This window comes from Sardina pilchardus, chromosome 6 (genome assembly GCF_963854185.1).
Source record: "Sardina pilchardus chromosome 6, fSarPil1.1, whole genome shotgun sequence".
In the NCBI taxonomy this organism is placed as follows: Eukaryota; Metazoa; Chordata; class Actinopteri; order Clupeiformes; family Clupeidae; genus Sardina; species Sardina pilchardus.
Window position 1 is genome coordinate 35,860,868 of NC_084999.1, and position 256,782 is coordinate 36,117,649.

The window sequence follows — 256,782 nt, forward strand, 5'->3', positions numbered from 1 at the left end:
TAAGAGAGCCAGGGTGTATGCTTAAAGCCTGAGACAGAGTAAATAATTTAAAAGTTGAATGTAGATAGTCTAATTAATGTTGATAGACAGAGAGTTTAATGGATGTTGATAGGCAGATTGTTTCATAGATGTTGATAGACAGTTTAATGGGTGGATGAGTGAATGGTCTGAAGAAGATGAATGGATAGAAAGTTGGATGGAATGTGCCTTATATTCTTGTAGAATGGAGAGACACAGCTCTCTACTGAGAGTAGTGGATACAGATTCAGGTGTAATCAATTTAACTGGCTAGTCTTAAGAGAGCCAGAGTGTATGCTTAAAGCATGAGACAGTAGATTGTTTAAAAGTTGAATGTAGATCGTCTAAAGCCTACCTTACATTGACAGACTTTGCAAAGATTTGGAAATGATTTTTGAAAGACTACAGTCTCAGACCCTCTCACATCTAAAGACAATTCATTGAGTTTTTAGTCACAGTCTAGTCACAGGCCAGTCTCAGATAAGGATTTTGCAAAAGCCCCTTTCACATTCACCGAATTTAACGCTAAATCAGCCGAATTTAACGTTAAGGCTGTTCCTTTCACATTGACGACACGGGGTGGGGAGTCAACCCGCCTCGGCAATCCAACCCGTCTCGGGGGGTAGTATCAGAGCCGAGCCGTGTTGAATATGAAAGGAACAGAGGTCAACCCCGCTATTAGGGGTGTGTGACTGATGACGTATTTGGCCAGGCAGGAGGTTAAAATACAGGAAACACACAAGAGACTAGGATAACTTTAGCTGCTGTGTCCATAGATATATATGTGTGTCCAACAATCACGTTTTTTATGCTGAGAGTGCCCTGAACCTCCTTTTCTCAGCACTTCGGTCAAGTGTTTATTGTTGCTAGGTTACCAAAACCGTCTGCTGCCAGCAGCACGTCTTTTTAGAAAGTTTGCCTAATGATAGCTAACTAGCCAACGAGCTAACTGTCAGAGCAGAAGTTGTTCAGGAGGACTCAGCACACTGAAATATGACTTCGACAGACAAAAGGACCTCATTTGGCATTCAAATAACATAGCAAGTGGCCCGCCATCATTTGGAAGCTAAACCACGTAGAACTAGCATGACAGTCGTGTTTATCAGTTTATCTCCGAGGTCCAAGGCATGCTTAACGTCATTGTTCACTCCCAAATTGCGTGTGACGTGCTGCTAGGCAACGCCTCCCATAACTCGCCTCTGAAACCGGCTTCAGACAACCCCGGGACCAGAACACGTCTACCTTTCACATTGCGAAATCCTCTGAACCCGCTATTTCTTAAACGCTAATGTATCGTTTCTGAATGTGAAAGGGGCTAAAGACTGTGGGTCACTATTTACAAGACTGCTGCTAGATTCCTTCAAATTATTTCCATCCTGCACTAGGCTACACGTCATCATCAACAGGAACTCACATGATAGCCTACTCATATCAAAGTAATTTTTTCGCGTTTCTACAGCATTGCAGCACAGATATAGCCTAGAGTTGTTCTGTCACGTAGAATAGCCGACTAATAAATTATAAGAAATGAAATAACAAATAATCATATAGGCTACAGCTGTCCCCTATTTTGCCCTTTCCTGTTTCGTGTTCGATTGTTTTTTTTAATGTTCACGTCACTATTTGCATGAGCCACGACTGAAAAGACTTCCGATAATATCAGACATGTTTGATATTGTCGTAACGGCAAAACTAGAAAAAGACTGACTCCGACGGACTTAAAAACGCTAAGATTGGCACCTTACACTAAACGATTTAGATGACGGGAGCGCGCCGAGATTCTAGTACAACTGCAAAGATTTCCGCCCGATTTTGGAAATTTAGTCGCCGATTGTTAAAACAGACCAAAATCGTGCAATGTAAGCCAGCCTTAATTGATGTTGATAGGCAGACTGTTTAGAATGGGTGGATGAGTGAATGGTTTGAAGAAGATGAATGGATAGAAAGTTGGATGGAATTAGGAAGACTTATGTTGATACAGTTGTGCGAAGAGGATACAGGGGAACAGAAAATGTAGTCTCAAGAGAGCCAGTGTATGTTTAAAGCCTGAGAGAGAGAGAGAGAGCTGCTGCACCTGGACTGGCCACCTGGCGTAACATTCTAATTGCTGCCGTGATGTCATAATGAGCAATGTTAAGTCTATGGGGAAATTGTTAATAGTTTTTATTTAATAGTTCAAAAAGTATAAAAGTTACAAAGTTGAAAAATACAAAGCACCCATGTCCTAAATAAGACCTACGTAATAAAGTTTGAATGAAGTTTCTAGGTTGAACGGTTGAAGCTGCATTAAGAGCGTTAGAAGAAGAAAAATAACTAGAAATGCAATTCCAAGGAATTACCAGTGCATGAAAATGCAAAAAAAGATAGATAATGTAGATATGGTTACTAAGGTGTAGCTAGGGTAAACATGGTGGTTGCATAGTTTACAGAGAGTTGATAGTGTGAAGGTAGACAGTTTAAAGCTGAAACATTCCAGTTCTAACTTAACTAATGATTTCTATTCATGTTAAAATGCTGATTAGCTAACTTAGCTAATGATTTCTAGCAGTTGTGTTAAAAATGTTAATTATGCTAGCAATGCTAACTTTACTAACAATGCTAACCTGGGGGGTATTCAAGGGGGCAGGCATATTCCCGGAAGTAGAAACACGAAATGAGCTGGTGATCAACACTCTGCTAACTCCCTTGGACGGCCATAGATTTCAGATTTTTTTGCGATCCCATAACTTCATGTAACATGTGCCCTTTGTCTCCCTTATAGCTTCTGTGTATTCTATATAGGGTATCGAAGGCAAAATTAATTCACTTCTTCCCCGTATATTACGTTGGTTTCCCGTAAAGAAGTATTTTAGCATGTCTGTTGTAGGGAAGCTAACGTTCGCCCGTAATGTTTGGATAAGAAGCTGAGTGAGCCTGCACGAAAACCATGACGGAGAGTCATTCGCAAGATCAGTGAAAATGCGTGTAGCCTGCGGTAACCTACTGTTTGATATGGTAAAGCATTACCTAGAGGCAAGTACACATAATAATAATATTAAAAAACGAACGTTAACAATTTCAGAGGTTTTCGATCTATCAGACGAGTTACAGCAGGCTAACGTCACGAACTGAGTATGAGTCTGCGCAGTACGACGGTAATTTTGTTTCAGCCCCCTTCCATTGAGAACAACGGAGTCTGTTCCCAGGTAAAAAAAAAAACTATTGAAAATATACTTTTTCAGAGTGTAATAAGTACAGTGTGTACTTTTTTCGTAAAATCCAAGTATATTTAAGTATATTAAAGTATGTATTAAGTTCATCGTAATACAAACTTCACTATACTTCAAGTGTGTAGGGTATGCTAAATTGGAACAACTATTTACAAACTTCAAGTGCACTGAAGTACACTAATTAAAATGAGCAATTAAGCATACTTACAGTACAATTACATTGTATGACCATTCTAATAGAAGTACACTTAAAAAATAATTGGAGCTCAACTTACAGTTGAGTTTAAGTACATTTTGTACATACTGTTATCATACTAAGTATTACTATAAAGTATGTTAATTTAGTATGCCTCTTTAATATTTCAAGTGATCTACAAATGCACTTCCGTACTATATTTAGTGCATTTAAAGTGTCCCACTATGACAATGATAACATATTTCAAGTGAAGTTCAATTACAAGCTAAACATCATAGACACATACTTTCAGTGCAATATTATTATATTTTATTGTAGAAAAGAACTGTCTTTGAAGTATATTTTATCTGTACTTTAATTCCCATATTGTTATACTTTGGCATACATGTCGATATTACACTTTAAGTGTATTACATTACAATTAATTTCAAGTGCATTACAACAGATTACAAATCTCATTTCAGAAAGGGAACTTTATTACAATAAAATTACAAAAATACATAATTCAAGCAAAGGATATATAATGCTAATAACACAATAACAGGAACATAACTACACATCACCATTCACATTTATTGAATATTACAACACGCAAATGCAGCAAAGTCCCTGAATTTGCATGAATTGGTGAACGTGCAAGATCACAAAATCATGGAGGGCCTGCACAATGCTAATGAGGGATCGGTTCAAGGTACTTCAGTCATAGTACCATGTCCTCACTGCAAGTCTCACTGCTAGTGCGTGGTGAGTCACTTTGGCTGGAGTAAATAGATGAATCTGCCATGTTGTTTATGACTGCTTTCAGTGATGACACCAGTCCTGGCAGCTCTAAAACAAGGATGCAATATAAAAAGGGTCAGTATCACATTATGATACAAAGAATAAGTATCACATTGTGTCAGAAAATAGAGCATATACAGCAAGGATAAGTATTGGAACCCATGCTAAAGTTGACTAAAAAAATTAGGAAATATCCAACCTTTAAGGACACCAATTGTCTTTGTGAGTGAAATGTATAGCAAATAAATAAATGTTCTTCCTTAAAATACAGGGGTCATAAGTATTTGCTCCCATATGTTAAATTCCCATAGAGGCAGGAAGAGTTCTATCTTTAAAAGCCACTTATTTCATGGATCCAGTATACTAGGCATCCTGATAAAGTATCCTCAGCCTTTGGAATTAAAATAGCCCCACATCATATACCCTTCACCATACCTAGAGACTGGTATGATGTTTTTTTTTTCAGTTAGCCTATTAGCCGGGTTGGCATTGAGCCCAATGAGCATCAAACCAGCTAATAACTGAAAAAAAAAGGTCAGGTGAGGTCAGGACTGTGTGCAGGCCAGTCAAGTTCATACACACCAAACTATATAATTCACGTCTTTATGGACCTTGCTTTGCACACTGATGCACAGTCATGTTGGAACAGTAAGAAATTTTGGACAATTCCATGCTCCCAACTTTGTGGGAACAGTTTTGGGAATTGCCCCTTTCTGTTCCAACATGACTGTGCACCAGTGCACAACGCTAGGTCCGCAAAGACATGGATGACAGAGTTTAGTGTTGACTGGCCTGCACAGTCCTGACCTCAACCCAATAGAACACCTTTGGGATGAATTAGAGCAGAGACTGAGAGCCACCTCGTCCAACATCAATGTACAACCTCACAAATGCGCTTCTGGATGAATGGTCAAAAAAGCTATAGCTGCAAAGGGTGGACCAACATCATATTAAACTCTATGAATTAAGAATGGGATGTCTATTGACATCACTATACTTTTGGCAATATAGTGTACGCCGATGCAAGCTCTATAGTGCTTCATCAATGAAAAATACTGTCCGTCTCCACGACTTCTTTGATGCATTTTCATGCAGAAAGAGAGTCTGAGGTCCATTTTCACCGAATTTACACTGTTTTTTGGGATATTCATTTACACTTACCAGGTATTCCTTTGAGTTTCTCAGGGCCTTCAAGTACACAACAAGTGCTTGCAGGTGGCAAACTCTCAACGAGCCAATGATGGGATTCTGCAAAACAGGGAAATATAATAATAACACTACTTTACTTACACTTACAAATTAAGCATCTTAATGTTTACTATGCCTTTACCGTGCAATCCCCCAATGTTAACTTGGAGATTTGGGTATTGGGATGCAATGCCTGTTTACTGCTCCATGGATAGAGGAGTTTCAAAAGACTCTCAATACATTGGAAATGCATTATAAGATGTATGTAATGCTCATGACTTAGAGAGAGGTGGGGCATGTGACAAGGTGTGTTTACGTAATCACATGTAGAGGTTCATATAATGCATTTCCAATGTATTGAGAGATTTTTTGGAACACATTGATCTTCAATGCAAATCTATTCATGGGGTAGAAACAGGTAGTGCAACCCAAAAATGTAAATGTTAACATTCAAATTCGTCATGTCAGCATGGTCAAAAATGTTTCGTTGACAGGTGCATGTTACGGCCCTGTAGCTCATGGCCTAATATTGGTTTTCAAAGTGGGAGGCACAAAACAACTTCTCACTAACCCGATCAATGGCAGCCATGATCTCCTTAATCTTATGTCTTGTTTCTCCTCCCTTCCTATGGCACTCAGCAGACAGCCTGGAGCAGATGTCAAGTTCTGGCATAAACTTGGACTTCAGTTGCACAATGCGTGTGAAATTCTGCACATCTTGAACCATACGAGGGTAGAGGGGACAGAAAGAATGTACAAAACAACCCAGCATTTGTAGAAAGAATTACAATTAGCATACAGAAAACATTGATTTAAGTATGATATCTGCTTCAGTGACTATGAAGAGCATTCCATGCTTATAATAAACAGGGACAATGAGAATAATTATGCACATAGGTATGGGTGTCTACCGCAAAAGTAACCATGAGCTAACCTGTAATGCTTCTGTAAGAGAGACCTCAATGACGCTGATGTCTTGCACTCTGCACTCCCACGTCTGTGGAGAAAGTATATCAAACTCAACAAATTTACACCATGCAAAACTATAATAATATCAGATTACTGAAATCTTTTAGAATTTGAATTAAAAGTTGGGAAGAAAACATTTAATTACATTGAGGCTTGTTTGTGATCAACAAATCACTCAAACATTTAGAGTAGGCAGCCTCTACCATGATCATGAAAAACGTACTTGCTTTACTCGTTTAATATAGAAGTCGAATGAGAGCAAGTAGCCTACAATAATGCTGATCACATCATACAAAAATAATGACAAGTCTAACGTTTGTGTAACTTGTCCTTCAAAGATAGTCTGCACGTGATTAACGTTACAGAGAGACTAGGCAAGATGGTGTGGTTTGCTACACGGACATTCAAATAATTCAAATGTTTGTGGACGAACTTTAGTGTCTGTAACAACGCAAATTGTTCATGACACATAAGGACAATTTGGTAACACAGACTGGCCTGCACCTACGTTTAAACATTAAACTTTTCAGATAATAATCTAACTATTAGTATTCTAAGCCTAACACATAAACATAGGCTGGGTTTGTGCGGGGCTAGCTAGCGGCTCTTATGTTAGCCGTTAACTGCTAGCTGCATGAAACAGCAAACACATGAAGTCGTCCTGACCTGGTCACATCCATGAACATTCAATTGTGTTTTATGAAACAAACCCATCAAGGCATAACCACCCCTATTTTCGGCAGGGAGTAAAACTGACCTGGGAAACATGATACAATTCTAACGTTAGCCTGAGATGATTAGCTGTTAGCTACTTAGCCGCCCACATGAGATCTGCTGAACCTCATGTGGGCGGCTAAGTAGCTAGCAGCTAATCATCTCAGGCTAACGTTAGAATTGTATCATGTTTCCCAGGTTTGTTGTCATGCTAAACTCCCTAAAATTACACCAAACTCAAAATAAGAACACTGTGTGTTTAGCAAATACATACCTTACAATCCACGAGTGAGGGAGAAGAGGCAGACCTGCCACAACCAGAGACCCTCGTTTGTGCGTTTTGAAATAATGCTTCTACGGCGACCATAGAGTGACATATTTCCTCCAAACACGAATGCATTTCGTATAACTGACTCCTTTTCACCTAGAAACCTAATTTTATTGTGTAAATCCTACGAAAAAGGATTCATTAAGATAATAGTGAGATTTCATTTTTTTGAGAGTGAGTACTGCCAAGTACTGAGAGTCTGATACTGAATTGACATGTAAATACAATATCTGTAAAAATAATTAGGCTACTGTTCTTAAAGTGACTTTTCTGTCAATCAAGTGTTTATTAATACATGGTGGTGATAGTGTAGACTTATATTACCTCACCAAGATGTGGAGCCAAATGAAAAAAATATAATTTGTACAAAATAAACTTACTTCGTCCACACTGCAACATTTAATCACATTACTCTTTCAGAAATCAGCCTAACAATGTAAAAACACTTTCCATTGGTAGACTACAGTAAATTGATACATTACCACCAATTAGTTGAAATCAAATGTACACTTTCAAAAATTATACTAACTCTGTATTACAAATAAGTGCACTTACTTAAAGTGCATTAAATTATCACTATACATTTTTTATATTTTAACATATTTTGTGAAAGTATTCCGATATACCACTAAAAATGCACTTATTTTAGAGTGTACTGTACAATGTGTACAGAAGTAACACTTCTAATAAAGTGAGATGATAGTACACTGTAAAAAAGTATGCTAACAGTTTATTTGCAGAAATGACACTTTCCATAAGTACACTAAATTGCCACTCAAAGTATGTCAAATTTAATACACTTAAAACATTGGTACTTCTATCAAATTTAAAATACACTAACAACAAAGTACACTTTCAAAAAGTGCAATCAAAAGACAATTTGATTATTGTGAAATTAGTATACTTTCTTTTTGGACTCAGAAGTTGAACTTAATTACACATATTTTTAAGTATACTTTATAAAGTATACATTAAACTCACTTCAAATAAAGCACAGAAACGAAGAAGCATACTTGCTTTATACTTCATGTACTTTAACCATATTACTAATACACTTAAGTACACTACTTTTTTACCTGGGTTTGTCCATTTCTTTTAGGTCTATGGGGGTATTCCATCAACCTAGCTTAAGGCTAAACCTGGCTCATTTCTATAAGCCTCGCTAATTTCAGAGAGATTTCGGTTCCATTACTCCCGCTAACAGGAATCTCAGCTGAGTTGCTGGGGTAACATATGCTTCTAAACTAACCTGGTCGGTGGCAGGCTAACTGCCGAGCTAAATTAATCTGTGTTGCAAAAAAAAAACACCCGTCGGAAAACGAGTCCCAAACCGTTGGTTCCGTCAACCTGTGCTTTCGTCACCTGTAGCCTACAACTTAAAAAATAGAAGGAGAAACTTTTTTCCGACAGTGTTGCAAGCATTGATTAAGGCTACCTATTAGCTAGTTTCAAAGAATTTCTGAAAATTATGCAGTTGAACTTGATGTGTGTGTGGTCCAAGGAATCTTGCGGCTCTAGACAAAGTACGTCTTTCGTGGTGTCATGCGCAGCGTGACAGGATATCATCTGAGATATGTTTTGCGTGTTCTCGGGTTCGGTCCCCATGCGATGAATTTACATAGGCTATGTTAACACATTAATATTGCCATGTTCAGTTATACTCTTTAATGAAAGGCATCACTATTGATAAAGGGTCATGTAGGCTACAGCTTGTTCAGTGATAGTAGGCAGGCTGTCAGTGGGCTATACGATGAGGCAAGCCAGCCTACAGCCTAATTCTGTAAAGGCTATAATAATTAAAACCGCTTCATATAGTCTATTGATTAGGCATATAGTTCAGATATCAAACCAACTGTATTACACAAATTAAATATGAAATGACATATTGAAAGCCAATATCAGATCATTATATTTCACAAACACTTTGGCAGAACTATATCCTTATGGGAGACAATAGGCTTCTCCGGTTTTCCCCCAATACTCCCAGGACAATACTAATTTATTTTATGACCACCGAAAAAATATTTTAGAGTGAACCCTTTTAATCTAACGTAGGTTTCTTTAATGTTGAATAGCTGCCAAAGTTGTTTGGAGTTTAAATAGCCTAGGCTACTTATTCACTCGTTTTGTTCAGAGTGAAGACAATCAAAGTCCCAATTCAAACCATCATAATTACTGTTTAGCGATTTACAGTACGATTTCGTTATTCTCCTTTTTAGGCAACTTTTTTCTCTCGTGTTCAATTTGATTACTTCCGATGAAAATCCTGTAGATGGCGCTTGTAAATCGAACTGAAATCTTCTAGTTTGCCTTAATTTTACGACATGTATCCTCTTTTCGTCAATCTATGGTTTTGGTCTACTTTTCTACCTCGTGCACGAGCATACATGAAGCTGATTTTAGCCCCGTTTGAATAAACGCGGGCAAGATGCAGCTAACTTGCGTTAATGGAACGGCTTTAGCTTCAAGTGGAAGTCTGCACTAGTTCAAGCCAGGCTATTTCTGTTGAGCGCCGCCTTGTTTAGCGAGGTTGATGGAATACCCCCCAGGTTGATTAGCTAACTTAAGGCGAGACACGGCAGGTGAAAACACTGTTTTTGTGACCTCCGGTCAATTTCGAGATTTTGTGCTAGTTTGCTACCTTAGCATGTATTCTACCACCCTACTACAACAACAAAGTCCGATTTGCACTTTTAGGTGTTTATTTCACGAACTTTTGTCTTCTCGTGCCTATGTATTTCTCCTAATTTCGTCAAAAGTTCCCACTCTAAAGTGTCATGTACTCCCGCGAGGTATCCGCCGTTCATTCCGACATACCAGCACTCCGACATGGACGTCCAATTGTCGTAGTGGAGGCATGTCTCTTTATGGGAAAAAGTCCCACCACTCCGACATTTTTTTTTTTCATGGTCGCAGTGGCGGTATTTAACTTTTTTTTCAAACAACGTGCCATTCCGACATGAGGTCATTAATAGGCTATTAATGTCATAACTATATCCAATTGTATAAAATAAATAATAAAGATTCACATTTAAAATGTCATTGTGAAGACTTCTTGATATGGTTATGTGTCTGTTGCGTGCGCGACTCGGGGAGGTGAAAGCAGTTCTGTACATGGCAAGTTCTCATTATTCGCGGACTAAGTGGAGCTAAATTAAGTCATTATTTTGCTGTCACTTCGTCTGTTTTATGGCCTAGAAGGTTGTATTTGGTATCTGTGGATAGCTCTAGCTCTCCTCTTTTATCTGACATGCAAGCCATATATTTTTGACCACAGTTTCACGAGTAAAGCAAACGAAAGTAGCGGTATCTGAAGCTATATGACATTCTTATTTGTTTGTCACTTCGTCTGTTTTTATAACACAAAAGAATCGATGTGTTTGGTATCAATGGAAAGCTATGTTTCTCCTCTTTCATTTGATATGCGTGTCATGTCTGTGCGATGCCTGGTCCCGGAGTAATTCAAGCGAGAGCCGTGGCTGCGTGGGTGAACGCAGAGCAAATAGACTGTAAATATGATATACTTGATTTAAATTCATGATTTTATTTTATTTTCATACTTGATCGTACACGTGTCTAGTCTCGTTGGAAAGCCCCGGTTATGCTCTTTCATGCAATATAGGTCTCATCTCGTTGTGACTAATAATCGCTGAGCAATGTAACAGAGAAGAATGGGTGTGTTTTTTGACGCACTTTGCGTCCGTCGGGCTCATAGGGTCCGTTAAATTGACTTGGAAAAAAATAGGATTTGTAAACTGTCGGAATGGGGGTACTAAAATGTGTCGGATTGGCAGCATGTCTAAATAGCAGCATGTCGAAATAGAGGCATGTCTAAATGGAAGCATGTCGTAGTGGTGGCATGTCTGAGTGGCAGCATGTAACCCTCCCGCGACCGTGATCCAAAACATATCGTGTGTGACACCGTTTGAAAGCCCTGTTTCTCCTGAATGACGCTATGCAATCCAAATATGGAAATTTCCGTTGTATTAGCAACCAATCGCGAAAGTTCAAAGGCGAGTCTAGGTTTAGAACGTATCCCATTGGCTGTGTTTCAAGGCTGTTTTCTCAAAACGAGTTTCTTCTCCCACTCTGAGAACATAATCTCCATTTCTGAAGCACTTACATGCGCCAAACTTTCCAGTCTTATGCCAAACTATATTTACAAGACTTTTACAGAGGGGTTTGTTGAAATATTATTCCTAACCTGATATGACATTTTATGCTTAAAAACATGGCAAAAAACGATTTTTAGGCTATTGACACTATATGCTGATTTACAAGACAACAGAAGTAGATATCCATAAATCCCTCTGTAATTTGTCTCCCATCTAATATATTAACACAATGAAAAAACAATTTTGAACCTGGCTTTATCCAAAACTCAGATTATGCATTTTGAAATATATGCAAATTAGCGCATATTTAAGGTAGGTAAGGTAAGGTACTTTTATTTATATAGCGCATTTAACGTGCACTGAGTGCAACCCAAAGCGCTTTACAGAACATAGAGACACAGACAGTGCCGAAACGGAGTGGCGTAGTCGCCAGCGTACCCATGACAACACAACAAACAAATTCACAAAATAACAAGACACAAGTTGCCGGACGGAGTGGCGTAATCGCCAGCGTACCCGTGACACCAAGACATACAAGACAGACAAACAAATAAACAAATGTCAAATAAATAATTAAACAAACAAAAAAACAGAAAAGTCCACGTCAACTTAGTCCAATCGACTGCACTCAAGTCAGACGGCTGAGAGAAGTCCCAGGGCAATGAAGACGCACAGCTAGCCTAGCTATCAGACCAACCGAAGACGGCGCTAGGCAGGCCGTCTGGAGAGCACCAGAAGCAGTAGCTGCTAGCAGCAGAAGCACCGAGCAGTCTGAAGCAGTGAGCGACCCTGATCAGCAACAGTTTGTCTCTGGCTTCCATCGTTAGCACTGTTGCAGAGCATGGCAGCTCGCAGGCCAGCAGCAGCTCAGCAGTCGCGGCGGCAGAATCGCCCGCAGTTGGTAGCCAGGTCGCCCGCGGTTGGTAGCTAGGTCCTTAGCTGTCCTGACCAGACGGTGAAGTGTAGTGTTTCATGGATGGAGGATGGAGGACTCGCTGTGGCATCAGCCAACTTGAAGTAGCAAAATAAAGATTAAGAAAAGCACAAGACTATCGAAAATAGCGTAAATAAAGAGTTAAAACATTAATCCAAACAAATAAATACAAAAAATGAACAGAATAAAACATAAAATTACGAAAATTACATAAAACCAAACAAAAACATGATGCCAGATGGAGCGGCGTGTCTTGCCAGCGTCCCCGTAACCTAGCAATTTAATGAGATAATGCCTAATTTGCATATGTAAACATTAAATTACAAAAAACTTGTAATACATTTTTTTCTTATGTTGATGTAAGTAATCAACAGGGGAAGTTTCATAGTGATATCTGTTAGTTAAAAAAATTACCCTATTCACCTGTAGTGTCTCGCCTTAACCGATGATTTCTAGCAGTAATGCTAAAAATGCTAACTATGCTAACAATGCTAGATTTGCTAACAATGCTAACCAGGTTGATTAGCTAACTTAGTTGATGATTTTTTGCAGTTATGCTAAAAATGCTAGCTATACCAACAATGCTAATCATGCTAACTAGATAACTTGCTAGTGAGGGCTTTTGTTTTGAAACATTTGTTGCTAGGGTATCCATGGTGGCCACTATCAGGAAACAAGAAGTTACTGCAGTATAATCATGTTGGTTGCTATGGAAACGGTCATAAACGCTTAATTTTAATGGTTGCTATGTTGGTTGCTAGGTACATGGAGGTTTCATGTAGTTGACTGGAGGCATAGTTGATGATAACTGACAGTTGGAATGGTTGAACAGTTAAATAGTTGAGTAGTTTCAATGGATAAATGATTTAATAGTGTATTATTGCAGTGAGGATTTTTATTTTGAAACATTTGTGGATAGAAGAAACAGTTAACAGGATATGTAGTCTTCAGAGAGATTGTATGCTTAAAGCCTGAGAGAGAGAGAGCTGCTGCAGCTGGCCTGGCCACCTGGCATAAGATTCTAATTGCCCTATTATGATGTCATAATCGCAATGTTAAGTCTATGGGGAAATTGTAATAGTTTTTAATTTATAGCTTAAAAAGTATAAAAGTTACAAAGTTGAAAAATACAAAGCCCACATCGTGTAAGTAAGACCTACGCGACAAAGTTTGAATGGAGTTTCTACGTTAAACGGTTGAAGCTGCATTAAAGGGATAATCCGGAGTGAAATGCACTTTAGATCAATTTTTCGGACTATTGGGGGTACATACGTTGAGTTGACACCAAAATCATGTCATTCGGATGTATTTTGAGAAAGTTCGAGCTCACCGTTTTTAGCCAAAACTCGTTAGCCTGGAAGTGACCGGGGCGTGTCCTTTCGCCGCTACAAAACGCTATTTTTATACCTCTTCTACTGTTCCAAACAACACTACACTTACGTGGTAGTGAGTAGAGGTTCCCTAAAGCCAAACCGAAGTATCCGCACGTCTTTATGTGGTCGGATAGAGAGTCCAGAATGAATTTAATCGAGTCCGTACCTTTCCGGAAATGTTAGTAAAGTGTTGTGAAAACGTTGCTAGCTGCAGCAGCGACATTTCCGGAAAGGTACTGACTCGATTAAATTAATTCTGGACTCTCTATCCGACCACATAAAGACGTGGGGATACTTCGGTTTGGCTTTAGGGGCCCTCTACTCACTACCACGTAAGTGTAGTGTTTTTTGGAACAGTAGAAGAGGTATAAAAATAGCGTTTTGTAGCGGCGAAAGGACCTGCCCCGGTCACTTCCAGGCTAACGAGTTTTGGCTAAAAACGGTGAGCTCAAACTTTCTCAAAATACATCCGAATGACATGATTTTGGTGTCAACTCAACGTATGTACGCCCAATAGTCCGAAAAATTGATCTAAAGTGCATTTCACTCCGGATTATCCCTTTAAGTGTGTTAGAAGAATAATAAATATAGCCGCAAGCGGCGATGGCGGGCCCGAGCACCTGCAGTGTGGACCTGTGTCAATTCTGAAGAGGAGAAAGCAAGATGGTATGTTGGTGTGCATGAGGATGAGCAACACACATATTTAAATTAGATTGGTGTGCAGGAATGTGAGGTGGTGTGATTGTTTCCATAATAGTCGGCAGGCCAAGATCCTAAAAAAAACTTTTGATGGCATTTTTTGTTAAAAGTTGGCAACCATGCTAGAAGTTATTAGTAGGGTCTGAGGTTCCAGAATCCAGTGGTTGCCAAAATCATATTTATAATTTAAGGTCAAATTTGAAGGTCAAAAGGTCGAAAACAATAGATTTCATGGTTCGTCTTTTTGGGGGGCTCTATTTTCATGACATTCTTTTTAAAAAGTTGGCAACCATGCTAGAAGTTATTAATAGGGCCTGAGGTTCCAGAATCCAGTGGTTGCCAAAATCATTTTTATAATTTAAGGTCAAATTTGAAGGTCAAAAGGTCGAAAACAATAGATTTCATGGTTCGTCTTTTTGGGGGGCTCTATTTTCATGACATTCTTTTTAAAAAGTTGGCAACCATGCTAGAAGTTATTAATAGGGCCTGAGGTTCCAGAATCCAGTGGTTGCCAAAAGGTCAAAAACAATAGATTTTATGGTAAGTCTTTTTGGGGGCTTTATTTTCATGGCATTCTTTTTAGAAAAGTTTGAAAGATTTTTTTGATAAATATAACCTTAGGTTATAGGTGTGTCTTCGAGTAACATTGGTTGTGATATAAGAGTATTAAATGTGTAGCCTGGAAAACCAGCGCCAACTGCCGGACGGCAAAATGTTTTGCCTGCATTTGGGTCTGGCCTCGGACCACTGTACATTTTGAAAACACTGCCCTGAATCTGGCAGATGGCAACTAAACCAATCACAACACAGAGATGTGTTTTGAATCAACGCGGGCGGGGCAGAGGGCTCTGGGGCGGGGTTTTGAGGGAGCGTTGGCCTATAGGCACAGACACGGTTTGAAAGACAACGGGTTGTGCTCATCAACAATGTTCCGTTGTATCCATTCATCGGAGCCAGACTAAATTAGACATCCAATCCATTTAGGCTGGTTTATCAGGCTATTAAATGTGATTAGTTGTTGGTAATGTTTGAGTGAACTATAATAAATATTGGCTAGGTGTTTGTATGGAGTGCGTTATTAACATGATAGTCCAGAGCTTTGTATGACTAGAGATAACAATAGCACACAAGCATAATAGATGTTGTTGAATTTCTGATGGATGTATGAACCATTTTAGTCAACATGTTTAAGTGTTGTTAAGCATTTTGTAAGCAGTTTGTAATGGTAAGATAGTTTTAGAGCTATTACTTTAGTGATACACAGTGCAAATAAGTTACATTGTTGTCACAGTGACACACATTGCAAATAAGTTGCAGGATGGATGTGCTTTGATGATGAGTGTGTTTTATTTGTTATGAGCTTAAGCCATTCATATATTAACGCATGCAAGACGCATCCCATCTGTTTTATAGATATAGTGTGGTAGTAGGGTAGGCATGTCATGTAGGGTATTGTACGTTATTTTATTATATCAGAGAATATGTAACCCTTGAGCCTATGTGGTTGCGACTGGGGTGCAGGTATGCATTAATGTAAACCGGATTTTATCATTGTGCACATTGGCTATGCTAATGGAGTAGGTGAAGCTTGACTCATCTTGAACACTGAAGCCTAGATGCCCCTAACGGCAGGCTATGAATACTGAGCATTTGATTGCTAAGAAGGCTGTTAAGAGTGGGTCAGCTTGATTTTAGGCTATGTTGTTTTTTTAGTGAAAGATTTTCTTAAGTTAAGAGGGACTCTGGGAAACACGTTCTTGTTTAAGAGCGCTCCAAAGCATATGAAAGTGTTTAGAGCTTCTTAACGTGTTTGGGAAATGCGATCAACGATGATCAAACTGAAGATGTGAGTGGGAGTAGTGACGCTATGTTTCAGTTGGTTGTGTTGGTCATGTGGTCACTTTATTTGACTAGACTTGGCGTAGGTTTAATATTTAAACGATTTTAGAGGTAATGGTGTCGTATATTTATGAGAGACATTTAGAGCAAGTTGTCGACAAGTTTTGGCGATGTTGAAGAATTTAGTGGTTTAGTATGCGCCGAAGTGTGAAGCAGCAGGTTTCCTATTGGTCTATATGGTTAGGTGACAATGTTGGCATAACGCTATAGCGTTGAGCAAACTGAGAGTTGAAAGTGATGCAACTTTGAAGCGCAACGCTGTGGTCATCATGATCAGTTAAAAATGTATATGTTTTTTTAACCAATCAGATTTGTCTATGGACGTAGCAACAAAGAGTGAATTTAAGAACAAGATAGCAGATTGAGATTTATTATTATGGTTTGAGTGTTGCGTTACGCTTGCTGTTGGCGGTTAATTGCCGCTTGCTAATGTGATCCCCGCCTTATTATATGCCTGTGAGAACGTGCTTTTTGTGATGTTGTGTTGTTTGTCCGTGCTAGTTTTGTAGAAAAATAGAAATACAGGTGTTAGGATAGGCCTAGCCTAATATTTTATTACAGTGCATGCAAATGTTCTGTTCTGTTCTTCCTGGGCTTCTTCTTCTTCTTATTCTTATTCTCCTAACCAGGTCCTATTTCGCTTCAACCGTTTAACGTAGAAACTTGGTTCAAACTTTGTTACGTATAGGTCTTGAAAATAAGACTAATTGTATGTATATTTCAGTTCTGTAAACTTGATACTTTTTGAAATATTAGCAAAATATTTTTCCCCATTGACTTTTCATAGACCTCTGAAGGTGCCCTCTGCCCATATAAGGAGATCCGGGAGTTAATTGAAGCCAACTGCCCATATATGGCAAGCTTTTTTGTAGGCGAACTTCAGAGGTCTATCGCACTGCACTGCTGATTAAGCTGATTTGCACCTGTGTCAAGAGCCAGCTGCTCAAGGCCCTATCAAGTTTAATTGACAGCCAGTTAAATTGAACCTGCATTATCAGCTCTCTCTGTCTACCCATTCACTCATACACACACACACACACACACCTGACTGCAGCACTTCATATATACCACACTTCTCCATGCACTCCACAACATTCTCACCTTAACCTAACTCCCCCATTTCACTGCATCATAGAAAGCAATGCTCCTTTCATCCACTTTCATCCACACGCACGCACGCATGCACACTCACATGCACTCTCACATGCACTCACACTCAGAGGTGGAAAAGTCAAGCTTCAGAGAGTAAAAGTCCAATCACGTATTGGTTCTATCTGTGCACTTAAACACAGGTGATCTCACCAATTAGCTGCTCTGCCTGGCTGAAGAGTTGTACTACTTAGGCCAAGTTCAGACTGCAGACGAATCTGATTCAAATCTGATTCCTTCTCATGTCCGATTTTTAGGGCTGACTGTTCACACTGCCTTTAGCAAGTGTCCAAATCGGATATGGCTCTGTTCAGACTGGATCACATTAGTAACAGATCTGACAGGTTGCTGTAGCAACGAAAACAAACATTTCTGCCATCAGGCAATACTTGCTAATTTGGTGTGTTTAAACATAGAACAATAGAAATAGGTGAGTGTTCATTGAATGCATGCATACGTGTGCGCATTTGCGCGACAGAAACCGAAGCTAATCAGTGGCAAGCTCCGCTTCAAACTGTTGGAAGGCTATTTAACGGCATTTAATAGAACAATGTGGATTATTGCAACTTCCATAGAAACAGAGCAGAGACTGTATAATGCTCTATTTAGCATTGAGTATTGTTAAGTCACGTTTAATATAACATGGTCAAAAGACATAGCCGTAACGTTGCTCCACAACTCGAAATAGGTGGGCGGTCACGCACGTAAAGTCACGTCGCGGACAGTCAAATCCGATCTGAGTGTTGGGAGCTGTTCAGACTGAGACACATCTGTCCATATCCGATACGAATGCGATATGAAACTACCTCCCGGATGTGGTTTGCAACCGTTTCGCAAAAATCGGATTTCATGTGACCTGTCACTGTTCAGACTTCAAAAGTGACATCCGATTCAAATCTGAATGGGCTAAAAATCGGATTTTGGCTGGCAGTCTGAACACAGCCTTTGAATCAGCTGGTTGGTTGAACTTTTCCACCTCTGTCCCTAATGGTGCATTCCAGACAGCATTTAAACTAGTGGGATGTGGGATTTATCCTACCTCCAACTACGAAAGATGCACTGGAACGCCTGTCGAAGTGGGAGCTGATTGAAATGAAGTGGGAGGATTATGGCGGCGCCCATGGAGACATGCTCCGTGAGAGGTAACTTCAAGGAATACGCTATAAACTTCAGGGTAGGGTTGTTTTAGACACGGTAATTAACTTGTTCTTCATATTATGACTTAAAATTGTGTCAACAAAGAATACAACGTATTGTGAAAGTAATGTTATAACGTTATACAGTTAGCCTAGCCTAATATGCTAACGTTACGACGGTATGCTAACGTTACGGCGGTCACCCATGTTTTCTAAACCTCCCACTCCAAAATGCTTGGAACGCTTTGAAGTGGGAGGTAGAACCTTTCAGGTAGGGTAGGTCCCACCTCCCACTCGTTTGGATGAGGTCTGGAATGCAGCATAAGCCACATACATCACACTGCCCCTTCCCTCACCTTCCTCTGTCCACACCTGTTTGTAAGTTTAAGTTTGTTTCACATTTTATCTTATGTCTTGCTTTTGCATGCACTGGTAATTTCCTCGAAATTACGTTTTCTAGTTGATAATATTGCTGTTCTCCATTTTTGTAATTGTTCAGTGTTAATTTGATTTGGATTTTATTTATTTGTATGTCGCTTTGGACAAAGGTGTTTGCTAAATAACCATAACCATAACCATAAACATAACCATAAACATAACCATAATATGAAAATGAAGGAAGACAGAATTTTTTTTGTAGGTTTTATTAATTTAAAGAATGATGAGGTTGTTTTTGTAGGAAATATATACATATAATGTAGAGAAAGTTGAGTGTTTAGTCATCGGAGTCGCTGAGGTTGAGTTGTGGTGATGGTGGAGTGGAGTGGAGGATGGTTGACGTACTTGGCTGTTGAAAGTTGCTGTCTGTGAAGAAAAGGGTGATTGTTTCACGATTATTTGCTGGAATGTTCAGATAATGTGAATTATTTGACAAGAGCGTATTTTAAAGGTATGAATTTTACCTACTGTCGTTTTCAAAGGCGCTGCACGCGTTGTTGATGTCCTGTATGTTGGGAAGTTTGTGCAGGTCGTCTATTTGTTGTTGCAAGGCAGTGAGTTGTGTTTGGAGAGTTTGAACTGTTTGTCTTAGTGCTGTTTTTTGGTTGTTGAGTGTGGCGATTTCTCTTGCTTGTTTGTTTGTATAGGTGATGATTTTGTTGGTGATATGCATCAAATCGGTGGCGGTTTCGTGTGGTGGTGCAAGTGGAGATGATATCTTGTACTGTAAGAGAAACATAGGATCCAGTGATTAGTATTTAGCGTAGCATGATGATGGTTGCTAACATTTGTGGAATAGGCTATAGGATAGGTTAACAGAATGATTGGGTGTTTTGTATAGCTTACCGTGAGGAGGATTAATTGCTCGCGGAAGTTTTTTATGTCCTGTGTGTGTCCAGGTGATATCTTTGAAGGTGATTGTGGAGGGCCTTGGGTGTTCTGTATGTGAAGAAGAAAAAAGGTTGAGTTTAGTTTTAATATGAAGGTATTAATTTGAACAAGAATGCAATTGCAGGCATAACAGTAATGTTCAGTATCTTAGGTCAGGTTGATGGTATGAGTGGTATCAGTAAATTTAGTAAGCAGTAGCTTAGTTTGTAATGAAAGAAGTTATGAGACAAGTGAAAGAAGCATAGGCTATGCATGTAATTTTGCTGTTAGCGTAATTGGTAGGCTACTGACCTGGTTGCCGTTTGTTGAATACATGGTTGGTTTGGATCTTGGATGTGCTGAGGTTGTCGTCGGTCTGAGGTTTTCGTTAGGATAGTAGGCGGTTTCAGTGTGAACCTTATATAGTGTACAAGCGATTGTGGTCATTTGCATGTGAACTGAAATGGTATCAGTTACGATGTGCGTTGTTTTAGCGGCTAGGCCTATAATGTGTAGGCGGTTAATGGGATAATATGATGATAACAGGAATACAAGCGAGTAGCTTACGTTTTTTATTGTGTTGTGTTTGGACTTTTGTGTATAATGAGATTTACATCCTGTATTATGAGGCATGAGATATTTCCATCTGCCTAAGTGTGTAGATACGGTTGTGTGCATGTGTTTGTGTGTGTGTGTGTGAGAGAGAGAGTGATTGAGTGAGATAGTTGAGAAAGAAAGAGAGAGAGGGAAACAGAGAGAGTAAAGCAGGTGAATTGGTCCTTGGTGTGAGCCAGCAGTTAACATTTCACCTGAAGTAATATTCCCACACATTTTACGTGAATGTATTACTACGCAAGATGGCAAAGCAATGTCACTTATATTTGTCTAGGACAACATCTAGCAAAAAATTAAATGTGTGTTTGGAACAGGCGTTTAAATCCCCAGGGAGGGATTTAGATTGCAGGGGGTTAACAACATAAAAAGTTTCAATATGTTGAATTAAAGAACTTAAAATGTCATGTGTGTACCAGACCCCCAGGATTGTCTATGTAACTACAAAACGAAGACTCTGAGAGTTGAAATGTGAGTGTAAGTGTGTAGGCTACTAGGAATTGTTGCGTCTCATAGCCTAACGAACATGGCTTATTTTCCTTGAGATTAGCTAATAGCCTAAATGCAAAGAATGTAACCCAGTGAAAATGTATTTTTGTTTAATTGGTTTTGTTGTGGACTGTTGATAAGGTGAAGACTTTGGTAAAAAGTTTTAAGTGAATTTAGTGTGGTGGATGTTCAAGTTCTAGTGGATTTGTTGAAGGAATTATGTAGGCCTAAGATGTCGGTCAGAGCATGTGAACAAATTTGAGCGGGTAGAGTTTCACTCCCCGGTTATGTCCGTGTTCTTTCCTTCTCTCCATCACTCAAAGATGCACCAGACATCCCGGTCAAAAATCGCTTTCCTCACACCTACATTTTCATCCCTTTCCGGGGAAATCATTCCACTGTTGACAGTTTATGGTGGCTAATTAGTCTAAACAGCATTTGAAACCATAGACGTAGTTTTTATGACACATACCGAACAACACACTACACTTATCATTGCTAAAGTTGCACCTTATTGCTCATCATATAAATAGGCACACACAATTCAAAATTTCTCGTCAGACATGCGTGAAATTCGAGGAAATAGTTCAGGGTTTCCCGCAGCGCTTTCCTGCTAAGGCGGCCGCCTTAACAACACAGGGCTGCCGCCTTAACTAGCGTCTTCAAGAAATAAATAAATAAATAACTATATTATGTATAGTGATATTCGCCGTATTACTCTGTCATGTTTTCTCCATGTCATTCCAAACCGTAGCCGCTAGTCTCCCTTCTCTGTAGAACGCATAAAGAAAAGAAACTTTTTCAAATCGAGTTGGCCTATGCGCACAGGCGACGCGCTCATTCAGCATGAGTATTTGATATCAGGTCAGTGGGGTATACTACGAATCTCGTTGAACATAACCAGGTTTTCTTTGGATAACCTGGATTGCTAAAAACGAAAGTCGCAATCAGAGTTGAGTGGTACTACGAAACTCACTCAAGGATGAATTTATCAAACTAGGCTTTCAGCTCAGATCTGTGCGCGTTCTCGTGGTTGGGGTGACTTTGACCAATCGGGAATCGTGGAGACGCACAAGACAGCCTAGGTTAACCAACGATTACTTCCGCATTTATGAGCGGCAGAGAAATCTAGGGTGGTATTTTTTAGTGTCTAACCCATAACATCAAAAAATCGATGGTCATCAAATATTGCATGGTATGCACGTCCATAGTAGTGACATATTTGCACGCGCAACCTAGTTAAAAGCGCCTTCGAGTTTCAAAATGTTTGCAGAGGCGGGGCTGAACTTGTTCTAAGTATGACAGATTAGCACACGTGAGATAACTTCGTTTTTCAAGATAATGGATTGGTTAGAATTGGCCAGAGGGCGGTAGTTTTTCACGATTTGAGCTATAACTTAGCACATAACCTGCTCCCGACCAGGTTTGGTTGCGAGCATAAGATACCATGGTGATACAGCGACGCTAAAACAAATCCACTTTCGTATGACAGCATACCCTGGCTTTGAGCGCAACATACCTCGCTAACCCACTAATCGAGATTCGTAGTATACCCCACCGGTGCCACTGCCACGCATATCTCAGTGACTGCGAACACAAATAGCCTAAACCTTGCTAGATTTGACGACTCTCACAGGAATGGTTCTCCGTTGAATCTACCAAATGTGTGGGATGAGCGGCATAACACTTTTGAGCGCTTTATCTTTTTTTTTAATCATTCGTCTACTATGAATGCATAGCCCACTGCATCTTGTAATTTGTTGTGACAAACACTTGTGCCATCTAGCCTACAGCTAACAACAACTTGTGACGGCTGTTCATTCACGTGTTGTACAATACTGAAATTGTCTGAGGTTTACACAGGCTAGTTTAAACTTTAAACATAGCCTCTTGTCTCCATGCCAGTTTCATTCATCCCGACCGGGCGGGACGCACGTTTCCGTTTTGTAGAAATAATTCCTGAATGTTTTTGTTCAGAGCTGAACATGCAACTGTATTTGACAGATGACAGATTTGGTTGCTAGTGACAAAATATTAGCGTTCAATGCGGTACGATCTCGCTAATTATGTTTTTAAAAGCATTAAAAACGTTCCGGCTCTCTTAGGCTATATGAGCAACAGGCACAAATACAGCTCCAATCAAAGAATTGCAGCTTTAGGCTACTAAATCACAATTCACTAACTTTACCATACTTTACCATACAGTCGCAATGTTACATGTTCATACAGTTTCATCTTTATTTCATGATATATTCTAAAATATCCACCATTACAAATATTCTTGGTTTTAATAGAATATTATAATATTGACTGGCTTTAAAATATATCCTATGGTGCTATGCTGAGCAGTGCAAAGGTTTTGAAAGATACAAAAGGCCCTGCATTGGAGTTATAAACTTACACTTTTAAGGTATAATATTGTCTAAATTGTGTTAATGATGTTTAATTGGTTGCTGATTCAATTAAATCTGATACAATGAATGTGAAATCCAGGTATATTGCTGTCATTAGTGTCAAAATTCAACATTTTCAACATGCTGACAGCCTTCTAATTTTTTACTTCAGCTGACCTCCTTGTCTTTAAGTAAATCAGAAAAGAAGTTATTTAGATAAGTGTGTGCTAGACTGCTCCTGTAGCCAACAATCCCCTCTCTACCCTTTGGGAATTGAACTGTTATATGATCCTTGGTGATGTAAATTATGAAAACCCCTTTATTTGGTTGGTCTTGATGTGGCCTTGACTCCTTTAAGACTCGGTCTCGACTCAGACTTGCTTCCTGAAAGACTCGGTCGTTGTCACTCGGTCTCGGCTGCAGTTCAACCAACGGTCTCGACTCTGATGTCGGACTTTGTGTGGCCTTCTTTATCCACATCTCTGTGAACCTCTGAGCAGGGAACGAGCGCACGATAACAGACTATTCAGTGTGGACACGTTCAGTCTGTTGTACTCATCAGAGGATTTGATTCAAGACACTAAATCCATGTTGGTAGTCTACTGTTGACAAGGGGAGCGATAGACAGACAATTTGGACAAAACAGAGTAGGTTATATTACCTCCGTTGCTCAGCCAAATGCGATAACAGCAGGATAGCCTACGCGCTTCACCGACGGTTAACAGACATGAACCAAGACATAGGCTATAGCCCAGCAGCAATCTATCCACAATAACACATATTTGAAGTACCATTCATGGTGTCAAATATTGAAGTTGTGGGAAGTTTACATAGCTTAAACTGTAGACTAAGTTATTCGTCCCCCATGCTGTTTCATTTGCAGCCATGGGAAAATTAAACAAAATGCACGTTGGACTTCTCAAATAGCCCTATAACTCTTGAACGGTTTTGTTCAGAGCTGTAAATGCAACTGTATTTGACAGAGGACAGATGTAGGTTGCTAGTGACAAAATATCAACTTTTGGTGTTGTAGCCTAGCCTACGATATCTTTGTAAATTACGTTTAGGCCTAATTAAAAAAGTGTTTCATCGTCCCGGTTCTCCCCCACTTTGCGGAGATATTCTCCTTGGACTCCGTGACATTTATAGGCCTATTCTCGAAACTCTTTCAGAAGGAAAAGTATGTCTGAGACCTCAGCTTGTCAGAGTTTTTTCAATTCTGACAAGTTTGTCATCCCTAACACAATGCGCTCGTCTTCGTCTGATGGCCCGCTTAAGTGGTTCGGCGCAGCACAAGCAGCACATAGCCTACCATATGTGCATGGGGATGCTTGCTAATGCCGAGACTGCCGACAGTTCGGTTCAGGTGAAAGTTAGTGCCAGCAATGTAAGCTTTATGTGTAAGAAAGCTCTGTCACAACCTGCCTGTTATTTCAATTGTTTTGAAATAATTGACAAGTCCCCCCAAGGATGAAATTCATTCAACAGAGGTAGGGATGTAGCCTGACAACGTCATACTCAATTCTTGTCAGAATATGAGTCTGAAACTACTCCATTCAGCTGCGATTATGGGGCGTGATTCAACCGATACAGGGCGTGGGGGATAGCTCTGCACTCATTGGATAGACCAAACCAAACAGAACAAGTTATTGGCTGTCAGTATCTGCAAAATCTAAGACAACGAAATATGTAGCAGGGTAGGCTATATGGAAAACATCCTCCTTCGTTTTTAAAAATAACTCCTTCAAACTGTATGCAATGAACAGCTGGGGAAGTGTGTTGTTAACCCAACGAGCAAACAGACATTTTTAAACAAACGGAGAACAACATCACCCAAACATGCTGTTTTAACTTGGTGAAAGTGAAACTGAAGTTTTCCCACATATCCATGTTGGTCTAAGTGTTCAGAAATAGTTGTGTGAATCCGTGATAAAACCTCCGTTTCAATAGCTAAGATAAACGAAAGGCCAAACTGCATGAACAAATTATGCATTCATAGCCATAGCGTTTTTGTTGCAATCAAAATCAACCTAAGCCAACATGGTCTCACACCCAACTCGTCGAACGAGGACGCATGCAGCCGTGAACGTCACTGCTGTTCATCTGTCAATCATCACGTAAAGCCCGCCCTGACAATGTGATTGGTCCGAACAGATCTGTATCTCGAATAGTAGCAGCTGAACGGAGCAGTGCCAGACCGAAGTTCCCTGCAGAAAAAGGATGTAGGCGGGGCTAAACTTCGGTCTGGCATCCAGGCTAGTAGGGATGTAGGCTAACCCCCACCCTGGATGTATTTTTTGTATTATGTAGGCTATGTAAACTATGAATCAGTGGAAAGCCGGTGCACTGTGCTGAAAAACAGCAAATCCAAAACTAACTTCTTGCTCTTGACTTGTGGCTACGTACGCAGCCAGTGTAGCCAGTCAAAAAGTAAAAGTACGCTTCTAGAACGCGACGTAACTTAACGCATCCAGTGTAGCCCTAGCGTAAGGTAGTGTGGTGTATTTTCCTTTCCATATTGTTTGGATAAGACACATTAGTAACCTTTAATACCATATACTCATATAGGAAAACAACAACATGTAATTGCTGAGCTAGAGTGAAAAGGAACTCTCTACCAAGGCAGGGGTGGGGGTGACGTGCCAAACTGGATGAGAATGCAAGAATAGATGCAGACTGGAAAGAACCAGAAAGTCCAAACTATAGCAGAAGAACACAAACAACTATGACTTAATGAGAGGTGTGTTCATATTCTTTAAAAAAGGAGGTGGGTGAAACTTCCACCATTATGATTGGACCCGCTTGCTCCTCCGCCCTTTCTGATTGGCTAAACGGCCCTCGGTGATGTTCTCAGAAGGAGGCACTTCTGGGAGGGCCAAAACAGAATATAAGGGAGAGCCCAGCAAACAGTATGGCCAGAGACGGTTTATAAAGCGAGACGACTCATATGAAGGTCAATTCCGGTTTCCCTGTGACGTAGTGCCACTCCCATTTAGGAGGCAAACGGGAGAAATAAAACTTATCTCGGATTATGACCATTCCCTTAGCCCTACATTCAGCAATGCAAGTAACTAACCCATATTCTACAAGGCACACATCTTTCTAACATTCCCACATTGAAATCGTATTTTCCAGCGAGATAAATAACTTTGTTCACAACCTGTCCCCCTGGCCCTGACCTGACCTGTCTCCGCTAATTGCGCAGGCCACCTGTTATCAACGGCACACTGCTTCTGCTGCTTCTACACTGGTCTAAGCCGATGATCTCGTCACTGATCATGCCCATTTAGGAGGCGGAAGTGGGCACCATTTCATTCCATTGAAAACCCCCTTAATGATTCATCTTAGTAACTATACGATCTTTGGTAAGGCAGATCGATCTCGTCGAGGTACCAGCTGGTAGCGCCGCCTTCACTCTATTGCCTGGTAGTGCAGTTCAAACATTGTTTGGATTGTAATATCATTGTGATACAGTGAATAAAGGATCATCAGTGTTGGGAAGTCTCTGTCTGCGTGGTCTCCTTCGGATGCTTGTTCCAGAGTGTTAATTGGTTTCTTCTCAAGAGTTAATTGGTTGCAGAGTGCTAATCGCTACAAAGTTCAGGAGCGTGGAGTTTTCCACCACAGTAGCTAAAAGGTTAGCGGAATCTTGCCGACTTTGTCAACGACGAGCTGCGGTATACCTAAACCGCAGTAATGGCGCTGCCACCAGATGGCGTTATAGACAAGTCGCGTGCCGGATTCGTCTATAAGAGATAATAATAGGCTCCACGGTCATAAACCAAAGATTAACAGCCCTTTAAAGCAAAAATCGCATCAAGCATCGCAATTATCAAACAAAGTCAGAAGTCATTATTAAGCCATAGACAAAGATGTGCTTTTAGGTGTTGTGGGTATCAGCTCTCCTTCATCTCCTGGTTGAAGCGATTACTCCGTTTGTGCACTTTGAAAGGTATACTATGCAGGATTGCCGATTTCATCGCCGGTTTCGCTTTCACTTTTAATTTCCGCTCGTTTTATGCTTGCATAATTCTCTGCAGAGCTTCCCCTACAGCTTTAGCGTGTATATTTTACAAAACTTCTCAACCGGTCAGTCTGCCGTGCCTTTTCATGAGACTTTACATGACACTTCCTGGAGTAAAGCATGGGTGCGTGCCCGAGGATTCCTGAAGTTGCAAGCGTGGTTCTACGGCTATAGACCACTAGGGTGGCCAAAAAAAAACATTGTTTGACCAGTATTGACTCATTTAACACTAGAAGCGCCAAGCGCCGGTCATTTGACCGCTGACGCGTATTACTAGAAGCGCCGTGTAGGTTTGACCTAGATATACCTAGAACTGCCAGGCTGCGGTCATTTGACCGCAGTGATTACAAAAAAAAAAAAATCTTTTCACTCGATTAAATTCCAGGACCCTACGTTCACGACTTTTCCTAAATACGCGTGTTTTGTCACCCAGAATTTTTACATGATCAAAAGCACACCGGTACAAACTAGTTTAGAGCTATTTTGCGCTCACTTATGTGACAACACTATGTTGTCTCGCGTTCGGCCATGTTTGTCCAGGCTGCTATTCTCTTTTCTCACAGCAGATGTCGCAAGGGTTTCCTGTCAGTCGGGCATGAGAATAATATTTTACCATAAAACATATAGTTTATATATGTGCAATATGTATTATATATGTGATTTATTTTAATAACTATTTTTCATTTACATGGCATAGTCTATGGAGGCGATTTACAGTGGTAAAATGCGAGTTTGTTTTGAAAACGTTGGGACGTTGTTCTATTAGGCAGGCCTACACGTGTAAAAAATATTTTCGTCGTAGCCTATTTATGTATGTAGGGCGCGTATGCCTACGTACATTCATAGTTGTATATCTTATCTTCTGTTTGTAGGCTATCTTTTAAAGATCAGACAAATGTATAAGCATTTTCTTACATATTTGCTGGACTGACTGAGTTACGTCAAGTCAAACACCGATCTTAACATGCATAAAATGTCAAGTGGCGCAGCGTTAACACCCCTGACTGCAACGCTGGAGGTGTTTTTAATAACAAACTATCTGAAATAAACGGATGAATCACAATACTGTTTACCATTAACAAAAAATAATTTCGCCAGCCAATCATTTTCTAATCCAAATTGAGCCGCCATCTGACAAACTTTGGCTAAGCCAGTTAGACTTTTTGCATCTAAAAATAATTATATCATAGAGACACACGCGAAAAATAAACAATAGCCTATAAACGATTCCCACTGGATACACCACATCAGTAGGCCTATTGTGCTCGTTGCTACGATAGGCTACACAGGACTCAGTTGCATGTTCTGTAGACATGAAGTGGCAACTAAAGCCATTATCAGCCATGAAAACGTTGCTGTTTTGGCACAGCCTATTGGAAACCGATCATTCCCCCTCCCCCATACACGTCTAACCAGTTCACGGGGGGGGGGGGGGTCTTTTTGCTACGTGTGGACATGATCTAGGCTACAGACATCACTGCGGCGTAGACAACTGCCTCCCCACCCCACCCCACCCCCTCTCTCTGCCCCCTGCATAGACTGTAGGCTGGTTTGTTGTTTACATGCAACTCGTCGAAGAATGCGCATACGCGCTTTTCAGAATGTTCGAATTCACCAGCGTGCGTGTAGTTGTGCGAATAGAAAATAATAGAATAGAATAGAATATATTGATGCCTTGCTCAAGAGGACTTCTGCCATGCACAAGTCGGGGAACGAACCAGCAACTCTTGGGCGTAGGGGCTGAAGCTCTAACCAGTGGGCTACAGCTCTGCCCCCTCAAGATTTTAAAATGTGTCTCAATACCGAATCACGAATTCACATAGAAGTAGCGTACATTGTAGAAACAATAGGCCTATAGCCTAGCTTTTTTTTAGATAGATGGATAGATACAGTAGATACTTTATTGATCCCAAAGGGGAAATTCAAGGGAAATTTTCAGCAGACATCGAAACATAGCCTACACATTCCCAAATGGATAATATCTTTCACTCATCATTTTTGATTCTCGCGCCTATGCCTGCTCTCTCTACCCCCCCCCCCCCCCCCCTCCGAGGTAGCTAGACCCTACAAGATCCCTACAAGATTTTTACATAGCCTACGTGTGTAAAAATTATTTTCAGCTGAAATTCGAAGTTTTGGCCAAAACATTCACGGCAAGCGAAACTTCAGTGGGGGCAGGGAGGTAGACTTTGTTGTTAGACTCCCCTAAAAGGAATGTCTAAAGGTCTAAAGCTGCCAGTTACAACTGTCGTTCAAAAACAATTTAGATTAGACAGTTGTTTTTATTAAACTGCATGTGTAAAGCTTGATATTGGGAGGAATTATTAACCTTATTATTAGCCTTCCAAAGTACTCTTCCCTCGGAAAACATCGCAGAAGCCCGCTACTTCTCTCCCACGACTCCAAAACAAAACTGCTATCTGTCACAGCAATAGACAAGTCAATTTTGAATCACAATGGTCAACGTTTCAGCACCTTTTTGGATCGTTCTGACAGTAGCCTACATTTATGATGAGGTGCAACGACTTGATTATTTTCAGCCGATAACTGAATGTTATAGTCTATTCGTAGATTAACTGCACTCAAACTACCGTGTGTGACATTGATTTAATCATCTTTATAACAATCTCCAAAATATTAAAAACTAATATTCATATTTATTAAAAACGAAATAGGCTATATATAAAAAAAATACTACGAGAAAGTTGAAAGTCAAGTTTGCTTAAGGTTTGTTCAAGAACTCTTCCAGAGTTTTTACCTCAAACAACACAAATAAATGAACAGATAGCCTACCTCAAACGTGCTGTATGTCATAATGAAACAACCACAGACTATCAACACGGTTTGACACGAATGAGACATGGCTTAGTGCAAACTGAATCTATGACCAAACGATTTGATTCGTGCACGAAGCGCCATCTAGCTATCATTATGTGTAAGTAACAGCCTCCCAGTCTAGGGACTCAGCGGTCTTTTGACCGCCTCGCCGCACTTTAAGTAGTTCACACCAGCACGACGCTTCTAGTAGGTCGTCAAAGCGGTCAAATGACCGGGGCGCGGCGCTTCTAGGTATAAGTGGGTCAGAACGGCCCGGCGCTTCTAGTGTTAATCATATATAACAGTGTGAAATGAATTGAACCCTCTATGGTACGGTGTTGCCTGTAGGCAACATAGCCTATTTTGCCTTGTTGTAATAAAATGAGGCATCCCTTAAATAAGTTAATACCACTTTAAGAACTGGACAACTCAATACTAACCAATGGAAATGCAAAATAATGGTCACATGACTCACAGGCTGCTAGTTTGACACTTCTTTCAGCACATGCACACGTTTGGCTGGGTGTCATATTTTCACCCGAGAAAAGTGTGAATTTCACTAATTTCCCTCAAGTTTGCATCCTTCAAAAAAATGTACAGCCTTCATTGACAAGCATAGATGTATTTTCAATCATTTTTTTGTATATAAAATAAGGTATATTTTAGAAAATAGCAAAAATCTGTATGTTGCCCACAGGCAACATTGTACCGTAATGGAATCACAGTAGGCCATACTTTATATAATTTAGGGGTTGGAGGGTGTTTTTTACTCATTGTAATGCTTTTTTCTACTTCTAATTTCAATAAATAGTCATTTAAAATAATATACATGATGATTTGAACATATTATAGTTTGATTATGATAGTGTTCCACAGTGGTACAATGTTGCCTGTGGGCAACGGGTGAAAATTATATGATACTTTTTTGCAAGAAATAGATAATATTATGGTGTAAAAACTACATAATTCTACTTTCTATGTCTCTGGCTATATAAAAATAATGTTCTAAACAAATATGCCATATTCTTTTGTATAAGAAAACATACATAGTTTAATGTTTTCCATTATGGTACAATGTTGCCTACAGGCAACATTTTTATAAAAAAAAAATAAAAAAATATATATTTTTTAAATCTTCATTAATTTTGTTAAAGTGACTATTTCTAAGCAGGATAAACATTACAAAAAAAATCTTACCCCCTCAGATCATAATGCGTACCATAGAGGGTTAACTGAAAAATGTTGCATAGTATACCTTTAAGGTATCTAGACTGTTGCAACATTGTCCTTTACTGGAAATGATTTTCATACGTTCAGATCACTTGGAGTTAGCCTAGCATACAGACAAGCTACATCCGACCCAGAACCTCACGTGTTTTGTTTGGCACTGTCTGCTGAACTTGCTCAGAAACATAAAAAAAACATAACAAATTGTTTGGGTTAAAAGTTTTGGGTGGGCCTGTTCAAAAGTGGGTGGGCCTAGGCTCGCCCTTCACACACGCACACACCATTTCCTCACCCCCACCACCCCCCTCTACACACACACACACACACACACACACACATACACACATCACTTCAGCATATCCCCCTTTCACACACCCCATTACTTACACACACACACACACACACACACACACACACACACACACACACACACACACACTCATACACTCACAATTTTATTACTTTTTTTCAGTACATGAAAATAAACTACTTGAACTTGAACAGTCAATGGAGAATGACTTTTTCTCCTATTGTAACAACCTCATTCACCTCAATCCTGCTCCACCCATTCCATGTACATCATCATCAGGCTATTGGTTCAATCAGCTTCATCTCCCACACCTATTGAACTGATTCACTTCCTTATTTATACCCTCCTGTTTTGCCATTTGTTGTGAAATGTTGGTACGTTTTGGAACAAGACCATTTCGTGAATTCTGACCTCAGTTTGTACTATTGCCTGATCATCAGTGGTTTTTATTATTGCCATTAGGTTTTATTTGCATCCCATCTGTTTTGCCCTTCTGTGGATATCAAATCTCAGTTGTCCTGCACTTGCATTCTGTCCCCTGTTAGCTCCGTCATCTATCCCAGCAAAAATGCTCTCAATCACATGAAGCATTTTCTCTTACCTTAGAAAAAAGCCATTTATTTATTCTTTCTTGTGTTTGTAATTGTAGGCTATTGTAATTTCAGAAAACATGTAGATTTACTGTTTTAGTGTAATATAACAAAAAAAACATTCTTCTAACAAATAATGTGGTGTGGTGAGCATTGCAGTGATTTGAGTATGGAGGGTGGTGTGTTGCTTATGAAAACTGAACAATGTTGATATATGTGATGTGGCAGGAAAGGGCCAGACTGTCCATGTTGCAATGGACATTGCAGATTGGTGGGCTAAGTGTCCTCCCACCACAGTGTATCCCAATAGAAAGTCTTCTGCAGTGTGTCATAAGACGTTAGTCCCCTAGATGCCCAGTGAGGACTTATTGAATAATTCAGCTCACCCGCCCTTTCCACTTGAACAAGCCTGTCTCAAAATGTCACCAGAAGTTTAACTGGCTGATTCAGGGTCTAATGCTCCCATTGTTAAAGCTTGCTGCACAACACCATGCCACACCATATTCACATCTTACAGGGCACACCTATGACCTTCACTAATACATTGTTGAGTACATGTGCTCCAGGCAACTAAGTGCCCTTAGTCTGGTTCTGTGAAGTGGAATGCTGTTGTTTTCCAGTGACTAAATCAATACATTCTAGGTTAGGGTGTGAGGAGCAGGAGCAAAATGTAGGAATTGTCAGTGTCCAGAAATCCCACATTTATATTGCTATTGTAATGGTGCTTTTCCAGAATGAAAGGAAGGTTCTTCCATATTGCCCAGAACTGCATGCAATTCATTATTTCATGGGCCTATTGCATTTGACTTTCTAGCATGCTCTGCTATATTTCGCTGTAACAATGGATCAATGTGGTGATGAATGCTTTGATTAATAGCATCACATCACTCTTACATTGTTTACTCAAGTCTTGAACTGCTTGCATATGCTTTTTTAAAAAAAGAAGTGATATGAATATGGTGGAAAATCTTTATAAATGAAAGGTATGTTTGATCTTGGTGGAATACTGTTTACAGTTTTTCACAATTGGTATGAAACACATTGTTATGGAGGGTGTCTCACTCGTCAGAAGTGCTCAGACATGGCAATGGTGCATCTGATGAAATTATTTAGAGTAGACCACTCCAAAGGTTGCATTTGCAGAAAAGGCTGAGAAGTCACCTGCTGGGGAACTGGGGGAACTGCATGAGTGTTAACCGAGAGTTGCTTGCTGTGGAGAGCTGCACTACTGCTTGAACCACTTTCATAGACTTGCTGTGTTTGGTATGAACTTGTCACCATTAATATTAGCCTGCCCCTCCAGCAAGCTCTGCCTGCCTCTGTTATTTGTTGCCCTCCCCTCCTTTGTTAGAATGATTGTTGTCTTTTGTGTTAAATAAAATGCTTTATTTATGGAATTCATGTCTCCCTATGCTTTTTAGAACCTGTGAAGCTCTGTTTAGTAAAGGTCTCAAGCTCCTAAAGATTCCATGAGGCGCTAGGCCCCAGGGTGGCGTAGTCAGGCTACAGATTTGGGGTGTTGGGTGTTTGCCCTGACCACCCTGTTACACCAGCACATATATTTCTGTAAATTATAGAGCATTGAGTATCTCACCATCATTATTCTTATTTGTCAGATTCCAGACACTCACCAATGCAGATTTGATAAGATATTTCTACTTGCATTTCTCCTGGTGACGTTAATGCAAAAGCGTGAAAATAATCCATGAGACACAAATTGGATAAAGACTAATATAAGAAATAGGAAAGTGTTATCACATCATTCTTTCCCAGATATAGGTAGCCTAAACTGCCCAAAAGTAAAACAAAATATAGCATGTATAGATGGCCCTTACAATAACCAAAATAAGATCTTAAAATGAAGGTAAAATAGCCTAGGCGCCAAAGGGTTAATGCAGTGTTACCTTAAATCAGTACCAAAGAAAATTTGCTCTCAGGGGTCCCCCAACACTTGCAAAGTGCAATAATAAGCAATATGCATCTTTTGCAATAAAGTATGAACACTAATATATATACAGTATATATATATAGTGCTGTCAATAGATTTAAAAAATGTATCATGATTAATCTCATGAATGTCCTAGTTAACTCGCGATTAATTGCATATTAATCGCACTTTTTTATCTGTTCAAAATGTCCCTTGATTTATCATTTTAATATTCTTATCAAAGTAAAGTGGATAGGCTTGCTTTGTGCAAATGTTGTTGTTTTTAATTATTTTATTGCAAACCACAGTATAGTGTTACAGCCATTCATGTCTGTAGTAATACTGTCAATAAGTATTGGGACAGATGACACAATGCTGGCAGCACCACTGAGCAAGAAACAAACATCTCTCCTCCTAGTAGTTCAGATACTGCAATAACATAAAAAAAAAGCTCTTAATTGTTGTAGCCTAATTCAATCCCAATTCAAACATAGTTATTCTCTCTCACACAGACACACACACTGAATGTGCATGAACACACGCACGCACGCACGCACGCAGGCACAGATAAAGTTAGCCTAAAGTTACAGTAGTAGGAAGGGGAGAGAAGAGCCAGAGGGATGTCGCACACAGACACACATACACTCACAATGGCTGTGTTTCCCAGATTCGATCTTTCTTAACACTAGAAGCGCCAAGCGCCCGTCATTTGACCGCTGACGCGTATTACTAGAAGCGCCGTGTGGGTTTGATCTAGATATACCTAGAACTGCCGGGCTGCGGTCTTTTGAACGCAGCGATTACAAAAAAAAAAAAAATCTTTTCACTCGATTAAATTCCAGGACCCTACGTTCACGACTTTTCCTAAATACGCGTGTTTTGTCACCCAGAATTTTTACATGATCGAAAGCACACTGGTACAAGCTAGTTTAGAGCTATTTTGCGCTCACTTATTTGACAACACTATGTTGTCTCGCGCTCAGCCATGTTTGTCCAGGCTGTTATTCTCTTTTCTCACAGCAGATGTCGCAAGGGTTTCCTGTCAGTCGGGCATGAGAATAATATTTTACCATAAAACATATAGTTTATATATGTGCAATATGTATTATATATGTGATTTATTTTAATAACTATTTTTCATTTACATGGCATAGTCCATGGAGGCGATTTACAGTGGTAAAATGCGAGTTTGTTTTGAAAACGTTGCGACGTTGTTCTATTAGGCGCAGGCCTACATGTATAAAAATATTTTCAGCTGAAATTCGTCATAGCCTATTTATGTACGTAGGGCGCGTATGCCTATGTACATTCATAGTTGTATATCTCATCTTCTATTTGTATCTTTTAAAGCTCAGACTAATGTATAAGCATTTTCTTACATGCTGGACTGACTGAGTTACATCGCGTCAAAGAGCTATGCTATTTCCAAATCAACAGTGTATGTAATGTTTAGTGGCGCAGCGTTAACTGCCTTGACTGCTACGTAAGAGTCCCGGGTTCGCAACTCGGCACCAGCGAAATGTTGTGTCCCACATTAACTGAATTCACTGACTATTTTTCAACGTCGACGAACAATTTATTTTTTTGTTCATGGTTTTTAATAACAAACTGAAAGAAACGGACGAATCACAATACTGATTACCATTAACGAAAAATAATTTCGCCAGCCAATAATTTTCTAAGCCAAATTGAGCCGCCATCTGACAAACTTTGGCTAAGCCAGTTAGACTTTTTGCATCTAAAAATAATTATATCATAGAGACACACGCGAAAAATAAACGACAGCCTATAAAGGATTCCCACTGGATACACCACATCAGTATTGTGCTCGTTGCTACGATAGGCTACACAGGACTCAGTTGCATGTTCTGTAGACATAAAGTGGCAACTAAAGCCATTATCATTCAGCCATAAAAACTTTGGCGGCTGCAGCAGCATTTAGCTTTTGGCTGAGCCAGCTAGCCAGCCACTAACTTCATCAGCCAGTCGTTATTCTCAAAGCAAATGGCTTCGGGATCTATACATAACACACTATCCATTGCAAACATAGCCTATTTGAAACCAATCATTCCCCCTCCCCTATACACGTCTAACCAGTTCACGGAGTGGGGGGGGGGGGGGGGGGGGGTCGCTTTGCTACGTGTGGACATGATCTTAGGCTACAGACATCACTGCTGCATTGACAACTGCCTCCCCACCCCCACCCCCTCTCTCTGCCTCCTCCTGCATAGGCTGTAGGCTGGCTGTTTGTTGTTTACATGCAACTCGTGGAAGAATGTGCAATCATGTTTCATCGCATGCGCGTTTTAGAATGTTCGAATTCGCCAGCGTGCATGTAGTTGTGTGAATAGAAAACAATAGAATAGAATATACTTTACTGATGCCTTGCACAAAAGAACTTCTGCCATACACAGGTCGGGGATCGAACCAGCAACTCTTGGCCGTAGGGACTGAAGCTCTAACCAGTGGGCTACGGTTCTGCCTCCCCACGACATTAATGTGTGTGACAATGCTGAATCACGAATTCACATAGAAGTTAGCTTAAATTGTAGAAACAATAGGCCTATAGCTTTTTTTCAGCAGACATCGAAACATAGCCTACACATTCGCAATACGGAGAATATCTTTTTCACTCATCATTTTTAATTAGCCTACTTCTCGCGCCTATGCCTGCTCAGCATTTCTGCTCTCTGTATCTCCCTCCCTCCGAGGTAGCTAGACCCTACAAGATACTTCTCCCTAAATGAATGAACATTGTTTTAGAAAGTAGCCGCTGTAGCCTGTAAAATGCGGCATGAAATCCTGGCTACTGTGTAATTGAAACCAGACTAGGTTAGGCTCTTTGTTCCAGGTCCGATCATTTTCGGCAGCACGAACATAGCCTATAGGCTACCTATTAAATGAATAGAAGTGAATTTGGGGAGTGAATTAGCCACCCATTCATTTTAGAGCTTAGATTATCTGCCCAAACCCGAACTGCGGGTTACGGATCTCGAGATCCAACAACACCGGTGTTGGGTCGACATTTTTCATCCTTCCCCTCCCGTCGGGTCAGGCTCCTAATCACAGAACGCGTATGCCTCCGGTGTAAAATAGCCAACATTTCTAAGTAGCATACAAAATGTAAAAACAAAATATAAAAAATGAAATACTATGAAAAAGTTGAAAGTCAAGTTTGCTCAAGGTTTGTTCAAGAACTCTTCCAGAGTTTTTACCTCAAACAACACAAATCAACACAAATAAATGAACAGATAACTCAAACGCGCTGTACAGTGGGTACGGGTTGAGAATGCACCTTCTCCCGCGGGACTCCCGAAGAGATCCCGCAGGCCGTCAAGCCGATTTTTTCGAGGCTAAGGCAATGTACCCAAACAACCACCAGGTGGCAGAAAGTTTCATCCCGCATTTCAAAATGATGAAGATCGCATATCCGTCAATAGTCGACTCCTTAATCTCATTTAATCATTACAATGAAGGTGATGACTGGCGAAATTATTCAAACGACGTTTCAATGAACCATTGTTGAAATGAATGAAAATGGTTATAGAAAATCGCCTACAGCCTAACGCCGACACAGCTGATTCTTTGATTGATTCTAAGCTGTTTTGATGTAGGGGATGGGTAAACTGGCGCGCTACAAACATGCTACCAATCAAATGTAATATTAGTAGGACTAGCCTACTTAGACACTTTAGTCATAGGCAACGTTGCCATGTTAATTTGGGCTAGAAGTGCTTGCTTGTGGTGGCGCTCCTGTCCGCTGCTTCTCCCGAATTGTGTGGCAAATTTGTCAGCAATCAGCTTAAATGTCAAATCATATTTATTTCTCTTTGTCGCCATGGTATTGGGGGAAACGCGGAGAAACGAGATGGTCAGTCCTCGTATTTTTTCTTTGCGTTTCGTTATAAGAAATATATAAGTAATAGTTAGTCTTCTTCCGTATTGAACAGATACGGGACGCTCTTTGTTCCGTATTTTAAGGAACTACTCAATGCACACACACTACAATGAAAAACACACAAAGAAATCACTAAACATGTAGCCTACAACCTAATGACACTTTAATGCAGCGTTTCTCAAACTATGGGCCGCGAAACGTGGAGACTGCTGCTGGTCCGCGAGACATGGAGTGAAATTAGGTCCGGTGATCTGATAATTTGCTGCGCAATTGACCAAGCGGACCGACAGAAAAAGAAAGCAAACGTTGCTGCGGAAATGCTTGCTAATTTGATGTGTTTAAACATAGAGCCATACAATTTGGTGTGTCTGTTATTATGACAATTTTCGAGCATAACTGCTTGTCCATAGCTCAGTGACAGGTGTTAATAGCCTTGCCATAAGCTGCTGCAGGTGCTTCTTTTATTATGCGGTTAGAGCATAAGCGCTTACTCATATAGACTATAACTCAGGGACAGGTGCAAAACCACCAACTGGGATGGATCGAAGGGCAAGCAAGCACTGCCACACAACGTGTCAACACTAAACAGAAAGTTTCCTACGATGGGGAGAAGTGGCCGCAAGGACTGCATAAGATCAACGAATACAGTAATGTTTTACAACCCAGCTGGTATCCGCTGTTCATTCCGACATATCCCCACTCGGCGGTAGGCCTAGGCCTATTTAACTTTTTTTTTTTTCAAACAATGTGCCATTCCGACATGAGGTCATTAATAGGCTATTAATGTCATAACTATAGGCTATCATTAGGCTTACTATGCATGGCTGTAGGCAGCTATGTTTAGAGCGAACGTTTCAACTATGTTTGCCATGGTAGACAAAAACACTCAAATAAAACAATAGCCTAACAAATAACTGCATGTGTAATGGACACGGCTCTATATCCTAAATAATTTTCGAGGTTCGCCATTTGGTAATATGACCTATCCTTACTGACAATAATTGAGATTGAGCACAACTAAAGTTGCACGAAGGCAAAATACAGTCCTAAAAGCCTATTCTATATAGCCTGGCCAATATTGTAGATGTGCAAAAGCAGCATTTGCGTGCGTGCTTGCCGGTGAGGTGTAGCCTACAAAAATGAGCATAACATCTGATTATTAAAGTATGGCTATAGGATATAGGCTAGAGAAGAGTTGGTTTAAATTTCAAGTGTAGTAAAAACGTTTGTGCACATCCCCGGTCAAGGTGCAGAACAAGACTAGGCTAAATCATAAAAAAATGGAAAAAGGTTCGCACACTTGAAATCCTTCTTTTTTGATTTTATTTTATTTTCTTTATCACAAAGGAATGACGTTTCGACCGTGTGGTCTTCTTCAGATTAAAATTCAAGTACGTGCGCTATTTAACCCCTCGAGACCGACTGCAGTCTGCTGACACAGCCAGACGACTCTCCCAACCCATTCATTCGTTTTGGCCGATATAACCCATTCATTCGTTTTGTGCGTATATAGATTCCTGCATGCTGCATTACCGTGACCCTTAGCCTACCTTGTGGATGATTTTTTTCTCATTGGAATACAGCAGGACAGAATGCCTTTTATCTAACAAACGCAAAAGCTGAGATTGTTGCAAGGACTAGGCTACTCAACAAACTTCGTTTCTGGGAGATCTCGTTATCGTTTTGGATTGTCGGATTTTTATACTTATTGTTTGGACTTATGGACAATGAACTTTGAGGGGTGGTTGTTAGTGCTTTACAAAGCTTTGTGTTAATAAGTGTCGGTCCTCCTATCCTTCAGCTCACTGCGCGATGCAGTTGCGCATAGTGGCCACGAAGTCATTAACTGTTTATGACACAATACATGATATTTGTGTTTTTCGTTTATTAGATTTAATGCATGTTTGAAATGTAAACAGGCCTTCAGTCCGTTAACTTAAGGCCTTCTTTTGCATGGGGTTGCTCGCATGTAACCTAGGCTATTATGTGCGTAGTGGCTGCATAGCCTACTCTTTATTATAATAAGAGGCAAATTGTTACAGGACAACTTAAACTGACTTCCCAAATGCTTCCCCGCAGCACATTACATTTTAATATAGGCTAATATAGGATGAACAAAGTCTATGCTTGCTATATTAAATCCAGTAGCTTAATAATTCTATGTGCCACGTCTTTTCACGATTTCGCAAGTGATGTAGTAGGCTTTAAACATCGACAAACGTCTGTGAGACTACCCATTTCATGAAGAGCAATTGTCTTGTGCGATCATTCCCCCTCCCCCACACTTGTCTGACCAGTTCACTAGACATTATAGCCTACCTATATGCGGCATTGAGGACGATTGCCTCCCTTCCCCCTCTCTCTAGACAGACACTTCCTGACACTAGGGCTCGGGATCATGACATCAAAACTTCGCGGGCACAGCCACATTGGCAGCTTCACTCCTTAGTTTACTATGGATTACTATGGATTTACTCCCGCCTTTTAGTGTGTTCCTGTTACTTAGTTTTTGCCTTCTTGGTAGTATGTTGCTGTGTAGTGGGGTGTAACAGTGCAACCCACGATCGCACGAGGAAAAGAATAAATCGCTACTATATTTCTGCTTCTTGTCTTGTGCATCTAAATGAATGGATATTACGTTCAGTGCGCTACCAAATGGCGGCGATATTCCTAGAATGCAAGGCGTGTGCCCGAGTCCTATTATGTAAATGTAAAATGTGTGTGTGTGTGTGTGTGTGTGTGTGTGCGCTGAACCACGAATTCACATATTAACTTTTCTTTTCAGCAGAAATCGCAATCATAAAAAAATCGCAAAACGTAAAATAAAGCCTCTTGTCTTAATGGGTTCCGGAGGTTCGTAGAGTGAGTTTTGAACCACGGTCGCTGACGTATGATTTAGATGCCTCAACCATTTACGCCACAGTTCGAGTGTCAGTCTCTTCGCACTCAGCCAACAAATATAAAGGATTCAGTCAGTCGAGTTCATTTATTCGCGGCATGCACTTGAAACGCCGATCAAAAGTTCTGACATGTTAAACTGACGTTAGTCATTAATTCACCACATGATAAAATGCTGTTATATTGACGCACAGTAGCCCACGGTAGTCTGTGATAAAGTGCTGGGTAAGCTACCCAGCGTCGCCGGTTAAAATGAACATGCCTCCGTTTTAAAATAGCCTATAGGCCTACACATTTCTAAGTATTCCTTGCATAAATGTAGCCTAAATGTCTATCTTGTCCATCTCTTTCGTCTTCGCCTTGACAATAATAGCCTATTCACGGAAATGCGGTCTTGTAACCGTAATGAATTAATTAATTAATCTAAGGTTGCCTATATCGAGTCTTTCAGGTTGAATTGAAGGCTTCTAAAACCATTTTCATTAACTTCAACAATGGTTTATTGAAACGTCGTTTGATTATAATTTCGCCAGTCATCACCTTCATTTTAATGATTAAATGAGACGGATATGCGGAGCATTTCTCTCCCTCTCCATTGACCAAAACGTTGCTCTGGCATCTCTGCTGGACTGACTGAGTTATAGGCTACGTCGAGTGAGAGAGCCAGCTGTGCGGTACGCTGTAAAACATTCGAAAACTCTGAAACTGCAATCTGACATGCCGAGCGTGATGTCTCTGTTCTCCGCTTGTCGCCAGCGCGGTGTCTTCGGGTTTTTCCGTGTTTTCCGGTATGAGCCGAACCTTCATTTTATTAAGGCGGTCTTATGTTGCCCCCTTGCGGTTGCAGTTTTAATTAAAGTCCCGATGCTTCGGGAGTCCCGATGTGCGGGAAAGAAAGGAGCATTCTCAACCCGTACCATCTGTATGTCATAATGAAACAACCACAGACTATCAACAACACGGTCTGACAAATTTATGACCAAACGATTTGATTCGTGCACGAAGCGCCATCTAGCTACCATTATGTGTAAGTAACAGCCTCCCAGTCTAAGGACTCAGCGGTCTTTTGACCGCCTCGCCGCGCTTTAAGTAGTTCACACCAGCACGCCGCTTCTAGTAGGTCGTCAAAGCGGTTAAATGACCGGGGCGCGGCGCTTCTAGGTATAAGTTGGTGAGAACGGCACGGCGCTTCTAGTGTTAAGGACTTAAGAAGGATTGGTTAAGAAGGAGCGCTACACAGCAAATTTCTGGAGTTCAAAAATCTGTAGTTAAACAAAAAAGTGTTAAAGTGTTAGATTTTGGGAGTTTATTCTCTACATTTAACTACAGCTTGTGTTCAGGGTAACTCTTTGGTGGTGTAATATGTAGGTGTTCATTTATTGGGTGTTGAGGACTGTGAGGAGCCTGATTCAACACTACACCTGAGTTTACAGCTTTGTCACCGTGCTCTGCACAGCACAGTATTCACTTGGACTTCACCGTGACTCGAGCCAGGTAAAAGTGTGATTTTACTTCTTACTAGCTACTTCTAATGTTATAGCCTACCATACTTTTACTTCGAATGTTATATTAGGCTGTGCAAGACTTTAAGACGATAACAGGACGTAACGGTAGCATTTGTAATTTTGTCAGACTGTGATGGCCAAACTTGCTAGCAGCTAGCTGCTGAAGTTAGCCTCGAACTTTCTTTTTTAGTTGGCAGCTAGCCCCCAGACTTGTCATATCATGCGTTATCATACTCGTCATTACTGATGTCTTTGTGTATTTAAGTTAACATTAGCCTACGCAGTTTCTTGTCGTATCAATGTACTGAACAGTACCGTTGTTGTTTCCTTAGTTGACTCGACACGGCAAGGACCGTAACGGACGCGAGAAGGGGACCCATGAGGGAATCACGACGAGATGACACGGTCAGTCTCACGTGAAACATTGTAACGTAAATGGCGGAAACACTGTCGCCTTAAACCTAACATTTTCACATAGCCTAGACCTAAAAGAAAACCTAGCTTTTCCCGCTAGTGTTTGAAATTGTTCTTTACGTCCATGTGTTGTGAAGTTATCTCTCACTATGTGAAACTGAGTCTTTCTGGATGTCAGTGAACGTTGTGGTTCATGCAACATCAATGACTTATGTAGATCTTTGTCTTTGTGTTTCAGTCCTGCCAGAGCCTGGAGGATCACCTCATGTGAAGGAAACCCTCAGCCATAACTTCTGGCCACAGGAACTTCAAAAGTTTTTCAGCTTATAGTCTTGGACAGAAATCTTATTCCATATCAGTCATGCACACACTGGAATATAGCCTCTGAATTTAAAATAAAGATGAATATTGAAATAAGTAATGAATGTTTTCTGTAGTCATTTTCACCTAAAACTTTATTTGTGTTTTTAATTATTAACTCTGAAAAGTGTTAAATTAAACCCTAACCCTAACCGGTAACACCATGAAAGAGTTCACACTAAAATTAACTCCAGGTGAGAGTTGTATTTTACTCCACATGAGAGTAGTATTTTAACACCTACAAGTGTTCAGTTTTAACTCCAAAAAAGAGTTTAAAATCAACTCCCGGAAAAGAGTTACTTTAACATCTCCCTGGAGTACATTCGATGGTCTCACATGTACACTTAAATGTAGTTGATATAAACTCCCAGAGAGTTTATTCCAAAGACCAGAATTTGCTGTGTAGGATACGGATGTTTCCCAGACGCGTTCTTTACTGCCCTCTTAGGAGAACCTTAAGATCAAGCCTAAGAAGCTTCTTAAGAAGCTCTTAACGGAAGCTGTCAACCGCGGTGGTGCAGAAACTGAACCAATTGATGCCAGGCTAATCGATCACCCCCCTTTATCAGCACAAAAGTCTCACACAGCGCCCTGTGTTCCCCTTACAGGTGCAATTAGGCTACGCATGTATCGTGTGTGTGTGTGTGTGTGTGTGTGTGTGCAGGCCTGGGTTGCTAATCGGGAGATTCGGGACGATTCCCAGTGGGCCGTTAACGTTTTGGGCAAGTGTGAATATTGTGAGATATTGTTTCTGAAGATAATTTGCTGTGCCTCGCAGCACTTCTGCAGCCTGGGCTGTGCGGTCGTGGCTCCCTACACCTAGTCTGCCAAAAAACTCAAACTAACTGATAAAACAGGGTGATTATCAATATAGCCTAGGCCTATTTTTATTAGCTCAGGCCATTCATATATTAACTCATGCAAGATGCATCCCATCTCTCTTATAGATAGTGTGGTAGTAGGCGTGTGATGTAGGCTAGTCTCCTTCACTATAGCCGAGAAGATATCCCCCTCCAGCCCATGTGGCCTGCGAGTGGGGTGCTGTGAGGAAGAAGTGGCAAGAGTTCCGGAGCCAAACAAAAAAGAAGAGTGAGAAGGTGAGGAGGGAATTCATGGGCACGGGTGGTGGAGCACCAAATGGGATGACCTGTCCCCACACAACCGTGCCCTGGCTGTCCCTGTGCGCCAACCAGCAGGGCCCGGTGCGGGGAGGCTTAACCGGGCGGCCCGCAATAACTACCTGCACCTGTAGCGAGACGCTGGTGCTGGAGAGGGAGAAGCTGGTGGTGCTGCGGGGGATAGAGAACCAACTCCAAAGACAAACTGCCCTGCAGGAAGAGATGGTCCGGATAAAGCAGGAGAGCCTTGGGCTGAGGGCAAATTGCAGCGGGTTGCTCTCTGGACATGCGGAGACACCAGAGTGATCAGACGGGGCAGCCGGTACTTTGCCTGGACAGCCCGGTCCAGCCAAACAGCACGCAGGTGAAGCCTCATTAGATTAGATTCAGCTGAGTTCAATTACATCTGCTTCCGTGATATCTGTGAAATGCCACAGGGTTGTTGATGTGTTTTATGTGTAGGCTGGTACAATAAGTTCATATGCAGATGTGCGGAAAACTTAAACGTGTCATTCAATAATAGTTTCTTGCGCCAGTGGTCAATGTGGGCGCTTTGGCTCGGTAGCTTGCATGTCAGGTCATTGTGGTAATTTCTAGGGTTGTGGGGAGAGACCGCGGGGAGTGAAAAGTGAAGCGCTGCAGTCACACCATGCAGGCTGCTGGAGAGCACGGCAAAGGAAATAGTCAGTTTCATTGTGTAATTTCGTTCAATATTTTGGGGGATTATGAAAACTATATATTTTTGGAATCCTTACAACCTGAAGAATCAGAAAATCAGAAATCAATCAAATTCTATGTTAAGCTCGGTTTATGACGATTTTCCAGTTATTGAACATGGTGGATGATATTGTTATAAGTATGCGAACACCAGAGCATTGTCCAGAATATTCTGCACCTGTATGCAGTAGCGGAGTGTCAATCAGGAGAGTTGGGAAGATTCCTGGTGTGGTGTTTTGGGTTGGCTGATGATTACTGTATAGTAGTGAGCATGCTATTGCTGTTTAAACATTTTATGTTCACTTGTTCAGACCAATTCATTCGTTCAATTTTTTGGGGGATTATGAAAACTATATATTTTTGGAATCCTTACAACCTGAAGAATCAGGAAATCTGTTTGACAATTTTCAGTCATTAAAGCAGTTCTGTCAGGTCCATACGTCAATAACAACACAGACAATAAATATCTTAGGCAATTTAAATTAATATACTACGAATTCAATTTGGCGGTATGGCTCTATTCAGAGGAGTACCCAGACCTTTCATGAGCACCATGAAAGAGCAGAGAGTCTGGGGACAGCAGCAGTATTAGGGGGCGCTCACACAGTTTAAGACTGAGCGAGCTAAACTATTCCCCTATATGAACAGAGCGGCAACTATGACATAAAGCCTATGCCATGTTATACACGACAGGGTGGAGCAGGGGAGGAGGTGGGTTGCATAAAGCGAGCAGCAAGCAGTTAGGAACAACTAAGCAGCTTTAAATAAGGCGCCCTGTTTGGATCTAGCCATTTAGAAGCGAGGGGAGTTGACCAGCTGATGTGCTGACGCCCACAGCGGTTAGCAGCGTCTTGACTACTTGCCTGCCAGAACTGACGCTGACGCTCAATTTCTGTCAGGTCCATACGTCAATAACAACACAGACAATAAATATCTTAGGCAATTTAAATTAATATACTACGAATTAAATTTGGCGGTATGGCTCTGTTCAGAGGAGTACCCAGACCTTTCATGAGCACCATGAAAGAGCAGAGAGTCTGGGGACAGCAGCAGTATTAGGGGGCGCTCACACAGTTTAAGACTGAGCGAGCTAAACTATTCCCCCCCAAACAGACCATACCTGGTAATCCTTTTGTGACCAATCAAGAGGATGGAATTATGGAGCCTTTAAGCACGGGGGACCACAGCACATGGTCAGGTAGCAGAGCAGGGACCACAGCACATGGTCAGGAAGCAGAGCAGGGACCACAGCACATGGTCAGGAAGCAGAGCACATAGGTCAAGGAGCAAGCAGGGACAATAGCTCTATGCTAAAAATCCTTTAGGACATATGAATATATTACAAATTAATTTGGTGGTATGGCTGTGTTCAGCAGCAGCATTAGGGGGCGCTCACAGTTTAACTAGGCGAGCTAAACTATTCCCCCCAAACAGACCATACCTGGTAAGCCTCTTGTACCAGTCAATACAAGAGGATGGAATTAATAGCCTAAAAGCACAGGGGAGCAGCATGTGGGTCAGGAAGCAGAGCAGGGGCTAGGAGTATGCATGCATTCATTCATTCATTTTCCCTCCTGAGTGACAAACAGCGGCTCCTTGAGGTGATTCCTTTTTAGGCTGTTCAGCAAGAGACGTGTGGATGGGTTTCCAGAACTGGTAGCGGATGGATCCAGGCAGCATAGATGGAATTGGATTCCAGCGACGTTACGTTTGATGGAAGGAGGCTGCATTTCCGAGATTGAAGCAGTATAAGCACTCCACACATCTACTGCGCAGCAGCACGCAAATCACATGCAGTGGATCATCCAGCTAGAATGGTTGGGCTGAAGGAGGGGCATCCCATGCTTGAATGGGCTGCTTCTGGACACAAGAGAATCATTTTTTTTTTATTATTATTTTTATTTATTTATTTATTTATTTATTTATTTATTTATTTTTATATATATATATATATATATATAGAGGCATCCACTATTCAGGCTCATTTGACGCATACAATAGGTTTTTACAATGACGCTGCAAGCAAGTGCAACGGACCAGCAAAGAAACCTTGAATGGACCAGTCAATAATCCATGAACAGCGGTTTGAAGATCTGGCTTCTCAGCTGATGAGTAATTGTAAGTGGGAGATGCCGGAACGCAGATGGGGTGGATCAGGCGACCCAACCAGGGTCGGAGGCAATGGAACAAATATATTTAACAATATTTACAGACAGCCTATCATTGGTCCGCAGGTGCTCACATTATGGAACGCAATAGGATAGCCCAGCTGACTTTGTGCATATAGCTCTCTGCCCGCGTTTCAATCGATGATGCGCTTTGTGCCGCCGTCTGGAACAGATAGGCCGCCTTGAAAGTGCCGCTCCGTCTGGTAGACTATGGTGCCGTCTCATATTATTTTCAAACAACGAGACAGTTGCAAGCATCAAGCATGTCAGGTACACAAGCTTGCATTTGTGAACAGAGTAGCCTAAGGTGAAGGCCGGGTTTCCTTCCTTCTTTAGACTTTTTGGCCCAATTTCTCCCAATGAACTCCTCGCTCACCTATTTCTTGTAGACAAATAATAAACATGTCAGTGTAAGACATTGGTCAATAAGTATTTAAGAATAAAGTAGAAGATTTAGGCCTAATCCAAGAAATAATCGAATTGGCAAGGTTATGTTATGGCCGGTCTGACAAGGGATTACAGTGGGTTCCATTTAGAAGTGGCCACTTCATAGCGCTTCAGTGATTGCACAGCTGCGTAATACAACTTTTCGCCACGAGATGGCAGCCTAATCCGCTGTAGCATTGCCAGAAAAGAGGGCAGCGGGCTGCAAGCGGCAGTGTGATTGATAGGCTACTGTAAGCCATGTTTACGATTTAATGAACATGTTCCGGCTCAAATAAGCCCTGGAAGTATGGCAGCCATAGGATGGCAGCAGACGGTGGAAGAAAGACAAGCCCGTGGGTAGGTAGGCTACAGCGGTCGCCAGGAGCGAACTCTGTGATGACGTAATCACACTGAGACTGGTGCTGGAGGTGACGCAGTTCAGGTACGGTGGAGACTCCTGATGCGGAATGAAGGTTGACGAAGACGAGGCCTAATGGAGTCGTTTTCCAGCGATGAAATCTGGCAGTCGTATCATATCAATGAGAGAAGATTGGATGGTAGACAGCTCGCAAGCACTAATCATTGGCTGGAGGTGCGCTTAATAATTGGGACGGAGAAACTCCGTTTGTGCAGTAGCCTACCGGCTAGCTCAAAAGTTTGGGAGAAGGCACGCAGAATGTCGGGAGCCGGTGGAATATCCAGGGAGTCGCGGAGGAGGACAAAGTAAAAGCCGATCGGAGCTGGATGTTGTTTTTGAACAGGTCTCCAGTGTCTTGTACACAGCCAATCGCCAATGCTGAGGGGACTCAGGGTTTTACTCGCCAACCAGGAGTTCGACGGACGGCGTCGGTGTTGTCATCTCATCCTGACCCGGTTAAAGCTACGATGGCTGGGTGTTCGATGCAATCTTGTAGATCCTCCTCGAAAGTGGTGGAACGTGAAGTCTTGACCATCAGCAAGGTGAGTAAGAGAAGACCAGATAGGTGCTGGACAAAAGCATGAGCTTGGTGTGCTTGATCGTAGTGAGTTGCATAAAGCGAGCAGCAAGCAGTTAGGAACAACTAAGCAGCTTTAAATAAGGCGCCCTGTTTGGATCTAGCCATTTAGAAGCGAGGGGAGTTGACCAGCTGATGTGCTGACGCCCACAGCGGTTAGCAGCGTCTTGACTACTTGCCTGCCAGAACTGACGCTGACGCTCAATTCATTTTGCGTCTTGAAAATGGTGTACTATTGCATTAAAAATGCCATAATGCTATACTGGTACAGTAGGTAGGGTGACATTTTAAACTTGTGTATCACCACAAAACTTTCCCAGTTATTCACTTACAAGACTTTTTTTGTATTACCCATCCTTTATGGAGGATTAAGGTTTTAACCTAGCCTGGCTTACGCCTCCCACTTCTCAAATGAGACGTGGTCTGGCAACCAGACGTTCATTTTCTCGTATTTGAAAAAATGCCCAGATCCGTTCATTGGGCGCCACGGATGTCAATCAAATGCGTCTCTGCATAGCTCATCATGGTCTTGCTTTCTCCCCTGTTCTGTGATTGGCCCCCAACATCAGGCGAAAATGGGGGCGTTAGTTTCCAGACTGCCTTAGCAGCGTGAAAGAAATCACCGCGCAAGGCAGTATGGGAAACTCAGGCTAGTTTTAACCCTTTATTATTGAAATATTTAATAGTTCCTGATAAAAAAGTAACGCCTTCATTTATGTATTCCTCAATCAAGAACCTTTTCCGTGACATGTCAAAGCTGCTGACTGTGGAATTGACTCTTTACCATGATACAAGATTAAAAACAAACTGATGGGTCTTATAAATAAGCAGGGCTATTGTGTGGAAACAGCTCTTGCCAATGCTGTGGTAGAAAACACAAAACACTTTCAAGGCATGTATGCGCACCCTTTCCTGAAGAAGGGAAACATTTGTCTGCTTTGCTGCGGACAACACTGAACCTTCAATATGAACCTTCTTTGGTAAGTATGCAGAACATATAAACTTCGCCAAAGTAGATAGCTGATCCTTTTCACTTTTTTTAGAGCACTGAGGACACAATCATCTGCTTCAAGTAGATGTTGAACCATGTGGTCTTTTCCATTCCAGAAAAGCGCCTGGTGTTCAGGGGCGTAGCCAGAGGGGTGGCTCCGGGTGGCACAGGCCACCCTTGAGATTCAATTGGCCACCCCAAAATCCTAGTCTACGATTCGCCATTAACATTCAAAGACCTTTCTTGATGCACTTGCAGCGCACTAGTTTGAAATATCAGGGTTCAGAAATACAAGCAATCTAGCAAACATGCTTGCGGTTATAGGCTACATGGCTTATTGTTTTTAGCATGTGAGTTTACAATAGGCCTACAGGCTACTGCTTGTGCTAACAGGAAAACATATCTTTCCCTATCACATCTGCCAGTGCCCATTTGTCTTATTACACACACACACAAAACCCAGTATTACGATTGTGGAATCATCTGCCTATTCTACCTACTCGGCCACTGTTGTATTGTTATATTGTATTGTAAATAGTCTACTTCACAAATGTCATGCCAAACATCTGCATTTTCCAAACAAGAAGGCCAGGCACTTTGCGTGTCTTATGTAGGCTACCTCACCATATTCGTTGGCCTGAACGCTAAATATATATATATATATAGTTGGTCACAACTTTATGAACATGTGAAATTATGGGCTCCAAAACCAGACCAGTTAAGTACCACTGGCAATTTTTTTTTTTCACATTTCCACTTTTGCTCAAATGGCCTAATTTCTGAACGGGTTTTGTTCAGAGCTGAAAATGAGCTGAAAACTGTATTTGACATTTTAACCAATTACAAAGACATTTGATGTTAGAGTATGGTCTTTGTCCTTCTTTGTCCTTCGATTTATGAGTATGGTGCTTGGTGCATGGTTTTACTCATGCATGTGTGCTAATTTAACAACTTGAGCCTGTTTCTGTTTATCTAGACGCCACCCTTTAATTAACCGGTGCCCCACTAGGGCCACCCTTGTTACAAATCTCTAGAATCGCCACTGCTGGTGTTGGCTGCTGCTGTAACTGCATGAAATGCTGGTAAAGACTTTGCATGATCTATACCTAGAGCTGTCCAAATTGGTTCCACTTGCAGAATCCCAAATGTCATTGAAATACAAGTATCTTTCAACCAAGTGTTTTAATGTGCTATGACCAATAATAGAACATCATAGTCAGGAGAGAAGAACATCAGCATTGCATCAGGGGGTTTGCGATGTGATGCCAAAACTGCATGATGAATCAAGGTATCTGCTTCTTTATGGTTGTTTCTTTCAAAGTGCATTTGGATGTTGCTATTTGAGTGTCCTACAGCAGAGAATATGATGAGCTTGGGGGAGTTGTATCTGATTCTGTCAAATGCAAATGTGGCAAGTGGGACATAACTAAGTAGCAGACTACGCCACGATGGGACTTGCACGCAAATAATTAGTTCTCTCTATAACATAGGCACTCAGGTTCGTGATGGATTTAGCCAGAGACAGTGGTCCAGTACAAAAATATAAGTTTTATTTATAACAGCCACGGAGCACACACACACACTCACTGTAATTCACACAACAGGTGTTTGGATTTCACAGCAACCACAATGCACTGCACACCAAATCAAACAAGGCCTACACATATTTACACTATTCACAAGGTGCACGCACGCACGCACACACACACACATACTCACGGGAGGGCTGGAGCCTACCGGTGGGAGGCAGTGGCTCGAGCAATGAGCGTCCATGAAAAGCACCCCACTCACACGTGCCGAGTTCACATCCACTCAAACCGCGAGGGATAAAGTCACACTTGATGAACACACTGCACACCATAAGGAACCCACCACCGTCCGGACACTGCTCCCACCAGCAACTCTCAGCATCTACACAAAAGGGAACAGATATAAGACTCAGATATTCACATAACGTACGTAAAGAGACAGACGAGAACAAATCTAACAAATTGATTAGTCAAACACACGTTCACAATAAGGACAAGTACTGTACAAAATCCAACACAGTTGGGCAAGCAGTAACTAGCCACCGGCTAACAATTACAAGTCGGGAAAGAGCCGCCGGGCGGTCACAATGGAGCAACCCGTAAACAAAACTTAAAACGCGTTTCAGCAAAGCAGCAGCTGTTCAGCGCCGATGTAGCCAACCAGCAGTCACACCCCGGCTAAATAGCACTCCCTCCGATTAACCACACATTGGGTGCTTCTCAAAGTCAGGGATTGCTCCTTCCAAGCCACTTTTTCAAGGACATTACGTCATCAAATCTCGTCAAGCACTGTTCCAAAGTCAAGGATGCCTTCAAATTCTAGCAAGTACTGAGTCCTTCGCTCTGAGAATTTCTGAGAATTTTGGAGGATGCATCAATGGATCCTCGGAGTGAAGAAATAACCCACAATCCTTTGCGTATGAACAATTAGAAATTTTCTGACGGTGCGGTATAAAAAAAGAGAGAGAGGGAGATGGAAAGTAGAATGTAGGCTAAATATGATTTATCAAGTGTTTTGTTAATGCCATCGTATATGCTCAGGCATTTATATCAAGTTATTGTGCATATTCATCATAAATGCATATGTCAATGTGCATGAACAAGTTGTGATAGACTTGTTATTAATTTATCTCAGAACTTCGCCCAATACGAACTTTGTAGAAGTTTAACATTACCGTTGCTGTTGCCAATTACCGGTAGGCTATAACTTTCCATTGACACTAACATAATTATAAACTACGGATTGTGATATGTGAAGACCAAGTCGAATGTGGAAATACTGTAGGCTATTCCAAAGCGTTTATTTAGAGGAAAGTGCAGCCGCAGTTGTCGGAACTCCTGTAAAAGCAGTACAATTTCCACGGTTCTAATTAAGCGCGCAGCCGGAACCGTGCACAATTGACGTGCACTTCCACACTCGCTAGGCTGTTCCATTGCATGTGATCTTGACGGCTGGAGAGGGTACTGGGAAGGTGTGTAGCCTTGTCTCTCTAGCACTCAACTTGAAAGAAAGCATTCTATCAAGGACAAGCTCTTGACTTTGAGAAATGCCCTGTGTCTCAGGCCCCAAGCTCTGATGGCCAATTAGCCCTTTTCACGTGATGTCAGACGAAGCGTTGCTGGGTGTCCTCCGGCATGTCCAGCCGCCCAATACTACAGAGGAAGAAGAAGAAGTATTCATGGGTGTCATCAGGTCCCTTTCCACAGGTGTGTATACAATCAAGCACCTTGATTATCAATGCAGACTGCAGGGTGCTTGATTGTATACACCTGTGGAAAGGGACCTGATGAAACCCGATACTATTTACACCCGGGTGCAAATAATCAACAATAGCCTACTATTTACACCCGGGTGCAAATAATCAACATTAATGTTTACACCCGGGTGTGTCTAATCAACAATGCTATTTACACCCGATGTCTAACATCCATGTACACTGTCAATAGGCCTGTAGGCTATTTACCAGCTCTACAGTTTTTAGCTGTTTCGCCATGTCTGGGTAACTTACAATATATGGAAGTGATTATACAAATATTAGGCTGATGAGTGGTCATGTGGTAGCTTGATCAAAGGCAAGCTAGTTCAAAGAGTTATTTTCTGAGTTGTCTTCCAGGCAGCGCTGCCACTGTTGACTTAAACTTCTACTCAACTGTACAAAACTGAAATAAAACTAGTTTATCTTTGACAGGTTCAAAAAGCACAAACTCTTATTTGCCGCGAGGTAACGTCATCTAAGAAAAGAGAGAGTCGTTCGTACCATGAAAAAAAAAGGCTTCACCTGAGCAGAGATTCAAACCTTGAATCCCCGAGCCGAAGTCCAATCAAATACCCACTACACTACAGCTCATGGAGAAAATGTAGGAGATATTGCATATAAATTGTGATTGCTAGGTAACGATAAACAAACTAAGAGATCGCATTTCTTGATTTCACTTACAAACGGACGGTTTTACCCATTCACTGAGCAAACTTTGTGGAAATTTAGCACCACTTTCCCATCTAAAATAGTGTTTTAATAATCCTAAATTGTTAGATTTAGGACTTAGATAGGACATCTCCAAGATGCCAAGATGGTCCGTTTCTTTTGTTGTTACGTCACAGGGTGTAAATAGCTCAGCTATGGGGCCTAGGCTATTTGCACCAGGGGTGCAAATAGACACTCTGCAAGAAATATACTGTACTATTAGCCTGCATTTTACACTCAACCTTGGTAGATTTGTCCTTCTTAGAGCAGGCCGGTTCAACTTGCTCTGTTGCCTGCCAGCAAACATCTCTCAGCTGTGGGTTCTCCATGAAGAATTCCTTCCAGAACCAATTCGTACAGAGCCACATATGAGTAGATATAGGCACACAAAGAACGCTTGTAGTGTGTACACTTGAGGATTTGCCTCGTTGTTGCTGCACCAAAGACATCAGATTCTATCCAGGCATCATCTACCTGAATTTTTAATAGAAATCCCAAGAGCTTTCAGAGCAGCCAATGTGGTGTGCAATTCCCCAAGCCTTGGAACAACAGTTTTTTTTCAGATCAGGTCTGGAATCCAACAGTTGAACAACGTTCTCGTAGAGGGCCATGTCAAAAGAGATAACAGCTGGCATTAACTGCCAGGCGACGTAGTTGGTTTGCCTGCATAATCAGTCAGGAGGGTTGACCACTCACTTCGGGAAGTGGCGGTACAGCTAGCCCAGCCTAACATGGGATATTACTTGTGCTCTCTTCTGATTCAACCTGGATACCGCAGAGGCAACTACCCAACCTAGGTGACACAGCTGGTGGGTTCCAGACAGTGGCGTCACCAGATGATTTTACCGGGGCTTCAGCCCAGGGTAATTTGAGCCGAGCCCGGGGTACATTTTTGTAATGCTTGAATCTATCCAGTTTCAAAATCAACCAGCATTTGCCTGGTGCTAAATGTTGAGCACCACCAGTAGTAGGCTAAGCAAGCTATCGATTGGCATCACAATGCAACAATAGCTACACGTTTCTACATGGGCTAGCCCAGTGTTTGTTTCTCAATCTATGGGTACCGGGCCGCGAGAAGATTATTACCATCGGGCCGCCGGCCGACTCTCTCTGCCTTCTCCGAGAGACGCACCATGCGGCCGCGGCCGCACCCATTCTTCTTCCATTTTTCTTCGCTCATATTGCTGCGAGATATTTTCGCATAGAAATAACAGACATATCATATGAAACCACGTAACCTGGTCTTTACAGTGGCACTAGCCACTAGTTTCTATGATGAACGGTTCGCGAGATACTTAGCGTTGAAAATTACAGTTACTGTACATACAAAAATGAATGTCACATGCAGTTCTACGTCATACCCATTCTTCTCTGTGAAATATCTCATGATTTCGTTACTGCCCTATGGTAAACTGCATATCAAAATAAACAGGATATCTTACTGATTCCAATGGCGTATAGAATGTATCTGTATAGTTAGCGGTAATCACGAGAAATCATTTTTTGAAATCACATCAAATTTCTCCATTTTTTTCATACATCCCCATTTCACCCACTTCAAAATAATTTATTTTTCATATCAGAAGTTGTATTCAGACCCCTGTTTGGCATATAGCCATGGCAGATGCTTGATATGAATCGTTGGTAGGACTATGTGTTTGTCACACATTCTGAGAGGAGCAGATGAGTGTAGGCTAGGCTTAAAAGTTCAACTTCGAAAAGGAAAATTGTATGTTTTGATTTAGACCTAGGCTACAATAGGCTATGCTATATCTACTCAGACTCCTTGTCATCCACTGGTAGTGCACTGTAGTGTCTCTGGATAGTGTAAGCTTATGTGTAACAGCTATAGTCAGATAAGCCTAATTTTTCTCTCAATAGTGCTCTTCCTATAAGTAGGCTATCTTGTGTTCCTCGTAAAAAAATACAATGTAGGATTATAGCATTATATTTTAATAGGCTACTGTAGATCCTCCATTGCCTTCTTCATTTCGCGCACCCGTTAATGTCCCCTTCCTTTCCGGCGCGTGCTGCGCGCGCGCATTGACACTAGGGGCTAAGCCCAGGTTGTCCTTAAAGTCTAGAAACGCCCCTGGTTCCAGAGATACCATGTGGACTGAAATCTGCTTCACTGGTTTATTTTTCTTTGGTTTGGGCTGATCGCAATGTAATATTTTTACGGTATGGCGTGACTGACATAGCCTGACGAACCAGACCCACATCAAGATGGGATAAACAGTTGTCTTTCAAATTCCCTCTTCACGCAATAGGATAGTGCTACATCCAATCATCTTCTTGTTGGCAGCAAAACAGACAAATGTTTCCCTTCTTCGAGAGAAAGTGTGCATACTGTACATGCCTTGAAAGTGTTTTGTGTTTTCTATAACAGCATTAGCAAGAGCTGTTTCCACACAATTGCCCTGCTTATTCATAAGACCCATCAGTTTTTTTTTTTTAATTATTATCATGGTAAACAGTAAATTCCTCAATCAGCAGCATTGCCATGTCATGGAAAAGGTTCTTGATCAAGGAAAAAAATAAATGAAGGCGTTTTCAGGCGTTTTTAAAAACAGTTACTGTTTTTATTAGGAACTATTAAGTATTTTGTAATAAAGTGCTAAAACCTTAATCCTCCATAGCTACTTTTATATGATTCAACTACAATGCTAACTTTTAGGGTGGCTTCATCCAATATACATGTCAAGTTTTGAAGTTTGTGCAATTAGCACCTATTTCAGTAAATTAAGCCTCATTTGCATATTTAAACATGAAATTTCAGAAAACTTGAAATACAAAAAAATCTTGTCTTAATGTAAGTGAATAACTGGGAAAGTTTTGTGGTGATACATATACGTTTAAAATGTTACCCTATCTACCAATATAGCATATGGTGTTTTTAATGCAATAGTACACCATTTTCAAAACCCAAAATGACTGCTTTAATGACTTCTGAAAATTGTCAAACAAAGATTTCCTGATTCTTCAATATATAGTTTTCATAATCCCCTAAAAAATTGAACGAATGAATTGGTCTGAACATAGTGTACTTGACTAAAATGTTTAAACAGCAATAGCATGCTCACTACTATACAGTAATCATCAGCCAACCCAAAACGCCACACCAGGAATCTTCCCAACTCTCCTGATTGACACTCCGCTACTGCATACAGGTGCAGAATATTCTATACAATGCTCTGGTGTTCGCATACTTATAACAATATCATCCACCATGTTCAATAACTGGAAAATCGTCATAAACCGAGCTTAACATAGAATTTGATTGACTCGTGAGCCATAGTAGCCTACAGTACCAGCCTATAATTGCCTACTCCTTTCGTTTAATTTCATTATCTTGAAATAACGTGATAATTTCATGTAATAACGTGATAAATATCATTATCATGAAATAAAACGTGAAAATATCATATCTTGAAATAGCATGATATTTTCATGCTATAACGTGAAAATATTATCATGAAAACGTGATAAATTCATGTCATGACATGAAACTAAAATGTGGAAGAAATCTTGTTATAACAAGAAACCTTCACGTAATTACTTGAAAGTAATTTGATACAGATGTGTACTGGATGCAGTATTCAATAGTAGGCATTTTTTGCGTGCTAAAATTGTGTGTTAAAATCCGAGTTCCCACACAAACATATTACAGTTTTTTCTGATTGCTTAAGCACACTTTTTGTAACTATTGACTATTTTTGCAAAACTCCACACACATATAACAAAAAATAGCAGGACCAAGTGTGTTGCATAAAGGAGTAAGTGTATTATAGAATTGCAACTAGTGCAAAGCAGCAAAACACCACACACAAATAACAAAACCTTTCAAAATTATCAAAACATCGTAGTTCTCTTACAAAAGTGAACACAGCTCGATTAACTCTTCACACCTTCGTAAAAATTGTGTTTTTGTATCAAACAGTAAACAAAAGTCATCATCTACTAAGCACACAATGTGCCAATTACACACTGATGGTATGAATACAAGACACATCTGGCTTTTGCTTTCTCTGTGCACACTTTTGTCATAGTTCTGTAATTGATAATGCATTGACGGGGGATGGCAGTCATAGACCTTCCAGCGCCAGGCAGAGAAGTCCAGTCCACAGCTGATATGCCCTTGAGCAAGGCACCTAACCCCTCATTGCTCCCCGAGCGCCGCTGGTTGGGCAGGCAGCTCACTGCTAGTGTGTGATTCACCTCACTGTGTGTTCACTGTGTGCTGTGTGTGTTCACTAATTCGGTTAAATTGGGTTAAATGCAGAGAACTGAATTTCCCTCACGGGATCGAAAAAGTATATTCTATTCTATTCTATTCTTCCCCTCCTCCTCCTTCTCTTGCTCCTCCTTGTCCTCTTCCTCTAACTTCACCTCCTTGTCCATGTTGTCCTCTCCCTCTCGCTTCTTCACCTCCTTGTCCTCTTCCTCCTCCTCTTCCTCCTACTTCTTCACCTCCACGGCCTCTTCCTAGGCCTCCTCTAATTCTCACTCTTCCTGCTCCCTCTATTGTTCTCCACTCGGGACATTTTACCTGTGCCTTATTTACACTGCTTGGGCTGATTGCAAAGTGAATTATCTAAAACAGTTTTCATGATGTGACAGTGTTCCAGACAGTTGGCAAAATAGTGTAAATAATAGCCATACGTGTGTATAATTTTGCTAGGAGTGTGTCGGACTTGAGGCAAAGCAATGAGTTGTGTTTAAAGTTCTGCAAAAAGAGTGCTGTGCAGTGAATTATGCCTACAGTTTTTGCAAAGTGTGTTTTACAAAATGTTGTAAAATGTTATGGTGTCCTGGGAATCGTTGACGAAAAATTCAGGATCGATGACGGGAAAAAAGAATAAAAAAAATAGAAAATAAAAAATAAAAACTTTGACAACAACTATATGACCGCTTCGCTAGCTATGCTAGCGGCGGTCATATAGTTGTTGTCAAAGTTTTTATTTTTTATTTTCTATTTTTTTTATTCTTTTTTCCCGTCATCGATCCTGAATTTTTCGTCAACGATTCCCAGGACACCATAACATCGGAGCACATGAAACTTGGTGGGCATGTAGCCCCAGTAGACTCCTGCGGAAAAATTTCGTTTCGTCCCCGGGGGTCACTCCACCCCCGCGCTGCCCCCACCCGAAGCCCAAAAATGACAGTTTTTCCTACATAACTACCTGAACCATGGCGCCGAGGATGACAAGATGTTTATGGTATGTTGGTCAACTTAGCTTATAACCAGGCATTTGTGATTTGCACCCCCATGGTAAAAATTGAAAATGCAATGTAATATTGCTTTAATTGCCCCTATCTTCAGATGAGATGTTATGAACTGCACCAAATTGCATGTGTATGATTAACCTGACACCCCCTGGGAATATGCAAAGTTTTGTGGAATTTCATCCATGGGGGGCTATAAAATCAATGGATTTATTTGTACATTCAGGACTATATACCCATATGCAGAGAACTGAATTTCCCTCACGGGATCAAAAAAGTATATATTCTATTCTATTCATCGGCTTGTAGATGGTGGTATTAACCCTCTGGAGTTTTAATCCCCCGCTGGGGATTTGAAAAACTGTTCCAAACACACATCACAATCTCTGCTAGTTTTTTATCCTAGAAACATATAAGTGACACCATTAGAAACCTTTAATCAACTAGTTTCCAAATATATAAGTTTTAAAAGAGAATGGTTGCTCTGAGTGCTGGATGCTACGGTCATACACACACACACACACACACACACACACACACAAACATGCAGGAACACAAACACACTCACAAACACAGACAAGCACAGGCACATACACACACACACACACACATAAATACACACACACAGACACATACACACACACGCACCAGCACACACATGTACATAACACATGCACAAACACGCCCACACATGCACACACATACACACACACACACACACACACACCCAGATGCACATTACACACACACACACACACACCTCACACACACACACACACCCTCTCACACACAGATACACAGTGCACACACACACACACACACACACACAGTTTTGTGAGACCACCGGAGCTGAGAAGTGAGTGTGTATGTAATACGGTAACACTTTAGTTTGGAGTGTCGCTGTTACAGTGTACAGGTACCTATTAGGTACAGTGGTACAACCTGTGTAACAACATGTACTATCAGGTACTACCATTGTACTTGCCTCATGTATTTGTGGGTACCTACATATTGTTACATTGTAATACTGAGTGCTTTTACAAAACTTTGCCAATATGCCTACATTTTTCAACAGAGGCAAAGGGCTGACCTGAGACCTGTTGTATGGGGTAAATCTGGTCATGAAAGATCTGATATACAAACCATTCTTAGCTCCAGTCAAGAGGTCATTGTCTTCAGTGTACATGTAACAGTTGTGCTGCTACAACCTTCTTACGGGTTTATGTCACTGTATCAAAGAGTAATAAGTGCGATGGAAACAAAAGCGTGATTGATATTTGCGGAGAGAATGTGCAAGACTGAGCGGCGGTCATATTGTGTATCGCTTTGCGGTACATCTAGTTTTGCTAGGCGTGTGTTGGAAATTTGAAAATTGAGTGTAAGCAGTGCGTTATGTTTAAAGTTCCGCAAACTGAGTGCAAAACAGTGTTTGTGCTTTTACAGTTTTTTTCAATCGCTAACAAGCGTTTGTCCATTCATTTGACACATTTTCAAAACTCTAAACACAGACTCTCACCTACCAAACACAATTGGCCAAATGGATCATTTTCCTCTCAAAAGCACATTCCATGTTGTTACACCACATTTTGTTACATATATTGTACACTAACTCGTCATTTCTCTGCACACACTAACTTTACCAAAACACTGGAAACCTGACTCAAAATGAAGTTAGTTTGTCAAAGAATGAAGCTTGTTTTCACTTCACAAGATACATGCAGTCAATCAGAGTACACTAGGTTTCAAAATACTGGCTACTGTTGACATTACAAAAACTGCATAGACTTTTATGTTTCAGTTTTACAGAGGTATTTGCATGCAAAACATGCAATCCAGCATTTTTACACTAAATTTCTTGGTTGGGAACTGTATGTCCATTTTTTGTTACTGTTCACTAGGCCTACAGGAGGTGCAGTATAAATACTTTTACAGTATACTATGATAGAACAGAAAAAGTTTTACAGCACTGCAGTGAACAAAATATCCATCAAACACAAGAGCATTCTGAACAAAAAACAACAGCAAAAAGCCCAGATAAAAAGGGGGTGAACAAAAAAAAGCACAATATTACTGTGTCTAATCTCTGCACCTGCTCCTCTCAGTGCTCCTGTACCTCTCACTGCATCTCTCACTGGGCCTGCTCTTCTCCCTGGGCCCCTTACTCTTACTCTTCCACACACACACACACACACACACACACACACACACACACACACACACACACACCACATTCACTGTGCGCATTAGCAAAAAGTGTCTTCAATTTTGAGTCGTCGTGTGTAATGAATGACGCCAGGTGTGTTCATTGTGTTCAGTTATTGCTGACTGTGGCAAGCATTTTGCATCACATGAGCTTTCATTTGAGAATATGTTTTGCAAGATGTGTTTTAGCAAGGAAAAATGTGCTTAGATTTATGAGAATGGAGGGTCCGTGTATGCTTCGTTCATTTGATATTCAATTAAGAACCAAAAATCAAAAAATCAAAAAAATGACTTGTTATTTCATTATTTGTTTATGAATGTGATACGAAGAAGAAAATAACGCTTTGTTTTTCAGACTTTTGATTTTGTGGTCAGATCAAAAGTAGAACATTTAAAAAACGGACTCAGGGCTAACTGATTTTGATATATTTTTTTTCCCCGATTGCTGTGACCTGGAAGTCAATTCAAAGTCACTTTCTTGGTCTTTCAGTGCTCAGTGTTGAGGCTATTTGTTGCTAGCTTTAGCGACTTTTGGCAATTTTAGAGACAGAAAATATTGTCTGGCAAACCAGAATCTGCGCGACTTTGCGCAACTCAATGTCATTGTTGAATCGTCAGAAAATCATCTCCCTTCTCGTGCCTGTTTTCTTGAACATTGCATTCGCCTAAATCGTTGCTCCATGATTATAGAAGTAGCCAACGATTAGTCTGTAATAGCCTAGTCTATCAGGCCATGTTATTGCATGGAAGTAGGCTACAGTGGGTTGACACACTGACGGTTTGACGCCGAAACGCGTTTGTTTTTTAGGCATGGTGCTACAATAAAGAATAAAAAGATAACGAACTAGTGAGTGCGGTTCTTTTGCACATTGGAATTCCCTAGAAGTGGCCACTTAATTCACGCACATTGAATTGTATTACAACTTATCGCCACGAGGTGGCAGTAGCATTGCCCCGGTGTTTTGTTTGTATGTCTGCTTTTCCCCATCTACTGGTTTCTTTGCGGATGCTCGCGTTGCTCACAACAGCTGCAGAAATTTTCTGTGCCATCACTACACTACAACCACTCGGACGAAAGACATGTGAAATATAGGCTATGGGCTATTTTAGCAAAAAGTGGACCACAACTTCATTCACAAGCAGAGCAAACAATTCAAATTAGAAAAACATAGATTGTCAGCTGAGGGGACGTTTAAATAGCCTATAGCCTAGGCTAACCATACTGTAGTCTTTAGGTTAAATTGTGTATAGGCTAGCTAGCCTATGGTGAAGTTATATTCGGACTGGTCTGACAGAAGCAGCAGCTGGCAATTGGAAGTCAATAAATAATTTCCGGGGTCACAGCAATCGGAAAAAAATAAATATCAAATTCAATTTTGTCCCTAAGTCATTTTTTCAAATGTTCTACTTTTGATCTGACCACGAAATCGAAAGTCTGAAAAACAAAGCATTATAGTTTTTGCCCGTTGCTTGAACACATTTTGCAAAACTTCGCTCACTGTGCCAAAACTCTACACACAAGTAAACATAACACAACACCAGGAAATATACCTTTCACATCTATGTCAAATTGAAACTCTACTATCAGTACCTGAACTCTGCTATCAAAACCTAACAATCCCTTGTCAAAATATAACTCTGGTGACAAAATGAAACACACTTGCATCATATGCATACATTTTCAGATCGGGAGGAACACACTAGTCTACTTTATATAAAACATATTTGCTTGAATACCTGTTGCAAAACTTCGCTCATTGTGCCAAAACTCTAAACACACGTAAACATGACACAACACTGGGAAATATACCATTCACATCACCATTTCCAATGGCAAAACTGAGGGCTTTTTGTAGATGGCTGATTGGTGTTCAGTTTTGCAAGTAAGTGTGTTCAAGTGTGTATTTGAGAGGTTGCAATTACCCGATGTGTTTTGTATTTTGGATATATGTGTTTAACAAATGATACTCTGAGATTTCATTTTTGAACGAAGTGTCTATGTATGACATAGAGAGTAGTATGCAGGACCAAGTGTGTTGCATAAAGGATTAAGTGTGTTGCAGAATTGAACCTAGAGTGCAAAGCAGCACTTTTGTTTAAGGTATAGGTACATGTGTTTGAGATATTGCAACAAAACTTCAAGTTGTGATACTTTAGTCTAAGCATGGGTCTATAGTGTTCAAGCAACGGGCAAAAACTGTAATTGCTTCTTCGTATCACATTCATAAACACATAATGAAATAACAAGTCATTTTTGTATTTTTTGATTTTTGATTCTCAATTGAATATCAAATGAACGAAGCATACACGGACCATGGAGGATTGTGTTTTGTGAATTGTGTCTTCATGTGAAATGGGTTTATGGTATTGAAAAATTGTGGCTAGATTTAGTAAATGTGTTTAGACAACTGGTCATTTGGTTTAGAGGATTGGCTTTTGTGTTTTAGCATTTGAGAAAAACTGTAACTGTTGTGGGATGTTGTGTGTTAACATTTGAAAATAATACAAAAACGATCCATTATTTTGTTGGGAGGTATAGTTTGTCTGTTACAGTTTTTTCTGATTGGTTAAGCACTTTTTTGTAACTATTGGCTATTTTTGCAAAACTCTACACACAAATAGCGAAACCTTTCACCAAATTATCAAAACATTGTAGTTCTCTTGCAAAAGCGAACACAGCTTGATTAACTCTTCACACCTTTGTAAAAATGGTGTTTCTGTATCAATCAGTAAACACAAGCCATCTACTAAGCACACATTGTGTCAACTACACACTGATGGTATGAATACAAGACACATCTGGCTTTTGCTTTCTTTGTGCACAAGGTAGGCTATAGTAGGCCTATGTCAGTTTGAGGTCATACTTTTGTCATAGTTCTGTAAACATATAGGAATCCAAACTTCAAGTATTGGTGTTCACACTCATCAAAACAAATACAAAGTCAAAACACAAAATAGTAATTTCACAAAAAAAAAAAAAAAAAATCTGTCTACATCATGACATATCTCTGGGTACGGCCACAAAATTTCATCTACAGTACATTGCATGCAATGTCCTCCTGTCCAAGGCACCGGGCTCCTTGTGCTTGTCGTCCTCTCCCTCTCGCTCCTTCACCTCCACGTCCTCTTCCTAGGCCTCCTCTAATTCTCACTCTTCTTGCTATATGTGTTAATAGTTTTAGAAATTGTGCTACAAGAATCACGATTAGTGCTTTAGCATTGAAAAAAAAACTGTAAGAAAATGTAAGCATTGTGAAAATGTATTCACTGACTGCATACTGTGTGAAAACAACATGAAATGTGTGAATGCTATGGCCACAAAAGACCGATGCTGTGCTAACTGTGTTTAGAGTTTTGAAAATGTGTCAACTGAATGGACAAACGCTTGTTAGCGATTGAAAAAAACTGTAGTTTTGCTAACTCAGTGAGTGGTTTTGCTATACGTACTAATTGTTTTAGAAATTGTGCTACAAGAATCATGATTAACGCCTAAGCATTCAGAAAAAAAATATAATGGAATAACGTAGTTTATTATGAAAAGAAAAAAAAACGGTGGAGAGAGAGAAGGAACAAAGCAAGTTTCAGAAGTGCATCCCATCTCTATTTGCATGAGGCCTCTCTTCTCGGTCCTCCAGCTTGTGCCCCAGATATCGTTCAAAGCTTGACGTCATTGAGGATGTCTCATCTCTCTAATTGCAATCAGAGGAGGTGCGAATGAGAACTTTTTAAAAAGTTCATTATATGCATATCTTCGCTAGGAATATCACAAAGCTCTTTTATTCATACTGTAATGTTACCAATCACTTGTCCCTCGGTATCTGCACTTTCTTAACTTAACCCTTTTCTATCTGTAAACTATCATATCCTCATCAGTATCTTTTGCCTTTCAGATATTGTCTTGCCGATCACTTACTTGCATTTGCATCCCTCTCTGTGTTTTGAGTACAACTTGCAATAACTTTTAAGTTATTGACCTCACATTAAAACAACCCTCCAAAGGAATAGAAGACTGACGTAAAGCGACAACGAGGACAAGGGAAGACTAAGTTAAGAGAGATTAGTTTAAGATTGACCATTTGTATTGGTATAGCTGCTGCTTCATACTTGCATGATTCCACTTTACTGTATCATTCATTTTTGGTCATGTTATAGTTTCATTGCATTTGTTATGAAGATGACCTTCACCAGGATATAAATATTTGATCAGTGTAATTAGCACCAAAATGGAATGCTGGCTTTTTAATTACAAAAAGAGAGAATCCTGTTGATGAGGTGGCCTCTGTTTCTTTTATTTGCACCTTAGGTGATTACATGTAGGAAGGTGAGAAGATTTGACACTTTACAAATAGATTAATTTACCATTGGAGCCGGACCAAGAAGTGATAATGAGGATGAGGATTAAGAGCAGGCAATCAGTCTGCTGCTGATGACGACTGCCATACTTGTTAAAATACACTTTTCCTCTTGTCTATGATCTCCTATGTAATTACACACTAATCTATACCTTTGAGATACTCCAAAATAAAAGCAGATGGGTGTAATGGGATGGGATGGTTTGTCTTGTTATATTTTGCTTGATGTCCTCATTGCATTTCTTCTCCCTTATTTCTTAACAGTGGGTGCATCAATATCAGATAATTATGCAACATATTTGACCAACAAATATCTTTTCAAGTCTGGTGTCCTCATATGATCTTTTTCTTATTACACATTGGCAACTGAACATTCTTTTCTTTCTTACAAACGGAATTATTTTCTGACCTATCCGTTTTCAGTAATGAAAGGCATTTAGTTACGCACTGTAGGAAGAATTACAAATGTCTTGCAAATAATCTCCATACCCTATACTCTATAATGCAGTCTATATTTAGTATGCCCTTTTTAAATTCAAGCCATCATTTACTAAGCACACAATGTGTTGACTACACACTGATGGTATGAATACAAGACACATCTGGCTTTTGCTTTCTCTGTGCACAAGGTAGGCTACAGTACAGTATGTCAGTTTGAGGTCATACTTTTGTCATGGTTCTGTACTCATACAGGGATCCAAACTTCAAGTATTGGTATTCACACTCATCAAAACAAATACAAAGTCAAAACACAAAATAGTAATTTCATTGAGACAAAAAAAAAAAAATCTGTCTACATCATGACGTCTCTTCTGGGTACGGCCACAAAATGTCATCTACATCGCATGCAACGTCCTCCTGTCCAAGGCACCGGGCTCCTTTTCCTTGTCGTCCTCTCCCTCTCGCTCCTTCACTTCCTTGTCTTCTTTCTCCTCCTCTTTCTCTTTCTTCTTCACCTCCACGTCCTCTTCTTAGGCCTCCTCTAATTCTCACTCTTCCTGCTCCCTCACCACACACTCCACACGGATATCTTACCTGTGCCTTATTTACACTGCTTAGGCTGATTGCAAAGTGAACTAATTATCTACAACAGTTTTCATGATGTGACCGTGTGCCATACAGTTGGGAAAACAGTGTAGATAATAATAAATGTGTGTATAATTTTGCTAGGAGTGTGTTGGAAACTTGGAACTTGAGTGTAAGCAGTGAGTTGTGTTTAAAGTTCTGCAAAAAGAGTGCTGTGCAGTGAATTGTGCCTACAGTTTTGCAAAGTGTGTGTTACAACATTGCAAACTGAGTGCAAAACAGTGTTTTTGTGCTTTTAGTTTTGCTAACTCACTGAGTGGTTTTGGTATATGTATTAATAGTTTTAGAAATTGTGCTACAAGAATCACAATTAGCGCTTAAGCATTCAGAAAAAACTGGTTGAATGAGGCCCCAAAACACAACAGCTATCCGGAAAGAATTAATTTTCCCATACTGATCAATACTGATAAATCACTGCACATTTGTGACCCAGCCAAAACAAAGACTATGGCACTTCAATTTTTTAGATGGATACTCGGGCCAACTGAATGGATTTATACGTAGATTGTAGCGCAACAATTTTAATTTAGTTTGTTGTATCAAATCTCCTTGTTAGAAGCATGTATAGTAGATACCATTCTGCAATAGCAGTTGCTGAACAATTGTAAGTGTAATTCGATACAGAGCCACATTACATAAAAAGGAAAAATAACAACAAAACATATTCAACAGGGGTGCCCAGTGTGTTAATAATTATCTTCTTCCCCCTATACTACTGTATGTGAGGCCTAGAACACCAGGAGTATAAGGAAAATCTTAGCTGACAACCAGCCATGTGGTCGTTTACAATGATGTACACATAACAATGGTCACACCTTCAGAAAAAAAATAAATGTAAACCACAAAGAGGGGATATATTTTTTCTCACCTGGGGGTTGGGATATTATCATTAAAATGATTAGGTTGAAAACACACAGTGGAGTCATGTAAGGATCCTGTTCATGTTGCACAGCACTTGTCATGATATTTTGAGTCTGTTAGGAGGCACAAAGGCACAGTTTAGTGGTATCTTCTGGTCAGACAAAATGTAATCAATGTAGATATAAGGATCACCCTTATGTATACCATCTTGCCATTTGAATGTCTGCGCTATTCTTCTTCACTTCCTGACCCCATTCCCTTTTCTTTGTCAGAGGCGTTCGGGTCCCCCCTTTTTGATAATTTGATCAAAACACATTTTTGAACATATTGATCATGGGATTCATGCTGCTCTATGACAGCAGCTGTAGTGATTTATGTGTGATAACATTCATTGTGATGTACTGAAAGGGATGGCACAGCATTTTTGTATTCTTTAATACTCCACCATGTGGCTCTTTGTTCAACTCAACCTCTCCACCTATTGACCAAGTTTCAGACAATAAATCAATGCAGTTTTTCCTCCAGTGAGAGGATTATGAAGGGTAATCTTTAATGCTGCTAAATGGTTGTGACAAAAAGACTAATTAGGGAACTAAATGGTTGCAGTTCAACTTTGAATAATGCCTGTTTTTAAGGTAATTGCATTTGTTTTTCTTAATCCTGCCTTACACATCCATTTTTATATGCTCAGTAAGGTTTTTTTTTTGTCGGAATTAGTTTCCTTATAATTTCAAAAAGAGCATAACGGTGAACATTTCTGTGTGTGCGAATGCCTTGTTTTAAACAAAGACTAAAATTACAGCAAAGGGGTGGAGGCAGGTGATATTAGATTGCAGGGTCATCTTTATGTTTACAGTTTTGCATACCTCATCATCTGGGTAAATTACATTTTTTTCTGAATGCTTAAGTGCTAATCGTGATTCTTGTAGCACAATTTCTAAAACTATTAATACCTATGGCAAAACCACTCACTGAGTTAGCGAAACGAAAAGCACAAATACTGCTTTGCACTCAGTTTGCAATTTTGTAACACACACTTTGCAAAACTGTAGGCACAATTCACTACACAGCACTCTTTTTGCGGAACTTTAAACACAACTCACTGCTTACACTCAATTTCCAAATTTCCAACACACTCCTAGCAAAATTATACACACATTTATTATTATTTATACTGTTTTGGCACACGGTCACATCATGAAAACTGTTTTAGATAATTAGTTCACTGACTGACATCCTTTAGACTACCTTGTGCACAGAGAAAGCAAAAGCCAGAAATATCTTATATTCTTACCATCAGTGTGTAGTTGACACATTTTGTGCTTAGTAGACTATGGCTTGTGTTTACTGTTTGATACAAAAACACAATTTTCACAAAGGTGTGAAGAGTAAATCAAGCTGTGTTTGCTTTTGCAAGAGAACTACAATGTTTTGATAATTTGGTGAAAGGTTTTGTTATTTGTGTGTAGAGTTTTGCAAAAAATAGCCAATAGTTACAAAAAAAATGTGCTTAAAGGGATATTCCGCCATTTTTGGAAATACGCTCATTTTCCAAAAACAATCAAACAAGCAAAACAATCGATACATACCTTGTTCCCGTTCATCCAGCCATTCTGTGGGTCTGGCGATCCAACTTTTAGCTTCAGCCTAGCATAGATCATTGAATCGGATTAGACCATTAGCTTCTCGCCTGCTAGCTTCATGTTTAAAAGTGAGTAAGATTTCTGGTAATTTTCCCATTTAAAACGTGTCTCCTCTCAAGTTAGAAAGTGCAATAAGACCAACTGAAAATGAAACCTGGCGTTTTTCTAGGCTGATTTGACATGGAACTACACTCTCATCTGGCATAATAATCAAGGCAACTTGCAAACTACTGGCACTACTACTGCTTGTTGTCTATGGGGACTATTTTCAGATGCTGCGTACGATATCACTGTGCCTATGGTACGTTTGCAAGTTGCCTTGAATCCTTTGACCAGCTTCCCTCAAGGTCATTCCATGGTTGATTACATGGTCCACTGTTGGAGCTTTGATGTCATCATTAATTTCTTACTATTTCTTACTCTTCTTACTGTTCCTCTTCCCCTCCTTGTCCTCCTCTTGCTCTTCCTTGTCTTGATGATGTGACACTGTGATGTCTTGATGATGTGACACTGTGCCCGACAGTTGGCAAAAGAGTGTTAATAATAGCCATACATGTGTATAATTTTGCTAGGAGTGTGTTGGAAATTCGACAATTGAGTTTAAGCAGTGAGTTGTGCTTCTGCAAAAAGAGTGCTGAGCGGTGAATTGAACCTACGGTTTTGCAAAGTGTATGTTACAAAATTGCAAACTGAATGCAAAGCAATTTTTCCGCTTATAGTTTTGCAAACTCAGTGAGTGGTTTTGCAATACGTCTTTAATAGTTTTAGAAATTGTGCTACTAACAGTCAAATTTGCCATTTACAGTTTTTGCCCGTTGCTTGAACACCATAGACCCATGCTTAGACTAAAGTAACACAACTTGAAGTTTTGTTGCCATATCTCAAACACATGTACCTATCCCTTAAACAAAAGTGCTGCCTGGCACTCTAGTTGTAATTCTGCAACACACTTGCTCCTTTATGCGAGACACTTGGTCCTGCATACTACAGTACTCTCTATGTCATACATAAGACACTTTGTTCAAAAATGAAATCTCATAGTGCCATTTGTTAAACACATGTATCCAAAATACAAAACACATCGGGTACAGTAATTGCTACCTCTCAAATACACACCTGAACGCACTTACTTCCAAAACTGAACACCAATCAGCCATCTACAAAAAGCCCTCAGTTTAGCCATTGGAAATGGTGATGTGAATGGTATATTCCCCAGTGTTGTGTCATGTCTACTTGTGTGTAGAGTTTTGGCACAATGAGTGAAGTTTTGCTAAACGTATTCAAGCAAATATGTTTTATATAAAGTAGACTAGTGTATTCCTCCTGATTTGCAAGTGTATGCATATGATGAAGTGTGTTTCATTTTGTCACCAGAGTTACATTTTGACAAAGGATTGTTGGGTTTTGATAGCAGAGTTTAGGTACTGATAGAAGAGTTTCAATTTGGCATAGATGTGAAAGGTTTATTTCCTAGTGTTGTGTTATGTTCACTTGTGTGTAGAGTTTTGGCACAGTGAGCGAAGTTTTGCAAAATGTGTTCAAGCAACGGGCAAAAAATATGTATAGCAAAACCACTCACTGAGTTAGTAAAACTATAAGCGCAAACACTGCTTTGCACTCACTTTGCAATTTTGTAAAACACACTTTGCAAAAACTGTAGGCATAATTCACTGCACAGCACTCTTTTTGCAGAACTTTAAACACAACTCATTGCTTTGCCTCAAATCCGACACACTCCTAGCAAAATTATACACACATATGGCTATTATTTACACTGTTTTGCCAACTGTCTGGCACACTGTCACATCAAGAAAACTTTTTAGATAATTAGTTCACTTTGCAATCAGCCTAAGCAGTGTAAATAAGGCACAGGTCAAATGTCCCGAGTGGAGAACAATGGAGGGAGCAGGAACAGTGAGAATTAGAGAATGCCTAGGAAGAGGATGTGAAGGTGAAGAAGTAGGAAGAAGAGGAGTAAGAGGACAAGAAGGTGAAGAAGCAAGAGGGAAAGGATGACAAGGAGGTAAAGTTAGAGGAAGAGGACAAGGAGGAGCAAGAGAAGGAGGGCTAAGAAGCTGCTCAACGTGTTCAGCCTAACTTGATCCAAAATGTTAGTTTACATACAGTACAGTAGGGCTGCTTTGGTCCGCAACTAGTTTACAGATCACTCTTCATTGTACTCAACCTCCCCTCATACTCTCCACTCTTGAATCCAATTGAAGAGGTTTTCTCTGCCTGGCGCTGGAAGGTCTATGACTGTCATCCCTATCAATGCATTATCAATTACAGAACTATAACAAAAGTGTGCACAGAGAAAGCAAAAGCCAGATGTGTCTTGTATTCATACCATCAGTGTGTAGTTGGCACATTGTGTACTTAGTAGATGATGGCTTGTGTTTACTGTTTGATACTAAAACACCATTTTTACGGAGGTATGAAGAGTTAATCAAGCTGTGTTCGCTTTTACAAGAGAACTACAATGTTTTGATCATTTGGTGAAAGGTTTTGTTATTTGTGTGTGGAGTTTTGCTGCTTTGCACTCTAGTTGCAATTCTACAACACACTTACTCCTTTATGCAACACACTTGGTCCTGCATACTACTCTCTATTTCATACAGTACATAAGACACTTCATTCAAAAATGAAATCTCAGGGCGCCATTCGAAAAGCACATGTATCCAAAATACAAAACACATCGGGCAATTCCGGCACTCAAATATACACTCTTTGAAGGCAAAACTGAACACCAATCAGCCAGCTACAAAAAAAAATGGTGATGTGAGTGGTATATTTCCCAGAGTTGTGTTATATTTACTTGTGTGTAGAGTTTTGGCACAATAAGTGAAGTTTTGCTAAATGTATTCAAGCAAGGTGTTATGTAGGCTACGGGATAATGGACGACACGCCGTGCGGTTATTCAAAGTTAATGCACGTTCTAGACGGTGATACGGCCCGACGCGAAGCGGAGGGACGTTCCGTCTAGAAAAGTGCATTACAGTTTTTGCCCGTTGCTTGAACACTATAGACCCATGCTTAGACTAAAGTAACACAACTTTAAGTTTTGTTGCCATATCTCAAACACCTATACCTATACCTTAAACAAAAGTGCTGCTTTGCACTCTAGTTGCAATTCTGCAACACACTTACTCCTTTATGCAACACACTTGGTCCTGCATACTACTCTCTATGTCATACATAAGACACTTCGTTCAAAAATGAAATCTCAGAGTACCATTTGTTAAACACATGTATCCAAAATACAAAACACATCGGGTAATTGCAACCACTCAAATACACACCTGAACGCAGTTACTTGCAAAACTGAACACCAATCAGCCGTCTACAAAAAGCCCATTCGTTTAGCCATTGGAAATGGTGATGTGAATGGTAGGCCTATATTTCCCAGTGTTGTGTCATTGTTTCCTTGTGTGTAGAGTTTTGGCACAATGAGTGAAGTTTTTCTAAATGTATTCAAGCAAATATGTTTTATATAAAGTAGACTAGTGTATTCCTCCTGATTCACAAGTGTATGCATATGATGCAAGTGTGTTTCATTTTGTCACCAGAGTTACATTTTGACAAAGGATTGTTGGGTTTTGATTGCAGAGTTTAGGTACTGATAGAAGAGTTTCAATTTGGCATACATGTGAAAGGTTTATTTCCCAGTGTTGTGTTATGTTCACTAGTGTGTAGAGTTTTGGTACGGTGAGCGAAGTTTTGCTAAATGTGTTCAAGCAACGGGCAAAAACTGTAACTTTGACTAACCGCACGGCGTGAAGTCCATTATCCCGCTTATTCCACTGTTGCCACTTGCGTTGTGTTCGTTTCCGGTGCTAATTTAACACATTAACACACATTTCAACTAATTTCTCAAACTGCCGTTACTAGTTCTAAATGGATGGTTGCTATGGCCAAAAGCCAGTCGTTAGTTCTAATCTCCCGTTGTCAAGCTGGCATATCCCAGGATTCTGATGAACGTTAACTTTGAAAGATTGCTATTTTTCTTAGCCTAGCCTACTGCCACCCAACTAGCTAAAAGCCACCTCTGTCATATGCTAAATGTTACTATGATCTGAACGTCTGTATTTTACAGCTTGTATTTAACGTGACAGTGCATTTAAACTTCACGAGTTTGGCGAATTAATATTCAAGTGTAATACGGCCAACAAATTGGAACTACTTCATAGCAGTGCGTGTATCTAAAGTTAATGCACACCTTATAGAACGCAGGACAATGGGGAACTCAACTGAGCAGTGGAATAAATATAAAGTAGACTAGTGTGTTCCTCCTGATCTGATAGTGTATGTATATGATGCAAGTGTGTTCATTTTGTCACCAGAGTTACATTTTGACAAAGGATTGTTAGGTTTTGATAGCAGAGTTTAGGTACTGATAGTAGAGTTTCAAATTGACATAGATGTGAAAGGTATATTTCCTAGTGTTGTGTTATGTTTACTTGTGTGTAGAGTTTTGGCACAGTGAGCAAAGTTTTGCAAAATGTGTTCAAGCAATGGGCAAAAACTGTAAGCAATCATAAAAACTGTAATAAACCAGTTCACACAAGTGCCATCATACAGGCAGACAGACACAGACACACACACACACACACACACACACACACACACACACACACACATGCACACATGCACACATACACACATGTAAAAACTGTAGTACAATTTGGTACATTTATAACCCCATTATCATTTTGCCATTTTGTTTTGTAGTTCAAGCAGATCAGTATGTTTATACTGTATTGCATTTTAAAACAATCACTCCAATGTAGTATCCAATGGGAGATTTGTAAGATTTGAGGTTCACAGAGAGTTGCAAGAGTAGAGGATGGCCATGGATAGCATGACTTCTTCACATAAACACCATGTACTGCTATATAGATACTTCAATAAGGCATTGTTGATATCAGTCTTTGCACATGTGAAAGCTCAGTCGAAAGCTTATAGAGTAATACCCAGAATCAAAACTGACACCATAATGTTCAGCCTATCTTTCGTTCGATGATACCATTTGTTTAAGTGTTTTAGTATACATGTATCTGTTTTCTTTTACTTTTAATAGGAATTAAAATTGTGTCGAATATGGGTTAATGTTAGCTTTGAAATCAGTGTGATTCCGGTGCCACTTTCCCCATTTCATTTAACTTTTAGAGCACCAAAACATGACACATGTCTATTGGCACTTTACAGAGTGTTACACATTCAGAGAGAGCCTTTGAGTAACAGGGGCAAGGAAAAACTCCCTAGAATTGGAGATTCATATCTGAAGAAACCTCGGATAGATCCACGACTCAAGGGCCTAACCCATCTGCTCAGAGTCAGTTACAGTGCAGTGTCAGAAAGTTCAGCGTAGGGAATAAATTGTCCACAGGGATTAGGAATTGTCATAGGGAAATAAATGGGTCGCTAGGGTGCTTGGGCCAGAAATCTGGGCAAGGGGACAGCAATAGGCAATGGTAGGGCAGTCAAAGGGATGGGACTTCAGGTGTGATGAGGGCCAGGCACAAGGATGGCTGATGACTGGTAATGGTTTTCCTCATAGGTGAGGTATGGGGAAAGAAAGATATAGAGTGGGTTAGTATTACTATAAGTAATGATGGTTAGTAGTATTAATAAGTATATCAATGGTACCATATAATATACTATAGAGAAAAGACAGAGGGGGAGAGTTGAGGGGGGGGGGGCGCAGAGGGAGTTGGACGACAAAACAGAGAGAAGAGGTAAGAGGGAGAGTTGAGAGAGTTGAGGGAGACGGGGAGAAGAGTTGTACGGTGTGAGACATGAACAGTCCATGACGCATGCCGGAGGGTAGCACCTGCGCAGGTATGGTCAGTGGCCACCATGGGATGCATGACTTGGGCACAGGTCACACAAGCACACAGCAGAGGTGGTCCATTCCAATAAAACTTAAGAGGTAGGCCTATGTTTTAAGACTAGACTTAAAAATAGGGAGGGTGTCTGCTAATCGAATTGAGGCAGGGAGATTATTCCCTGCCTCAATTCGGTAGGGAATAATGACGAATTATTAATCAAATGCTAATCGAATTGAGGCAGGGAGATTATTCCAGAGGAGGGGTGCGCGGTAACAGAAACCTTTGCCTCCTACTGTAGTTTTTGAAATTCTTGCAAATACAAGAAGTCAATAATTTTGCAATCATAGTTCTAGGTGGGTTATATGGGACTAACAGGATTTAGCCACCAATAAAGATGAATGAAAAAGATAGCAGCAATTCAATATTATAGAGCCATGATTGTTTCTGGGCAATTACGGGAAATGGATACCATAGCTTAGCATTTTATTAGTACATTTGAAGGCTTACCTTTAGATCTCACTATTATAACAAAGTAATGCCATGTGAACTGATATGACCATTTTGTTACTGACTTACTACTGCAAAAAAGTGAATTATTGTTTACCATACTACACTATAAACATATTCATTATGAGCTATGTTGTGCTGTTACCCTATTATTTCCAACCTGTAAAGTAATGCACTACTGACATTTTGGTCTGTAAATTTCTGTTCTGTATTCTTTTCTTTTCCTGAGAACATTCCCTTGGTCTTGTCTGCTTTGTGTGAGGGGGAGGGGTATTATCTCCCCCTTGCATTTTGCGGTGCCAGGTTTAAAAGATGAATTGAACGTGCCTCAATCTATCCATCATGAAGCCATGGAATCTCAGAAGAAGAAAACATTGTACTTGAGATCTGTACAATTTTGTATTTTGTGTTGTCTGAAAATGAACCAAAGATTCAGAAAATGTGTTATAACAAATGTGTAAAACCGCTGAATTTCTGACATCACCATTTTCTTATTAGCTATGAGACTCAAGAGTTACTAAAGGATATGACCATAACCACTGTTAATAAAGAATGGAAAGATGGCAAAAACAGTTTAGAAGGACACATACACAAAGGTAGTTGTATGTTGTATCACAGCACAAATGAGCCTTAGCCATTTTAAATATAATTCTGTCACATCTTAACAGACATAATTTATTTCCACTATCTGTACGCTGAAATTATTACAAATACTGTAATAAAAGTCAGAAAATAACCTGAACACAATCACATATATTTCAGATAGAATGTTGTTTATACCTAGAGACTAGAAGCAAACTATAGGAATCACACATGAAACTTGCACTGATTGCTTTTACTCTATAATACATGTATATCAAAATGATTTAAAGACTTAAAGATTTAATTTTGGACGTAACCATTAAGCATATAAAGAATTGTGTCTTAATTATAAAGTAATTTGTTCTTAAAATATAAAAAAATCTTAAACAGTGGTCATCACCGCTTCCTGGCATGTGATTGCCTGGTGACATATGAAGACATGAATCAAGCCTTAATTTCATCTATTTTTATGGTACCAGGTCATAGAGTTGAAAATGACACCTTAAATGAGTATCTGCAAGTGTCACATCAAGTATATACAGTTATAACTTCATCTCATTGAATAATGTTCTGTCAGGTATATTTTTGGTAATTATGCATGACTGTAATTCTAGGACTGAGTAATACTCGAGAAACCTAATGAATTCAGTAAGAGACAAGGTTATTATGATGACTTATCCTACATACCATAGGCTTAAAGACAATGCCCCTTGTGACTTTTCCATGTCAATATCAGTGCTCCAAAAGAAGAAGTCTACTTGGACTTGTGCTTTGGCTTAATGATTACAATTGAGGAACAATTTATCTGTTATTACATGAGGTCTCAGGGGTTGCATGAAAATATATTCTAGTTCTAGCAATTATAGGGAGAAGGCACAGTAAATAACATTGTCGGTAGTTCTATCTTTGATGATGCCAATAAAAGATAACATTGCGTCTATTCACAAAGACAGTCACATCTAGAGACACACAAAGAAACTTTCTTGGAATGTACTGGCCTACAATGGCATCACTGAAGCATCAGTGTTGCCCTGTGAGAGCCAAGTGGGAAATAACAGGTGTCTAATCCTTTTACTTTCTTTTCTTGACTTATTTGTACTGTCTGCAAAAAAGCTGCAGTCATTTGTGGTATATCCGCCCTTTTCTCTGTTCTTCTGTTTGCATGGAAAAACTCCCGCAAGGGATGTCCAGGAATCCTTTGGTGTAAATCTAGCAGTGTTTTCAAAATACATTGAGAGGAAAAATTGATTTTTATGACGACCCCTAAAATGTTGTGCTGTTACCTGGCAGGGGGTCCTTTCCAATGCTTTTACAAAAATGTACTTTGAGAAACAATGGAATGATCATAGAGTTGGTAGAAAAGAACACCTCTGTCCCATATAAAAAGAGAAGTTTTTGAATAGTTATACTTGACAATAGTATACTTTGTATCCACACACTGCAGATAGAGCACAAAGATTTTAACCACTTTTGGGGTCAATAAACACTATGTGAAAAACAGAAGAGAAGCTAATAATAAGCAAAAAAAATCAGTGCAAGAATAATTATTGAGACTTAAGAGACAGGTATATGTAGGTCCAAGTTCCCAATTAGAAAATGTGTGTAAAAGAGATTGCTCAATGTACACCCAATTTGAAAGTTCAAACTTTCATAGTGTGCAGAGGGACCTAGACATTATTGTGAACTAAGAGTACAGAGAGGTTAAAAAATGGATGGCTTCTGAAGGCATTCTATCATCTTACTTCATATTCCGGTAGCATCAAATCAGTGCAAATACATGCATCACAATGCCATATTTGTGCAATGCAGCAAGAAGTTGACACTTTGTTCTGATTTCTAAGTCATCAGATTTTCTCAGAAGTGTTTTGACATGTGCACTCTTCGGAGTAAAGGTAATTGATAAATTTGTGTGTGTAGTGCTCGGCATACAACACACTAAGGCTTAATTTAAATATTGTGCTAAATGTAGATTACCATGTTTAGTTTATGCACATGTGTTTTAGAACTTAGCGTAAAGCAGACAATGAGTTAATAGTTTCAACAATCGAGTTCAAAGATTCAATAATTGTGCCATTTGCCGTATCTGTCTTGCAAGAACACTGCAAATGTTTTGTGGTGCATTTTGAGTTATACAGTATTTCGTTCTGAATGGACTATGCAGTCTGACAAAAAATAAAAAGCGAACTTAACCTTTCAAAAAACTCTTCATAGTGTTGAATTTTTTTCAGATGTTGAAATTAATGTGTCTTAGTGACTGCAAAATAAAATAAAATAAATACTTTTGTTTCTCCTCTGCATTTGTGTTCCAAGTCTATATTTAACATGCCAGAAATCAAAATTGCAAAGGCTTTGGATAATTGTATTAATTTTGAAATTGAAAATGCATGTTAGTTAAGTGCAGATATCTTTGAGTGAAAGAGATGTACAATATTTTGTGTATGTTTCAGCATTTTCATTGTCAACCAAGAGGGTCTAAGTTTCAGCAATTGTGTTAATCACTTTTTTGTAATAGTCAAATCTGTGTCTGTGTGGAACATAGTGTAGGGGGAAAAAAACTATAATTTTTACATGATACAATTAAGTAACTATACCGAGCCATCAACTTTGGGTCTCATCACAGCAACTCATCAACATCACAACCAATTTCTTCTTTTGGAACTGGTTCATGTGTCTTGCAGTTTGAAGGGTTAAAGGTCTATTGATTGGGTTTTGGAAAGTGGAAAGTGAAAATATGTTATTTGTATGCAAGAGGTTAACAAATAACTGTTGTTATTTTATCAAACATACTGTATGAGAACAGCTAAATATTTTGAATTGAAAATGCAGCCAGCTCAACTAGTGAGCCAATTAAGATATGGCTTTGGCTGATATATGTAACAGTCTGTTATAAATATTTTTGGAATTATACGGCTTCCAGTTATATCTGATTCTGAATTTCACGCAGCATTACACGAGTCATTCTACAAATCCCTGATGCTATTTTGTCATTTTTGACAGTGATAGTGAGTAACAAAACTGGGCTGTGCTGAACAAGGCATAAACAAGCTTAATCCCAGGAAGCAAGCACCCTTCCAGTTGACGCTGACACAGATGAAGTACTTAGTTCAACCCATCTTAGATCCCAGCAGGTCCTGGTGAATTAATGAGCCTACTGCCCAGCACAGAGTGATCCATTACTTCCTCTAATTAGAAATAATAATCCTGATTATTACACTGCTTAGCCACTGTGGGCAGAGATGGATGGATGTGCTCTCAAATGATTCATGATTTTTAAAATCCTAACACCTTACAGAGTCAGTGAGTCACTCACTATGGTGACAGTATCTCAAGGTTTGTGGAAAGCCATCAGCATTTCTTATGAGTCTGTGAGTAGGTTTTGTACTTTTTTGCTTTGAAAGTGTGTAAAATTAACAGATGCATCATTCAAACATACATGCACAAATGCTTGCACACATACACACCATATATATATACATATATATATGGTTCTTCCAATGTCCAAAGGGGACCATGCAATTGCAGTTTTGCCTCCTAAGGCCTGGAGCAGTGTTTCCCTCATCATCTGAGGTATTCTTTCTAGGCTTTCCTTTTTATAAATTGTCCTTAATTTATTTACAATTGTCCTTAATTTAGTTTAACTTGTTTAAGTAATCTTCAAATGAGTGTATTTTATCTATACAACATATTAGCATGTCACATTCTATTTCTATATGTTATTTGAGGTCAAGCAGTGAAGCTTCATTGTGTCTGTAGCTTTGTTTGTTTGTGGAAAGCAATCATATACTGTTATCTGAATGTTTTGTTGTTGTTGTTGCTGTCGATATTATTATTATTATTATTGTTATTATTATTATTATTATTATTATTATTATTACTACTATCATTACTATTATTACTTGAGTTTTTCTCAAGGCACAGTTTTTTTATCAACACTGTTTAGAATTTATAATAGAGCCGTGATTTCTTGTAGCTTTTTTTTGTTTGTGCAAAGCAATCATATTGTCACAGATTCTTAGGACATACTGCATATTGAAATCAACAGACATGTTTATTTAGAGCTCCTCTTCAAGCAACAAAAGCAGACAAGCAGAAACAGTATCAAAAAGGGGTATTCTGAGAGGTCAAAAAACACAAGAGATCATAGAGCAGCGAGCAACAGACAAATGCGGCTTTAAAAAACCAGGAGAACAAAAACTCAGGGGATTGTTAATACAAAGCCCTGAAGATAATTTAACTGTAGAAAATTGCTGGAGGAAAAGGAGATGCACGGGAGGAACAATATGCTAAGGCAGAGTCTGTATGTCATGCAATGACGAGGCCAGACAGACACTGGGGAGAGGGCTTTTGTAGGTACAGTAAACAAACTAGAATGTGAACTTGGATGTGAGTGGAGAGGGAGGAGGAGGCGTGGTTGAGAGAAAGGCCAGTGCCAGTGCGTGACACATATTGTCATGTGAATGTTTCATTACAGTTTTTCTCAAATGCTAAAACACAAAAGCCAATCCTCTAAACCAAATGGCCAGTTGTCTAAACACATTTACTAAATCTAGCCTCAATTTTTCAATACCATAAACACATTTCACATGAAGACACAATTCACAAAACACAATCCTCCATTCTCATAAATCTAAGCACATTTTTCTTTGCTAAAACACATATTGCAAAACATATTCTCAAATGAAAGCTCATGTGATGCAAAATGCTTGCCACAGTCAGCAATAACGGAACACAATGAACACGCCTGGCATCATTCATTACACACAACGACTAAAAAATGAAGACACTTGTTGCTAATGCGCACAGTGACTGTGGTGTGTGTGTGTGTGTGGTGTCAATGAAGAAAATAAAAGACTTCACACCCTGATCACGTTTTCTGTTGTGTACTGTTGTGTGCAATAGATTATGTTTTTTGCATTGAGTTGTGTTACAGTAGTGTACTTGGAGAATGTTCTGTACTCTTCATATGAAACTCACAACTCTAAATGAAGAGCTCTTCTCCAAAACGCTATAAATCCATTTTATAGACATTACTGTACTGTAACAAATCATGTTAGTGTATTTACAGTAATTGTGTGTTTCAGGTAATAAAAATGCAGTTGTTTTGTTTTTATTGAGTAAAGATAAATTACTGTAACTAAACATAACCCAATACAGTTTCACTGAGATTACTTGAAAAACAAAATTTTTAAAATATATATTTATGAAAATTCATTAGTAAAATGGTGGATATAGCGTTTTGGAAAAGAACTCTTCAAATGCCTAATCCTCTGCAGAGATCTAAGAAGATCAGTTACTCTAAAGTTTTAAAAAAATATGCATTGGCAGTTATGAAACAAAGAACCTTCTCCCAAATTGAGCACTGTGTTTTCAATTGTTTTGCTGTAGTGTGTAATGATAAGTTTATAGTGTTTACATTTTTGAAAGCTTCGAGCTGCTCTTTTGGTGTGAAAGTTTGAGTTTTGAAGTGAGAAGGTGTGGTTGTGCTTATGTAGCTTTAGAAAAGGGTATTGTGTTTAGACATTGGGGAACATGGAGGAAACGTTTGTGAAATGTGTTTTAGCATTTGAGAAAAACTGTATTATCATTAGCCCCAGTCACAGTTTTCACAATATAAACACTATTCTATAATTCACAGGCGTGCCATAAGTAAGGGATAATTGACGACCCTCTCAGTAAAGTAACAGATAGACAACATGGCGTTAATCCAAGTTTGAGGCATTGCGTAATTCATTATTTTTTGCTAACCATGCACTGTGGAATCCATGATCTCACTTACTACAAGCCACTTTTGTTGTGTTAATTTGCAGTTAGAATTTCCACTTTTTTTGCAAAAACAGTCTTGTCTGTAGAACTACTTCTTTCCTCCACTTATCAACTTGCAGGGCAAACGGTGGTTGATTCCATCTCTTATAGTTGCATCTCTTATATGCTACAATTTTGCTATGTTCTGAATGTCAGATTGCTATTTATAGCTCTGATGCAATGTGACAGTTACAGTTTTTGCCCGTTGCTTGAACACTATAGACCCATGCTTAGACTAAAGTAACACAACTTTAAGTTTTGTTGCCATATCTCAAACACCTATACCTATACCTTAACACTCTAGAAACATATTTCAGCATGTAGCTTAATCATTTAGAGTAGGCTATTTAGAGAATAGTTATCATGTAATAATGCACAAACTGAATTTGACCTCACATAAAGCACATTATTGTCTGAGGAAACTTTAAGCTTCAGTTGAGATTTTGATAAAGCAAGAGGGAAGACATAGATGATTTCAACAATCTTTTCATTTATTTGGCAGGGATGGTGCACCAGCACAAAATGTAGGTCGTCCACCCATATTTTTCATTGCATCGCCTTTTTATCGCTCTCCTTTCATATAGTGTGAATGATTTTTTAACAAGATGTAAAGCTTGTCTTTATTTGAAACACACACACACATTATGAAATTATTTATTCATTCTATATACTGACATGTCTGATATTCATAACAGCAAACTTTATGCAGATTATAGCCTACTATTCATTATAACTCCACCTCTTAAATTCAGCTGCCTGGCTGAAGCCTCAAAATATTGTAAACAAAGTAGCAGGCTAAGCTCATCATACTCTACTGGTTGGGTTGTTCAGTTTCCCCACATGTGTTTTAGTTTCAAGGTAAGCTAATACTTTTTCTCCTTGGGACAGGCCCTTTTAAGCCTTGGAGTTGAAAACATTGGTATTGAGATGGTCAGTCAACTTGAATGCAAGAGATTTTATCAAATGTCTGATGCTAACCGTTTTTAACAGTAATTTAGCTAATCGTCTTCTGTGCGTCATTGCGTTCACGATTGTGAATGTTCTATTTGGATTAATGTGCATGTCGAGGGCGAGTGTCCATTGAGCGCGCACGAGAGCGGGCCAGGGGAATGAGTTTACTTCTACTGTTTGGTAAAGTTGCACGCATAGTCTACAGTTGCGGAAGAACATGCTTCCACCCGAGCAGGGTCAGGTGCATCAGTTTGACCACGCTAGGGATGATCTCTCGCACTTGCCATTTCTAAAACCTTGCGCGCAGCACTCAAAACTCCATACTCCTACTCTCGCACATAAGGGAAACACGTCGTCACATATGGGAATCAATTGCGCATGGCATCACTAGCCTGAACCGTAGGACCGTGCGACGAACACACACTCCGAACCGTGACATGCGAACCGCACGGTTCGGAGCATTTTTCAAAAACCGTGCCACCCCTAGCTAAAACACATTGCAACTTACTCAACAGTGAGTAAACAGCAGATGTTCCCGCAATACTCCTAACATTACTCGTATTTGTTCTAGAAACATGCCTAGTTCCTTAGGCTCCTTCCTTCTTTCAGTGGTTACGTGTTTCATGCTGGCTACACGTGAGCAACTCATACATAATTCAACACAAGGTCTACAGACCTTAGAGGTGTACATTTCATTTCCATACATCAAAGCGTTCGCCCATGGCAGCCAATCAAATTCGATGGCAAAGCCTCCAAACAGGAAGTGAGGTCAAATCTCGGAAACGCTTTGAGGTGTCAAGACCATATTTGGTGGGATGATTTTGGACACCATCCAAAGTAGCCTTAGTAAATTTGGTGTAATTTGGCCACTAGGGGGCGTCGCAATTAGCAAAAATGCATTTTGTCTCATATCTCTTTACGTCTTTGGGATGACATCCACATTTTTACATTGGAGGTGCTCTGGGATAACCTGACTTTCGCCAGATCCTGTAGTTCGCTGTCTGCTTCACACAAGGATCTGGGACTTCTCGATAGGAGATGTATTTATGAAGGCGGGTCCTTGTAAAACATACTCGCATGTGATTTGATAAACCACTTGCCTGTTATCTTGAATGACGTGCTAGGCTTCTTCAAGCTCTTGCCAAACCTGGTCGGAAGAAGAGTAAAAACATCCTTGCCACCAATAAATGTCTTCAAAACTATTCTCTGTTAATCTTTTAAAGAATGAATACTCGATAGATTCGACAAAACGGTTGAAATAGCAGAATCAATGTCAGCACAAGACTCCTCGCTGCGTGCCGCCATTGTTATTTGAATCAAACACTCGCTTCGGCGCTCCTGATTGGTTGCTCATTTTTTGATCACTGGCAGGGGTTTGGATTGCCCTCGCGTCCAGACCCTTGTGTGGAGCTCAGCGAAACGCCTCTGGTGGAGCATGGCGGAACTACAAGGGTCTGGCGAGAGTCAGGCTAGCTCTGGGACATACCACTGGTGAACCTAGGCAACCCGTCACGTCAGTGTAAGAATTCGGCAATCGAGGGCAACGCCGCCAAACTCGAAGCAGCTTCGCGTCTTGGCCAAACTTTAGTGTTTTGACCTGAGGGCGAGCAGTCGCGTCTCCTGCCGGAGCGCTGTCGCGGTGCGTCGGAACAAGCACACTTCGCACTTTCCGACCGGGGAAATGCTTTCTAGTTTTCCGATAATGACCGGCGTTCTATACATTATCCCTTACATAGGCTATTGTCCTGGGAGTATTGGGAGAAAACCTAGCCTATTATAAGCATAGGCTATTATGTTTGTGAAATTATCTGAAATGCAATATTGGCTTTCAATTTGTCATTTAATATTTAATTTGTGTAATACAGTTGATTTGATATTCATGAACTATAGGCCTAATCAATAGACTATATGAAGCGGTTTCAATTATTATAGCCTTTAAAAGGTTACAGAATTAGGCTATAGGCTGGCTTGCCTTGCATCATATAGCCCACTGACAGTCTGCCTACTGTCACTGAACAAGCTACTGTACGACCCTTTATCAATAGTGATATGCCTTTCATTAAAGAGTATAACTACGGTAAACATGGCATTATTAATGTGTCTACATAGCCTATGTAAATTCATCGCATGGGAACCGAACCCGAGAACACCCAAAACATAACTTGGTTGATATCCTGTCACGCTGCGCATGACACCATGAGAGACGCACTTTAGGCAGAGTCGCAAGATTCCTTGGACCACACACAGATCAAGTTCAAACAATGTAAGTTGCATAATTTTCAGAAATTCTTTGAAACTAGCGAATAGGTAGCCTTAATCAATGCTTGCAACACTGTCGGAAAAAAGCCTCTCCTTCTATTTTTTAAGTTGTAGCCTAGACTACAGGTGACGAAAGCACAGGTTGACGGAACCAACGTTTGGGACTCGTTTTCCAACTGGTGTTTTTTTTTTGCAACACAGATTAATTTAGCTCGGCAGTTAGCCTGCCACCGACCAGGTTAGTTCAAAAGCATGTTACCCCAGCAACTCAGCTGAGATTCCTGTTAGCGGGAGTAATGGAACCAAACTCTCTCTAAAATTAGCGAGGCTTATCAAAGTTAGCCGCGATTTACGGTTAGCAGGGTTGATGGAATACCCCCATGGGGATTTTTACTTATCGCACCTGTTAAACTCTCGCGGGGATGACGACATCGGAAATGCAGACATTTTTCACTACACAGTTTTGTCCACTGCCGTCGATTGGATACTGTGATCTTCAGTGAAGACGGCACACTTGACTTTGCTACTCCAGACAGGATTTGACTGATTAGCTTTGCCGATTAGCAAGGCACTTCCTCGTCGCCATTTTCCAGAAATACATCATGTCCGGTGCCGTTTTCCCATAGTTTTCCTCATGCTGATTGATGGCTGTTCCACTCTCAGCTCATGCACGAGCTTATGGGCACGAGCTCTCCTTCTGTACCTTACGTCAATCAGTAACCTGGCACTTAATTGGCTAAGTAAAACGGCACCGGAAACAAGCCCCTTGAAACGCCATGTTGAAGCCTGAAAAAATCGTTCAATTTTGGCAATTTTCACTAGCCTAGCATTCCCATTGAAATGAATGGGGGCGGGACTTGTTCACTTTCTCCAGTTCTTATAACACCTCCATGACTCCAGAGCTAACTTACAATGCAACTTGCCATAGGCAGGTATTAGCTTCAATTAACTCCCGGACCTCCATATATGGGCAAAGATGGCAGCTTTGGATCCTTTTTAGGTGGACTTCAGTTTATGTATGGTGTGCCAAGACAGAGAGGATGTTGATCATGTAGGCCCTACTTTTTTACTTGTCACTTGTGAGAGGTATAATGGCAATAACCTGGCAAGAAATGGAAGGGGAGAACTGCAGGACATTTGGCAAGAAAAGGCTATGATAAAGGGGAGACTTAAAGCTTTATTTATTTATCTTAATAATACTGATTTAATGAACAGAGTATAATGCTCTTTTTTCTCTTCTTCTTTGGGTTTTCTTTATTTTGAATTTGTATAAGCCTTGGTGTTACGTCCATGGTATTACACTCCTGTACAGTTGGTGGCGGTATACTATGACGGTCATCTGCCAAGAAAAAGAAGAAGAAGAAGAGAGCGTACAACATCCGGTTGTCCGTCAGCATTCAGTGCCCGTAACATCATACGCGTTAGTTTCTCACGTTGCTTTTAGATTTCTGCAGAGAACATAGACACTTGAAATGGAGACACATGAAACAAGTTCAGAGAGGCCTGTCGAACGACAACTACATGTGACAAATGAGGGCTGTTTGAGCGAGCTCACGAAAGGACGCTGTCCAGTGAATTTTCCTGTAGCTGTAGTTCTGCCAGCCGCTGGCTCTGGCGAGAGAACTGGACTATCCACACCCAAACAATTCTGCAAGATTATAGGAAGGCCTTTGATAAGTTACACAATTCATGCCTTTGAGAGGTAATGTTATTGTTTTGCAGGCATATCATATCGGTGTGTTAAAGGTGAAACACCCTTCACACATTCGGGCGGAATTTGTGTTCCCCCTAGGTCTTTCGGTAGAAACTCTAGTCGGTCTCCGTAGCTGAAAATACAGAAAACGCAATGCAGTAGCCTACGCACTGTAACCTAGCAACTTCGTAAGCAGTGCATACAGTGGCTGTATCGAAACAGAACAGGGGGTGTAAGTGTGCATCCTTCATTCCGTCGCCTTTTATCGCTCTCCTCTCATATGTGAATGGTTTTTAAAGTAGTACAGCTTGTCTTTATTTGAAACACACACACACACACACATTATGTAATTATTTATACTACAATTTCTAATATTCATAACAGTAAACTTTATGCAGATTATAGCCCACTATTCATATTAGCTATAACTCCACCTCTTAAATTCAGCTGTCTGGTTGAAGCCTCATAATATTGTAAACAAATTAGGCCTAGCAGGCTAAGCTTATCATACTCTACTGGTTGGACTGTTCAGTTTCCCCGCATGTGTTTAAATTTTAAGGTAAGCTAGTAGGCTACTTTTTCTCCTTGGGACGTCCAGGCCGCAGATAGTCTACAAAAGTTGTGGAAGAACTGTATGCTTCCAACCGAGCAGCGTATAGGTGTATCAGTGCGACCACGCTTCCAGGATGATCTCGTTGGTTTTCATGAAGACAGACGCTGTGTGCACGGAGGAGATCGGGGCTGTGTGTGTGTGTGTGTGTGTGTGTGTGTGAGAGAGAGACAGCCGCGAGAGTGGCAGAGAGGGAGAGCAGGGAAAGGAAATTAATCTTAACGAATGCTGCGTGTTTTTCAATAGGTTAATAAATAAATGAATAAATAAAAAAGAATAACGAAACGCAATATATGGCGGCCGGTGTTGAATCTGTGGCGCACCGCCACAAATTAGTCTATGTGTGGGAAACACTGCAAAAACAAATCTGGCATTCAAGGCATCAAGACATGTCAAGAGTCCAATTCTGACTTATCCTTCATGTTGCACTGTATGTTATTCAGTGGTCTTTTTATACTTACAGTGTGTGCATTCTACCTCTTATTTATTACAGTGCCTGAAAATGGTAGGCCTACAGTTACCACTTAACTCATAGTTCCAGTGCATGAAAATGTACTGTTATCACTAGGCTTATCGTCATTATTCCCCCGACCATTTTTTTGTGCGTGTTTAATTCAGCTTGAACCATTTAACCCTTTGCAGCTGGCCCATTCTAATTGTGGTACCCCAGTACTCATGATAGTCTAATTTGGTTGTTGAGTCTGACGTCACAGGCCCAACAACTTTTTCGCCAAAAGACATTTACCAGAGCAGCCAGCCGGTTTTCGCAACTTGTAAACCTCGTCACCATCACCTTTTGTAATATCTTTATTGTAATTATATTCCCCATTGTAATCATGTAATTTGTCATATTTTGCATGGATATGCACTGGTGTGTTTTCCCGTGGATGAGAGAAGGAAGGTGCATTGTGCACCCGCCTGTATCACTGTTGATAACGCACTCTTAAAATGGCATATAACAAACAACCTGCCACTGATTTCCGACCAGATTCTCCTTGGTCCGTAGCGCTATGTGTTTTAGGTAGTGTACAATAGCAATTTTTAGATAATGTGCTAGACTCCTTAGGTCATTAATTGCCACACCCCTTGCTGCGTTGCTGAATAAAAGAGAAGCGCATGATGAAAAACTCAACTCTGCGATAGGAATAAGCTTTGCGTCATTACTATATTGCCAAAAGTATTCCCTCACCTGCCTTGACTCACATATGAACTTCGGTCACATCCCATCCTTAATCCATAGGGTTTATGATGACATCAGTTCACCCTTTGCAGCTATAATAGCTTCAAGTCTTCTGGGAAGACTTTCCACAAGGTTTAGAAGTAATTTTAGATTTTTTTTTATCCTTCTTTCAGAAGCGCATTTTTGAGGTCACACACTGATGTTGGACATGGCGACTGGCTCTCAGGATCCGTTCTAATTCATCCCAAAGGTGTTCTTTTGGGTTGAGGCCAGTGAAGTTCATCCACAATAAACTCTGTCATCCATGCCTTTATGGACCTTGTTTTGTGCACTGGTGTACAGTCATGTTGGAACAGGAAGGGGCCATCTCCGAGCTGGGCTTGGTCGCTTAGTTCCAGTGAAAGGAACTCTGAATGCTTCAGCATTAAGCAAGAGATTTTGGACAATTCCATGCTCCCAACTTTGTGGGAAGTTTGGGGATGGCCACTTCCTGTTCCAACATGACGGTGCACCAGTGCACAAAGCAAGGTCCATAAAGGCAAGGATGACAGCGTTTGGTGTGGATGAACTTGACTGGCCTGGTAAAAAAAATCCCATAAACACACTCCTAAACCTTGTGGAAAGCCTTCCCAGCAGAGTTGAAGCTATTATAGCTGCAAAGAGTGGACCGACGTCATATTACATCCTATGGATTAAGGATGGGATGTGACTGAAGTTAATATGTGAGTCAAGACAGGTGAGCGAATACTTTTTGCCAATATAGTGTATGGTCTCTACACATGAACTCGAGCATTGAGAACATTGTTTGTGTACAGAAGAGTTTATTAAAAAGAAAGGTTTGGATCATGCATCTAAATAGAAGTGTACCGTAATAAGAAACAGAGGAATAACAGTACAGTGTATTTTCCACTGTAATAAAAGCAAATCACGGAATAACAACAAAGAAAATGAATGTATTGAAGTAAAAATGAATAAAGAAGAAAAAAAATACTGTACCTATTTAATAAAATACCTATTTACTCTGAGATTTGCAATGATTCTAATTATTTATTCATGATCACGCACTTGCAGATACTAGGCTACAGTTACTATTAGATTAGGTCTGTGTAGGCTGGTGACATCACTGACACATATGGATGAATCTGAATTTTGAAATGATTAATACGTTTGTTGTTTCTATTTTCAGAGTGTTTTGGATTGACAATGTTGTTGTTGTGGTTGCCAAGGAGAGTCATGACTTGATGACAGACATTATTCACAAATACAACCACACTAAAGTCAAAATAGTTGAAGGAGGATCAACCAGACACAGGTCCATTTTTAATGGATTGCTGGCCTTCAGTGAACAAGGCGTTGGTTCAAAATTGCAAAAACCAAAGGTGGTAATCATCCATGATGCTGTGCGACCCTTCATTGAAGAGGACTTCCTCCTCAAGATAACACTGGCTGCCAACAAACAAGGGGTATATATACAGATCTCTATCTATCTATCTATCTATCTATCTATCTATCTATCTATCTATCTATCTCTCTCTCTCTCTCTCTCTCTCTCTCTCTCTCTCTCTCTCTCTCTCTCTCTCTCTCTCTCTCTCTCTCTCTCTATATATATATATATATATATATATATATATGCAATGGGGAGCAAATGTATTTGATACCATGCTAAAGTTGCCTAAAAAGGAATATAAAATCATCATTTGACAATTGATCTTAATGCTTTTATTCAAAAGCATCTCTCTCTCTCTATATATATATATATATATGCAATGGGGAGCAAATGTATTTGATACCATGCTAAAGTTGCCTAAAAAGAGGAATATAAAATCATCATTTGACAATTGATCTTAATGCTTTTATTCAAAAAATGAGTACAAATCTAGCCGCTAAGGACACTAATTTTCGTTGTGATTAAAGAATGCATCATAAATAAATAAATGTTCTTCCTTAAATGCTAGGGGGCATACGTATTTGACCCCTATGTTAAATTCCCATAGGAGCAGGAGGATTTTTTAAATATGTTTTTATTTTTAAAGGCCAGCTATTTCATGGATCCAGGATATTATGCATCCTGGCCTTTGAAATTAAAATAGCCCCATACATTCCGCCGAATGAGTGCCATTTGCTAGTTGAAAACCTCCAAAAATAAACTAATTTTTTTAGAATTTTTTTTCACAGAATCTATCAATACACAAATGAAAGTATTCAAAAAATGTTTTGGTCAAACTCAAGGAACTATTTTAAAGAGACCCTATGCAACTTTCTGCAGGAGACGATCGCTCCTTGTTTACATCTGGAAGTCTGAGACGAAGAACCACGCGTGCAATTTATATATTTAAATATAGCCTATACATGTATAAATATACACGCTAAAGCTGTCGGGGAAGCTCTGCAGAGAAAATGCAAGCATAAAACGAGCGAAAAAGAAAAACGAAACCGAAACCAGAGATGAAATCGCCAATCCTGCATAGTTCCTCTTTTAATTTTTTGTATGGCTTTCAGTGCTATTGTTCTTAGTAAAAGTAACAGCACTGAGAGTAACAGCAATGAGTTTTTTTGCATAAAATATGCAAATAAATTAAGTATGGCCACCTGATGTCTATTCTAACTTCATGAGGACATTGAACACATACTAATGCTTTAATATCACTCAATATTTTTTGATGTTATTGGTTTCTTTAAAAAATAAGGAATAAACAGGAATTAGACCTTATAAAGAGGAATAAGATTTTAGATTGACCCGAGTCTCTCAGAGGTACAATTTCATAAGATATTCAAGAAATAAAAAATGAAAGAACTTACTTTTGGCCTTCCTTTGGCCTTTAGAAGGCTTAATGATCTAATTTTCAACTAAATATGTGATTTGTCGAATACTCCAATGTTTTTAGGAGGGAAAATATGTTGGGGTAACAGGAATGAGTCAAAACCTGGGGAAGCACCTATAATTAGTATTTTAAATACCGTAAAACTCCAAACAATAGCCCGGGCTTTTATTTTGCCAAATCGCCAAAATGCACCGGCGTGTATTTGAGACAGGCGTCTATATGAGACAGGCGTTTAATTTAGTGTTGTTAGTTGAGTGTAGGTTTATTGTAGGATTAGAAATAACTACCCAATAGCATAAGCAGACGGAAAGCATGACAACAGGAGGTTAGGCTACCACATTATATTACGGTAGGCCTAGGCTACTTTATTTAGCCTATAATTCGAATGTGTTTCACAGATCATATTAGAATTAGCCTACTATATCAGATATGTCTTAAATCATTGGCAGCTTAAAATAACGAAACGATGTGACAGCGGGCTGAACAATTCAAGTTACCATCGAGCCTGTGAACTTGTTGCCCCTGATAACACATCAACAATAAAGACTGAATGCTACCCTGTAAAACAACTGCAATCGTGTGATTAAAAATGATCCTATTAATCGCTATCACCGTGATCCTCAACTAGGCTACTACAAGTTGATTTGCGAATTCCTCCTCCTCGTCGCTCTCCTCCATTTCCCTGCCTTGCTTGCGTAGCTCCCGATGCGCAGGTCTCTCCCTCTTTCGAGACAAACGTTACAGCTCAGCCTTTACGCACCCTCTTTGGATCAACCGAGAAATATCTTGCCGCTGCTTCTCCCAAATTTTGTTAGGCACATTTGACAACTATCAGCTTAAATGTCATTTAAATCAAGTCTTTTTCTTTTCCGCCACGGTATTGAGAGAAATGCAGAGAAATGCGGAGAAGCGAGAGAAAGTGAAACTAAACAAAGAAAGTTTGTGATAAAATATGTTGTCTAGTGCGCAAATTAAAAAAAATGGCATTAATTAAGTAATGCAGGACATAGGCCAATGTCGAAAAAAGTTAAGCATTTGGAACTCTGCCTTTCACCTCCGCAGTCATGCAATTATAAATTTAGTGTGCGCAATCTGCACCATGCTGGCGATCTGACGGGTATAAGAAGAATAAATACAACCCGAAACTAAAAAAACAGACCAGGCTTCTGTTGGAGACCGGCCTTTACCCCAAATCTGTAGCCACACCGGGCGTTTAAAAGAGACATGCGTCTTTTTGGGACTCGGCTATTGTTTGAAGTTTTACGGTAAGAATATATAAATTTGTTATGAAAATGACATGTTAGACACATAGTTGGGACATAGATGTACATAAGAATAAAAAGAAAATAAGATTTCAGAGTGATGTTAGGAATAATATTTCATGGTGAAATGTAGATTTTAGCATTGGGGACAGCACAAAAAGGCTGATTTTCAGTGCTTTAGGGTGTTTTTGTCCTATGTTCTGAACAATGTACCTGGAATTTGCACCTAGTTAGTATGCAGTGAGCATTAGTTAACAATAAAAAGTGGCTTTGGGGTAAAAATTGTGTGTTAAAATGTACATAATCCCCTGGGGACAGAAATGGCATTCATTCGGCGGAGATTGGCATGGTGTTTTTTCCTGTTAGCCTATTAGCCTGTTTGATTTGCATTGAGCTCAATGAAAATATAAAATCATTTTTTGATCTTAATGATCTTGATTGATCTTAATGAAAAAATGAGGTAATATTCAACATTTAAAGACATCAATTTTCTTTGTGAATTAATGTATTGTAAATAAATAAATGTTTTCCTTAACAGGTGTCAGTATTGAAACGCCTATGTTAACCATAGGCCTATGTGTTAAAATTCCCATAAAGGCTAGCAGATTTTTATTTGTTTTATATTTTAAATGCCAGTTATTTCATATATCCAAGACAATATTGCTCCTTGATAAAGTCCCCTTGGCCTTTGGAATTAAAATAACCCCATATTAGCACATACCAAGAGATTGGCATGATTTTATTTCAGTTAGCCTATTAGCTGGTTTCATTCTCATTGAGCTCAACCAAAGATCCTTCATTACTATCAAGATACTGCAACGCAATACGCTACTATGGGAGCAAAACGGGACAGTTCCGGTCTGCATAAGTGCGAGTGTCACCTTACGTCACTAAATAAACTTTCACTTTTAATAAGCAATAACAGCATACAAACATAATTGTGATTACAGTATTACTGTCTAAAATCATGCATGATACCAATGAATCATTCTATAGGACATGGAATGAATAATTTAATTAGTCTGTGAACCGAGCTAACTAGCTAACGAACGCTAGCTTAAAAAGCAATGGAAGTGAATGGCAGTAACCATGACAATACAGCTATGCGCTGCCAGGTCACTAACAGTTGAAAGACTCCGCTTAAACTATACCGTTGCAAGTTCACTTGACTATAAACTACCCACTTTAACTAATGTCACTAATGTTATTCAGTTAGTTGTCACTTCAAAGAAATTACACTGCTCCGTTTAAAATGTTACCTTAGCTAGGCGGCTAGCTAGCAACCAGACAGTAACCAGCAGCAGCATGGTCTGATATTAAGTTATTTTCGTAACAAATCCATACACTAAAAATTACACTATTAGGCTTGAAATGATCGGGAAAATTTACAGATTATGACAAAATATTCCAAAATACCGTCAATAAATCCAGAAAGCCATTATGACCAATTTATTGATAACATTCCACAAGTCTCCCATTGACATTAATGCAACGAGGGCTTACTCTGGTCTGCATAAAGGGGATTCCCTCCCAACCCCCTTGCAATAATAGAACGCGGAAATGGTCGAACGTTGGGCCCTCTCGCTCCGCTTTAACCCTCTCTGGCTCAACACAATTCAAACCAGCTAATAGGCTAACTGAAATAAAACCATGCCAATCTCTGAAATAAAAACTTGCTAGCCTCTATGGGAATTTTAACACATAGAGTTAACATAGGCATTCCGATACTTAGGCCTATGGCACCTGTATTTTAAGGAAAATATTTATTTATTTACGATACATTATTCATTCACAAAGAAAATTGGTGTCCTTAAAGTTTGGATATTTCTTTAGCATGTGTTCCAATACGTTTGGAGGGGACTGTGTAGGCCTATATATTAGTGGCGGTTGCTGCTCTTTGGAATAGGGGAAGCTCTGATAAAAACGGTCAACTATTAAATTGATATCATTGCTGCTATATTGTTATTTGAGGGGAAAATATATCCTAAAACATAATAGACCAAACAGTATAGCCTACGTTGGGGTTCTGAGACATGGCAGCTGGCTTGGTTAGAAGAACTAAGCTTACATTTTACCAGTTCACTTTGGGGGGTTAAATATGCTATTTGGTAGCCTACTAGAGTTATTACAGTTATAGTACGTGACTATTGCTATGTTCATCTGCCTTGCTTTTTTATTTTAAATCTCCCCGGGTGGGGAAGGCTATCGAATGGCTTATACAATTCAAGTAAACATAAGCATAATTTAGCCAAGCTAAATTAGCCGAGCTATGTGGCTACAACTTAGCCTAAATACACAACTGAAGCAAAAGCAAATCACGAACTCTGTAACTCCACATTACGGTTTTATTTATAGGATAGGCTATGTACAAAATCTGCAATAGAATTAAAAAGTTAAGCTGCAATGCCTTGCCTCTCGACTTCACCTGGCAACCCCGGTTCTGTAACTTTCACGCATCCCTGAACTTGAAACCAGAGCCCGTCTATCTCTGTTGAAACTCTTTCTGTCCAATGGCGACATATCCTGTCAATCATAAAAAGTCCAGCCACTATGACGGTTCCTCCAATCATCATACAGAAGCTCGGCGTCCGGGCCATCCCACTGTCCCATTCACCCCCAGAGAAGCCGGGCTTCCCTGGAAATTACGATTTTGCGGCGTTTATCCAATAAACATCTAGCTTTTTCTGCACTGAGACGAGCCCACTCTGTAGTGCCATTGAAGTCCAGTGAAGCCGAGCGTCTATGGGGCTTTTAATGGATCGATCATATCAATGTATTAGGCGTGCGAAATCACGATAGATGACCGGCAAAACCTTATTGCGAAATGAAACTATAGCTATATAACGATATAGCCATGAAGTTGAACACGTTTTAGCATGTTCTAGTCGGAATGTTAGGCTGGCTAATGTAGCCTATAATAGGTATTATTCGATGCAATTTTACGTGATATTTTAGAGGAGGCTGAGCCTCCCCTGCACTCAATGAGCAATCGCCTCTGATATACAGTATATATATTATTGTGGACATTTGTAATGGCATGTTGTGAGGCTGTACTTTAATTTAGTGAGGGTTAGTGAGGTATGTTGCGCTCAAAGCCAGGGTATGCTGCCTGTCATACAAAAGTGGATTTGTTTTAGCGTAGCTGTATCACCATGGTATCTTATGCTCACAACCAAACCTGGTCAGGAGCAGGAAATGTGCTAAGTTATTGCTCAAATCGTGAAAAACTACCGCCCTCTGGCTAATCCTAACCAATCCATTATCTTGAAAAATGAAGTCATCTCACATGTGCTAATCTGTCATACTTCTAACAGGTGCAGCTCCGCCTCTGCAAACATTTCGAATCTCGAAGGCCCTTTTAACTATGTTGCGCGTACAAATATGTCACTACTATGGACGTGCATACCATACAATATCTGATGACCATCGATTTTGATGTTATAGGTTAGATACTAAAAAAGACCACCCTAGATTTTGCTACCGCTCATAAATGCGGAAGTAATCGTTTTTTAACGGTCTTGTGCATCTCCACTTTTCCCGATTGGTCAAAGTCACCCCAACCACGAGAACGCGCACAGATCTGAGCTGAAAGCCTAGTTTGACAAATTCATCCAAAGAAAGCCTTGTTATGTTCAGCGAGATTCGTAGTATACCCCACAGCTTCCTCCTACATTTGAACTGAGTAAACAACTGCTTTTAAAACCTTAGTTTACAAGATTGGTATACTCCTGAAATAATTGAAGCAATTAATGCACCAATTTAAGTTTAATTTCACTGCTAGTTATTATATGCCCCTGCTGGAAATATTAAGTCATCAAACCTTTTCCAGACCCACTCTCAATTGAGAAGGGTCTGGTGTTAATAAGGCTAGCCAGTGGTGGCCCAGTGGTCAGGGCTGGACTGGGACCAAAAAACGGCCCGGGCATTTTTGGCCATAGTGGCCCACCATGATAATTTACACGATAAAACATATGTGCACACTGTTTTGTTTGTAAAAAATATTTAAGTAAACCGCAGTAGCCTGCATGGAAGCGAGTAGGCTAGCCTACCCTTGCTAAAAAAAATATTAATTATTATTATACTCTCTCTCTCTCACACACACACACACACACACACACACACACACACACTAGAGTGACCTTTAAACCAGCAAGGATGAGGTTGTGCACAAAACTCATGCTATTAAATGCTTCACTAAATAAAACCTGCTATAATTTATGTTGAGCATTTGCACAGTTTTAGCCAACAATTCACCTTGATACTATTTAGTGAAGATGTATAGGCTACACATCCCAAAACATTTTCATTGTTAATTCCATGGGCTATCACCATTCCTGTTTCATTCCATGCGTCTGACTGCATGTCTGTGTGTATGGGTGTCTGCTTGTCGAAAAGAAATGTGATAGTTTGCTTGTTGTACTGCGTCAAGAGTGACAACAATTTCGACCAATCGTGACTGTCTTATGATTTCAGAAGGTTGATGGCGAGCCGACAACTCGTTAATTTAATGGGTATCGCAATTCAAATGCATGCGAGAGGGGGCCTACACAGAAACCACACAACAAGACGCGCTCACACTATAAAACTTTGTTTTGCTTAACTGGGTGCTGAATCCTACATAGTAGGCAGGTTAATACATCTAAAAGAAGCAAGGGGAAGAAGCAGTCGCAGATTTCAAACTTTTAATTGTTCGTTGTGCGCCCAAAAAGTTCAGCCAACATTTCGGCTCCTTCTTACCTGCCTCACAGTAGCTATTCTGACCTCCTCCTCAATCTGTCCCTGCTGGGTCACATCTCTCACCTCTTCCTCCTCCTCCGAATCAATTTGAATAGCTACTCCTTCCTCTGTGTAACTCTGTTGCACACGCATGTGCCTCTCTGAAGCCTGCACTCGGTGCTGCTTCTGCACTGCTGCTATGTCGACGGCCCTGTTTGAACTTGTGGTGGCAAACATTTCTGTAATTTTAGCACATTTTTGCTGCATCCACTTGTAGGCTTTAGCCTTTTATCTCGCAACTTCTCTGCGCCCCCCTTGCGCTTTTGTGGTTTGTCTTCGTACATTTTCATATACGGACGGTCTCAAACTCCGGTCGAACTCCAGTCAAGGGGAAGATGAGGCCGGGAGGGAGATAGGGAGGGCCCTGAGATTTCATTGGACTAGCCCAATGTCCATTAAGGCAGTCAACCAATGGGCCGCGATTCGCTGCCGTTGTGGCCGTACGCTATATAAATGAGCCTAATATTTTTTTTATTATTATTATTAAATTGACAGCCTCGGCCCAAATATGCGTCGGCCCACCGGGCATTGCCCGGTATGCCCTATGGCCAGTCCATGCCTGCTGGAGAGTGCTATCAGCTAACAGTAAAGAATGCAGCTGGCATTGCCATGGCGAGTCATCAACATAATGAAAAATATACAGAAGACAAAAGCAAAGTCACTTGATATGTAAAAAAAAAAAAATCTAAAATGATCAGCATGTCTCTGGACAGACTGACAGAAAAAATGCAACAAAAGACACTTAAAGGGTCACTGCACCCTAAAATAGGTTTTTTGAGCTGTTGATTGATTGAAAATACTCATAAGTGGTGAACTGTACTATCACCAGGTTTAATATTGACAAAAATCGTGTTTCTCGACAAAAGTAACATTTCGTCTGATTTTGTATTGGAGATATTGCTCTCTCGCGCATCCTACCGTTTGAAAACATGCCATGGCATGTTGGTCCAAAATATTATTGGAATGCTGACATTGTCCTGCACTTCTAGTCCGACACTACGTCACCGGGTCCTTACAAATTAGGACTGAAACGCCCCAACACCTGCTGCCCTGATTAGCCTATCTGTGATAAGCCATGTCTGCAGCACTCATTCCCAGATTGACACGAAATCACCATGGTTGATTGGTTGCAGCAGTGCTGCACTCTCTCTCCAAATTTCAGAACGTCTCGCCCATTTTGAAAGCCGTTTTCAGAAATGTGAAGTGGGTGGAGTTATGGGGTGAAGTGACTCTTTAATACGGACTTAAAACACAAAACAAGCAGGGCTCCTGAAGTCACAAACTCTGGTGTCAAATTCATTCACCCGCCTCAAGTTCAAGTCACTAATGCTTGCTTACAAGTCTGCGCCTACTACACTTAAGTGCTTTCATCAAGGCTTATGGTGCCTCTTTGCAGGTGCGCTTCTCCGCACTATACACACAGCAGTCCAGACTATTTTTTTATAGGCCCCCAATGATGGAATGACCTACCAAGTGCCACCAGAGGGGGAGTGTCCCTCTTTATCTTTAAGAAGCACTTGAAGACCCAGCTCTTCCAAGGATACCTCCTCTCCTAACACTTCTAACAACTTTAAAGGGATATTTCACCATTTGAGTTGAATTACTCATTTTCCACCTCCCCACGGGTTAAATGATTGATCTTTACCTTTCTCCTGTTCATCCAGCTGTTCTCCGAGTTTGGCGATGCCACTTTTAGCTCCAGCCTAGCATAGATCATTGAATCGGATTACTTGTAGACCATTAGCATCTTGCGTGCTAGCATCACGCTTAAAACATTTCCGGTAATTTTCCCATTTAAAACTTGTAATAATCAAGGAACGTTGCAAACATACCATGGCATGGGCATAGCAGCACTATGATATCATGCAGCACCTGAAAACAGTCCCCTTAGGCCTTCCAGCAACAAGTTCGAGCTGCAGCAGATTATTACGTCAGAATGAGAGTATAGTTCCATGTCACATCAGCCTGGAAAATCGCCACCTTTCATGTTCTGTAATCTTATTACACTTTCTAACTTGAGAGACAAGTTTTAAATGGAAAATTACCGGAAATCGTAGTCACTTTTAAGCATGATGCTATCAGGCGAGATGCTAATGGTCTAATCCGATTCAATGACATTCAGTCATATCACAGATGTGCCTCCAAACCATTTTTATTGAAAAGACATTCTGACTATGAAACATAACTGGAAAGAATTCAGAGAAAAAAATATACAATCATAGGTCTAATAAATCTAAATTAGTACTTTGTTGCACCTTCTCTGGCTTTTATTTACCTCCGCCAAGGAGGTATATGTTTTCATCGGGGACCGGCGTTTGTCTGTTTGTCTGTCTGTTTGTTAGCATGATAACTCAAAAAGTAAAGGATGGATTTCGATGAAATTTTCAGGGTTTACTTAAATTTTGGGAGTGATCCATAATTCCTTCAGGATTCTGGAGGCGTTTATGTATTACGCTTAGTGGTGTAATGGCATGGTATGGCCACGTGGTGACGATCTGAATAGTTCAGGTTCAAATGTATGACAACCTAGGAAGAACAATGCAGGCGGAGGTCTGCGCTCTCTGAGTGCTTTTCTAGTTACAGCTTGAATTATATGAGGCATAGACTTCACTAATGTAGAACAGTATTCATCAATCGGGTTTCAACATTACTGCCAAGTGGTAGCTGACAGATCAGCTTTACAGGATTGTGCCTTGCCATGCAGCATTTTCTTCAGTTTCCACCATACATTTTTAATGATCCATTATCAGCTCTGTATTGTTCCACCTATACTGGGATGACCCGTCATCTCTCAGCAACTTTGAACCATTTGATTAGTCAGGGCAGCTAGTGTTAAAGGCAAAGAGAAAACATGCATTTTGCTAAATATTTCATTAAGGGGAATGTGAACTTTTGCACTGGATAATTTAAAATTTTCCCTATCATTTTGTTGTTATACTCTTTAGTCATTTTATTGCTTTTGATTTTTGTGGCATAAAGGTTGTCTGACCAATTGTTAAAGGAACACTTCACCGTTTTCTCATAATAAACTATGTTATTCCCCTAATTAAGACGAGTTGATACATACCTCTCACGTTTCAATGCGTTCACTCACTGGCTCTGGCGCGCGGCACAACTTTGATAGCACAGCTAACCCAATGCATTCATTAGGATCCAAACAGAGATGAAGTTAGAAGCGACCAAACACCTCCATGTTTTTTTAAAATACAGTTACACGAGTAGTTACACGACCAAGTATGGTGAGACTAAATAAAACCTGGTGCATTTCTAAGCAGGTAAGAGGGATAGCTATATTGTGTGGTGCAGTAATATCCTCACTATTGCACTTTCAGTTTCACTTTGGAGTGAGGATATTACTGCGCAGAGTCTAAGTGCTCCCAATATTATTCCGCCACACAATATAGTTATCCCTTTTACCTTCTTAGAAATGCACCACGTTTTATTTTGTCTCACCATACTTGGTCGTGTGACTACTCGTGTAACTGTTTTTTGATAGGGAAAACATGGAGGTGTTTGGTCGCTTCTAACTTAATCTCTGTTTGGATCCTAATGAATGCATTGGGCTAGCTAAGTGCTATCAAAGTTGCGCTGCGCGCCAGAGTCAGTGAAGCGTTCCTTTAAAGTATACAAGAGAATGATACATGACTTCTTGTTGGATTTTTACTGATGGGATATGCATTTCAATTAGGCCTCAGGAGCTGTCCGGCCACTTGTGTCCACAGTGGTTGCAGCAACTGCTGGGGGATACCTTGACCACTCCCTGGAGAGAGCCAGATACAAAGCCAGTGAAATGCCACAAGGATTTATTTATGATATCATCTACAAGGCTTATCAGCATGTAAGTAATCTACAATCTTCATCCCTTTTTTTCACAGGTTAAACTGAGCAAGTGCATGTTTGCTCATGTCTGAAAAGTGAAATACCACTGCCCATATCTGATTTATTGCAAATAAATATCATATCCCTAGACCTAAAACTGATGTAGCACAAAGGGCTGTCCATGTTTTCTATCTTGACTGCTTAAAAAGCGATTAGATGCAGGAAGATGGTTCAAAAGGCTTGCTCTTATGTTTCTTAATTAATCATGGGTGTGTTTTGGGCGTAACATCCATTGAACCAAATTGGTTCCAAACTGGTTCAGAAAGTTGAGAAATATTCAACTTTTGCTTCACCAACGCAAGGTACCAGCCAATTAAATCCTGGTTATGCTTCAAGGTTTACACCATAGCATACACGCCCTGACTGTCGCGTACCCCACCGGCATGGTGTAACACGACGCAACTGTGGCTACTTACGCAACACATCATGCTTTAGGCCTGTATCTGTGTATTCGCCAAGTTTTGATAAATGGATGGTTTGTCAAGTGTTGGTTGAAGCTCTTCTCTCGACGAGAGTGAGAGAGCACTCTTGTGCACTAGGCAGGCTCACCAATCAGAAGTGGTACAGTAAAAAAGGATGACATGAATGTTTATCAACATGTTTATGTGCAGGTTTAGTTGTAGTCTTTGTGATTAGACCATTGCATTGGTTCATTAGGGCCCGAGCACCGAGGTGTGGCCGCTGAAGCGGCCATCTAGCGTGTTGTCTGTTGTGGTTGACACATACTCTCATGAAAATGGACCAGATTTGGTGGACATGTGTGTTGTATTAATCTGAACAACTTTTACATTTAAACTATGTAGTGAATATTATCAGAGTTTGAGTTATGTGATATTTTGTGATTTTGTACATCATGTATTTTGAAACATTTCTCCTAGATGGTTTATCGAAATCATGTCATATCAGCAGTAAAATTATCTTGAGGGGTTGCCCAAGAGGAACTGCGAACAGAACAGATTTTTTGAAGTGTATTGAAATGGTGAAGGTTTGAATAGAGGTGTCTTATAAAAGAAATAGGAAGTTGGTGTTAGGCAGAAAACATTGAATAATTTGGATGAAAGATTTTGGACTGGAGTGTAAGTTAGTGTGTGTTAGTGAGTGTTTGTAGTGACAGTCATATACGCGTTTTGATTTTGGTGTTGTTTGTGTTATTTAATAGCGCATTAATGATTGTGATTGACACATAGTTTTACTTAAAAATATTATGAGATGAGTTTACGAATAGTAATGCTGCATTCCAGACCTCATCCAAACGAGTGGGAGGTGGGACCTACCCTACCTGAAAGGTTCTACCTCCCACTTCAAAGCGTTCCAAGCATTTTGGAGTGGGAGGTTAGAAAACATGGGTGACCGCCGTAACGTTAGCATACCGTCGTAACGTTAGCATATTAGGCTAGGCTAACTGTATAACGTTATAACGTTACTTTCACAATACGTTGTATTCTTTGTTGACACAATTTTAAGTCATAATATGAAGAACAAGTTAATTACCGTGTCTAAAACAACCCTACCCTGAAGTTTATAGCGTATTCCTTGAAGTTACCTCTCACGGAGCATGTTTCCATGGGCGCCGCCATAATCCTCCCACTTCATTTTTTTGAGGTCGGGGCAGGTTGAGCTCCTACGAGTTCGCGAGTAGGAGCTCCCACTTCGACAGGCGTTCCAGTGCATCTTTCGTAGTTGGAGGTAGGATAAATCCAACATCCCACTAGTTTAAATGCTGTCTGGAATGCACCATAATACTCATATCAACCTATGCTGCAAATGTTTACTTTAGCCATGTTAACAGAAAGTGAGTTATTTAGGTTTATTTGTCTCATTTCTCTCTCCACCTTCCTGAGTGATTCAAAGTAAAAGGTGAATAAAAGATCATGTGTGATTTTATTCGGGTTAAGTCATTAAGTCATTTTTGTGATTGGATTTGGGACTGACTATGCCAGACCCAAGGTCTCATCCTCACAAAAATTCTTAGTTGGAATGGCATGTAACAACCAGAATACAGTAAAATCACACGATCACGATTTAATAGTTAACACTTCAGGATCTGAGGCCTTTCAGACACTCTGAGGCAGTTTGCTACCACTTTAGATTTTTAGGTTTTTTGTCTAACTGAAAACATTCATGAAAAAGTGACACATATGGTTATAATCTAGAAGTCCTCCGCAATAAGAAAATCAGAGTGAAGTAAATGTAAATAAATTCAAAATACAATTTTCAAAGGTCTTCAAACTGTATAAAAAAACACACTATGAATATATCTATCGAAAACTTTTGAAGTCTGCATCTTGTAAACATAAGTACTAGCTACATAAAAGTGGAAAAAAAAATCAGACGTATTTTGCGGTTTCACTAGTAATTGTAAAAACTTCCAAATAAGTTTGATTTCTTCGCAGCCAAGTGATCTTTCAGGTGCATACAGATTAGATGGGTGGATCACACCTGTAATTGTCCCCTCCCCACTGTCACTGGTAACTGTCAACGGCCTATCTGCCACAACAAAGGCAGCTCCATTTCCCCACATCTCTTGAAAAGAAGCCAAAACACAGGACATCTAGATCAGATAAAAATACTTTTCTTTGGATTAATCTTTTAAAAGGAATGTGTCTGGATATTTTAAAGAAGAATCCGCACACTTCAAGTCTTTGTGCAAAAATAGCTTTACTGATTTGCTAGCTTTCGGTCGTTAGACCTTCATCAGGCAGAGGAATGTGTCTAACATATCCTTACCTGGTCAGGACTCAGGGTCACTACATAAACAAAAGGTAGCCTATGCATGGGCAATGAATTATCCACATTATTCAGATGCAGTTCCCGCTAAACTATGGCATGTTTGCTAATATAAGGCCAGTTCAAACCCAAGATTCACGACGAGACAAGCTAAACATCTAGATCTAGAACTAAACCCTGTTAACTTGTTGCAACATTCTTTCTAAAAGACGGTTTGGAGATGGTTTCCATAACAACGGCCAGATCAACTAGCAGACTGCTGGCGTCTAAGCCCGTAAGCTAGCGAACAAAGTCACCATGTTTAGCTAATGTCAAACAGTCCAAAACATTACGTTCGCGTGTGTGCTGCACTGATTGAACAAATACCATAGATCTCCGCGTTTACCCTCTTTGGATTGAATGAGTTACGTCGCGCCATAAAAGCTGAGGTAAAACGTTACCTTTTTTACCTCATAAACTCAAAACGGAATGTAACAGATGAGACTATGGCAATGCAGTAGCCTACTTATGTTTAGGGGAGCGCCGGGTCGATTGAGACATGGGGTAATTGATACACAGCGATTTCCTCAAAAACCATGCAAGCTTGAGCCGTCAGATTTTGACACTACGTCCAGCACATAACACCTACCAATCCCGGCAAAGCTTGTGAAATTACGTCACGCCATTCAAAAGTTATCAGCGGGAACCGGTTTTCGTCTACGGTAAGTAAAATCTTACATGCAGTAGTTTTTTTGTGATCAAAAGTTGTATTTTGTGTGCCATGCAATAATAATATGATCAAACAACAGATGAATTCGTACTTAAACAGGCCCTAAAGTATGCAATGTCATAGTTTTGAAGTTTAGAGGCAAAATAGGTTTAAGTGTCAGTAGTCGCTCGAGGTTCGATTGGTACAGCTGTTTAAATGTCCCTAACGCTAACCCGGAAGTGGCCACATTACACAATCAATATCTGTATAAATCACCGAATTAATAACTGTTTTGCAATGAACAGCAACTGATTTGAGTTAACAACAACTTATCTGAATGAACAACATTATATTTTGAATAAACAAAACATGTTTATGACATGAATCCACAGATATTCAGCGAAGTGAGGGAAACAAATATTACATGCGGTAGATTTTTTTGTGATCACGGGACAAAAATACTTGTTTGACCTATTTATATTGCGAGAAATTATGTGAAATTTCGGGATGACGAATACACTAGTATGTTGTCCGAATAAGGTCAGTAGTTTCTGTTTAAAACATGCTGTATTAATTGCCCCTCCTATGTGTCTCAAACGACACGCATAGGTGGGGCATTTGAGACAAATGTCAACTTACGTTCAAAGTTTGAAAACAGCGCGATCATCCAACACGTGTTAAATTACACATGTAACTAAGACACAACACATGTGAGTTGTTGATAACATGATAAAAATGTTTGTGTACATAACGTAATCTTTGAAAAGATTGTTTACTGAAAAGTGTATCAATTGATCCGGCACTCCCCTACTACGGTAGCTGATCAATAGTTATGGTTATAGTTATAGATCAGTGGTTCTCAACCTTTTTTTGACAAACGCCCCCTAACCTCTTCATGATCCTCTTAACGCCCCCCCCCCCCCCAAAAAAAACACTAATATTACAGGTAAAAAAGTGTCGCTGATACCAGAGTTTTGGTTACAAAAAAAACTGAAACAGAAGTTTCTTATGAGTGATGCAACCTATGTTGTAGAAAAGGAATTAAGTAATCCCCCCCACCCTTCAAATTTCCATTATCATTATCACAATTATTGTTCTGCTATTTTGAACATGCACTTCAAAACGGTCAACATTTAAAGTGCTAACATTGTTCACAAAATGGTGGTGAAAACATGCACATCAGTGGACTGCTTATAATATAAAATTACAATAGTTTCATTGCTTTTGCATGGTTGCATAATGCTTGCATGAAAAATCAAAACAACAGCAATTATATGGGTGCCATTGTTTTTGGAAGTTTCCCTCATGCAAGCATCATACACTGGTAGGCAAATGGAAAAATGGACATGGTTTTTAATAACATTTCATTCAAATGCCTCAATGTAAGGATTCTGGAAACACAACACCAGCTTTGTGTATGGTACAGTAGGCTAAATGGCGGAGCAGACATATATCACTGATTTGGAGTTAAACAGGAAGATATGCTTCAGTAGCTTTTGGCCATGTTATTCAAATTTGGCTAAACACTACTCAATGCTAGACTGCATTATATAGTCTCTGCTCTGTTTTTATGGACGTTGGACGAATCCACATCGTTCGTGTCGTTGTTACATAATTAAATAGCCTTCCAACCGGTTGCAGCGGAGCTTTGCTCAACGTTATCGAGTGGTTTCAGTTTCTCTCGCGTAAACGCGCACATGCATGCATTGAATGAACGCTCATACCACCACTTAATTCAATGCCCCTTATGTTTGAAGATGCCAAATTAGCGAGTATTTCCCGATTGCAGAGAGGTTTGTTTTCTTTTTCTGTCGGTCCGCGATTACTTGATCAATTGCAATAATTTCACTCTGTGGCTCCGCGTGCCTGCAGTGTTCACGTTGCGGACTGGTGCCGGTCTGCGGCCCATAGTTTGAGAAACAACTAGTAGCATTGACATTAAGTTAAAATTTGCACAAAGACTTCGTTTTCATCAAAATTAACACAGTATGTGTAGTCATTGGCAGAGCTTAAAAGTTGAGATGAATAACAGTGATTCACGCCCCCCATTTGTGCCCGAGCGCCCCCCTCTATGCTGCCTCGTCCACACCGCCCCCCAACACTGTCCAAACGCCCCCTGGGGGGCGGTACCGCCCCCGTTGAGAAACCCTATTATAGATGGTTATAGTTACAGATGGTACGGGTTGAGAATGCTCCTTTCTTTCCCGCACATCGGGACTCCCGAAGCATCGGGAAAACTGCAACCGCAAGGGGGCAACATAGACCGCCCTAATAATATGAAGGTTCGGCTCATGGAAAAACCCGAGGACACCGCGCTGGTGACAATCGGAGAAAAGAGACATGACGCTCGGCATGTTAGATTGCAGTTGCAGAGTTTTCGAATGTTTACAGCCTACCTCACAGCTCTCTCACTCGACGTAGCCTATAACTCAGTCAGTCCAGCAGAGATGCCAGAGCAACGTTTTGATCAATGGAGAGGGAGAGAAATGCTCCGCATAGCCGTCTCATTTAATCATTAAAATGAAAGTGATGACTGGCGAAATTAATCAAACGACGTTTCAATAAACCATTGTTGAAATGAATGAAAAATAGAGAAATAGCCTTCAATTCAACCTGAAATAGGCTACTCGAAAGGCAACCTTAGATTAATTCATGAATTCATTAGGCTACGGTTACAAGACCGCATTTCCGTGAATAGGCTATTATTGTCAATGTCAAGGCAAAGACGAAAGAGATGGACAAGATGGACATTTTGGCTACATTTACATGCTAGGAATACTTAGAAATGTGTATAGGCTATTTTAAAACGGAGGCATGTTCATTTTAACCGGCGACGCTGGGTAGCCTACATGTACCCAGCACTTGTTATCACAGATTTTGTCCCTACCACTTTTGATGACTGAAAATAAAATGTATTTAACAGAAATCTCTTTAATACATGCCTATGCTTGTCACTTTACTTATAACCGTAGGCTACATGCATGGAGAAGATTGCGCATTTTGTAACATTGTAACAATGGATGGTCAGATATGCGATAGGGCAGTGAGGGTGATTCATTGTAACCATCGACTAGGAGGCCTAGCTCCGCAATATAAGTTTCTAGCAACGTATGTATCGTATGCATGTTCATGTTGATTCAGAGATAGGCATAGACTACCATAGGCTGCTGGGCGTCAAGCTATATGACAGCATTTTTTCATGTGGTGAATTAATAACTAACGTCAGTTTAACATGTCAGAACTTTTGATCGGGGTTTCAAGTCCATGGAGCGAATAAAGCATAACGGAGTGAGCAATCGAGCTGTGGCACAACTGGTAGGAGCATGTGCAAGGTACGCCAGCGATCGGGGTTCGAAACCCACTCGAAGAACCTCACCGGAACTCATCAAGAGAAAAGACGTCGTTTTATTAAAAAATGAAAGATTTTCTGTTTTGCGATTTTTTTTTATGTTTGCGATGTCTGCTGAAAAGAAAAGTTAATAGCCTATGTGAATTCGTGGTTCAGCGCACACTCACGCACATTTTTACATTGACATAGTGTCGGGCTCAGGTGTCTGTCGAGAGAGAAGAGGGAGAGGCAGTCGTCCTCAGTGCCACATATAGGTAGGCTATAATGTAGTGAACTGGTTAGACGAGTGTGGGGGAGGGGGCATGATCGCACAAGACAATTGCTCTACATGAAATGGATCTCACATACGGCTGTCGATTTTTAAATGTAGCCTAGGCCTACTACACCACTTGCGAAATAGGACGTGGCACATAGCCTAATTATTAGGCTACTGGATTTAATATAGCAAATCCATGGACTTTGTTCATCCTATATATACAATAAGTATAAAATCCGACAATCCAAAACGATAACGAGATCTCCCAGAAACGAAAAACAAGTTTGTTGAGTAGCCTAGTCCTTCCAACAATCTCAGCTTTTGCGTTTGATAGATAAAAGGCATCCTGTCCTGCTGTATTCCAATGAGAAAAAAAAACATCCAAGGTATAGGGTCACGGTAATGTAAAATGCATGAATCTCTCTCTCTCTCTCTCTCTCTCTCTATATATATATATATATATAGACCTGGCTTTTTACCAAATGGCGAACCTCGAAAATTATTTAGGATATAGAGCCGTGTCCATTACGCACTACAGTTATTTTTTAGGCTATTGTTTTATTTGAGTGTTTTTGTCTACCATGGCAAACATAGTTGAAACGTTCGCTCTAAACTTATGTATTGTTTTAAGAGAATATGCCAATGATAATGGCACTTTGTAAAAACAACAAATTCTTAGGATTTGTCCTCTCACCTGCAGCAGGCCCATTCAAAAGCCCATCCACCTCATTTGCATTTGAAAGAGCCAATCACTAAAGTGACACGTTTAGTCTGGAAAAAGTAGCAGGCTAGCCTACTTTATGAGTTTTTTTGACCCCTCTAATAAATTGCCTATAGGCCTACTACGATATGGAGGAAGGGCTGCCTAACTGTGAAGAGTTTTTTCATAAGATAAAATGTTTACGCTATTTAAGTTTAGGATTTGGTAGACAAGACAACCTCGGAAAAGTTCTTCAGATAAACATTTTTTTATTGAATTAAAGGAAAGAAAATGTATCACCGGGGTTTCGGGGCTTGCGAAGGCATTCGTTGATCTTATCGATGCAGTCCTTGCGGCCACTTCTCCCCATCGTAGGAAACTTTCTGTTTAGCGTTGACAACACAAAGGCCTTCACGTTGTGTGGCAGTGCTTGCTTGCCCTTCGATCCATCCCAGTTGGTGGTTTTGCACCTGTCCCTGAGTTATATCATGGGTCTTCAACCGGGGGTCAAGGCGCTCTGCGTGAATTCATTAATCCAACGTTCTCCGCGATGTCATACCATCAAAATGAAACGATAACGATAATCTTGTGTGTTTGTGTTTCCTTGTGTAAGACAAGTTATATTTACACAAGATGCAGAGGCTCTCTGTCTGTATCAGGTTGAGCAAATGAAGCTTTGCCTGAATTTAGCTGAATTTATACAACCAGAGAGGGTTAAAGCGGAGCTTCTCACACTTGAATATTAATTCGCCAATGTGAATGTAACGGTAAACACAGCAACGTTGTATCTAAGACAGCGGCAATATAAACGAAAATGATAGTAGCAGTGGTATAAACGGGATAATCAACTCCGCGCCGTGCGTTTATAGGAAAATAATGCACTGCAATAATGCCTGCGGCGTCGGGACCTTATTAACACTTAAAACGTGCATTATTTTCCTAGAAACGCACGGTGCGTCGTTGATTATCCCTTACATATCCACCTTAGTTGACCCTTGTGACATTCATTCTATTACAGGGCGAGTTTATGCAACACTATGTAAAGAATTATCAGAAACTAGTTGTATAAAGCAGTTACCCCCCTGTTAATAATAACTTATGTTTAGAATGTGTGCGTTCGTGTGTGTGCGTGCGCGTACGTGCATGCATGTAGGCACTAATGACTGACGGTTCAAATGATAGGCATGATTTGAGGTGTGCCAGGTGTGGGGGTCCGTGCTCAGTCTCTCTCACAGCCAAGGGGTCCTTGGGCTGAAAAAGGTTGAAGACCCCTGGTCTATATGAGTAAGCGCTTATGCTCTAACCGCATAATAAAAGAAGCACCTGCATTCCACAGCAGTGCTTATGGCAAGGCTATTAACACCTGTCACTGAGCTATGGACAAGCAGTTATGCTCGAAAATTATCATAATAACAGACACACCTAATTGTATGGCTCTATGTTTAAACACATAAAATTAGCAAGCATTTCCTCCCGATAGCAGCAACGTTTGCTTTCTTTTTCTGTCGGTCCGCGGTTGCTTGGTCAATTGCGCAGCAAATTATCAGATCACTGGACCTAGATAGATAGATAGATAGATACTTTATTGATCCCCAAGGGGAATTTCACTCCATGTCTCGCGGACCAGCAGCAGTCTCCACGTTTCGCGGCCCATAGTTTGAGATACGCTGCATTAAAGTGTCATTTGGTTGTAGGCGTTTAGCGATTTCTTTGTGTGTTTTTCATTGTAGTGTGTGTGCATTGAGTAGTTCCTTAAAATACGGAACAAAGAGCGTCCCGTAGCCTATCTGTTCAATATGGAAGAAGACTAACTATTACCTATTTATTCTTATAACGAAACGCGAAGAAAAAATACGAGGACTGACCGTCTCGTTTCTCCGCGTTTCCCCCAATACCATGGCGACAAAGAGAAATAAATATGATATGACATTTAAGCTGATTGCTGACAAATTTTCCACACAATTCGGGAGAAGCAGCGGACAGGAGCGCCACCACAAGCAAGCACTTCTAGCCCAAATTAACATGGCAACGTTGCCTATGACTAAAGTGTTTAAGTAGGCTAGTCCTACTAATATTACATTTGATAGGTAACATGTTTGTAGCGCGCCAGTTTACCCATCCCCTACATCAAAACAGCTTAGAATCAATCAAAGAATCAGCTGTGTCGGCGTTAGGCTGTAGGCGATTTTCTATAACCATTTTCATTCATTTCAACAATGGTTCATTGAAACGTCGTTTGAATAATTTCGCCAGTCATCACCTTCATTGTAATGATTAAATGAGATTAAGGAGTCGACTATTGACGGATATGCGGTCTTCATCATTTTGAAATGCGGGATGAAACTTTCTGCCACCTGGTGGTTGTTTGGGTACATTGCCTTAGCCTCGAAAAAAATCGGCTTCACGGCCTGCGGGATCTCTTCGGGAGTCCCGCGGGAGAAGGTGCATTCTCAACCCGTACCCACTGTATTTAGCAGGCGCTATAATATAAAGCTAGTCTGCTTTCTCAGTAAGTACAAAAGAGCAATGTGGCCAGTGAAATCGGGCGTGTTCTTACCATTCAAAAGACACCTTAAATTGCCTGTGAGCTTTGCATCTGAATGGTGATAGGCGTGTCTCCATCCACAGAAATTCTGCCTGAACTGCTGAAAATGCTTGGATTTCTTTTTATTCTCCTTACAAATCGCCATCAATAGTAATAATAATAACAAATATATATTTGAAAACTAGAAGATCTAAGCTTTCTCGTGGTGCATGTTTCTAGGATAAAAACTTGCAGTGTCAGACATGTGTTTGGAACAGACCAAAAAATCCCACCGGTGGGATGGCCGACCCCCAAGGGTTAAAGGAACACGTCACCGTTTTTTCACATTAAACTATGTTCTTCCCTTTACTAAGACGAGTTGATACATACCTCTCACCTTTCAATACGTGCACTCACTGGCTCTGGCGCACGGCGCAACTTAGCTAGCCCAGTTCATTCATTAGGATCCAAAAAGTGATGAAGTTAGAAGCGACTAAACACCTCCATGTTTTCCCAGGTAAGAGGTATAATGTGTGGCGGAATAACAATTGGGAGCACTTAGACTCGGCGCAGTAATATCCTCACTCCAAAGTGAGTGAATATATTACTGCGCCACACAATATAGTTATCCCTCATACCTGCTTAGAAATGCACCACGTTTTATTTTGTCTCACCATGCTTGGTTGTGTGACTACTCGTGTAACTGTATTTTAATAGGGAAAACATGGAGGTGGTCGCTTCTAACTTCATCACTGTTTGGATCCTAATGAACTTAGCATGAGTTGAGTGCTGACCTCAACACGATAGAACACCTTTGGGATGAATTAGAGTGGAAACTGAGAGCCAGTCTCCTTGCCCAACATCAGTGTGTGACCTCACAAATTAGCTTCTAGAAGAATGGGCAAAAATTCCCATAAACACACTCACACTTAAACACACTTAACCCTTTGCTGCCTGCACCAAACATTCCATTTTCTCATACTCAATGGCCTCATGGCACAAAAAGGTGTATTGTGTGATTATGCTACATGGCAGAGATACAATATACCCACCACTGTAATCAGGAGAAACGGGGCTTTCAAATAGTATAAAATATAGCTAATATCTTTGAAGAGAACATACATATTTGTAAAATATATCTTCAAAATTCAACCCCAAAAAACACGAAAATATCAATTAGTCAAGATTAATCTAATTTTCCCCCCAATTTCTGTTGTAGATAGAGAAAAACCTAGAGTCTGTTAGAGATTCACAATTTTGTCCTCTATTCACTGAGAAAAACAGAACCAATCTGTCACCTTTTGTTCAAATGTTATGATGAATTTATTGGACCTTTGCAGATGGCACTAAACATTCCGTTTTTCATACTTGATGCCCCCGTGACACAAAAAGGCTTGTTGTGTGGATTAGGGATGTTAACCGGTTACTGTTTGACCGATGGTTGACCGTATCCACGTTAGCCGACCAAAGTTGTCGCTAGTCGGTTAAAAAAAAAAAAAAAAAAAAGATCTCTAAATTAGGCTATTATTATAGACAGTGGACTAAACTCTACTACAGCTAGCCATCTCATTCCAAGGTCTTTTTTTGCGTGAAGTTAACAAATTATCCCTCACACTCAATTTGTAATAACTCGCCTGCTTGTATAGACCAATAAAAACATTCGCACGCATGCCTTGGCCGGTGCGTCTTTTGCAATCTGGAGGTGCCCGTTTTATCCATTGGTTTTATCGTGTTGCAGCAACTTTCCGCATAAGATGGGCTTAGATTTGGAAACACATTACATCTACATTTTAGGAAGGGTCATCAATGGTAACAGATAAGGTAATGATGATCATCTTTCTTTATTATTGTTAGTACTTCCTCAAACTATAGCGGCGTCTCTTCGGAGCTGTCATTTTCATTAGTGAGCCGCGGCAATTTCAGTTTCAAATGAGCTTCTAACGCTAGACAAACGCCTTTATTTGCAACGCGATCACCTTGTACCCAAACCATTTAGAAACGAAGGAGCCATTTGTCCTCCACTTACTTACAAGCTCCTTGGTTTGCGGGACTCATGTTTCGCGCTGTAGGGGATTTCAAAAAAGTGACGTGAGTGAAAGTGTGGCGCCGCCGCCGGGGCTGTGTGTGTGAGCGGGGGACAGAGAGATGCGACATTGCGTGGCTGTTATTTCAAATAGTGTAGAATATTTTAAACAAATCGGTTAACCGGTTTCAACCGGCTAATGAGGCTCGGTGGTCGGTCAAGAAAATGTGTAGTTTTCACCATCCCTAGTGTGGATATGCTAGATGCTAGAGACATAGTATACCCATCATTGTGATCAGAAGAACTAGCCCTTTAAAATGGTATACATCATGGTTAATAAGTTTAAGTGTAACATACATTGTTTTTAAACAAGACCTTCAAAATTCAACCTTAAAAAACAAGAAAACATACATTTTTCAAGATAAATCTTATGTTTTACCTAATAGCTATCGCAGATATAGTGTGTGAGTTATAGACAATGGTGTGCTCTCTTCAGTGAAAGAAACAGAATCAATGTATTACCTTTGGTTCAAAAGTTATGATCAATTTACTCATAACTGCAAGTTGAAGTGGCGAGTAGAATTTTTAAAAAGTAGAATGCTTTCATTCCCTGATTTAAAATTTACACAGATATGTTGATCATGTAATAAAATAAGTGTATTTAACCATCTCAGTTGTATAGCTAAATGTGGCATGTTTTACCTTGCCTTAAGAGCCAATAACCTTTGTGAGTGAGGAAAGACTAAAGGTGAAGTAAAGACTAGCTGATGAAGAATGCTTCTCTCTATGTATCATTCTGTTACGAAAACAAGAATAGATAAAAGACACTGACACAAGTTTTCTAATGGGAAAAATATTTTTCATTTTATTTTAAAATTGATGAATTATATTAAATCTTTAGGAACCCAGGTATAACACTTAAACATTTACAAACAAGCAGTACTAGAACTACACGAGTAAGAAGACAACACTGTAGCAAGCGTCTACGCTTTCTACCTGACATGGGCCTGTCAGGGAATGGCTAAGAAAACCCAAACCATTCGTAAGAATGTTAATTAGTAGAAATGTAAATATAAATGTAATGAAACTATTACCACTATTCCTGTCATTATTATAACAAGTAATGCTCTTGTAGCAATAATAATTGTGCACATGCGCAGTTGCGCACGGGCGTGCGCACACACAAACAAAAACATTGTCACTCAGCTGAGGATGATGGGAGATCACTCCCCTCCTCCTCCTCTTCTTCCACATCCTCTTCACTCAGTAGCTGGCTATCCAGGTACTCCTCCATGTCCATCCCTGCATGATCCTGTAGTTGATGCTTGCCGATGACCTGGAGCTCCTCAGCGGTCAGTTGTCTCCTTTCCCTGAGAGACTCCATTAACCGTGCATACTGGCTCTTCTCCCCCTCCATCTAAGATAATGAGGAGAAAAAAGATAGGCCTTTAAATAACTTACTAGGTTGTTACAATACAATCTGAATCACCTCTAACTATGTCCTTTTTCACTAAAGACACAGTCACTGGAAGGCTGACTGATGACTTGGAGAAATAACACACACACAAACATAGTTACCCAGCTGAGGATGATGGGAGATCACTCTCCTCCTCTTCTTCCACATCCTCTTCACTCAGTAGCTGGCTATCCACGTACTCCTCCTCTCCAGTGTCCAATCCATCTAAAATAATGAGGAGAAAAAAGATAAGCCTGTAAATAACTTACTTGGTTGTTACAATATAATCTGAATCACCTCTAACTATGTCCTTTTTCATCAGTCACTGGAAGGCTGACTGATGATTTGGAGAAATAACATTAACCTGTGAACTCACTTGAAGCAAGTTAGTATTAAATCCTTGACTAAACATTACAGACCAGCTTGCAAACCAATACTGATATAAGACAACTTGAGCAAGAAAATAAGACAGAAACCATCTAGTGAGCGCATGTATGCACACACACACACCGTGTTATTTCGTGGCAGCGTAAAGACGAAAGATTGCGTCTCGAGGTGGAGTAGAGAAAATACCCACTTGAGTTCACAACGAACATGTTAACGTTAGTTGGCAAGTATCGCCATAACCTTGATCAAGAAAATTATAGTCTACGACCTAAGCAATAGTTATGACACATTTACTACACATCTTCAGTTATGCACTCATATGCAAATGTAGCCGACAATAAACGAAAACCTTGCGTTAGACCCCTGGCACAATCGTCACGTTTGGATACGTTAGCACCTTTCATGTTTGACAGATCATATCTAGCAAACTAACCAACTTGGCTGCATATAACTGTAAAATGTGGTACACATTTCGACGAAATAACTGGTTTATTTGAGAATAAAATAGCCTACCAATAGATGTCCTTCACATAAGGTGATATAGATAGAGCATTTGAGCGAAACTAATCAGGACAGGAGGGCGCGTCGCAGGCATGTCGAACCAAAAATATTTCTGGAGCTGGAAATGTACAGCTAGCGTGTTAACAGTAATGATTGCTGTAGTATTACCTGACAAGCTATTTCGTTCAAGACAACAGTTTGCTAAAACACCAGCAACCAGCTGATGTGAACACAGACGCAGAATGGTCATATACACACGGTGCAATTACTAGTAAAATGGCTAAATAAAAACGACGAAATAACTGGTTTATTTGGGAATAAAATAGCCTACCAATCAGGTGTCCTTCACATGAGATGATATAGATAGAAAATTTGAGAGACACTGGTCAGGACAGGAGGACGCGTTGTGGGCAAAATATTTCTGGAGCGAGAAGATACCTAACTTGCTACAGCTAACGTTATGAGTTGCTGTAGCATTACATGACAGGCTATTTCGTTCAAATTGAATACATATCTAAGGTGACAGTCCTAGTAGTCGGCTCATCATGTTTTACATATAGTTACCCCCCAAAAATCATTGAAAATAGCAACAGTTTACTAAAGATAACAGTTTGCTAAAACACCCGCAAATATTGCGAGCTGAAGTAAACACAGACGCATATGTTACGGTCACACACTCACAGTGCAATTACTGGTAAAAATAGCTAAATAAAAACGATTTTGAAATAACGTGGATAGGTATTAATAACAACACATAAAAAGACTGTTTTACCTCAGTTCATCCACCAGTTTGTCCTTCAAACGACGTTATGATGTCTGATGTATGGTGACAGCTAGCGTTGCTCCTTCCGATGCAGCAGGCAGAGTGAGTGACTGCAGTGACATTTCAACTTCTTGTTTTCTCTTCAAGTAGTGAAACAGTTTCGCGCCACAAATCCCTTAACCAATCATATCACTGTAAAGCTTATGATGTGACGTTTATGAGGAAGTTTTCATTAATAAAATCAGTTGAGGTATGGCAGAGTTATTCATGGAGTTATTAGACTCAACGTCATCGTTCCTCAGTGAACGATATTTCAATGGACCGTCGCCAAAGGGTTAAACCTTATGGAAAGCCTTCCCAGAAAAGTCGAAGCTGTTATAGCTGCAAAAGGTGGACCAACGTCATATGAAGCCCTATGGATTAAGAATGGGATGTCACTTAAGTCATTAGGGGGGTCAAGGCAAGTGACCCAATACTTTTGACAATATACTGTATATGTATATGCCTGACGTAACAGCATTGAGTTACCATGGCAACTCTGGCCTTCTGACCTGCCTGCTTGGCCCCCACATTGCTGCTTGCAGCTATATTTGTAATTGTGATTGATGTACATATACATTAAAAATTAATTTTCTCATGAACCGTTTATCATAGCAACTAACTACAAGCAGTTAGCTGTTATTTTAGAGTGGTGTGGTTTAACACTAGAAGCGCCGTGCCGTTCTGACCCACTTATACCTAGAAGCGCCGCGCCCCGGTCATTTGACCGCTTTGACGACCTACTAGAAGCGTCGTGCTGGTGTGAACTACTTATTGCGCGGCGAGGCGGTCAAAAGACCGCTGAGTCCTTATAATGGGAGGCTGTTACTTACACATAATGATAGCTAGATGGCGCTTCGTGCACGAATCAAATCGTTTGGTCATAAATTCAGTTTGCACTAAGCCATGCGTCATTCGTGTCAGACCGTGTTGTTGATAGTCTGTGGTTGTTTCATTATGACATACAGCACGTTTGAGTAATCTGTTCATTTATTTGTGTTGATTTGTGTTGTTTGAGGTAAAAACTCTGGAAGAGTTCTTGAACAAACCTTAAGCAAACTTGACTTTCAACTTTTTCATAGTATTTCATTTTTTATATTTCGTTTTTACATTTTGTATGCTAGGTAGGCCTACTTCGAAATGTTATTTATAGGCTATTTTAAAACGGAGGCATGCATTCTGTGATAGGAGCCTGACCCGACGGGAGGGGAAGGATAAAAAATGTCGACCCAACACCAATTTTCATTCATTTAGGGAGAAGCATCTAGCAAGTAGCAAGGGTCCAGCTACCTCGGAGGGGGGGAGATAGAGAGAGCTATGCTGAGCAGACATAGGCGCGAGAAGTAGCCTAATTAAAAATGATGAAAGATATTCTCCGTTTTGCGAATGTGTAGGCTATGTTTGCGATGTCTGCTGAAAAAACAAGCTATAGACCTATTGTTTCTACAATTTAAGCTAACTTCTATGTGAATTCGAGATTTAGCATTGAGACACACATTTTAACACTGCAGTCATGCAGAGTGGTAGCTCACTGGATAGAGCTACGGCCTCATAACCCAAGGGTTGCTGGTTCGATCTCCGACTTATTATGGCTGAAGTTCTTTTGAGTAAGGCATCAATAAAGTAGGCTATATTCTATTATATGCTTTTCTATTCACACAACTACACGCACGCTGGCGAATTCAAACATTCTGAAACTCGCATATGCGATGAAACATGATTGCGCATTCTTCCACGAGTTGCCTAAAAAGCCAGCCTACAGGCTATGCAGGGGACAGAGAGAGGGGTGGGGGTGGGGAGGCAGTTAATTGTCCTCAATGCCGCGGTGATGTCTGTAGCCTAAGTAGCCTAGACGAGTGTATGGGGGAGGGGGAATGATCGGTTTCAAATAGGCTATGTTTGCAATGGATAGTGTGTTATGTACAGACCCCGAAGCCATTTGCTTTGAGAATAACGGCTGGCTGATTAAGTTGTTGGCTGACTAGCTGGCTCAGCCAAAACCTAAATGCTGCTGCAGCCGCCAAAGTTTTGACTGATAATGGCTTTAGTTGCCACCTCATGTCTACAGATGTCTATATTGTACTAGATCTCAACACACAATGTTATTGTATTGTTTTGGACAACGTTCTGCGCGTTTCACTTCAATGTAGACTGCATGCGTTGTGAACAGCGCAACAATCTCTGGAAAGGAAACGGTGGAAGTCGCAGTAGCCTAATAGCCTATCGCGTTCAATGCTGTAAATCCGTCTATTCCAGATTTGGTTCATATCATAACAAAAAATAATTGTTCGTCGACTTTGAAAATCGGTCAGTGAATTCAGTCAATAGAAGCTACATCATTTCGCTCGTGCCGAGTTGTGAACCTGGTTCTCCTGCGTCTCAGTCGAGCGAGTTACCGTTGCGCCACTTGTTTTATCCTCTCCCCGATTGGAAATAGGTATTTGAAGCGACGCAACTCAGTTAGTCCAGCAAATATGTAAGACAATGCTTATACATTAGTCTGAGCTTTAAAAGATAGCCTACAAATAGAAGATAAGATATCCAACTATGAATGTACGTAGGCATACGCGTCCTATGTACATAAATAGACTACGACAAACACACGTAGCCTACACACGTAGGCCTGCCTAATAGAACAACGTCGCAACGTTTTCAAAACTTGCATTTTACCACTGTAAATCGCCTCCATAGACTACGCCATGTAGATAAAAAATAGTTATTAAAATAAATCACATATATATAATACATATTGCACATATATAAACTATATGTTTTATGGTAAAATATTGTTCTCATGCCCGACTGACAGGAAACCCTTGCGACATCTGCTGTGAGAAAAGAGAATAGCAGCCTGGACAAACATGGCCGAAAGTGAGAGAACATAAGTGTTGTCACATAAGTGAGCGCAAAATAGCTCTAAACTAGCTTGTGCGGTGCGCTTTTGATCATGTAAAAATTCTGGGTGATAAAACGTGTATTTAGGAAAAGTCGTGAACGTAGGGTCCTGGAATTTAATCGAGTGAAAAGATTTAGTTTTTTTTGTAATCACTGCGGTCAAAAGACCGCAGGCCGGCAGTTCTAGGTATATCTAGGTCAAACCTACACGGCGCTTCTAGTAATACGCGTCAGCGGTCAAATGACCGGCGCTTGGCGCTTCTAGTGTTAATCACCTCACTAGCAGGAGAAATGTTGAGTGAGTGAGGGGTGATTGAACAGTATACACAGATTTCCCGTTTGCTAACAAAACCAGATGTGCGCGCGCAGCCGAGGGGCAGAAGATGCCGGATGGCCGGTAATAACGTTATAAAGTTAACCTAATAACCAGCTGCTGTACAATCGGCATTTTTTGTATGCCACTGTTGTCTAAATGATGATAACATCTCATTTCTGAGTTTATTTCAGAGTTTGTCGTTTGTTTTCATAATGTGATGTAATGAGAATCTGTGCTGATTTTTCTTTTCACCCAACAGTGCAGTGAGGCTGAATTTGAGTTTGGCACAGAATGTTTGGAATTGGCTCGGCAGCACTGTGGCACCAGTGCTGTACTAATTGAGGGTCCATCATCATTGTGGAAGGTAAGATTATAATTGGAGAAAGTTGTCACAGCATATCTCAGTAAACTTTTATCTCAAGTCATATTAAATAAACAACAAATCATTGCGCTTATAGCATAACCAAGACCTATCACTTCAAATGACCAAAACAGTTTGTTACTCAGGTTCAGTATTTTGTTCTACATATCCCAATACAAATAATCGCTGACCTGCTAGCGAAAACGTTTTCCCCCAGTAATTTTGAGTCAATGATTCCCGGAACACTGACAGACCGGGTTACAAAAAACTTGGTGGGTATGTAGCACCGCATTATGTAATAACACCGCATTATGTAATAATGTAATTAATGTGCACGCCATTATGTAATAATTGCTGCATTCTGTAATAATCTGCCGCATTATGTAATACACTTCTTGAACGCAATATGTAATACATTTTGCTGCATTATGTAATAAGTTATTACATATTGCGGTTGTTTAAGCATTATCGCACGAGTGGGAGTGGTGTTGTTGGCCAATATCGCCACGGCTGTGGTTCGCCTTAGGTAACTACAGCCGTGGCGATTTTGGCCAACAACACCACGACCACGAGTGCGATAATGCTTTTATACAACAGGTCCATTGCCAACAAAAAAAAGATACCTGAGTGCATTTTTAGGAAGGATAATTATTATTTGCCATCGTTTTATTTAGCCCAGTTCCTCCGCTATGCGAAGTAGGCCTAGCTCAGAACGCTTGTGGTTGCTATGCAACTGCTAAGTCAAAGAACATGGAATGCCGTCTCTGGTTAAATCAAAGCGAAGAATCAACCGTCGCAGAGTGATTATTAGCTGTCAAGAGTCACCAGTGGTGATATCGGTTAATATCACCACTGATAGAACGCGTCTCGTCCAATCAGATATTGCTAAATCGTTCGACTGGACCTAACTGTTGTATAATACTTAATAATAGTTGCACATAGTACAAGGATATGTGGATGGAATTCATCATGTTTTCTACGTCATTAGATGAAATAAATGTTAAAAAAAAGAGAAAAAAAAACAATGGAAAGAAAATATTTCTGGGATCATGGAAGTGTCTAGACTAACAGCCTAATGTTCTGTTTTAGGTTACATACCAACGAGACTTGACCTCAGCAGAAGCTGTCATTAAAGGTATGTTTATGGAAACATGTTAAGCTGGGCATACACTGCGATTTTTTCAATCGCAGTATTCAGCTGCTGCTCATACTGTACGAGTGAATTCGCAGGAGCAGCTCACGATTTCCTGTTCTCACACTGCACGATCCGATGTTCGGATGCAATCTGACTGCTCACACTGTACGTCCATATCCAACTCGTCGGACCCTTCTATCTGGAACTTTATCAGCTGTGCTGCCATGCGGCCCCGTGTTGTCTACTTGCTTTCAGTGTTGCCAGGTCACATGAGGAGAAATAAGCAGCAGGTCTCTGAAAATACATGACCTCAAAAAGTTAGCATCCCCTCCCTGAAGCCCTGTTACATTTCTGGGAGGGTCATAGAGGAGCCTACGGTTACAGTGTAGAGTCGACGCAGCTGCATAGGTTCAAAATGCCCTCTGTATAGGCTACGTGTAGGAGCTGCGTGCAACCAGCAACTTCACACAAAATCAAGTCCAAATAACTTAAAATAAGCAGACTATGGCAACACCGTTTGTTTTGTCGTCCGTGTCTGTGTTCGGGCATGTGTAGTGTGACAGGTTGAGGTAAATCGGCTCGTAACACTGCTTCAACAGTGCGATAGACGCACGAGGGGCAACCAGGAATTCAAACAGGTTGAATCGATCGATCGGGAGGTGGTCAGAAGGTGGTCGTGAGGTGGTAATCGCTTGTCGTTACCCCATGTATACTACACGATGTGAGACGCACGACTGAGCCAAAATTCGGCCCGATCCCCAAAATAGTCGCACGACTCAAAAATAGTGGCAAAATGAGCCAAAAATCGCACAGTGTATGCCCAGCTTTAGTGGTTGGCGTCTGGCCTCTCTATTTCTTTAAGTGTGTGTGTGTGTGTGTGTGTGTGTGTGTGTGTGTGTGTGTGTTGGGATATTAAAGAGTCAATCAACCCAATATTTCTAATCATTACCCATTAAAGAGCATAGCAGTGCCATAGTACTAATTTACAAAAATCCCCTCTTAAACTAAAGTGAAAGCAAAATTCTACAAAGTAATGTTAACTAATTAACAATATAATGCAAAATAAGTGATTGCAGAAATATTTGCCACCTTCAAGTCAGCATTTAGTAGCACCTTTGGCCACAATTAGTTCACTGTCATTTTGTAGGGCTCTGGTAGGGCTCCTACTGTTCCTCCTCGCACAAAAGAACAGATACTAATCCTACTGCTGGGTTAAAGACCTTCTATCCTAACCTGCCCAGTTCTCCTAGAGGAACAGCCTGTCTCCTGGAAATTCCTCCATGCTCTTGAGATTGTATTGGGAGACATAGCAATCCTTCTAGCAATGAAACATATTGGTGTGCCATTCTGGAGCTGTGCAATTTTTGTAGGTTCCAGGGTTAAGAGACTTGACAGATGCTAGCATTCACAAGTTTTGATCTCCTTGATAGAATGGCAGCCGATAGGGGGCAAATTACCTGAATTAAGCCCAGGAAAATGCAGAATTTAGTCATACAGTCGAAACGTCATACCTAAATGCACCACAGTTTTTGGCTCATTGTTTAGAGATAGTGTCAGAATTTATGGCTTCTTCCTTAAAATCCAACATACCTGCCATTTTAACTATGCATGATTGCCACATTATGTATTCCATAATTCTGAAAGATGGCTATAGACACGTCATGTGTTAAAAGCAGCATAGAATTCTTAATGTAGAAAATATGTCATATTTTGGTGGCCATATCTGAAGTCAAGATAACAGCCAAGAAAAACGGAGTAAACTTACAAGATGTCCAAGGCTAACTGAGACCTAACCACGGATGCTCCATGATTTAGACGAGTGTTTGGGGGAGGGGGAATAAGGGCACTAGACAACTATGCTAATTGCTCTTCATGAAGCTGTTAAGACGGGCGATTTTTTGTAAGCTTAACTATTGAATGCCTCCCTGTGCGAAGGTTTCAAATAGGCTATGTTTGCAATGGATAGTGTGTTATGTAGGCCTAAAGTGTTGCGCCGGTCATCGGCCGTCTGTACTGTCTTTAAGCGTCGTTGTGCGTCTCCGAATCCGATGGAGACTTAAAGTTGGTACAAAAATAAATGGAATGAAATGGTACAAGAATAAAAACTTCAACACATTAAGTCTATGCCACTGCTCAGGGTGAAAGGCTATAGCCTATAGTCTAAGGCAGCGATTCCCGAACTTTTCATTTTAATGCACCAACTTCAACATCTTCATCTACTGGTGCCCCTTAAGCCACACGCTAAAAAGGCAACACGGATAAAAATGCCCTCATTTAAGACACGACCACACAACAGCATATGCTCATTCCCACGCAACATTTCAAATTAATCATTCGGAACGTGAGCTAGATTAAGCGGTATGAAACGTCAAGTCAGGGTAGGCTATATGTACATTCTGAAACGCGCATATGCGATCAAACATGATTGCGCATTCTTCCACGAGTTGCCTAAACAGCCAGCCTACTGCTCTGCCTCACAAATCAAACAACTAATACAGTAGGCCTAACCTACTAAAAGATGCGGGGGGAAGAGAGTGGGGGGAGGAGGCAGTTGTCCTCATAGGTAATGTCTGTAAAGCCCAGCGCCCACCAGAGGCAGCGTTCAGCGGTGTTCGGCGGTCTGGGCTTGCCGCGCAGGATTTTAGAATAGTTTTCTATCTCTGTGCGGCTGCTGCGCGGCAGACGTTTCCAGTGGGCGATGCTCCTTTGAAAACAATGGAATTCTATTTTTTTTCGTGGCGCAGCGCGCTGCGTACGCTTCTGGTGGGCGTTGGCCTTAAGTGAACTGGTTAGATGAGTGTATGGGGGAGGAGGAATGATCGCACAACACAACTATGCTAATTGCTCTTCATGAAGCTGTTAAGACGGGCAATGTTTTGAAGGCTTAACTGTTGAATGCCTCCCTGTGCGAAGGTTTCAAATAATTGTGCAATGGATAGTGTGTTATGTAGGCCTAAAGTGCTGCGCCGATCTAAACTGCATGTTCAAAGATGTTCAAAATAACAAGCCTAATTTTTGGCTAGGAAACAAAGGCACATCCATGGCAAACTGTCCTAAACATTGCATTCATTTTTGTGACTTATGAAGCATATCCGTGGTAAGTTGAGCAGACACTGCTGTTTCATTGAAAGAAGGTAATAAGCATTTCTCTCCCTCTCCCTCTCCATTGACCAAAACTTTGCCCTGGCATCTCTGCTGGACTGACTGAGTTACGTCGCATCAGAGAGCTGTGAGGTAAAACACTCGAGGACTGCAACTGCGATCTGAGATGCTGAGCGTCATGTCTCTTTTCTCTGCTCGTCACCAGCTTGTCTTCGTTTTTTTTCCGTGGTTTTCTGGCATGAGCCGAACCCGCATGTTATTAGGGTGGTCTTATGTTGCCCCCTTGCGGTTGCAGTTTTAACCCTTTGCAGACTGCACCGAACATTCCATTTTTTCATACTCAATGGCCTCATGGCACAAAAAGCTGTATTGTGTGATTATGCTACATGGCAGTGATACAATATACCCACCACTGTAATCAGGAGAAATAGAGCTTTCCAATGGTATACAATATAATTAATACATAATACAGAAAAAAAATCTTCAAAATTCAACCCCCACGAAAATATCAGTTAGTCAAGATTAATCTCATTTTTCCCCCAATTTCTGTTGTAGGTGGAGGAAAGCCTAGTGTGTATAGTAGATTCACAATTTTGTCCTCTATTCACTGAAAAAAACAGAATCAATCTGTCACCTTCTGTTCAAATGTTATGATAAATTTATTGGACCTTTGCAGATGGCACAAAACATTCAGTTTTTTCATACTTGATGCCTCAGTGATACAAATAGGCTTATTGTGTGGATATGCTACATGGCAGAGATATAATATACCCATCATTGTGATCAGAAGAGCTAGCCCTTTAAAATGGTATACATCATGGTTAATAAGTTTAAGTGTGACACACATTGTTTTTAAACAATACCTTCAAAATTCAATCTTAAAAAACACGAAAACATCAATTTATCAAGATACATCTAATGTTTTACCCAATAACTATCGTAAATAGAGTGTATGAATTATAAACAATGTTATGCTCTCTTCAGTGAAAGAAACAGAATCAATTTATCACCTTTGGTTCAAAAGTTATGATCAATTTACTCATAACTGCAAGTTGAAGTAACGAGTATCATTTTTAAAGAGTAGAATGCTTTCATTCCCTGATTTAAAATTCAACTTCAAAATACACATATGTATTGGTCATGTAATAAAATAAGTTTATTTAACCATCTAAGTATATTGTATACAGCGCCCTCCACAATTATTGGCACCCCTAGTTAAGATGTGTTCTTTAGCTTCTAATAAATTATTTTTTTTTCAAAATAATATAGGACCGCAATGAAAAAAAGCGTAAAATCCAACCTTTAATACAAGTGCATTTATTTAGAAGGAAAAAAAAATCCCACATTAAGAAATAATTATTTTACATCAAATCATGTGTGCCACAATTATTGGCACCCCTGATGTAAATGCTTTGTACAACCCCCTTTTGCTAATAAAACAGCACCTAATCTTGTTTTATAATGTTTCACAAGATTAGAGAAAACAGAAAGAGGGATCTTCGACCATTCCTCTTTGCACAAAATCTCCAAATCATCCAACGACCTGGGTTCTCTCCTCTGCACTCTCCTCTTCAACTCACCCCACAGGTTTTCAATGGGGTTGAGCTCTGGGAACTGAGATGGCCATGGTAGGAGCTTGATATGGTGTCTGGTGAACCATTTCTGTGTAGACTTGGCCATATGTTTAGGGTCATTATCTTGCTGAAAGACCCAGTGACGATCAGTGTTGGTCAAGTTACTTGGGAAAAGTAATTAGTTACTGGTTACTGATTACTTTTCCAAGAAAGTAATCCTGTTACTTTACTGATTACTTTTTTCCAAAAGTAATTAGTTACTTTACTAATTACTTTACTTACTTACTTTTCAAAAACACACTAGCTTGGCTACACAACCTTAATATGCTATTCAGCAATACACCTTTCAGCCTTATTCTATTCTTTCTGCATATGCCATCCTATAAAATAGAATCAAATGCAGTGGTGTGCATAAAACGAGTTCTGTGAACTATGAACTGCATGCAACAAATTTGTAAATAAAGATCTTGAACGTGAATTCCTTCAGAATATGTTAAATGAACAACAAGCGTCACTGCTGAGTTCCAATTAAACGTTACGCCTGCATGTCACGCTCCAATCTTTCATCGATGCAGCGGATGTAACAGGACACATGCTGCATTGTTGCAACAACATTCGAAACGGGCGCGCTGTCGGTGGTAAAACAAAAACAATAGCCCTGTGACAGCGGCCGCATATTCTGCACCACCCCTCACTCAAACACACAGAGAATCTGGAATGATAGCCTAATTAACCGAAGAGTCGGACCTCCGTTTGGCAAACCTCATAGGCTACTGCAAGTTATGTCTGAAAGTGACTAGCCTACAGAGAATGATACAGGCTCTACCAATTAGGCTATTTACGGACATTGTAATGTCTCCCAAAGACAATGCAATTGTATTTTTAGGACCCCGGGGATGGTGTTGTGTAGGAGAGGAGTCGAAATTTGAAGTATAACAAGCTTTAGACGTGTAAACAGACTTATCGTGATTTTTGCAAGCTAAATACAAAGAGGTGAATGGAAGCATTTTACCGTTCACTGACATCATAGTTAAATAGAACTTTTGGACGTTGAAGGCAGCATGAAGGATACATCTATGCTGCCTTCAAAACTGGGCAAAACGAAGGTATCTTAGAAGGCAGCATTTTTGTTTCGGACGTGACACGATGCCTCGCTCCCCTGTAAGATATCTTAGAAGGCAGCGTTTTAGCCCGTTTCGGACACAGCCAATGTTATTGTATTGTTTTGGACAACGTTCTGCACGTTTCACTTCAATGTAGACTGCATGCGTTGTGAACAGCGCAGCAATCTCTGGAAAGGAAACGGTGGAAGTCGCAGTAGCCTAATAGCCTATCGCGTTCAATGCTGTAAATCCGTCTGTTCCAGATTTGGTGAATATCATCAATCTTTGGTTTTGGTGTTTTTGCAACCGAGCCCTGAAGATTTAACAAAAGTCTGAGTAACCCCACGTAGGAATTAGGAAAGTATGTAAGGCGAGATCAAAATTGCTTCTTTCCCCCATGTCATTTTAATTGGTCGTCAACTCACTGTGAGTCCTGTGTATCGTAGCAACGAGCACAATACTGATGTGGTGTATCCAGTGGGAAAATCTCATGTAGGCCTAGTTTCTAGGCTATCGTTTCTTTTTCGCCTGTGTCTCTATGATATAATTATTTTTAGATGCAAAAAGTCTAACTGGCTTGTCAGATGGCGGCTCAATTTTGCTCAGAAAATTATTGGCTGGCGAAATTATTTTTCGTTAATGGTAAACAGTATTGTGATTCATCCGTTTATTTCAGATAGTTTGTTATTAAAAACCATTAACAAAAAATAATTGTTCGTCGACTTTGAAAATCGGTTAGTGAATTCAGTCAATATAACCTACACCATTTAGCTCGTGTCGAGTTCTGAACCTGGGTCTCCTGCGTCTTAGTCGAGCGAGTTAACGTTGCGCCACTTAACGTTTTGTACTCCTTTCGATTGGAAATAGGTATTTGAAGTGACGCAACTCATTTAGTCCGGCAAATAGCCTATGCAAGAAAATGCTTATACATTAGTCTGAGCTTTAAAAGATAGCCTACAAATAGAAGATAAGATATACAACTATGAATGTACGTAGGCATACGCGCCCTACGTACATAAATAGACTAGCCTACGACAAACACACGTAGGCCTGCCTAATAGAACAACGTCGCTACGTTTTCAAAACTTGCCTTTTACCACTGTAAATCGCCTCCTTAGACTATGCCATGTAAATGAAAAATAGTTATTAAAATAAATCACATATATATATAATACATATTGCACATATATAAACTATATGTTTTATGGTAAAATATTATTCTCATGCCCGACTGACAGGAAACCCTTGCGACATCTGCTGTGAGAAAAGAGAATAGCAGCCTGGACAAACATGGCCGAAAGTTAGAGAACATAGTGTTGTCACATAAGTGAGCGCAAAATAGCTCTAAATTAGCTTGTGCGGTGTGCTTTTGATCATGTAAAAATTCTGGGTGATAAAACACGCGTATTTAGGAAAAGTCGTGAACGTAGGGTCCTGGAATTTAATCGAGTGAAAATATATATTTTTTTTTTGTAATCACTGCGGTCAAAAGACCGCAGGCCGGCAGTTCTAGGTATATCTAGGTCAAACCTACACGGCGCTTCTAGTAATACGTGTCAGCGGTCAAATTACCCGCGCTTGGCGCTTCTAGTGTTAAGCCATGGCAGAATGCGCGCAAGAGTTGTATATATAAGAAACGCCCAGATTTTGGGGCTGCTCCACCCAAAGCGCACAACTCTCTACCACGCGTAAATGGGCGATTTAAGTGGATGGCAGAATCCGCTTAGAGGGAAATGCGCGTAGTTGCGCGTTTTTTTGGACTTAAGCACCCTTACGCACATGGGGGAATTCCCCCCTTAAAGCACAATACGACACGGAGCTACTTAGAATGGATGCCACTCTCGTCGGCGCCGGAAGCCGATATATTTATCTATTCTAATTTGATTTTACTTATTTAATTTTATTTGTTATGTTGTTTTATCTTATTTTATTATTTTATGCTATTTGATTGCTTTTATCCTACTTTTACTTTTTACTCTTATCACTTTTATCCTACTGTGGTCCTCATTTTTGTGGTGTACAGGACTTTGGAAACTGTGTGTTTAAATTGTGCTATATAAATAAAGTGGATTGGATTGGATTGATACAAACTTTGAAATTGTTTTTGAATGATATTTCTATCTTGAATAACAATATAGATGGTCAATAAAGTGGTTGGTTGACCGGGAATGAATTAATAGCTTTGATTAAAAACATAGAGTTATTGGTTTGCTGTTGTTCCTTTACATTTATCCTCTTTGACACTGACACTCATGCTTTCCTTTCAGAGTCTGTATCTCAGTCTGCCTGTATCATCACAGGAGAATGCGCTGAAACACAGAATCTGTCCACCTGGATGAAGAACGGTCTCATGGCAGAAGGCATGGTATGATGTATTTAATGCACATCATTTCAAGAGGCAAGGCCCCATCCCCTGTAAAGACATAATAGTATTGATCCAAGTTCTTAAGCACTGGTTATGGTTATAAGTTATGGTTATAGGATTTGGCAGACACTTTGTGTCCCAGGCGACATACGAATAACAACAATGCAATAACGAATCCTCCGTCCATCTACCGTGACCAGGTTTTTCTTTGCTGCTCGAAGAATACTCTGGTAGGTGGTGAAACGCAGGACATTAAATATCATAGTGCGAGGACCTTTCCTGTTCTTGTTATCACCATAAATGCGATGTGCCCGCATGATTTCACCTTGATAATCCCCCAGGGAGGGGAACCACTCTGGCAGAGAGTTGGTGAGAAATTGCACAGCGTTAGATCCTTCTATCCCTTCAGCTAAGCCCATAATGCGTACATTGCACCTCCTGCTACGATCTTCCATATCCGCTAGCTTGAGTTGCATTTGGTTTAGCATCGACTCGTGGCTGCTTAGCACTGTAGAGTTGTCCTTCACCTTAGTTCGTATCTTCCCAATTTCCGCATTCACAGTCCCAATACTCTCCCTCAATGTCATTAGGTCTGTCTGGATAGCACATAATTTTCCCTCAGTGTCTTTACCCATTTCCTCAAGCTGGTTAAAGCGAGTTTCAAGGTAGCCACGTTGCTTTTCCAGAACCGACTCTGCTATAGCTTCGACATCTGTGCGTTGTCCTGAACGAGTCGCTTTCGAAGAAGCCGCAGTTTTCTTACTCGAATCAGCCATCCTAGCTAAATAGGCAGTATTCAAATCAAAATCACATCAAAATAGTTCTCGCAAAGGTAATTAACATCGAAATGTATAAATCAGGGTTGAGGAGTGCAAAACATACGCGTGCTTTGTTGTCACCCAGAATTTTTACATGATCAAAAGCACACTGGTACAAGCTAGTTTAGAGCTATTTTGCGCTCACTTATGTGACAACACTATGATGTCTCGCGTTCGGCCATGTTTGTCCAGGCTGCTATTCTCTTTTCTCACAGCATATGTCGCAAGGGTTTCCTCTCAGTCAGGCATGATAATAATATTTTACCATAAAACATATAGTTTGTATATGTGCAATATGTATTATATATGTGATTTATTTTAATAACTATTTTTCATTTACATGGCATAGTCTATGGAGGGATTTACAGTGGTAAAATGCGAGTTTGTTTTGAAAATGTTGCGACGTTGTTTTATTAGGCAGGCCTACATGTGTAAAAAATATTTTCAGCTGAAATTCGTCGTAGCCTATTTATGTACGTAGGGCGCGTATGCCTACGTACATTCATAGTTGTATATCTTATCTTCTATTTGTAGGCTATCTTTTAAAGCTCAGACTAATGTATAAGCATTTTCTTACATATTTGCTGGACTGACTGAGTTACGTCGTGTCAAACAACTATCCTATTTCCAGTTCTGATGTATTCAAAACGTCTCAAAAGTGTCATCAAAAGTGGCGCAGCGATAACTCCCTTAACTGCTACGCAGGAGGCCCGGGTTCACAACTCGGCAGGAGTGAAATATTGTAGCTCATATTGACTTTTCAACGTCGACGAACAATTATTTTTTGTTAATGGTTTTTAATAACAAACTAAATTAACGAAAAATAATTTCGCCAGCCAATAATTTTCTAAGCCAAACTTTGGCTAAGCCAGTTAGACTTTTTGCATCTAAAAATAATTATATCATAGAGACACACACGAAAAATATACGATAGCCTATAAACGATTCCCACTGGATACACCACATCAGTATTGTGCTCGTTGCTACGATAGGCTACACAGGACTCAGTTGCATGTTCTGTAGACATGAAGTGGCAACTAAAGCCATCATCAGCCATGAAAACTTTGGCGGCTGCAGCAACATTTAGGTTTTGGCTGAGCCACTAGCCAGCCACTAACTTCTAGCCTGGCACGCCCTCCCAGTGACGTAACGCCTTCAGGCTTTTGCTGCTGGTCTGGTCAACTGCTCATTGAGAAGGATTTCTGAGTTCTCGAAATCTGCGGAACTGCCCCCTTTGGTCGAGAACCAATCAACTTTGAGCATCTCCAACGGCTCTGGGTAGAGGGGTGTTCAAGGCAGAGGAAAGAGTGTTGTTATTGGTTTAAACTTGGCAAACCGCTTTCTGACATCTACCAGTAGCAAATCGAGGCACTTAAAGGAGGCGGGTCAACCAGCGCTTGGAGAAACCGTGTTAGCACAGGCTGTTGGTCAGACTAAAGTCTCGCAGAGCCTTTGAAAGTCGATGGTAATCAGGCTAACTAACTTCATCAGCCAGCCGTTATTCTCAAAGCAAATGGCTTCGGGGTCTATACATAACACACTATCCATTGCAAACATAGCCTATTTGAAACCGATCATTCCCCCTCCCCCATACACGTCTAACCAGTTCACGGAGGGGGAGATCGTTTTGCTACGTGTGGACATGATCTACAGACATCACTGAGGCATTGACAACTGCCTCCCTCTGGGAGGTAGTGTTCATTTGTCTCTGTATGTTGTTTGCTTGAAATGTTATGCCTCTTTCTATATAATTATTCGGTTTTTCGGGTTCCAGTCGGGTGCAACAAAGGGTTAAAAATGAAGCCTTTGGGACATTATTTCAGCTTGGTACCTGGCAGATTCTGAAAATAGACACTTTAAGGATTCTAAAAAATCAGGTGGCATAAAAAAAGCCGGGGGGTGCGCGTGGACCCCTGTTTCCATCTAGACTACTGTAGTTGTGACTTGAAGATGGATGAACACGTCCAGATGACTATTAACGATTGGAGTTGGCTGGATATTTATACCCGGTTAGGTCTAATACTTTCACGGCTACGTCGTCTATGGGGCTAGACAGCTCAATTGGTCTGTTTCAACTGATTGTCATTGAAAAATCGAAGATCGGATTTTAGTTTCTGCAAGCTCAATATGGATTAAGGTCGAAAGTTGAATGAACAGTACTTATGGCCCTTTGGTTTCTCACAGGCTTGGTCGTTGTTGTCCATAACACACTAGCATACTGCTAATGAATGACGTCATTGACACGTTTGAAAGGCTTTTTAGAACCATTAAGGGACTTAAAAAAATCTAATACTCAGCCGTGTGTATTTTCTTTGACCCCCCTTTCGCATGCAATATTCCGCTTTCTACACAAAAAAATTATATCCTGAGAAAAGTGGATTTTAGGAGAAACTCCATTCACCTCCATTCATTCTCCACTCGTTCGTGATCGCCCTCTATTTGCAGTACCATGCGGAAGTATTTAGAGAGTGGCGGTTCTCCCCCTATTAGACATTCTCTGCAACTGCTAAGTAACATAACCATAACCATAACTGTAACCGTAATGCATCTAGACACTTGGTGGCACTGTTGTATTACATTTCACAGAGACGTATATGGAGCTGCAGGGGTACACCAAATTATTTCATCTGAGGCATTTTTCCCCTTTTCCAAAATTCAAAACATTCTATAGGCTGCATAAATATAAACTAAGGGTAGAAAAGATGGCTTCTATTTGTAAAATAATATATAGACTACATGTACGTCTTCAAGCCACCTTGGGAACATGCGTGAAAACATATCATCTCCATCTGCCCCAGAATCTATGCCACTTACCAGAGTCAGACCTCTCAACGGGTAGGCTACTGCATCCATGCTCAAGCTTAATTCTTTGTCCCTCAATTAAACTCTAACTCTAAAGCTTTTTTTGGTTAAAACCCCTTAACCGGTGAGTTACACCAACAAGGATTATGTTTTAACCTGCATCAAACTTTAAACCTAGTTAAAAGATGGTCAGGTCACTGCCATGTTTAATTGCGTACATTATTATTTTTTATTATTTATTTAATCTTATTCCTTGTTGAATCGGTACCTCCTTGAAAATTCCTCATCATCATAAAACTCCATAGGGTTGAGACGTACTTGATTTTCTTCAATCCATCCAATATATGCAGCCATTTCAGACATGTGTTGGTCAACAACGAGCTAGGTTTATAGATTGAAGCAGTTCTGATTTGGTTATAGCCTACGAAACAAAAAACGAACCGAAACAGCAAGAGATCTTCAAATTAAAGTTACAGCGATGCCCATGCATTAGGCAGAAGGACTAGGCTACTGTCTAAGTGCACGTCTGACTGTTTCAAAACGACAGCGCAAATGCGCACATCTCACTCTACACACATGCATTTATTGTTCTATGCTCGTCTATATGCGTCCTCCCGATTGATTTTTAAATTAAATGTATGAGATTTGCGCATTGAGGCAGATTAGGCTACTGTCTATGAGTGCATCTGACTGTCTCATAACGAAAGCGCAAACTTCTTATTTATCAACGAACAACCGAACGACTAATTAAGGAAACACGCACCACCGTTCTATCAGATGTAGTAGACATCATCATTCATATGGCGACATATCAGAGACATTAAAAGCAGCTGAATTTATTTGGAAAGTCTACTAAAGCAATGAAGCCATGCAAAAAGAGAAGTGAGGCAGAGGGGCCTTTCAAAGAAGGCAGGGAAAGAAGAAGAGAGAATGATAAAGCCAAATAACAGGCCATGCTCTGCAAATAGGCTAAAATAAACCAATTGATGTAGGCCTACCATGGGTGTGTTGAAATTTCTGCATGCACACGTTTCCCTATGAGAAACATTCATAGTAGACTACTGGCAAGATTCAAAAGTACCTTCACCCCTGCTTTTACATACAAATTTAAAATAGAAACCACTAAGAATGTTTTAATGTGGATATAATTTCCAGGGTTTGGACTGGTATGATTTATCCTAGCCTGCTGCATCATACTGGCATGATTTAAAACATCACTGGGTAAAAGTGAGAATTCATGAAGTTCTTTTGAGAAAATGTTAAAATATTGAGATATATATCGTATATCGTGAAATGGACAAAAAATATCGAAATATAATTTTTTAGCCATATCGCCCAGCCCTAGTTTGTCCTGAAATATTAACTGCAATATGATGTTAACTGTAAATTATATATTAAATGCAATATAATGTAATCTGTAAATTAACTGCATCATATTTATGTGTTTAAAGTGGGTGGATGCAGTACCAAACATAGAACAAGGCATGTCTCGCTCAACCAACAGGAATTTCATCAAACTTTCTGTGAGTATTTCTATATTCTTTACTCTTTTCTAACACTGGGCTATAGTCATGCATCAGTGTCCACTGCAATCCAATGCAATTCAGCGATGGTGGGCCTGAGCACCTGTGGTGCGCAATCTGTGACATTTTTGACATGTTTTCTACATTGGAAGCACTTGCTCACCTCTTGTCGGGTGTGATGTTTTACATTGATGGCAGTCACCAGGTGTCATTACACCACAAATATGTAGGGTACAATGATATGCTTCCAAGTTATTTGTTTATGACATATATTTTGTGATATGTAGTGCAATGCAGATAACATCTGCTTCCAGCCTATCTGTTTGGGGGGACGGGGTAGTCAGACATGTGAATTAGGCATGTCGGTATCGGCCTTATCATAGTCTCTAATATTTGGGAAAGTTTCAGACCAGGTGTTGTCAATGTCTGTCACATTTCCTATTTGGTCAGCTGGTGACACTAGACCAGGTCAGTAGTTTGGGCATGTGGATATCATCAGATTCATTTAACTAATATTTTGTAAATGAATATCCAAAAGCTATTCTGACTTTGGCCCTAACTCCACCCATTCGAAGAACATGGACGCACAATTATACAAGAGCAAACACTCTTGAGAGAGAGCCAGGCTAGGCACTCTTGACAGGGGTAGAGCTGTAAAAAATTAAATACCAGCCCTGGCATCTGTACAGCACTATACGAGCTGTAGTCTCCATACATCAACTTCCTCCCCAAGCGGGTTAGTTAGCGAGCTAATTCTACAGTGGGTGCCACTTTCAATTGGCCGGTTTCACATGTGAATCACACATACAGTATTTTATTTATTTTTCCCCTGTGAAGCTGCATTGACCCAAGCAACCACCAGATGGCACTTGTGATCAGGGTTAGGAACGTCGGCATTCAGAACTGTAATAAAACAATCCTAAATTGAATTAAATCCCGAACCAAGCTGAAAATCTTTTCTACTTTTAATATAGCCTACCAATACGCTGCTCCAAACAACACGCAGTCTCACGATAAAACGTGTTATTGTTCATGAAACTGTCTTTGTTTTCTTATGAAGAGGCATCTGGCTGTTTCGTTTAGGTTTGTTTTGCTCTCATTAATGGTTTAGCTCATGAGGTCACAAGGCCAGTGGCTACCCCACTTTTTGGGGAAAATGAAAAATAAAATGTCTCATGTCTAAATGAGGAAGCAGTCCCGGCGACGAAATTAGGAAAATAGAAAATGCAGAGACAATAAGTAGCTGAACGATTGATAACTTTACCGTAGCTTAAGGTTAACCATTGTTTTGTGAATGAAACGTTTTTGTGAATGTACCTGAGTCAAACTTACATTTAAAAACATAATTACATCCAAAGCGCCACTTGTCCAGTTGTCGTTTTTTGGATCAATCCAATGGATGGTAGCCTACACTTGTTTTTATGCTGGCAGCAAATAAAAGAGTTCACAAATGTTATTATTTATTCTAAGTAGGCTAGGCTATGATTTGAAATGTAAGCTGACTGTTGTCAAAGTTTTTAAATAAAATAATGTAACTCTATACATAGTCATAGAGTCTATTACTGTAAATCCTCAAATTATGGGCGGAATTCTATTTGTAGCCGGGCCTTTGATAATAGCCGGGGGGGTGGTCGATTCGGACAAATAAAAGCCGGTCCCCAAATATAAGCCAGGTTAACTCATTGGCTGCCAGCCATTTTCAGTGCAGAGCGCTCCATACTGCCAGACGTTTTACAGCATTTTGACTGTTTTTCTAAGATCCACCAAACAGTGAGTTTTATGACTATGTAAACACACAAGCTACCAAATGAAAGTGTAGACTCTCTTCTTTCACCAGGAAAAACGGTTTGTTTCTATCGTTTACCGTTCTTTAGTAATCGTCAGTGGAACATGGGTTAGTTTTGCTAAAAACACCTGTTTTTGACAAAAAAATGGAGAAAACAATCTTTTTGTGAAAATCAACTTTTTAACATTAGCGTTTCAGTAGTATGTCAACCACGATTGCACTGCCGTGCGGTTATTCAAAGTTAATGCACGTTCTAGACGGTGATACGGCCCGACGCGAAGCGGAGGGACGTTCCGTCTAGAAAAGTGCATTAAAGGGATAGTTCGGATTTTAAGACACAAAGTTATATGGGTTCCCTGTCAGCAACGTTGTGCATCAGCACTGACTTACCCCCCGACAGCGTCCTGTGAGCCGAGATCCAGCCGGTTTTTGATCGTTTTTGATGCTGAAGAAAGTAGTCCGGCAAGTTTCTGGGGTCACGAAAGTAAAGTGTTTTTCTTCTCAAAACCATATGCGTTGAACAGAGTGATATATTTGCACCACAAAAACGTTGTCCAGCTGTCAGTAGCGCGCAGTGATAGGAATCGCGAAAAATAAGTAAGTGATAACGAGGTTTAAATTTTTCCTGGACAACGTTTTTGTGGTGCAAATACGAACGCATATGGTTTTGAGAAGAAAAACACTTTACTTTCGTGACCCAGAAACTTGCCGGACTACTTTCTTCAGCATCAAAAACCGGCTGGATCTCGGCTCACAGGACGCTGTTGCGGGGTAAGTCAGTGCTGATGCACAACGTTGCTGACAGGGAACCCATATAACTTCGTGTCTTCAAACCCGAACTATCCCTTTAACTTTGAATAACCGCACGGAGTGAAGTCCATTATCCCGCTTATTCCACTGTTGCCACTTGGGTTGTGTTCGTTTACGGTGCTAATTTAAATGTTTTAATCGCTCGAACTGTATTGTTTGTAGAACTACTTTTCCCAGACACATTTCAGCTAATTTCTCAAACTGCGGTTACTAGTTCTAAATGGATGGTTGCTATGGCCAAAAGCCAGTCGTTAGTTCTAATCTCCCGTTGTCAAGCTGGCATATCCCAAGATTCTGATGAACGTTAACTTTGAAAGATTGCTATTTTTTCTTAGCCTACTGCCACCTAACTAGCTAAATGACACCTCTGTCATATGCTAAACGTTACTATGATCTGAACGTCTGTATTTTACGTGACAGTGCATTTAAACTTCACAACAAGTTTGGCGAATTAATATTCAAGTGTGATACGGCCAACAAATTGGAACTACTTCATTATGGAGAGAGATTTGTTTCAATATTATTTGTACTCGCATGCACCATGATCCACACGAATGACATTATTTGCAAGCGCAAAGACAAAATTTGCAATCGCAAAGACAAAATTTGTGACTTGTGACGCATATTTGTTCATTCATTCGTTCATTTATTCATGCACTGCATTAAACCACTGGTTTAATTGTATTGGTTATGGGCACAGATATCCCTCTATCTACTCAGCTTTGCGTATTCATTACTAATCTAGGTGTAAAGGCCTGAATAATCTATCATTAACATAAACATAAACATAACATAAATATAAATGTTTTATGTTATTTTTTTGATATGATTACAGCCCAATGCACTTGAATGTTTTAATTTGAAACAAGTATATCTTAAGTTTAATCACTGTGTGACATTTGGGTCAAGCCCAAAAACATTTATTTCAATGTGATTTTCTGTATGCCAATGTGTGACTGCAAATCCACTTTGTAAATGTAGTTCTCTTTTGCTATCAACAGGTGAACAGCCCTAAATCTGTAGAGATTGGGGAATTTATGAAAATGTGTGAAGAAACCAAGGATGGTCTATATCCATTTGTCATTCTTTGGGTAGGTACATATGAAGCAATTGAAGCAAAACCATATGCTCAACTAGGCCTGTCACGATGACAACATTTGATAGTATGATTATGTGAAGGGTATGTGATGATGTTGGGCTATTTTAATTCAAAAGACCAAGGGAACTTTATCAGAATGCATAATATCCTGGATCCATGAAATAGCTGGCCTTTAAAAATAAAAACATATTAAAAATCCTCCTGCTCCTATGAGAATTTAACATAGGGGTCAAATACTTATGCCCCTGTATTTAAGGAAGAACATTTATCTATTTAAGATACATTCTTCAATCACAAAGGACATTTGTGCCCTTAGCGGTTTGATTTTTACTTCTTTTTTTTTTATTAAGGCATTACAATCAATTCTCAAAAGATGATTTTATATTCCTCTTTTTAGTCAACTTTAGCATGGGTGCCAATCAATGTTCCCTCTAATTTTTTTCACCACTGAGCAAAACATTTTTTTTCTGAGCGCAGGTTTTACCGCTGTGAGCAATTCGCAACCACGCGACCTGCCAAAGATGACCACCCCCCCCCCCCCCCCCCCCCCCATATAATATAAATATATATATATATGTAAGGGATAACGGCCGACGAGGTGACCGGTTCGATGGAAATAATGGCTAGGTGGAGGTCTAGAACTCCGGCGACGTGCGAAGCACGGAGACGGAGTTACCTCCGCCGTGCCATTATTTCCATCGAACCGGTCGACCTCGAAGGCCGTTATCCCGCTTATCTCCCGTTTGTATTCATAACCTGTATATTTTGAACATAGTTTTATTCCACCGTTGCGTCCGTTAACATCGCTAAAACTGTCTTGGCTGTGGGACTACTTTCCGCCACATATCAACTTTCTACTTGCAGGACAAAACTGCCGTTACTAGTTCTAAAATGGATGGTTGCTATGGCCAAAGGCCAGTCGTTAGTTCTAAATGGCTGGTTGCTACGGCCAAAAGCCAGTCGTTAGTTCTATCTCTCCCGTTGTCAAGCGGGCATATCCCAGGATTCTGATTAACTTTAAGTTTGAAAGATCGCTACTTTTATAGCCTACATGGCATCCAACTAGCTACAATCCACCTCCGTCATATGCTACAATGTTACTATGGTTCTGCACGTCTGTATTTCAGCTTGGATGCAACGTGACAGTTCATTTAAACTTCGCAACGAGTTTGGCGAATTAATATTCAAGTGTGATACGGGAACTACTTCAAAGGTAGCAGGTTATACGAAGTTAATGGCCACCCCATCAGCCAATCAGAGAAGAGAATTCCATTGTTGAGGGAGATAAATATATATATATATAGAATTTACATGACAATAATGAGAAAGTAATTTTGTTAAAGACGGTTAATATGATGCTGTTTAATTCATTTATAATGGTGCACTGTCACTTTAAGACTCTTGCCGGCGCACTCTGCTGTGCCTATGGCCTTCTCACAGTCTATTATAATGCTCAGGAGTGCATTACTCTTTGCGTTTTTCTTTTAAACGTTTCTTATAAAATGGAGATATCAGTTATCAACAATGACAAGCCAGCTGGATCCCTTTTGTGGACGCTCAAACGCGTTCCCAATGAAATGAGTAACATAACGTAAATTAGAGCTATTGCAATGGAGATTATAAAGAGTATAATCTCTATGTAACATGCTGTTTTGACATTGACATTGCAAACGTTCTCTAAGAATAGTGTAAAGCAGTTTGCTGTAACGTTTACCAACGCTGTTGCTGGGAAAAATAGCGAACAGCCAATGATAACCTATCGGGCAAAATCTATGATAAACTAATGCATGCTCGGCGGGCTGCATTAAAGTGCGTGACGGGCCGTAGCACCCCTGCTTTAGGTAATCAAGCTTCCACTCGGACAAAGTTTTACCACTAGCGAACTCCCCTTTCGCATTTGCCTCCGAGCAAATATGTAAATATCTCTGAAAGTTTTATCCTACCTGGACCATCTTTTGTGTCAGTTTGGACTATTTCATCTAGCCACTCATTTTTAAATGTTAGGCAGACCTTTTTCTGGAGCACCTGCTCAGCCTTTCTTTTCGTCATGGTACCCGCCAACAGCCTTACGAATACTTTGTTTGTAACGTTGTCTACATCTGACTTGGTTGTCAGACATGTCAGTATTTTTAAATGTTTGTTAACTAGGCTACATCGCGTTTGATAGTCACATTTTTAACCCCTGAAAAAAAAAAAAAGTTTGTGCGGTCTGAAAAATATGCGCGGTCTGAAAAATCTGTTGCGCGGCCACTTCGACTGGCCTGCGCATCCGCGCACGCGCGCAGCTTAGAGGGAACATTGGTGCCAATACTTGCTGAACCCACTGTATCTAAAAATGGTATTCCCAGCATTTGTTTGTACTTGGCAGCAGTCATTGTTTTGTCTGCATTATTATTGGTGTGCCAATAATTCACCAAAACTTTAAAAGGAAACTGAGTATCTAAACAGCTGGTTTAGAGAAATTTTGCAATTTTATTTATTTTGGACCACATTGGTGTTCTTGGGGTCAATTTGACCCCATTTTTATGAAACATGAGATAAATGAATATTTGACACATTATGGATATTATTTTTGTTATAGTATGAGAACATGTAGTTATTATAATTATTAAATATACAAGTACATATTACATTACATAAGTTATTTTGGAAGGTCTGAAAAAGTCCAAAAAGTCAGCCTTTGGACTGTTGACACTGGATGGGCAATATTGCCAGCCAGGGTTCCAGGGTTCACAAAGGGATGTGGGTGGGTGGGATTGTTTTGTAAGGCTTTTGATGGTTGTTATTACACTCTTGTTAAGTACCTACCACAAAAAAAAAACTGGGTAACAATATGAATTATAGTCATTTTTTGAGAGTTTATTTAGCTGGGGTTAAATTGACCCCAAGGACAACGCATGTCGGTACGTTTTGAGGACAACATAAGGGTTAAAGGAATAGTTTGGCATTTTACACTTTAAGCCCGTTTTCTGTATAGCCTAGCATGCAAACGAGTGTTCGACACCGAAATCTCGACGATTAATCCTGTTTCAGTTTGGCTGCTTTAGAATGTTCTCTGTATGGCTTTAACATTGCTCACTACAGGCATGGTCTATTCTGTCCCTAAAACACCCCTAAACATTCATTTTTTTAAATGTGCAACTCACCGAGTGGTTACTGGTCTTCAACGATCTTCTATAGCAAGTTTCACAGCGAAATTCAACTTCTGTTGTTATATTAGGCACACACGGTTGTCAGGTATCTGAAAAAGTACTTCTGGGATTTCGAAAATCCCTGATAAAAGATGACAGAAGCTGTATTTTGCTGCGAAACTTGCTATAGAAGATTGTTGAAGACCAGTAACCACTCGGTTAGTTGCACATTTTTGCCCAAACCGCCTTTTCTGTGAAAGGGGCAAAATTATGGAATTCTCTGCCAGACAACCTGAAATCAATCCCAACATTAGCCACCTTAATAATAATTAGTAGCCATGTGTATAAAGTCGGTGGACGGGCTTAACATAATGGTGACTGACATGCGATCAGAAGTTGCAACGGTAACGCATCCTGCTCTTTGAAAACAAGAAGATGATTCAGTTAGCGTTATCCTATTGCGTGGAGAGGGAAGGTTACGCATCCTGCTACTTGAAAACAAGAGGATGATTTAGAGGCTTTTGCATCTGAACTCTTCCCACCCCTCCGATTGAGCCCTGATTACGGTGAGTTTCCAGTCCCTACATCTTGATGTGGGTCTGGCTCGTCAGGCTACTCCATTGTATCTCCTTTGGTGTTTTTACAGGTGCACCTGAATGTGTTGGATCAAGCCTCCTTCAGCCAAGAAAATGATGAAGCCTCTGTCATCATGACTTTAGCAGAGAATGCTCAGAAAAGAAACATTTTTCTATCTTGTGTCCGAGTCCGTTACAGTAAGGTATGTGCTGAATAATTACATATATGGAGGGTAAAATATTGTTTATTGCTATATTCTACTTTATATGACTAATGGGCTTGTAAATGTCTATTACCCAAAACCTAGTTGGATGCAAAAATTTATCAAAATCACCAAACACCATTTTTATTTGTTCAGACCCAGGATAGGATGGGTCCTTATGACCTGGAGCCTCATTACAGAAACTTACTAACTCTATCGTATCTCAGTTTAGGATGGCATTTAGGATCTTTGGTATTACCGAAGCATGTTTCCTAACTACATTTTCTAACTTGAGATAGGAATTTGGCCATAACAGAACCATCCTAACTCAAGAATTGATTAATTTAGGAATCCTAATTTATGCAATCCTAAGGATGGCATAAATGCAAAATACCTGGCAAAACTGACTGCAACAGGCCTGGTGGGTTTGCCTATGATAAGATGAGGAACATGACTGTTTGGGGCACCATAAATCATATTTCACTAAATAGGATAATTAAGTGAAAACAAGCCAAATAAAATGTATAAGCTGTGTCTTTTCAAACATTTATAACATTTACAACAAATAAATAGGCCTATCAATTATTATAATAGAATATTAGACTATTATTTATTATTATTAGGGCCCGAGCACCGAGGTGCGGCCGCTGTAGCAGCGGCTGCACCGTAGGTGCAAGGCCCCATTGTTTTTGCTCAGAGTATTATTATTCTTTTTCCGTCTTACCTGTTTGGCATTTTTTCACCACATTGGCATGCTCTAAAACTCTTGGAATTTGGCAGCCATTTGTAGAATTGCATTTGAAACTCAGAGACAGAGCTTTGGCCTAGGGTGTGGCTCAGGGACTCTATAGCGCCACCTAGCGCGCCATCTATTGTGGTTGACACAGACATTCACGGACATGTGTGTTGTATGAATCTGAACAAGTTTTACATTTAAACTATATAGTGAATCTTAGAAGAATTTGAGTTATGATTATGATTATGATTTTTGCACATCACGTATTTTGAAACACTTCTCCTAGACGGTTTATCGAAATCATGTCATATCAGCACTGAAATGATCTTGAGGGGTTGCCCGAGAGGAATTGAGACCAGATTTTTGAATTTTTGAAGTATATTGAAATGGAGAAGGTTTGAATTATGGCGTTTTATTAAGAAACAGGAAGTTGGTGTTATAGGCAGAAAAAAGGTTATGAATTGGATGTAATTTGGCAGCTACATGTGGAATTGCTTCTGCTAGTCAGAGACAGAGCTCTGGCCTAAGGTGTGGCTTTGGGACTCTATAGCGCCACCTAGCAGCACGTTATCTGTTGTGGTTGACACAAACATTCATGAAAATGAACCAAATTTGGTGGGCATGTGTGTTATTGCTTTTGCTAGTCAGAGACAGAGCTCTGGCCTAGGGTGTGGCTTAAGGACTCTATAGCGCCACCTAGCACATAGTCTGTTGTGGTTGACACAAACATTCACGAAAATTAACTAAATTTGGTGGGCTTGTGTGTTGTTGCTGCCGCTAGTCAAAGACAGAGCTCTGGCCGAGGGTGTGGCTTAAGGACTCTATAACGCCATCTATGGCATTGTCTGTTGTGGTTGACACGTACAGTAGATTCACGAAAATGAACCAAATTTGGTGGGCATGTGCTTTGTTATAGCTATTCAGAGACAGAGCTCTGACCGAGGGTGTGGCTTAGGGACTCTATAGCGCCACCTAGTGTGTTACTTGTTGTGGTTGACACAGTCACGAACATGAACCAAATTTGGGCTTGTGTGTTATTACTGCCGCTAGTCAGAAACAGCTCTGGCCTAGGGTGTGGCTTAGGGACTCCATAGCTCCACCTAGCGCCATTGTCTGTTGTGGTTGATACATTCACGAAAATGAGCCACATTTGGTGGGCATGTGTGTTATTGCTACCGCTAGTCAGAGACAGAGCTCTGGCCTAGGGTGTGGCTAAGGGACTCTATAACGCCACCTAGCACATTGTCTATTATGGTTGACACATACATTGATGAAAATTAGCCAAATTTGGTGATCATGTGTGTTGCTCATGCTCATTCCCACCAAAAAGTAGGTGTTGATTGGTTAGATTCCGAAATGTCATCAAATTAATCATATCACTCTTTCTTTCTGTCTTGTATAGCCTATTGTTCCTTCCTAGCCTATTTCTCTCTGATGTTATGGTTTGTCCATCTTGAGCAACAAACTGTCGAAGATTCTTTAGAACACCGTCTTTGCAACCTGACATTCTTATCATAGATACAGGCAGTCTTGTTTATGTTCTAACTATAGAAACAGGCATGACAGGACGATGGCCGATTTAAAAATCTGATTGAGTTACAGTAGGCGTTACATTGTGATGGCCGTTTCTTTCACGCATTGCCTGATTCACGCACTGCGTGAAATGTATTACAACTGTATTACAACTTACCGCAACGAGGTGCCAGTACAGTCCGCTGTTTAGTTAAGTAAAACCAAATTGGTGAAATCTCACACTTTTTCCCCTTGGCGGACATTCGTTGTTTCTTCAGCAGAAAGTGAAAAATTCTGAACGGTTTCAGCAGTAATATCTGTTCAAATTAAGTTTTAGATGGAAAAGTTGTGCTACATTTTCATAATCTTTGTTCAGTGAACACATACAACCGCCAGTTTGTTAGCTTTGAGAAATTTCATGAATGCTCAGGCCTATGAAGTAGGCTACAAGTCTGCTTTCACAGTCACATCGTGGACGAAGAGGTTTGGCTCGGTGGCCCAGGTTTTGCTGTACAGTGGGTATGGGTTGAGAATGGACGTTTTGCCGCAGCAATCCCGCAGAGATCCCTTAGGCGGTCAAGCCGACTTTTTTCGAAGCTACGGCAACGTACCCAAACAACCACCAGGTGGCAGAAAGTTTCAACCCGCATTTAAACTGCATTTAAAGGAACACTTAACCGTTTTTTCGTATTAAACTATGTTATTCCCTTAATTCTTGAGTTGATACATACCTCTCACGTTTCAATGTGTGCCCTCACTGGCTCTGGCGCGCAGCGCAACTTTGATAGCACTTAAAATACAGTTACACGAGTAGTCACACGACCAAGTATGGTGAGACAAAATAAAACTTGGTGCATTTATAAGCTGGTAAAAGGGATAGCTTTATTGTGTGGCGGAATGACATTGGGAGCACTTAGACTCTGCGCAGTAATATCCTCACTCCAACGTGAAACTGAAAGTGCAAGAGTGAGGATATTACTGCCCCACACAATATAGTTATCCCTCTTACTTGCTTAGAAATGCACCACGTTTTATTTTGTCTCACCATACTTGGCCCCTATATTTTAAGGAAAACATGTATTTATTTACAATACATTATTCATTCACAAAGAAAATTGATGTCATTAAAGGTTGAATATTTCCTCATTGTGTCATTGAAAGCATTAAGATCAATTTCCAAAAGATGATTTTATATCTAACTTTAAGCATGTTTTCCAAAAGATGATTTTATATCTAACTTTAAGCATGTTCCAATACTTTTGGAGGGCACTGTAGATAGATACTTTATTGAAAATTCAAGGATAAACCATAGCTAAACAATTAGCACGTCATCACGAGCAGGCAGTTTTATCTAATTTACTGCAGATGTGACTCTGATTCGACAAATAGTCAATCATAAGACCACAAGCCAACAGTGGGAGTTGCTTGAGAATGGCCATTTCCCTCACGTTGCCTGATTCACGCTCTGCATGAAATGTATTACAGCTGTATTACAACTTACCGCCACGAGATGGCAGTACAGTCCGCTGTAGCATTGCTGCGGTGTGATTGATACTGTAGCCCAGTTTTCATTCAATAGGCGGCCAGGAAGCAACCTCTAAGTGGCCCAGCCCATATAGTATATTTCGGAGCTTTCGGAAATGCCAACAGAAATCCCTAGTAGCCTAGTCACCTACAGACGGCAACACTACAACTCTTTTATTGTTTTGTTTTTTCGGGTGTTTGTAAATTCAGTCTGGCACTCTGAAAATGTTCGCAAGGCTCTGCACTACGAAAAAGACGAGCATGAACTAACAAACTATTTGTCATAGGCCTAGTTAAAAATTGCCATTAACACAAGCAGCAGATTGAAATAACACTTTGTTTCATTGGAGAGTTTGACAACGGTGAGGATGATATGCAAGCACATTTTATTGAGTTAGACTGCTTCTCTATAATAGTTCCGTAATCTGACGTAGGCTATTTCCTCATGAATGTAATTCTGTAATTTCTCTTTGGATAGCTATCTATCTATCCAATGGCGTCAGTTTAGTTTTCAGGGGACAAAACGCTATTTTACAGCTTGGTTTGATAAGTGCTGGGGACATACATTTTATATGATCTTAACGATGTTGAGGACTGTTGCGTTTCTGACTCTGCTGCGCTGTTGTCGCCAGAACCAGTTTTAAACGCACAGGCCTACTAGGCTATATTTAGGTTACTTTATCAGCTTCGTAGGCTAGGAAATGGCTCATTCCGAGGAGAATGAAGGCTATAGTTCGCTGGTTTCTATCATGTCCTCAGGACTCGGCTCGCCCCAAAAAAAACGAAACCAGAGCCAGAGTGATGCTGAAATCGCGTAGGCCTACCGGTCTGTGTCCCAAGTAGTCATTCTAACTCCACGAAAATTACCACCGCTGGTTAGTTTGCTTTGGTTTGTGGAGTAATCCATATGGATTGGTGAAAATGTAGCTATAGGCTTTAGACCTACTTTCTCGGGGGGCAGAGACATTTTTAAAGGTGGTCTAGGCCCTCTATGAAATACAGTAGCCAAAGCATAAATCTTTTAATCGTAGTTCCGAAGGCTGTTCGAAATTGCGCCCTGATCAGCGGAGGACGGGCAGTGAATCTAAATATTGGTCGTTTATCGAAGAACAGTAGCCTACCATGCCTTACCATTATCTTTATTTCAGTGCATGGTTTTGAATATTTTAACAGTTGCCAAAAATATAAGGGATTCAGTCAGTCGAGTTTATTTGATATTCATGGCATACACTTGAAACGCACGATCAAAACGTCTGACATGCATAATGACGACTGTCCCTTAGAGTCTAATGCTCTGTCAATCTCAGACTCTCACAAAATTAAGGAAGCAAGTAAAATGCAAGATGCACGGGAAGTAGGAGTATGAATGATGTAGCCTTGTTTCTTAATGATTGTCGAAATGTTTCTTTCGGGGGAAACACGTCCGGCATGGTCCAGCAACATATCGTTATAGTCATTCATTCACCACATGATAAAATGCAGTCTTGACGTACAGTAGCCAACGGTAGGCCTATGCCTATCTCTGAATCAACATGAATATGAGTATATCTAAGTTGCTAGAATTTTATTTTGCGTAGCTATAGGTCTAGTCAATGGTGAAAATGAATCACCGCTCACTGCCCTATCGCCCTATCAAGCGTAGCCATGTATTAAAGATTTTATTTTCAGTTGTCAAAAGTGGAGGGGACAAAATCTGTGATAACAAAAAGTGTTAAAATGATGCCTATCTATCTATTTATCTATATAACGTTCGGTTTCACTTGCGCAAAAAGACGAGCATGAACTTTGCGAGGTTATCCGGTTCCTCAAATTGCTGAGGGTTCTGTTACATCTGCGATCAAGTGATTTGAAACATAGAAAATATTATAACGATTAGTCTAGTCTAGTCTTTGACTTTTGAGTCGTTTTCCAAGCATATGCCGTGCCGACGATGGCTACCACAAAGCGATTCTAGGGCTCCGAAAAGGGCTGCAGCATCAAGTGTTGGAAGCTAACTGTACCATCCCCCCTCTGTGAACTGCGAAAAAAAAATCCCCCACCCCCCAAGAGCAGTTTCACACATTATTAGCAATAGCAATCTTTTGTATAGGCTATGTTGAGTATGCGTCTGCAACATTGAGCCTACTCCTGTTCGGCTTTCGGAAACAGCAGCATAATTTTCGCCGGGGACCGGGTAGCCTACATGTCTCCACCACTTTTTATGACGAACGATTTTGTCCCCACCACTTTTTAAATGTTTATCAATTCATCAAAAAAGTTGGTGCCCACCAGTGATGCGCGGGTACGTGTCTGAACGGCCGCCCCGCCCCGCCGTTTACAACTAACCCGACCGCAACTTGGACCGCAAAAAAAAATATATTGAAATGCTGTATACCCGACTCGCTTCCCGATCCGCTTATTGTAAAAATTAGTCTAACTTAGTCGTAGCGTCACTGAGCTACGCAAAACTGGTATCTCATGCATGTAAATAATATAGGCCTAATTATATAAAGCCTAGTGATTGCTCAGAATTTGGGAAGCATGCATTTAGTCCAGGCCTACCCTTTTTTGTTCTGTGTCAGCATTCATCCAGAAATTAGGCTATTTGACTCAACATTGAACATAATTAGCCTAAGGATTTTCCTATACAAATTCTGTTTCAGCCGTTCCTCACATGAATGCGTTGAGGCTCCCAAGCATGAAATGCAGGCATAGAATATTACATTATTATTAAGAAACTCTTTATTAACGTCTTCATCAATGGACCAAAACAAAAATAAAAACCAAAACCCATAGAGCTCGATTGAGTGCGTCATTGCTCCGCGATTATAAACCTTTATTGCATGAAAGAGCAGACGTGGGGCTTTCCAACGAGCCACTTTATAAGTTGCGCAAGGACGCACATTGCATGCTCATACCAATTGTAGGCTATATGCCTTGATGACATTAAATTAAGAAGTATTTCCTGATTGGGGACACTTTTAGTTTATTTTTCTTTCAGTCCATGGTTCCACCATTCGATCTTGCTGCAAATTATCAGACTTGAGAAGCACGCATCGCATCGGCAACTTCGCTGCTCATGCAGTAGCCGAATTTTTGTCGAGGTGGCCAGCAGTTCGAGAAAAAAGTTGCAGATCATAGACAAAGAAAGCATATGCTCTGAGATCAGAACACATCTGCATGTCAACTGTAGCCGAGGGTCTGTCTACGAAGAAACAACAAGTGCATAGCCTACATGTTCGTGACAAAATATGGGGAATAGAATCGCGTTTCAGTGGGAATGCTGCAAATTATGTTTTCCTCTTCTAAAGACAATAATGTACGATATAAATGTCAAAAAATGAACAGCATATTTTTTTTTACCGACCCGACCAAACATGACCCGAATATCATTAAAAATATGTTTTCTTGACCCATAACCACGGTTATGTGCAAATCTAACAACTGAGATGCATCCCCTATAATCATTATAGATCAAAAAAGACAAGTAGAACACACAAACAACCATATGATTCATGAGGTCATATCCTTTTCAAATAAATTAAGTCACCGTTATTGCCTCCACGGGGCAAACATGTGTTTCTTAGCATCTTGAAACTTTCTTCTGTGAACTGAAAGTCCGATCAAACTTCATTCAAAGGCGGTCCATAATTCAAATGAAATTGTTTTCTAACGAATAACTCCTAACTTTTATAATAGGCCCAAATAATAGAATATTTAAATAGGCAAGATGTTTGTGGTGCGTCGGGAAATGGGACATTTTATTTTTAATAGTTTCCCGCCTGATCAAAACCGTTCAGGAATTATTTAGGCTATATGCAAAAGTGAAACGTTCATAGGCTAATTCATTCTCCCTCCTTCGCTTTCGGTCTTTAATGAAACAGCACAAGAGAGCATAAACCATACAGTAGGTCCATAAACCATAATCCTGTAGGCCTATTTTACTTTACAAATTTGACAATACCATTTGTGAACCATTTTGTTTTGTTGCCAGCATGAAAACAAGCGTAGGCTATGCATCAGCCTATCCTACGAGAACACAAGTTGCGCTTTGGACATATGTGGAATTTAGTGGAAACTGGCCTTGTGACCTCATGAAACCATTTGTGACAGCAAAGCAAACCTAAACGAAACTGCCAGATGCATCTTCATAAAATGGGCTAACAGAAGACACCTTCATAAACAATTAAAAGTTTTATCGTGAGACTGCTAGGCTATTAAAAGCATTAATTCGGGATTTAATTCACTTTTGGTTTGTTTGGCTAGTGGTAAATGTCGACATTCCTAACCCTGCTCACAAGTGCCACCTGGTGGTTGTTTGGGTCATTGCAGCTTCACTTGGGAAAAATAAATAAAATACACGTGATTCACGCGTGATGTGTCATGAGAATCTCACGTGAAAGCGGCCAATGTCAACCAACTTCCACTGTACTTCTGCGAGATACAAAAGTCTACGCGAAAATAATATTATATGGTATTGACGTGTCCATAGTACAATGGACAAAAACGAACCTTATTTCTGCGATCAGTTGAAGACCAATTATTGCTCCGCAGCCCTAAGTTCGTGTTGATTTGAGAGAGTGCAGCCTGCAGCTCTTACTGATTTGGGGAAAGATCGCTCCCTTCGGTAGACCACGGAAACAAAAGCACAGTGGTTCAGCTGTTTCGCATCAGTGCATAGCGTGCGCGGCCAAGGTTCGCATCTCACCCTTTCATGTCACTTTTGAGTTAAAGGAGGCATACCACACATAACAATGGATTAGACCCTAAACTCAATCCAACACGCAAATTATCGTAAGGTAACACAAGTAGCAAGAATGAGCCCAACAGGGGAGTCGTTCTTTTAATTTATATTAGCCTGCAGTAAAGCGCAATCACACGAGAAAAACATCAACTTAGTGATTTTTGGTTGGGCGCTTGTGATTTTTGGTTAGGCGCTCCTGACATTAACGACATTACCAACCGCAATTCCCAAGGTAGCCTACGCCACAGGTGTGACTGCCCAGTACTTGTTTGCATTTGAGAGTTTGAATTACCTTTTCTAGAAACACCAAATCCAGGGAACTTTCAAGGTTGCGATGCAAGTAAGCATACGAGGCTTTCTAGAAACGCAGCCCAGAACAGTGAATGCTGAATGCTTAGACAGTGCTGTGCAAAGAATTAGACAAATAGGCTACATAAATTGGCTTTAGTATTCCTCATTGCCTCATTGATGATGACAAATAACGATTTGTTTCTATTACATTGCACTACACCGTGCAAGAGCGCTTCAAGTGAGACGCGAACCTCGATTCCTCATGTCAAAGTGTGCACCGCTACCCATTGAGCTACTCAGTTTCTTTGCCAAATGCTTTGAATGAATCTGTATGAAAGCACATAGCCTACATTCGCAAAGAGCAGAAACAATTTAATTTAATTTAGGCATACAATGAGACGTTACAGTACATTTAGTTTACATGCAGTGGTGGTTTTGTTCGTCGGTGACTTTATTGTATCCCTTAGTTGGAATGCAATTATTCCCTCGCATGACAGCTGCAACCGCACGTAGGCCTACATTTCACTAGGCTACATCGCGACGTGAAATGCCACTAAAAGCGGTTTGTAAATATTTCTTAGTGAGTTGGGAGTCTTACATTTGACAAACAGGTCAAATCAGTAACCAAAATTAGTTTCTTCCAATTAAGAAACTTATCCAAAATCAAGCCTTTCCTGGCTTTTTTAGACTTTGAAAAAGTAATCCATGCCTTCATAACAACGACTGGATTACTGTAACTCCCTATAAATTGGTATCAGCCAGGCCTCACTATCCCGCCTACAACTGGTTCAGAATAAGCGAGAGCACATCACTCCCATCTTAGCCTCACTTCACTGGCTACCTGTTCATTTTAAAATTTTGCTAACTACTTTCAAATGTTTGAATGACAAAGCCCCCAACTATCTCTCTGGACTACTACATAAATTACTCCCCTGCTAGAAGTCTTAGGTCTTCTGATCTATTTTTGCTGACTGTTCCCAAAACAGAATTTAAATGTAGAGGAGACCATGCCTTTGCTGCTATTGCCCCCAAACTCTGGAACAATCTCCCCCACCACATTAGACTAGCACCTTCTCTAAGCACTTTCAAATCCTATCTCAAAGCCCATCTCTACTCCTTATCTTTAAACTCAGTTTAAGACCCCCCCCCCCCCCCCCCTCACCACCTCACCCTAGATTTTAGATGCTTAACTTCTTTACTCTGTTATCTATCTTTATTGCTTTGTCTTTATGGGTTTTTTATACTTTGTTTTACTATTAATATTTTATTTATTCTCACTGTATCTACTCTACCATTATTTTGCATTGCTATTTTGGTTTCATAATTATTATTATTATTACATTGCATGTCAATGCAATGTACTGTTATCCCTGTTCTTCTTATTATCGGGATTATTCTTCTTCCGACCAAAATCAACGATTTATAACACTAAAACCACTGAACCGTTTGACGTCATTCAAGCACTCATACAAAGATCTTGTAACGGAGATTTGACGATTGTATTTTTGACATTTGTGAACTTCATACTTTTTGAGATATTTACGACAAAAGAGTTTAACATTCCCATAGAGTTTACATTGAGACACTTTGGCGGCAAAGATTAATTGTTACGTCAGTGCTCAGCTGTCAGTAATCAAGGATCTTATCCAAAGCCATGCCACTGCTGCTAAACCTGAATGTTATGTCTACTCATTAAGCTGTAACAGCTATGAAAACATTCTACCATAGCTGCTGTAAACCAGGACGTTATCGTCTTGTCTCCTGTTAGGCTACTCCTTACTTGATTTGTTTATATCGTTACAGTAACCGGTTTGCTCTCGGTAACGTTATCAACAGCTAAAGACAATCTAACCTAACGTCAACGTAAATTTAACAATGTATTTAGCTAACGACAACCAAACTTGCTCCAGGCTAGGTTTAACGTCGGGTAGGCTGCAAGACCAACAGGGCTTACACAAGGGCTTTTAGCCATCTCGACAGAGCAGCCTACACGACACCGATCTTCTTCACCCAGCGTTTTAAGTGAAGTCTAACCTGATAGACATTTAGGTTCAAGCCTTTCTCTCACAGTCGTTTCTAGCACAAACTGCATTGCTATCATTTTCACGTTTGTTTGTTTGTTAGCAAGCTAGTCGTTTCAGCTATAGGGACTTGCCAGCCAGGCAATCATTTAAAGCTTTCAGTATCATTCACAAATTAAAAACCTTTATTAACAGCTTATTGTACATTCCTATTAGGACAATCACACACCTGGAGACACTTCGAAGAACATACTAGCTCATCCTGTAATATAGCCTACATAAAATATCCCACTGTAAACTAACGTTACATTTGCTAGATATCCTACCTTTTGCTGCATCATCGTTGATTGGCGTTGTTTGAGATTGTATTCCGTATTCCAATGGTGTCTAAGTCTATAGCCTATGGCCTACTTTTAACCTGCATTAGTGTAGATATGAAGGCTATAAGCTATCCTACCAGTCGTTTCGCTGTAGCTACTAAAGTATCAGCTCTTGCAACTCATTTGAAGGCAACTTCATTTCAGTCTTTTAAATTCTAATAAATGAAGAGTTATTTTCCATAATAGCCTATATCCACAATTTTGATGCATTTTCATAAATCACTTTTTAAATGTGACTTTCCCAGTAATTTCAGTGGAATTGTAATTGGGTTATTTATCTATTCTTCTGTGTAGCCTATAGTCTTTTTAACTATAGGCCTAATACAATGTTTTACACAGTCAGCAACCTTTTTGCATTTACATGCAATGGTAATTCCTTCCATGGAATTACATTTTCTAGTTATTATTATTATTACTTACTAATCTTTACTATGATTCTTTAAAGTTACACTACAGTAAGCCTTACTTGAGAATGGCCGTTTCCCCTCACGCGTTGCCTGATTCACGCTCTGCATGAAATGTATTACAGCTGTATTACAACTTACCGCCACGAGGTGGCAGTACAGGCTGCTGTAGCATTGCTGCGGTGTGAATGATACTGTAGCCCAGTTCTACTCATTCAATAGGCGGCCAGGAAGCAACCTCTAAGTGGCCCAGCCCACATAGTTTTAACTGAAATGTAAGCTAGAGAAAAAAATATTTTGCGAGCTTTGCCAACAGAAATCCCTATTAGCCTAGTCACCTACAGACTGCAACACTACAACTCTTTTATTGTTTTGTTTTTTTCGGGCGTTTGTAAATTCAGCCTGGCACTCTGAAAATGTTCGCAAGGCTCTGCACTTCGAAAAAGACGTGCATGAACCAACAAACTATTTGTCATAGACCTAGTTCAAAATTGCCATTAACCCTATGAGCCCGACGGACGCAAAGTGCGTCAAAAAACACACCCATTCTTCTCTGTTACATTGCTCCGCGATTATTTGTCACAGCGAGATGAGACGAATACTGCACGAAAGAGCAGAACCGGGGCTTTCCAGCGAGACTAAACACTTGTCTGTACGATCAAGTATGAAAATAAAATAAAATCATGAAGTTAAATCAAAGTATATCATATTTAAAGTCTATATTGCTCTGTGTTCACCCAGGCATCCAGCACTCTTGCTTGAATTACTCACGCACCCGACGTCGCACAGACACGACACGCATATCAAATCAAAGAGGAGAAGCAGAGCAGAGTGTTATAAAAACAGACAAAGTGACAAACAAATCATAATGTCATATAGCTTCGGCTACCATTACTCTCGTTTGATTTACTCATGAAACCGCTATCATAACGATATGGCACGCATGTCAGATGAAAGAGGAGAGTCAGAGCTATCCACAGATACCAAATACAACCTTCTAGGCCATAAAACAGACGAAGTGACAGCAAAATAATAACTTCATTTAGCTCCACTTACCCCATGTTTTTGTGTGGCATAATAGCCTACCAGTATGTTCAGAATCCAACGTTATCATGTGTTTCTCTATGGCAAGTCACGTTCATAATACGGTTTTGAGATCCTAGCAAACTCCTGTATGGTATCCAATTCAAGACTCATATTGCATCCATATTTGTTTGACAAATAAGCACTTTTTTGCCTTTACTTTGTTCATTCCAATGCAGTAAAAAAAATATTATAGAGAATCATCATCTGTGCACGTCATGTGCGCTACCACGCAAACAAGTCAGGTCAGATCAGCTAGTGTCACAAATATGGAGCGCAAAAAGTGTAGTGCTGCCGCGATTAATCGACATAATCGAACTAATCGATTATGAAAATTAGTCGATGCCAATTTTTTTAGTCGACTAATCGTTTTGCTATTGACCCCCTATTTATTTTTGGTCTCCCGTCTCTAACGGCTGTAATGTTATTAATTCTGTTATTAACTCTACAAAAGTAGGCTGATATTGATATGAGCATATCTATATCTATGGCTCTATGTCATGTTTTGGCCCTTCAGTTGAGGTAAAAATAAAATGGACACAACAAAATAACAAAAACTTGTTTTTTAAAAAAAAAAAAATAGTCGTTTAGATTAGTCGACTAATCGAAAAATTAGTCGAAAGATTAATCGTTAGAAAATTAGTCGTTAGTGGCAGCACTAAAAAAGTGTCAAAAAGTAATTTCTCATCACTAAATAAAAATGGCCATTTATTTCTGGAAGGCACACACCACATATTTCTGTAAATTGCTTAGCCCCAAAGTATACCTGTGGTGAGATACACGTCAAAATGTAAGAATTTGTATAGTATGCTTTATACATTTTTATTATTTAAATCAAATCAATGCAAGTATTTATACATCATATTGTGGCAGATCTGGGTAGCCTAGACTGTGCTGAAAAAAACAATATGTAACATGTGTGAATGGCACTTACAGTGACCAGGATAAATGCTTCTAACTAGAGGTAGTGAAAATGCCCTTAAAACAGCTTAGGGCTCATAGGGTTAACACAAGCAGCAGATTAAAATAACACTTTATGTTTCATTCGAGAGTTTGACAACGGTGAGGATGATTAGCACTATGCAAACATGTTTTATTGAGTTAAGGCCCGCACAGACCAGATACGACACGAATTTGCCAAAAATGCGAAAAATTCGTGTGCGAAATGTTCGCACTCAAAGTGTACACACCGAGTCCGATGCGATTATTTTAATATTTTGCATTCTATTTCGTGCTGACGTCACGCAGCGAATTTCAGTAAGTAGGGAGAACTCGTAAAATCATCTAGATTTGAAGCAGATTGATAGCCTTTAATAATTCATTGGACGGGCATTGTCTTGAGAGGTGCTGGGGAAATGAAAGTTTATACGGCCATCCTTCCCATCCATGTTGTGCTATTATAACTGTGCAGTCGAACCACAACGTTGGTTGGGTTCATTAGTACACACACACACACACACACACACAGAGAGACACCTGCCTGCAGGTGTGCGTCTGTATGCACTGAGCATACCATGAGGCTACTCATCAACGGGAGAAAATGTCCCGTGTGTATTCACACCAAATTGGCCGACCATACTTTACCAACTATGCACAGTATCCCATTAGCTGCATGCCATCAGGCTATTTACAATTTTCTATATTAAGTAGGCCTGAAGTTAGTCAACACGTTATCAAAATTAACTTAACGCAGAGTTACATCCACACGCACACATTTTGTTTAAGCAGGAGAAATTACGCACGCAGGCGTGCAACTATTTGTTTTCTTTAACTCGGCTAGCGTTATCAGTACACAATGTGAAGCTAAATCACAACTCAATACTCATCATGGATATTATATCGCAACAATGAAAACAGAAAGGATGGAAAGCAACGCTAGAGTTACGCCTATTCCAGATGGACAAAACAGGTAGACAATTGGTGTGCTTGCCGGAATTGACTAGCTAAAGCCAGACGTTAACTGTACGCTAAAGGTGTACAAAACTAAAGGTAACTTAGCCTTTATAGGGCTGTGTAACGTTGTCCAAATGTGTAAGTCACTGTTAGACTTTATTGTTGTATTAAATTATTGATTGCATGTGGATGCTGTTATGTAGGCTACGTTTTTGCTGACCAATGCACGAACCTAAAACCGAGAAACGGGCTAATATTATTGTTCAGTATTAATACATATTTTCCGGGGGAGAGGTTATTTGATGGGTGTGACCCCCCCCCCCCCCCCCACACACACACACACACACACACACACACACACCCCACCACCACCACCTTTAGCTCCCGCATATTGGATTCAAGTTATGCTATTTGGGCGGACTGGTGTAGTAGCTTAATGTCTTGTAGGGTATGCTAGGCCTCATTTACAATGTTGCAAGACACATTGTAATGCCAACACGCTATAAAACGTCCATAGGCCATAGCATGTACATGCACAAAACCATTGCACATGCATGCATGGAGCTACAGTAGGCCTACGTCAAAAGTTATCTGTTATGAAGCAGATGGCATAGCCATAACATCTTACAGCCTGTAATGTAGAGCATCTGCTACAAGTAAAATTGAGCATCTTATGGCTATGATCAACACACAGCAAAAACTAGGTAGCCTAGTTTGTATCTTACCTTTAAGGTCCACAGAAAGTTTTTCAAAGTTCCACATTGGGCTACTTCAGTTAACGCACCAGGCGTTAAAGGTAAAGTATTATATGTCAAAGTATAATAGGTAATATTATCACGAAGAGCATCTATGGGTTCAGATGCCTACGCAATGGCCTATTCCAAAAACGTAAATTTCCGTGAAATTATGTTATATTTTCTCCATGCAAATAGGTGCAGTGCGAAACTCTCTGTTAACTGCTGTAGTAGGATTTATTCATTTTTTTTGGTTGAGTGTGAAATTATGGGACGGTGGTAAGAAGTGGGGAAAGCTGCCTGTGAGGAGTTCGCACTCTTGAACACCTGGGAGATTTGCTGTAAAGTAGCCTAAACTCTTTGTGTTATGGCCTAGTCATCGCGGGCAGCAAGATCACCCATTCGGTCAGCCTTTTCTACTCGTCGTCCTTAATGGAACCCTGCAAAATCATTATTTGATTGGTCAGGAGCTCTTTTTCGCATGCGAAATTTCGCATTAAACAAGATCGTTCCAAAAGTTTTTTTCATCGCAACGAACTTCGTCCTCGGTGTGTACATACTAATTGGAATACATGTGTTTAATAGCCTGCGTAATTTCGTTCTTTAGGCTGCGTCTCCGTAATCTGACTTCCTCAATCCTCATGAATGTAATTCTGTAATTTCTCTTTGGATAGCTATCTATCTATCCAATGGCGTCATTGCCGCCAGAACCAGTTTTAAACGCACAGGCCTACTAGGCTATATTTAGGTTACTTTATCAGCTTCGTACTTAAATGGCTCATTCTGAGGAGAATGAAGGCTAGTTCGCTAGCTTCTATCATGTCCTCAGGGCTCGGCTTGCCCCCCCCCCCCCCCCCCCCCAACAAAAAAACGAAACCAGAGCCAGAGTGATGCTGAAATCGCATAGGCCTACCAGTCTGTGTCCCAAGTAGGCTAGTTCATTCCACGAAAATTACCACCGCTGGTCAGTTTGCTTTGGTTTGTGGAGTAATCCATATGGATTGGTGAAAATGTAGGCTTTAGACTTACTTTCTCGGGGGGCAGAGACATTTTTCAATGTGGTCTAGGCCCTCTATGAAATACAGTAGCCAAAGCATAAATCTTTTAATCGTAGTTCTGTGGGCTATTCGAAATTGCGCTCTGATCAGCGGAGGACGGGAGCAGTAATATTGGTTGTTTATCGAAGAACAGTAGCCTACCATGCCTTACCATTATCTTTGATATTTCAGTGCAAGGTTTTGAATATTTTAACAGTTGCCAAAAATATAAGGGATTCAGTCAGTTGAGTTTATTTGATATTCGCGGCATACACTTGAAACGCACGATCAAAACTTCTGACATGTATACTGACGACTGTCCCTTAGAGTCTAATGCTCTGTCAATCTCAGACTCTCACAAAATTAAGGAAGCAAGTAAAATGCAAGATGCACGGGAAGTAGGAGTATGAATGACGTAGCCTACGGTTCTTAATGATTGTCGAAATGTTTCTTTCGGGGGAAACACGTCATGCATGGTCCAGCAACATATCGTTATAGTCATTCATTCACCACATGATAAAATGCAGTCTAGCTTGACGTACAGTAGCCAACGGTAGGCCTATGCCTATCTCTAAATCAACATGAACATGAGTAGCCTACCTATATTCAAGTTGCTAGAACTTTATTTTGCGTAGCTATAGGTCTAGTCAATGGTGAAAATGAATCACCGCTCACTGTCCTATCACCCTGTCAAGCGAAGCCATGTATTAAAGACATTTTATTTTCAGTTGGCAAAAGTGATGGGGACAAAATCTGTGATAACAAAAAGTGTTAAAATGACGCCTATCTATCTATCTATATATCTGTCTATCTATCTATCTAACGTTCAGTTTCACTTGCGCAAAAAGACGAGCATGAACTTTGCGAGGTTATCCGGTTCCTCAAATTGGTGAGGGTTCTGTTACATCTGCGATCAAGTGATTTGAAACATAGAAAATATTATAACGATTAGTCTAGTCTAGTCTTTGACTTTTGAGTCGTTTTCCAAGCATCTATGCCGTGCCGACGATGGCTACCACAAAGCGATTCTAATAGGGCTCCGAAATGGGCAGCAGCATCAAGTGTTGGAAGCTAACTGTACCATCCCCCCTCTGTGAGCTAACCTCTGTGCCTTAGAACACGAATTAAAAAATCCCCCACCCCCCAAGAGCAGTTTCACACATCATTAGCAATAGCAATCTTTTGTATAGGCTATGTTGAGTGTGCGTCTGCAACAGTGAGCCTACTCCTTTTCGGCTTTCGGAAACAGCAGCATCATTTTCGCCGGGGACCGAGTAGCCTACATGTCTCCACCACTTGTTATGACGAACGATTTTGTCCCCATCACTTTTTAAATGTTTATCAATTAATCGAAAAAGTTGGTGCCCACCAGTGATGCGTGGGTACGTTTCTGAACGGCCCGCCCCGCCCCGCCCCGCCCCGCCGTTTACAACTAACCCGACCGCAACTCTGACGGCAAAAAATCATTATTGAAATACTGTACCCGACCGCTTCCCGACCCGCTTATTGTAAAAATTAACTTAGTCGTAGCGTCATTGAGCTACGCAAGACTGGTACAGTGGGTACGGGTTGAGAATGCACCTTCTCCCGCGGGACTCCCGAAGAGATCCCGCAGGCCGTCAAGCCGATTTTTTTCGAGGCTAAGGCAATGTACCCAAACAACCACCAGGTGGCAGAAAGTTTCATCCCGCATTTCAAAATGATGAAGATCGCATATCCGTCAATAGTCGACTCCTTAATCTCATTTAATCATTACAATGAAGGTGATGACTGGCGAAATTATTCAAACGACGTTTCAATGAACCATTGTTGAAATGAATGAAAATGGTTATAGAAAATCGCCTACAGCCTAACGCCGACACAGCTGATTCTTTGATTGATTCTAAGCTGTTTTGATGTAGGGGATGGATAAACTGGCGCGCTACAAACATGCTACCAATCAAATGTAGGCCCCTAATATTAGTAGGACTAGCCTACTTAGACACTTTAGTCATAGGCAACGTTGCCATGTTAATTTGGGCTAGAAGTGCTTGCTTGTGGTGGCGCTCCTGTCCGCTGCTTCTCCCGAATTGTGTGGCAAATTTGTCAGCAATCAGCTTAAATGTCAAATCATATTTATTTCTCTTTGTCGCCATGGTATTGGGGGAAACGCGGAGAAACGAGATGGTCAGTGTATTTTTTCTTTGCGTTTCGTTATAAGAAATATATAAGTAATAGTTAGTCTTCTTCCGTATTGAACAGATACGGGACGCTCTTTGTTCCGTATTTTAAGGAACTACTCAATGCACACACACTACAATGAAAAACACACAAAGAAATCACTAAACATATAGCCTACAACCTGACACTTTAATGCAGCGTTTCTCAAACTATGGGCCGCGAAACGTGGAGACTGCTGCTGGTCCGCGAGACATGGAGTGAAATTAGGTCCGGTGATCTGATAATTTGCTGCGCAATTGACCAAGCGGACCGACAGAAAAAGAAAGCAAACGTTGCTGCGGAAATGCTTGCTAATTTGATGTGTTTAAACATAGAGCCATACAATTAGGTGTGTCTGTTATTATGACAATTTTCGAGCATAACTGCGTGTCCATAGCTCAGTGACAGGTGTTAATAGCCTTGCCATAAGCACTGCTGCAGGTGCTTCTTTTATTATGCGGTTAGAGCATAAGCGCTTACTCATATAGACTATAACTCAGGGACAGGTGCAAAACCACCAACTGGGATGGATCGAAGGGCAAGCAAGCACTGCCACACAACGTGTCAACACTAAACAGAAAGTTTCCTACGATGGGGAGAAGTGGCCGCAAGGACTGCATCGATAAGATCAACGAATAGGCTACAGTAATGTTTGACATATCCCCACTCGGCGGTAGGCCTAGGCCTATTTAACTTTTTTTTTTTTCAAACAATGTGCCATTCCGACATGAGGTCATTAATAGGCTATTAATGTCATAACTATAGGCTATCATTAGGCTTACTGTGCATGGCTGTAGGCAGCTATGTTTAGAGCGAACGTTTCAACTATGTTTGCCATGGTAGACAAAAACACTCAAATAAAACAATAGCCTAACAAATAACTGCATGCGTAATGGACACGGCTCTATATCCTAAATAATTTTCGAGGTTCGCCATTTGGTAATATGACCTATCCTTACTGACAATAATTTAGATTGAGCACAACTAAAGTTGCACGAAGGCAAAATACAGTCCTAAAAGCCTATTCTATATAGCCTGGCCAATATTGTAGATGTGCAAAAGCAGCATTTGCGTGCGTGCTTGCCGGTGAGGTGTAGCCTACAAAAATGAGCATAACATCTGATTATTAAAGTATGGCTATAGGATATAGGCTAGAGAAGAGTTGGTTTAAATTTCAAGTGTAGTAAAAACGTTTGTGCACATCCCCGGTCAAGGTGCAGAACAAGACTAGGCTAAATCATAAAAAAATGGAAAAAGGTTCGCACACTTGAAATCCTTCTTTTTTGATTTGATTTGATTTTCTTTATCACAAAGGAATGATGTTTCGACCGTGTGGTCTTCTTCAGATTAAAATTCAAGTACGTGCGCTATTTAACCCCTCGAGACCGACTGCAGTCTGCTGACACAGCCAGACGACTCTCCCAACCCATTCATTCGTTTTGGCCGATATAACCCATTCATTCGTTTTGTGCGTATATAGATTCCTGCATGCTGCATTACCGTGACCCTTAGCCTACCTTGTGGATGATTTTTTCTCATTGGAATACAGCAGGACAGAATGCCTTTTATCTAACAAACGCAAAAGCTGAGATTGTTGCAAGGACTAGGCTACTCAACAAACTTGTTTTTCGTTTCTGGGAGATCTCGTTATCGTTTTGGATTGTCGGATTTTTATACTTATTGTTTGGACTTATGGACAATGAACTTTGAGGGGTGGTTGTTAGTGCTTTACAAAGCTTTGTGTTAATAAGTGTCGGTCCTCCTATCCTTCAGCTCACTGCGCGATGCAGTTGCGCATAGTGGCCACGAAGTCATTAACTGTTTATGACACAATACATGATATTTGTGTTTTTCGTTTATTAGATTTAATGCATGTTTGAAATGTAAACAGGCCTTCAGTCCGTTAACTTAAGGCCTTCTTTTGCATGGGGTTGCTCGCATGTAACCTAGGCTATTATGTGCGTAGTGGCTGCATACTCTTTATTATAATAAGAGGCAAATTGTTACAGGACAACTTAAACTGACTTCCCCAATGCTTCCCCGCAGCACATTACATTTTAATATAGGCTAATATAGGATGAACAAAGTCTATGCTTGCTATATTAAATCCAGTAGCCTAATAATTCTATGTGCCACGTCTTTTCACGATTTCGCAAGTGATGTAGTAGGCTTTAAACATCGACAAACGTCTGTGAGACTACCCATTTCATGAAGAGCAATTGTCTTGTGCGATCATTCCCCCTCCCCCACACTTGTCTAACCAGTTCACTAGACATTATAGCCTACCTATATGCGGCATTGAGGACGAATGCCCCCCTTCCCCCTCTCTCTAGACAGACACTTCCTGACACTAGGGCTCGGGATCATGACATCAAAACTTCGCGGGCACAGCCACATTGGCAGCTTCACTCCTTAGTTTACTATGGATTACTATGGATTTACTCCCGCCTTTTAGTGTGTTCCTGTTACTTAGTTTTTGCCTTCTTGGTAGTATGTTGCTGTGTAGTGGGGTGTAACAGTGCAACCCACGATCGCACGAGGAAAAGAATAAATCGCTACTATATTTCTGCTTCTTGTCTTGTGCATCTGAATGAATGGATATTACGTTCAGTGCGCTACCAAATGGCGGCGATATTCCTAGAATGCAAGGCGTGTGCCCGAGTCCTATTATGTAAATGTAAAATGTGTGTGTGTGTGTGTGTGTGTGTGTGTGTGTGTGTGTGTGTGCGCTGAACCACGAATTCACATATTAACTTTTCTTTTCAGCAGACATCGCAATCATAAAAAAATCGCAAAACGTTTTAATAAAATAAAGCCTCTTGTCTTAATGGGTTCCGGAGGTTCGTAGAGTGAGTTTTGAACCCCGGTCGCTGACGTATGATTACTGTAAGACGCTTCAACCAGTTACGCCACAGTTCGAGTGTCAATCTCTTTGCACTCAGCCAACAAATATAAAGGATTCAGTCAGTCGAGTTCATTTATTCGCGGCATGCACTTGAAACGCCGATCAAAAGTTCTGACATGTTAAACTGACGTTAGTCATTAATTCACCACATGATAAAATGCTGTTATATTGACGCACAGTAGCCCACGGTAGTCTATGTCTATCTCTGAATCAACATGAACATGCATACCGAGATCCATATATTCTAAGTTGCTAGAAACTTCTTTTGCGGAGCTAGGCCTACTAGTCGATGGTTAATGAATCACCCTCACTGCCCTATCGCATATCTGACCATCCATTACAATGTTACAAAATGCGCGATCTTCTCCATGCATGTAGCCTACGGTTATAAGTAAAGTGACATGATAGGCATGTAGGCCTATTAAAGATATTTCTGTTAAATACATTTTATTTTCAGTTGTCAAAAGTGGTGGGGACAAAATCTGTGATAAAGTGCTGGGTAAGCTACCCAGCGTCGCCGGTTAAAATGAACATGCCTCCGTTTTAAAATAGCCTATAGGCCTACACATTTCTAAGTATTCCTTGCATAAATGTAGCCTAAATGTCTATCTTGTCCATCTCTTTCGTCTTCGCCTTGACAATAATAGCCTATTCACGGAAATGCAGTCTTGTAACCGTAATGAATTAATGAATTAATCTAAGGTTGCCTATATCGAGTCTTTCAGGTTGAATTGAAGGCTTCTAAAACCATTTTCATTAACTTCAACAATGGTTTATTGAAACGTCGTTTGATTATAATTTCGCCAGTCATCACCTTCATTTTAATGATTAAATGAGACGGATATGCGGAGCATTTCTCTCCCTCTCCATTGACCAAAACGTTGCTCTGGCATCTCTGCTGGACTGACTGAGTTATAGGCTACGTCGAGTGAGAGAGCCAGCTGTGCGGTACGCTGTAAAACATTCGAAAACTCTGAAACTGCAATCTGACATGCCGAGCGTGATGTCTCTGTTCTCCGCTTGTCGCCAGCGCGGTGTCTTCGGGTTTTTCCGTGTTTTCCGGTATGAGCCGAACCTTCATTTTATTAAGGCGGTCTTATGTTGCCCCCTTGCGGTTGCAGTTTTAATTAAAGTCCCGATGCTTCGGGAGTCCCGATGTGCGGGAAAGAAAGGAGCATTCTCAACCCGTACCATCTGTATCTCATGCATGTAAACAATAGGCCTAATAGCCTAGTGATTGCTCAGAATTTGGGAAACATGCATTTAGTCTAGGCCTACCTTTATTTGTTCCGTGTCAGCATTCATCCAAAAATTAGGCTATTTGACTCAACATTGAACATAATTAGCCTAAGGATTTTCCTATACAAATTCTGTTTCAGCCGTTCCTCACATGAATGCGTTGAGGCTCCCAAGCATGAAATGCAGGCATAGAATATTACAGTATTACTATTAAGAAACTCTTTATTAACGTCTTCATCAATGGACCAAAACAAAAATCAAAACCAAAACCCATAGAGCCCGATTGAGTGCGTCATTGCTCCGCGATTATAAATTGAGATGAAACCTTTATTGCACGAAAGAGCAGTGGGGCTTTCCAACGAGCCACTTTATAAGTTGCGCAAGGACACACATTGCATGCTCATACCAATTGTAGGCTATATGCCTTGATGACATTAAATTCAGAAGTATTTCCTGATTGGGGACACTTTTAGTTTATTTGTCTTTCAGTCCATGGTTCCACCATTCGATCTTGCCGCAAATGATCAGACTTGAGAACCACGCATCGCATCAGCAACTTCGCTGCTCAGTAGCCGAATTGAGGAGACCAGCAGTTCGAGAAAAAAGTTGTAGATCATAGACAAAGAAAGCATATGCTCTGAGAACAGAACACAACTGCATGTCAAGTGTAGCCAAGGGTCTGTCTACGCAGAAACAACAAGTGCATACAGTGGGTACGGGTTGAGAATGCACCTTCTCCCGCGGGACTCCCGAAGAGATCCCGCAGGCCGTCAAGCCGATTTTTTTCGAGCCTAAGGCAATGTACCCAAACAACCACCAGGTGGCAGAAAGTTTCATCCCGCATTTCAACCGCATTTAATGATGAAGACCGCATATCTGTCAATAGTCGAGATCTCATTTAATCATTAAAATGAAGGTGACATTTCGAAATTATTGTCTGCTGGCACGGCACACATTATGTGTGGCCCAATTAGACGACAATTATTTTTGAATCAGTAGATGTTCCTTTCTCCAGCAACAGTAAAACCATCCACCAAAGCCACTGCGAATACGAGATAATGCTTCTTAAAAATGACCGAAATTTAGAGGGAGGAAACTTCTGCTTTCAGTGGTGTAGATAACCCCTCGGTGCACCTTTTGGTCTTTAAAACTATGCTACCTAGGCTCTATGGAAATATAAAGCTTATGTTCATATCTTTATCAGGATAATCAGGGTAGAAATGGCAATTTCAGTCATTTTCAGCCACGAATTGTTGGATTTTTGAGGGTCTCTGAGAGGGGTCCCAGAACTCCATAACAAAAAACTGCTGGAGGGTTTTAAGTATATGGCTGTTCATAGTTCCACATACTTATCACATATACAAAGTATGAGCCGATTTGGCCGACCCCCATCTTCCCAACTCTGCCTGGTTTTCTCATGCAACTCTTAAATAGCGTAAACATTTTATCTTATGAAAAAACTCTTAGGGGGAACAGTTAGGCAGCCCTTCCTCCATTATCGTAGTAGGCCTATAGGCAATTTATTAGAGGGGTCAAAAAAACTAATAAAGTAGGCTAGCCTGCTACTTTTTCCAGACTAAATGTGTCACTTTAGTGATTGGCTCTTTCAAATGCAAATTAGGTGGATGGGCTTTTGAATGGGCCTGCTGCAGGTGAGAGGACAAATCCTAAGAATTTATTGTTTTTAGAAAGTGCCATTATCAGCCATATTCTCTTAAAACATAGGCTATATTTGACAACGAGTTGATTAAAGGTTTCTAATGGTGTTTCTATAATATGATAAAAGCAGAGATTGAGATGTGCGTTTGGAACAGTTTTTCAAATCCCCCGGGTGTTAAACACTCATTCACAACTGTCCCATCGCTAAATGCTCTCTTGTGTTGCGTGATCACACAAGTATACCTGTCGTAGTGTGCTTTTAATTTGATAGGCCTAATTATTATCTCCGCCAAGGAGGGTTGGGTTGTTTTCATCGGGGCTCAGTGTGAAAGTAACAGGTCAACCCCGCGATTAGGGGTGTGTGACTGATGACTTATTTGGCAAGGCTATTATTAGGCTTACTATGCATGGCTGTAGGCAGCTATGAGGCCACTGAGATCTGGACCTCATCGGTTTTGAGAGCTGGAAATACATGTGTTTGCTAAATATCGGTATATTGTTGTGCATGTTGCGTTCGCGACTCGGGGAAGTGAAAGCAGTTCTGTATAGACATTGCAAGTTTTCATTGTGATCATCAGCGCAGCTGTAGCTGATTGTGAAAGCCGATTGGAAATACATACGTTTAGAGCGAACGTTTCAACTATGTTTGCCATGGTAGACAAAAACACTCAAATAAAACAATAGCCTAAAAAATAACTGTAGTGCGTAATGGACACAGCTCTATATCCTAAATAATTTTCGAGGTTCGCCATTTGGTAATATGACCTCTCCTTACTGACAAAATGTTTTTTGGCACGAATGAATGGGTTTGCCCTTAGTTTAAATGGAGGCCGGGGAGAGCGCGCGGCAGCTATTGTTATGTATGGAGCTGGCTTAACAAAGTTTTGTGCGTTATATAATGCACAAAACTTTGTTAAGCCATCTCTCTCTCTCTCTCTCTCTCTAGAGAGAGGGGGGGAGAGAGATTCATGCATGCTGCATTACCGTGACCCTATACCTTGTGGATGTTTTTTTTCTCATTGGAATACAGCAGGACAGGATGCCTTTTATCTATGAAACGCAAAAGCTGAGATTGTTGGAAGGACTAGGCTACTCAACAAACTTGTTTTTCGTTTCTGGGAGATCTCGTTATCGTTTTGGATTGTCGGATTTTATACTTATTGTATATATTGGATGAACAAAGTCTATGGATTTGCTATATTAAATCCAGTAGCCTAATAATTAGGCTATGTGCCACGTCCGATTTCGCAAGTGGTTTGGTAGGCTACATTTAAAAATCGACAGCCGTCTGTGAGATCCATTTCATGAAGAGCAATTGTCTTGTGCGATCATTCCCCCTCCCCCACATTCGTCTAACCAGTTCACTACATTATAGCCTACCTATATGCGGCACTGAGGACGACACTTGAGCCCAACACTATGTCAATGTAAAAATGTGTGTGAGTGTGCGCTGAACCACGAATTCACATATTAACTTTTCTTTTCAGCAGACATCGCAAACATAAAAAAAATCGTAAAACAGAAAATCTTTCATTTTTTTTAATAAAACGATGCCTTTTTGTCTTGATGGGTACCGGAGAGGTTCTTCGAGTGAGTGTTGAACCCCGGTCGCTGGCGTACGATACACATGCTTCAACCAGATGCGCCACAGCTCGAATGTAATTACCACCATGCTTTATTCGCTCCATCCACTTGAAACGCCGTTCAAAAGTTCTGACATGTTAAACTGACGTTAGTTATTAATTCACCACATGATAAAATGCTGTCATATAGCTTGACGCCCAGCAGCCTATGGTAGTCTATGCCAGGGGTTTTCAAAGTGGGTGCCGCGGCACCCTGGGGTGCCGTGACGCATGCTCAGGGGTGCCGCGGAATTGTCTAGGCTTGATAATTTAATGAAATTTTAAAAAGCATAATATCCATTTCAAAATTCATTTGATTGCAAAAACGTATTTGCAGCACAAACAATAGGCTACAGTTTACTGTATCGTACTGTGCTGTATGTAGGTAGGCTACTTGTTGTTTGTTCGGTGACTTCGTTCGTTAATTCCGTACGGCGGGGTGCAGTTATAGGCGCAATGGATACGTTTTTAAAGAGAACGCCATGCACCTCCACAGGGACAGACCTCGGAATCTGACCAGACGAAATCAGCAGTGTTTCCCACACATAGACAAATTTGTGGCGGTGCGCCACAGATTCAGCACCGGCCGCCACATATTGCGTTTCGTTATTTTTTATTTTTTATTTTATTTATTTATTTATTGTGCGCTATTGAAACGCTATTGAAAAACGCGCAGCATTCGTTAAGCTGAATTTCCTTTCCTTGCGCTTCCTCTCTGTCACTCACGCGTCTGTCTCTCATACACACACACAGGCACACACAGCCCATCCCCTCCGTGCACACCGCGTCTATCTCCATGAAAACCAACAAGATCATCCCTGGAAGCGTGGTCGGTGGTCGCACTGATGAACCTGACGCTGCTCGGGTAGAAGCATAAAGTTCTCCCGCAACTTTTGTAGACTATGCGTGCAACTAAATTACAAAACAGTAGAAGTAAACTCATTCTCCTTGGCCGGCTCTCGTGCGCGCTTAATGGACACCCGCCATCGACATGCATATTTAATCCAAATAAAACATTCACAATCGTGAACGCATTGACGCACAGAACTAGCTAAATTACTGTCAAATTCGGTTAGCATCATTAGTAGGCTATGCTGCAGGTATTTGATTAAAACTCTTGCATTCAAGTTGACTGACCATCTCAATACCAATATTTTCAACTCCAAGACTTAATGGGTCTGTCCCAAGGAGAAAAAGTATTAGCTTACCTTGAAACTTAAACACATGTGGGGAAACTGAACAGTCCAACCAGTAGAGTATGATAAGCTTAGCCTGCTACTTTGAGGCTTCAACCAGACAGCTGAATTTAAGATGTGGAGTTGTAATATGAATAGTAGGCTATCATCTGCTGTTATGAATACCAGAAATGTCAGTATATTATATAGAATGTAAATAATTACATAATGTGTGTGTTAAATAAAGACAAGCTTTACATCTTCTTAAAAACATAATTTACATTATATGAAAGGAGAGCGATAAAAAATGCGATGCAATGAAAATATGGGTGCCCCCCCCCCCCCCCCCCCCCCGGCGGACATGGGGCGACCACCACACATTGCCTTCCAATCTGTGGGAAACACTGATCAGCTAAGAGAAAAGTGAGGCAATATAACGACTCCTTCCTCCAGTATGAGTTCACTTGGGCTGGCAAGGTAACGTGTCCCACACCAGTATGCCTGGTCTGCAGGGAGACGTGGGCTAACGATGGCTACGGCTATTGGGGAAGTTTGCGCTTCAAATACGAGTCCACTTATGCTAGTGGCCTTTGCCAGCTGCTTGCTAACGTGAGATGTCGATGAGGACAAATTTACAGATAACTTTTTATTTTGAAAGAACTGGCCAACCATGCTGCCTGAGATGAGATATTCAGGGTGACAGATGAATACTTGAGGAACAATAATCTTAGCTGGGATATGTGCGTAAGTGTGTGCACTGCCACTGACGGGGCGGCCTCAATGACAGGTCGGGTCAAAGGCTTTGTAACGAAAGCTATGCAACAGAATCCTTCCATGGTAGCGACGCATTGCATGTTGCATCGGGAGGCTCTTACTGCAAAAACGATGCCTCCAGACCTGACGGATGTATTGAAACAGATCGTAAAAATAGTTAATTACGTTAAATCACGTCCCCTTCAAACACGGTTATTCACTGCCCTCTGCAGTGAAATGGGTTAAGACTGCACACCGAGGTCAGGTGGTTATCAAGTTGGTTATCCTGTTCACCATTTATTCAAAAGTTCAATTAAATGAGTTGAATGAAAGTAGTTCATTTGAATAAAACAAAAAAAGATATTAACTTCACCTTATCTTAGTAATGCCTATAATAAAAGCAGTTTTGGCCTATCCAACATATCACAAGGTTAAAGAAAATGGCATGAAGTACAAATATGGCACAAAGGAGGTTGAGTAAAAAGTAAAAAAAAAATAGGGGTGCCGTGGATGGAGAGAGATATGTTCAGGGGTGCCGTGAGCCAGAAAAGTTTGGGAACCACTGGTCTATGCCTATCTCTGAATCAACATGAACATGCATACGATACATACGTTGCTAGAAACTTATTTTGCGGAGCTAGGCCTGCTAGTCGATGGTTACAATGAATCACCCTCACTGCCCTATCGCATATCTGACCATCCATTGTTACAATGTTACAAAATCTTCTCCATGCATGTAGCCTACGGTTATAAGTAAAGTGACAAGCATAGGCATGTATTAAAGAGATTTCTGTTAAATACATTTTATTTTCAGTCGTCAAAAGTGATGGGGACAAAATCTGTGATAACAAGTGCTGGGTACATGTAGGCTACCCAGCGTCGCCGGTTAAAACGAACATGCCTCCGTTTTAAAATAGCCTATACACATTTCTAAGTATTCCTAGCGTGTCAATGTAGCCAAAATGTCCATCTTGTCCATCTCTTTCGTCTTCGCCTTGACATTGACAATAATAGCCTATTCACGGAAATGCGGTCTTGTAACCGTAATGAATTCATGAATTAATCTAAGGTTGCCTTTCGAGTATTTCAGGTTGAATTGAAGGCTATTTCCTTCTGATAGGCCTATAGGCGATTTTCTAAAACCATTTTCATTCATTTCAACAATGGTTTATTGAAACGTCGCCAGTCATCACTTTCATTTTAATGATTAAATGAGACGGATATGCGGAGCATTTCTTTCCCTCTCCATTGACCAAAACGTTGCTCTGGCATCTCTGTTGGACTGACTGAGTTATAGGCTACGTCGAGTGAGAGAGCTGTGAGGTAGGCTGCAGGGGCGCCTGCAGGAATCAATGCTATGGTACGCACACCAATCTGATATTGTACAATATTTGTCCGTTTCTCGGTTTTAGATTTGTGCATTGGTCAGCAAAAAAGTAGCCTACATAGGCTATAAGATCCACATGCAATAACACAATTAGAAATTTGAAAGTGATAGTAGCAGTGTTATAAGCGGGATAATCAACTCCGCGCCGTGCGTTTATAGGAAAATAATGCACTTATCGAAGTGTATAGTCCCCTCCGCCTGCGGCGTCGGGTCCTTATTACCACTTCGAACGTGCATTATTTTCCTATAACCGCACGGCGCGTCGTTGATTATCCCTTACACAATACTCATTTGGACAACGTTACACAGCTAAGTTATTGCTAAGTTACGTTTAGTTTTGTTCAAGCATTGTTTAATAATGATATTAAACAGTGTTGTAATGCTAGTCCAGTGGTTCTCAAACTTTTTCTTTCATTCCCCACTTTGATCAAGCTTGGCTTTCCCGAGCCCCACCTGTCCATCATCGCTCTAAGAAAGTATAGGTCAAGCTCAAAATTGTCACATTTATAATGTCACTTGCTAAATATACATCAGTAACCAATAACAGTTAGGCTAGGCCTACTACAGATAAATATCAGTTCAAAAATAGAGAAAATAAAAATCTAAATCAATGACCAATAACGTCAGTTTTTTGTCATTGACAAGGTGTCAATCCTTGCTTCAAAAAAAGCTAATTTCCAAAATTACAGCAAAAGGGCCAACTATATGCTACCATTGTGTTAGAAATGAAGTTCAACACTCTCACAACCTCGTTCAAAATCTTATTCAGGTCAAGCCTTGACGCGAGCGCTTCCCTGAATGAAACAATCCGTCTGTTGCGCATGGGGCACTACCCTCTTTATCACGACGATAGCATTTCTTTAACCTGCTATCGTCTGTGCGCCAACCGACCAAGTCCCTCACAGTTTTCCCATTTGATGTCCTGTTCTGCCAGGTAGACTAATTGTTGAGATCAATGTTGAATAGTTCATCTGCAGTGGCCCTACTTTTGGCATACTCGCAGAATAGAATATCGGCCGCTGTCAAGTTAACAAAGCGGACATAAGCAATAACTAAACCACCTTTGTAAAGTCAGTGGCCTTGTCCACTTGCAAGGCAAAACATGAGTGTTTGCGTTTGTCAAGCAGTTGTTCTTCGAGATCGCAGAACAGCAATTGTGTCGTCGGACAGATAGCCAAGATATCCTTCCATTTCACTGCGCTCGTCTCCAACATGAACGCTTTTTTTTGTTTCCGCTGCAATTAAAATTCCGACGTCAATCATTTTTTTCGGACTACGATTCCAGGACAGACTAACATTTTCATCTGGTCAATGATAGGCCTACAAGACTATAGATTACCTCGTTTGTGTTTGTTTTGTGAGATGAAGGCGCATTCTCGTAATTATCAATGAAGGAAGGCACAGGCTACAGATTAAAAAGAAATCTCCGGTTTTTCACGTCAGCTCGCGCCCCACCTGGCATGTCTGCGCCCCACTAGTGGGGCGCGCCCCACAGTTTGAGAAACGCTGTGCTAGTCTAACGTTCCGACAAGCACACAAATTGTCTACCTAGCTTGTTATTGCCCATCTGGAATCTCCTCTAGCTTTCCTGCCTCCATCTTCCATTCTTTCTCTTTTCGTTGTTTAAAAGAACTTGCGATATCCACGATGAGTATTTGAGTTAGTGATTTAGCGTCACATTGTGTTCTGATAACCATAATAGATAGCCGAGTAAAAGAAAACAACAAGTAGCCTACTTGCACGCCTGCGTGCGTAATCTCTCCTGCTCAAAAGAAATATGTGCGCGTGGATATACAGTAGCTCTGCATTAAGTTAATTTTGATAACGTGTTGACAAACTTCATATAGAAAATTGTAAATAGCCTGATGGCATGGCATGCGGCTAATGGGATATTGTGCATAGTTGGGAAGTTATGGTAGGCCAATTTGATGTGAATACACACGCACAAGGGTAATTTTCTTTCCTTGATGAGTAGTCTCAAGGTACGCACGGTGCGTACGGCCGTACGCCTGCAGGCGCCACTGGTAGGCTGTAAACATTCGAAAACTCTGCAACTGCAATCTAACATGCCGAGCGTCATGTCTCAATTTCTCCGCTTGTGTCCTTGGGTTTTTCCATGAGCTGAACCTTCATATTATTAGGGCGGTCCCGATGCTTCGGGATTCCCGATGTGCGGGAAAAAAAGGAGCATTCTCAACCCGTACCATCTGTACATGTTTGTGACAAAATATGGGGAATAGAATCGCGTTTCAGTGGGAATGCTGCAAATTATGTTTTCCTCATCTAAAGACAATTATGTACAATATAAATGACAAAAAATGAACTGCATATTTTTGTATACCGACCCGACCAAACATAACCCGAATATCATTAAAAATATGTTTTCTTGACCCATAACCGCGGATGACCATATTATGTGCAAATCTAACAACTGAGATGCATCCCCTATAATCATTATAGATCAAAAAAGACAAGTAGAATACACAAACAACCATAGGATTCATGAGGTCATATCCTTTTGAAGTAAATTAAGTCGCCGTTAATGCGACGGGGCAAACATGTGTTTCTTAGCGTCTTGAAACTTTCTTCTGTGAACTGAAAGTCCGATCAAACTTCATTCAAAGGCAGTCCATAATTCAAATGAAATTGTTTTCTAACGAAAAAGTCCTACCTTTTATAATAGGCCCAAATAATAGAATATTTAAATAGACAAGATGTGTGTGGTGCCTAATTGTTTCCCGCCTGATCAAAACCATTCAGGAATTATTTATGCAAAAGTGAAACGTTCATAATTCATTCTCCCTCCTTCGCTTTCGGTTCGGAATGAAACAGCAGAGAGCATACACCATATAGTTTCTCCTGTAGGCCTATTTTAGGCTATTTGACAAATTTGACAACAGCCAGCTATACATTTCAAATAAACATATAGCCTAATGTACACATACGCAAGAGGTTTGTGGTGCGTCGGAAAATGGGACATTTTATTTTTAATTGTTTCCCGCATTTAGAATCAAGAATAACATTCGTGAACCATTTTGTTTTGTTGCCAGCATAAAAACAAGCGTACCATCAGCCTATCCGCACATTTGAAATTAAATGTATGAATTGACCCAAAAATGAGAACACAAGGATAGGCTTATGCTTTTAGTGGAAACTGGCCTCGTGACCTCAGGAAACCGTTAGTGACAGCAAAACCAACCTAAACGAAACAGCCAGATGCCTCTTCATACAATAGGCCAACAGAAGACACCTTCATAAACAATAACACGTTTTATCGTGAGACTAGGCTGTTAAAAGCAGAAAAGATGTTCAGCTTGCTTCGGGATTTAATTCACTTTTGGATTGTTTGGCTAGTGGTAAATGCCGACATTCCTAACCCTGCTCACAAGTGCCACCTGGTGGTTGTTTGGGTCATTGCAGCTTCACTTGGGAAAAATAAATAAAATACACGTGATTCACGCGTGAGGTCTCATGAGAATCTCACGTTAAAGCGGCCAATGTCAACCAACACCCACTGTAGGTATGGTGTTTTGGGTGGTGTACTGTGTTTGGTTTTCACCAAACATAGCGCTTGGAGTTCAGTGCAAAAACACATCTGGAATATTCTGCTACCATGTGGAAAAGGCTTTTATGGTCAGATGAGACTAAGATTGAACTTTTTGGAGACTAAGATTGAACTTTTTGGACTGAGCTCCAGGCGCTTACCAAACACAGTATACACACCCAAACACACCCAAAACACACCATACCTAGTGTGAAGCATGGTGGGGGCAACATTATGTTGTGGGGATGTTTCTCTTCAGTGGGGACTGGGCAATTGGTCAGGATAGAAGAGAAAATGGATGCTGCCAAGGGTTAGGGTTAGGAGGAAAACCTGTGCCCCTCTGCTATACAGCTGAAGATGGGCAGGTCATTCACCTTCCAACACGGCAATGATCCTAAACATACTGCCAAAATAACAAAGCAGTGGCTTAAGGATAGGATGGTAAATATCCTTGAGTGGCAAAGTCCAAGCCCTGACTTAAATCCTATAGAAAATCTGTGGATTGACTTGAAGAGAGCAGTCCATCACCATTCCCTACAGAATTTGACTGAATTTTAACAATTCTGCACGGAAGATTGGGCAGATATTGGGCTATAATAGAGACATATCCAAACAGATTGATGGCTGTAATGAAAGCAAAATGAAGCTCTACAAAGTATTAAATCGGGGGTATGATGACTTTTCCAACCCTGTTATTCTAGTCTTTAATTACATTGCATGTAAATGCAATGTACTGTTATCCCTGTTCTTCTTATCGTTATTATTATTCTGCTTCCGACCAAAATCAACAATCAAAGGCTCTAAAACCACTGAACCGTTTGACGTCATTCAAGCACTCCTACAAAGGTCTTGAAACGGAGATTTGTTTTATTATTTTTCACATTTGTGAACTTTATACTTTTTGAGATATTTATGATAAAAAAGTTAAAAAATCCCATAGACTTAACGTTGAGACGCTTTGGCGGCAGAAATGGATTGTTACGTAGTGCTCATTAAGCTACAGCTGTAGCAAAGATCCTTCATTAGCCATCTGCTCCGCTTTAACCCTCTCTGGCTGTAAACACTAGTGACTAGAAGAAGCAATCTAACGTTGATACCATGCCACGGAACGTTATCTTCGTCTTGTCTCTTGCAGTAGCCCACTCCTATCTTGCTTCGTTACAGTAACCGGTTAGCTCTAGGTGACGTTGGGACCATAGTTAGACAATCAAACCCTAACGTAAGCACTATATTTAGCTAACGACAATCAAATTTAACGTTAGCTTCTAGCCACGCCAGTCTTAACTCAGCGTCCAACCTGATAGACATGCCAGTTGTAGGCTACCATTTATTTAGGTTTAATAGCGCGTTCGTTTATGCTCTTCGAGATGCCTCGGATCTCGGGTGTGATGTCATATTCTCACAGTCGTTTGTACAGTAGGCTACAAGCTGCATTGTTATCATTCATCTCATCATTGCCATCATGTTTGTTGGTAGCAAGCTAGCTAACGTTATAATTTGCTATATCATTTCCTCAGCCTACCTGTTGCTGCATACATCATACGTTGGTGAACTTCAGTAGGCCTACTAAACAAATTGTCAGCGCTTGCAACTCGTTTGAAGTTGGCAACTTTATTTCAGTCTATTATTTTAATAAATGAAGATTTATTTTCCAAAATTACTATCCACAATTTTAATGCATTTTCATGAATCACTTTTTAAATGTGGGTTTCCAAGTAATTTCAGTGGAACTGTAATTGGGTTTTTGTTATTCATCTATTCTTATTGTGTCATACAGCCTATGTTGTCTTTTTAACTAATACAATGTTTTACACAGCAACCTTTTTACATTTACATGCAATGGTAATTCCTTCCATGGAATTACATTTTCTAGTTTTTTATTAATTTTCAGTGATGACTTTTTTTTCATTATTTTGATGTTGTACAGCTAAATGTGTAAAAAGATTGTTTTTAAAATGGGTTTTGATTTCAGGCTGTAAGACAAAAAAAGCAACTATTTGAAAAGAGTATGATGACTTTCTATAGGCACTGTATTTCCATGTCACATACCTAGCGAATTTTGCAGCTAGCCATGTCTGAAATGTAACTAATATCCAGCAGCAGTGATATTTGCTACACTTTTTAACCACTTGTCTGACATGAATGCTGCATAACCTACTGCTGCTGACTCCTTGCATCTACAGTACTACAGGTAGCAATTACTTCAGATGTCAAGTAACTTCTGGGATGCTTACAAACGAACATTGGCACGTTTCTCCTTTGTTGAAATAATTCCTGAACGGTTTTGTTCAGAGTTGAAAATGCAACGATATTTGACAAAAGACAGATGTAGGTTGTTAGTGAAGAAATGGCTAGTGGTGTCTCATTTCCAAGGGGAGTATGTTCATCCCTTTATGTTGCCACTCGGTTTCAAGGAAGGGTAAGGCGAAGAGGTAGGGGAAGCAGAAGGGATAAGACAGAGAAATGGGATTGGGCCTTAAAGAGACCCTATGCATCCTATTCATAGTCATAAAATCGCTTAGAAATCGTTGTTTTGCTTGACTGACCAGTTTGATCGAAAACAGTAATATTTTCCCTGGCCCCCAGTGTCCCTATCCGCTATGGCAACCTTGCAGTTTTTGCAGGAGGCGATCGCTCCTTGTTTACATCTGGAAGTCTGAGACGCGTAAGGAACAAAAAGAACCACACTTGCAATTTATTTATATACAGAGCCCTCCATAATTATTAGCACCCCTGGTTAGGATGTGTTCTTTAGCTTCTAATTATTATGACCGCCGCTAGCGAAGCGGTCATATAGTTGTTGTCAAAGTTTTTTTTTTTTTTTTTTTTTTTATTCTTTTTTCCCGTCATTTTTCGTCAACGATTCCCGGGACACCGTAACACCGGAGCGCATGAAACTTGGTGGGCATGTAGCCCCAGTAGACTTCTATGGAAAATTTTCGTTTCGTCCCCGGGGGTCACTCCACCCCCGCGCTGCCCCCGCCAGAAGCCCAAAAATGACAGTTTTTCCTACATAACTACCTGAACCGTGGCACCGAGGATGACAAAATGTTTATGGTATGTTGTTCTCTAGAGCTTGCATCAACTTAGCTTATAACCAGTCATTTGTGATTTGCACCCCCATGGTAAAAATTTAAAATGCAATGTAATATTGCTTTAATTGCCCCTATCTTCAGATGAGATGTTATGAACTGCACCAAATTTCATGTGTATGATTAACCTGACACCCTCTGGGAGTATGCCAAGTTTTGTGGAATTTCATCCATGGGGAGCTATAAAAGAAATAGATTTATGTGTACATTCAGGACTGTATACCCATCGGCCAGTAGATGGTGGTATTAACCCTCTGGAGTCTAAATCCCCCCCTGGGGATTTCAAAAACTGTTCCAAACATCTCAATCTCTGCTAGTTTTTGTCCTAGAAACATATAAGTGACACCATTAGAAACCTTTAATCAACTAGTTTCCAAATATGTTTTAAAAGAGAATGGTTGCTCTGGGTGCAACAAACATGCAGGAACACACACACACACACACACACACATGTGGGTGCGTTTCTGTGTGCCCATCTGTGTGTTTGCATATGTGTATATGTGTGTATGTGCATGTTCTGTGTGTGCTCTCTTTCTTTCTCTCTTTCTCTCTCTCTGTGTCTGTGTTATCTGTGTGTATTCTGTGTGTGTTCTCTCTTTCTCTCTCTCTGGGTGTGCCTGTGTGTGTGTGTGTGTGTGTGTGTGTGTGTGTGTGTGTGTGTGTGTGTGTGTGTGTGTGTGTGTGTGTGTGTGTGTGTGTGCGCGAGTGTGTGTTTGTGTGCGTGTGAGTGTGTGCCTGTGTGTGTATGTGTGTGTGTGTGTGTGTGTGTGTGTGTGTGTGTGTGCACGCGCGCATGTGAGTGTGTGTGTGTGTGTGTGTGTGTGTGTGTTATCTGATATTGGAGGGACAGTGACGGCAGAGAACACAGTGCACATATACTGAGAGACACATAAAACACACACACAAGCAGACACACACTCACACTAGACAGAGAAGCACTCATACACAAAAGCAAGCGCACACATGCACACACTCATTTACATTCATAAAAGTTGCAGTAGGGATGGAGTAGGCGATGGAAACACAAGCGTGATTGATATTTGCGGAGAGAATGTGCAGGACTGAGCGGCGGTCATATTGTGTATCGCTTTGCGGTACATCTAGTTTTTATTTTTTTTCAAAATAATATAGGACCACAATGAAAAAAAGTGTAAAATCCAACCTTTAATTCAAGTGCATTTATTCAGAAGGAAAAAAAATCCACATTAAGCAATAATTGTTTTACATCAAATCATGTGTGCCACAATTAATAGCACCCCTGATGTTAATACTTTGTACAACCCCCTTTTGCTAATAAAACAGCACCTAATCTTTTCTTATAATGTTTCACAAGATTAGAGAAAACAGAAAGAGGGATCTTTGACCATTCCTCTTTGCAAAAAATCTCCAAATCATCCAGCAACCTGGGTCCTCTCTTCTGCACTCTCCTCTTCAGCTCACCCCACAGGTTTTCAATGGGGTTGAGGTCTGGGAACTGAGATGGCCATGGTAGGAGCTTGATACGGTGTCTGGTGAACCACTTCTGTGTAGATTTGGCCATATGTTTAGGGTCATTATCTTGCTGAAAGACCCAGTGATGACCCATCTTCAGCTTTCGGGCAGAGGCCACCAGGTTTTGATTTAAAATGTCCTGGTATTTCAAAGCATTCATGATGCCATGCACCCTAACAAGGTTCCCAGGCCCTTTGGAAGAGAAACAGGCCCACAGCATCACCAATCCTCCCCCATACTTCACAGTGGGCATGAGGTGCTTTTCTGCATACTCATCTTTTTGTTACGCCAGACCCACTTAGAGTGTTTGTTGCCAAAAAGCTCTATCTTTGTCTCATCTGACCAAAGCACACGGTCCCAGTTGAAGGCCCAGTACCGCTTAGCGAACTCTAGACGTTTGCGCTTATGATTTTGAGTGAGAATTTGTTTTTCCATGCATGCCTCCCAAACAACTTGTTGGCATGTAGATAGCGCCTGATGGTTGTTTTGGAGACTTTGTGACCCCAAGATGCAAACATTTGATGCAATTCTGTAACAGTGAGCTTTGGAGATTTTTTTTTTTTTCTCTTACCATCCTCCTCACTGAACGTGGTGGCAAAATAAGCTTGTGTCCTCTTCCAGGCTTGTTTACCACTGTTCCAGTTGTTTTAAACGATTCCTCTGACCGTAGATATGGGCAGTTGTAGGCGAGTGGCTTTTTTCTTGTAGCCATTGCCTGACTTGTGAAGGTTGACACACATCTGCCTTACTTAAACAGTGTGTTCCTTTGTCTTTCCCATGTTGAAGAGAAATTGCCTCTGTGTCATGTCATATTTATACCCCAGGGAAACAGGATGTTAAGAATTACTAATTAAATGTTCATCGAATGAAATGTTCATGTACATACTCTGATCAACTTGGTAAACTACTGTAGAATTGACAGAAATACTTTAATTACATTTATTTCCTAGGAATTGTTAGGGGTGCCAATAATTGTGGAACAGGTAATTTTATGAGGAACAATTATTTCGTAGTCAGGGATTTCTTTTTCCCCCTTACAATTTACTTACTGTAAGTTGAAGGTTACATTTTTCTACAATTTTCAGTGTGAGAGTATGCTTCTACAATAAAAACTGAATTTATTTTAAGGCTTTTAACACATCTTAACCAGGGGTGCCAATAATTATGGAGGGCGCTGTATATATATAGCCTATATATGTATAAATATACACGCTAAAGCTGTAGGGGAAGCTCTGCAGAGAAATATGCAAATATAAAACGACTGAAAACGAAAAGCGAAACCGAAACTGGAGATGAAATCGCCAATCCTGCATAGTTTCTCTTTAATATCTGATAACTAGGCCTACTATGGTAACATTCTATCATTGTCTGGCTTTGGTATTAATTGGACAAAGAGATGAATGAATTTAAATTAACTGACAACACCACTGCCTTGATTCATATATGTTGAAATACTATATTAGGTCTACTATCTGTGGATAGGTCATAGTTGGAAATAATATAGCCAGCTGGTGTTGTCTATTTATGGGTTTTGTAGGTTTTTGATATAATAATTGATGATACTTTCGAGCACCTGCATGTTCCTATGCAACTACTATTTTCGGAATTTGGAGATAAAGGGATAGGATTCTATCATAAAACATACATGGTCTCTTGAGGGGAAAAAACATTGTATGTCTTCTTCTCTTATTATTCTTGCAAGCACTAAACACTTTGGTCAGAATGAGCTGTGCATAAATGTGCTATAAAAATACATTTTACTTACTTTCTTTTACTTACTCCATGTTTGTCTGTGCATGTTTCTTTGTTTAGGACTCTTCAGAGCGTGAGAGAAGAATGAATAAACTGTGTCAAATGACTGTGGCCCTCATCAGAGACCGAAACGCTGCCTTCTCAGGACAAATCTTGTATGCATGAGCACACACACACACACACACACACACACACACATACACAGACACTTACTTGTAACTGACAAAAATGTACTATGTAATAATGCAATATGAACTATATCATTTTATAATGGCATTCATGTATGGTGAATTTGTATGTATGTTGTTTATAACTATATTCTTACAATGAATGTAAGTCTGCACTTACTACATTTTAGATGAATCCAAAAGGTGTCAATAAACTGAACCAAAAACAAAAATGTTTTGATTACTGTCATGAACAGTATGTAGTCTATGGTAGTTATCACTCATATTCCAAAAAACCCAATACACGAACAACGATAACTATAACGATAACAGCAAAAAAGTGTTGTCCCAACTAATATGAATGATTACATCCACACATAAACTATAATGACATGAAGAATGTTTTCGTTTGGGATCATTTTCAGAGTGATTTTGAAAGTGATAAAAAGCTGACAGCCAATCAGCACGAGGAGAGACTTCCCTTGTCGTCGATCAGTGTTGTTATAGTCAATAGTCTTTCCTGGTGTGAACTAGCCTGGATGCCAGACCGAAGTTTAGCCCCGCCTACATCCTTTTTCTGCAGGGAACTTCGGTCTGGCACTTCTCCATTCGGCTGCTACAATTCCCGATACAGATCTGTTCGGACCAATCACATTGTCAGGGCGGGCTTTACGTGATGATTGACAGATGAACAGCAGTGACGTTCACGGCTGCATGCGCCCTCGTTCGACGAGTTGGGTGTGAGACCGTGTTGGCTTAGGTTGATTTTGATTGCAACAGAAACGCTATGGCTATGAATGCATAATTTGTTCATGCAGTTTGGCCTTTCATTTAGCTTAGCTATTGAAACTGAGGTTTTATCACGGATTCACACAACTATTTCTGAACACTTAGACCAACGTGGATATGTGGGAAAACTTCAGTTTCACTTTCACCAAGTTAAAACAGCATGTTTGAGTGATTCCCGTTCCCGTTTGTTTAAAAATGTCTGTTTGCTAGTTGGGTTAACGACACACTTCCCCAGCTGTTCATTGCATACAGTTTGAAGGAATTATTTTTAAAAAACGAAGGAGGATGTTTTCCATATAGCCTACCCTGCTACATATTTCGTTGTCTTAGATTTCGCTATCAGGTGTTGTACAAGATAGATACTGACAGCGCAATAACTTGTTCTGTTTGGTTTGGTCTATCCAATGAGTGCAGAGCTATCCCCCCCGCCCTGTATTGGTTGAATCACGCCCCATAATCGCGGCTGAATGGAGCAGTTTCAGACTCATATTCTGACAAGAATTGAGTATGACGTCGTCAGGCTAGGTGTGAACAGCGCTTAACTCTTACATTTATATTTGCTCCCTGTAGCTGCCAGAATGAAATTAAATCATTATGTAGGTACATGGAAGGAATTTGTTACCAGCAGGGGGGTAGGATTAGGGTGGGGGGGTCGGGTTTTTTAGCAGCTATAGAGCTCCCCCTAGTGTCACAGAATATTGATCCTTTACCTTGCTGTTGTAAATACCCATGGATTGAGCCCTTCCCTCTGGGCACAGTACATCTGCATTTTTAGGAGAATCTCCAAAGAGCTATATCTACTGACCAGGGGTGCGTTTCCCGTACAACTACGTAGGTTAGCTTTTAACCAACATGGTACGATGCATCGTTCAACTGACCAACATCCAAGTTACGACTGTTTCCCAAAACTGCTCTACCAACATAGTACTTTGTTAGTTTGAACCAAGTTGGTTGCTACCAACATAGTTCGGACTACAATAGTAGCAGATGTTTTCGGAGCATGTCGGGTCCTGTCGGCTAGAGCCGAACGAAGTCTAAATTGTAGGCTAACGTTGCCTGACATGAGTTATGATTTCTGTAGCCTACACTCCTGGGCCCAGCCTAGTTATGATAGGCCTATCATAGGCCTATTATTAATAATAATCATTAAAATAATTTGTAGGCTATTATAAGAGCTAGTATTTTTATGTTATGTTTTCATTATTATTATGGATGATGATGATAATTAATAATCGCCTAGTAGCCTAATGGGTTAAAATGAATAATAATAACCCCAGCGTGTATCTTATTTAAAGTAGGCTAGCTTAGGTTACTTAATCAGTGAAGCCTTCAAATCACCAAAGCGAGGAAATGTAAACAAATAAGTTACGCATTTATTGAAACACACCGAATACATTGGTCGATAAATCATTAGCCGATTACACTACATTAAGTTCCATACGGTGGCGTAAAAGGATAGACACTACACTATGTATCTAATGGTCATGGGTTCAAACCTGGACAGTGCTCGCTGCAAAATGATATTGGAATTTTGATTTTCATTCAATAAATAAAAAGGTCTATTGATTGCAAACTATAGTCCTGGTGTTAACTAATAATTGGAGCCCTAACCATATGCTTAATACCTACCTTATAGGCCAACATGAGCCTAGGTCTGTTGTCCTGGGCCTAGGCTAAATAAAAAAATTACATTATGTTCTACTAGAACTGCCATGGTTGGATTAGATTAGATTCAATTTTATTGTCGTTGAGCCGAGCACAAGTACAAAGACAACCAAATGCAGTTTGCATCTAACCAGAAGTGGGGGAAAAAGCAAACATACTGTATAGTGTCATAGACAAAGTGTAGGTGGTGCATAGACAGAACAAGAAATATAGTGTAGTGTAGACAGTATACAGTTGGTTTACAGAAGGTGGATTAGACTAATATAAAATAAAATAATATGTGCAGTGTATTAGCAGAAGAGCAGAATAAATATAGTAGAATGTTAGAACATGTGATCACACACAAGTATTTTAAATGAACAGATACAATGTTATCACAATGTCTCCACAGCTGTTAAAGACCTGGCGTTATCTGATCATTTCTGCGTGTTCTTTGATGTGTCTATGTCCCCACACAGTCAGAACAGATCTATGTTGGTAAAAAGGAGAATCATAAATGATAAGAAAAGTGTTCTTTTTGAGCAAGCACTCTCACAGACATCAAGTAATTTGTCAGACTCAGTAGAAGACTTATTGGATCACTTTAATGCAAAAGTGGCAAACATTATGGATGGCATTGCTCCCTTAAAATCCAAGAAAGTTAAGGACAAACAGAAAGCACCATGGAAGCAAAATCCAGCGGTTACACTCCTAAAAAGAGAGTGTAGGAAGACGTAAATACAAACTTCAGATCCACTATGACATCCATAAAAACTCTGAAATATGCAAAGCAAGACAATCTTTCTGTTAGGGATTGTAGATAAGACCCAAATGCAGACCAGATGCAACTCAGGAGGTTTTATTGAGTCAGTAGCTGAGATCACAGATGAACAAAAAATCCAAAAAGGAGAAAGCACAAAAGATCCAGTCAAAGATACAACAAAGGTAACTCACAGGAAATCCCAGGGAAAAAGGCTCCAAAAAACAAAGTCACTGGCAACACAGACAGGCTAGGCATGAACTGAGCATCAGGCTTCTGGTTACGTTCTGACACAGACCATAAAACAGACTGAGCTTAAATAACAGAAAAGAGGTCTAATTGAATGAGGAGCAAACTAGGAACAGGGGAAATCAATAACATTAATGAGCAAAGCAGGTGAGACTCAAACGAGGGGCGGAGTTCAAAACTCACAACAAAGGCACATGGAGTCAAAACAAAGATGACATGCAATACAACAAGGGTCCAGCAGGGCAAAGTCCACAGGCAAGGGAGCTGAATACTAACAATACCCCCCCTCTAATGGGCGCCTCCCGGCGTCCCTTTGGGCGGCATGGGATGTTGGCGATGGAAGTCCCTGAGGAGTGTCGGGTCCAAGATGTGTCGAGCCGGGATCCAGCACCTCTCCTCCGGGCCATAGCCCTCCCAGTCCACGAGGTACTGAACCCCACGGCCCCGACGCCGAACATCCAATAGCCGCTGCACCGTGTATGCCTCAGAGCCGTCGATGAGCCTAGGGGGAGGGGGAGGCCTAGGGGCAGGGTGCAGGGGGCTGCAGATGAATGGCTTAACCCTAGAGACATGAAAGGTGGGGTGAATGCGGCGCAAGGGGGCAGGGAGCTTGAGACGGACTGCAGTTGGGCTGATGACCTTGTCAATGGGGAAGGGCCCAACAAAACGGGGGGAAAGTTTATAGGACTCAGTCTTGAGGGGCAGGTCTCGAGTCGAAAGCCACACGCGTTGTCCCTGACGATACGGGGGAGGTCGGGAACGATGTTTGTCAGCCTGGATCTTCATGCTGGCAGAGGAGCGAAGAAGGGCTGAGCGTGTGCGTCTCCATGTCCGGTGACATCGACGGATGAAGGCCTCAGCAGGAGGGACACCAACCTCTCTCTCCTGGTCCGGGAACAGCGGCGGCTGGTAGCCCAAGGAGCATTCAAAGGGAGACTGGCCTGTGGAGGAGGAGATAACTTTACTAACAATGCTAACCAGGTTGATTAGCTAACTTAACCGATGATTTCTAGCAGTAATGCTTCAAATGCTAACTATGCTAACAATGCTAAATTTGCTAACAATGCTAACCAGGTTGATTAGCTAACTTAGTTGATGATTTTTTGCAGTTATGCTAAAAATGCTAACTATGCTAACAATGCTAACCATGCTAACTAGCTAACTTCCTAGTGAGGACTTTTATTTTGAAACATTTGTTGCTAGGGTATCCATGGTGGCCACTATCAAGAAACAAGAAGTTACTGCAGTATAATCATGTTGGTTGCTATGGAAACGGTCATAAACACTTAATTTTAATGGTTGCTATGTTGGTTGCTAGGTACATGGAGGTTTCATGTAGTTGACTGGAGGCATAGTGGATGATAACTGACAGTTGGAATGGTTGAACAGTTCAATAGTTGAGTAGTTTCAATGGTTAAATGATTTAATAGTGTATTATTGCAGTGAGGACTTTTATTTTGAAACAGTTGTGGACAGAGGAAACAGTTAACAGGATATGTAGTCTTCTGAGAGACTGTATGCTTAAAGCCAGAGAAACTGACAGTTGGTGCCCAGGTGGCCAGCCACCTGGCGTAAGATTCTAATTGCTGCCGTGATGTCATAATGAGCAATGTTAAGTCTATGGGGGAAATTGTAATAGTTTTTAACTAATAGTTTAAAAAGTATAAAAGTTACAAAGTTGAAAAATACAAAGCCCACATCGCGTAAGTAAGACCTACGCGACAAAATTTGAATGGAGTTTCTACGTTAAGCGGTTGAAGCTGAATAGCGTGCGTTAGAAGAAGAACTAGAAATGCAATTCCAAGGAATTACCAGTGCATGAAAATGCAAAAATAGATAGATAATGTAGATATGGTTACAAAGGTGTAGCTAGGGTAAACATGGTGGTTGCATAGTTTACAGAGAGTTGATAGTGTGAAGGTAGACAGTTTAAAGCTGAAACATTCCACTTCTAACTTAACTTATGATTTCTATTCCTGTTAAAATGATAACTATGGTAACTATGATAACCAGGTTGATTGTTAACTTAGCTACTGATTTCATGCAGTTATGGTAAAAATGTTAACTATGCTAACTATGCTCACAGTGCTAACCAGGTTGATTAGCTAACTTAGCTAATGATTTCTAGCAGTTATGTTAAAAATGCTAACTATGCTAGCAATGCTAACTATGGTAACAAGGCTAACCAGGTTGTTTAGCTTACTTAACTGATGATTTCTAGCAATAATGCTAAAAATGCTAACAATGCTAAAATTGCTAACAATGCTAACCAGGTTGATTAGCTAACTTAGCTAATCATTTCTAGCAGTTATGCTAAAAATGCTAACTATGCTAACAATGCTAACTATGCTAACCATGGTAACTAGCTAACTTGCTAGTGAGGACTTTTATTTTGAAACATTTGTTGCTAGGGTATCCATGGTGGCCACTATCAGGAAACAAGAAGTTACTGCAGTATAATCATGTTGGTTGCTATGGAAACGGTCATAAACGCTTAATTTCAATGGTTGCTATGTTGGTTGCTAGGTACATGGAGGTTTCATGTAGTTGACTGGAGGCATAGTTGATGATAACTGACAGTTGGAATGGTTGAACAGTTAAATAGTTGAGTAGTTTCAATGGTTAAATGATTTAATAGTGTATTATTGCAGTGAGGACTTTTATTTTGAAACAGTTTTGGACAGAGGAAACAGGATATGTAGTCTTAATGAGATTGTATGCTTAAAGCCTGAGACAGAAGGTGCCTCTCATATAGCGTTTACGCGTCCTCTCTCGCTCCTCACTGATCTACATAAAGAATGATGGAGCGGCAACAATGGGATAGTCTAGCCCTTCTTCTATCTTTCTTTATGTAGATCATTGAGGATCGAGGAGCGAGGGAGGACATATAAACGCTGCTTGAGAGGGACCCACAGTAAATACTTTAAAAGTTGTATGTAGATAGTGTAATTAATGTTGATAGACAGAATGTTTAATGGATGTTGATAGGCAGATTGTTTAATAGATATTGATTGACAGTTTAATGGGTGGATGAGTGAATGGTCTGAAGAAGATGAATGGATAGAAGGTTGGATGGAATGTGCCTTATATTCTTGTTAAGAGAGACACTGATACAGCTATCTGAGAGTAGTTGATACAGGTGTAATCAATTTAGCTGGCTAGTCTTAAGAGAGCCACAGTGTACTCTTAAAGCCTGAGACAGAGTAAATAATTTAAAAGTTGAATGTAGATAGTCTAATTAATGTTGATAGACAGAGAGTTTAATGGATGTTGATAGACAGGTTGTTTAATAAATGTTGATAGACAGTTTAATGGGTGGATGAGTGAATGGTCTGAAGAAAATGAATGGATAGAATGTTGGATGGAATGTGCCTTATATTCTTGTAGAATGGAGAGACAGCTCTCTACTGAGAGTAGTGGATACAGATACAGGTGTAATCAATTTAACTGGCTAGTCTTAAGAGAGCCAGCCTGAGACAGAGTAGATTGTTTAAAAGTTGAATGTAGAGCGTCTAATTGATGTTGATAGGCAGACTGTTTAGAATGGGTGGATGAGTGAATGGTTTGAAGAAGATGAATGGATATAAAGTTGGATGGAATTAGGAGGACTTATTTTGATACTGTTGTGCGCAGAGGATACAGGGGAACAGAATATGTAGTCTTCAGGGATATTGTAAAGCCTGAGAGAAACTGACAGTTGGTGCCCAGGTGGCTGACCAGCTGGAGTAAGATTCTAATTGCTGCCGTGATGTCATAATGAGCAATGTTAAGTCTATGGGGGAAATTGTAATAGTTTTTAACTAATAGTTTAAAAAGTATAAAAGTTACAAAGTTGAAAAATATAAAGCAGGCATGGCATAAGCAAGACCTACGCAACAACGTTTGAATGAAGTTTCTACGTTAAACGGTTGAAGCTGAATTGGCTGCGTTAGAAGAAGAAGTTTAACTAGAAATGCAATTCCAAGGAATTACCAGTGCATGAAAATGCAAAAATAGATAGATAATGTAGATATGGTTACTAAGGTGTAGCTAGGGTAAACATGGTGGTTGCATAGTTTACAGAGAGTTGATAGTGTGAAGGTAGACAGTTTAAAGATGAAACATTCCAGCTCTAACTTAACTAATGATTTCTATTCATGTTAAAATGTTGATTAGCTAACTTAGGTAATGATTTCTAGCAGTTACGCTAAAAATGCTAATTATGCTAGCAATGCTAACTTTATTAACAATGCTAACCAGGTTGATTAGCTAACTTAACCAATGATTTCTAGCAGTAATGCTAAAAATGCTAACTATGCTAACAATGCTAAATTTGCTAATAATGCTAACCAGGTTGATTAGCTAACTTAGTTGATGCTTTTTTGCAGTTATGCTAAAAATGCTAACTATGCTAACAATGCTAACCATGCTAACTAGCTAACTTGCTAGTGAGGACTTTTATTTTGAAACATTTGTTGCTAGGGTATCCATGGTGGCCACTATCAATAAACAAGAAGTTACTGCAGTATAATCATGTTGGTTGCTATGGAAACGGTCATAAACACTTAATTTTAATGGTTGCTATGTTGGTTGCTAGGTACATGGAGGTTTCATGTAGTTGACTGGAGGCATAGTGGATGATAACTGACAGTTGGAATGGTTGAACAGTTCAATAGTTGAGTAGTTTCAATGGTTAAATGATTTAATAGTGTATTATTGCAGTGAGGACTTTTATTTTGAAACATTTGTTGCTAGGGTATCCATGGTGGCCACTATCAATAAACAAGAAGTTACTGCAGTATAATCATGTTGGTTGCTATGGAAACGGTCATAAACACTTAATTTTAATGGTTGCTATGTTGGTTGCTAGGTACATGGAGGTTTCATGTAGTTGACTGGAGGCATAGTGGATGATAACTGACAGTTGGAATGGTTGAACAGTTCAATAGTTGAGTAGTTTCAATGGTTAAATGATTTAATAGTGTATTATTGCAGTGAGGACTTTTATTTTGAAACAGTTGTGGACAGAGGAAACAGTTAACAGGATATGTAGTCTTCTGAGAGACTGTATGCTTAAAGCCAGAGAAACTGACAGTTGGTGCCCAGGTGGCCGGCCACCTGGCGTAAGATTCTAATTGCTGCCGTGATGTCATAATGAGCAATGTTAAGTCTATGGGGGAAATTGTAATAGTTTTTAACTAATAGTTTAAAAAGAACAAAAGTTACAAAGTTGAAAAATACAAAGCACACATGGCATAAGCAAGACCTACGCAACAACGTTTGAATGAAGTTTCTACGTTAAACGGTTCAAGCTGAATTGCGTGCGTTAGAAGAAGAACTAGAAATGCAATTCCAAGGAATTACCAGTGCATGAAAATGCAAAAATAGATAGATAATGTAATTTAGATATGGTTACTAAGGTGTAGCTAGGGTAAACATGGTGGTTGCATAGTTTACAGAGAGTTGATAGTGTGAAGGTAGACAGTTTAAAGATGAAACATTCCACTACTAACTTAACTAATGATTTCTATTCATGTTAAAATGTTGAATAGCTAACTTAGCTAATGATTTCTAGCAGTTATGCTAAAAATGCTAATTATGCTAACAATGCTAACTTCACTAACAATGCTAACCAGGTTGATTAGCTAACTTAACCGATGATTTCTAGCAGTAATGCTAAACATGCTAACTATGCTAACAATATTAAATTTGCTAACAATGCTAACCAGGTTGATTAGCTAACTTAGTTGATGTTTTTTGCAGCTATGTTAAAAATGCTAACTATGCCAACCATGCTAACTAGCTAACTTGCTAGTGAGGACTTTTATTTTGAAACATTTGTTGCTAGGGTATCCATGGTGGCCACTATCAGGAAACAAGAAGTTACTGCAGTATAATCATGTTGGTTGCTATGGAAACGGTCATGAACACTTAATTTTAATGGTTGCTTTGTTGGTTGCTAGGTACATGGAGGTTTCATGTAGTTGACTGGAGGCATAGTGGATGATAACTGACAGTTGTAATGGTTGAACAGTTCAATAGTTGAGTAGTTTCAATGGTTAAATGATTTAATAGTGTATTATTGCAGTGAGGACTTTTATTTTGAAACAGTTGTGGACAGAGGAAACAGTTAACAGGATATGTAGTCTTCTGAGAGACTGCATGCTTAAAGCCAGAGAAACTGACAGTTGGTGCCCAGGTGGCCGGCCACCTGGCATAAGATTCTAATTGCTGCCGTGATGTCATAATGAGCAATGTTAAGTCTATGGGGGAAATTGTAATAGTTTTTAACTAATAGTTTAAAAAGTATAAAAGTTACAAAGTTGAAAAATACAAAGCCCACATCGCGTAAGTAAGACCTACGCAACATAGTTTGAATGGAGTTTCTACGTTAAGCGGTTGAAGCTGAATTGCGTGCGTTAGAAGAAGAACTAGAAATGCAATTCCAAGGAATTACCAGTGCATGAAAATGCAAAAATAGATAGATAATGTAGATATGGTTACTAAGGTGTAGCTAGGGTAGACATGGTGGTTGCATAGTTTACAGAGAGTTGATAGTGTGAAGGTAGACATTTTAAAGATGAAACGTTCCAGTTCTAACTTAACTAATGATTTCTATTCATGTTAAAATGTTGATTAGCTAACTTAGCTAATGATTTCTAGCAGTTACGCTAAAAATGCTTATTATGCTAGCAATGCTAACTTTACTAAAAATGCTAACCAGGTTGATTAGCTAACTTAACCGATGATTCCTAGCAGTAATGCTAAAAATGCTAACTATGCTAACAATGCTAAATTTGCTAACAATGCTAACCAGGTTGATTAGCTTACTTAGTTTATGATTTTTTGCAGTTATGCTAAAAATGCTAACAATGCTAACCATGCTAACTAGCTAACTTGCTAGTGAGGACTTTTATTTTGAAACATTTGTTGCTAGGGTATCCATGGTGGCCACTATCAGGAAATAAGAAGTTACTGCAGTATAATCATGTTGGTTGCTATGGAAACGGTCATAAACGCTTAATTTTAATGGTTGCTATGTTGGTTGCTAGGTACATTGAGGTTTCATGTAGTTCACTGGAGGCATAGTTGATGATAACTGACAGTTGGAATGGTTGAACAGTTCAATAGTTGAGTAGTTTCAATGGTTAAATGATTTAATAGTGTATTATTGCAGTGAGGACTTTTATTTTGAAACAGTTGTGGACAGAGGAAACAGTTAACAGGATATGTAGTCTTCAGAGAGATTGTATGCTTAAAGCCAGAGAAACTGACAGTTGATACAGGTGTAATCAATTTAAGCCTGAGAGAGAGAGAGAGAGCTGCTGCACCTGGACTGGCCACCTGGCGTAACATTCTAATTGCTGCCGTGATGTCATAATGAGCAATGTTAAGTCTATGGGGGAAATTGTAATAGTTTTTAACTAATAGTTTAAAAAGTATAAAAGTTACAAAGTTGAAAAATACAAAGCACACATGGCATAAGCAAGACCTACGCAACAAAGTTTGAATGAAGTTTCTATGTTAAACGGTTCAAGCTGAATTGCGTGCGTTAGAAGAAGAACTAGAAATGCAATTCCAAGGAATTACCAGTGCATGAAAATGAAAAAAAATTATAGATAGATGATGTAGATATGGCTACTAGGGTGTAACTAGGGTAAAGATGGTGATTGTATAGTTTAAAGAGAGTTGATGTGTGAAGGTAGACAGTTTAAAGCTTAAACATTCCAGTTGTAACTTAACTAATGATTTCTAAAAGGTATGTTAAAATGTTAACTATGTTAACAATGATAACCAGGTTGATTGGTTTACTTAGCTAATGATTTCTAACAGTTATGGTAAAAATGCTAACAATGCTAACTATGTTAACAATGCTAACCAGATTGATCAGCTAACTTAACTAATGATTTCTAACAGAAATGTTCAAAATGCTAACTATGCTAACAATGCTAACCAGGTTGATTAGCTAACTTAGCTAATCATTTTTAGCAGTTATGCTAAAAATTTTAACTATGCTAACTATGCTAACAATGCTAACTATGCTAACCATGCTAACTAGCTAACTTGCTAGTGAGGACTTTTATTTTGAAACATTTGTTGCTAGGGTATCCATGGTGGCCACTATCAGGAAACAAGAAGTTACTGCAGTATAATCATGTTGGTTGCTATGGAAACGGTCATAAACACTTAATTTTAATGGTTGCTATGTTGGTTGCTAGGTACATGGAGGTTTCATGTAGTTGACTGGAGGCATAGTGGATGATAACTGACAGTTGGAATGGTTGAACAGTTCAATAGTTGAGTAGTTTCAATGGTTAAATGATTTAATAGTGTATTATTGCAGTGAGGACTTTTATTTTGAAACAGTTGTGGACAGAGGAAACAGTTAACAGGATATGTAGTCTTCACAGAGAATGTATGCTTAAAGCCAGAGAAACTGACAGTTGGTGCCCAGGTGGCCGGCCACCTGGCGTAAGATTCTAATTGCTGCCGTGATGTCATAATGAGCAATGTTAAGTCTATGGGGGGAATTGTAATAGTTTTTAACTAATAGTTTAAAAAGTATAAAAGTTACAAAGTTGAAAAATACTTTGCCCACATCGCGTAAGTAAGACCTACGCGACAAAATTCGAATGGAGTTTCTACGTTAAGCGGTTGAAGCTGAATTGCGTGCGTTAGAAGAAGAACTAGAAATGCAATTCCAAGGAATTACCAGTGCATGAAAATGCAAAAATAGATAGATAATGTAGATATGGTTACTAAGGTGTAGCTAGGGTAGACATGGTGGTTGCATAGTTTACAGAGAGTTGATAGTGTGAAGGTAGACAGTTTAAAGATGAAACGTTCCAGTTCTAACTTAACTAATGATTTCTATTCATGTTAAAATGTTGATTAGCTAACTTAGCTAATGATTTCTAGCAGTTACGCTAAAAATGCTTATTATGCTAGCAATGCTAACTTTACTAAAAATGCTAACCAGGTTGATTAGCTAACTTAACCGATGATTCCTAGCAGTAATGTTAAAAATGCTAACTATGCTAACAATGCTAAATTTGCTAACAATGCTAACCAGGTTGATTAGCTTACTTAGTTTATGATTTTTTGCAGTTATGCTAAAAATGCTAACAATGCTAACCATGCTAACTAGCTAACTTGCTAGTGAGGACTTTTATTTTGAAACATTTGTTGCTAGGGTATCCATGGTGGCCACTATCAGGAAACAAGAAGTTACTGCAGTATAATCATGTTGGTTGCTATGGAAACGGTCATAAACACTTAATTTTAATGGTTGCTATGTTGGTTGCTAGGTACATGGAGGTTTCATGTAGTTGACTGGAGGCATAGTGGATGATAACTGACAGTTGGAATGGTTGAACAGTTCAATAGTTGAGTAGTTTCAGTGGTTAAATGATTTAATAGTGTATTATTGCAGTGAGGACCTTTATTTTGAAACAGTTGTGGACAGAGGAAGTAGTGAAACAGGATCTGTAGTCTTAATGAGATTGTATGCTTAAAGCCTGAGACAGAAGGTGCCTCTCATATATAGCGTTTACGCGTCCTCTCTCGCTCCTCACTGATCTACATAAAGAATGATGGAGCGGCAACAATGGGATAGTCTAGCCCTTCTTCTATCTTTCTTTATGTAGATCATTGAGGATCGAGGAGCGAGGGAGGACATATAAACACTGCTTGAGAGGGACCCACAGTAAATACTTTAAAAGTTGTATATAGTCTAATTAATGTTGATAGACAGAATATTTAATGGATGTTGATAGGCAGATTGTTTAATAGATATTGATTGACAGTTTAATGGGTGGATGAGTGAATGGTCTGAAGAAGATGAATGGATAGAAGGTTGGATGGAATGTGCCTTATATTCTTGTTAAGAGAGACACTGATACAGCTCTCTGAGAGTAGTTGACACAGGTGTAATCAATTTAACTGGCTAGTCTTAAGAGAGCCAGCGTGTACTCTTAAAGCCTGAGACAGTAAATAATTTAAAAGTTGAATGTAGATAGTCTAATTAATGTTGATAGACAGAGAGTTTAATGGATGTTGATAGACAGATTGTTTAATAGATGTTGATAGACAGTTTAATGGGTGGATGAGTGAATGGTCTGAAGAAGATGAATGGATAGAATGTTGGATGGAATGTGCCTTATATTCTTGTAGAATGGAGAGACACAGCTCTCTACTGAGAGTAGTGGATACAGATACAGGTGTAATCAATTTAACTGGCTAGTCTTAAGAGAGCCAGCCTGAGACAGAGTAGATTGTTTAAAAGTTCAATGTAGAGCGTCTAATTGATGTTGTTGATAGGCAGACTGTTTAGAATGGGTGGATGAGTGAATGGTTTGAAGAAGATGAATGGATATAAAGTTGGATGGAATTAGGAGGACTTATTTTGATACTGTTGTGCGCAGAGGATACAGGGGAACAGAATATGTAGTCTTCAGAGAGGAGCCTGAGAGAAACTGACAGTTGGTGCCCAGGTGGCTGACCAGCTGGGGTAACATTCTAATTGCTGCCGTGATGTCATAATGAGCAATGTTAAGTCTATGGGGGAAATGGTGATAGTTTTTAACTAATAGTTTAAAAAGTATAAAAGTTACAAAGTTGAAAAATACAAAGCACATATGGCATAAGCAAGACCTACGCAACAAAGTTTGAATGAAGTTTCTACGTTAAACGGTTGAAGCTGAATTGCGAGCGTTAGAAGAAGAAGTTTAATAATAACTAGAAATGCAATTCCAAGGAATTACCAGTGCATGAAAATGCAAAAATAGATAGATAATGTAGATATGGTTACTAAGGTGTAGCTAGGGTAAACATGGTGGTTGCATAGTTTACAGAGAGTTGATAGTGTGAAGGTAGACAGTTTAAAGATGAAACGTTCCAGTTCTAACTTAACTAATGATTTCCATTCATGTTAAAATGTTGATTAGCTAACTTAGCTAATGATTTCTAGCAGTTACGCTAAAAATGCTTATTATGCTAGCAATGCTAACTTTACTAACAATGCTTACCAGGTTGATTAGCTAACTTAACCGATGATTTCTAGCAGTAATGCTAAAAATGCTAACTATGCTAACAATGCTAAATTTGCTAACAATGCTAACCAGGTTGATTAGCTAACTTAGTTGATGATTTTTTGCAGTAATGCTAAAAATGCTAACTATGCTAACAATGCTAACTATGCTAACCATGCTAACTAGCTAACTTGCTAGTGAGGACTTTTATTTTGAAACATTTGTTGCTGGGGTATCCATGGTGGCCACTATCAGGAAACAAGAAGTTACTGCAGTATAATCATGTTGGTTGCTATGGAAACGGTCATAAACACTTAATTTTAATGGTTGCTATGTTGGTTGCTAGGTACATGGAGGTTTCATGTAGTTGACTGGAGGCATAGTGGATGATAACTGACAGTTGGAATGGTTGAACAGTTCAATAGTTGAGTAGTTTCAATGGTTAAATTATTTAATAGTGTATTATTGCAGTGAGGACCTTTATTTTGAAACAGTTTTGGGCAGAGGAAGTAGTGAAACAGGATCTGTAGTCTTAATGAGTTTGTATGCCTAAAGCCTGAGACAGAAGGTGCCTCTCATATAGCGTTTACGCGTCCTCTCTCGCTCCTCACTGATCTACATAAAGAATGATGGAGTGGCAACAATGGGATAGTCTAGCCCTTCTTCTATCTTTCTTTATGTAGATCATTGAGGATCGAGGAGCGAGGGAGGACATATAAACGCTGCTTGAGAGGGACCCACAGTAAATACTTTAAAAGTTGTATGTAGATAGTCTAATTAATGTTGATAGACAGAATGTTTAATGGATGTTGATAGGCAGATTGTTTAATAGATATTGATTGACAGTTCAATGGGTGGATGAGTGAATGGTCTGAAGAAGATGAATGGATAGAAGGTTGGATGGAATGTGCCTTATATTCTTGTTAAGAGAGACACTGATACAGCTCTCTGAGAGTAGTTGACACAGGTGTAATCAATTTAACTGGCTACTCTTAAGAGAGCCAGAGTAGGCTACTCTTAAAGCCTGAGACAGAGTAAATAATTTAAAAGTTGAATGTAGATAGTCTAATTAATGTTGATAGACAGAGAGTTTAATGGATGTTGATAGACAGATTGTTTAATAGATGTTGATAGACAGTTTAATGGGTGGATGAGTGAATGGTCTGAAGAAGATGAATGGATAGAATGTTGGATGGAATGTGCCTTATATTCTTGTAGAATGGAGAGACACAGCTCTCTACTGAGAGTAGTGGATACAGATACAGGTGTAATCAATTTAACTGGCTAGTCTTAAGAGAGCCAGCCTGAGACAGAGTAGATTGTTTAAAAGTTCAATGTAGAGCGTCTAATTGATGTTGTTGATAGGCAGACTGTTTAGAATGGGTGGATGAGTGAATGGTTTGAAGAAGATGAATGGATATAAAGTTGGATGGAATTAGGAGGACTTATTTTGATACTGTTGTGCGCAGAGGATACAGGGGAACAGAATATGTAGTCTTCAGAGAGGAGCCTGAGAGAAACTGACAGTTGGTGCCCAGGTGGCTGACCAGCTGGGATAACATTCTAATTGCTGTCGTGATGTCATAATGAGCAATGTTAAGTCTATGGGGAAATTGTTAATAGTTTTTATTTAATAATTCAAAAAGTATAAAAGTTACAAAGTTGAAAAATACAAAGCACACATGTCATAAGCAAGACCTACGCAACAACGTTTGAATGAAGTTTCTATGTTAAACGGTTGAAGCTGAATTGCGAGCGTTAGAAGAAGAAGTTTAATAAAAAGCCTAGGAAGAACAGTACAGTGCATTTTCATGCACTGTAATAATAATAAGAATAGGAAGAACAGTACAGTGCATTTTCATGCACTGTAATAATAAGAAGTTGCGGAAGAAGACTTGGAAGAACAGTACAGTGCATTTTCATGCACTGTAATAATAAGAAGACTTGGAATAACAGTACAGTGCATTTTCATGCACTGTAATAATAAGAAGTTGCGGAAGAAGACTTGGAAGAACAGTATAGTGCATTTTCATGCACTATAACTAGAAATGCAATTCCAAGGAATTACCAGTGCATGAAAATGCAAAAATAGATAGATAATGTAGATATGGTTACTAAGGTGTAGCTAGGGTAAACATGGTGGTTGCATAGTTTACAGAGAGTTGATAGTGTGAAGGTAGACAGTTTAAAGATGAAACATTCCAGTTCTAACTTAACTAATGATTTCTATTCATGTTAAAATGTTGATTAGCTAACTTAGCTAATGATTTCTAGTAGTTACGCTAAAAATGCTAATTATGCTAACAATGCTAACCAGGTTGATTAGCTAACTTAACCGATGATTTCTAGCAGTAATGCTAAAAATGCTAACTATGCTAACAATGCTAAATTTGCTAACAATGCTAACCAGGTTGATTAGCTAACTTAGTTGATGATTTTTTGCAGTTATGCTAAAAATGCTAACTATGCTAACCATGCTAACTTGCTAGTGAGGACTTTTATTTTGAAACATTTGTTGTTAGGGTATCCATGGTGGCCACTATCAGGAAACAAGAAGTTACTGCAGTATAATCATGTTGGTTGCTATGGAAACGGTCATAAACACTTAATTTTAATGGTTGCTTTGTTGGTTGCTAGGTACATGGAGGTTTCATGTAGTTGACTGGAGGCATAGTGGATGATAACTGACAGTTGGAATGGTTGAACAGTTCAATAGTTGAGTAGTTTCAATGGTTAAATGATTTAATAGTGTATTATTGCAGTGAGGACTTTTATTTTGAAACAGTTGTGGACAGAGGAAACAGTTAACAGGATATGTAGTCTTCTGAGAGACTGTATGCTTAAAGCCAGAGAAACTGACAGTTGGTGCCCAGGTGGCCGGCCACCTGGCGTAAGATTCTAATTGCTGCCGTGATGTCATAATGAGCAATGTTAAGTCTATGGGGGAAATTTTAATAGTTTTTAACTAATAGTTTAAAAAGTATAAAAGTTACAAAGTTGAAAAATACAAAGCCCACATCGCGTAAGTAAGACCTACGCGACATAGTTTGAATGGAGTTTCTACGTTAAGCCGTTGAGGCTGAATTGCGTACGTTAGAAGAAGAATAATAAGAAGTTGAAGAAGACTAGGAAGAACAGTACAGTGCATTTTCATGCACTGTAATAATAATAAGAAGAAGAAGACCGAGGAAGAACAGTACAGTGCATTTTCATGCACTGTAATAATAATAAGAAGACTTGGAATAACAGTACAGTGCATTTTCATGCACTGTAATAATAATAATAAGAAGAAGAAGACCGAGGAAGAACAGTACAGTGCATTTTCATGCACTGTAATAACTAGAGAATGTAATTCCAGGGAAATTACGAGTGCATGAAAATGCAAAAATATATAGATACAGTAGATAATGTAGATATAGTTATTAAGGTGTAGCTAGGGTAAACATGGTGGTTGCATAGTTTAAAGAAAGCTGATAGTGTGAAGGTAGACAGTTTAAAGCTTAAACATTACAGTTCTAACTGAACTAATGATTTCTAGCAGTTATGGTACAAATGCTAACTATGTTAACAATGCTAACCAGGTTGATCAGCTAACTTAACTAATGATTTCTAACAGAAATGTTAAAAATGTTAACTATGCTAACAATGTTAACAATGTTAACTAGGTTGATTGGCTAACTTAGCTAATCATTTTAACAGTTATGCTAAAAATGCTAACTATGCTAACAATGCTAACTATGCTAACAATGCTAACCAGGTTGATTAGCTAACTTAGCTAATTATTTCTAGCAGTTATGCTAAAAATGCTAACTATGCTAACAATGCTAACCATGCTAACTAGCTAACTTGCTATTGAGGACTTTTATTTTGAAACATTTGTTGATAGGGTATCTATGGTGGCCACTATCAGGAATAAAGAAGTTACTGTAGTAAAATCATGTTGGTTGCTATGGAAACGGTCATAAAAGCTTAATTTTAATGGTTGCTATGTTGGTTGCTAGGTATGTGGAGGTTTCATGTAGTTGACTGGAGGCATAGTTGATGATAACTGACAGTTGGAATGGTTGAACAGTTAAATAGTTGAGTAGTTTCAGTGGTTAAATGATTTAATAGTGTATTATTGCAGTGAGGACTTTTATTTTGAAAAAGTTGTGGACAGAGGAAACAGTTTACAGGATATGTAGTCTTCACAGAGAGATTGTATGCTTAAAGCATTTATGTGTGACTTCCTCTATTAGAATAACCTACTAGACCCTATGCAGTCTGGTTTCAAGAGTGGTCATTCTACTGAAACTGCTCTTCTATCTGTGACTGAAGCATTGAGAGTAGCTAAGTCCTCTGCTCAGTCATCAGTGTTAATTCTGTTAGATTTATCTGCAGCCTTTGATACGGTTAACCATGACATTCTCCTTTCTACACTATATGAACTGGGAATTTCTGGGAAAGCTCTTGACTGGTTCAAATCTTGCCTTAAAGGGCGTTCTTTCAGCGTGTCTTGGCAGGGACAGATATCAAAGTCTCATGACCTCACTAAAGGAGTCCCTCAAGGATCAGTATTAGGGCCCCTCCTTTTCTCTATTTACACCACTTCTTTAGGTGGGATTATTCGCTCTCATGGATTTGATTATCATTGCTATGCGGACGACACTCAACTTTTCCTATCCTTCCCACCTGAGGACTCTAGTGTTTCCCATCGGATCTCTGCATGCCTGAAGGATATTTCAATCTGGATGAAGGATCAGCACCTTCAGCTTAATCTTTCAAAAACTGAGCTCTTGGTGTTTCCAGCAAAAACAGCCATTCCCCAACAGATGAACATCCAGCTTGATTCATCCTCATTGACTCCAACTAGATCGGCACGCAACTTGGGTGTCATAATTGATGACCAACTTACTTTCTCTGAGCATGTTGCCTCAATTGCAAAGTCATGTCGGTATACCCTGTACAACATCAGGAAGATCAGACCTTATCTGACACAAGATTCCACTCAGCTTCTTGTACAGGCAATGGTTATCTCCAAGCTGGACTACTGCAACTCCCTGTTAGCTGGCTTACCTGCTTGCGTATTAAGACCACTACAGTTGATTCAGAATGCTGCAGCATGACTGGTCTTCAATCAGCCAAAGAGGACACATGTAACCCCTCTCCTAGTTACTCTCCACTGGCTCCCTATCAGTGATGCGCGGGTACGTGTCTGAACGCCCCGCCCCGCCCCGCCGTTTACAACTAACCCGACCGCAACTCGGACCGCAAAAAAAAAATATTGAAATACAGGACCCGACCCGCTTCCCGACCCGCTTATTGTAAAAAGTAGCCTAGTCTAACTTAGTCGTAGCGTCATTGAGCTATGCAAAATTGGTATCTCATATGCATGTAAAACAATAATATAGCCTATATTGCCTAATTATATATAGCCTATAATTGCTCAGAATTTGGGAAACATGCATTTAGTCTACCTTTTTTTTGTTCCGTGTCAGCATTCATCCAAAAATGTGGCTGTTTGACTCAACATTGAACATAATTAGCCTAGGATTTTCCTATACAAATTCTGTTTCAGCCGTTCCTCACATGAATGCCTTGAAGCTCTCCCAAGCATGAAATGCAGGCATAGAATATTATTAAGAAACTCTTTATTAACGTCTTCATCAATGGACCAAAAGTCCATTGCTCCGCGATTATAAATTGCAGCGATATGAAACCTTTATTGCACGACGTGGGGAAGAGCAGACGTGGGGCTTTCCAACGAGCCACTAGGCCTATAAGTTGCGCAAGGACGCACATATTGCATGCTCATACCAATTGTAGGCTATATGCCTTGATGACATTAAATTAAGAAATATTTCCTGATTTGGGAAACTTTTAGTTTATTTTTCTTTCCATAATACCATTCGATCTTGCTGGAAATTATCAGACTTGAGAAACACGCATTGCATCGGCAACTTCGCTGCTCAGTAGACGATTCTGCCACTTTCTGTAGAGGCCAGCAGTTCGAGATAAAAGCTGCAGATCATAGACAGAGAAAGCATATGCTCTGAGAACAGAACACAACTGCATGTCAAGTGTAGCCGAGGGTCTGTCTACGCAGAAACAACAAGTGCATTTCTACATGTTCGTGACAAAATGTGGGGGATAGAATCGCGTTTCAGTGGGAATGCTGCAACTTATGTCTTTTTCTTCTAAAGACAATTATGTACGATATAAATGACAATTTATTTTTTTTACCGACCCGACCAAACATGACCCGCATATCATTAAAAATATTTTTTCTTGACCCATAACCGCGGGTGACCGCGGGTGACCGCGGTCGCCCGCTCGATTTGGATCAGCCCGCGCATCACTGCTCCCTATAGTAGCCAGAATTAAATTTAAATCTCTCACTCTGGCCTATAGGACACTGACTGGATCTGCTCCTAGCTACTTCAGTTCTTTGATCAAGATGTACATTCCCAACCGCCCATTGCGATCTTCTGAGGAGCGTCTGTTATGTCGACAAACCATTCATGCTAGGTCAAACTGTAGATCCTATTCTTCAGTGGTTCCGTGTTGGTGGAATGAGTTGCCCAGTGCTCTCCGTTCCAGCAACAGTTTTGGATCTTTCAAGAGGGGTCTTAAGGCATATTTGTTTAATATGCACTTAGTCTTTTGAGCGTTTGTTATGTGTTATGGTTTGTATAATAGTATTGTTTTGTTATGATTTGTCCATTGTTAGAATTTGACATTTATTTTGCTATTGTCCTTAAATTTAGCCATACCATGCTATAGTTATTGTTATTATATAATTAACTGAGTGACTTATTTGATTGCTATTCTCATTGCATTGTTTTATTTCTCATTAGGTTAGTGCTTAATTGATTGTCTTATTGATAATATTGCTATTCTCCCTTTTTGTAATTGTTCACTGTTATTATAGTGCATGAAAATGCACTATATTGTTCTTCCTAGGTTTCTTATTACAGTGCATGAAAATGCACTGTACTGTTCTTCCTAGGCTTCAACTTCTTATTATTCTTCTTCTAACGCACGCAATTCAGCTTCAACCGCTTAACGTAGAAACTCCATTCAAACTATGTCGCGTAGGTCTTACTTACGCGATGTGTGCTTTGTATTTTTCAACTTTGTAACTTTTATACTTTTTAAACTATTAGTTAAAAACTATTACCATTTCCCCCATAGACTTAACATTGCTCATTATGACATCACGGCAGCAATTAGAATCTTATGCCAGGTGGCCGGCCACCTGGGCACCAACTGTCAGTTTCTCTCAGGCTCCTCTCTGAAGACTACATATTCTGTTCCCCTGTATCCTCTGCGCACAACAGTATCAAAATAAGTCCTCCTAATTCCATCCAACTTTATATCCATTCATCTTCTTCAAACCATTCACTCATCCACCCATTCTAAACAGTCTGCCTATCAACAACATCAATTAGACGCTCTACATTGAACTTTTAAACAATCTACTCTGTCTCAGGCTGGCTCTCTTGAGACTAGCCAGTTAAATTGATTACACCTGTATCTGTATCCACTACTCTCAGTAGAGAGCTGTGTCTCTCCATTCTACAAGAATATAAGGCACATTCCATCCAACATTCTATCCATTCATCTTCTTCAGACCATTCACTCATCCACCAATTAAACTGTCTATCAACATCTATTAAACAATCTGTCTATCAACATCCATTAAACTCTCTGTCTATCAACATTAATTAGACTATCTACATTAAACTTTTTAATTATTTACTCTGTCTCAGGCTTTAAGAGTACTCTGGCTCTCTTAAGACTAGCCAGTTAAATTGATTACACCTGTGTCAACTACTCTCAGAGAGCTGTATCAGTGTCTCTCTTAACAAGAATGTAAGTCACATTCCATCCAACCTTCTATCCATTCATCTTCTTCAGACCATTCACTCATCCACCCATTAAACTGTCAATCAATATCTATTAAACAATCTGCCTATCAACATCCATTAAACATTCTGTCTATCAACATTAATTAGACTATCTACATAAAACTTTTAAAGTATTTACTGTGGGTCCCTCTCAAGCACCGTTTATATGTCCTCCCTCGCTCCTCAATGATCTACATGAAGAAAGATAGAAGAAGGGCTAAACTATCCCATTGTTGCCGCTCGATCATTCTTTATGTAGATCAGTAAGGAGCGAGAGAGGACGCGTAAACGCTATGAGAGGCACCTTCTGTCTCAGGCTTTAAGCATACAATCTCATTAAGACTACAGATCCTGTTTCACTACTTCCTCTGTCCACAACTGTTTCAAAATAAAGGTCCTCACTGCAATAATACACTATTAAATCATTTAACCATTGAAACTACTCAACTATTGAACTGTTCAACCATTCCAACTGTCAGTTATCATCCACTATGCCTCCAGTCAACTACATGAAACCTCCATGTACCTAGCAACCAACATAGCAACCATTAAAATTAAGTGTTTATGACCGTTTCCATAGCAACCAACATGATTATACTGCAGTAACTTCTTGCTTCCTGATAGTGGTCACCATGGATACCCTAGCAACAAATGTTTCAAAATAAAAGTCCTTACTAGCAAGTTAGCATGGTTAGCATAGTTAGCATTGTTAGCATAGTTAGCATTTTTAGCATGACTGCAAAAAATCATCAACTAAGTTAGCTAATCAACCTGGTTAGCATTGTTAGCAAATTTAGCATTGTTAGCATAGTTAGCATTTTTAGCATTACTGCTAGAAATCATCGGTTCAGTTAGCTAATCAACCTGGTTAGCATTGTTAGTAAAGTTAGCATTGCTAGCATAATACGCATTTTTAGCGTAACTGCTAGAAATCATTAGCTAAGTTAGCTAATCAACATTTTAACATGAATAGAAATCATTAGTTAAGTTAGAACTGGAACGTTTCATCTTTAAACTGTCTACCTTCACACTATCAACTCTCTGTAAACTATGCAACCACCATGTTTACCCTAGCTACACCTTAGTAACCATATCTACATTATCTATCTATTTTTGCATTTTCATGCACTGGTAATTCCTTGGAATTGCATTTCTAGTTATTATTCTTTTTCTTCTAACGCTCGCAATTCAGCTTGAACCGTTTAACGTAGAAACTTGATTCAAACTTTGCTACGTAGGTCTTACTAAGGAGACCTGTGCAATATATTTTTCAACTTTGTAACTTTTATACTTTTTAAACTGTAAATTAAAAACTATTGAACATTTCCCCATAGACTTAACATTGCTCATTATGACATCACGGCAGCAATTAGAATGTTAGGCCAGGTGGCCAGTCCAGGTGCAGCAGCTCTCTCTCTCTCTCTCTCTCAGGCACACTGGCTCTCTTGAGACTACATTTTCTGTTCCCCTGTATCAACGGTATCAACATAAGTCTTCCTAATTCCATCCAACTTTCTATCCATTCATCTTCTTCAAACCATTCACTCATCCACCCATTTTAAACAGTCTGCCTATCAACATCAATTAGACGATCTACATTCAACTTTTAAACAATCTACTCTGTCTCAGGCTCAGGTATCTCTACACTCTGGCTCTCTTAAGACTAGCCAGTTAAATTGATTACACCTGTATCTGTATCCACTACTCTCAGTAGAGAGCTGTGTCTCTCCATTCTACAAGAATATAAGGCACATTCCATCCAACTTTCTATCCATTCATCTTCTTCAGACCATTCACTCATCCACCCATTAAACTGTCTATCAACATCCATTAAACTCTCTGTCTATCAACATTAATTAGACTATCTACATTCAACTTTTAAATTATTTACTCTGTCTCAGGCTTTAAGGATACACTCTGGCTCTTAAGACTAGCCAGTTAAATTGATTACACCTGTATCAACTGTCAGTTTCTCTGGCTTTATACAATCTCTCTGAAGACTACATATCCTGTTAACTGTTTCCTCTGTCCACAACTGTTTCAAAATAAAAGTCCTCACTGCAATAATACACTATTAAATCATTTAACCATTGAAACTACTCAAGTATTTAACTGTTCAACCATTCCAACTGTCAGTTATCATCAACTATGTCTCCAGTCAACTACATGAAACCTCCATGTACCTAGCAACCAACATAGCAACCATTAAAATTAAGCGTTTATGACCGTTTCCATAGCAACCAACATGATTATACTGCAGTAACGTCTTGTTTCCTGATAGTGCCCACCATGGATACCCTAGCAACAAATGTTTCAAAATAAAAGTCCTCACTAGCAAGTTATCTAGTTAGCATGGTTAGCATTGTTAGCATAGCTAGCATTTTTAGCATAACTGCAAAAAATCATCAACTAAGTTAGATAATCAACCTGGTTAGCATTGTTAGCAAATCTAGCATTGTTAGCATAGTTAGCATTTTTAGCATTACTGCTAGAAATCATTAGCTAAGTTAGCTAATCAACATTTTAACATGAATAGAAATTATTAGTTAAGTTAGAACTGGAATGTTTCAGCTTTAAACTGTCTACCTGCACACTATCAACTCTCTGTAAACTACGCAACCACCATGTTTACCCTAGCTACACCTTAGTAACCATATCTACATTATCTATCTTTTTTTGCATTTTCATGCACTGGTAATTCCTTGGAATTGCATTTCTAGTTTAATTTGTATTGTTATTTATTTGTATGTCGCTTTGGACAAAGGCGTCTGCTAAATAACCATAACCATAACCATAACCATAACCATAAAGCCTGAGAGAGACAGAGCTGCTGCAGGTGGGGCTGGCCACCTGGCATAACATTCTAATTGCCCTATTATGATGTCATAATCCAATGTTAAGTCTATGGGGAAATTTTAATAGTTTTTATTTAATAGTTCAAAAAGTATAAAAGTTACAAAGTTGAAAAATACATACCTGAAGTCACCTAAGTAAGACCTACGCAGCGCAGTTTGAATGAAGTTTCTACGTTAAACGGTTGAAGCTGAATTGAACGCACAAAAAGCGTTAGAAGAAGAATAATGACCTATAAGAATAAATCGGATAACAGTAGAGTGCATTTTCATGCACTCTAACTAGAGAATGTAATTCCAAGGAAATTACGAGTGCATGAAAATGCAAAAATGTACAGATAAATCATGTAGATATTGTTACTAAGGTGTTGCTAGGGTAGACATGGTGGTTTCATAGTTTTTGAAAGTTGATAGTGCGAAGATAGACAATTTGAAATTGAATTAGCTAACCTGATTACCAGATTAGCTAACCTGGCTAATGATTTTTAGCAGTTATGTAAAAATGCTAACTATGCTAACAATGCTTACCATGTTAACTATGCTAACGAGGTTGATTAGCTAACTTAGTTGATGATTTGTAACAGTTATGATAAAAATGCTAACTATGCTAGCAATGCTAACTATGCTAACAATGCTAACCAGGTTGATTAGCTAACTAAGCTAATGATTTCTAGCAGTTATGCTAAAAATGCTAACTATGCTAACAATGCTAATTATGCTAACCATGCTAACTAGCTAACTTGCTAGTGAGGACTTTTATTTTGAAACATTTGTTGCTGGGGTATCCATGATGGCCACTATCAGAAATAAAGAAGTTACTGTAGTATAATCATGTTGGTTGCTATGGAAACTGTCATAAAAGCTTAATTTTAATGGTTGCTATGTTGGTTGCTAGGTACGTGGAGGTTTCATGTAGTTGACTGGAGGCATAGTTGATGATGACTGACAGTTGGAATGGTTGAACAGTTAAATAGTTGAGTATTTTCAACGGTTAAATGATTAAATAGTGTATTATTGCAGTGAGGACTTTTATTTTGAAACAGTTGTGGAAAGAGGAAACAGTTTGATGTAGGATATGTAGTCTTCACAGAGAGATTGTATGCTTAAAGCCTGAGAGGGAGAGAGAGCTGCACCTGGACTGGCCACCTGGCATAAGATTCTAATTGCCCTATTATGATGTCATAATCGCAATGTTAAGTCTATGGGGGAAATTTTAATAGTTTTTATTTAATAGTTCAAAAAGTATAAAAGTTACAAAGTTGAAAAATACAAAGCTGAAGTCACCTAAGTAAGACCTACGCAGCGCAGTTTGAACGAAGTTTCTACGTTAAACGGTTGAAGCTGAATTGAACGCACAAAAACGTTAGAAGAAAAATAAAAACTAGAGAATGTAATTCCAGGGAAATTACGAGTGCATGAAAATGCAAAAATGTATAGATACAGTAGATAATGTAGATATAGTTACTAAGGTGTAGCTAGGGTAAACATGGTGGTTGCATAGTTTAAAGAAAGCTGATAGTGTGAAGGTAGACAGTTTAAAGCTTAAACATTACAGTTCTAACTGAACTAATGATTTCTAGCAGTTATGCTAAAAATGCTAACAATGCTAACTATGCTAACAATGCTAACTATGCTAACAATGCTAACCAGGTTGATTAGCTAATTTAGCTAACCATTTCTAGCAGTTATGCTAAAAATGCTAACTATGTTAACAATGCTAACCATGCTAACTAGCTAACTTGCTAGTGAGGACTTTTATTTTGAAACATTTGTTGATAGGGTATCTATGGTGGCCACTATCAGGAATAAAGAAGTTACTGTAGTAAAATCATGTTGGTTGCTATGGAAACGGTCATAAACGCTTAATTTTAATGGTTGCTATGTTGGTTGCTAGGTACATGGAGGTTTCATGTAGTTGACTGGAGGCATAGTTGATGATAACTGACAGTTGGAATGGTTGAACAGTTAAATAGTTGAGTAGTTTCAATGGTTAAATGATTTAATAGTGTATTATTGCAGTGAGGACTTTTATTTTGAAACAGTTGTGGACAGAGGAAACAGTTTAACAGGATATGTGTAGTCTTCAGAGAGATTGTATGCTTAAAGCCTGAGAGAGAGAGAGCTGCTGCAGGTGGGGCTGGCCACCTGGCATAAGATTCTAATTGCCCTATTATGATGTCATAATCCAATGTTAAGTCTATGGGAGAAAAAATGTTTTAAAAAATTAATATAAATTCAACGATTAAGTTTTCAAAGTTGAAAAATACAAAGCTGAAGTCACCTAAGTAAGACCTACGCAGCACAGTTTGAATGAAGTTTCTACGTTAAACGGTTGAAGCTGAATTGAACGCACAAAAACGTTAGAGGAAAAATAAAAATAACTAGAAATGCAATTCCAAGGAATTACCAGTGCATGAAATGCAAAAAATAGATAGATAATGTAGATATGGTTACTAAGGTGTAGCTAGGGTAAACATGGTGGTTGCATAGTTTACAGAGAGTTGATAGTGTGAAGGTAGACAGTTTAAAGCTGAAACATTCCCAGTTCTAACTTAACTAATGATTACTATTCATGTTAAAATGTTAACTATGGCAACAATGATAACCAGGTAGATTGGTTAACTTAGCTACTGATTTCATGCAGTAATGGTAAAAATGTTAACTATGCTAACTATGCTCACAGTGCTAACCAGGTTGATTAGCTAACTTAGCTAATGATTTCTAGCAGTTATGCTAACTATGCTAGCAATGCTAACTATGGTAACAATGCTAACTTAAACTAACAATGCTAACCAGGTTGATTAGCTAACTTAACTGATGATTTCTAGCAATAATGTTAAAAATGCTAACTATGCTAACAATGCTAAAATTGCTAACAATGCTAACCAGGTTGATTAGCTAACTTAGTTGATGTTTTTTGCAGTTATGCTAAAAATGCTAACTATGTTAACTATGCTAACCATGCTAACTAGCTAACTTGCTAGTGAGGACTTTTATTTTGAAACATTTGTTGCTAGGGTATCCATGGTGGCCACTATCAGGAAACAAGAAGTTACTGCAGTATAATCATGTTGGTTGCTATGGAAACGGTCATAAACGCTTAATTTTAATGGTTGATATGTTGGTTGCTAGGTACATGGAGTTTCCGTGTAGTTGACTGGAGGCATAGTTGATAACTGACAGTTGGAATGGTTGAACAGTTAAATAGTTGAGTAGTTACAATGGTTAAAGGATTTAATAGTGTATTATTGCAGTGAGGACCTTTATTTTGAAACAGTTGTGGATAGAGGAAGTAGTGAAACAGGATCTGTAGTCTTAATGAGATTGTATGCTTAAAGCCTGAGACAGAAGGTGCCTCTCATATAGTGTTTACGCGGCCTCTCTCGCTCCTCGATCCTCACTGATCTTTCTTAATGTAGATCATTGAGGAGCGAGGAGCGAGAGAGGGCATATAAACGCTGCTTGAGAGGCACCCACAGTAAATACTTTAAAAGTTGTATGTAGATAGTCTAATTAATGTTGATAGACAGAATGTTTAATGGATGTTGATAGGCAGATTGTTTAATAGATATTGATTGACAGTTTAATGGGTGGATGAGTGAATGGTCTGAAGAAGATGAATGGATAGAAGGTTGGATGGAATGTGCCTTATATTCTTGTTAAGAGAGACACTGATACAGCTCTCTGAGAGTAGTTGATACAGGTGTAATCAATTTAACTGGCTAGTCTTAAGAGAGCCAGAGTGCTTAAAGCCTGAGACAGAGTAGATTTTTTAAAAGTTGAATGTAGATCGTCTAATTAATGTTGATAGACAGAGAGTTTAATGGATGTTGATAAACAGTTTAATGGGTGGATGAGTGAATGGTCTGAAGAAGATGAATGGATAGAAAGTTTGATGGAATGTGCCATATATTCTTGTAGAATGGAGAGACACAGCTCTCTACTGAGAGAGTAGCGGATACAGATACAGGTGTAATCAATTTAACTGGCTAGTCTTAAGAGAGCCAGGCCTGAGACAGAGTAGATTGTTTCAAAGTTGAATGTAGATTGTCTAATTGATGTTGATAGGCAGACTGTTTAGAATGGGTGGATGAGTGAATGGTTTGAAGAAGATGAGTGGATAGAAAGTTGGATGGAATTAGGAAGACTTATGTTGATACCGTTGATACAGGGGAACAGAAAATGTAGTCTCAAGAGAGCCAGTTTAAAGCCTGAGAGAGAGAGAGAGAGAGAGAGAGAGAGAGAGAGAGCTGCTGCACCTGGACTGGCCACCTGGCGTAACATTCTAATTGCTGCCGTGATGTCATAATGAGCAATGTTAAGTCTATGGGGAAATGTTTAATAGTTTTTAATTTACAGTTTAAAAAGTATAAAAGTTACAAAGTTGAAAAATACATTGCACAGGTCTCCTAAGTAAGACCTACGTAGCAAAGTTTGAATCAAGTTTCTACGTTAAACGGTTCAAGCTGAATTGCGAGCGTTAGAAGAAGTTGGATTAATAATAATAAGAAACCTAGGGAGAACAGTACAGTGCATTTTCATGCACTGTAACTAGAGAATGTAATTCCAGGGAAATTACGAGTGCATGAAAATGCAAAAATGTACAGATAAATCATGTAGATATGTTTACCAATGCTAAACAGGTTGATTAGCTAACTTAGCTGATGATTTCTAACAGTTATGTTAAAAATGCTAACTATGCTAACAATGCTAACCATGCTAACTAGCTAACTTGTTAACTTGCTAGTGAGGACTTTTATTTTGAAACATTTGTTGCTAGGGTATCCATGATGGCCACTATCAGAAATAAAGAAGTTACTGTAGTATAATCATGTTGGTTGCTATGGAAACTGTCATAAAAAGCTTAATTTTAATGGTTGCTATGTTGGTTGCTAGGTACCTGGAGGTTTCATGTAGTTGACTGGAGGCATAGTTGATGATAACTGACAGTTGGAGTGGTTGAACAGTTAAATAGTTGAGTATTTTCAATGGTTAAATGATTTAATAGTGTATTATTGCAGTGAGGACTTTTATTTTGAAACAGTTGTGGACAGAGGAAGTATGAAACAGGATCTGTAGTCTTAATGAGATTGTATGCTTAAAGCCTGAGAGAGAGAGAGCTGCTGCACCTGGACTGGCCACCTGGCATAAGATTCTAATTGCCCTATTATGATGTCATAATGTAATGTTAAGTCTATGGGGGGAATTTTAATAGTTTTTATTTAATAGTTCAAAAAGTATAAAAGTTACAAAGTTGAAAAATACATAGCTGAAGTCACCTAAGTAAGACCTACGCAGCGCAGTTTGAATGAAGTTTCTACGTTAAACGGTTCAAGCTGAATTGCACGCACAAAAACGTTAGAAGAAAAATAATAACTAGAAATGCAATTCCAAGGAATTACCAGTGCATGAAAATGCAAAAAAAGATAGATAATGTAGATATGGTTACTAAGGTGTAGCTAGGGTAAACATGGTGGTTGCGTAGTTTACAGAGAGTTGATAGTGTGAAGGTAGACAGTTTAAAGCTGAAACATTCCAGTTCTAACTTAACTAATGATTTCTATTCATATTAAAATGTTGATTAGCTAACTTAGCTAATGATTTCTAGCAGTTACGCTAAAAATGCTAATTATGCTAGCAATGATAACTTTACTAACAATGCTAACCAGGTTGATTAGCTAACTTAACCGATGATTTCTAACAGTAATGCTAAAAATGCTAAATATGCTAACAATGCTAAATTTGCTAACAATGCTAACCAGGTTGATTAGCTAACTTAGTTGATGATTTTTTGCAGTTATGCTAAAAATGCTAACTATGCTAACCATGCTAACTAGCTAACTTGCTAGTGAGGACTTTTATTTTGAAACATTTGTTGCTAGGGTATCCATGGTGGCCACTATCAAGAAACAAGAAGTTACTGCAGTATAATCATGTTGGTTGCTATGGAAACGGTCATAAACACTTAATTTTAATGGTTGCTATGTTGGTTGCTAGGTACATGGAGGTTTCATATAGTTGACTGGAGGCATAGTAGATGATAACTGACAGTTGGAATGGTTGAACAGTTCAATAGTTGAGTAGTTTCAATGGTTAAATGATTTAATAGTGTATTATTGCATTGAGGACTTTTATTTTGAAACAGTTGTGGACAGAGGAAGCAGTTTAACAGGATATGTGTAGTCTTCTGAGAGACTGTATGCTTAAATCCAGAGAAACTGACAGTTGGTGCCCAGGTGGCCGGCCACCTGGCGTAAGATTCTAATTGCTGCCGTGATGTCATAATGAGCAATGTTAAGTCTATGGGGGAAATTGTAATAGTTTTTAACTAATAGTTTAAAAAGTATAAAAGTTACAAAGTTGAAAAATACAAAGCCCACATCGCATAAGTAAGACCCACGCGACAAAATTTGAATGGAGTTTCTACGTTAAGCGGTTGAAGCTGAATAGCGTGCGTTAGAAGAAGAATAATAACTAGAGAATGTAATTCCAAGGAAATTACGAGTGCATGAAAATGCAAAAATGTACAGATAAATCATGTAGATATGGTTACTAAGGTGTTGCTAGGGTAGACATGGTGGTTTCATAGTTTTTGAAAGTTGATGGTGCGAAGATAGACAGTTTAACATTTAATTAGCTAACCTGATTACCAGATTAGCTAACCTGGCTAATGATTTTAAGCAGTTCTGCAAAAATGCTAACAATGCTAACCATGCTTGCTATGCTAAAGAGGTTGATTAGCTAATTTAGTTGATGATTTCTAGCAGTTATGCTAACTATGCTAACAATGCTTACCAGGTTGATTAGCTAACTTAGCTAATGATTTCTAGCAGTTCTGCTAAAAATGCTAAGTATGCTAACAATGCTAACCATGCTAACTTGCTAATGAGGACTTTTATTTTGAAACATTTGTTGCTAGGGTATCCATGATGGCCACTATCAGAAATAAAGAAGTTACTGTAGTATAATCATGTTGATTGCTATGGAAACTGTCATAAAAGCTTAATTTAATGGTTGCTATGTTGGTTGCTAGGTACATGGAGGTTTCATGTAGTTGACTGGAGGCATAATTGATGATAACTGACAGTTGGAATGGTTGAACAGTTAAATAGTTGAGTATTTTCAATGGTTAAATGATTTAATAGTGTATTATTGCAGTGAGGACTTTTATTTTGAAACAGTTGTGGACAGAGGAAGTATGAAACAGGATCTGTAGTCTTAATGAGATTGTATGCTTAAAGCCTGAGAGAGAGAGAGAGCTGCTGCACCTGGACTGGCCACCTGGCATAAGATTCTAATTGCCCTATTATGATGTCATAATGTAATGTTAAGTCTATGGGGAAATTTTAATAGTTTTTATTTAATAGTTCAAAAAGTATAAAAGTTACAAAGTTGAAAAATACATAGCTGAAGTCACCTAAGTAAGACCTACGCAGCGCAGTTTGAATGAAGTTTCTACGTTAAACGGTTTAAGCTGAATTGCACGCACAAAAAGCGTTAGAAGAATAATACCCATGATAAATAATAAGAATAATTCGGATAACAGTAGAGTGCATTTTCATGCACTCTAACTAGAGAATGTAATTCCAGGGAAATTACGAGTGCATGAAAATGCAAAAATGTATAGATACAGTAGATAATGTAGATATAGTTACTAAGGTGTAGCTAGGGTAAACATGGTGGTTGCATAGTTTAAAGAAAGCTGATAGTGTGAAGGTAGACAGTTTAAAGCTTAAACATTACAGTTCTAACTGAACTAATGATTTCTAGCAGTTATGTTAAAAATGCTAACTATGCTAACAATGCTAACCAGGCTGATTAGCTAATTTAGCTAATCATTTCTAACAGTTATGCTAAAAATGCGAACTATGCTAACATTGCTAACTATGCTGACAATGCTAACCAGGTTGATTAGCTAACTTAGCTAACCATTTCTAGCAGTTATGCTAAAAATGCTAATATGCTAACAATGCTAACCATGCTAACTAGCTAACTTGCTAGTGAGGACTTTTATTTTGAAACATTTGTTGATAGGGTTCTATGGTGGCCACTATCAGGAATAAAGAAGTTACTGTAGTAAAATCATATTGGTTGCTATGGAAACGGTCATAAACGCTTAATTTTAATGGTTGCTATGTTGGTTGCTAGGTACATGGAGGTTTCATGTAGTTGACTGGAGGCATAGTTGATGATAACTGACAGTTGGAATGGTTGAACAGTTAAATAGTTGAGTAGTTTCAATGGTTAAATGATTTAATAGTGTATTATTGCAGTGAGGACTTTTATTTTGAAACAGGTGTGGACAGAGGAAACAGTTTAACAGGATATGTGTAGTCTTCAGAGAGATTGTATGCTTAAAGCCTGAGAGAGAGAGAGCTGCTGCAGGTGGGGCTGGCCACCTGGCATAAGATTCTAATTGCCCTATTATGATGTCATAATCCAATGTTAAGTCTATGGGAGAAAAAATGTTTTAAAAAATTAATATAAATTCAACGATAAAGTTTTCAAAGTTGAAAAATACATAGCTGAAGTCACCTAAGTAAGACCTACGCAGCGCAGTTTGAATGAAGTTTCTACGTTAAACGGTTGAAGCTGAATTGCACGCACAAAAAGCGTTAGAAGAATAATGACCTATAAGAATAAATCGGATAACAGTAGAGTGCATTTCCATGCACTCTAATAAGAACTAGAAATGCAATTCCAAGGAATTACCAGTGCATGAAAATGCAAAAAAAGATAGATAATGTAGATATGGTTACTAAGGTGTAGCTAGGGTAAACATGGTGGTTGCGTAGTTTACAGAGAGTTGATAGTGTGCAGTTAGACAGTTTAAAGCTGAAACATTCCAGTTCTAACTTAACTAATGATTTCTATTCATGTTAAAATGTTGATTAGCTATCTTAGCTAATGATTTCTAGCAGTTGTGCTAAAAATGCTAATTATGCTAGCAATGCTAACTTTACTAACAATGCTAACCAGGTTGATTAGCTAACTTAACCGATGATTTCGAGCAGTAATGCTAAAAATGCTAACTATGCTAACAATGCTAGATTTGCTAACAATGCTAACCAGGTTGATTAGATAACTTAGTTGATGATTTTTTGCAGTTATGCTAAAAAATGTTAACTATGCTAACAATGCTAACTATGCTAACCATGCTAACTAGCTAACTTGCTAGTGAGGACTTTTATTTTGAAACATTTGTTGCTAGGGTATCCATGGTGGCCACTATCAGGAAACAAGAAGTTACTGCAGTATAATCATGTTGGTTGCTATGGAAACGGTCATAAACGCTTAATTTTAATGGTTGCTATGTTGGTTGCTAGGTACATGGAGGTTTCATGTAGTTGACTGGAGGCATAGTGGATGATAACTGACAGTTGGAATGGTTGAACAGTTCAATAGTTGAGTAGTTTCAATGGTTAAATGATTTAATAGTGTATTATTGCAGTGAGGACTTTTATTTTGAAACAGTTGTGGACAGAGGAAACAGTTAACAGGATATGTAGTCTTCTGAGAGACTGTATGCTTAAAGCCAGAGAAACTGACAGTTGGTGCCCAGGTGGCCGGCCACCTGGCCTAAGATTCTAATTGCTGCCGTGATGTCATAATGAGCAATGTTAAGTCTATGGGGGGAATTGTAATAGTTTTTAACTAATAGTTTAAAAAGTATAAAAGTTACAAAGTTGAAAAATACAAAGCAGGCATGGCATAAGCAAGACCTACGCAACAACGTTTGAATGAAGTTTCTACGTTAAACGGTTGAAGCTGAATTGCGTGCGTTAGAAGAATAATAATAATAACTAGAAATGCAATTCCAAGGAATTACCAGTGCATGAAAATGCAGAAATAGATAGATAATGTAGATATGGTTACTAAGGTGTAGCTAGGGTAAACATGGTGGTTGCATAGTTTACAGAGAGTTGATAGTGTGAAGGTAGACTGTTTAAAGATGAAACATTCCAGTTCTAACTTAACTAATGATTTCTATTCATGTTAAAATGTTGATTAGCTAACTTAGCTAATGATTTCTAGCAGTTACGCTAAAAATGCTAATTATGCTAGCAATGCTAACTTTACTAACAATGCTAACCAGGTTGATTAGCTAACTTAACCAATGATTTCTAGCAGCAATGCTAAAAATGCTAACTATGCTAACAATGCTTAATTTGCTAACAATGCTAACCAGGTTGATTAGCTAACTTAGTTGATGATTTTTTGTAACTATGCTAACAATGCTAACTATGCTAACCATGGTAACTAGCTAACTTGCTAGTGAGGACTTTTATTTTGAAACATTTGTTGCTAGGGTATCCATGGTGGCCACTATCAGGAAACAAGAAATTACTGCAGTATAATCATGTTGGTTGCTATGGAAACGGTCATAAACACTTTTTAATGGTTGCTATGTTGGTTGCTAGGTACATGGAGGTTTCATGTAGTTGACTGGAGGCATAGTGGATGATAACTGACAGTTGGAATGGTTGAACAGTTCAATAGTTGAGTAGTTTCAATGGTTAAATGATTTAATAGTGTATTATTGCAGTGAGGACCTTTATTTTGAAACAGTTGTGGACAGAGGAAGTAGTGAAACAGGATCTGTAGTCTTAATGAGATTGTATGCTTAAAGCCTGAGACAGAAGGTGCTTCTCATAGCGTTTACGCGTCCTCTCTCGCTCCTCACTGATCTACATAAAGAATGATGGAGCGGCAACAATGGGATAGTCTAGCCCTTCTTCTATCTTTCTTTATGTAGATCATTGAGGATCGAGGAGCGAGGGAGGACATATAAACGCTGCTTGAGAGGGACCCACAGTAAATACTTTAAAAGTTGTATGTAGATAGTCTAATTAATGTTGATAGATAGAATGTTTAATGGATGTTGATAGGCAGATTGTTTAATAGATATTGATTGACAGTTTAATGGGTGGATGAGTGAATGGTCTGAAGAAGATGAATGGATAGAAGGTTGGATGGAATGTGCCTTATATTCTTGTTAAGAGAGACGCTGATACAGCTCTCTGAGAGTAGTTGACACAGGTGTAATCAATTTAACTGGCTAGTCTTAAGAGAGCCAGAGTATCTTAAAGCCTGAGACAGAGTAAATAATTTAAAAGTTGAATGTAGATAGTCTAATTAATGTTGATAGACAGAGAGTTTAATGTATGTTGATAGACAGATTGTTTAATAGATGTTGATAGACAGTTTAATGGGTGGATGAGTGAATGGTCTGAAGAAGATGAATGGATAGAATGTTGGATGGAATGTGCCTTATATTCTTGTAGAATGGAGAGACACAGCTCTCTACTGAGAGTAGTGGATACAGATACAGGTGTAATCAATTTAACTGGCTAGTCTTAAGAGAGCCAGCCTGAGACAGAGTAGATTGTTTAAAAGTTCAATGTAGAGCGTCTAATTGATGTTGTTGATAGGCAGACTGTTTAGAATGGGTGGATGAGTGAATGGTTTGAAGAAGATGAATGGATATAAAGTTGGATGGAATTAGGAGGACTTATTTTGATACTGTTGTGCGCAGAGGATACAGGGGAACAGAATATGTAGTCTTCAGAGAGGAGCCTGAGAGAAACTGACAGTTGGTGCCCAGGTGGCTGACCAGCTGGGGTAACATTCTAATTGCTGCCGTGATGTCATAATGAGCAATGTTAAGTCTATGGGGGAAATGGTGATAGTTTTTAACTAATAGTTTAAAAAGTATAAAAGTTACAAAGTTCAAAAATACAAAGCACATATGGCATAAGCAAGACCTACGCAACAAAGTTTGAATGAAGTTTCTACGTTAAACGGTTGAAGCTGAATTGCGAGCGTTAGAAGAAGAAGTTTAATAATAAGAAGAATAGGAAGAACAGTACAGTGCATTTTCATGCACTGTAACTAGAAATGCAATTCCAAGGAATTACCAGTGCATGAAAATGCACAAAAAATAGATAATGTAGATATGGTTACTAAGGTGTAGCTAGGGTAAACATGGTGGTTGCGTAGTTTACAGAGAGTTGATAGTGTGAAGGTAGACAGTTTAAAGCTGAAACATTCCAGTTCTAACTTAACTAATGATTTCTATTCATGTTAAAATGTTGATTAGCTAACTTAGCTAATGATTTCTAGCAGTTACGCTAAAAATGCTAATTATGCTAGCAATGCTAACTTTACTAACAATGCTAACCAGGTTGATTAGCTAACTTAACCGATGATTTCTAGCAGTAATGCTAAAAATGCTAACTATGCTAACAATGCTAAATTTGCTAACAATGCTAACCAGGTTGATTAGCTAACTTAGTTGATGATTTTTTGCAGTTATGCTAAAAATGTTAACTATGCTAACAATGCTAACCATGCTAACTAGCTAACTTGCTAGTGAGGACTTTTATTTTGAAACATTTGTTGCTAGGGTATCCATGGTGGCCACTATCAAGAAACAAGAAGTTACTGCAGTATAATCATGTTGGTTGCTATGGAAACGGTCATAAACACTTAATTTTAATGGTTGCTATGTTGGTTGCTAGGTACATGGAGGTTTCATGTAGTTAACTGGAGGCATAGTGGATGATAACTGACAGTTGGAATGGTTGAACAGTTCAATAGTTGAGTAGTTTCAATGGTTAAATGATTTAATAGTGTATTATTGCATTGAGGACTTTTATTTTGAAACAGTTGTGGACAGAGGAAACAGTTTAACAGGATATGTGTAGTCTTCTGAGAGACTGTATGCTTAAAGCCAGAGAAACTGACAGTTGGTGCCCAGGTGGTCGGCCACCTGGCGTAAGATTCTAATTGCTGCCGTGATGTCATAATGAGCAATGTTAAGTCTATGGGGGAAATTGTAATAGTTTTTAACTAATAGTTTAAAAAGTATAAAAGTTACAAAGTTGAAAAATACAAAGCCCACATCGCGTAAGTAAGACCTACGCGACATAGTTTGAATGGAGTTTCTACGTTAAGCGGTTGAAGCTGATTTGCGTGCGTTAGAAGAAGAATAATAATAACTAGAAATGCAATTCCAAGGAATTACCAGTGCATGAAAATGCAAAAATAGATAGATAATGTAGATATGGTTACTAAGGTGTAGCTAGGGTAAACATGGTGGTTGCATAGTTTACAGAGAGTTGATAGTGTGAAGGTAGACAGTTTAAAGATGAAACGTTCCAGTTCTAACTTAACTAATGATTTCTATTCATGTTAAAATGTTGATTAGCTAACTTAGCTAATGATTTCTAGCAGTTACGCTAAAAATGCTTACTATGCTAGCAATGCTAACAATGCTAACCAGGTTGATTAGCTAACTTAACCGATGATTTCTAGCAGTAATGCTAAAAATGCTAACTATGCTAACAATGCTAAATTTGCTAACAATGCTAACCAGGTTGATTAGCTAACTTAGTTGATGATTTTTTGCAGTTATGCTAAAAATGCTAACTATGCTAACAATGCTAACAATGCTAACCATGGTAACTAGCTAACTTGCTAGTGAGGACTTTTATTTTGAAACATTTGTTGCTAGGGTATCCATGGTGGCCACTATCAGGAAACAAGAAGTTACTGCAGTATAATCATGTTGGTTGCTATGGAAACGGTCATAAACACTTTTTAATGGTTGCTATGTTGGTTGCTAGGTACATGGAGGTTTCATGTAGTTGACTGGAGGCATAGTGGATGATAACTGACAGTTGGAATGGTTGAACAGTTCAATAGTTGAGTAGTTTCAATGGTTAAATGATTTAATAGTGTATTATTGCAGTGAGGACCTTTATTTTGAAACAGTTGTGGACAGAGGAAGTAGTGAAACAGGATCTGTAGTCTTAATGAGATTGTATGCTTAAAGCCTGAGACAGAAGGTGCTTCTCATAGCGTTTACGCGTCCTTTCTCGCTCCTCACTGATCTACATAAAGAATGATGGAGCGGCAACAATGGGATAGTCTAGCCCTTCTTCTATCTTTCTTTATGTAGATCATTGAGGATCGAGGATCGAGGGAGGACATATAAACGCTGCTTGAGAGGGACCCACAGTAAATACTTTAAAAGTTGAATGTAGATAGTCTAATTAATGTTGATAGACAGAGAGTTTAATGGATGTTAGACAGATTGTTTAATAGATGTTGATAGACAGTTTAATGGGTGGATGAGTGAATGGTCTGAAGAAGATGAATGGATAGAATGTTGGATGGAATGTGCCTTATATTCTTGTAGAATGGAGAGACACAGCTCTCTACTGAGAGTAGTGGATACAGATACAGGTGTAATCAATTTAACTGGCTAGTCTTAAGAGAGCCAGCCTGAGACAGAGTAGATTGTTTAAAAGTTCAATGTAGAGCGTCTAATTGATGTTGTTGATAGGCAGACTGTTTAGAATGGGTGGATGAGTGAATGGTTTGAAGAAGATGAATGGATATAAAGTTGGATGGAATTAGGAGGACTTATTTTGATACTGTTGTGCGCAGAGGATACAGGGGAACAGAATATGTAGTCTTCAGAGAGGAGCCTGAGAGAAACTGACAGTTGGTGCCCAGGTGGCTGACCAGCTGGGGTAACATTCTAATTGCTGCCGTGATGTCATAATGAGCAATGTTAAGTCTATGGGGGAAATGGTGATAGTTTTTAACTAATAGTTTAAAAAGTATAAAAGTTACAAAGTTGAAAAATATAAAGCACATATGGCATAAGCAAGACCTACGCAACAAAGTTTGAATGAAGTTTCTACGTTAAACGGTTGAAGCTGAATTGCGAGCGTTAGAAGAAGAAGTTTAATAATAATAATAAGAAGAATAGGAAGAACAGTACAGTGCATTTTCATGCACTGTAATAAGAAGAAGAAGACCGAGGAAGAACAGTACAGTGCATTTTCATGCACTGTAATAATAAGAAACCTAGGGAGAACAATATAGTGCATTTTCATGCACTATAATAATAATAATAACTAGAAATGCAATTCCAAGGAATTACCAGTGCATGAAAATGCAAAAATAGATAGATAATGTATGGTTACTAAGGTGTAGCTAGGGTAAACATGGTGGTTGCATAGTTTACAGAGAGTTGATAGTGTGAAGGTAGACAGTTTAAAGATGAAACATTCCAGTTCTAACTTAACTAATGATTTCTATTCATGTTAAAATGTTGATTAGCTAACTTAGCTAATGATTTCTAGCAGTTACGCTAAAAATGCTAATTATGCTAGCAATGCTAACTTTACTAACAATGCTAACCAGGTTGATTAGCTAACTTAACCGATGATTTCTAGCAGTAATGCTAAAAATGCTAACTATGCTAACAATGCTAAATATGCTAACAATGCTAACCAGGTTGATTAGCTAACTTAGTTGATGATTTTTTGCAGTTATGCTAAAAATGCTAACTATGCTAACCATGCTAACTAGTTAACTAGCTAACTTGCTAGTGAGAACTTTTATTTTGAAACATTTGTTGCTAGGGTATCCATGGTGGCCACCATCAGGAAACAAGAAGTTACTGCAGTATAATCATGTTGGTTGCTATGGAAACGGTCATAAACACTTAATTTTAATGGTTGCTATGTTGGTTGCTAGGTACATGGAGGTTTCATGTAGTTGACTGGAGGCATAGTGGATGATAACTGACAGTTGGAATGGTTGAACAGTTCAATAGTTGAGTAGTTTCAATGGTTAAATGATTTTATAGTGTATTATTGCAGTGAGGACTTTTATTTTGAAACAGTTGTGGACAGAGGAAACAGTTAACAGGATATGTAGTCTTCTGAGAGACTGTATGCTTAAAGCCAGAGAAACTGACAGTTGGTGCCCAGGTGGCCGGCCACCTGGCGTAAGATTCTAATTGCTGCCGTGATGTCATAATGAGCAATGTTAAGTCTATGGGGGGAATTGTAATAGTTTTTAACTAATAGTTTAAAAAGTATAAAAGTTACAAAGTTGAAAGATACAAAGCACACATGGCATAAGCAAGACCTACGCAACAAAGTTTGAATGAAGTTTCTACGTTAAACGGTTCAAGCTGAATTGCGTGCGTTAGAAGAAGAATAATAACTAGAAATGCAATTCCAAGGAATTACCAGTGCATGAAAATGCAAAAATAGATAGATAATGTAGATATGGTTACTAAGATGTAGCTAGGGTAAACATGGTGGTTGCATAGTTTACAGAGAGTTGATAGTGTGAAGGTAGACAGTAGATGAAACATTCCAGTTCTAACTTAACTAATGATTTATATTCATGTTAAAATGTTGATTAGCTAACTTAGCTAATGATTTCTAGCAGTTATGCTAAAAATGCTAATTATGCTAGCAATGCTAACTTTACTAACAATGCTAACCAGGTTGATTAGCTAACTTATCCGATGATTTCTAGCAGTAATGCTAAAAATGCTAACTATGCTAACAATGCTAAATTTGCTAACAATGCTAACCAGTTTGATTAGCTAACTTAGTTAATGATTTTTTGCAGTTATGCTAAAAATGCTAACTATGCTAACCATGCTAACTAGCTAACTTGCTAGTGAGGACTTTTATTTTGAAACATTTGTTGCTAGGGTATCCATGGTGGCCACTATCAGGAAACAAGAAGTTACTGCAGTATAATCATGTTGGTTGCTATGGAAACGGTCATAAACGCTTAATTTTAATGGTTGCTATGTTGGTTGCTAGGTACATGGAGGTTTCATGTAGTTGACCGGAGGCATAGTGGATGATAACTGACAGTTGGAATGGTTGAACAGTTCAATAGTTGAGTAGTTTCAATGGTTAAATGATTTAATAGTGTATTATTGCAGTGAGGACTTTTATTTTGAAACAGTTGTGGACAGAGGAAGTAGTGAAACAGGATCTGTAGTCTTAATGAGATTGTATGCTTAAAGCCTTAGACAGAAGGTGCCTCTCATATAGCGTTTACGTGTCTTCTCTCGCTCCTCGATCCTCACTGATCTACATAAAGAATGATGGAGCGGCAACAATGGGATAGTCTAGCCCTTCTTCTATCTTTCTTTATGTAGATCAGTGAGGAGCGAGGAGTGAGGGAGGACATATAAACGCTGCTTGAGAGGCACCCACAGTAAATACTTTAAAAGTTGTATGTAGATAGTCTAATTAATGTTGATAGACAGAATGTTTAATGGATGTTGATAGGCAGATTGTTTAATAGATATTGATTGACAGTTTAATGGGTGGATGAGTGAATGGTCTGAAGAAGATGAATGGATAGAAGGTTGGATGGAATGTGCCTTATATTCTTGTTAAGAGAGACACTGATACAGCTCTGTGAGAGTAGTTGATACAGGTGTAATCAATTTAACTGGCTAGTCTTAAGAGAGCCAGGGAGACAGAGTAAATAATTTAAAAGTTGAATGTAGATAGTCTAATTAATGTTGATAGACAGAGAGTTTAATGGATGTTGATAGGCAGATTGTTTAATAGATGTTGATAGACAGTTTAATGGGTGGATGAGTGAATGGTCTGAAGAAGATGAATGGATAGAAAGTTGGATGGAATGTGCCTTATATTCTTGTAGAGTGGAGAGACACAGCTCTCTACTGAGAGTGGTGGATACAGATACAGGTGTAATCAATTTAACTGGCTAGTCTTAAGATCCAGAGTGTATCCTTAAAGCCTGAGACAGAGTAGATTGTTTAAAAGTTGAATGTAGATCGTCTAATTGATGTTGATAGGCAGACTGTTTAGAATGGGTGGATGAGTGAATGGTTTGAAGAAGATGAATGGATAGAAAGTTGGATGGAATTAGGAAGACTTATGTTGATACAGGGGAACAGAAAATGTAGTCTCAAGAGAACCAGTGTATGTAGCCTGAGAGAGAGAGAGAGCTGCTGCACCTGGACTGGCCACCTGGCGTAACATTCTAATTGCTGCCGTGATGTCATAATGAGCAATGTTAAGTCTATGGGGAAATTTTTAATAGTTTTTAATTCATAGTTTAAAAAGTATAAAAGTTACAAAGTTGAAAAATATATTCCACAGGTCTCCTAAGTAAGACCTACGTAGCAAAGTTTGAATCAAGTTTCTACGTTAAACGGTTCAAGCTGAATTGCGAGCGTTAGAAGAAGAAGTGGAATAATAACTAGAAATGCAATTCCAAGGAATTACCAGTGCATGAAAATGCAAAAAAAATTATAGATAGATAATGTAGATATGGTTACTAAGGTGTAGCTAGGGTAAACATGGTGGTTGCATAGTTTAAAGAGAGTTGATAGTGTTAAGGTAGACAATTTAAAGCTTAAACATTCCTGTTCTAACTTAACTAATGATTTCTAACAGTTATTGTAAAAATGATAGCTATGTTAACAATGCTAACCAGGTTGATAAGCTAACTTAGCTGATGATTTCTAACAATAATGCTAAAAATTTTAACAATGCTAACTATGCTAACAATGCTAACCAAGTTGATTAGCTAACTTAGCTAATGATTTCTATCAGTTATGCTAAAAATGCTAACTATGCTAACAATGCTAACTATGGTAACAATGCTAACCAGGTTGATAAGCTAACTTAGCTAATCATTTTTAGCAGTTATGCTAAAAATGCTAACAATGCTAACTATGTTAACAATGCTAACTAGGTTGATTAGCTAACTTAGCTAATCATTTCTAGCAGCTATGCTAAAAATGCTAACTATGCTAACTAGCTAACTTGCTACTGAGGACTTCTATTTTGAAACATTTGTTGATAGGGTATCCATGGTGGCCACTATCAGGAAACAAGAAGTTACTGCAGTATAATCATGTTGGTTGCTATGGAAACGGTCATAAACGCTTAATTTTAATGGTTGCTATGTTGGTTGCTAGGTACATGGAGGTTTCATGTAGTTGACCGGAGGCATAGTGGATGATAACTGACAGTTGGAATGGTTGAACAGTTCAATAGTTGAGTAGTTTCAATGGTTAAATGATTTAATAGTGTATTATTGCAGTGAGGACTTTTATTTTGAAACAGTTGTGGACAGAGGAAGTAGTGAAACAGGATCTGTAGTCTTAATGAGATTGTATGCTTAAAGCCTTAGACAGAAGGTGCCTCTCATATAGCGTTTACGTGTCTTCTCTCGCTCCTCGATCCTCACTGATCTACATAAAGAATGATGGAGCGGCAACAATGGGATAGTCTAGCCCTTCTTCTATCTTTCTTTATGTAGATCAGTGAGGAGCGAGGAGTGAGGGAGGACATATAAACGCTGCTTGAGAGGCACCCACAGTAAATACTTTAAAAGTTGTATGTAGATAGTCTAATTAATGTTGATAGACAGAATGTTTAATGGATGTTGATAGGCAGATTGTTTAATAGATATTGATTGACAGTTTAATGGGTGGATGAGTGAATGGTCTGAAGAAGATGAATGGATAGAAGGTTGGATGGAATGTGCCTTATATTCTTGTTAAGAGAGACACTGATACAGCTCTGTGAGAGTAGTTGATACAGGTGTAATCAATTTAACTGGCTAGTCTTAAGAGAGCCAGGGAGACAGAGTAAATAATTTAAAAGTTGAATGTAGATAGTCTAATTAATGTTGATAGACAGAGAGTTTAATGGATGTTGATAGGCAGATTGTTTAATAGATGTTGATAGACAGTTTAATGGGTGGATGAGTGAATGGTCTGAAGAAGATGAATGGATAGAAAGTTGGATGGAATGTGCCTTATATTCTTGTAGAGTGGAGAGACACAGCTCTCTACTGAGAGTGGTGGATACAGATACAGGTGTAATCAATTTAACTGGCTAGTCTTAAGATCCAGAGTGTATCCTTAAAGCCTGAGACAGAGTAGATTGTTTAAAAGTTGAATGTAGATCGTCTAATTGATGTTGATAGGCAGACTGTTTAGAATGGGTGGATGAGTGAATGGTTTGAAGAAGATGAATGGATAGAAAGTTGGATGGAATTAGGAAGACTTATGTTGATACAGGGGAACAGAAAATGTAGTCTCAAGAGAACCAGTGTATGTAGCCTGAGAGAGAGAGAGAGCTGCTGCACCTGGACTGGCCACCTGGCGTAACATTCTAATTGCTGCCGTGATGTCATAATGAGCAATGTTAAGTCTATGGGGAAATTTTTAATAGTTTTTAATTCATAGTTTAAAAAGTATAAAAGTTACAAAGTTGAAAAATATATTCCACAGGTCTCCTAAGTAAGACCTACGTAGCAAAGTTTGAATCAAGTTTCTACGTTAAACGGTTCAAACTGAATTGCGAGCGTTAGAAGAAGAAGTGGAATAATAACTAGAAATGCAATTCCAAGGAATTACCAGTGCATGAAAATGCAAAAAAAATTATAGATAGATAATGTAGATATGGTTACTAAGGTGTAGCTAGGGTAAACATGGTGGTTGCATAGTTTAAAGAGAGTTGATAGTGTTAAGGTAGACAATTTAAAGCTTAAACATTCCTGTTCTAACTTAACTAATGATTTCTAACAGTTATTGTAAAAATGATAGCTATGTTAACAATGCTAACCAGGTTGATAAGCTAACTTAGCTGATGATTTCTAACAATAATGCTAAAAATTTTAACAATGCTAACTATGCTAACAATGCTAACCAAGTTGATTAGCTAACTTAGCTAATGATTTCTATCAGTTATGCTAAAAATGCTAACTATGCTAACAATGCTAACTATGGTAACAATGCTAACCAGGTTGATAAGCTAACTTAGCTAATCATTTTTAGCAGTTATGCTAAAAATGCTAACAATGCTAACTATGTTAACAATGCTAACTAGGTTGATTAGCTAACTTAGCTAATCATTTCTAGCAGCTATGCTAAAAATGCTAACTATGCTAACTAGCTAACTTGCTACTGAGGACTTCTATTTTGAAACATTTGTTGATAGGGTATCCATGGCTGCCACTATCAGGAATAAAGAAGTTACTATAGTAAAATCATGTTGGTTGCTATGGAAACGGTCATAAACGCTTAATTTTAATGGTTGCTATGTTGGTTGCTAGGTACATGGAGGTCTCATGTAGTTGACTGGAGGCATAGTTGAAGATAACTGACAGTTGGAATGGTTGAACAGTTAGATAGTTGAGTAGTTTCAATGGTTAAATGATTTAATAGTGTATTATTGCAGTGAGGACTTTTATTTTGAAACAGTTGTGGAAAGAGAGTTTAACAGGATATGTAGTCTTCACAGAGATTGTATGCTGCCTGAGAGAGAGAGGGCTGCTGCAGGTGGGGCTGGCCACCTGGCATAAGATTCTAATTGCTTAATGATCCGATTGTGATGTCATAGAGGCCAATGTTAAGTCTATGGGGAAATTTTGAATAGTTTTTAATTTATAGTTTAAAAAGTATAAAAGTTACAAAGTTGAAAAATACTTAGCAGCATTCCCCTATTTAAGACCTACGTTGTGACGTTTGAATGAAGTTTCTAAGTTAAACGGTTCAAGCTGAATAGAAAAAATGAATTTGGTAAGCGGAATAATAATAATAAGAAGAAGAAGCCTAGGAAGAACAGTACAGTGCATTTGCATGCACTGTAATAATAAGAAACCTAGGAAGAACAATATAGTGCATTTTCATGCACTATAAAAAGTTGAAGAAGCCTAGGAAGAACAGTACAGTGCATTTTCATGCACTGTAATAATAATAAGAAGAAGAAGACCGAGGAAGAACAGTACAGTGCATTTTCATGCACTGTAATAAGAAGAAGTCGGATAACAGTAGAGTGCATTTTCATGCACTCTAATAAGAATAAATCGGATAACAGTAGAGTGCATTTTCATGCACTCTAATAACTAGAAATGCAATTCCAAGGAATTACCAGTGCATGAAAATGCAAAAATAGATAGATAATGTAGATATGGTTACTAAGGTGTAGCTAGGGTAAACATGGTGGTTGCATAGTTTACAGAGAGTTGATAGTGTGAAGGTAGACTGTTTAAAGATGAAACATTCCAGTTCTAACTTAACTAATGATTTCTATTCATGTTAAAATGTTGATTAGCTAACTTAGCTAATGATTTCTAGCAGTTATGTTAAAAATGCTAATTATGCTAGCAATGCTAACTTTATTAACAATGCTAACCAGGTTGATTAGCTAACTTAACTGATGATTTCTAGCAGTAATGTTAAAGATGCTAACTATGTTAAATATGCTAACAATGCTAACCAGGTTGATTAGCTAACTTAGTTGATGATTTTTTGCAGTTATGCTAAAAATGCTAACTATGCTAACAATGCTAACCATGCTAACTAGCTAACTTGCTAGTGAGGACTTTTATTTTGAAACATTTGTTGTTAGGGTATCCATGGTGGCCACTATCAGGAAACAAGAAGTTACTGCAGTATAATCATGTTGGTTGCTATGGAAACGGTCATAAACACTTCATTTTAATGGTTGCAATGTTGGTTGCTAGGTACATGGAGGTTTCATGTAGTAGTTGACTGGATGCATAGTGGATGATAACTGACAGTTGGAATGGTTGAACAGTTCAATAGTTGAGTAGTTTCAATGGTTAAATGATTTAATAGTGTATTATTGCAGTGAGGACTTTTATTTTGAAACAGTTGTGGACAGAGGAAACAGTTAACAGGATATGTAGTCTTCTGAGAGACTGTATGCTTAAAGCCAGAGAAACTGACAGTTGGTGCCCAGGTGGCCGGCCACCTGGCGTAAGATTCTAATTGCTGCCGTGATGTCATAATGAGCAATGTTAAGTCTATGGGGAAAAAGCTCAATGTTAAATCTATGGGGAAATCGTTTTTTAATTCATAGTTTAAAAAGTATAAAAGTTACAAAGTTGAAAAATACAAAGCACACATGGCATAAGCGAGACCTACGCAACAAAGTTTGAATGAAGTTTCTACGTTAAACGGTTCAATCTGAATTGCGTGCGTTAGAAGAATAACTAGAAATGCAATTCCAAGGAATTACCAGTGCATGAAAATGCTAAAAAAGATAGATAATGTAGATATGGTTACTAAGGTGTAGCTAGGGTAAACATGGTGGTTGCATAGTTTACAGAGAGTTGATAGTGTGAAGGTAGACAGTTTAAAGATGAAACATTCCAGTTCTAACTTAACTAATGATTTCTATTCATGTTAAAATGTTGATTAGCTAACTTAGCTAATGATTTCTAGCAGTTAAGCTAAAAATGCTAATTATGCTAGCAATGCTAACTTTACTAACAATGCTAACCAGGTTGATTAGCTAACTTATCGATGATTTCTAGCAGTAATGTTAAAAATGCTAACTATGCTAACAATGCTAAATTTGCTGACAATGCTAACCAGGTTGATTAGCTAACTTAGTTGATGATTTTTTGCAGTTATGCTAAAAATGCTAACTATGTTAACAATGTTAACTATGCTAACTAGCTAACTTGCTAGTGAGGACTTTTATTTTGAAACATTTGTTGCTAGGGTATCCATGGTGGCCACTATCAGGAAACAAGAAGTTACTGCAGTATAATCATGTTGGTTGCTATGGAAACGGTTATAAACACTTAATTTTAATGGTTGCTATGTTGGTTGCTAGGTACATGGAGGTTTCATGTAGTTGACTGGAGGCATAGTTGATGATAACTGACAGTTGGAATGGTTCAACATTTCAATAGTTGAGTAGTTTCAATGGTTAAATGATTTAATAGTGTATAATTGCAGTGAGGACCTTTATTTTGAAACAGTTGTAGACAGAGGAAGTAGTGAAACAGGATCTGTAGTCTTAATGAGATTGTATGCTTAAAGCCTGAGACAGAAGGTGCCTCTCATAGCGTTTACGCGTCCTCTCTCGCTCCTCACTGATCTACATAAAGAATGATGGAGCGGCAACAATGGGATAGTCTAGCCCTTCTTCTATCTTTCTTTATGTAGATCATTGAGGATCGAGGAGCGAGGGAGGACATATAAACGCTGCTTGAGAGGGACCCACAGTAAATACTTTAAAAGTTGTATGTAGATAGTCTAATTAATGTTGATAGACAGAATGTTTAATGGATGTTGATAGACAGATTGTTTAATAGATGTTGATAGACAGTTTAATGGGTGGATGAGTGAATGGTCTGAAGAAGATGAATGGATAGAATGTTGGATGGAATGTGCCTTATATTCTTGTAGAATGGAGAGACACAGCTCTCTACTGAGAGTAGTGGATACAGATACAGGTGTAATCAATTTAACTGGCTAGTCTTAAGAGAGCCAGCCTGAGACAGAGTAGATTGTTTAAAAGTTCAATGTAGAGCGTCTAATTGATGTTGTTGATAGGCAGACTGTTTAGAATGGGTGGATGAGTGAATGGTTTGAAGAAGATGAATGGATATAAAGTTGGATGGAATTAGGAGGACTTATTTTGATACTGTTGTGCGCAGAGGATACAGGGGAACAGAATATGTAGTCTTCAGAGAGGAGCCTGAGAGAAACTGACAGTTGGTGCCCAGGTGGCTGACCAGCTGGGGTAACATTCTAATTGCTGCCGTGATGTCATAATGAGCAATGTTAAGTCTATGGGGGAAATGGTGATAGTTTTTAACTAATAGTTTAAAAAGTATAAAAGTTACAAAGTTGAAAAATATAAAGCACATATGGCATAAGCAAGACCTACGCAACAAAGTTTGAATGAAGTTTCTACGTTAAACGGTTGAAGCTGAATTGCGAGCGTTAGAAGAAGAAGTTTAATAACTAGAAATGCAATTCCAAGGAATTACCAGTGCATGAAATGCAAAAATAGATAGATAATGTAGATATGGTTACTAAGGTGTAGCTAGGGTAAATATGGTGGTTGCATAGTTTACAGAGAGTTGATAGTGTGAAGGTAGACAGTTTAAAGCTGAAACATTCCAGTTCTAACTTAACTAATGATTTCTATTCATGTTAAAATGTTAACTATGGTAACAATGATAACCAGGTTGATTGGTTAACTTAGCTACTGATTTCATGCAGTAATGGTAAAAATGTTAACTATGCTAACTATGCTCACAGTGTTAACCAGGTTGATTAGCTAACTTAGCTAATGATTTCTAGCAGTTATGCTAAAAATGCTAACTATGCTAGCAATGCTAACTATGGTAACAATGCTAACTTAAACTAACAATGCTAACCAGGTTGATTAGCTAACTTAACTGATGATTTCTAGCAATAATGCTAAAAATGCTAACTATGCTAACAATGGTAAAATTGCTAACAATGCTAACCAGGTTGATTAGATAACTTAGTTAGATGTTTTTTTGCAGTTATGCTAAAATGCTAACTATGTTAACAATGCTAACTATGCTAACCATGCTAACTAGCTAACTTGCTAGTGAGGACTTTTATTTTGAAACATTTGTTGCTAGGGTATCCATGGTGGCCACTATCAGTAAACAAGAAGTTACTGCAGTATAATCATGTTGGTTGCTATGGAAACGGTCATAAACGCTTAATTTTAATGGTTGCTATGTTGGTTGCTAGGTACATGGAGGTTTCGTGTAGTTGACTGGAGGCATACTTGATAACTGACAGTTGGAATGGTTGAACAGTTAAATAGTTGAGTAGTTACAATGGTTAAATGATTTAATAGTGTATTATTTATTTTGAAACAGTTGTGGACAGAGGAAGTAGTGAAACAGGATCTGTAGTCTTAATGAGATTGTATGCTTAAAGCCTGAGACAGAAGGTGCCTCTCATATAGCGTTTACGCGTCCTCTCTCGCTCCTCACTGATCTACATAAAGAATGATGGAGCGGCAACAATGGGATAGTCTAGCCCTTCTTCTATCTTTCTTTATGTAGATCATTGAGGATCGAGGAGCGAGGGAGGACATATAAACGCTGCTTGAGAGGGACACACAGTAAATACTTTAAAAGTTGTATGTAGATAGTCTAATTAATGTTGATAGACAGAATGTTTAATGGATGTTGATAGGCAGATTGTTTAATAGATATTGATTGACAGTTTAATGGTGGATGAGTGAATGGTCTGAAGAAGATGAATGGATAGAAGGTTGGATGGAATGTGCCTTATATTCTTGTTAAGAGAGACACTGATACAGCTCTCTGAGAGTAGTTGATACAGGTGTAATCAATTTAACTGGCTAGTCTTAAGATAGCCAGAGTGTATATTCTTAAAGCCTGAGACAGAGTAAATAATTTTAAAGTTGAATGTAGATAGTCTAATTAATGTTGATAGACAGAGAGTTTAATGGATGTTGATAGGCAGATTGTTTGATAGATGTTGATAGACAGTTTAATGGGTGGATGAGTGAATGGTCTGAAGAAGATGAATGGATAGAAAGTTGGATGGAATGTGCCTTATATTCTTGTAGAGTGGAGAGACACAGCTCTCTACTGAGAGTAGTGGATACAGATACAGGTGTAATCAATTTAACTGGCTAGTCTTAAGAGAGCCAGCCTGAGACAGAGTAGATTGTTTAAAAGTTGAATGTAGAGCGTCTAATTGATGTTGATAGGCAGACTGTTTAGAATGGGTGAATGAGTGAATGGTTTGAAGAAGATGAATGGATAGAAAGTTGGATGGAATTAGGAAGACTTATGTTGATACAGTTGATACAGGGGAACAGAAAATGTAGTCTCAAGAGAGCCAGCCTGAGAGAGAGAGAGAGCTGCTGCACCTGGACTGGCCACCTGGCGTAACATTCTAATTGCTGCCGTGATGTCATAATGAGCAATGTTAAGTCTATGGGGAAATTGTTAATAGTTTTTATTTAATAGTTCAAAAAGTATAAAAGTTACAAAGTTGAAAAATACAAAGCACATATGGCATAAGCAAGACCTACGCAACGAAGTTTGAATGAAGTTTCTACGTTTAACGGTTCAAGCTGAATTGCGAGCGTTAGAAGAAGAAAAATAATAAGAAGAATACTAGGAAGAACAGTACAGTGCATTTTCATGCACTGTAATAATAATAAGAAGAATAGGAAGAACAGTACAGTGCATTTTCATGCACTGTAATAAGAAGCCTAGGAAGAACAGTATAGTGCATTTTCATGCACTATAATAAGAAGATATCGGATAACAGTAGAGTGCATTTTCATGCACTCTAATAAGAAGAATAGGAAGAACAGTACAGTGCATTTTCATGCACTGTAATAATAAGAAGTAGTAGAAGAAGAAGAAGAAGAAGAAGCCTAGGGATAACAGTACAGTGCATTTTCATGCACTGTAATAATAAAAAGCCTAGGATGAACAGTACAGTGCATTTTCATGCACTGTAATAAGAAGAAGTCGGATAACAGTAGAGTGCATTTTCATGCACTCTAATAACATTACAGCCGTTAGAGACGGGAGACCAAAAATAAATGGGTCAAAAGCAAAACGATTAGTCGACTAAAAAAATTGGCGTCGTTTCATAATCGATTAGTTCGATTATGTCGATTAATCGCGGCAGCACTGAATGTTACTGCAGTATAATCATGTTGGTTGCTATGGAAACTTCATTTTAATGGTTGCTATGTTGGTTGCTAGGTACGTGGAGGTTTCATATAGTTGACTGGAGGCATAGTTGATGATAACTGACAGTTGGAATGGTTGAACAACTGAAATAGTTGAGTAGTTTCCATGGGTAAACGATTTAATAGTGCATTATTGCAGTGAGGACTTTTATTTTGAAACAGTTGTGGACAGAGGAAGTAGTGAAACAGGATCTGTAGTCTTAATTAGATTGTATGCTTAAAGCCTGAGAGAGAGAGAGCTGCACCTGGACTGGCCACCTGGCATAAGATTCTAATTGCCCTATTATGATGTCATAATGTAATGTTAAGTCTATGGGGAAATTTTAATCCACAAGTTTCCGCCGCCCCGTGATGCTTTGCGCGAATTGTGGGCTTCGCTTCCGGTTGCTACGAGATCGATGTAAACAATCACCGTCTGTCATTCATTCATTCATTAGGCTACAATGTGGGAACACAACCTCACCGAGTTAAAAAACGGCATTATAAATATACCTTTGCCCTCCGCCGTAACTGGATGGGAAGACGAAGTTAAAAAATGGCCAAGGATAACTTACAGCAGCATTTTTTCGTACTTTGTTGAGTCTGTGTCTTGCGATGGTAAGGCAATGATGAACCTAAAAAGCTCCGAAGCTTACCAGTATTTACACAGCGAGAAAGTCGGGCGAGTGTGGCTAAAAGAGATGACAGAAGACCTAGTCTACTTAAAAGCTGACATAGAGCCAGGTCAGAGCCTTAAAGCAACCCATCATAAGGCCTGGGTATTGGTATCAAGGACAGGAGTGATACAGACAGCAGGCTGTTCATGTATTGCAGGGCCAGGACGATCATGCAGTCATGCTGCAGCAATACTATGGAAGGTTAGTAATAGTACAACGAGAGTAACATGATCTTGTAAATGTGTAAAAGTGTTAGGTTTGTATAAGCCAAAAAGTCTACTGTAACAAGGGGACGTTTGCTTTAATTTCTCATATGATAATGATGTGACAGTCTATTGCAAGCTTAAGCTAGTGTCTCAAGCTCTGCCTTCGTCCCCAACTAGCTAGACAGGGTAGCAAAGACTGAAAGTCCAATGCAGAAATATTTGAACTATTACTTTAATCTTCGATTCAATTGATTTCCATTCTTGTAAGACATACAGTAAAATAAACAGAAAATCAAAAACACGCCCTTGTTTTCCCGTTTTCTTACGCCTTTGTCGCCTTCTAATGAAACTGTACACAAAAAAGGATGCAACGATTAGCATCAGCCTAAAAGAGATTATAGCTATCCGTTATGCAGCATCTATTTAGGCTACATCCTTTCACACTATTAAGATGAGCAACAATATGCTACGTAGTTCAAAAAAACATTTATTCTACATAGTTCAAAGCTTTTCTGTACTGAGCCTTGAGCAAGAACGTGTTTAAGCATGACAAATCTGTGTATGAGAACCGCAGGGTGGCAACACCACGTAGGCTATTACACCCCATGACAGCTGTCAAACGATGACATCGTTGCTCAGTTGTAAGCAGGGATGTAGTGGAGGCCAAACGCAATTTCAGAAATAGTTTATCCACCTCTCAAAAGAGTTTATTCACTAAATGCAACTTTTACCAAAAAAAAAAAAACCACCCTGTATTATCCACATTCACAATATATCATCAACATGCTACAGGAACCATTTAATAGCTTACCACTGGTATTGATATAAACATTAGACAATAACCTCCACCATCATCAAACACGTTCTGAATGCCTTTTTAAAAAATCGATAGCGCATGACGCAGTCCACCTCTCCGAGATCACAGAATTTATAGTTACCCACCTCTTATTTTACTACATCCCTGGTTGTAAGTAAGATCATTTGGTGAAATACTTCATGATTTTGAGACACTAGCTATAAGACTATTTAGCATAGAAGTTGGTTTAGGATGTGATCAGAAAATGTGAAACCGTTCCTTCTTGTAGGTTGAGAATGCAGTCAGGCAAGGTGAGACAGGGACAGCATGTACTGATGTGCAAAGGAAATGGAATAGTGGTGCAAAGAAGAATGTAGGTCTGGTAAAGGCAAAACATATCAATTTTAGGCGCCACAGACCCCAGAACACATATCCCCACCCATCAAGGCAAGAACAAACCAATTCCATGCCATCTCCCCGACTCTTCAGAAACCATGAGGATTTCCGAACGCACATCAACTCCTCAGTAATGGCCCCACTCTATCAGCTCCAAACTAATGGTCTTATTCAGCTTGCTTACAGAGCAGATGCAGAGAACAGTACAGAGCCAAACCAACATTCAGAAATCAGAATTGAGAATCACACTGATCATAGTACACGTCTAACATGTAAGAAGTGTTCAGCGTTTTACCAATCCTACATTGCTTTATCCCCCAATCAACTTTCTACATTGGAGATAGAAACAAAAACCCAGAGTAGGTCACAGGTGTGGCATGATGCTAGGAGACTGCGTCTAACTGCAAGCACAGTGAAACGAGTCCCCAAACGACACACCACAGACCCCCAAAAATGTCTTAATGAGCACATGTACCCCACCTTCACTGGGAACGCGGCCACAAAATATGGCTCTGAAAATGAAGTGCGGGTCATCACGCTACTTGAGAGCAGAGGGCATGCCGTGCACAACAGAGGCCTTGTGGTGCATCCTGACCACCCCTGGTTGGCAGCCAGTCCAGATGGTATCCTTGATGGGACAAAACTTCTCGAGATCAAGTGCCCCTTCAAGAGTCAGATGTCTCTTGAAGAACTTCTCACTCGGCCAAATGGTGACATCAAAATCTTGGATGATGGAAAGTACCTCATTTGTCCAAATGGAAGAGCTGGATACTACCTTCAGGTAAACTGGATTGTTTTCAAGGGCAAGATGTACTAGCAGCATTATTACAAGAGATAAACAATATAATGTGAGCTAATATGCATAATTTGGTACCAATTAAATCTATTTTCTATCATTTTAGACACAAGTGGCTATGATGTGCTTAGGTCTACAGAGCTGCAAACTGGTTGTCTGGACACCAAAGGAGCATTTAGAACTGGACATTCCATTCGACAAAGATTACACTGACAAACAAGTAGAGCAACTGGAAACATTTCATTTTCAACATATGCTTCCCAGGTTGGCTGATGATTTTGGAGGAAAGAAACTACATCTCTGCCCCAAGTACCTCCAACTTTGTAGTTAATCCACATATCACTTGGTAATGTCTCACTCTGTGAGATGCAAACAGTGGTTCAAATACATTTGCAGTACAAATTTTACTTAAGTAATAAAACAATTCATCAATAGAAATAAATAAATGTATTCATATACAAGATGTTGTGTAAGACTATGTAAAACATTACTTGCTGGAGATAAGCTCTCCTCTCAGATTCACAAGAGCTGCACAAATCTGAAGTATCTTATCAACTTTAGGAACTAAGCTTATTGGCACAGTTTGTGACAGGATCTTGTACACTTTGAGACGCCGGATAGCCCGTTCCACATGAATGCGTACATTTGCTATCCGTCTCATCTGAGTCACTTGTTCATTAGTCAATTGGCTTTGTTTGCGTGTAAACGCAGGTATGACTAGCCTTACCCTCCTTTCCTCAACAAGATCTCTAATTGTGAACCCACGGTCCCCCATCACCACATCACCAGGACGTAAATGATCGAGAAACCCTGAGTTCTGTGTAATATACCTGTCACTACACTTTCCACCTGATGGAGCAATGGCAACAAGGTATTTAACAGTGTTACTTGCATAGTAATGGCTGTAAGACTCTGAGCGCGAGTTTAGGTTTTTGGCTTTTTGCAGAACACTCTCTGTGCAGTCAATGATACAAGTTACATCAGGGAAATGTTGCAGAAAAACCTGTGGCATCGTTGATCTGATTGTGTCACGGGGCATCCATGGAATGAGGTCTTTGGTGTGCTCAGCAAGGACATCTAGCCAATGCTTAATTGTTTTACTGACCTGACTGGCTGATATTTCAAAGCGCTTCGCCAAGTCAGCCAGAACAAAGTTCTGTCTGAGCTTCATAAGTGTCAACAAAACTTGGTCTTGAACTGGCATTGTTGATGACTGGGGCGCAAAACCTTGTATACAGGAGACAAGAGTGTTGAACACTATCGGAGTAATCCCTGTGTAAAGCTGACAGTCTTTATCACCTTTCAATGTAACATCTGCAATGGACAGAGGGGCAGGGGCAGGTGTGATGGGCATGTCACATGTGATGATGGATCCTTTAGAGTAGGTATGGTCCTCCACAGCTGGGTCCATCCACTGTGTTTGGGCATCCTTGAAGGTCTGAGGCTGCTCAAAATCCATAACATCATCTTGGTCTGCAAGTAATTATCAGATGGAGACAGATGGAGATAATTGGATGAGGGCATTGCATTGGTGTACACTAACAGCATACTGTATCTAGTCAATGTTTTTATTCCCTGTGCCCCCTGTGTCAGCTGACACTCAGTAGGCCCAGTAGCCTACTCTAACCACTGACCTATGACATGATGATTTGATGAAAGGAAAGCCAACACATTGATTTAGTCTACGTAAATAGGCTAGCCTAAATCATTATTTCATACCATGTCATTTAGCATTTTCAAGCTAATCAACCAGTTAATTATTAAGTATAAGTTCACACATGTTTAAGTGCAGAAAATCAAGAATGCTTTTTATCACCGTGAGTATAGCCTACTGTATGCTACCGTAATATTAAAAATATATATAGCCGTCAAGCTAGGCCTACCTGTTGTTGCAACTTCGCTGTCAACGATCCTGACAACTCTTCTGCGTTTCTTCTCGGGTGGCTTCTCATAACCCAGATAAAGGGTTGGGTAAGGGTTTTCTTCTGTTGGGGTTTTGTCCACAAAGTGAAACGAACAGACATAGCAATATTTCGGAGGATGTTTTAAGTTTAGGTTTCTCAGCCAATTTCGTTTAGCTTCGTCGTCGTCATTGGGCAGTGGATGGAAGCAGTACCATTTCGGGCACGAACACTCTTTTTTCTTTTTTTGGCTTATGGTCAAAACACTCCGATTTCAACCAATTATTTAGTTTTGTCCGGTTGTAAGTACATCTGCGAACGGCACACGTTGTTCCCGAGCTTTTTTAAAGCCATAATAGTATATCTAGCAACAGCAGCAATGTGAATAGCCTGCCAGCTGATCAGCTAAAAACACAGCTGAGTCTTCAGGTGCGGGCGGCGGCAACACTCTACCGGAAGTTTCGCCCACAAACGTTTCCCCAGCAACCACCCCAGGAAACTTGTGGATAGTTTTTATTTAATAGTTCAAAAAGTATTAAAGTTACAAAGTTGAAAAATACATAGCTGAAGTCACCTGACCTGAATTGCACGCACAAAATGCGTTAGAAGAAGAATAACTAGAAATGCAATTCCAAGGAATTACCAGTGCATGAAAATGCAAAAATAGATAGATAATGTAGATATGGTTACTAAGGTGTAGCTAGGGTAAATATGGTGGTTGCATAGTTTACAGAGAGTTGATAGTGTGAAGGTAGACAGTTTAAAGATGAAACATTCCAGTTCTAACTTAACTAATGATTTCTATTCATGTTAAAATGTTGATTAGCTAACTTAGCTAATGATTTCTAGCAGTTACGCTAATTATGCTAGCAATGCTAACTTTACTAACAATGCTAACCAGGTTGATTAGCTAACTTAACCGATGATTTCTAGCAGTAATGCTAAAAATGCTAACTATGCTAACAATGCTAAATTTGCTAACAATGCTAACCAGGTTGATTAGCTAACTTAGTTGATGATTTTTTGCAGTTATGGTAAAAATGCTAACAATGCTAACTATGCTAACAATGCTAACTAGCTAACTTGCTAGTGAGGACTTTTATTTTGAAACATTTGTTGCTAGGGTATCCATGGTGGCCACTATCAGGAAACAAGAAGTTACTGCAGTATAATCATATTGGTTGCTATGGAAACAGTCATAAACACTTCATTTTAATGGTTGCTATGTTGGTTGCTAGGTACATGGAGGTTTCATGTAGTTGACTGGAGGCATAGTGGATGATAACTGACAGTTGGAATGGTTGAACAGTTCAATAGTTGAGTAGTTTCAATGGTTAAATGATTTAATAGTGTATTATTGCAGTGAGGACCTTTATTTTGAAACAGTTGTGGACAGAGGAAGTAGTGAAACAGGATCTGTAGTCTTAATGAGATTGTATGCTTAAAGCCTGAGACAGAAGGTGCCTCTCATGGCGTTTCCGTGTCCTCTCTCGCTCCTCACTGATCTACATAAAGAATGATGGAGCGGCAACAATGGGATAGTCTAGCCCTTCTTCTATCTTTCTTTATGTAGATCATTGAGGATCGAGGAGCGAGGGAGGACATATAAACGCTGCTTGAGAGGGGCCCACAGTAAATACTTTAAAAGTTGTATGTAGATAGTCTAATTAATGTTGATAGACAGAATGTTTAATGGATGTTGATAGGCAGATTGTTTAATAGATATTGATTGACAGTTTAATGGGTGGATGGATAGAAGGTTGGATGGAATGTGCCTTATATTCTTGTTAAGAGAGACACTGATACAGCTCTCTGAGAGTAGTTGACACAGGTGTAATCAATTTAACTGGCTAGTCTTAAGCGAGCCAGAGTACTCTTAAAGCCTGAGACAGAGTAAATAATTTAAAAGTTGAATGTAGATAGTCTAATTAATGTTGATAGACAGAGAGTTTAATGGATGTTGATAGACAGATTGTTTAATAGATGTTGATAGACAGTTTAATGGGTGGATGAGTGAATGGTCTGAAGAAGATGAATGGATAGAATGTTGGATGGAATGTGCCTTATATTCTTGTAGAATGGAGAGACACAGAGAGTAGTGGATACAGATATAGGTGTAATCAATTTAACTGGCTAAAGAGAGCCAGCCTGAGACAGAGTAGATTGTTTAAAAGTTCAATGTAGAGCGTCTAATTGATGTTGTTGATAGGCAGACTGTTTAGAATGGGTGGATGAGTGAATGGTTTGAAGAAGATGAATGGATATAAAGTTGGATGGAATTAGGAGGACTTATTTTGATACTGTTGTGCGCAGAGGATACAGGGGAACAGAATATGTAGTCTTCAGAGAGGAACCTGAGAGAAACTGACAGTTGGTGCCCAGGTGGCTGACCAGCTGGGGTAACATTCTAATTGCTGCCGTGATGTCATAATGAGCAATGTTAAGTCTATGGGGAAATTGTTAATAGTTTTTAAGTAATAGTTTAAAAAGTATAAAAGTTACAAAGTTAAAAAAAACAAAGCAGGCATGGCATAAGCAAGACCTACGCAACAACGTTTGAATGAAGTTTCTACGTTAAACGGTTGAAGCTGAATTGGCTGCGTTAGAAGAAGAAGTTTAACTAGAAATGCAATTCCAAGGAATTACCAGTGCATGAAAATGCAAAAATAGATAGATAATGTAGATATGGTTACTAAGGTGTAGCTAGGGTAAACATGGTGGTTGCATAGTTTACAGAGAGTTGATAGTGTGAAGGTAGACAGTCTAAAGATGAAACATTCCAGCTCTAACGTAACTAATGATTTCTATTCATGTTAAAATGTTGATTAGCTAACTTAGGTAATGATTTCTAGCAGTTACGCTAAAAATGCTTATTATGCTAGCAATGCTAACTTTACTAACAATGCTAACCAGGTTGATTAGCTAACTTAACCGATGATTTCTAGCAGTAATGCTAAAAATGCTAACTATGCTAAATTTGCTAACAATGCTAACCAGGTTAATTAGCTAACTTAGTTGATGATTTTTTGCAGTTATGGTAAAAATGTTAACTATGCTAACAATGCTAACCATGCTAACTTGCTAGTGAGGACTTTTATTTTGAAACATTTGTTGCTAGGGTATCCATGGTGGCCACTATTAGGAAACAAGAAGTTACTGCAGTATAATCATGTTGGTTGCTATGGAAACGGTCATAAACACTTAATTTTAATGGTTGCTATGTTGGTTGCTAGGTACATGGAGGTTTCATATAGTTGACTGGAGGCATAGTGGATGATAACTGACAGTTGGAATGGTTGAACAGTTCAATAGTTGAGTAGTTTCAGTGGTTAAATGATTTAATAATGTATTATTGCAGTGAGGACCTTTATTTTGAAACAGTTGTGGACAGAGGAAGTAGTGAAACAGGATCTGTAGTCTTAATGAGATTGTATGCTTAAAGCCTGAGACAGAAGGTGCCTCTCATATAGCGTTTACGCGTCCTCTCTCGCTCCTCACTGATCTACATAAAGAATGATGGAGCGGCAACAATGGGATAGTCTAGCCCTTCTTCTATCTTTCTTTATGTAGATCATTGAGGATCGAGGAGCGAGGGAGGACATATAAACGCTGCTTGAGAGGGACCCACAGTAAATACTTTAAAAGTTGTATGTAGATAGTCTAATTAATGTTGATAGACAGAATGTTTAATGGATGTTGATAGGCAGATTGTTTAATAGATATTGATTGACAGTTTAATGGGTGGATGAGTGAATGGTCTGAAGAAGATGAATGGATAGAAGGTTGGATGGAATGTGCCTTATATTCTTGTTAAGAGAGACACTGATACAGCTCTCTGAGAGTAGTTGATACAGGTGTAATCAATTTAACTGGCTAGTCTGAGACAGAGTAAATAATTTAAAAGTTGAATGTAGATAGTCTAATTAATGTTGATAGACAGAGAGTTTAATGGATGTTGATAGACAGATTGTTTAATAGATGTTGATAGACAGTTTAATGGGTGGATGAGTGAATGGTCTGAAGAAGATGAATGGATAGAATGTTGGATGGAATGTGCCTTACATTCTTGTAGAATGGAGAGACACAGCTCTCTACTGAGAGTAGTGGATACAGATACAGGTGTAATCAATTTAACTGGCTAGTCTTAAGAGAGCCAGCCTGAGACAGAGTAGATTGTTTAAAAGTTGAATGTAGAGCGTCTTATTGATGTTGATAGGCAGACTGTTTAGAATGGGTGGAGGAGTGAATGGTTTGAAGAAGATGAATGGATATAAAGTTGGATGGAATTATGAGAACTTATTTTGATACTGTTGTGCGCAGAGGATACAGGGGAACAGAATATGTAGTCTTCAGAGAGATTGTATGGTTAAAGCCAGAGAAACTGACAGTTTGTGCCCAGGTGGCCGGCCACCTGGCCTAAGATTCTAATTGCTGCCGTGATGTCACAATGAGCAATGTTAAGTCTATGGGGAAATAGCTCAATGTTAAATCTATGGGGAAATCGTTTTTTAATTCATAGTTTAAAAAGTATAAAAGTTACAAAGTTGAAAAATACAAAGCACACATGGCATAAGCAAGACCTACGCAACAAAGTTTGAATGAAGTTTCTATGTTAAATGGTTCAAGCTGAATTGCGTGCGTTAGAAGAAGATTAATAACTAGAAATGCAATTCCAAGGAATTACCAGTGCATGAAAATGCAAAAATAGATAGATAATGTAGAAATGGCTACTAAGGTGTAGCTAGGGTAAACATGGTGGTTGCATAGTTTACAGAGTGTTGATAGTGTGAAGGTAGACAGTTTAAAGATCAAACATTCCAGTTCTAACTTAATTAATGATTTTTATTCATGTTAAAATGTTGATTAGCTAACTTAGCTAATGATTTCTAGCAGTTACGCTTAAAATGCTAATTATGCTAGCAATACTAACTTTACTAACAATGCTAACCAGGTTGATTAGCTAACTTAACCGATGATTTCCAACAGTAATGCTAAAAATGCTAACTATGCTAAATATGCTAACAATGCTAACCAGGTTGATAAGCTAACTTAGTTGATGATTTTTTGCAGTTATGCTAAAAATGCTAACTATGCTAACTAGCTAACTTGCTAGTGAGGACTTTTATTTTGAAACATTTGTTGCTAGGGTATCCATGGTGGCCACTATCAGGAAACAAGAAGTTACTGCAGTATAATCATGTTGGTTGCTATGGAAACGGTCATAAACACTTAATTTTAATGGTTGCTATGTTGGTTGCTAGGTACATGGAGGTTTCATGTAGTTGACTGGAGGCATAGTGGATGATAACTGACAGTTGGAATGGTTGAACAGTTCAATAGTTGAGTAGTTTCAATGGTTAAATGATTTAATGGTGTATTATTGCAGTGAGGACTTTTATTTTGAAACAGTTGTGGACAGAGGAAACAATTGACAATTCACTGATCTACATAAAGAATGATGGAGCGGCAACAATGGGATAGTCTAGCCCTTCTATCTTTCTTTATGTAGATCATTGAGGATCGAGGCCCGAGGAGCGAGTGAGGACATATAAACGCTGCTTGAGAGGCACCCACAGTAAATACTTGTATGTAGATAGTCTAATTAATGTTGATAGACAGAATGTTTAATGGATGTTGATAGGCAGATTGTTTAATAGATATTGATTGACAGTTTAATGGGTGGATGAGTGAATGGTCTGAAGAAGATGAATGGATAGAAGGTTGGATGGAATGTGCCTTATATTCTTGTTAAGAGAGACACTGATACAGCTCTCTGAGAGTAGTTGATACAGGTGTAATCAATTTAACTGGCTAGTCTTAAGAGAACCATAGTGTGCTTAAAGCCTGAGACAGAGTAAATCATTTAAAAGTTGAATGTAGATAGTCTAATTAATGTTGATAGACAGAGAGTTTAATGGATGTTGATAGGCAGATTGTTTAATAGATGTTGATAGACAGTTTAATGGGTGGATGAGTGAATGGTCTGAAGAAGATGAATGGATAGAAAGTTGGATGGAATGTGCCTTATATTCTTGTAGACTGGAGAGACACAGCTCTCTACTGAGAGTAGTGGATACAGATACAGGTGTAATCAATTTAACTGGCTAGTCTTAAGAGAGCCAGTGTATGTAGCCTGAGAGAGAGAGAGAGAGCTGCTGCACCTGGACTGGCCACCTGGCGTAACATTCTAATTGCTGCCGTGATGTCATAATGAGCAATGTTAAGTCTATGGGGAAATGTTTAATAATTTTTAATTTACAGTTTAAAAAGTATTAAAGTTACAAAGTTGAAAAATATATTGCACAGGTCTCCTTAGTAAGACCTACGTAGCAAAGTTTGAATCAAGTTTCTACGTTAAACGGTTCAAGCTGAATTGCGAGCGTTAGAAGAAAAAGAATAATAATAACTAGAAATGCAATTCCAAGGAATTACCAGTGCATGAAAATGCAAAAATAGATAGATAATGTAGATATGGTTACTAAGGTGTAGCTAGGGTAAACATGGTGGTTGCATAGTTTACAGAGAGTTGATAGTGTGAAGGTAGACAGTTTAAAGATGAAACGTTCCAGTTCTAACTTAACTAATGATTTCTATTCATGTTAAAATGTTGATTAGATAACTTAGCTAATTATTTCTAGCAGTTACGCTAAAAATGCTTATTATGCTAGCAATGCTAACTTTACTAACAATGCTAACCAGGTTGATTAGCTAACTTAACCGATGATTTCTAGCAGTAATGCTAAAAATGCTAACTATGCTAACAATGCTAAATTTGCTAACAATGCTAACCAGGTTGATTAGCTAACTTAGTTGATGATTTTTTGCAGTTATGCTAAAAATGCTAACTATGCTAACAATGCTAACTAGCTAACTTGCTAGTGAGGACTTTTATTTTGAAACATTTGTTGCTAGGGTATCCATGGTGGCCACTATCAGGAAACAAGAAGTTACTGCAGTATAATCATGTTGGTTGCTATGGAAACGGTCATAAACACTTAATTTTAATAGATGCTATGTTGGTTGCTAGGTACATGGAGGTTTCATGTAGTTGACTGGAGGCATAGTGGATGATAACTGACAGTTGGAATGGTTGAACAGTTCAATAGTTGAGTAGTTTCAATGGTTAAATGATTTAATAGTGTATTATTGCAGTGAGGACCTTTATTTTGAAACAGTTGTGGACAGAGGAAGTAGTGAAACAGGATCTGTAGTCTTAATGAGATTGTATGCTTAAAGCCTGAGACAGAAGGTGCCTCTCATAGCTTTTACGCGTCCTCTCTCGCTCCTCACTGATCTACATAAAGAATGATGGAGCGGCAACAATGGGATAGTCTAGCCCTTCTTCTATCTTTCTTTATGTAGATCATTGAGGATCGAGGAGCGAGGGAGGACATATAAACGCTGCTTGAGAGGGACCCACAGTAAATACTTTAAAAGTTGTATGTAGATAGTCTAATTAATGTTGATAGATAGAATGTTTAATGGATGTTGATAGGCAGATTGTTTAATAGATATTGATTGACAGTTTAATGGGTGGATGAGTGAATGGTCTGAAGAAGATGAATGGATAGAAGGTTGGATGGAATGTGCCTTATATTCTTGTTAAGAGAGACACTGATACAGCTCTCTGAGAGTAGTTGACACAGGTGTAATCAATTTAACTGGCTAGTCTTAAGAGAGCCAGAGTACTCTTAAAGCCTGAGACAGAGTAAATAATTTAAAAGTTGAATGTATATAGTCTAATTAATGTTGATAGACAGAGAGTTTAATGGATGTTGATAGACATATTGTTTAATAGATGTTGATAGACAGTTTAATGGGTGGATGAGTGAATGGTCTGAAGAAGATGAATGGATAGAATGTTGGATGGAATGTGCCTTATATTCTTGTAGAATGGAGAGACACAGCTCTCTACTGAGAGTAGTGGATACAGATACAGGTGTAATCAATTTAACTGGCTAGTCTTAAGAGAGCCAGCCTGAGACAGAGTAGATTGTTTAAAAGTTCAATGTAGAGCGTCTAATTGATGTTGTTGATAGGCAGACTGTTTAGAATGGGTGGATGAGTGAATGGTTTGAAGAAGATGAATGGATATAAAGTTGGATGGAATTAGGAGGACTTATTTTGATACCGTTGTGCGCAGAGGATACAGGGGAACAGAATATGTAGTCTTCAGAGAGGAGCCTGAGAGAAACTGACAGTTGGTGCCCAGGTGGCTGACCAGCTGGCGTAACATTCTAATTGCTGCCGTGATGTCATAATGAGCAATGTTAAGTCTATGGGGAAATTGTAATAGTTTTTAATTTATAGTTTAAAAAGTATAAAAGTGACAACGTTGAAAAGTCATAGCACACCTGTCCTAAGTAAGACCTACGTAACAAAGTTTGAATGAAGTTTCTACGTTAAATGGTTCAAGCTCAATTGCGTGCGTTAGAAGAAGAAGTGGAATAATAAAAAGCCTAGGAAGAACAGTACAGTGCATTTTCATGCACTGTAATAATAAGAAGACTAGGATGAACAGTACAGTGCATTTTCATGCACTGTAACTATGCTAACAATGCTAACCAGGTTGATTAGCTAACTTAGCTAATCATTTTTAGCAGTTATGCTAAAAATGTTAACTATGCTAACAATGCTAACTATGCTAACCATGCTAACTACCTAACTTGCTACTGAGGACTTTTATTTTGAAACATTTGTTAATAGGGTATCCATGGCTGCCACTATCAGGAATAAAGAAGTTACTGTAGTAAAATCATGTTGGTTGCTATGGAAACGGTCATAAACGCTTAATTTTAATGGTTGCTATGTTGGTTGCTAGATACATGGAGGTCTCATGTAGTTGACTGGAGGCATAGTTGATGATAACTGACAGTGGGAATGGTTGAACAGTTAAATAGGTTAGTAGTTTTAATGGTTAAATGATTTAATAGTGTATTATTGCAGTGAGGACTTTTATTTTGAAACAGTTGTGGACAGAGGAAACAGTTTAACAGGTATATGTAGTCTTCACAGAGAATGTATGCTTAAAGCCTGAGAGAGAGAGAGAGCTGCTGCAGCTGGCCTGGCCACCTGGCAGAAGATTCTAATTGCCCTATTATGATGTCATAATCACAATGTTAAGTCTATGGGGAAATTTTAATAGTTTTTAATTTATAGTTTAAAAAGTATAAAAGTTATAAAGTTGAAAAATAAATAGCACGGGTGTCCTAAGCAAGACCTACGTTACAAAGTTTGAATGAAGTTTCTACGTTAAACGGTTGAAGCTGCATTAAATGCGTTAGAAGAAGAAGAATAAGAAGAAGAAGCCTAGGAAGAACAGTACAGTGCATTTTCATGCACTGTAATAAGAAACCTAGGAAGAACAATATAGTGCATTTTCATGCACTATAATAAGAAGAAAAGGAAGAACAGTACAGTGCATTTTCATGCACTGTAATAATAACTAGAAATGCAATTCCAAGGAATTACCAGTGCATAAAATGCAGAAAAAGATAGATAATGTAGATATGGTTACTAAGGTGTAGCTAGGGTAAACATGGTGGTTGCATAGTTTACAGAGAGTTGATAGTGTGAAGGTAGACTGTTTAAAGATGAAACATTCCAGTTCTAACTTAACTAATGATTTCTATTCATGTTAAAATGTTGATTAGCTAACTTAGCTAATGATTTCTAGCAGTTACGCTAAAAATGCTAATTATGCTAGCAATGCTAACTTTACTAACAATGCTAACCAGGTTGATTAGCTAACTTAACCAATGATTTCTAGCAGCAATGCTAAAAATGCTAACTATGCTAACAATGCTAAATTTGCTAACAATGCTAACCAGGTTGATTAGCTAACTTAGTTGATGATTTTTTGCAGTTATGCTAAAAATGCTAACTATGCTAACAATGCTAACTATGCTAACAATGCTAACTATGCTAACTAGCTAACTTGCTAGTGAGGACTTTTATTTTGAAACATTTGTTGCTAGGGTATCCATGGTGGCCACTATCAGGAAACAAGAAGTTACTGCAGTATAATCATGTTGGTTGCTATGGAAACGGTCATGAACGCTTAATTTTAATGGTTGCTATGTTGGTTGCTAGGTACATGGAGGTTTCATGTAGTTGACTGGAGGCATAGTGGATGATAACTGACAGTTGGAATGGTTGAACAGTTCAATAGTTGAGTAGTTTCAATGGTTAAATGATTTAATAGTGTATTATTGCAGTGAGGACTTTTATTTTGAAACAGTTGTGGACAGAGGAAACAGTTAACAGGATATGTAGTCTTCTGAGAGACTGTATGCTTAAAGCCAGAGAAACTGACAGTTGGTGCCCAGGTGGCCGGCCACCTGGCCTAAGATTCTAATTGCTGCCGTGATGTCATAATGAGCAATGTTAAGTCTATGGGGGGAATTGTAATAGTTTTTAACTAATAGTTTAAAAAGTATAAAAGTTACAAAGTTGAAAAATACAAAGCAGGCATGGCATAAGCAAGACCTACGCAACAACGTTTGAATGAAGTTTCTACGTTAAACGGTTGAAGCTGAATTGCGTGCGTTAGAAGAAGAATAATAACTAGAAATGCAATTCCAAGGAATTACCAGTGCATGAAAATGCAAAAAAAGATAGATAATGTAGATATGGTTACTAAGGTGTAGCTAGGGTAAACATGGTGGTTGCATAGTTTACAGAGAGTTGATAGTGTGAAGGTAGACAGTTTAAAGCTGAAACATTCCAGTTCTAACTTAACTAATGATTTCTATTCATGTTCAAATGTTGATTAGCTAACTTAGCTAATGATTTCTAGCAGTTGTGCTTAAAATGTTAATTATGCTAGCAATGCTAACTTTACTAACCAGGTTGATTAGCTAACTTAACCGATGATTTCTAGCAGTAATGCTAAAAATGCTAACTATGCTAGCAATGCTAAATTTGCTTAAAATGCTAACCAGGTTGATTAGCTAACTTAGTTGATGATTTTTTGCAGTTATGCTAAAAATGCTAACTATGCTAACCATGCTAACTAGCTAACTTGCTAGTGAGGACTTTTATTTTGAAACGTTTGTTGCTAGGGTATCCATGGTGGCCACTATCAGGAAACAAGAAGTTACTGCAGTAAAATCATGTTGGTTGCTATGGAAACGGTCATAAACGCTTTATTTTAATGGTTGCTATGTTGGTTGCTAGGTACATGGAGGCAGTGTTGTGCACGTTCACACTCTTCAGTAACTAGTTCAAAGTTCAGTTCACACACGTGCAAAGTGAACTGTTCACGTTCATAGTTCACCATTTTTAATTTTGAACTAGTTCAAATTCAGTTCATTTGAATGAAAATCTGTTTCTGACGGAATATAGGCTACAGCCACCTGTTGTTCTCATCTAATTGAGAATGTCCGTAAATTGGGCTTTATTTCGCTGGGCAGATACATTTCTTTTAGGTCTATGGCAGATACTGACGCCTAATAAATGCGGCCGCGCATTTATTAATAATTAATAATAAATGCGTCAGCTGTGCATGCCTGACGGCAGAAGAGTGTAGTTTTTACACCGGGAGTATGGAGGAGGCTGCCTTGCTGCATTACCTTACCAGATGGATCAGTGACATACTGTAGGGCTCTTTGAACACGTTATGCATCCCTCTATCATCACTGACAAGTACAGAATCTTTCCGCGATTGCATTCATATAGGCCTAGCAGCGGTTCTGTGTACAATGCATCATGCGTAACGTGATCATGGGTAATGTAGTAAGGTAGTGCAAAGCTGTAGTTTAGGAGTGGCGCCCGTGGGCAGTGAGTGTGACAACGACATACTGTTTCTGAATTGCCACCAGATAGTGTCACTCCACTTCTCAGGACAAAATAAATTCCGTAACGTTTAATTGGACATCAACAGTGACGTTCGTCGTTCATTTCCCAAAATCTGAGCGAATTCACGTTCAAATTCATTATTTACAAATGTGTTGCGTTCAGTTCAGCGTTCACAGAAAAATGAGCGTGTTCAATGAACACGTTCTTTTGAACTCGTTCATGCACAACACTGCATGGAGGTCTCATGTAGATGACTGGAGGCATAGTTGATGATAACTGACAGTGGGAATGGTTTAACAGTTAAATAGATGAGTACTTACAATGGTTAAATGATTTAATAGTGTATTATTGCAGTGAGGACTTTTATTTTGAAACAGTTGTGGACAGAGGAAGTTTAACAGGATATGTAGTCTTCAGAGAGATTGTATGCTTAAAGGCTGAGAGAGAGAGAGAGCTGCTGCAGCTGGCCTGGCCACCTGGCATAAGATTCTAATTGCCCTATTATGATGTCATAATCACAATGTTAAGTCTATGGGGAAATTTTAATAGTTTTTAATTAATAGTTAAAAAAGTATAAAAGTTACAAAGTTGAAAAATACAAAGCCCACATTGCGTAAGTAAGACCTACGCGACAAAGTTTGAACGGAGTTTCTACGTTAAACGATTGAAGCTGCATTAAGTGCGTTAGAAGAAGAACTAGAAATGCAATTCCAAGGAATTACCAGTGCATGAAAATGCAGAAAAAGATAGATAATGTAGATATGGTTACTAAGGTGTAGCTAGGGTAAACATGGTGGTTGCATCGTTTACAGAGAGTTGATAGTGTGAAGGTAGACAGTTTAAAGCTGAAACATTCCAGTTCTAACTTAACTAATGATTTCTATTCATGTTAAAATGTTGATTAGCTAACTTAGCTAATGATTTCTAGCAGTTGTGCTAAAAATGCTAATTATGTTAGCAATGCTAACTTTACTAACAATGCTAACCAGGTTGATTAGCTAACTTAACCGATGATTTCTAGCAGTAATGCTAAAAATGCTAACTATGCTAACAATGCTAGATTTGCTAACAATGCTAACCAGGTTGATTAGCTAACTTAGTTGATGATTTTTTGCAGTTATGCTAAAAATGCTAGCTATGCTAACAAAGCTAACCATGCTAACTAGCTAACTTGCTAGTGAGGACTTTTATTTTGAAACATTTGTTGCTAGGGTATCCATGGTGGCCACTATCAAGAAACAAGAAGTTACTGCAGTATAATCATGTTGGTTGCTATGGAAACGGTCATAAACACTTAATTTTAATGGTTGCTATGTTGGTTGCTAGGTACATGGAGGTTTCATGTAGTTGACTGGAGGCATAGTGGATGATAACTGACAGTTGGAATGGTTGAACAGTTCAATAGTTGAGTAGTTTCAATGGTTAAATGATTTAATAGTGTATTATTGCAGTGAGGACTTTTATTTTGAAACAGTTGTGGACAGAGGAAACAGTTAACAGGATATGTAGTCTTCTGAGAGACTGTATGCTTAAAGCCAGAGAAACTGACAGTTGGTGCCCAGGTGGCCGGCCACCTGGCGTAAGATTCTAATTGCTGCCGTGATGTCATAATGAGCAATGTTAAGTCTATGGGGGAAATTGCAATAGTTTTTAACTAATAGTTTAAAAAGTATAAAAGTTACAAAGTTTAAAAATACAAAGCCCACATCGCGTAAGTAAGACCTACGCGACAAAATTTGAATGGAGTTTCTACGTTAAGCGGTTGAAGCTGAATTGCGTGCGTTAGAAGAAGAACTTGAAATGCAATTCCAAGGAATTACCAGTGCATGAAAATGCTAAAAAAGATAGATAATGTAGATATGGTTACTAAGGTGTAGCTAGGGTAAACATGGTGGTTGCATAGTTTACAGAGAGTTGATAGTGTGAAGGTAGACAGTTTAAAGATGAAACATTCCAGTTCTAACTTAACTAATGATTTCTATTCATGTTAAAATGTTGATTAGCTAACTTAGCTAATGATTTCTAGCAGTTAAGCTAAAAATGCTAATTATGCTAGCAATGCTAACTTTACTAACAATGCTAACCAGGTTGATTAGCTAACTTATCGATGATTTCTAGGAGTAATGTTAAAAATGCTAACTATGCTAACAATGCTAAATTTGCTGACAATGCTAACCAGGTTGATTAGCTAACTTAGTTGATGATTTTTTGCAGTTATGCTAAAAATGCTAACTATGTTAACAATGTTAACTATGCTAACTAGCTAACTTGCTAGTGAGGACTTTTATTTTGAAACATTTGTTGCTAGGGTATCCATGGTGGCCACTATCAGGAAACAAGAAGTTACTGCAGTATAATCATGTTGGTTGCTATGGAAACGGTTATAAACACTTAATTTTAATGGTTGCTATGTTGGTTGCTAGGTACATGGAGGTTTCATGTAGTTGACTGGAGGCATAGTTGATGATAACTGACAGTTGGAATGGTTGAACATTTCAATAGTTGAGTAGTTTCAATGGTTAAATGATTTAATAGTGTATAATTGCAGTGAGGACCTTTATTTTGAAACAGTTGTAGACAGAGGAAGTAGTGAAACAGGATCTGTAGTCTTAATGAGATTGTATGCTTAAAGCCTGAGACAGAAGGTGCCTCTCATAGCGTTTACGCGTCCTCTCTCGCTCCTCACTGATCTACATAAAGAATGATGGAGCGGCAACAATGGGATAGTCTAGCCCTTCTTCTATCTTTCTTTATGTAGATCATTGAGGATCGAGGAGCGAGGGAGGACATATAAACGCTGCTTGAGAGGGACCCACAGTAAATACTTTAAAAGTTGTATGTAGATAGTCTAATTAATGTTGATAGACAGAATGTTTAATGGATGTTGATAGGCAGATTGTTTAATAGATATTGATTGACAGTTTAATGGGTGGATGAGTGAATGGTCTGAAGAAGATGAGTGGATAGAAGGTTGGATGGAATGTGCCTTATATTCTTGTTAAGAGAGACACTGATACAGCTCTCTGAGAGTAGTTGACACAGGTGTAATCAATTTAACTGGCTAGTCTTAAGAGTGCCAGAGTACTCTTAAAGCCTGAGACAGAGTAAATATTTTAAAAGTTGAATGTAGATAGTCTAATTAATGTTGATAGACAGAGAGTTTAATGGATGTTGATAGACAGATTGTTTAATAGATGTTGATAGACAGTTTAATGGGTGGATGAGTGAATGGTCTGAAGAAGATGAATGGATAGAATGTTGGATGGAATGTGCCTTATATTCTTGTAGAATGGAGAGACACAGCTCTCTACTGAGAGTAGTGGATACAGATACAGGTGTAATCAATTTAACTGGCTAGTCTTAAGAGAGCCAGCCTGAGACAGAGTAGATTGTTTAAAAGTTCAATGTAGAGCGTCTAATTGATGTTGTTGATAGGCAGACTGTTTAGAATGGGTGGATGAGTGAATGGTTTGAAGAAGATGAATGGATATAAAGTTGGATGGAATTAGGAGGACTTATTTTGATACTGTTGTGCGCAGAGGATACAGGGGAACAGAATATGTAGTCTTCAGAGAGGAGCCTGAGAGAAACTGACAGTTGGTGCCCAGGTGGCTGACCAGCTGGGGTAACATTCTAATTGCTGCCGTGATGTCATAATGAGCAATGTTAAGTCTATGGGGGAAATGGTGATAGTTTTTAACTAATAGTTTAAAAAGTATAAAAGTTACAAAGTTGAAAAATATAAAGCACATATGGCATAAGCAAGACCTACGCAACAAAGTTTGAATGAAGTTTCTACGTTAAACGGTTGAAGCTGAATTGCGAGCGTTAGAAGAAGAAGTTTAACTAGAAATGCAATTCCAAGGAATTACCAGTGCATGAAAATGCAAAAATAGATAGATAATGTAGATATGGTTACTAAGGTGTAGCTAGGGTAAACATGGTGGTTGCATAGTTTACAGAGAGTTGATAGTGTGAAGGTAGACAGTTTAAAGATGAAACATTCCAGTTCTAACTTAACTAATGCTTTCTATTCATGTTAAAATGTTGATTAGCTAACTTAGCTAATGATTTCTAGCAGTTATGCTAAAATGCTTATTATGCTAGCAATGCTAACTTTACTAACAATGCTAACCAGGTTGATTAGCTAACTTAACCGATGATTTCTAGCAGTAATGTTAAAAATGCTAACTATGCTAACAATGCTAAATTTGCTAACAATGCTAACCAGGTTGATTAGCTAACTTAGTTGATGATTTTTTGCAGTTATGCTAAAAATGCTAACTATGCTAACAATGCTAACTATGCTAACCATGCTAACTAGCTAACTTGCTAGTGAGGACTTTTATTTTGAAACATTTGTTGCTAGGGTATCCATGGTGGCCACTATCAGGAAACAATAAGTTACTGCAGTATAATCATGTTGGTTGCTATGGAAACGGTCATAAACACTTAATTTTAATGGTTGCTATGTTGGTTGCTAGGTACATGGAGGTTTCATGTAGTTGACTGGAGGCATAGTGGATGATAACTGACAGTTGGAATGGTTGAACAGTTCAATAGTTGAGTAGTTTCAGTGGTATTATTGCAGTGAGGACCTTTATTTTGAAACAGTTGTGGACAGAGGAAGTAGTGAAACAGGATCTGTAGTCTTAATGAGATTGTATGCTTAAAGCCTGAGACAGAAGGTGCCCCTCATATAGCGTTTATGCGTCCTCTCTCGCTCCTCACTGATCTACATAAAGAATGATGGAGCGGCAACAATGGGATAGTCTAGCCCTTCTTCTATCTTTCTTTATGTAGATCATTGAGGATCGAGGAGCGAGGGAGGACATATAAACGCTGCTTGAGAGGGACCCACAGTAAATACTTTAAAAGTTGTATGTAGATAGTCTAATTAATGTTGATAGACAGAATGTTTAATGGATGTTGATAGGCAGATTGTTTAATAGATATTGATTGACAGTTTAATGGGTGGATGAGTGAATGGTCTGAAGAAGATGAATGGATAGAAGGTTGGATGGAATGTGCCTTATATTCTTGTTAAGAGAGACACTGATACAGCTCTCTGAGAGTAGTTGATACAGGTGTAATCAATTTAACTGGCTAGTCTTAAGAGAGACAGAGTGTAGCCTACTCTTAAAGCCTGAGACAGAGTAAATAATTTAAAAGTTGAATGTAGATAGTCTAATTAATGTTGATAGACAGAGAGTTTAATGGATGTTGATAGACAGATTGTTTAATAGATGTTGATAGACAGTTTAATGGGTGGATGAGTGAATGGTCTGAAGAAGATGAATGGATAGAATGTTGGATGGAATGTGCCTTATATTCTTGTAGAATGGAGAGACACAGCTCTCTACTGAGAGTAGTGGATACAGATACAGGTGTAATCAATTTAACTGGCTAGTCTTAAGAGAGCCAGCCTGAGACAGAGTAGATTGTTTAAAAGTTGAATGTAGAGCGTCTTATTGATGTTGATAGGCAGACTGTTTAGAATGGGTGGATGAGTGAATGGTTTGAAGAAGATGAATGGATATAAAGTTGGATGGAATTAGGAGGACTTATTTTGATACTGTTGTGCGCAGAGGATACAGGGGAACATATGTAGTCTTCAGAGAGATTGTATGGTAGAGAAACTGACAGTTGGTGCCCAGGTGGCCGGCCACCTGGCCTAAGATTCTAATTGCTGCCGTGATGTCATAATGAGCAATGTTAAGTCTATGGGGGAAATTGTAATAGTTTTTAACTAATAGTTTAAAAAGTATAAAAGTTACAAAGTTGAAAAATACAAAGCACACATCGCGTAAGTAAGACCTACGCGACATAGTTTGAATGGAGTTTCTACGTTAAGCGGTTGAAGCTGAATTGCGTGCGTTAGAAGAAGAAGAATAAGAAGCCTAGGAAGAACAGTACA

At 39.4% G+C, this 256,782-nt stretch overlaps 3 protein-coding genes and 1 long non-coding RNA gene across 9 annotated transcripts; 1 reads left to right on the forward strand and 3 right to left on the reverse strand.

Moving 5' to 3' along the window:
* Positions 1-4,160: 4,160 nt before the first annotated feature.
* Positions 4,161-7,510, reverse strand: LOC134082224 (uncharacterized). The gene is made up of 5 exons (XR_009939608.1): positions 7,349-7,510; positions 6,326-6,388; positions 5,963-6,108; positions 5,365-5,451; positions 4,161-4,251 (listed from the first exon to the last, which is right to left on the reverse strand). It is a non-coding gene; the product is annotated as an uncharacterized LOC134082224 (long non-coding RNA).
* An 11,843-nt stretch (positions 7,511-19,353) lies between these two features.
* On the reverse strand, positions 19,354-23,659 carry LOC134083361 (uncharacterized). 2 transcript variants are annotated; one of them, XM_062539688.1, is made up of 4 exons: positions 20,328-23,659; positions 19,992-20,084; positions 19,610-19,869; positions 19,354-19,511 (listed from the first exon to the last, which is right to left on the reverse strand). In XM_062539688.1, the coding sequence occupies exons 1-4, from the start codon at positions 20,844-20,846 to the stop codon at positions 19,427-19,429; spliced, it is 957 nt and encodes a 318-aa protein (XP_062395672.1). In that variant the 5' UTR covers positions 20,847-23,659; the 3' UTR covers positions 19,354-19,426. The 2 variants fall into 2 exon arrangements, with proteins under 2 accessions (XP_062395672.1, XP_062395671.1); XM_062539687.1 differs by having other exon boundaries at positions 19,614-19,869; positions 20,328-23,657.
* Positions 23,660-86,573: 62,914 nt separating this feature from the next.
* Positions 86,574-181,964, forward strand: crppa (CDP-L-ribitol pyrophosphorylase A). 5 transcript variants are annotated; one of them, XM_062537872.1, is made up of 10 exons: positions 86,574-86,889; positions 89,857-90,133; positions 101,219-101,368; positions 120,293-120,397; positions 121,484-121,529; positions 129,576-129,673; positions 134,745-134,816; positions 138,414-138,503; positions 142,289-142,420; positions 181,637-181,964. In XM_062537872.1, exons 1-10 carry the CDS (start codon positions 86,660-86,662, stop codon positions 181,739-181,741), a joined length of 1,305 nt encoding a protein of 434 aa, XP_062393856.1. In that variant the 5' UTR covers positions 86,574-86,659; the 3' UTR covers positions 181,742-181,964. The 5 variants fall into 5 exon arrangements, with proteins under 5 accessions (XP_062393856.1, XP_062393857.1, XP_062393860.1 ...); XM_062537876.1 differs by lacking the exon at positions 86,574-86,889 and adding an exon at positions 87,008-87,112; XM_062537874.1 differs by lacking the exon at positions 86,574-86,889 and adding an exon at positions 89,255-89,406.
* Positions 181,965-185,203: 3,239 nt separating this feature from the next.
* LOC134083363 (uncharacterized) lies at positions 185,204-239,783 on the reverse strand. The gene is made up of 3 exons (XM_062539692.1): positions 239,049-239,783; positions 238,465-238,638; positions 185,204-186,126 (listed from the first exon to the last, which is right to left on the reverse strand). The coding sequence occupies exons 2-3, from the start codon at positions 238,622-238,624 to the stop codon at positions 185,474-185,476; spliced, it is 813 nt and encodes a 270-aa protein (XP_062395676.1). The 5' UTR covers positions 238,625-238,638; positions 239,049-239,783; the 3' UTR covers positions 185,204-185,473.
* Positions 239,784-256,782: the final 16,999 nt, after the last annotated feature.

Coding starts and splice junctions, on each gene's coding strand:
- LOC134083363 (XM_062539692.1), bottom strand. CDS start 238,624: ATGGATTTTGAGCAGCCTCAGACCTTCAAGGATGCCCAAACACAGTGG. Junction 186,127..238,464: donor TGCAGATGTTACATTGAAAG/GTGATAAAGACT, acceptor CCTCCTCCACAG/GCCAGTCTCCCTTTGAATGC.
- crppa (XM_062537872.1), top strand. CDS start 86,660: ATGGAGACACATGAAACAAGTTCAGAGAGGCCTGTCGAACGACAACTA. Junction 90,134..101,218: donor TGGCTGCCAACAAACAAGGG/GTATATATACAG, acceptor CATTTCAATTAG/GCCTCAGGAGCTGTCCGGCC. Junction 120,398..121,483: donor GTCCATCATCATTGTGGAAG/GTAAGATTATAA, acceptor GTTCTGTTTTAG/GTTACATACCAACGAGACTT.
- LOC134083361 (XM_062539688.1), bottom strand. CDS start 20,846: ATGTGTGGGAATATTACTTCAGGTGAAATGTTAACTGCTGGCTCACAC. Junction 19,870..19,991: donor AGCAATTAATCCTCCTCACG/GTAAGCTATACA, acceptor TTTCTCTTACAG/TACAAGATATCATCTCCACT. Junction 19,512..19,609: donor GCCTTTGAAAACGACAGTAG/GTAAAATTCATA, acceptor TTTTCTTCACAG/ACAGCAACTTTCAACAGCCA.